Below are 288,358 nucleotides of genomic sequence, written 5' to 3' on the forward strand. Positions count from 1 at the left end.
CCGTTTGATCTTGTCGGTTACATTTGGAAACACTTAAGCTGCTGAGCTGTTCATTTGCTGCCGGAGTCACACTCCAAACAAATCTGAATGGGCCTTTTGTACACAGCTCTTTGACTTTTGGAGGAAAATACAACCACTGCCATCAACACATATTTAAAGCTTGTAAAATATTATTAGTAAGCCTCTGGATTTACTTTTGGAGCACTTTGTGTACTTTGTTTTGAGCAAATGGAGTAAGAACAGCACAGTTGTGTTAATAAATGCTTGTTTCTTACGATTCCGAACTACATGTTTTTGTTGTTGGTTGGAGATCATCATTAACTTTAGGACATGTGTTTAATCACAAATAAGTTTAGATACGAACTGGTTGGGGTCTATTTATATGACTGCAAAAATCCGTAACTATAAAGGTAGTCTTTATAGTGTGACGTTTCTTTGTTATTTCATCAAGGATTGATTTTAAAAAAATGGTACTTGCTCGGCAGAATAATGCATAAGCGAAATAAAGCGCCGCTTGTCGTTACAGTGAGAAAATGTTCTTTTGACTTAGTTTGTTTCCTCTGAAAATATCTCCCAAGCTTGAGGCAGACTTTTCTCATGTCAATGAAAAAAGTGCAAGTGAAGTGAAATTGGATGTTGTAAGATGCTAAAAAAGGGAGATTATGTGCAGTTCTGCGGAGGACATAGAATTTCAAAAGGCGGGCAACAGGTACTGGTCAGTGACTGAAGACGAGCAGAATGCCTGCTTTAAAGGGGTCGTATTATGATTCCTTTCTACATTTCAAACACTTCCTTGCGGTCTACATAACATGTAAATATGATTCTTTGGTTAAAATTTTGTATGGATTATGTTTTACAAACCATCTTCAAACCGCTTTCTGCCATTTTATGGTTGTTCTTACCTACGCTCTATGACCCAACAGCCATGTCGTAGTTTTTAGCACTTCCATATGGAGTCTACTGACCGATGTGAGTTACAACTATACGCTACTTTTTACTAGCAATGGCAACAGCAAAGGATTATCACTATAATCAGTCAGGAGCGGAAGAATGTAAGTTTTTTGGGGTCAAAAAATATATAAAGTCTACTTAAATAGACACAGCACTTTTAGGAAACACACATTTGGGCGGTGGTTCACATACTTACACAAGCTAATTAGATGATAAGACGGACGTACATTCCTGCAATGACATGCTTTATTAGATGTGTGCCAACTTTACTGCATGGTTTCTTAAATAGGTCTTTCAATCTCAAACAGAAGACAACTGTACATCACTCATCCCTTTCTGTCTGTGCTCATCTTGTGTCCACACACACGCACGCACACACACTTGCATTTCAGTCATCACTTTGTCATAAGGATGACACGAGACATGGCCGAGTCCCAATCTTGTACAGGGCGTGGAATTCTTCTACCACCTTTTGCCAAGCAACTTGCATACAAAATACAAATACAGTACAATGAATTGAAATATCCCGAAGATTGTACAGTTTGGAAAATTACTAAAATAAATATCAAAAGTCACACAAAAACTTAAACCAAACTATATCATGAAATGCATGACCTCGGTGGGCATCTAAAGCTGGGATGGTGAAGTCACAGCGTATTCTACTGAGATCGAGCGTCCTTTGCAGTGAACAAGTGGGGCTATTCTAAGTGAGAGGAGTTACCATTACCCACACCTTGCAGGGCTGTTGTAACTACAAGTTAGTCCTTAGTGGGCCTTTTTTAAAGCTATATTATTGTTTGAAGTGAGTTCTGGTGTGCACAACAGGAAACTGTTATTGCAAAGTAAACAGCAGCATTGTTTCCATTGAATCCAGCAATGGTCAGTTTATTTATCCAAAAAACCTGCAGTTATTATTAAAAAGTGAAAAACCAGGAAAACATTTTCTTTTTTGTTCTCTTCTGGCTACACACTAAAGTACTTTGTCTGCCCTTTCAAAATGATTAATGGAGAAATGTATACTGTGGTGTACTTCATGCTCGCCACAGTAACTCATTATTTAATAGCCCAACTCAACTGTCATTTAAAAAAAAGTAAAAGTGGACCATAGAACCAGAAATGTATATGTGATATAGTATTAACTTAGTAACAAGATAATACATAACTACAAAAGCATTGGGAGTGTCCAGACCTACGCCAAAACCTATTTCCAATAGCTAAGAATACTTTAAAAAAAATAAATAATCCTGTATCCAAACAGTGATCCTGATCACCCCCAAACTCAGATCGTTATTTCCTTGTCCCATTTCCGACATTTATTTAATGTGTCATCAGCTATGTTGGTTTGATTGATTGATTGATTGAAACTTTTATTAGTAGATTGCACAGTGAAGTACATATTCCGTACAATTGACCACTAAATGGTAACACCCGAATAAGTTTTTCAACTTGTTTGAGTCGGGGTCCACTTAAATCGATTCATGATACAGATATATACTATCAAATATATACTAACATCATTATACAGTCAACACACAAGATAATCATCAGAGTATATACATTGAATTATTTACATTGGTAACTCATAAATGGACAGACAGACAAACCCCTGTGAATACATACCGTATTTTCAGGACTATAGGGTGCACCGGATTATAAGGCACACTGCTGATGAATATTCTATTTTGATCTTTTTTCATTTATAAGGCGCACCTGATTATAGGGCGCATTAAAGGAGTCATATTTTTTAATTTTTTTATGAATGTAAAACACTTCCTTGTGGTCTACATAACATGTAATGGTGGTTCATTGGTCAACATGTTGCATAGATTATGTTTTACAGGTCATCTTCAAGCCGCTTTCTGACAGTTGCTTCCGGATGCGCCATTTTATGGGCGGTCTTATTTACGTGGCTCACCTTCGGCAGCGTCTTCTCCCCGTCAAGGCCGGGAGTGGAAGAAGTGTCAAAAGATGGAGCTAACTGGTTTAATGACATTCAGACTTTACTTAAATCAATAAGGGAGCAGCATCTTCTCATCCATGGCTCACTAGTGCAACAACAAGGCCGGAAATGTGTCCCGTGAAAAACCGTGCAACCGGAACTCTCTAATAACTAAAGTTCCTTGGGTGAATAATGTAAACTCACTATACCGGTATGTTTTAGCGCTTTCATGGTGAGTTTACTGACGGATATAAGTAAGAACTTTACACTACTTTATATTAGAAATGGCAACAGCAGAGAATGAATGTCACATAACAAGAAGATAGAGAAAAAGAATAAGCTTATCGACTACGGCGTCGGAACGGACTACAAAGGCGGACGCGCAACATTTTTCAGGATTTATGCAGATCCCAAATACAGATCAGCAGTTACCAGAAGGTAAGAAAAGTTGCTTTTGCAGAATATTGCGAAACAAAACGCCAGATAATATGTCTTACCTTATACACACACCATAATAATACTCGTACATTGAAGCACATCAAGCGGTGCGGCTTCATGGCTTACCAAAGTCGTACTAAAACATGTTGATGGATTTTTGAGCGCCGTGTGTAATGTTCTATATTTTCAATATATATATTGTTATATTGTTTACTTGAGTCATATTGCCATCATAGTGCAACCTAAACTTATCTCTTATGTTTGACTGCCATCTACTGGTCACACTTATCATTACACCATGTACCAAATGAAATAGCTTCGAGGTGGGTAAGCTCAACCAAACGTATTCCTTACATTAGGCGCACCGGGTTATAAGGCGGACTGTCGAGTTTTGAGGGAAAAATTTTTTTTAGGTGCGCCTTATAGTCCGGAAAATACGGTAACCATTTGGCAGAGGAAAATGATAGAGGGATAAATTAAATTGTCATGTCCAAGTGTGTTTGTTTGCTTCCAAATAGCTGCAAGAGTGTTCACTCGTTGCATCGAGCTCAGCACTTTACATTTGTTGTATAGCAGAATGAAATAAACGGAATTAACCTTTTGTCATTCATCCACTCTCTTTGTTTCTGTGAGTGGAGGAGAGGATGCTGTCATACACAATAATAATAATAATCAAAATGATATTAATAATAATAACAGTGATAATGCATTTTATTTGTAGCGTATTTTTAACAGTCAAGCTCACTAAACCCTACAAACAATTCAAACCCTAAAGAAACAATGGTAGTAAACTATTAAAACCCACATACAAAATTACTTCAAATTTGGTGCAGGTGTATCAGTCCTGACTGCTCAGTACAATCAGGCTCAAGGAACAACAATTAATTGTGAAGTGAATTATATTCATATAAGCTACATTTAAACCAGTCTGTGTGGGTAAAGTGTCTTACCCAAGGACAGAACGGCAGTGACCTTGATGGCAGAGGCTGAAATCGAACCTGGAACCCTCAGGTTGCTGGCATGGCTGTCTACCGTCTAAGCCATGGCACCCCAAGTCGACAATAATAATACAAAAAAAAGCATGACAAGTACTCTATTAAGTTAGCTGTGTTCTCTCTTTATGTGAAGAGGATCACCTCCCAGAAACACACAGTAATCCCTCTCTGCATTTGTGCCACACAGCATCATGTGACAGATGAGCGCACAGTTTACTGTTTTAGGGTTAAGATACAGTGTAGGGTTGACCCGATACCAATATTTTGGTACTAGTACCAAAATGTATTTCGATACGTTTTGATACTTTTCTCGATAAAGGGGACGACAATTAAATGGCATTATTGGCTTTATTTTAATAAAAAATATTATGATTCATTAAACATATGTGCTCATATACAATCAAAAGAACACTTTTGGCATTAAATAACACAGTGAACATAGTAGAACATGTATATTTTAGTAGTAAGTAAGCAAACGGGTTACAAAGGCTCCTAATTTGGCTATGCAGTAACATATTGTGTAATTTCCCGTTCTATTACTTTGTCAAAATTATGAGAGACAAGCTGTAGAAAATGTATTATTAATCTATTTGTTCATTTACTGTTAATATCTGCTTACTTTCTGTTTTAATATTTTCTATCTACACTTCTGTTAAAATGTAATAAGCACTTGTTCTTCTGTTGTTTGGATACTTAACATACATTTTTGATGATACTACAAATTTGGGTATCGATCCAATACCAAGTAGTTACAGGGTCATGCACTGGTCATAATTAAAGTTCTAATGAGACCAGGGATGTGTTTCCTGAGTTCATAAACATAATAAAGATTAAAAAAAGAAAAAATATTTAGTGATGATAAAAAATATCAATGTTTCATTGTCGTATCGACTAGATCCAGCTCTTGTACTTGATATCTTTACAATCGATATTTGTGAATAGATTCACCCTTTTCGTTTACATTCAGGAGTGCTAGCTTGCTGTTAGCATTTAGCTATTGTATCCCCCTATGGCGTGTAGTGAAGCATATTTAGCTACTCCTCGTCCTGTAGGGATGATACTTATGAGAAACAGTTTATTTATGTTTAAAAAGCACCACTTGCACAGCACGGCTTCAGTGTAATACAGTAGGTCCACCTACTTTATCGTTAGTTTTGAATCCGAAATACGTCCATTCTCCCTCTTCCTTCTCCCCACTGTTTCTGCTTGCAAGTTCTGTGAATGTGTGTATTAACTAATATGCCAGCATTGTCACCACCGCGTGCATCATGTTGATGAAAAAAAAATACCGGTATTTTTCAAAGGCAATATAATACTTTTTTTTAATTCTTTAGTACTAAGTAGTATTAATACAACACTAAAACAGTGATGAACTTTTTTTAAAAAATGTTTAGGATTTATTAAGCTTCCCTTCTCGCTCCTTTAAAATGTTGTACTTTTATTTGGGTTTTCTTTAAACAGCAGTTAACTTCTTTTTACACTTGACAGATTGTATGACAGAAAACAATGTTTGAACATTTTTCATACAGTCGAGGTGTTGTGATGGCGACAGCTTGACTGAATATTTCTGAGTCTATTACTTGCTGTGGGAAACATTGCAACAATTCACAAATCAAACAGAAAGTGATTGTGTTTGTGGACAGGTGAGTGGCTTTAAGTGATTAACAAACCTCCACATCCTGTTTTGCCAAGTGCTCTCCATTGTTTGTACCGAACCAGGGCATCTTATCCCACATCATCCATCTGCAAATGTTTGTGTTTTGATAACATACTGTATCACAATATCATATGTTTACTATGATCCTGAGCTGGAAGTTCAGTGTACAGTCATGTTATTGTGGCTTAATCTGTTTATGTATGGGGATCCTTCGTCCCCAACCACAAATCTCTCAATGTTGATCTCTTGCACAAAATTCTATTCATTCCTTCTCCACTTTATTAAGAATCTCAGTTATCAAGTATGAGGTTCAGTGTACTCTATGGATGCACTAATATTGTTACATAACGATTAAAAACAGCTTTTATTGTCAGTTTAGGGGCTAAGATTATATAATAGTGCCTTGAAGTTCAGTAATGTGCTTTGTAAGTTCTACGTTTAATTGACTATTCCTTTCCAAACATGAGCCACTAGAAGAATCATGTTGGCTTGTATGGTGATGTTTAATTTTCAGCTCTGACTTTTATCAATTTAACAATAACGGTGTATGTGGTCAAGTACATTGGACAGTTCATTAGGTACACATTTAATGAGATCCAATTCAGGAGCTCTATCATTTTGCAAAATGCGTATGTTTCTTTTTTTTTTGTAGGTGTTGAATCTCTGATTCATTATATTACTATTACGACTTTGACATAAATGTGTGTCTTTGTATTAATTATTAACTCTTTCATGCATGCATAATGATGAACTAGTTCAGGATTTTTTTTTTTACCAAGTTATTTTTGTTATGTTTGCCTGAATTTTGCTTCACAGTAACATTTGTAACCCCCTTTTCAAGTCTGTTTGCAAATGGTTTGTTTGTGGAGGCGTTCACTTAGATTGCAAATGAAACTCTCCACGCACCACCCTCTTCAAAAGAATCAGTATTTATCTTTTGAAAAAGTACACTGTTAAATACATATCTCGAAGACAAACATCGCCGCTATTTATTTACCAGACACGGTCGAAAATAAACGTCATAAACATTGTATAGATTTGCCAGTCACACGTGCACACTTTCCGATCAATACAGAGCTGCATAAAAACAGCTGCTCCAACTAGCTTTTAATGTCGCTGCATGTCACACGTTGGTGTAATTTTGGTTATTGTGTGCATGCCAAGATTATATGAAAATAATACTTTATTCTACCCTATCGTATGTTTCCTCAAACCTTTACATACCCCTAAAGCTGACCAACAAAACAGATTGTCGTCATCTGGAGGCGTGTCAGATCGTCCAGCTATATGGCATACCACCAAAGTATATTAACATCTTCAGGTCACTGTACCACAACTCTACTTGCAAAGTCAAAACTAACAACGGCACAACCAATGATTTCGACATTGTGACCGGTGTGAAGCAGGGTTGCATCCTGTCGCCATTGCTGTTCATAATTGTCATTGACTTTGTGATGAAGAAGTCCGTCACCGGGCAAACTTTGGCATCGAGTGGGGAGAGGGATGATTAACCGACCAAGACTTTGCGGATGACCTGGCTCTGGTTAGCCATACTCAGCGTGCACTCCAAGAGATGACCAACAATCTCCATGAGCACGGAGAAAAAGTCGGACTAAGAATAAGCCAAGAAAAGACCAAGACCATGGCCGTTGGACATATACGACACTTTCCACCACTCACTATAGACGAACATGACATAGAGTATGTTGACGACTTCACCTATCTTGGAAGTAACATCTCAAGTATAGGAGACGTGGAGAAAGACGTCAATAACAGAATTGGCAAAGCTGCAGGAGTGTTCCAACGGCTCCGAAACATCTGGTCGTCCAAAGCCATCACAACGGCCATCAAGCTACGCCTCTACATGTTTGTGGTCATACCAACAGCAACCTACGCCTGTGAGACATGGATGAAGACAGCCAGTATCACCAACAAGCTGGATGTCTTCCACCGATGATGCCTCAGATCCATCCTGAAGATCTCATGGAGAGACCACATCTCCAACGAGAAGGTGATGAGAAGGGAAGGTCTAGCAGCACTGTCTGACATTGTCTCCGAAAGAAGAAGGAGAATGATGGGGCACGCACTGCGACTGCCAAGAGAGAGACCGGCAAGTGTGGCAATGGACTGGATGCCAGAAGGTGGAATAAGGAAGAGAGTGAGGCCGAAGAAGACGTGGAGACAGACAGCCAAGGAAGACCTAAGGGAAATGGGTGTCAGCTGGCACGGAGCAAGAAGAGCCGCCAGAGACCAGAGAAAATGGAGGGGACTCTCACCCAATGTTCCAATAGGAACGGGAGGAACTAAGTCTAAGTCTAAAGAGGCGTGTCTTAATGATACTAAACAAAGACTTTGACTTTATTAAATGGACATATTTGTCTCCCAGTATGTACGGGAGCTAAAGTACACAACAGCAGCTGTGGTGCCAGGGAACAAGGGACAACCGGCGCCACGCACACAGGCAGGCCGGCCAGCGACAAGACCCCGAACTAGGACAACCATGTCGCTGGGTAGGCCAACAGGCCGTAGACAGAGGCACCCGGCCGAGGACAAGGCACAGGAGAAGCAGGAGACAACCAGCACCCAAGTCAGCAAGAGACCTGCATCTTAACGCTAAGAAAACGAAAATGTTGATTATTGGTCCTGCTAGGCTCAGGCACCTGTTTAAAGATACCACATTGAGATTTGATAATAAAACAATTGTACAAAGCGACTCGGTGAAGAATCTTGGTATTATTTTCAACCCAACTCTCTCGTTTGAGCTGCACATTAAGAATGTTACTAAAACAGGCTTCTTTCATCTCCGTAATATCGCTAAAATCTGTCCCATTTTGTCCATCAGTGACACAGAGATCATTATACATGCGTTTGTCATGCCTCGTCTTGATTACTGTAAAGTATTACTTTCAGGTCTCTCATTGTCCAGCATTAAAAGATTACAGTTGGTTCAAAATGCGGCTGCTAGACTTCTGACAAGGACAAGAAGGTTTGCCCCCCTCTCCTGCAAAGAAAGATTCCCAGATGGCAATCCCTAAAGGGTTACCAGTCTGGAGGATTTGCTAGCTGTTCTAAGTCAAGACCCAGTGTGGACACAAATGGATGGAGACCTCCTGTTTCTCAGCTTGCCCCAATGGACTTGACTCTCACATTATCATGAATACATTGCAATAACTGTACCCACCAACTGTAACCACTTGGCATCCATTTCACCCAGCCACCCACATCTGTGGCTCCTTTTCAAGGTTTCTGTGGGATAGACTTCAGCCCCGCTCCCCTGACCCTGAGAGGGACAAGTGGTAGAACATTGATGGATGGATAATTAATTAATTTCCTCAAATAACATAATTATTACTCAGCAATGCATGGGCAGGACATACAGTATATGCATCACCTGTACTGCTCATCTGCCAGCCATCTTGTTTTTGAGGAGGATTTTTTGCACTTAAAACAGCTGATGGGTAGTAGTGTATGGTTTTTCACACCAGTGCTAGTCCACTCTGCATAAACAAGTTAAAATTCTGCCTTGCCTTGGCATACCCCTCTGTCCAGTTTTACAAGGTTTTCCTTTCTTCTTCTTGTTGTTGGAACGTGGAGCTCATTAGCTGTTGGCTTTGCTGTGATTTGTTTGGCTGTCAGGCCTGCTCAGCTGGCGCTTTCCAAAATCATTACCAAATGTTATGTTTTGCGATATAATAGCTCTTTTGCTGCAATGACTTGCCATTCTGCTCCTAGGGCAAATGTTTCTCTGAACCCCAAAAGTGTACATACATCTATATTTTAGGGAATTATTCATGCCACTCCACATGTCTTGCTTGGTTTTATCTTGACACAGTCACGATTAATGCTGGTAGTTTACAGTGTTTAATTTCCCCCAGTATTGGGATCTATATCCTAATTCTTTACCTTAGTATTTCTCACTAAGTAAAGATTGTGTGTGTATATGTTGACTATGCTTCATGCTACAAACACACAATCCACAGATTCTGCCAATTGCGTGCCCGTGAAATAATATGTATGATTTCCCAAAATAAGTTACCGGTATTTTTTATTTGGCAAAGTGCTCTTCACATTGATCTGATTGCATATTTAATAAATACATGTTCAAAGAATAATTGAAACTATATCTTGAACGCTAGAAAACTAGTATGTCTTGCCTGTCCTTGCTTCCTAAAATTACGCTTAACCATGAAATATAATAATTTACATTATTCTGTTATTCTTCATACCAACTACTATATATGCACTGTATATATAAGTATTATCAACGCTTCACTTTTCCCAAATGTTATGTTACAGCATTATTCCAAAATGGAATACATTTATTTTTGTCCGCAAAACTGTACAGACAATACCCCATAATGACGATGTGAAATGTTTTTTAGGACATTTTTGAAAATGTATTAAAAATAAAATTTAAAAAAAATACATGTACATAAGTATTCAGGCCTTTTGCTCAATACTTTGTTGATGCACCTTTGGCAGCAATTACAGCCTGCAGTGTTTATGAATACAATGCCACAAGCTTGGCACACCTATCTTTGCCCATTCCTCTTTGCAGCACCTCTCAGGCTCTTTGGATGGGAAGTGTTGGTTTTCATCCAGGATGTCTCTGTACATGGCTGCAGTCATCTTAATATAGTCAGTAATTTATTTATTTTCTAAATTTGCAAAAATACAATTATTTTCACATTGTCATGGGGATATTTTGAGGACAAAAATGGTTTTGTTCCATTTTGGAATAAAGCTGTAACATAGCAAAATGGGGGAAAAGGGAAGCACTGTGAATACATTCTGGATGCACTATATTTGTATTTTCTTTGAAATAAAACATTTATTCCGATGATTGTTTTGATGCATTTTTTGTTTTACCCCTCAGTCTCTCTGTGCAGTTGTGAAATGTATTATTTTTCTAATGTGGTATATAAAATAATAGCCATTACTATAAATCCCAACCATTTTATATTGTGCACATGTATTTTCATTAATTATAAATGCAAATATGTATGAGTGTTGACCGTTGATACAGCCCATTAACTCAGCAGCACCTGAAATCATTTATCATCCACTGCAAATATCATCTCTGGACACACTGGACACACTCTACTGCCCAAGAGGCATTCGTAGTTGCACTGGTGCAAAGCCTGGATGTCAAACTGGGATTAAGGCAACAAACACACCTGATGTACGCATACATCAGTTAGAGGTTATTCTCCAAGGTTGGACATATTGATGTTTCCTATGTGGCAACTCTGATGATGTGCTGGGATTCAACACATGTGTTATACAGCAGGTGCTTTCAGGAGTTTTTAGGGGTGGATTGGGGCTGCTGAGCTGCTCTTAAACCAAATAAAGACAGTGGAACATTCTGGATGGTGTTATTTGGACTTCAAGATCTTATAGACCCCGCAGACCACATTTCCATGTTAAAAAATAACATCGATTTTGAGTATTATACTTTTAGGGTATATTGGCTCGTCAATGAGGCGGTTCCCCTAAAAAGTAATGTTTTGTTTTATCTTTCATCTCTGTGCAAGCCTGATCCTTTATGATCATGAAAAAGGCACACTTTAAAGCAGTTCTTCTCAAATAGTGGGGCGGGACCCCAGGGAACATGCCTTATCAGTATCATACTTCCAACTCTGCTTCGAAAAGCTGTGCACTACAAAACGTGCTCATTGTAGCCATTAATCCTGACTTCTCATTTAAAAAAAACAAAAAAAAACAGGATAAATACTTTTATTCGTTTTTGTTTTGTAGGTATAAGTGTTTTATATATTGTGCTCCTGAGTCAATGTTACTGATCAATTAGAATGTATTTGTATATATTGGGTTTATTTAAATTAATTTTTCAACACCAAATGGTTTAAGTCAGTCAATTTTTTTTTATAGTTTATAGGATTTATTTTTTCATTTCAGGCAAATTGATGCATTTTAAATCTTTTCTGTTACAGACTAAAGAACAATGTTGATTACATGTAATGTAAATAGGGATACAATATCATGCAGAGATGTACTTATAACAATTTTATAGACAAATTATACTATTTAAAGTCGCGGCGAAGAGTGGGGGCCCGGGTGAGCAACATGTTTTCTTCTTCCTAGGGGGCGGCGTAACAGAAAATAATGAAAATCCCTGCTCTAAAATCCAGTTATTAATTATATTATCAGCTGTGTAACGCCTGTTTGTGAAAAAACTAAATCGATTCTGTACTGTGCAAACATAAAATGATGGCATTGGAATGGTTAACAATGCTCTCATGCATTTAGAAAAGACTATGACTCTTTTTGACCTGCACCATTCCAATGCAAACCTCAATCTCAAAAGGCAATTTTCTTCTGCACCATTTGTCATGTCTGCCATCTTTCAGGCCTGGTGCTTCTGCCCTCCTCTGCGACCGCCCTCTGCTTGTCTGTCTCTGCCCAGGTGTTCCTAATCAATGTCTGTGTTTGACTGCCCAGGTGTTCCCTATCTTGGGTCATCACAAGCCCCATATATATCCCCCAGTCCTTCTGTCTTGTGCCAGTTCGTTGTACTTCATGTCAACGTCCCAGCATTCTTGTTCCTGATCATCCTCTTGATCTACCACTGCCTGTTTTTGGATCTTGTCTTCTGCCAGCCACCTCTTATACACCTTTGCTGTATTGGACTGACACTTTGTGTACCCAACCTTGCCTGGTAATAAAACTCAGCTGCATCTTGTCCACTGCCAACTCTGTCTTTGTGTCATTATATGTCAAGTCCCTGACCCCCTATAGAACTTGAAATGAGAACCCCATACCTCACTTATCTGGGTGTTTAGTGAAGTCTAAGAAGAGAAGATAGAACTGCGTTACGGCAGAAAGTTAGCAGTAACAGGAAATCAACAAGTAGATTAGTGAGAGTCTAGAGCAAGGGTAGGGAACCTATACAACTATAAAGAGTTACGTTTTTACCAAAGGCAGCAATCATAAATGAATCTTTTAGCACATACATAATGTTAGACTTAGATTTAGAGTTAGACTTCCTTTTATTGTCATTCAAATTTGAACTTTACAGTACAGATAAGAACGCAATTTTGTTGCATTAGCTCGTTGTAGTGCAGAATAAAAGAGCAATAAGGTGCAGATATAAATAAATAGATTACTGTACAGATAAATATATTGCACTTTTGCATATACACATGGATGTATGTTATATTGTCTTTATATTCTAGCGAGTTAATCCGTTTTTGGGGGGAATTGATGCGTTCAAGAGTCTTATGGCCTGAGGGAAGAAGCTGTTACAGAACCTCCCTGCTACGGGGGCTGCGGAACCTCTTTCGAGAGTCCAGCAGTGAAAACAGTCCTTGGTGGGGGTGGGAGGAGTCTCTACATATTTTCTGAGCCCTGGTCAGGCAGCGGCCTCTGTAGAATGTGGCATCTATATTTATATTTTGACAAAGACGGCGCATGCAACAAGGACAAAAACAACAAACATGGCAGTAGACGCTGAGTTGAATCATGTAATGCAACCTTACCCGTTAAAAAATGATTGCATATTATCCGGTCGAGTCTTGATACCAATTTCCTTGACCTAGCCACACACAAAGAAGTTGTAGACCTCCATGCTTTTTCAAGTTTTCATCTATTTTGTAATGTAGAATGTCTGGGAACTCGACCGACGGACAATCCTTGATATTACTCGACAAATCTTTTTTGGATAAAATATAGGGATCAATTGCATTGCATAGTTTGATGTTTTGCTTGTATCCGCTCTTTGCAGAAAGATCTAGGCCCTTTGCTTCCTTGGAGAGTTTGCACGCTGCCGTCTTGGCTTGGTTGATCACCACTGGTTTTCACTTCCGGGAATATGTCACGTGGTGGAATACAAGCAATTAAGAGAGTATGGACAACTAAACAGACACCATGTTTGACACCAAGGACGTGTGCAGTTGTGCCTGGAAGCATGCAATTGCAGTCTTTTTGACGTTAGAATTCCTAAAGAAATTAACTAAAATAATAAGTTTAAGTATAGTTCTAAACATACTCCAGCTCATTACAGTGTTAACTGACCAGCTGGCCCTCTAACACGCTCCTACCAGCGCAATGTACGTCAGAAAATACAGAACGACCAAAAGTTACCCTGATTTTGTCAAAATCCTCATTAGCTTTGGACCAACAATTATGGCGAAATGATGACTCAAGTATGTCAACACTGGTGGATGCCTCCAATGTATTGTTTGCAATCACTGCGCTACATATGCCTGTGCATTTACTTTTGTTGTTTTAAATGTTTTTTTACATGTTTTGCTGTGGCGTGTCTGCATGGCTCCCTGATTATCACCATACTTGAATACCGAGCAAATGCTGCTTTTTACTGCTGTATTTATTAGTTTAGTTTGGATTATTGGTGACACATGCAGAAAAGGTGCATTTTTGAAGCAAAGTTTTGTCAGGCAAAATTAATCACTGTTACAGAGAGTGAGATTTACTAAGTTTCCCATTTCTATGTATGCTTGCTGACCTTGCACAAAATACTGTTGTCATTCATTGGTAGTAACTAACTTTTACTTTCCATCATTTTCTTCCATGCAATGCAAATGCCGGTGCATTTTTGGAAAGTGAAGCGTCCCCATGTTTACTGAACAAAAAACTCTTCAGCTCAAAGAAATGTCTAATGAGTAAGTGCTGTGTCGCTTAGTGGCGGCCCCCAAACTGGTGTCCAACATGGCTTTGGACCAATCATTTAGGACAGACCTGGGCATTCCGCGGCCCGCGGGCCGCATCCGGCCCTTTGTGCGTCCCTGTCCGGCCCGCGTGAGGCCAATTTTAAATTACAAAATACATTTTAAAAAGTATCTATGTCGAGTGTGCAATACAACGGTGCTGCTTTTGTTTTGAAAATCGTTTTTTGTATTACTTCCGTGTGGACGTATGCGTGTGCGTGATTGTGAGTGAATGTGAACAGCTGCAATCATTAATTACAAAATAAAGTTGAAAAAACATCTATGTCGTGCGCACAATACAACTGTGCTGCTTTTATTTTGAAAAGTATTATTTATGGGCGTGTGTCCGTGTGTAACCTGCGAGTGAAGGTGCACATGCAGCGACAAGTGATGCACGGTTTATACCCGAGACGCTAAAAAGAGAAAAGTTGATGAAGAATGGCGTGTTTCCAACAAGACATGGACTGCCATGCAACGTTCCCTCTAAGGTGCGCGCCTGCGCAATTGCGCACTGCTCAAGCGTCTGCTGCGCGCAGCAAATATATGCCGCGCACCAAATCAAATCCCATCTGAATTCTAAACAAAATAAACATATTTATTCTATGTAATTTGCAATGCAACTTTGAGTGACAGTGACAACAAGCGGCCCTAACGGTGTTCGTCAACACCGTTCAATTGAACACCGTTCAATTATTGTAACGTCTATCGAGATGCTTCGAGGCCAGGAATTATATCGATCACTTTATTGAGCAAAACTGTTTATATTCGGCCATAACCACACCAAAAACATAAGTAAAACACTTCTATCTCGAAAAACTAGTCATTTTCTGCCGTACAAACCAGGCCAAAACCAACTTGTCATCTGTCACCAACACGCATAGCACTAAACTACTGGTGCGTTTATGGCCACACAAAAAGTCGGACAACTCAAACACCACACAAAGTTACACTATGACTCCTCAGTCATACGTGTGCTTATTTTACTGTCATTTATTATTAATGTTAATTTATTTATATTAGTCATGGAATGCTGTTACACACACTATGTTGAAGTATTACTATTATTATTAATTATTATTATTATTTATCTTACGGTATATATCAAAAATAATATTGAGCAAAATTTAATTGAAATGTTGATGTGGCCCTCCAGCAGTGCTCGGGTTGCTCACGCGGCCCCCCGTAAAAATTAATTGCCCACCCCTGATTTAGGAGGTCGCCTAGAACCGAGTTGTCCATACTCTGGCTTAACCCTTTTCCCTGTCATACAGCATTTTTTTAGGTTGGTGGTGTTTCCCCAATAAAACATATGCCTTGGCTCAACAAAGGTTGGAAAACTGCCCTATGGCAAGCTGACAAGCCAACAGGGAGCGGTGTGAAGCAACAATGTTGTATGAAAGGTCAAGCCTTGCTACTCGTGCTGCATGCAGATGTGTTTGGGCTGCAGTTGCTTTGACTGTACATCTCTGCATGGGAAATATTTGTTCACATAATATGTACCTTGCCTTCAAACATGATGAGGTTTACCTGGTCTTTCATAAAACCAAATAAAACAGGTTACAGACTATACAACCACTCACTGGGCACCAACAACAAATGCTTCATTTAGATTGACACTGTCAGAGATGTGTTTAACAGTATGCTTTTTATCTTGAGTGTAGATTACAATGGTGTAGATCTGCAATACATCATACTGACGTGGGTATGTGCAATATGATGTAGTGAAGGACTATATTATGTGTGTGTGTCCATGCATGCGTGTGTGTGTGTGTGCAGTGTTTCCATCAATCACACTAAACGTTACATGAACCTTTACTCAAGGGTTTCATTGTTCTCGTCTTCTGGCAGACATGACCTTACTCAGGTAGCCCAGTATGTAGACTTCTCAGCTACATCTGGTCTTCCCATCTTACATTTATTCAACTCAAATAATGTTTATGGAGAAAATAAAGTCAAAATTCAAACATAAAAACACACAAACACTTGTCTTGAATGTTTTTGTTGTTGTTGCCCTTTTCGCTTTCCTTTTGGCGTATTGTGCGGAGAACACAATTTCTCTAACTGAATTAAAGGGATATGGAAGGTGTTCTGTACTACCAATCTTTCTTTTAACTAAGCTTACAAATACATGCTGTCATACACAAGCGATTTAGCCACCAAATATGTTAAAATGCCCACAAAAAAGAGCCAGACTGAAATACATGACCGGCACTGTCAGGCTTGTCCCTGACAGTTTGGTTAAGTTTTAGTTTTTCCTCTGTGTTTATTTCCTGTCAGCACTCTTATTTTGGTTCAGTTTCCTGTTTGTCTCTCTGAGTGCTTTGTCCCTTCAGCTGTGGCTGATTGGCACCTGGCCACACCAGGTGTCAATCAGCCAGCTGCTATTTAGACCTGCTTTGCACTCCAGTCAGTGCTGGAGTATTGTCGCTAAGACTTGTCGATGTCAGTGTAGCTGTATGCGATAGCGGTAAGCTGTATTCTGTAGCTGTTTGTAGCTTGCTGTTTTTTTGTTCCTCGTCTTCTAGTTCCTGATTTCCTGACATCCCGGAAGTGTTTCTTATCTCCTGGTTCCTGGTTTTGTGTTTTCTTTATTTCATGGACATTAAATCATGTTTTCCTTCACAAAGCCTGCCTTCTCTGCATCTTGGGGGTCGTAACCAACAATTTGTGACAGGCACATTTATTATGTCAAAGAAAAAACACAGATTTTTCCATTCATGGTATGTATCAGTTGATAGCTTTTATTTAACTTGATCCTCTCTTTATGTTGTTTTTACTCCTCAGGCTGTCAATTATACGCACCAAACGATTCATCGTTGCTAATGACAGAAAATATGTTTTCAAAATGTGTCCAGGTAGAGTATTTGCTGAAATATGTACTTCACACGTAATTTAAAAAAAACATGTAATGGTTATGTTGCAAACATTTTGAATTGATTGATTGAATTAGACAGTTAAAGGAAAGGCTAAAGTTACCCTAACACCTGTGTGGAAGTAACATTTGTAGGTGCTTTCTTTCCCTTGCCTGAAATGTTGGTGTCATTTCAACAGATGACAGAATCATGTTCTCATGTGGAAGCATTTGCTATTTGTTATTCTATTACTTGCAACATGGAGAAAAGCAAACGGCAAATGCTAAGGTAATTTTCCTATCATCTTTTCAACTCATAGTTTAGATTATAAAAAAGGTGGCTTTTGTAACTTTAAAGAAATCTTGTTTTAGTTTTAACTAAGGGTGTCTCGATCCGATACTGATCCGATAGAAACAATAATAGCCTCGCATCTAAAATCTCTGATATAATCTCCGATACAAGCAGTCCTGCAGCGTGTTTACTTGTGCAGAGCTGGACAGCCAGTTAACATCTAAATGTTCTCCAATGAGCACACAAAGTTGGTAGTTTCTTGTATTTTAGTCAAGTCATTTACAAAAGATAAACATTATGGGCCATAGGCTACTAGGAGCTAGCAGCTACACAACAGCTAAGCACACAATAGCACACAAACTAGATATACGTAAAACGTGTCCTTAATTGAACGATATTGCAGTCTAAAACATTTGCCAATATAAACAAGTATCAAATAATTATAATTTCATATTTACAGACACAAAACCTACAAGGCAGAAGCTTTTTAGAAAGTATCCAGTATCAAACATGACTGCATTATTGGATTTACTGGGTAATGATCTTAATTTAATGTATTTTTGTGACCACTAGGTGTCGTCAAAAAAAAAAAAATACCACTCTACTTCAATTTTTAAAGGCCGCATAAGGTTAGTGTTTTTCATACCTACCATTGTTCTCTGAGTAATTTTACTAGATCAATGCATTTTAACATTCCACGCCACAAATAAACAAACGTATGGTGCAGTATTATGATTTGTGCTGATATCGTATCGGGTTAATATTAATATCTGCCAATATCCAAGGGCTCCAATATCGGTATCGCATCTGAAGTGTTTTACCCAAATTCGTGTGGCTCCTATGTTCAAAATATACTTTTTTTAATCTGCAAAGATAAAAAAGAGAAGGCAAGAAGACGCTATTTGTGGCATAACTTGGGTAGAATGAACATGGAACAGAGTTGGCAGAGGTCGGCGTGCCACCTCCGGGTTGGGGAATAGCGCCTACCCCAAGTGGAGGAGTTCAAGTACCTCGGGGTCTTGTTCACGAGTGAGGGAAGAGTGGATCGTGAGCTGGACAGGCAGATTGTTGCGGCGTCTGCAGTGATGCAGACCTTGCATCGGTCCGTCGTGGTGAAAAAGGAGCTGAGCTGGAAGGCTGAGCTCTCAATTTACCGGTCGATCTACGTCCCTATCTACACCTATAGTTAAGAGATTTGGGTTATGACCGAAAGGACAAGGTCACGGTACAAAGCGGCCAAAATTAGTTTTCTCCGTCAAGTGGCAGCGCTCTCCCTTAGAGATAGGGTGGGGAACTCTGTTATTCGAGAGGAGCTCAGAGTAAAGCCGCAGCTCCTCACATCAAGAGGAGCCATATGAGGTGGTTCGGGCATCTGGTCAGTGAGCCCCCCAAACACCTCCCTGGGGCGCGTCCAACTGGTAGGGGACCACGAGGAAGACCCAGGACATGGTGGAGAGACTATGTCTCCCAGCTGACCTGGGAATGCCTCGGGAAGAGCTGGACAAAGTAGCTGGGGAGAGGGAAGGCTTTTCTGCTTAGGCTGCTGCCCCCGGGACCTGACCTTGGATAAGTGGAAGAAGATGGATGGATGGAGCATGGTATTTACAAAACAATAGTGGATAGTATACACAATGGTATATTTACTGAATAATTTAAAAACTTTTATTTAGTATTGCATTTTCTAAATACCATTAGCTAGCCTAATCTGTTCTCCAGAAACAACTTTTTTTTATTGTATTTATCAATTTAAATGCAAAAGTTGGGTGTAAAAGTGTGGCAATATTAAGATACAATATGTTGTTGCAATGGATGTATTAATTACTTCAATAATACTATTTGGAGAGGTTTTCTTGATGCTAAAGATCACATGCAAAACACAAACCCTCGCCATGTCGGAGTTTCCTAAAAAAAACTGCTCATATGTAAGGAGACTAAAAAAAAAGGTAAATAAATAATCAGGCTTTTACAGTTTATTTAAAGTTCTCACAGACCTTTGACAAAGTAGTCACTAGAAACTCGAGCATTTTTAGACTGCTTCATTTGAAGACAGTGACAAGTTCAGCAGCCACCCTTTTCCGCGTTTTCTGGGGTTTTTTCTCCTTTGTGATGGATTATGAAGAATTTGAACATTTTAATGCTAACTACACATATTGCTAGCATACACCTACACCTATTTAAATGAGTATATTGATCTTACCATCATATTTCTGCATGCTTACTATGTAGTTACTATAGTAAATCATTAGGTATTACTGTAAATGGTTAGTTTTACATTAACACATGTAAAGGAGCACACAATACAGCCCTGACATTAGAAAGTGAGGTATTTGTGAGCGGCAAAACTCATCAAGATAAGCCAGCGAAGGAGCAGTTGCCATGTATTCCAGAGTCCGATGGGACATAGACAACCCAACCCCCTTTGGAACTGTTTAGCAGACTATGTGGAGAAGGAGAATACGAGGACAGACATTTTGCGGGGAGCCAGAGCAGGGGTTGGCCACCCAAAATGTTGAAAGAGCTATATTGGATCAAAAATTAAAAAATCTGTCTGGAGCCGCAAACAATTAAAAGCCTTACATAAGTGTTATAATGAAGGCAACACATGCTGTGTCTATTTGAGCTTTAACAGCCTACTATCAAAATGACTGTGTTGCAGGCTGACACAAATCTTCGTTGACTAAAATGTTGAAATGTAATATTTATTCTACACATTTTTACAACATTGGAAATCATTAGTAAAACAGAGGCTTCTCAGAGGGTGAGATAACTCCTGGAAATTACTGGCTTAAAATAACCAAAGGCATAGATGTGTGTATTCAAGTTAAAGGAGGTCTTCTTTTAATAGATTTATTACAATCTTGGACAAACAGGGTACAAATTGTTGTTGTCGATAACGGCACACATATCAGAAATGCAGCCAATATTACATACAGATGATATGTCATGAGACATGCAAATTTAAATTAAATACACAGAGGACACAAATAAAGGAAATTCAATGAGCTCAAATATACCTACAAACGAGGCATAATGATGCAATATGTACATACAGCTAGCCTAAATAGCATGTTACCATCAATTAGCTTGCAGTCGTACAGTGACTAAATATGCCTGATTATCACTCCAACGAGTCAATTACATCAACAAAGCTCACCTTTTTGCATTCAAGTGCAGCATAAAAGGTTTGCTGGACAAAATGAGACAAAATAGGAGTGGCACAAAACACAAATTTGTGGGGCAGCATCGGAGAAAGTTTTACATGTAAACAAATGACGGTGAGTTCATGGACCGCCGAAACTAGTAGGACAAAACAGCGCTGGCCAAATACTCTCATTAGTGAAGCATGTTTAATATAAACAGTGGGATTTCTAACACACATGAAGGTTTGTGTCATGTTTGCCCTCCTCCAGAAACCATATTAGAACAACAAATATGTTTTTTCCCTCATCTTTTTCCATTTTCAAAATTTTTTGAAAACGCTCTAAGGAAGCTATAAGGGTGGCTCTAGAGTCACAAATTGCCGACCCCTGAGCCGAAGGAAGCAGGATGTCTCATTTTCTCTGGTTGTGGCCATGAGGGAATTGTATTTTTTTGTTTCAAAAAATCACACAGTAAAATAAATCGAAAATAGTAAATTGGTGAGTTTAATTAGAGATTAGATTTATATGCGTAGGAAAAAAAAAGTTCTCCTCACTTCAATGATTTTAGGAACTTTTTGGAAATTCCCTATTGGAACGATTTCCACATGAGAGAACAGTGCATGTTTGTGGCATTTTCACTCTGTGCTCACTTGACTTCCAGCTACAAATTTGATTGATTGGCCCCCGTTTGAGTGAGACAGAAACCGGAAGTGGTGTCTTCTACTTTTGTTCATTGGCGGTTGGCAAAGCAGCTTCTGGTGTGCATTACTGCGACTTTTTGAACTGGAGTGTGGATCGAGATGCTAATATAGTTTAAATAATTACATTTAATCCCGTCTTCCATACCCTAAAATGCCGTAATATTATACATTTCCAAGTTCTACTTAATTTTCTCTCTTTTGTAAAAGATTTGGACTTAACGTCAGCCGCTACACAGAACAAGACTATTGTAACCATGTATATCAATCATCAATCAATAAATCAAAGATTACTTATATAGCCCTAAATCACGAGTGTCTCAAAGGGCTGCACAAGCCACAACGGCATTCGGCTCAGATCCCACATCAGGGCAAGAAAAAACTCAACCCAATGGGATGACAATGAGAAACCTTGGAGGTGACCGGAGATGTGGGCACCCCCCCCTGGGCGATCGGTGCAATGGACGTCGATTGGATCTAGCATAATATTGTGAGACTCCAGTCCATAGTGGATCTAACACAATTGTGTGCGAGTCCAGTCCATAGTGGGGCCAGCAGGAGATCATCTTGAGTGGAGACAAGTCAGCAGCGCAGAGACGTCCCGAACTGATGCACAGAGGAGTGGTCCACCCCGAGTCCCAACTTTGGACAGCTAGCGCTCATCTGTGGTCACCGAATCTGAGCCCCCCCCTCTACACAAAGGAGAGGGGGGCAGAGCAGAAAAGAAACGGCAGATCAACTGGTCTAAAAGGGGGGTCTATTTAAAGGCTAGAGTATACAAATGAGTTTTAAGATGAGACTTAAATGCTTCTACTGAGGTAGCATCTCTAACAGTTAAGGGAGGGCATTCCAGAGTACTGGAGCCCGAATAGAAAACGCTCTATAGCCCGCAGACTTTTGTTGGGCTCTGGGAATCACTAATAAGCTGTAGTTCTTATATATATATATATATATATATATATATATATATATATATATATATATATATATATATATATATATATATATATATATATATATATATATATATATATATATATATATATCCATCCATTTTCTACCGTTTGTCCCTTTTGGGGTAGCGGGGGGTGCTGGAGCCTATCTCAGCTGCATTCTGGCAGAAGGCGCCCTGGACAAGTCGCCACCTCATCCCAGGGCCAACACAGATGTATATATATATACATATATAAATAAATACTATATATTTATGGAAGACAAGGTAGTTAACGCTCAGTAACAACCATGCTAAGCAACCTAACTACACGTTGGCCACTTGGTGGGGGCTAAATTCCCCAAAAAGGGAACTAATGCATGGATATTGATTGAAATTAGGTAATACCTTTCTCAAACGATTTCCATGCACTTTCATCCCACAAATTGTTTTACAATTACAAAATACAACGGATCCTTGTTCTATAAAAATGGGACCCATTACCTCCCTGCTTGGCACCCAGAATCAAAGGGTTGGAATTGGGGGTTAAATCACCAAAAATGATTCCCGGGCGCGGCCACCGCTGGTGCCCACTGCTCCCCTCACCTCCCAGGGGGTGGTCAAGGGTGATGGGTCAAATGCAGAGGGTAATCTCGCCACACCTAGTGTGTGTGTGACAATCATTGGTACTTTAACTTTTTTTAACCGTACGGCGTAAAATTGCCCCCACTAGCTAAGGCTTGTCGTTGGCACGCTGCTCAAAGCGGCATGTACCATTTATTTATTCATATATCGGCTCCAAACGCATCCCCCGCCCTTCTCTGTTGTCATTGTCGCTGTTTGATGACGTACGCCACACGGATTGTACAATGGCGACCGACTCTACAAATTGACAAACAAAATGGCATTTTTATAGCTGTAAAGACGTCTGCAAAATTTTAGAAATAACATTTTACCGAGAATGACCAACAGAACGTCTTATTTCTATGACCCGGACGTGGGCAACTTTCATTACGGTGAGTAGCGATGGTTGTCTTAGTTAGGCGGGCCTACAAAGGCAAACGGATGCTAAGCTTGTCTCGGAATATATTTTTATTATCTTTTAGGATTTTCCTCTGTAACATTGATGTGTACATTTTATTTTATTTATTCTTTTGTCTGCCAAGGGTTTTATTTTACTTGCGTTGGCATTGTCAAGTTAGAGTTACGATATACACCTTTTTTCATTAATTTGGAATCATGTCACGAATTAAATTGTGTTTTTATTTTACAAATGAAAATGTAATATCTTTTTCGCCATTATTGCTCTAAATAAAGGTGCTGGTCATCCTATGAAGCCTCACCGGTTATCCCTGACTCACAGTCTGGTGCTGCACTATGGACTCTACAAAAAAATGATGGTGAGCACAACACACAAATGCACTAAGTAGTCACAGCATTAGGTACACCTTATATTAGAGCCATCCATCCAGGCTGGAGCCTATCCCAGCTGCACTGGGGCGAAAGGCAGGGTACACCCTGGACAAGTCGCCACCTCATCGCAGGGCCAACACAGTCACAATAACAACAACAATAACATACATGGACAAGACTAGGATTGACAAATAGGAGAGTTAGACCAGGTTTGTCCAAAGTGTAAGTCATCTTTTTATTGGCCCGCGACATATATAGAAAAATGTCCTGGATTGGAACATTGCGCAAAACAACTAAGACAAATTGGAACTGGCCCAAATCCTAGCAAAAAGTGGGCAGAAAAAACAAAATGGCCAAAAACTTGTGCACCTTACTTGTACATGGTCTTGATTATTTCAATGGGTCCTGTTATGATGAACATACTTTTCAAGATACGGTAAGTGTTTGAGTTAGCTAAAGCCCTTAAAAAGGTTTTAGTTGGTGGAATAATCATAATCTTAGTAAAGAATAATAACTAAAGCTGTCAAATGATTAAAATATTTAACAGCGATTAATCGCAGATATACTTTTTCGGCTTTAATAAGTGAACCCTAGACAGACAATTTTCGAGTGTTTAATACCATGACTGGACAATTAGTTTGCGTTAATGAAATGCTGTTTGAACATTATGCTTTTTTTAAACAGCTCCACACAAAAAAGACGTAAACACGCTTTTAATGACAATAAAAAAAATACCTGCAATGCAGATTTTGTATATTGTAGGAATACAGAGTTTGTACTTCTGCTGTAGGAGCACTTGCATTCAGAAGAGCAGCTACGCCATGTTTAGGTACCAGTTTCACGCATTAATAACATACAATGTGGATTGTTATGATCATGATTCGACTGTCAAAAAATATTATTGGTAATATAAAATGTGACATTTTATCTAAATAAATGCATGACAATGTTTGAACCTTTATTAATTATTAAAATGTAATACTAAACATTCTATGATTGCAGACTATCAATCAGAACAGGTTATAAAAGAATATACACTTTATTTCAATCTGCCAGAAAACATTTATTTAGGTAGAAATATCACAGATTACTTTACAAAACATCTTTGGTCGTAATGTAAGACATATTAATTTTGTTTGTGTTGTTAGACCCGATGTAAAGTGTAGCCCCTTTATTGTGAAGTCAAAAGTGTATGATTGATTTGAGAAGGTGTCTTGACATGATTTGATGACGTAAAATTATCCGTTAAAAAATGACTCCAAACTTCCTCTACCGTATTTTTTTCTGCTGAGCTTTTATTCCATCTTTTTAAAGCAGTTAGTGTAACAATCAAAATGTTATGCAATTACTGCATTCAACTGTAATCCAAACACGGACGTGAAGCTCCACTCTGCAGGCAGCAAAGGCGCCCGCAGGCAGTTGCTGCACTGATGTCGTCTTTTCTTGTTGGGAGAACGAATTGCCATGGCTTTTGACATGAGATTTTCCATAATGTCCTCCTTTTCTTTGTGCATTTCTGGTCACTATTTTCGAGCTTGTGCCTCAACAGCAACGGAACAACACCATTACATTTCCCACGTTATGAAATAGCCCAAGGGTCAAAAAGGAGTCTGGGAAGCATGCGCGTTAATCGCGCGTTAAAAAAGTTAGTGCCGATAAAGTAACTAGCGCATTATCTTTGACAGCTCTAATAAAAACAAAAGAGTAATATCTCAATGGGTCACATTTTATTTTATTACTATGTGCTAATGTTAGGCTTTTAGAGATACTTTTGGAACCCTTTCCAGCTTTATGCAAATTGGGGCGGTATAGCTCGGTTGGTAGAGCGGCCGTACCAGCAACTTGAGGGTTGCAGGTTCGATCCCCGCTTCCGCCATTCTAGTCACTGCCGTTGTGTCCTTGGGCAATACACTTCACCTACCTGCTCCCAGTGCCACCCACACTGTTTTAAATGTAACTTAGATATTGAGTTTCACAATGTAAAGCGCTTTGAGTCACTTGAGAAAAAGCGCTATATAAATGTAATTCACTTCACTTCACTTCACAATTATTGATCGTAGATCTTCTGTGAGCTCTTTTGGGCGAGGCATGGTTCACATCATCCATCCATCCATCTTCTTCCGCTTATCCGAGGTCGGGTCGCGGGGGAAGCAGCCTAAGCAGGGAAACCCAGACTTCCCTCTCCCCAGCCACTTCGTCCAGCTCCTCCCGGGGGATCCCGAGGCGTTCCCAGGCCAGCCGGGAGACAAAGTCTTCCCAACGTGTCCTGGGTCTTCCCCGTGGCCTCCTACCGGTCGGATGTGCCCTAAACACCTCCCTAGGGAGGCGTTCGGGTGGCATCCTAACCAGATGCCCGAACCACCTCATCTGGCTCCTTTCGATGTGGAGGAGCAGCGGCTTTACTTTGGGCTCCCCCCGGATGGCAGAGCTTCTGACCCTATCTCTAAGGGAGAGCCCCGCCACCCGGCGGAGGAAACTCATTTCGGCCGCTTGTACCCGTGATCTTGTCCTTTCGGTCATAACCCAAAGCTCATGACCATAGGTGAGGATGGGAACGTAGATCGACCGGTAAATTCAGAGCTTTGCCTTCCGGCTCAGCTCCTTCTTCACCACAACGGATCGATACAGCGTCCGCATTACTGAAGACGCCGCACCGATCCGTCTGTCGATCTCACGATCCACTCTTCCCTCACTCGTGAACAAGACTCCGAGGTACTTGAACTCCTCCACTTGGGGCAGGGTCTCCTCCGCAACCCGAAATTGGCACTCCACCATTTTCCGGGCGAGAACCATGGACTCGGACTTGGAGGTGCTGATTCTCATCCCAGTCGCTTCACACTCAGACAATGGTTCACATCAGACAATGCTTTTTGAGAACAGCACACTTACCACAGGTGTGTGTTTTTTATAAGGCAGGGCAGCTTTAACCAACACATATAATCTCGTCAAATTGATTAGACTCCATGTTGTCTGAGTCCTGGTTCCAATCAGCTCTTGGAGAAGTCCTTAGCCTAGGGGTTCACATACTTTTTCCACCCTGCACTGTAAAAAATTACATGTTGTGTTCAATAAAAACAAAAAAAATATCTCATTTTTTGTGTAGTATTAGTTTAAGCAGACTGTGTTTGTCTATTGTCGTGGCTTCGATGAAGATCAAAACACATTTATGCAGAAATCCAAGTAATCACAAAAAGTTCGCATACTTTTTCTTGCAACTAGGTAGGTGAATTACCTGATTTTGATGACTTGCATTGATTGGAATCAGACAGGATTGACATTAATGCCATGTGTACGTTGGTAAACCTCACTCCCTGTCACCTTAAGAGGCTTGCAATGTTGACCGCTCTGGCTTTTAGCTTGGTGCCTTGCACACTTAGCTCTCATTTGGAGGACCGAGGTTCGAGCCCCGAACAGAACATAAGCAGGCAGGTTACACAATTACATGAACCTATTTTTAACATCATCGCACATTTATAAAGAGCCCAGGAAATATCATGTTTTTTTGTTTTTTTTATCGTCCGTGTGTGTTATAAGGAGCTCACACGCTTTAGACTGCCGCTGCACAAAGTGACACCAACACATTTAAGTCAATACTTTCATGTTACGTTGGTAAATAAGGTTTAAAAAAATCTTATGAAACAAATCAGTCTAAGAATGTAAATTGGAAGGAACATAAATTATCAATTATTCACAGCAACAACATATGGCTTCATTAATGAATTCATCATTTGTAGAGCATTTATGAGGATATTCTCTGAAAGACTTCCTGCCTTTTCTCTCTTAAGTCTTCAACATAACTTCTTTTTATTACAAAATAACAAAAACGTGTGAACTAAGTCTATAAAATGCCACTAGTTGCTTTAAAAAAATAAACGAGAGGGCTCCGAATACTAAATACACTGATCCATGTCTTCCTATTCTCTAGCAGACCAAGTGCATATAAGTGTTAGGAAGCAGATTTCCACTATCTACTGGACAGAGTTTTAACGACAAGAAGCATTAAAAGACTTTTAAATAATGTGTTTATGAGCAATGGCCTCACAGGTATCGCCAAAACAAATTGTGGATGTCCAAATGTATTTGTAGTGGGCCACCACAAATAAATGAATGCATGGGAAAACACTGTGGCTAAATGACCCAATGTGAGCAAACGACATCAAATCATGCTTTGATTTTTGCAGGTGTTTAAGCCATATAAAGCGTCACAGCACGACATGTGTCGCTTCCATTCGGAAGACTACATAGACTTCTTGCAGAAGGTCAGCCCCAACAACATGCAGGGCTTCACCAAGAGCCTCAACACATTTAATGTTGGAGATGACTGGTGAGTTTTCACTGCTACTTTTTAAATTATAATACTCAGAAATAGGGATATGCCGATCGATTGGCCGCTGATCAGTATCGGCCGATTTTCGTACATGATCGCCATTGCCGATTAATGCCTTTTAATGCCGATCAAAAACACAGATCCCCTCAGGCTGACATTGTATTTATTTTTAGTCCCCCGGCTGACGAGCGGCTAGCAGCTAAATTATGTGTCTCCATTAGGGTTGCACAATGACGACGCTATACGACATAAATGATATAAAGTTTGCAGACGATGGAGCTTTTGAAACTATCGTTATATTGTGATAATGCTTGTTGATGACACATAGCTGTGTGCCACAAATTTGACAGTGAGAAGCAGACAAACGCTTCCTCATTACACTGTTACATTCTTCCTAGGGCCTAATGTCCATCCACAGTCCAAAGCCACTTCTAAGTCACCAATCCTTACCTACATGGTGGAAAATAAACTGTTTCTTACAAGGATCATCACTGGAGGAATAGCTAAACACACACCGTAGGAGAATATGCTAACCACTAGCTGGAGCTTTTGAATGTAAAAAAGGTGGGCGGCTGAATTACAAATATCAACAGGAACGATACCAAGAATTGCATCAGTATATGGTAGATACTACAGTGGTTAAACTGATGTTTTGTATTATGAAAAATATTTTGTAGTTTACAAACTCAGGAAATAAGTCACTGGACACAAGAGGGATTTAAAAGCAAAAACCGGCAATATAACTGGAAAATATGCAATGTTACCGCATACGTCAGCAGTTAAATTAGGAGCCTTTTTAACTAAAAAATGGTTATATAATTTACATACCAAACAAAATACTGTGATATATATTTATTGTTATTGGAGGAGACTGCAATATATATTGCGTTATAGAATTTGGGCCATATCGCTTATCACTACTTGCATGTATACATCTCTAGAGGCAGAATATAAGACAGAAACTGTTGCATTTATATATGTGGATACTCGGACATCCACTAGTTCAAATTACTGTTTTAATGTCATAATACACGTGTTTATTTTTGCAGTAACTTTACTTGTCAGTGTGGCTGTGATACTTGCTGTGTTCAGTTTGATCTATTGTTTTTGTCATATCCTTAACCTTTGAGCATCATAATTTATTTCACAGTTTTGAATTACGTTATTAAGCATCACTAATTGGCTCATAGCAGCTAACAAATTACAAGTCAAATGTTTGTCTATAGATGTTGTCATTCATATCCAGGTTATTGTATTCATTCTTATTTATTTTCAGCTTGAACTGATGAAGTTTGCTCAAACTCAGGACAAGCTAAACAGTCCGGTTGGGATCGATTGAATGCTCTGAAAAGTCAAAAGTTTATCTTTTTGGAGCACTAATGAACTTCTTGCATGTCTCAGTCCTGTCTTTCCAGGTCTTTTTGAGTTCTGCTCCAGATACACAGGAGCCTCATTGCAGGGTGCTACACAACTCAACCATAAGGTAAATACTGTAAACACACACACCTTGGAGAAGTATAACACAATCTTCTGTGTCCTACCAGAACTCATAAGTTCACCTGATTTACTGGACATTGTTTTATTTTGCCATCTTGACACTCACTGTGTCTCTTGACGGTCTTTGACTTAATTTGCCAGATATGTGACATCGCCATCAACTGGGCAGGAGGACTGCATCATGCCAAGAAGTTTGAGGTCAGAACACAACACTTGCATGCACTCACCAGCCACAACATTATAAGTTTCAGTTTAAAAAAGTATTTTAACCAAGATAATATTGCTAATTTTAGCTTGTTATTGTTATAAAGGTATCAATTAATCTCAATGCTGATTATTGTATCAACTTAACTTTGTTTGCCTCAATAAGATAACCAGAAATAGCTGTCAATATGCAATCCAGGCAGAAAATGTTTCTGTTATGTTTGCAGGCGTCTGGATTTTGTTACGTCAACGACATTGTCATTAGTATACTGGAGCTTCTCAAGTAAGACTTCACTAAATAGTGTTACGACAGTGGGCTTGTTTCCTTCTACACAAATGTGTGTGTGTTCCAGATACCACCCTAGGGTCCTGTACATTGACATAGACATTCATCATGGTGACGGTGTGCAGGAAGCCTTCTATTTGACGGATCGGGTCATGACTGTGTCCTTCCACAAATACGGGAACTACTTTTTTCCAGGGACAGGTGAGCGCTCCTTCAGGCAAATGATTCCATACACCTTCATGAAAGTTCACATTTTCTATTAACATGTGCAAGTACACGGACCCTGAAAACATACACAAATGTTGCACAGGCGGCCCTCCTTGTATTTAAACAGACTCCCATAAATTATTTAAACTGTCTAAAAAGGAAAAGACTACCTTTTTTACGGACTGTAGAGTGCACTGGTATCTAAGCCGCATCTAATAAACTTCAGGAAAAAAAATCATGTTTCCATATGTTAGCCGCACCATATGTTGTGAAATGAGTTATTTTAAATGTTTATTTACAAACCTTAATTGTTTCCAAACAGTGCCTGTAACACGGCTGAACAAAACAAACGTCATCGTCATGGACGGAATAACTGCGGAAGCTAGCTCTCCAATCAGCCAAACAGACCCAATAACTCCACGGTGACTTTTTTGGTGATTTTACTGAGGAATTTGTGAAACTGAAACGATACAAAAATAATTCCGTTGTAAGTTAATAATACTTATACAGACACTCGTAAACGTGTTTGCGTATTAACTAATGTTAACGATAACAATGCTAGCTTTATTACACTACGATAGCACATACAAATATGCATAAACACTCCTACAGACATCACACATGTGACGGTTTAGTAAGTATGAATAGTTTTAGTTTTACTGTGAATCTTACAAATGTTGCTTGGAGTGATGAATGAAGAATCCTTTTGAGCCGAAACTCTATGGACGGTTTTCAACCTGCAACACATAGTGTGCAAACTCGTCCAAACAATAACAGACAATTTCAGTGTCTATGTGTTTAATGAAAACTATTGAACACAGAACATTATGGCCGTGAGCAAAGAGACTGTAAATCTATAAATTAGCTGAACCTTTTTTTATAAGCCGCAGGGTTCAAAGCATAGGAAAAAAGTAGCGGCTTAATTGCTTGGATTCAAGATAACGTCATGTCCGGCTCATTGAATACACTTGGTGGTCAAGCCAGCGTCTGTTCTCAATGGGTACCAGGCGCCCTTTAGCCTTTCTCAAAGAAAAATGCCCTATTCTTGCGTTGTTTTTCGGCTGTACGAACCGTTTAAATCACGAAAAATGATAAAAGTTTCTTCAGAGTTCCTCGAGAGGTAATCAAAAATGGCGGAAGAGTGCAAAATTTTATGAATAAAAAACGACAAATGTACCACGCTTTCCAGTACAACGGAACAGAGCCGAAAAATGTACGAGTTTGCAGTGACCACTCCGTTAAAGATTTGTTTGATGTACTTTTAATGTTCAGTGTTTCCCATTTAAGTATTATCTTGATATGTTTTGTATTTATTAAGACACATTTTTGCTATGAGTGTTCTGTAAAGCACCAACTCGGCAAGTCTAAATAAAATAAATCAAATGTTAGTTAAACCTAAAATAGTTTAGTTTTTACCAAAGGCAACGATAATAAATTAAGCTTTCAGCACATACACAATGTTGACATCTATAGTTATCATTTGATAAAGAGAGGGAAACGCGCATACTCGCAAACGGCGCGTGTAACAGCAAGGGCAGGCAACAAACATGGTTGTAGACACAAAGTTAAATCACAATGACAGCAGTTCAGCCACATTTGTCAATTTCCAAGATAGTCTGCATTTAACAGCAGATTTCATTATATTAGCCAGTGTTGATTTTGTTGACTAAAAATGTTTTGCTTAGTTATTGTCAACGACCTATTTTCCCCTGACTAAAGCAGGTCTCGTTGTGAATTTAGTTTTTGAGATGCTCTGCGATAACCCTAATAAAAGTGGTTTTAAGACAACTTCAAAGATTCCTTATCCTTTATACTTTATATTTTAGCCAATGAAATTTACTGTAATTTTAGTTGACTAAAATGTTAAGGAATTTAGCTGGGATTTAATAGACTACAACAAAAACTACACTAATTCAACTTGGATGACTAAAATATGACTAAGAAAAAAAATTTGTAAACAAAATTAACACTGTTATTAGCCAATTCTGTGACTTCGTCCGCTGTTACTTGAACGCGGAAAACATGTGGCCTTATTTTTGTTGTTGAGTTTAGTGATTTTTAGGCATAGTAGGGCTGTGTCAAATAAAAAGTAGCAACCACGGCAACTCAAACTTCTAGTAGACGTGGTCTTTTTTCACTCATTCGCTCTGTTCCGCCGTTTCAAGCTCTGGAATTTGCATGAACGTTGCACGGCCCATTAGCCGTTTTTTTTTTTTCTGATCACCATAGTATCATGATCGTGAGAAGCCATAATCGAAATCAAAATTTTATTAATTGTCCAGCCTTAATAAAGATACACATTTTGATTGGAGAGCAGAAGACTGTGGAATACAATAACACTGCGTTGTCCTTATCTAAGCACAATATCAGGCTAAGCTAGCCAGCATGTGAGGTATTTTTTCACCAGTTTTGTGTTGGCTCTGCGTGCTTAGAACTCCGGCTGAAGCACTAGAAATAGTACCTTGTTGAACCTACAATGCATTTTGTTTCTACTGAGATGAATGAGGCCACATTTAAAATACATGACATCATGTACTAAATCACCACAGACTATGTTTAAGTGTGTTTGTTTCACTTTGCAAGTGTGTAATAATGCACTGTTTGTGTGTGTGTTGTTGAAGGTGACATGTACGAGGTCGGAGCAGAGAGTGGTCGCTACTACTGCCTCAATGTTCCTCTCAGGGACGGCATTGATGACCAGAGTGAGTTATTCCCTCCCCCCTCCCTGACTGCCTCACATTCTTACAGTCATTGTTAACTGTGTGTGTGTGTGTGTGTGTGTGTGTGTGTGTGTGTGTGTGTGTGTGTTTTTTTAGGCTATAGGCAGCTGTTCCAGCCAGTCATTAAACAAGTAGTGGATTTCTACCAACCTACTTGCATCGTTCTACAGGTCAGCCTGACACACATTGCAGTTATGACACACACACACACACACACACACACACACACACACACACACACACACACACACACACACACACACACACACACACACACACACACACACACACACACACACACACACACACACACACACACACACACATTTTATATGGACAAAAGTATTGAGACAATAGGCACCATTCCACCAACAAGACCTAAAAAGGAATGAATGAAAAAGTGCAGTTAGTCTCCCATTTGTAGCAATAACAATTTCACTCTGTGGGAAGACTTTTAAGGGTCTATAGCAGTGATTTTCAAACTCTGGTACACCAAAGAAGCCTGTAAATATATGTACTGTTTATGTAGTATCATTGTTGATAATGATTATGCATTGCGTGTAATGTTACAATGGCCAAAAATATTAAATGAACCGTATTTTCCAGACTATACATCGCAATGGGATATTGCTTGTATTCGGACAAGTGATTTCTTGCCGGAAGTGAAAACCAGTGGTGGTCAACCAAGCTAAGATGGCTGTTGTGCAGCGCACGCACTGCACTATCTGAGTCCGCAAGGGGCCTATACCTTCCTGCAAAAAGCAGTAAAACAGCTGATCAATCAAAACAGAAGTCATCGTCATGGACCCACGAGCTGTGAAAGCCAGCTCTCCAATCAGCTAAACACACTCAATAACTCCACGGTGTTGTTTTGTTGAATTTAAAAAACTGAAACAATACAAAAAGAATGCCATTGTAAGTTCATAATACTAACACAGCCATCCATCCATCCATTTTGTACTGCTTGTCCCTTTCGGGGTCGCGGGGGGTGCGGGAGCCTATCTCAGCTGCATTCAGGCGGAAGGCAAGGTACACCCTGAACAAGTCGCCACCTCATCACAGGGCCAACACAGACAGACAACATTCACACTCACACACTAGGGCCAATTTAATGTTGCCAATCAAAACATCCAGAACATCCAGAAGCTGCAATACATACAGAATAGTGCTGCTAGGATCTAGATGAGAGTGCGGAAATATGACCATATCACACCAATTGTCAAATCCCTTCACTGGCTTCCTGTTCCACTCAGGATGGAATACAAAGTTTCCCTACTAACCCACCAGTGCCTCCATGGAAATACCCCCTTCTCCCTCAAAGAACTACTCACTCCCAAATCCTCCACACGACACCTCCGCTCCGGACAGGCTAACCTCCGAGAACAAAGCTACGAACAATGGGAGACCGGGCTTTCTGCTCCGCCGCTCCCAGTCTGTGGAACGCTCTCCCTGACCACCTGAGGGAACCCCAGACTGTGGATGCTTTTAAAAAAGGCTTAAAAACCCTTCTTTTTAAAAAACCCTTTTTTTAGATATATGCATACTAGTTCTAGCTATTAGGCTGTTCTATTTTTTTATTTTTTTTATTATCTCTTATTTTTTTATTTTTTTGTAAATTTTATTTATTAATTTTTTTAATACACTGTAGCACTTTGAGGTTGTTTACTTAATGTAAAGTGCTTTTTTAAAAATAAAATCTATTATTTTTATTACTAACACAGACACTCGTACACGTGTTAGCACTGTAGCTAATGCTAACGACGCTAGCTTCATTACATTACCATACAAATATGCATAGAAACACTCCTACAGATATCACACATGGGACAGTTTAGTAAGTAAAAATTGTTGTTATAGTGTAAAACTTATAAACGTTGCTTGGAGTGATAAATGAAGAATCCATACAAGTAGAAACGCTATGGACGGCTAGAAGACCGAACAGCAACTGTACTTCAGTAGGTTTATTAAAAGAAAAAAAGTCCAAACCAAACAGCAATGCAGCACCTGCAGTGAGCGAAATCTTACAAAACATGGCACGATAGCACAAACACACCTATTCAGTATGTTTACTTGTTTTTTTTTTACTATTTACTTTATAGCTGTTAATCAGTGAATACAAATTCATAAATTATCCACACTGTTTCATAAGCAGCAGGCTTCAAAGCCTAGGGAATTTACAATACTTGTTAAATAAAATCTCTACTGTATTTTAATGTTGGTCATTATGGTGGTACTTAGAGAGCCAAATGTTTTCTGATGTGGTAGTTGGTTTGTTGTCTATTAAAATACATCAGTGACATCAGAAGTCACTGATGTTATGTTGTCCTACATTTGTTTGTCAACAATATGAGGAATATCCACAGTAACTGTGCAAAGTGACACGTGTGGTGTCTTTCAGTGCGGAGCAGATTCTCTGGGCTGTGACAGGCTGGGCTGCTTCAACCTCAGCATACGTGGACACGGGTGTGTGTTGCAATGACATCGTCCTTCACCTGCATGTTTTCTCTTTTATGAATGACTGTGTCGTCTGTTGTGCAGCGAGTGTGTGGAGTTTGTGAAGAGCTTCAAGATTCCTCTGCTGGTTCTGGGAGGAGGTGGCTACACAGTCAGGAATGTGGCCCGATGCTGGTAATGACTTGTTGATGTGAATGCTGACACTTGCATTCACATGAATACTTTTATACTTGAGCAAAATTGTGCTTTATTGCATCATAGGACGTTTGAGACTTCTCTTTTACTGGACGAGTCCATCAGCGATGAGCTGCCTTACAGTGGTAAAATACTGCACAACAAAACACTTTTTTTCAGATGGACAATCATAGTAATTGTTTTGAACTAACTAAAATTTCCCCTGTGTTTTTTTCCAGAGTACTTTGAGTACTTTGCTCCTGACTTTACGCTGCATCCTGACGTCAGCACCAGGATAGAAAACCAGAATTCTCGACAGGTGAGTGCTGTGTGTGCCTCAGGATTTGTTAATTGACTAAAAGCCCGAATGCAGCTGAGCTGAGATAGGCTCCAGCACCCCCCGCGACCCCGAAAGGGACAAGCGGTAGAAAATGGATGGATGGATAAAGGCTTATTTAATAACTGTCACCTCATGGCTGCGTGTGTCTGCTGCTAACACGCTATTTAAACATGTGTAAAGTAATGACTTCAATGTGTTTGCAGTATTTGGAGCAGATCCGTCAGACGGTGTTTGAGAACTTGAAGATGCTAAACCACGCACCCAGTGTTCAGATCCACGACGTCCCCTCGGACATTCTTAGCTACGAACGCACAGATGAGCCCGACCCCGATGAGAGAGGCGGCGAGGAAAACTACACGAGGTCAGAGCACACTCAAACAACAAAGAACGCCAAATAATAGTGTTTCCCATTCATCTATGTATTTGTGGCAGCCCGCCACTAATACTTTTTAAGCTGCAGTTTGTATAATAACTCAGTTTCTTAACACAGCTCATACGCACCTGGTCTGCCAGAGAATAAGAAGATGTAGGAGAAAGGATCGGTGTTGCTAACTTAGCAACTTTGTTGCTATATTTAGTGAGTGTTTAGACCCCTCTAGATATTACTTGGGCTTTAACAGTGAATGTATTGAGGTTTTTTTTGTTACAAACCCTCAGCTTTGGTTTAGAGAAGGGCCACCTCCACAAGCCTGGGGGTGAGCATTACCGCCACCGTGGAAGGCAAGGTGTGGAAAGGTGCCGAACACCTACACAAGTGTGCAGCCCAGCCTTTGACTCGCGGGAGTAATGGCTAGCAATATTGCTAATAATTTTCGGAGTGTAAGTCGCTCCGGAGTATGTCGCACCAGCCGAAAATGCATAATAAAGAAGGAAAAAAACATATATAAGTCGCACTGGCGTATAAGTTACATTTTTTGGGGAAATTTATTTGATAAAACCCAACACCAAGAATAGACATTTCAAGGGCAATTTAAAATAAATAAAGAATAGGCTGAATAAGTGTACGTTATATGACGCATAAATAACCAACTGAGAACATGCCTGGTATGTTAACGTAACATATTATGGTAAGAGTCATTCAAATAACTATAACATATAGAACATGCTATACGTTTACCAAACAATCTGTCACTCCTAATCGCTAAATCCGATGAAATCTTATACGTCTAGTCTCTTACGTGAATGAGCTAAATGATATTATTTGATATTTTACGGTAATGTGTTAATAATTTCACACATATGTCGCTCCTGAGTATAAGTCGCACCCCCGGCCAAACTATGAAAAAAACTGCGACTTATAGTCCGAAAAATACGGTATATACTGTAATATATATATATATATATATATATATATATATATATATACACTGAACAAAAATATGAATGCAAAACTTTAGTTTTTGCTCCCATTTTTCATGAGTTGAACCGTAAGATCTAAAACTTTTACTATCTACACAAAATACCTATTCCTCTCAAATATTGTTCACAAATCTGTGTAAATTTCTGTTAGTGAGGACTTCTTTTTTGCCAAGATAATCCATCCCATCTGACAGATGTGGCATATCAAAATGCTGATGAAACAGCATGATTATAGCACAGGTGTGCCTTAGACTGCCCACAATAAAGGCCACGCTTAAATGTGCAGTTTTGCGTTATTGGGGATCTGGGGGGGGTCAGAAAGGGTATCTGGTGTAACCACCATTTGCCTCACGCAGAGCAACACATTTCCTTCGCATAGAGTTGATCAGGTTGTTGATTGTGGCCTATGGAATGTTGGTCCACTCTTCAATAGCTGGGCGAAGTTGCTGGATATTGGCAGGAACGGGAACACGCTGTCGTATACACCGATCCACAGCATCCCAAACATGCTCAATGGGTGACATGTCCGGTGAGTATGCTGGCCATGCAAGAACTGGGATGTTTTCAGCTTTTAGAAACTGCACAAATCATTTGCAACATGAGGTGATGGTCTCTGGTGAATGGCACAACAATGGGACTGAGGATGTCGTTACGGCATCTCTGTGCATTTAAAATGCCATCAATAAGATGCACTCGCGTTCATATCCATAACATACGCCTGCCCATACCATAACCCCAACCCCACCATGGGCCACTCGGTTCACAACGTTGACAACAGCAAGCCGCTCTCCCAGACGACACCACACACACTGTCTGCCCCGAACAGTGAAAGTTGGGATTCATCCGTGAAGAGAACACCTCTCTAACGTGCCAGACGCCATCGAATGTGAGCATTTGTCCACTCAAGTCGGTTACGATGACGAGCATTCAGATGAGCTTCCCTGGGATGGTGTGTCACACTTTGTGCAGAAATTATTCGGTTATGCAAACCAATTGTTGCAGCAGCTGTCCGGGTCGCTGGTTTCAGACGATCATGAAGGTGCACCTGCTGGATGTTGAGGTCCTAGGCTGGTGTGATTAAACGTGGTCTTGCTGTTGTGAGGCTGGTTGGCTGTACTGCCAAATTCTCTGAAAACCTTTTGGAGATGGCTTAAGGTAGAGAAATTAACATTCAATTCACGGGCAACAGCTCTTGTGGACATTCCTGCAGTCAGCATGGCAACTGCACGCTCCCTCAAAACTTGCGACATCTGTGGCATTGTGCTGTGTGATAAAACTGCACGTTTCAGAGTGGCCTTTTATTTTGAACAGCCTAAGGCACACCTGTGCAATAATCATGCTGTTTAATCAGCATCTTGATATGCCACACCTGTGAGGTGGGATGGATTTTCTTGACAGAGAAGTGCTCACTAACACAGATTTGTGAACAATATTTGAGAGAACCTTTTGTGTATATAGGAAACATTTTAGATCTTTGAGTTCAATTCATTAAAATTGGGAGCAAAAAAGTGTTTTTATATTTTGGTTTAGTATATATAATTGATAAGAATACTTTTTTAAAAAATGTTCTCGGCCATATCTATGCAACCAAATGCTTTTCTGTTTTGAAAATGTCACATTATAATTATACCAAATACATTGCGAGAATCTGTTTTACTGAGAATCGAATTGTCACCCCAGGAATTGGATGGAATCGTTAGGTCCCCAAAAATTAACACACCTAATGTTTGGTCTGTTTATTGGACCACGAGCAATTGTAGAAATAAACAAATAAAACAGTAAAAATGGACAAAAAGATCAAAAAGGCATGATGTAACAAGCAAAGGCTATGTTAATAAACTTTACTTAACTATACTTTGTCTTTACCGTATTTTTTGGAGTATAAGTCGCACCTGCCGAAAATGCATAATAAAGAAGGAAAAAAACATAAGTCGCACTGGAGCCCGGCCAAACTATGAAAAAAAACTGTGACTTAGTCCGAAAAATACGGTAAATATATGTGTAAAATCTTTATTTGTTGCACATGCGTCATGGCCAATATACAAGGCCAATATACAAATTCAGCGTCGTCAGTCCTGTGGGAAACACTGTAAATAAAAGAACTACTGTACACGTGCAACGAGCAAAGGCTATGCCGTGTTTCCCATAAACTGCCAAGAAACCTGTGGCGGTGGGGGCGTGGCTATGGGCGTGGTCACCATGACATCGAGTAATTTGCATACTTTACTACAATGATATGATTTTCTCTAAAAAGGCTCAAAAAAATGTATACTTACTAATTAATAATAACAGTTTTGTTTTAAACGTCCATCCATCCATTTTACAATATAATTACAACACTTTATGTACATATTTATATACAGATTTGAACAATAAGTTATTCACTGAAATATAAATGATAAATGGGTTATACTTGTATAGCGCTTTTCTACCTTCAAGGTACTCAAAGCGCTTTGACAGTATTTCCACATTCACCCATTCACACACTGATGGAGGGAGCTGCCATGCAAGGCGCTACCAGCACCCATCAGGAGCAAGGGTGAAGTGTCTTGCCCAAGGAAACAACAGACGTGACTAGGATTGTAGAAGGTGGGGATTGAACCCCAGTAACCAGCAACCGTCCGATTGCTGGCACAGCCACTCTACCAACTTCGCCACACCGTCATTTATTAATTGTGGTTCTTACAAAAAATATATCTTATAAAAATATAAAAGCTAACGTCCATCCATCCATTTTACAATATAATTACAACACTTTATGTACATACTTATATACAGATTTGAACAATAAGCTATTCACTGAAATATATTTATTAATTGTGGTTCTTACAAAAAATATATCTTATAAAAATATAAAAGCTAAAATGTCTCTTAAAGCTCTGCCCCTTTAATTAGTGCATACTAAGTAATTTAACTTTAGCCTACTACTACAACCATATTATTTACCAGCAACATAAAGTGAAACAAAGGCAGAGGTGTCCTGCCACAGTCAGTAACAAATAAACAGAAAACAGTAGTGGTGGTAGATAGACACAAAGCTTCATCAAACATCTGATCCACTGAACAAATAGCTCCAAAAATCTTGATCCTACACTTCTCTTTTGTAAAGTAAATCTGAACAGCCGATATGGGCACCTACATCAACTATATGATATGCCTGAGAAGCTGGACAGGACAACAAAAAAAAATGTTTTTAAATATTAAAAACATTTTTTTTTTTTTTTGTGGCGGCCTTAATTCTTTCGTGGCAGGCCGCCACAAATAAATGAATGTGTGGGAAACACTGCTATGTTAATACATTTTACTTTACTATACTTTGTCTTTAAATATATGTAAAATGTTTATTTCTTGCACATGCATCATGGCCAATATACAAATTCAGCGCCATCAGTCCTGTGGGAAACACTGTAATTAAAATAACTACTGTACACGTGCAAAATGACTAACATGAAAATTGTAACCTTTAAAGTTTACTTGCTGTTTACGATGATGTCACTCCCACAGGCCAGAAGCAGCAAACGAGTTCTACGACGGTGACCATGACAACGATAAAGAAAGTGATGTGGAAATATGACCATGAATTTGTTTCCTTGACTGAAGATTACAATGGACACACGAAACGTCACATTAAATGTCCAACAAAGTTTTGGACATTTAAAACTGTCATTGTTTCCATTTTTGTGTACATGTACAATAACTTGTCAAAATTTTGATATTAGTAGTTTTTAAAATATCTTTGTCATGTTTCTGTTAGTAAAATATGTCACCTGACACACCAATTGTTGACATTCAGTCTTACTTTGGGGTTGTTGGACACAAAAAACTGCAATCACAGTACATTACAAACCCGTCTTGAAGAAACATTTCTCATGTGCCTTTGTTCTCATTTGTATTTTTACAACACTTTGTATTTAGTGCACATGTGAATTAAGCTGGCACTGTGTGTGTGTGTGCGTTGCAGCTGATGCCATACTTGTTGACTTGAGTGCGGCCGTTTAAAGTCCGATGCTTCCACACTGCAACTCTTACCCAAAAATACATCTGCCAGATTGTATTGTTTTCAGGAGGATTAGTTTTTTCTAATAAAATGGACAGATAGTACAATCAGAATGTTTAGTTACTGTACCAACAAAGCATGCGTTGAAACCAAGTTGTTACTTTATTCCTCATTCATCCCCAACAATTTACACAACAAAACACACTTCTACCTGCACTTGATATTAGAACTACTTTGGCACTCTGAGCAAACCAGATGCTTTTAACACTTGTAGGATTACAGGGTCTGATCGTCACTTTTAAATTATAGGCAACTTGATGCCTCAACAGATACTCCTAACTTCCAATAAATATATTTATTCACATAAAACACTTTATCATGGCATGAATGAACTTTAAAAACAAACATTATGCTGAATACAATTCGCAAGGATTGTTAGGGCCTTCATGTTCTATTACATTTGAGGTAAAATGTAATAAAAGTTACTTACAGTTCCAGTGACTGCAAATTAATAATGGTGGCGGGAGTAAAGTTCAGTAGTTCCTACACTACCTCCAAACAAGTTAGAGATATCTGCCTCTTGGGTGAAATTTCAGTATGAACTTAAAATCCATAATAACCTTTGCAGGTAAACCTAAATCATTTGAATGCAGTTGTAACCATTTCAGTACTTTCCGCACAACTTGCTGTTCTCTAACAAGAAATGTAACAACATAAGTTACAGGAAGTGTGATTGATGAATCAACCAATACATTTTCATGCTCTTCCAGTCTCTGTAGCAACCTGCTGGTGACTCACACTGGCCCTCAAAGCTCAGGGGCCACTTTCCTGTCAACACCCTGTCTGTTCATCAATTCATGTGGTCTTGGTTTCATGTCGAAATGTGAACAGCATGATGAAGCGGATTGAAAATACAAATTCTAATTGAACCACAACTTCTATTATTCCTTCAAATCTTAAATTTTGGGGGAATTTGGCATTCAGTTTTTTGCTAGAAAAAAAGTTGTGCAAAAAGTAGTAAAACATTTACCAATTGACCGGATTTTCACTTCACCCTAAAATTTCACACAACATTCCCAATACTTTTTGAGTAGACCAGTAATCGTCAAGCTGTAGTGGTATGCTGGCTCCATCTAGCGGTACACCAAATAATTACAGTTACTCTTCAAACTGGCCAAATGATAAAATATAGTTGAATAAAACTAGTCTTGTTTTTAATTATTACTTAGGCCTACTACCCTATTGTATTGTAATGTTGGTCATTACAGTGGTACTTGGATAGCCAAGAGTTTTCTAAGGTGGTACTTGGTAAAAAAAAGAAGAAAAAAAGCATGAGAACCACTGGAGAGAAAGTTCACAATCCAGATTTCGGATGCCGCCATCAAACATTCTAAAATGTGGATGAATTGTGAATAATCCTTAATCCAAACCAGTGGCTCTCCGAGTACCACCTTAGTGACCAACATTCAAATGCAGTAGCGTAGTAGGCCTAAGTATTCATAAAACACAAGGCAGAGGTTTTTATTTAACAAGCTAATTTAACATTTTTGGCCACCGTAACAATACACACAGTTTGAACAGTAACACTGTGTTTGAATATAGGAAAATAAAACACTGTAATTTAATCAAGTGATTCTTTGGCGTACACGTACCAAAGTTTGACGACCACTGATCCAAACAAAGACGCTGATTGATGAGGAAATGTTTCCTGGACTGCAGCTGGATATTTTTAGTAAGCTGTGAGCTTGCCTGCCACTGAACATCTATTAATAAATGCAAATGCCCATAGGGCTGGGAGATGCCAACATGAGCTGCATTCATACGTGACCAACAGCAACAGATGGACGACATGATGCATGAGTGCGATTAAAAACAGAAAGAGTAATAATGTGCTGATACTGTAGATCACTGCATGTGTGCTTTGGCGGTCACATGATCCGGTCTGGCCCACTTCTGACACTTCCAAACCGAGTTCAGATCTACAGCTCCTCGCTCTCGTACAGCGGCGCAGTGTGCTGGGCGGGGCGCTCCGCTGTCATGGCGGGCACCAGGCTCACGGACGACAGCAGCTTCAGCGACTTGGAGCCAGGGGGGGCGGTTTTCATGGGCGTGCTTGCGCGGCCTGGCAGGGGTACGAGGACGGATTAGATACTTTGGGACTGTCTAAAAAAAAAAAAAAAGCCACCACTTGAAAATGATGAGGAATTAGACAACTCTGCATGCAGGTGACTGAAGAGAACAAACACAATAAGGCTCCATGCAGCAGTACAATCATGCTTCCTGTATTTAAAGTTAAAGTACCAATGATTGTCACACACACACACACTAGGTGTGGCGAAATAATTCTCTGCATTTGACCCATCACCCTTGAGGTGAGGGGAGCAGTGAGCAGCAGCGGTGGCCACGCCTGGGATTCATTTTTGGTGATTAGACCCCCAAATTCCAACCCTTGATGCTGAGTGCCAAGCAGGGAGGTAGTGGGTCCCATTTTTATAGTCTTTGGTATGACTCGGCCGGGGTTTGAACTCACAACCTACCGATCTCAGGGCGGACACTCTTTTAGTACACAATAGCTCTTCTTGATGAACACGACTTTGCAATCATAGCTCAACACATAAAAGTGTGTTTTCTGTGCATGCACATATTCACTGTGAGAAATGCTGCAGACAACACACACAACAAGACACAAACTGAACAAACTTGCTTAAACTGGTCTAAAGTCACTTCCAGAGACACTCCCCTTCCTCTAAACACCACAAATAATTTGCCACCTTCCAATATTTAAAATGTTATTTCTAGAAATGTCCCTCGTTTTAAAAGCTATTTCCTTAGTTTTAGTCATTGGCTAATCTTAATTTGAGCGTTGTTTTCCTATTCTGCTTTAACCTTCGTCTTGTGTTAGGGTCGGCACCGACCCGTTTTAGTTTTTAAATGCATAAAAGAACCACATACATTTATTTTTTTGCATCAAGGCTTTTTGACTCTGTCAGGAACCTCTATTTCAACAAAATAAAACAGTTTTTGTTTTTTTCACTAAATTATAAAATGCTCTGGTTGAAATTATGACCTTGGTGTTGTTAGGGTCGGTTTCGACCCAGTTATAAAAATAAGATTATAAAACAATAATTAGAGCCAAAACTGAACACACTGACAGCCAGCTCCTCTCCCAATCATGTGAGCTTTCGGGGATTCTCATTTTACCTTGTTATCCAGCACAAAAACAAACAAAAACGGGAATGTCCAGACATGTGAGGTCCATTCAGTATAGAGTTGGTGACTTGCAGAGTGCACATCTCCAATTTGCAGCATGCAAAAATGAAAAAAAGATTTACAGTGATAGAAGTTCTTGATAATATTTTTGGTGAAAATGAGGGAGAGGACACAAAGCAGCATAGTGATACGGATGAACAGGTTTCTGAGGTGGAAGACAATGTGGAGTATCATCCAGAAGACACAGACACATCTGATGAGTCTGATGAGGTCATACCAAAGACTATAAAAATGGGACCCATTATCTCCCTGCTTGGCACTCAGCATCAAAGGTTGGAATTGGGGGTTAAATCACCAAAAATGATTCCCGGGCACGGCACCACTGCTGCCCACTGCTCCTCTCACCTCCCAGGGGGTGAACAAGGGGATGGGTCAAATGCAGAGGACAAATTTCACCACACCTAGTGTGTGTGTGACAATCATTGGTACTTTAACTTTAACTTAACTTCATTTGCTTGATTAGTTGTTGTTTGTTTGACCTTGCAAATCTATATTTGGTGTTATGACTTGTTCTGCTTTTCATTTTGTGTTTGTCTTAAAGTTCTGTTGCTGGAAAAAAAAAACTTTTTAGCCTTTTTCTTGAAGTAAATATGTATGGGTCAAAATTGACCCGTAACACCATAGATGTTACTATAGTTAAAATTATTAAAATGAAAAAATAAATAAAACAAATGTATTTAAGAGATGTGTTCTAATACCCCTCAGTAATAGTCAGGTAACACAACAGCCTTTTATTTATTTATACGATTCTCTTGAGGTTAATTTTACCATTTTTTAAATTGAAATTGAGGGGTATACTGACAAAAAAAAGGCCCAATGGCCCACACCAAAAATATTAAAACCAATATTTTCATGGATAAGGAAGCCTAACAAGGTAACCAAGAGATGAGAAACAAATTGGATGATAGATAATTGTTTTTAGTGTATTTTACAGCTGATTTAAGACGTGGATCAAAACCGACCCGTTAACATAAGAGATGGTAACAGAAAGCTAACACAAGAGGAAGGTTAAAAAGGGAAAAAAGAAAATAATTCAATAGAGAAATTTAGTTTTTCCCCCAAATAGAAAATTCTGCACAATTTGGAGGATGCTTAATTTAAGATTTGCAAATTGAACAATGCTTGTTTTCAGAATAAAATACTTATCTCTAGCTTAAAAATCATGAGTTTCTCCATATAAAGTTAAAGTACCAATGATTGTCACACACACACTATGTGTGGTGAAATTACCCTCTGCATTTGACCCATCCCCTTGTTCACCCCCTGGGAGGTGAGGGGAGCAGTGAGCGGCAGTGGTGGCCACGCTTGGGAATCATTTTGGTGATTTAACCCCCAATCCCAACCCTTGATGCTGAGTGCCAAGCAGGGAGGTAATGGGTCCATTTTTATAGTCTTTGGTATGACTCGGCCGGGGTTTGAACTCACGACCTTCCAGTCTCAGGGCGGACACTCTAACCACAAGGCCACTGAGCAGGTCAATATAGTTAATAGTGATATAGTTAATTTCTCTCGTTTTTAGTATTTTCTCTTAAAACCGAGTCTTAGCAGGTCTCACACACAAGATTGTCATGATCAAGCAGGTTTTTGCTCGCGTGATTTGTCTTTCACCAACGTTGGGACACATGGAACAATCTCTGGTCCGGCTCTCAATGAACTTACGAGGTGTCACACGTCAGAAATAAAATAATGTTTTGAGATTTTGGGGGTTATTTACAGCTAGAATTCACCAACTCGAGTATTTCATATATATACAGTGGGGCAAAAAAGTATTTAGTCAGCCACCCATTGATTGTGAATACTTTTTTGCCCCACTGTGTATATATATATATATATATATATATATATATATATATATATATATATATATATATATATATATATATATATATATATATATATATGAAATACTTGACTTTCAGTGAATTCTAGCTATATATATATATATATATATATATATATATATATATATATATATATATATATATATATATATATATATACATATATATATTTATTTATTTTATTTACATAAAAGAAATACTTGAATTACTTGAATATCCATTAGATGGCAGTATTGTCCTGTTTAACTTCTCCGTTCATGATGAGTATATCATTTCGGCCACCGTGTTCAATGGAGAAGTCTGTTCTACATATTTACAAGCAACATACACCTTCCCCGAACTGTCCTGGATGAACTGACATTCTTGTTTCCATTCGTTTGAATTCGTTAGGCAAGCTGTTTATATTGTGGGAAAGCGGACGTGAGAACAGGCTGTCCCCACTCAGTCTCAGGTCCGCATTGAGCTGGAGGGGGCGTGGCCTCCAGCTCCGGCTGAATACCGGGAGTTTGTCGGGAGAAAATCTCTGCCGGGAGGTTGTCGGGAGAGGCGCTGAATACCGGGATTCTCCCGCTAAAAACGGGAGGGTTGGCAAGTATGACTTGGTGAAAAAGGATTCTTTACTATTTGGAGGTCTATGCTCTCAGAGGGTTTTTTTAGTGTACTACCGTATTTTTCGGAGTATAAATCGCACCGGCCGAAAATGCATAATAAAGAAGGAAAAAAAACATAAGTCGCACTGGAGTATAAGTCACATTTTTGGGGGAAATTTATTTGATAAAACCCAACACCAAGAATAGACATTTGAAAGGCAATTTAAAATGAATAAAGAATAGTGAACAACAGGCTGAATAAGTGTACGTTATATGATGCATAAATAACCAACTGAGAATGTGCCTGGTATGTTAACGTAACATATCATGGTAAGAGTCATTCAAATAACTATAACATATAGAACATGCTATACGTTTACCAAACAATCTGTCACTCCTAATCGCTAAATCCGATGAAATCTTATACGTCTAGTCTCTTATGTGAATGAGCTAAATAATATTTGATATTTTACGGTAATGTGTTAATAATTTCACACATAAGTCGCTCCTGAGTATAAGTCGCACCCCCGGCCAAACTATGAAAACAACTGCGACTTATAGTCCGAAAAATACGGTAATCTCATTTTGCCCACACACAAAAGGAAAGGAGGGTCATCAACTCGAACCACTTTCTCACCCACTGTGCGAGCCACACAAACACAATGCATGCTGGGAAGACAATACGCACACTTCCTCAAAACACTGCAAATAAAAGTTATTTCATTGCAAAAATGTGCAAATCAGGCGATAGATTAAAGCATAAAACAATGCATTCACTTTGCGTATAAATGATAAATGGGTTATACTTGTATAGCGCTTTTCTACCTTCAAGGTACTCAAAGCGCTTTGACAGTATTTCCACATTTACCCATTCACACACTGATGGCGGGAGCTGTCATGCAAGGCGCTAACCAGCAGCCATCAGGAGCAAGGGTGAAGTGTCTTGCCCAAGGACACAACGGACGTGACTAGGATGGTAGAAGGTGGGGATTGAACCCCAGTAACCAGCAACCCTCCGATTGCTGGCACGGCCACTCTACCAACTTCGCCACGCCGTCTGTGACATGTAGTTGAATGATGATAATACCAATAACTCACAGCTTATATCTAGCCTGGCGTTGCATGTGGACATGCCCGCATCATTGATGGCAGACAGTGTGTACCAGCCAGCATCTGACTTGGTCACTCGGTCTATCAACAAGCACTGTCGGCCCGATCCATCCTGGTAGAGACTGCACAAGAGACAAGGTTGCACGTTCCAAAGAGCAAATATGCATGCAAAAAGACATTTTAAAAACAGATTTATTAGAGTGCAACACTGTGGCTCACCTCATTCTATTTGGGTCAATGCGCAGCATGTCTGTATCCTTCTTCCAGAAGAGTTGTGGAGGGGGAGAAGCATCTACTTTACATTCTAATCTCACAGTGTCGCCCTCAAGAGCTCTGGAGTTGGACATCTTTTGAACAAAGGTGGGAGGACGCAGAGCCTCCTGGGCTGCAAAAGAGGCGAAGAAATAGCTAAATTTCACATCTTTATAGACATTGCTTCAAGTTTAATTTTATTTGCAAGGTTCTACACGGACATCTGAAAAATGGAAATTTTGGATTATTTTGTCATTTCAGAAAGTGAAACTTATGATATATGCATTGTACAGAGAAATATTGCAATTCTTGCAATTTTAATTGAATTTATATATACCAAAAAATGAGTGTCTATATATAAAATTAGATGGACAAAAGTAGGATAGTCTAAAAAGAAATACCATGCTTGTGAAAAGTATGTCCATGTATGTGCGATCAATACTTGGTTGGGCCTCCTTTTGCTCAAATTATTGCATCAATACAGTTGTTGGGTGTGGTGTCCATCGTCTTCCTCTTGACCATACTGAATGGCAGGTGTGTCCAAAAGTTTTGCCTATAAGGGCCAAAGTGAAAATGGAAATTGGCCAAACAGCGATTTTAAGGGTGAAATAAACACCGTATTTTTCAGACTTTTAGTTGAAACTTTTTCCCCAAGCTTTGAACCCTGCGGCTTATACAAAGGTGCAGCTAATACATGGATTTTTCCCCTCACTAAAGGCTAAATCATGGAATGTATTAAGCAACAAAATCAAACCATGTACTGAAATGATCCACATTAGGAAACTGTTCAAACTCAATGTGTTCACAAAGTACAAGGAAGAAGAATCCTGATAAACATCTTGAACCTTAATAAAAAGGAGAACATCTTACTCATCTCATAACCCATTAATAAAGACTACAATGACTTTTTGGTTTTGTTAGAATAGCTGTTGTACTGCCTAATTTACAATTAGGTATGCAAATACACATTTACAAACTCTATTCATGTAAATATCTCAATTCACAACATTCCAGTATATACACTATATTGCCAAAAATATTTGGCCACCTGCCTTGACTCACATATGAACTTGAAGTGTCATCCCATTCCTAACCCATAGGGTTCAATATGATGTGGGTCCACCTTTTGCAGCTATTACAGCTTCAACTCTTCTGGGAAGGCTGTCCACAAGGTTGCGGAGTGTGTTTATAGGAATTTTCAACCATTCTTCCAAAAGCGCATTGGTGAGGTCACACACTGATGTTGGTCGAGAAGGCCTAGATTTCAGTCTCCGTTCTAATTCATCCCAAAGTTGTTCTATCGGGTTAAGGTCAGGACTCTGTGCAGGCCAGTCAAGTTCATCCACACCAGACTCTGTCATCGATGTCTTTATGGACCTTTCTTTGTGCACCGGTGTACAGTCATGTTGGAAGAGGAAGGGGCCCGCTCCAAACTGTTCCCACAAGGTTGGGAGCATGGAATTGTCCAAAATGTTTTGGTATCCTGGAACATTCAAAGTTCCTTTCACTGGAAATAAGGGGCCACACACAACTCCTGAAAAAACACCCGACACCAGAATTCCTCCTCCACCAAATTTCACACTCGGCACAATGCAGTCCGAAATGTACCGTTCTCCTGGTAACCTCCAAACCCAGACTGGTCCATCAGATTGCCAGATGGAAAAGCGTGATTCATCACTCCAGAGAACTCGCCTCCACTGCTCTAAAGTCCCGTGGCGACATGCTTTACACCACTGCATCCGACGCTTTGCATTGGACTTGATGTATGGCTTATATGCAGCTGTTCGGCCATGGAAACCCATTCCATGAAGCTGTCTGCGTACAGTACGTGGGCTAATTGGAAGGTCACATGAAGTTTGGAGCTCTGTACCAACTGACTGTGCAGAAAGTCTTTGCACTATGCGCTTCAGCATCCGCTGACCACTCTGTCAGTTTACATGGCCTACCACTTCGTGGCTGAGTTGCTGTTGTTCCCAAACTCTTCCATTTTCTTATAATAAAGCAAAGCAGACAGTTGACTTTGGAATATTTAGGAACGAGGACATTTTACGACTGGATTTGTTGCACAGGTGGCATCCTATGACAGTTCCACGCTGGAAATCCCTTGAGCATTCTTTCACACGTTTGTAGAAACATTCTAAAATGCCTAAGTGCTTGATTTTATACACCTGTGATTAGGACACCTGATTCTGATCATTTGCATGGATGGGTGGCCAAATACTTTTGGCAATATAGTGCATCTGTGGCGTATGTTCCGGTGCAGCTTATATACGATAAAAATACTTTTCTTAAAAAATTTAGTGGGTGTGGCTTATATACCAGAAAATACGGTACTCTGAATGTAAATAAACCCCCTTTAACCGGCTACTTATTAGTCATCAATGATTCTGAGCTTGAAAGAAGTCATTATCAATACTACATTTTGCGAGCCAACAAAATGCTCTTTGGGTAAAATACTTCGGGCTCCTCCGCAATATAGATTATTTATTGGGTTAAATTCAGGCTGGAACAATCAAGCACAGTAAGAACATTGTCGTTGAACCAGGGGCAGGTGTGATGCTGACAAATGAAAAATAAAGCTTGACAGCAGAAAGTATGAAGCTGTAAAATGTCTCGGTAGCTTTGTCGACTTGAGAAACACGGTGAAGCAACACCAGTAGATGACATCTTCACACTGCACTTCAAGAATCATGGATACTGCACTTTTCTACTCTTCCTTCAGACTCTGAGACCTTAGATTTCCAAATGATATTAAACATTTACTTTATTCCGAAAGGGGCATTGAACCACTGAGCAACAGTCTAGTTCTTTTTGTCTAAGACGCTTCAGACGTTGTGGCTTGAAATGAGAAATATGACAGTTGTAGCTAAAAAGTAGGATATTTGTGTGCAGTGCTTGTTGATGCGCGGACTCCAGCCTCAGTCCACTTCTTGTGAAGCTCCAACACATTCTTGAATGAATTCTGCTTGACAATCCTCAAGACTGCTGTTATCCTTTTTTGCTGCTGAGCCTTTCTCTTCCACTTAACCTTCACTGAATATGCTTGAATACAACACATTCTTCAGCAATTACCTTTTGTGGCTTACCCTTAGGAAGTTGTCAATGACAGTCTTCTAGACATCTGTCAATCAGCAATCTTTCCAAGGATTGTGTAACCTACTGACCCGCACTCAGAGACCATTGAAAAGCTCAATAAACATTTGCAAGGTTTTGAGTTACTTACCTGAATACACCAGACTTTCAAAAATGTAATCTTTTTTTTTACTATGCCTTTTCATGATCTCCAAGATAGTCATCAACCGTTGGAATATTTCACAATATCTATGTTTCACTTTCTGAAATGAGTGACAAATATACAGCTTCACCTTTTCCATATTTTGTCATGTTACAGCCTTACCTAAAACATTCTACCCACAATACCCCATAATGACAATGTAAATGTTTTTAGAGTTTTTAGAAAATGTATTAAAAATACAAAATAAAAACTAAATATTTAGAGCCTTTGCAATGAAGCTCAAAAGTGAGCTCAGGGTCAGCCTGCTTCAACTGATCATCCTTGAGATGTTCCTGCAGCCGGTAAATTCAGTTGGTTGGACGTGGTTAGGAAAGGCAAACACCTCCATATAAGAACACAAACCAAGACTGAAGTTAAAAGGAATTGTCTGTAGACCTCCAGGACAGGATTGTCTCGAGGCACAAATCTGGAGAAGTGTACAGAAAAATATTTGCGGCCTTGAAGGTCTAAATGAACAGTGGCCTCAATCATTCCGAAATGGAAGACATTTGGAACCACCAGGACTCTTAAGAGCTGGCAGGCCGTCTAAACTGAGCGATTAGGACAGAAGGGCCATAGTCATGGAGGTAACCAAGAACCCAATAGTCACTCTGTGACAGCTAAAGCATTCCTCTGTGGAGAGAGGAGAACCTTCCAGAAGGACAATCATCTCAGCAGCAATCCACCAATCAGGCCTGTATGGTAGAGTGGCCAGACGGAAGCCTCATACGCTAGTTTTCCAAAATTCACTTAAAATACTTAAACCATGAGAAACATAATTCTCTGGTCTGATGAGACGTTTTAAGTCTTTGGTGTGAATGCCAGGTGTCATGTTTGGAGGAAGCCAGGCACCGCTCATCACCAGGTCAATACCATCCCTACAGTGAAGCACTGGTGGCAGCATCATGCTGTGGGGATGTTTTTCAGCAGCAGTAACTGGGAGACAAGTCTAGAGGGAAAGATGAATGCAGCAATGTACAGGAACATCATGGATGAAAACCTGCTCCAGAGCGCTCTTGAACTCAGACTGGGGCAACGGCTCATCCTCCAGCAGGACAACGACCCTAAGCTCACAGCTAAGATATCACAGGAATCGCTTCGGGACAACTCTGTGAATGTCCTTAATTGGCCCAACCAGAGCCCAGACTTGAATCGGATTGAATATCTCTGTAGAGATTTTAAAATGGCTGCATCCCATCCAACCTGATGGAGCTTGAGAGGTGCTGCAAAGAGGAATGGGCGAAACTAACCAAAGATAGGTGTGCCAAGCTTGTGGCATCTTATTCAAAAAGACTTGAGACTGTATATGCTGCCAAAGGTGCATCAACAAAGTATTGAGCAAAGGCTGTGAATATTTTTGTACATGTGATCTTAGTTTTTTATTTTTAATACATTTCTTTAAAAAACAACATTTGACATTGTCATTATGGAGTAGTGTGTGTTGAATTTTGAAGACAAAAATGAATTTATTCCATTTTGGAATAAGTCTAACATAACAAAATGTTGAAAAAAGTGAAGCCCTGTGAATACTTTCCGGATGCAATGTATGAACTTGTTTATGATATTCAATTTTTTTTAGACGTACTTGTATTTGACAATATATTATTAATGTTGACAATATGATAGCACTGATAGTTATCAGTTTGTATGATGATGCTTCTATTGCAACAGGGTGACCCAGAAAACAGAACCCATTAAAATGTTATTAAATCCTAAAAAGGTCCAGCAAATTTCAAGAAAATCTTTGTACGATCATTCCCCAAACTTCCAGTTATCTTGGTCACTTTGCTTAATAGTCATGTCTGTTCCCAAAGATGCTCTATATGGCCGTTGCGGCATTGGAGGGAAAAAAATTGTCAGCTACTTGGTTCAGGGTCTCTGCAGGTTTCAACAAGTCAAATTTAAGACTTTTTAAGATCATAGTGAATATAATTTAAGACCATTTCATATACATATACCTGTAGACAAAAAAGTACAAAGACAAAGGAAAATCAGAGGGGCCAGAATGAAGTGCAAGTATACAAATTAATTCACTGCTCTTTCACATTGGAAAACAAATGGTAAATTAACTACACACCAGAAGACTTTCTAATGTAAACTAGTTGAAAAAAATATTAGCAAACATAACAGCCAATTTTCAGATTTGCCATAGACGTGTTTTCTTGCAAAAAGTGCAGTGTGCTTCATATCAAGTGTTTTCATGTAACAACCAGCATGTCAGCATTGGTAGAGGAAAGCACAATATAAGTCTGTGAAAGAAGTTAGCATCTCTGCTAAAGCTAAATGGTTAACTTTTGCAGTGTTTTTGCAGCTGTCAGAATTGAGTAAACATATACAACTACTGTATCTGCACAAAGTTCTGAAAAACAAAAGAGCGATTGTCTAAAGAGAAAAATGTGATTATAATAGCTTGTGAATAATGTGGATAAAAAAATGTCTATGCTTTTACCTGTTTTTTTGTGACTTTTTGGAAAACATATTGCTAATAAACAAGGACTATGTTCGTTTTAAGCATGACAATCGCAAATCTTCCTTGTTTTCCTGACCCCACAATAAACTAAGTGTAAACACTAAACAGACAACCTTTATAGTTTTTAATGTCAGTTGCTGTATAAAGTTGGAGAAAAGATTAAAAAAACTGACCTGGAATTATTGGAATACATAATATAAATAATAATGATGTTTCAAATAGATTCACTGCTATGAATACAGTATTACTACGGAGAAATTAGCGTGTGCTTACGATACGTTAGTATGATTTCACTAGTAAACATCTCATATTAATATCCTTTGGCAATTGGCACCACTTTACCGACATAACACTCCTTAAAGCCTGGTGTATACTCTCCCGTCACGTAGCTGCGTCACTTCTGATGGCGTCTTGTTTGATTTATGGTTCTTCCGTGAGGAATTGCGCCAAAATTGTAATTCTCTTCCAAAACAGTAGGGGGCAGTACCCTCAGAAAGAGCAACTGCAGCTGTTGTTGACTAGATACTATATTTCCTTCTTGTGAAGAGTGATGACAACCACAACATCGACATCTTTGTCTAAACTGGAACTAATCATTCAGAATCATTAGTTTACTTTTAATGGACGCTATTATTTGCAACGCTATTCGGCTGTTTGGGACACGGGACGAGTTATGTAAATAAAGCTGTTATAACTATTGAAAATTAACAACATGCTGGTGCTAATGTGTATGTTCGTGTTCAAGTTAAGTTAATCATTTTATAGTTGTGCAAGTGATTGTGGCGTTTCAGCAGCTTTTAAGATTTATCCCGGATCTTTGACTTTTACATTATCAATCCATTCACTCTCACCACAATGTCTACAAACACTTCCCTCCTCGATGACTCCACATCCGGGTCCTAAACACTTTAGACATTTCCATCCACCGGCTGTAAGCATGCATTAAATTGATCGTTCTGGAGCCATAAATCGTTAAACTTGCACTTACCCATCTTATGCATATAATGCGTCTTTGCTGTAGGCTTTCGTTTAGTTTTCTCCACTGTTATGCTAAGCTGTAACAACACAGCGCTGCGCGCGCAGAGCAAACTAGGTGGTGAGTGACAACTTCTGACCGGGCAGCAAAGGTAGCCTACTTTAGTTCCATTTTATACATGTTATAGCATCCTCAAGAATCAAAACATTTAAAAGCAAATTGAATGCGTGTTTTAAATGAAAGTAATGTAGATTTTAAAAACCTTTCGAAATCATATTTGAGACCTTTTATATTTTAGCAGTAGTTTAGACACTTTAAAGCCTTAAATTCAAATTGGTGGATTTAAGACCCCACGGATACCCTGTCAGACACATTCTACCTTGGGATTTTACAATGGAGATTTTGAAGTCTCTGGACTTTACAACCCTGTCAAAAAAAAAATCAGCTTTTTGATGAAGAACCATCTGAAAATTTGCTTGCACTATAAAGTAGGATTTGTTGGGGGAATAGGCCTCAATTGGTTGACCAAGACATTTTGGGTAAGATTATTATTCCAATATTTATTGCACAATATCAACTGAAAAAGAAAATATAAATGTATATACCGGTAACAGATTTATTCAAATATTTGTGGGTTATGTGTTTTTGGTCACCCTGTATTTGTATAAACCTTCCATCACATTAAAGTTAGAGTTTAGAAGACAATTGAGTTGATTCCAACTTGAGAATACTGCAGACACCAATGCTATGTAATGATTTGTTGTTTAATATACACTGTTGCTATTTCCTGAGCATTAAATAATGCTGAGACAGTGTTATTGGATAGTATTTCTTCTAATGGTTTTAAGTTAACAATCTAACCTGTAAAAAGTTAAAGTGTGAAATAAAACTCAGTAAAATCTTCAGGAGTTGAGTTGATCTTCTCAGCTTTTATAAGTTCAGGCAGGCTAAAACACAAAATGACTTCATATGAAAACATTATTTTGGCTGCAATAAGACATTGTAATAATATATAGAGAGCAAAGTTAACTTCAGTAAAAATGGTTAAAGCCAATTAACGTCAGGATAAATGTAAATCATATCATTTAATGCGAGAAAGAAAGTTAAAAAATAGAAATAATTAGTGTGCACTTCGAGGATGTTGTGTTCGAGGTTTACTCTGAATACACCCATAATACAGTTGAGCTGATCTGGTGGAATATCCCTTGACAATAACTTTGCTAAAAGGATCAACAGAGGCATGACTGTAAACAGGTGTGAGTTACAAACCATTGCTAAGGTGCAGGATATACAATTATTAGTTGTATTTTCAGTATATTTCCCACAACAAATCTGAAGAAGTCCTGAAATCATGGTGTCTTTTCTATAGAAAAAAAATACATTTTATAAAGTTGTCTCAACATTTTCATACACGTATTAGAGAAAGTAATTACATGTTACCTATAACATCAAGCCTCAAGGTGAATCTGCTTTCTCCAGCACGGTTCCTGGCCACACATTCGTACACGCCAGCATGGTGCACTGTGACGATCTCAATGATGAATGAATGCATTCCTTTCTCACACACCAGCATCTTATGGTAGTCATCTGGACGGATGGCTTTACCATCCAGGTACCAGCAGACGTCTGGGGTTGGGAGTCCACCAACCTAATGTAGAGAAAAACTTTTGACTCTTCTTTTACTAAGAAAATCTCCTAAACACAAATGAACATATTTGAAAAGTGATGCTTCCAGTGTGTCTCACCTTGAAGTCAATCCTGCAGAAGCGTCCCTCCTCCACAGTGAGGTCTTGAGGGAGCTGCATGAAGCGAGGGGCGTAGCATTTTTCCTGGATAGCTGATCCCTCATTGCCCCGCTCATCCGTCCCAGAGTGGTGCTTCCCCCTGCAGGAGACCAATCATTGACTAATGATTCATTGCCGGACAACTCTTCAGTGCAACTGTCACTAATATGTTTGGATATCATTTATTGACTAAGTTTGCTAAAAGCTGTTGAAACAGGCAACAAAAACAACACACCAATTGTCTCACAAGAATATTCACAATTTCACCGCAATGACTTCACTTCAGCTGTCTTGCGGAGCCAACGCTGCTCTGCATGCAGCTGGTGATTGTAGTATTAACATGGAGCAAACACGCAGCACAGCCGCAACGCAACACAAATTTAGGGGTAAGACTCAATCAACAATATGCATCATTGTAGATTATTTTATTGTTTATTATACTGTATTTATGTATTATTAGTGGCCGCTATAGGGAGGAAGATAAATATACCGGGATAAAAAATAAGTGGCCAAAATAGACTAGGTTTATAACACATTTAAAGGCCTACTGAAATGAATTTTTTTTACTTAAACAGGGATAGCAGATCCATTCTATGTGTCATACTTGATCATTTCGCGATATTTCCATATTTTTGCTGAAAGGATTTAGTAGAGAACATCGACGATAAAGTTCGCAACTTTTGGTCGCTGATAAAAAAAGCCTTGCCTGTACCGGAAGTAGCGTGACGTCACAGGTTGAAGGCTCCTCACATTTCCCCATTGTTTACACCAGCAGCGAGAGCGACGATTACCCCATTAATTTGAGCCAGGATGAAAGATTTGTGGATGAGGAACGTAAGAGTGAAGGACTAGAGTGCAGTGCAGGACGCATCTTTTTTCGCTCTGACCGTAACTTAGGTACAAGCTGGCTCATTGGATTCCACACTCTCTCCTTTTTCTATTGTGGATCACGGATTTGTATTTTAAACCACCTCGGATACTATATCCTCTTGAAAATCAGAGTCGAGAACGCGAAATGGACATTCACAGTGACTTTTATCTCCACGACAATACATCGGCGAAACACTTTAGCTACGGAGCTAACGTGATAGCATCGGGCTTAACTACGTATAGAAACAAAAGAAATAAGCCCCTGACTGGAAGGATAGACAGAAAATCAACAATACTATTAAACCGTGGACCTGTAAATACACGGTTAATGCTTTCCAGCCTGGCGAAGCTTAACAATGCTGTTGCTAACGACGCCATTGAAGCTAACTTAGCAACGGGACCTCACAGAGCTATGCTAAAAACATTAGCTATCCACCTACGCCAGCCAGCGCTCATCTGCTCATCAACACCCGTGCTCACCTGCGTTCCAGCGATCGACGGAGCGACGAAGGACTTCACCCGATCATCCGTGCGGTCGGCGGCTAGCGTCGGATAGCGCGTCTGCTATCCAAGTCAAAGTCCTCCTGCTTGTGTTGCTGGAGCCAGCCGCTAATACACCGATCCCACCTACAACTTTCTTCTTTGCAGTCTCCATTGTTCATTAAACAAATTGCAAAAGATTCACCAACACAGATGTCCAGAATACTGTAGAATTTTGAGATGAAAACAGAGCTTTTTGTATTGGATTCAATGGAGTCCGAATACTTCCGTTTCAACGATTGACGTCACGTGCATACGTCATCATACATAGACGTTTTCAACCGGAAGTTTAGCGGGAAATTTAAAATTGCACTTTATAAGTTAACCCGGCCGTATTGGCATGTGTTGCAATGTTAAGATTTCATCATTGATATATAAACTATCAGACTGCGTGGTCGGTAGTAGTGGGTTTCAGCAGGCCTTTAAACAGACAGCAGAAACCTAAGAAGATCTACCTAATGACATGGGCCAAAAACGGGCCGCAATAATGCCAAGGAATTTAATTTCAACCCCAGTTCCCAAAGTCCAAACACAATTAAGTAAATAACCATATACTTGTGCTCACCATAGACCCCCAGTGTGTCTTCCTTCTGGTGAATCTGGCTGCAACAGAAAACCATTTGGTTAATTGCAGGTTTTCACATTGAATTTGTGTGTGTGTCAGAAACAATAGGCTTGTTGTCGACAATACCATAGTGTCATTCTCAGAAAGCGGATAAAAAACAGGCACAAGAGGCCCTGACAGGGAAACTGGCTCTTATTTAGCCTCTTATTAACATAATGAATGCTGAAAGCTGATAGGTGCTGGGCAAAAGCAATATACATGCCAATCGCTGCAACAAACCATTCCACTGTCTTTAGACAATTTATCAGCACCTGGTCAAGTTGTGAGTCTGAAAGACTGTCTTGGTCAACCATGTAGTTTGCGTTGTCTGGACCTAGCAGCCTTCGAGCCATACGCTCCTCATAGGAAAGTTTCTGTCAAATGTAAAACAAACCTTATGTTGATACATGATTTTTTCTTTTAACATGTTTGAAAGACAAAATCACAAACTTGGCTGTTTCTTCTCCTGGCCTCTTTTGAGCGTAGCTTCTTTTCCAGATCCTGGATGAGAGCATCTTTCGAACCCTGAATGTCTTCATCTGTTGAGCGAGAAGAAGATGGCCGAGAAGCTACAGTCTTCTTGAGAATGGGCTTAGGAAGACTGGGATAAAAAAGGAAAAACAAGAGGTAAAAATATATAATTGTGTCTGTTCATTCAGTCATTGGAAGAGAGTATCCCACTTTGGGGTTTACATCCTACGGTCTCAGTGCATCGCAGATATTAAATTACAATTGAGATTTGAGTCCCATTATAGGGTTCAAGTTAAAAATTACAAAAGGTATATGAAGTGTTTAAAGATCATATAAAGTGTAAGTGTGTGTGAAAGTTGTGTGGAAGGCTTGTAAAGACTTTAAAAGCAAATAATATTCATATAAACTCTAAAATAAAAAAATCGTCCCTACTTTACGGAAATTCATCTACTACAGGGGTTCTGAAACGTAACCCCTCTGCGATAATCGAGGAAACACAAGAGTGTTTAACTGGTGTTTAAATGTATGTTCCTACTGAGAGAAGAGTAACAGAATTGCTTCTTACAAAACATTTTGTGAGCCAACAAGCTTGACATTCAGAGCCATTAGGTTTTTGTACAGGGACATGGAGACAGTCATTTTTAGACTGGTTTGGACCATGGAAAGGCATGATCTATTATGGATTTTTGAACAACCATTGCTTAGCAGGTGTATAATAATGAACGTGATTGTGAATCTGAGGTTTACTCACGTGTTAGATGTCCCCTTGTAGATGGTTGGCAGGGAGACCACAGCAGGAGGAACACTGTTATGATTATCAGAGGTGTTGGGTAGTGGGAGTGAAGAGGAGGTGGGAGAAAGGTTGGAGTGTGGGAAGGAAGGGGACAACGGAGAAGGCTGTTGTGGGAGGGAGGATGGAGAGGGGGCAGCCTTCATAGGGAGACAAGGGCTGGAAGGAGCTAGTGGAGACCTGGATGGGGAGGTGGAAGAAGGGGGAAAGTTGGCGTTAGGGGACAGTTTGGAAGAGTAGGTTGAGAAGGAGGACTGTGAGGATTGGGAGGGCAGAACGGAGCAGAGAAAAGCAGCGGGAGCTGACATGGTGTCCTGATTGGCTGGTAGGGTAGCGCTGCCAAAGCCGCAGGCACTCGGGACACTGGGGGTGAGGGTTATGGAAGAGCGCATGGTCCTGCGTGAATTAGGGGACGAGGATGAGGCAGCAAAGGAGTTGAGATGAGCGGCAGAGGAAGCCAAAGTGGGGGAACTCAGACCGGATGAGGAGGGGGAAGACTTGTTTGTCCCATTTGGTGTTTGATTATGACCGAGGCTCATTGACTGAAACTGCGACTGAGGCTGAGACAAGGACCTTGACACGGAGTTGCTTTGTGAAGACATTCTAGATAGACCTTGCACTTCAGCAAAATTTGAACTGTGCTTGGAACTCATTTGGGTCTCCTGGGAATTATTCTGGTTTTCCTGAGCCTCTCTCATCACACTGTCATAGCTGGGCGCCTGGAAGGCTGACTGCGACTGAATAAAATGTCTTGGCCGCTCATAGTTGAAAGCACTGGGAGGGAAGGTACTCGGAGTGAAGGTAGGTAGGTCTGACAGGTTCATACTGTTGCCTCCTGGTTGGGAGGGCTGGACAGAAGAAGAGCATGAACAGCAAGTAAACAAAATGGAACTATAAGGAGTGGGTCCGATGACAGTTTTATGATAATTTCTTACATTGAAGCTGAGCTTGCTTGGAGTAAATAGCTTGGGTGTTGGGACTTTTTCTTTGATTTGTGGAGGTTGTGGAGAAGATGGAGGCAAAGGGCTGGGTGTGTGAATGGTGAACCCTGGTGACTGATTGCCCTCAAAGCTCAGAGCAAACTCTTCCTCCTGACTGTGGACTAAGTGATCCTCAGAAGAGTGGTTGACGAGCTGGGGATCTGTGAACCTGACAGAAAAAGGCCAACAGTTTAAAATACATCGTTACCTTTGTTTTCCTACGCCCCACATTTCTTAGGATTCGGTTTTCGATGAAAATGTTCACACAAATGGTTTGCCCAGCTTTTCATATCCGGTCTAGGTTATTGTACAAACAAAGGCCTACAGTCAATTTGCCCGAGTATCTTTACGCAGAATCAAGTGCCCAAATAAAGAATTACACCAGCTGATGACTCAGTCTTGTCGTGGTATTAAAACACTGAGTTTAACTGTTTGTAACATGTTTTTTACAAAACATGGCCGTGAGCCTGTTCTCTTCCCCCTTCTCTTCCCACATGGAAATCATTCTCCCTGAGCTTTGTTGCCATGGTTGACTCTGTAGTTCTTTTGTTAAGTTCTTCTTAAATTAAGTGGGGTACACAAAGATTTTCTAAATCTGAGATGGTTTATTATCTCTTCCAGACTCTACACATAAGAAACAAATCTGGAATTTAACAGTTGTGATTGTCGTGTGTCACTGTGCGCAAATAGCACAACATACATAACGATTATATCCACCACCGATTAGTCACTTTATTCCTACCACTCAGACCTTCAGAGAGGCACTGCCTAGCTCCTGCTATGCAGTAGAAAGTAGTCCTCCAAGCCAAAAACCTCACATAATTAAATGTGATCACAAAAACAAAGAAACATAGTAATAAGGATTGCAACAACCATAATACACAATACACAACATGGAAGAGGACATACCGCCAGGGAATGACGGTGACATTGGGAATATTTTTGACAGAAAAATTCAAAACTGAAATACAAAGAAAAGACTGGACAAAGTCAAAGTCAATCATTTGTATTAGATTGAGACTCAAGTGACTAAGGGGTTGTCAACTTTTGGTTGTAAATGTTGAACAAGTAAATTTTCTTATGAATGTCAACCCCAACCTGTTTTGGAAATTCGCTTTTAACACACTCCAGACCACAGGACAATCGTATAAGATAACCTTCTAAGAAAATGTGTTCAGGGGAGTTTAGACGAAAATCGATACAAAAACAGCTTAATTATCTTTATTTCTATTTATTTTATCTTCATCTGTGTTTACTCCGTTAATGGATAAACAACAAGGTTGTGATTTTTTTTTTTATTGAATAAGACTGCAAAATAAGCTGCCATGGGACCAAAAAAGTTGCAAGTGCCAGCACTTTGACAAAGGTGAGAAACATTTAAGTTCAAGAAAGAACTTGTAGCAAAGTTCAAAGGTAATGTCTATTTAGCTCTCCCGTCCAATTTTTCCTTCTCCATGTAAAACTATAACTATTCCTAATAAAATTGTTTTTTGTGTTAATATCTTTTTATTATATACGTTTTTGGGGAAAATGTATTGGTTTCCCAATGCTTTGGGAAACGAGGTACCAATGTATAGAAAAAAACAATATCTCCAGGATAGGACAATGCTATAAACATGGTCATTGCTAACAGTTGATTTAGATATACAGTAATTTACTTAAATTAACACCATTTGGTTCTTATCAAGCTTTAGTAAAGAAAAAACATCCATCGTCTGTTTTTCAACAGTACTAATTAAAATTTGCATCACCACACTTTTTAGACTGAAAAACCCATTGTCAGTTTTGCCCCAGAGTTACTTATCTCTTTAAACATTAGTTGTTAAGTGTGGTTACAGTAAACTTACGAAGCAGAGAAGCAACACAGCTGTAAATGACACCAAGAGAGGCACTCAACAAAGTTTTTTAATAGATGACTATTTTGGTACAAACATTTAACTGGCAGTAGGGGAGAATGACAAGTGAAAAAAAAAAACCTCTAGCACATACCATACCCTTCACTTAAATGTTTTAACAAATTCATAAAAGTTCAAAAACTGAAACCAGGCTTTGGAATGTGCTATTCGACATGTATTGATAAAAGGATGCACATCAGCCCATTTAGACATAAGGTTGACATCTTGTATTTTGCAAAAGCTGGAATATTGGTAGGCTTGATGAAATTCCCTCACCTTGCAACTTAAATGATTGTTTGAAGTGTTTTTTACAATCCCATTGTTAAAGGTTGGAAAGTAAGCTTCACATACTGTCTGTCAAATTATTGGGGTAGAATACAGATGTGGCCAGGTCCATTTAAATAGATTAGATAAAAAAAGAAATCAAAAAAGACATTGATTATGAAAAAAAATCTGTTTACAGATATTGTCAGCATAATCACTTTGACTGTATCTGGTTTCTATTTTTAGAATTTACAGACAATTTTACATATCAGTGTTTCAGGTACATGTTTTTATTTGTTGCATTCTGCCATTAATACCCTTTCCCCCTCGCTCATAAACACATTACAGGTGCTGCTGAATAAATTAGAATATGACCAAAAAGTTTATTTATTTAATTCAAATAGTGAAACGTGTACACTGTATATCATAGGGCTTTGAATCTTTGGGCACCACATGATTCGATTCAATTCTACGGGATAGCGATTCCATTCTATTCAAACATTTTATAATGTCAACAGAAGTATCTAACACTACTCTTTTCTAAAGTAAATGTGTACAGCAGATATGGGCATCTCCATCAACAACATGATTGGGACGGCGTGGCGAAGTTGGTAGAGTGGCTGTGCCAGCAATCGGAGGGTTGCTGGTTACTGGGGTTCAATCCCCACCTTCTACCATCCTAGTCACGACCGTTGTGTCCTTGGGCAAGACACTTCACCCTTGCTCCTGATGGCTGATGGTTAGCGCCTTGCATGGCAGCTCCCGCCATCAGTGTGTGAATGTGTGTGTGAATGGGTGAATGTGGAAATACTGTCAAAGCGCTTTGAGTACCTTGAAGGTAGAAAAGCGCTATACAAGTATAACCCATTTATCATTTATTATCATTATTTATGATTTTCCTGAGTGGTTGGATAGGACACATTTAAAAAAAAGTATATATTCTTTTTTAATCAATTTTGATTTTGCTGAATCAATTGATAATCGAAGAATCTCAATTCATTCAAAAATCTATTTTTATTTGACACCCTAACTTTATACATTCATTAAATACAGACTAAACACATATATATTTCAAATGTTATTTGGTGATGATTATAACTGAAAACTAATTCAGTGTGTCAGAAAATTTGAATATTACTTGTGACCAATAAAAAAAAAAAAGATTTTTAGAAATGTTGGCCAACAGAAAAGTTTGAACACAAAGTATGAACATGTCCAACACTGAAGAATTGATGAGGACTCCTTTTGCCTGAATTACTGCAGCAATACGGTGTGTAATGGAGTCGATTTACAGTTAAAGTTTCCATAGTCAGTGATGTTTTGGGGTGCCACATCATCTGCTGGTGTTGGTCCACTGTTTTCTGTGGCCCAAGGTCACTGCCGCTGTCTACCAGGAAGTTTTAGAGCACTTCAAGCTTCCCGCTGCTTAAATTTCCCCTCAGGGATTAATAAAGTATTTCTGATTGTGATTCTAAACAACAGGACTTGGCCCCAGCACACAGTGGCTTAGTTGGCCAGCAAATTCGCCTGACCTCAACCACATAAAACGTCTATGGGGTATTGTCAAGAGGAAAATGCGATACGCCAGACCCAGCAATGCAAAAGAGCTGAAATGGTAAATGGACTGTATTTTTACAGTGCTTCACTATACCTGGAATGATACCCAAAGTGTTTTACATTATACGTCACATTCACCCATTCACACCATGATGGCGGCTGGGGCCGACTATGAGAGCAACCTGGGCTCTCATAACACCTAAGGAGTGTGAGACTGATCGACTCCATGCCACGCCGTATTGCTGCAGTAGTTCCGGACAAGGGAGCCCTGACCAAGTATTGAGTGCTCTACATGTTCATACTTTAATTAAAGTTCAACATTTCTAAAAAGCTTTTTTTAATTGGTTATAAATAATATTCAAATTTTCTGGGAGACTGAATTTGGCATTTTTATTAGTTTTCAGTTATATTTATCAAAATTAAAAGAAATATACAAAAAATATAGTTTGTGAGTAATGAATGTATATAATACACAAGTTTCAGTTTTTGAATACAATTACTGGAATTAATCAACTTTAGCAGTAGCTAGCGATATGCATCGTAACTCCACTTCTGAACACACTTCATACACACCTGGGGCTTTATGTATTAAGAGTTGTGTGGATTACTTTCTAAAAAAAAAAAAAAGGGATATCCACAGTTTCAGATGTATTAAGGTGTGCGCACGCACTAATCCAGTCTTTGGCAACGTGGAACAGAGCACATTTTGGAGTGTCTGGCCCCCCAGGCCACACACTGACCACGTCCACATTTAAATACACAAATCACATCTAAATTAGCCATGTGCCTGATGTGACTCTGCAGTCAGAAAACACAACGATAATGATCACGACGACAAGAGAATAATATTACCGACAATAACTTTGAGGTGCTTCTTGCTTGTGTGTAAAAATGTACTCTATTGCACTACTGTTGCAAGTTAGTGCAGCAGTGCATGCACCGGGGATAAGGTGTCGTTTAGTATTCAACACTTTACGCACAGCTTTTTAACAGGAGTGCCGATATTCTTTGCACACAGACAATCATCGGCTTGTTTGAAAAATCTTAAAAGGGCTGTACGCTTAGCTTTTTCCACTAGTAACATTGTGCTACTAAATAAAAAAATAGTAGCACAGAAAGAAATTTGGACAACTATGAAATGTCTTAAATATCACAATTTTATTAACACTTAAAAAAAAGGTACATGTGCATTCATACATATGAACAATGCCATGATAAGACCTACTGCAATGCTCAATTAAACAGAGAACATCTCTAAACTATGCTAGCACTGTTGCTATCACATTTCTAGGGCTGGGCGATATGGATCAAAACTCATATCCGATATAGTGTGGCCCATTAATTAACCTATATATGGAAATACCTGTTGATGTAACTAAATATCTTCCCCAATGCTTATATCTAAACATTTTCGGGACTGGTGGGGATACCAAATACACAAAAACAGCTACCAACAAGTAGGAAAAGTAGGTTTTTTCATAATAGGATCCCAATTTAAGAGGTGTTTTGAGATGAGAAAAAATAAAAACCTTGAAAATCTCCAATATCCTTTAAAAACATTTAGCTAAGCTCAGTTCTTCAGCTAACTATAACACAAAAGAACAAAATGTGAAAGTGAACTGGTTTAAGAGGACGTGTTCAAACGTCAACAGCAACATGAAAATAATTGCCCTTTAACAATGGTGTTTTTATAAGTAAACATTATTATAGGACATAAACACAAAGATTTGAGCCAGGAACACCAACCTGCCAACTGCTTCATGATGCTGTGTGACAGGCTATGTTCTGAAAATTGCTTTTAAAAAGTAATTAATTCTAGTTACTCATTACTTTACCAAAAAAGTAAATCAATCATTCCAATCAAAGTTTATTTATACAACCCTAAATCACGACTGTCTCAAAGGGCTGCACAAGCCTCAGATCCCACATCAGGGCAAGGAAGGGAGGGACACATACAGCTTCCAGCATGATTAGTGGCACTTGCACACTTGTCTATTTGGTTATGTTTGATGAATTTCGAACATTCAACACAAATGGGTGAAAATATTACTCTAGTTTGATCAAATTTTGATGGATTTTAGGAGAAAAATGCTACCGGTAATTGAAAGGCTATAATCTGTATTCACACATGTGCTACTTTTTTTCCCCCAACACTCGCACAACCTATTTTTAGTCGAAAATGCGACTAAAATGCTCGCACTGTACAGCTCTGGGGACCAATTATGCATTGCAGAGATATTTCAAACAACCTTGCCTTTTTTCATACTTCCTCTCAACCAGCCGTTTGGAATTTGCCCAACTTGTGATGGCTGCAGATACCTCTATACAGGAGGATACCTCTATAAAGGCAAAGAGCTTTGCACAAGCCCGCCATTTAAAATGTATATAGCAGCGTTTGTAGTCCACAACATGTCCAAGATGATACCAATGAATGAAAATGCTGTTGTTGGTTGCTTTAACCAGCATAAGTCACAACAAACTTTCAGCCTCATCTGAAGTAAGAGGTGCCTTAACTTTAACTTATGATTCGTGGCAATGGGCCTTCCCCTGTGAGGAAGTCGTTTTGAGTGTGTGCAACCACTTCGAAGAGTCCCGCTTCACCAACCTGGATCTTCCAAAAAACTACTTTTAATGGCCGCCTCGGTGCCTACTATTTATAGCCATGAAGGACACAATGAAACAGTAAGTATGACATTTGTAAATCATACGTTAGAAATGTTAGCTCGATTTGTAGTGTAGCTATCAATGTAAAAAATGATTTTCCTAAAAACTACTTTTAATTGGATCAGTGCGTCCTGTGTTCGGCAATGGACGAGTAAGTACCGTATTTTCCAGACTATAAAGCGCACTTCAAATACTTCCATTTTCTCAAAAATCGACAGTGCACCTTATAAACCGGTGCGCCTAATGTACACAATAATTCTGGTTGTGCTTACCGACCTCTAAGCTATTCTATTTGGTACATGGTGTAATGATAAGTGTAACCAGTTGATGGCAGTCAAACATAAGAGATACGTGTAGACTGCAAGATGACATTAGTAAACATCAAAACTTTAAATGTTCCATTGAGAATATAGAACATTACACACGGCGCTCAAACATCCGTCAAAATGTTTTAGTACAACTTTGGTAAACTACAAAGCCGCACCATTTGATGGATGGTCGAAGCATAATGGCTACCGTCGTCAGACGTACTGTGATTCAACATACGGGATTTGTTATGGTGTGTGTATTCAGGACCACAAAATGGCACCTATTAGCAGACATTATCCGGTGTTTTCCATCCATCCATCCATCAATTTTCTACCGTTTGTCCGTTTTGCGGTCGTGGGGCGTGCTGGAGCCTATCTCAGCTGCATTTGGGCGGTAGGCAGGGTACACCCTGGACAAGTCGCCACCTCATCGCAGGGCCAACACAGAGACAGACAACATTCACACTCACATTTACACACTAGGGCTAATTTAGTGTTGCCAATCAACCTATCCCCAGGTGCATGTCTTTGGAGGTGGGAGGAAGCCAGAGTACCCGGAGGGAACCCACACAGTCACAGGGAGAACATGCCAACTCCACACAGAAAGACCCTGAGTCCGAGTCGAACCCAGGACCTTCGTATTGTGAGGCACATGCACTAACCCGTTTCACCATAATGCCCATTATCTGGTGTTTTGTGTCGCAAAATTATACAAAACCAACTTTTAACTTCTGGTACTTGCTGATGTGTATTTGGGATCTGCTTAAGACCTGAAATGTGCGCTCGTCCGCCATTCTAGTCCGTGAAGACGGCGTAGTCGATAAGCTTCTACTTTTTCTCTTTATTTGTGTAATGGGACATTCATCCGCCACTGTTGCCGTTCTAATACAAAGTAGCCTAACGTTTTAACTTATATCTCTCTAAAAACTACCGGTGTAGTGGATTTACATAATTCACCCACAGAACTTTAGTTATTAGAGAGTTCTGGTCGTATGGTTTTTCACCGGACACATTTCTGGCGTAAGACACAGATGAGGAGATTCTGCTCCATTATTGATTTAAGTAAAGTCTGAATGTCATTAAAACAGTTAGCTCCATCTTTTGACACGTCGACTCCCGTCTTCGCACGCTACACCGGTACAACAAAAGATGTTGTCGAAGTGGAGCCACGAAAAAAAGACCGCCCACAAAATGGCACATCCTGAAACGACCGTCAGTAGACGACTTGAAAATGGTCTGTAAAACATAATCTATGCAACACTTTGACCAAATAACCACTATTACAGGTTATGTAGACCACAAGGAAGTGTTTTAAATTTGGAAAAAAATCATAATATGACCCCTTTAATGCGCCTTATAATCCGGTTCGTCTTTTGTATGAAAATAGACCTGACTAGACCCGCTCCTCGGCAGTGCGCCTTATAATCTGATGCGCCCTATGATCCGAAAAATAGGGTAATATAATACGTTATTACATTAGCGATGTAGCTTGTAACGTATTGTTTACAAGGGGTCAAAGCAAGCAGTGCAGTGGAGTATTAACATGATATAGAATGGAAAAGCCTTTTATTGTCAATATACAATGTATACATACAGGATCTAGCATTGAAGAGATATAGACTCGGTAGAGGTTAAGCCAGACCTGCAGCCTTGGTTCTGCTTTCTCTCTCTTCTCCGCCTGCCTGCATTGTCTCCATGTGCTGACAAACCACGGTGAGGCCGCTGGTCTCGCTAAATCATCTGGGATGTTGTGCGTGTGGTGAAAGTCACTCAAAACAAATGGCTAGTGGCGTTCAACGGTGTCCATAAGGTCCTGACAGGTGTAGCTGGTGTCCGTAAAAAAGCACAAAAGTATCTGGCCAGTAAGTTTAGTTAAACACACATTTTACAAAAGTATTATTTTAGCAAGCATTTTTATGTTCCAAAATTTAGTAAAATATACTGAACAAAAATATAAGCGCAACACTTTTGTTTTTGCTCCCATTTCTCATGGGTTGAACTTTAAGATGTAAGACCTATTCCTCTCAAATATTGCTGACAAACCTGCCCAAATCTGCATTTGTGAGCACTTTTTCTTTGCCAAGATAATCCATACCACCTCAGATGTGGCATATGAAGATGCTGATTAAACAGCATGATTATTGCACAGGTGCGCCTTAGTCTGCCCACAATAAAAGGCCTTACTGGATGTCTGGGGGCATCAGAAAAGCAGTCAGTATCTGGTGTAACCACCATTTACCTTTACGCAGAGCAACACATTTCCTTCGCATAGAGTTGATCAGGTTGTTGATTGTGGCCTGTGGAATGTTGGTCCACTCTTCACTGGCTGTGCAATGTTGCTGGATATTGGCAGGAACTGAGACACACTGTCACATACGCCGATCCACAGCATCCCAAACATGCTCAATGAGTGACATGCCTGGTGAGTATGCCGGCCATGCAAGAACTGGGATGTTTTCAGCTTCCAGGAATTGTGTACAGATCCTTGCAACGTGGGGCCGTGCATTGTTATGCTGCAACATGAAGTGATGGTCTCGGGTGAATGGCACAGGATCTAGCCATGATATCTCTGTGCATTCAAAATGCCACTTGTGTTCATGTCCATAACATACGCCTGCCCATAATATAACCCCACCGCCACCATGGGCCATTCGATTCACAACGTTGACATCAGCAATCCGCTCTCACATGACGCCACACACGCTGTATGCCAACTGCCCTAAACTGTGAAAACCACCGCCACCATGGGCCATTCGATTCACAACGTTGACATCAGCAATCCGCTCTCACATGCTGTATGCCAACTGCCCTAAACAGTGAAAACCGAGATTCATCCGTGAAAAGAGAACACCTCTCCAACGTGCCAGACGCCATCGAATATGAGTATTTGTCTTCTCAAGTCGGTTACGACGACAAACTGCAGTCAAGTCGCGACCCCGATGAGGACGACGAGCATGCAGCTGAGCTTCCCTGTGACGGTTTCTTAGTCTGTGCAGAAATCATTTGGTTATGCAAACCAATTGTTGCAGCAGCTGTCCGGGTGACTTGCCTCATTTGATCATGGAGGTCCCAGGCTGGTGTGGTTACACATGGTCTGCGGTTGTGAGGACGTTTAGATGTACAGCCAAATTCTCTGAAACGCCTTAAAGATGGCTTATGGTAGAGAAATGAACATTCAATTCACGGGCAACAACTCTGGTGGACATTCCTGCAGTCAGCATGGCAACTGCACGCTCCCTCAAAACTTGCGACATCTGTGGCATTGTGCTGTGTAATAAAACTGCACATTTCAGCGTGGTATTTTATCTTTGGCAGCCTAAGGCACACCTGTGCAATAATCATGCTGTTTAATCAGCATCTTGATATGCCACACCTGTGAGGTGGGATTGATTATAATTTAGTTTGTTCAAAATTTTGATGAAAAACATTTCTGTACCTTGCGGGAAGCTTATCTCTAAAACTACAAAACATGGCTGCCGGGGCGAGGACGAAGGTTCAGTCATCGTGAAGTGGGGTTCATTTACAACTCTGCCTCTCAAAAACCAGCTTGTTTCCAGAAGGCCTGAGCCGATATTCGCCAAGTCAAATAACTGAAAATAAATTAAAATTGGTAAGTTTTTCAGCGTAATAAATGTGCATGCTTCAAGAGCATTCACGATTTTTGTCACTTTTGTCGCTTTTAGCGGCTACACGCGTTTGTACCTTAATGGAATGAAAAGGGGGTGAATTATCTTGTCCTCATTAAGCATCTTTGACTCTTTGTTCAGTGACTCGACTGGCCTGTTTGCATCACACAGTGCAAATAGTTAGCACAAATGATAAATAGTTTTCATTTGTCCATGTTAGCAGCCAACAGGGACAAATTATCAAAGAACCAAATGGCAGCGCACCAAAGTGGGAATATTTCAGTTCAAACCATTGGAACAAGTTGAGCCTATCAACACAGATAAGCCAGTTTGCCAAATGTGCGCGACTACAATAACGCACACTTGGAACACAACCGCTCGACAGTCCAAACTCGCTTCGAAATAATTTGCGTTTGGTGAAGAAGCCAGGTGAGGTCAGTGTGAACAAAACAGTGCAAAAAATTATGTGCGCGCACAGAAAGTGTGGTTAAATACATCACCAAAACTTGCTGGCATTTAATACTTTTAAAAAAGTAAAAATTTTTAAAAGTGCTGTTTTGTTGTCATGTCGGTGTTTCTCACTCTGAATTAGGACTGGGCGATATATCGATATGCTCGATATATCGCGGGTTTGTCTCTGTACGATATAGTAAATGACTATATCGTGATATTCGAGTATACGTTCTCACTAGGGCTGCAACAACTAATCGATTAAATCGATTAAAATCGATTATAAAAATAGTTGGCGATTAATGTAGTCATCGATTTGTTGGATCTATGCTATGCGCATGCGCAGAGGCAATTGTTTTATTTTTTTTATTTTTTATAAAACTTTATTTATAAACTGCAACATGTACAAACAGCTGAGAAACAATCAAAATAAGTATGGTGCCAGTATGCTGTTTTTTTTTCAATAAAATACTGGAAAGCATAGAAATGGAGTTTGTCTCTTTTATCCGATTATTAATCGATTAATCGAAGTAATCGACAGATTAATCGATTATCAAATTAATCGTTAGTTGCAGCCCTAGTTATCACGCAGTTGCTTTTAGCTGCAGGCATTACACTACAGGCTCTTCTCACTCTTTCTCGTCTCTCCTTCTCACAGAGACTTAAACAAGCGCACCTTCTTACATACGTCACATACGTATACACCCTCGCGGAGCAGAGAGGTAGCAGCATGGCTAAAGTTAGCTGTGGTGCGAGTGGTAATACGAGAGAAAGAAGGTGCAAATCTGGTAACAAATGAAGGAAGAATTAATTCCTAAGAAAAACAGCACGGGGTCCACCGTCTGGCGGTGGTTTGGCTTCAAGTAGGAATATGTTGAACAGACAACCGTAATTTGTCAAGTGTGGGGTGCAAACGTTGCTACAAAAAGTAGCATTACTGCTAATATGTAGCATCATTTGAAAAGTCACCCGCTAGAGAATAAGGAGTGCTTGAAACTCCGCAGTCCACATCTCCGTTCGGTGCCACACCAACAAAATGCCGAGGCAACCATTTCCACATCAACACCGTATAAAAAAAATAGTCCACAACAGAAGGAGATAACATCCGCCGGAACCTACCACATAGCGAAGGACGTACACAATTTGATTTCCTATTTATTATGCAGCTCATTTTTATTTCACAGTTATTGAAATATCTTGTGACATCATGCACAGAAGTGCACTTTATTTGTTTTAAACTATTGTAGTGGCGTTCTGTACAAAAAGTAGTGTTGTTTTGATTTGTCATCTTGAGGACATCATGCACAAAAGTGCACTAATAGCTTGTTTTAAAATGTCTGACAATCTTGCACGTTCTGTTTTGGAATGACATGAATGTTTGTGCCACTGCTTAATAACTGTTTAATAAATACAGTGTTGGTCAATTGACTTAGTTGTGATTTCCCTCTCTGCATGAAAGTTAAACTGAGCATACACTACCGTTCAAAAGTTTGGGGTCACCCAAACAATTTTGTGGAATAGCCTTCATTTCTAAGAACAAGAATAGATTGTCGAGTTTCAGATGAAAGTTCTCTTTTCCTGGCCATTTTGAGCGTTTAATTGACCCCACAAATGTGATGCTCCAGAAACTCAATCTGCTCAAAGGTCAGTTTTGTAGCTTCTGTAACGAGCTAAACTGTTTTCAGATGTGTGAACATGATTGCACAAGGGTTTTCTAATCATCAATTAGCCTTCTGAGCCAAAGAGCAAACACATTGTACCATTAGAACACTGGAGTGATAGTTGCTGGAAATGGGCCTCTATACACCTATGTAGATATTGCACCAAAAACCAGACATTTGCAGCTAGAATAGTCATTTACCACATTAGCAATGTATAGAGTGTATTTCTTTAAAGTTAAGACTAGTTTAAAGTTATCTTCATTGAAAAGTACATTGCTTTTCCTTCAAAAATAAGGACATTTCAATGTGACCCCAAACTTTTGAACGGTAGTGTATATTAATGAAGTATGAAGAAGAATGTTTTAATGTAGACACATCATACTGCTGTGATTATATGCATCAAGTGTTCATTCAAGGCTAAGGCAACATATCGAGATATATATCGTGTATCGCGATATGGCCTAAAAATATCGAGATATTAAAAAAAGGCCATATCACCCAGCCCTACTCTGAATCTTAATTTTGTTTTGCATACGACCGGTTAATACATCTTTTTAAACTGTAGTATTTTTATATTGTTACTTTGCACTTTTGTTTAAGAAGGTCCTAACTTTATTGTCAGTTAAGTAATGTACAACTCAACCTACATGTTCAATATTGAAGTGCAACTTTGTTTTTTCAATACTTTAACCATTTTATTTATTTTTATGGTTATACATTTAAGTCCATCCATCCCCTCCTTAAGATTTTGTATTGCTTTTGTTTGTAATTTTTATTCAAGGGCAATAATTATAATTATAATAATTTAATTTCCAATTAAAATGTTAAAATACAAATGAAATACACGTTGCATTTGAAAGGATATGCATGTATTATTATGCATTATCATTACATCAATGGTTGATTGGGTCTCATAAAAATAATGGCAATAATATCATTTATCGGCAATAATTTGTAGGTCAAGCAAAATTTGTAATCGGCCCAGGCCTAGTTTTCAGAGGGAGCCAAAAAGTGGCTTGAAAATAGTTCTGTAGAACAAAATCTAGCCCACATTTTCAACAAAGAACAATCATTACATGTTATATAATACACAAGGAAGTGTTTTAAATGTAGAAAAAAAAAATGTATTTGACCCCTCTAAGATGTAGTTTAACCAAAAAAAAACAGCATTTCACTAACATTAACCACTGACTTGTTATGATGCTGTAAAGACGGGATATACAAATTGAGTGGCACATAATGTGCATCACGCAAATGAGTATTAGGACAATTACATCAATAAATGGTTGCCTACAGGAAGCCAACCATCACGTACAATGACGGCTTGCAGTCTTTTCCCAACCATGCTCTTACTTAAATGTAAAGAATCATGTTTCAGACCAGGCCACATCTCTACAATGTTGGTTAATTGCATTTGCGCATCACATATGATCTGTACATTGATCAAAATGAAAAAAGTTTCCCGTTACATTTTCGTCATGTGATGGTGCGTTTAAAGAAATGTGTGTGCAGTCAATAGCTTCTATGACATTAGGAAAACCGGCTATCGCTGCAAATTCTGCTTTTATGTTGGCCCGTTCCGCTGCCTTGTTTGGTAAATTAATATACCTAGCTAACATGCCGAAAATTTCGTCCCACACGGCTGGCATTGCGCGCCTCAAGGTCGACTGGCAGTCCCAATCGGTGGGCCAGCTCCATCTGGAAGTCCTAGGTTGCGAGGAACCCCAGTGTGTTCAGCACCTGTGTGGGCACAGGCAAGCAACAAGCAGCCTCAGCTCTGCGCACAGTTCCAGGAGGAGAGCTCCAGGGAACCTGGAGCGGCTCCTGAGCCAGGTGACATTGTTTGTCAATAACTCCTCTCAGTCTCATAAAACATGCGCTGTCTTTGCAGTGCACTATTAACAATATCTTCTAATACTGCAAAAGCAGCCAGTTTTAATGTGCTTTTTTGCACCACTTTGCCTATGCTTTTATAGCCATCAGTGTTATTGCGCACACAGGTGGGATTTTAATTGTTCAAATGTCCCTGATGCGCATATCATACAGCCTGAGGAATAGTAGTTTGCAGTTTTTATTTCAACAGTTACCCAGCATCACCTCCGTGTGTCTTGTTTTATCGGAGATTTGTGGATACTCTTGATATGAAAGCACATATTGCTCTTCTCAAAGAGCAGCATGTGCTAATTACCCCTGCCCTATCTAAAAGCACTCAGACGGCTGACTTGTTTGTAAAATTAAGGGGACCTATAATGTTTGTCATTTACATTTAGAGCACTTCCTTGTGGTCTAGCTATGTATTGGATACTTTTTGGAGTAAATGTATCTCCACAGTCAAATGTATAACCCCTCGAGTCTGTAAATGGTTTGTGAGCAGGTGTTCTCTTAGATGGAAACTAAATCAAAATGAATGTATCTTTTGAAAGTGTCCACTGTTAAATATACATATATATTGAAGACGTCACTACTTTTTTCTAGATACAGTCGAAAAAAACCTTAAACAGTAATTTATACAGTATACTTAACAAAAATATAAACTGAACACTTTTGTTTTTCCTCTCAAATATTGTTCACAAATCTGTCTAAATCTGTGTAAGTGAGCACTTATTTGCCAAAATAATCCACCCCACCTCACAGGTGTGGCATAGCAAGATGTTGATTAAACAGCATGATTATTGCACAGGTGTGCAATAAAAAAAAGCAGAAAAGCAGTCAGTATCTGGTGTAACCACCATTTGCCTAACACAGTGGAACACATCTTCGCATTAAGATGATCAGGTTGTTGATTGTGGCCTGTGGCATGTTGGTCCACTCTTCAATGGCTGTGCGAAGTTGCTGGATATTCGCAGGAACGGGAACACACTGTCGTATACACCGATCTACAGCATCCCAAACATTGTAAATAAAATGTCTGGCGAGTGCGCTGGCCATGCAAGAACTGGGTTGTTTTTAGCTTCTAGGAATTGTGTACAGATCCTTGCAACATGGGGCTGTGCATTATCATGCTGCAAAATGAGGTGATGGTTTCGGGTGAATGGCACAACAATTGGCCTCAGGATCTCGTCACGGAATCTCTGTGCATTCAAAATACCATGAATAAAATATGCACTTGCGTTCGTTGTCCATAACATACGCCAGGACCATACCATGACCCCACCTCCACCATGGGCCACTCTGTTTACAATGTTGACATCAGCAAACCGCTCTTTCGGTTACGACAAAACTGCAGTCAGGTCAAGACCCTGATGAGGATGCAGATGAACTTTCCTGAGACGGTTTCTCAGTGTGTGCAGAAATTATTTGGTTATGCAAACCAATTGTTGCAGCAGCTGTCCGGGTGGCTGGTCTCACACGATCATGGAGGTGCACTTGCTGGATGCGGAGGTCCTGGGCTGGTGTGGTTACATGTGGTCTGCGGTTGTGAGACCGGTTGGATGCACTGCCAAATTCTCTGAAAGGCCTTTGGAGATGGCTTACGGTAGAGAAATGAACATTGAATTCACGGGCAACAGCTCTGGAGACATTCCTGCAACTGCACGCTCCCTCAAAGCTTGCGACATCTGTAGCATTGTGCTGTGTGTTAAAACTGCACATTGCAGAGTGGCCTTTTATTGTGGGCAGCCTAAGGCTTACCTGTGCAATAATCATGCTGTTTAATCAGCATCGTGATATGCCAAACCTGTGAGGTGGGATTCATTATCTTGGCAAAGTGCTCACTAACGCAGATTTAGACAGATTTATGAACAATATTTGAGCGGAATAGGTCTTTTGTGTATATAGTAAACTTTAGATATTGGAGTTCAACTCATAAAAAAGTGGGAGCAAAAAGTGTTGCATTTATATTTTTGTTCAGTGTAGATTCCCCGGTCACAACATTAGATCACCCTGCCCACTCTCTGATCAATACAGAGCTCTATAGAAGAATCTGCTTTTATCAGCATTTATGTTGCACGTCTGTGTTATTGTGCACATGCCAAGTAGTTGAAAATAATCTGCAAAATGTTGTGGACAAAAACACGGAAGTATATATTTTATAGAAAGAGCAGGCTTCATTTGCCGAGAAGAAATGATACCGGAAAAGGCACCAGTCTCAGTCAAGTCAGTTCAGCAAAGGGGGAGGAGGCCGCCATGGCCGACATAGCATGTACGAGGATAACCACATGAGTATGTGTCAATCTGTCATGTCACAAATAGCCCTCAGGTAAAACAAAACAAACAAACAAAAAAAACCACTACAAAACACAGCATTCAGAGGCATCCAAAACTGTGTGTAGGCTCAATCCCAAATTAACAGACCTTATGATTCAACGCTCTGGCATCGTATAACATGTACAACATATATATTGTCCAACAAATTATAGATAAACAATATCATTGTCAGCATTATTTCGAGATTAAATCAAGCACTTATGTAATCATAATATATGATAATAATGCAAGTAATCCTTTCAAATGAAAACATCTTTGATACCTCAGTTTTTTAAACTATTATAACTGGAAGGTCAAGAATGTTTAATTACTCTAAATAAATAAATAAAATAACATTTACTCTCAACCTCAAATATTGAACATCTTGAGTTGCAAAAATTGGTTTGGGTGGTATTTGTTTTTGTTGCTGTCACTTTCTAACAAATTAGGCATATTGGCTTGTTTGTCCGAGTTGATGGACTCATTGTACTCACAATGAGCCAATGAATTCCCAAAAGGACATTTGGCTTTGCAATCAACTTTTTTACCTCCTAATTTTTGTTACCTTCCGATGCTTTTTTTCGCCATCAAGTTGCGACTAGCAAGGCTCTGCATGTGCACCCTGTGTAGTATTTAAGTTAAGTTATCTGTACCGCCTCTGCCCACCAAGACAAAGATTGTGGATGACTGAAGAAAATTCACTGCATCCATCCCATTCAGCTATATCAGGTGCTGAGAGTGATGCACAGTGAACCTTCTTGTACTGTTTGAAAGCGAAAGACGAAGAAAAAAACACATGGATGTGTCAATTTATTAATGACAATATCGTCAACGACCATTTTCATTTATTATTTGATTAATTTAATTATTAACTATTGGCCCAGACCTACTCCATTTGGGTAAGCAATCCATTTATGTCGAAATAGCATGGCTTTAAATTCCACATTATGCAGTTTCAAGTCACTTTCACCTCACTCTTTCGGCTTCCGTCTGCTCCAACGTCTCACTTTTCCTGTGTGTTGGCTTCTATAAGCAGTAGTTCATCCTCAGTAAATTCATCTTCAAAAAGATATGGCTTTGAATCCTAATTTTTTCCGAAAATAGGCGTCTTTGTTGTTTGTTACCGAATCTGCCATGATTAGAAGAAGTCAGAAGTGCGAAGCTATGGAAAAGGAAAATTAATGTGCTGAAAAAATCAGTCCCGGCATTGATTAAAATGATCAAAATACCGTAAATATTGTTCATATTATATATTGTTATGACCGTGTTTGTTACTACATTATATATAGACTTGCAGTGTGTATATAACATGTAAAAGGAGTGTTTTTAAGTTGTTTTAGAGGGCTTTGAAAGCTACAACGGTCTTCTTGCCTCTCATAATGATCGTGAACGATAGGCAGAATTCCAAATAAAAGTGCAGTTTCCCTTTAAATAAACATATCAAGACCTACAAAGTATTAGGTTTCACAATCAGAAGTGACTGTTTAGAACTACAAAAGACAATACTAACTGAGGGAGCCCATTTGCAATACTCACACTTCGACACCATCCATTTCAATCCATCCATTAATTTTTTTATACTGCCTATATGCTCTTCAGGGGTGCAGAGAAGCTAGATCCTCTCCTTGCTAACTTGAATGAATGACAGCTTGTTGGGAACTATGTACTGTATGAGAGCAAAGTTGAACAAAGGAGAGAGTGTTTTACTGCACACATAAGAATAACATTGTAAAAATGTAGTAATAGTAAATAGTATTTTGAGTCATCTGATTTGACTATTATTTAGTGAAAGTGAACATATTTTATGGTGAATCAACACTTTTTTGAAAAGCAGTGATTCAACAATTATACCACAACATGCCTGCAAAGTTGTTATGCTAACAATGATGCTTTATTGATAGTTTTATTCTCTTTTTACAGTGTTCTACTTGCGTGATGAGGTATATTGATTATTTACTAATGCAATTGTCAGAATGTCAGGCCTCGAATTTTAACTTTTTAAGGTAAAGGCAAGGAGGGCTATATATATATATATATATATATATATATATATATATATATATATATATATATATATATATATATGTGTGTGTGTGTGTGCGCACACACACACACACACACACACTCACACAGAAGTATATGGTATATAAATAATCAAATGTCAATAAATTGAAATAGACCGTATCATATAGTGTATGACCTAACTTGTAGTAAACTTTAGTAAAGTTGTGCATAAACAAATACAGAAAACACCATGCAATTTTCATTCCATTATTGTTTACATCATGTTTACAAGAAGTACTTATACTGAAATCTTTCAACCAAGTTTTATTTAAAAAACAAATAACACATTCAAAATGATATACTTTGTAGAAGAAACATTTTTGTAGATAACTGTTACATGTACCTTAAGTATAAATTAAATGTGCATATGAAAGCAACATAAGCATTATTAACTGAGTAATATGGCAGAAACTAAATAACAAATACATATACATGTAAACATGTGGAAGGTAACACATGATGGCCATGAGATGTAACTGTACTTTTTGTCTTAGTATACAATAATAATGATATATGAGAGGTCTAGTCTTACACATATCAGAGAACACCTGCAATCTTGCAGTGAGGTCTTTTTCCATTTTTCACAAAGGAGCATAAGCAGCTGCTTTTGGAAGACATCAGGTATTGTGTGTGTGATGTTGGTAGATGATGTACTGTAGCTGTGGCATCCAACTTGCCTGCTGCATGCCAACTGTGTAGATAAGGGAAAAGCAAATGTATTATTTTTATTAGATTCTAATTATTATAATAATCATCTGACTGACACAAACACAGTGACACACAAACCCTAATGCTGGTTGTAAAAACAAAGACAGAGTGTTTCTACAAGGATTTGTTTTTAACACTAAGTTTTAAAAGTAACGTAAAGTAGCAGCGGTCATTAACAGCACAAAACACATAAACAGAAGTAAATATTGCATCGTGTGCACACACTCCTCACGCTCACCGATAGCGCCCAAAAACAAGTAACTTAATGTAACACATAAGTGTAACTAATAGAACGTTTGACAAACCAACGATGACAAGTTCATTTTCAAACACTTTCCATCATGCATTCATCTACAAGTTGACATACCTTGTACTCGACGTGCAGTTGTGACTGCTGGTCCCGGAGTTGGCTCAACATGTTGAAGTGTTGCCTCCCTTCGCAGGGACTTTTTTCCTGCATTTTCTGGTGATGGGCTCAATTATTTACCTTCAGCATTCTTTACCAATCCAAAATACGTCCAATCTTCACATGTTGTCTGTTTACTAGGAGGGCAACAGCTCACGAGCAAGGCCCGTGTGTTGTTTTCCACCTTTTCAAACAGCGCTGGTGCGCATGCGCCATCTTCGGAGGCACGGCTGCTGGTGCGTTTTCAGGAAGTTAGCATTGTCGCTTAGAATGCATTAATAAATGACGTTTTTTCGATAATTAAAGAATTAAACTGTATTACTAACCATCCGGGATTTTACCGCAGTTTATCATTATATTGTTTACCGTTACATCCCATGTTCATTAACAAGTAAAAAGTCAAGGGCGGTCACGGCATGTTCTTGCCGTAAAAGTTGGTAATTTTTTTAGGGCATTACAGCAAATGAAAAGGGCGGTCACGGCAGTTGCTACGGTTGCCGTGGTTAAATTCGAGCCCTGGAATGTTTGACAGTTTTAAAATGTTTTTAACTGAATGCACGTATTAATTTCCTCGAAAGTTTGTAACAGTTTTATCTTAAGTTCCGTCGGGGTGTATTTTGAAGCAAAAATTGCACGCAAGAACGTCAGTTAGACTCTCCTCACTTTGCATTGACGTATTTATTGACCTGATCACTGATCGTAAACAACCCGCACCGCCTTCCAGGTAAGTTTTGACAGTTACAGTTAATGAGCATATGCAGACAAAACAAATCGTGTCATGTATAGGATTATTATAATTTTTCTGTGATTAATCACATGAGTTAAAAGGAAAACTGCATTGTTTTTGGAGTTCTTCCCCATCCTCCACAATCCTTATGAGACAAGAGTACACATGTACAGTATTTCCCTTTTATGTATGTTCTACATAGTGGTTCTCAAACTTTTTTTTGACAAGTACCACTTCAGAAGACACTTCCCTCTTGAAGCACCATAATAATGACCAACATTAAAATACAGTATCATAGTAGGTCTAAATATTCATTAAAAACAAGGCAGAGGTTTTATTTAACAAGGTGATTTAATATTTTTGGCCACCGTAGCATTACACACAGAACAGTAACACTGTGTTTTGATATTTAATTAAGTGATTATTTGGCGTACCACTAGATGGCGCCCGCTAGCGTACAAGTTTGAGAATCACTGTTCTAAATATTTCAAAAACTGCTAGTATGAGGCGGGTAACAATGCATATAATGGGATTAATTTATTCTGCCTATGCATTGCTTTAAAAACATCAAAAAATCGCCAATAGTACTCCATTTACATGTTGTGACCTTTATTAACGAAGCTAAAGCTATTATTGTAAAGGCTAACACCGAATAACTGCTTTTCTGGTGTCGTGTCACATTGGCATTGCCTTGCTCAGGCTATGGCCACTAGCAAGTGATATTCTACCTAACTAAGCTTCTGGTGCTGCTGTAGTATCATCTTTCAGTTAGCAAAAGTCAATGCTAGATTATAAATCATGCTTCAAGCCTGGATAGTAGAAGGTTGGGGCAACATCGAAAACCCAGACTACGCTAAAAATCCGGATCAAATTAAGCAGTGGATAATTGCTCTCACCTTGGCTATCAGCGTCATAAAATACAACAATATTGCAAGAAAGACTCAGCAAATTGCACAATTGCTCCCAGCATTTTTTATCTGAAGAGTGAGTATCATGCTGAATTTACCAATTTAAGGTGCTGAAAGATACAACCATCGCATGCATCGGCATCCCAATGAGAACGAGCATTGTAACGGTTTTGTGTTCTTATATTGTGCATGAAACGTTTAGCAATAGTGCTACACAATTACGTTCCAAGGCTCTCACAAACTCTGCCATGACTAGTGGTAGCAAACACAAAACACACTCTCTATATTGTTGTTGTTGACATAAGTGGCGCTCGTTGGAATGATCTGTGAAATGCACCATGGAAAGAAGTTAAAGTAATAGTAATACTTAAAATGACCAAAATACTGAAGGTATTATATGTTAGCATTAATGTCCCTGTTAATATTATTTATAATATATATAATATACATATAATATACATATACACACACGCAAAATTGTTTTGAGTTTTTTAAGGGCTTTAAAGGTGCAATAGATGAATTCCCGTTACCTGCATTGCTAGCCGCCTCGTACTGGCATTGTTCCACTATTTAAAATGCACGGAAAACGAAAAAACGTGCGTCCTTGTCTCACAAAAGGATTGCGGACGATGGACAAAATTCCAAAAAAGTGCACTTCTGACAGCCTGAAAAAAAATATGAGGGAAGTAATAGTACCACATTGGTTACTTTTAGACTTGAACAATAATTTCCCAGGAACTAACAATCCAAATTCCAAACTTGATGTGTAGATGAGGCCTTGGATCAGTGCAGACAGAGAGGGAGAAGGAGATTAAGTGGGCAAAGCTATATCCGTCAAGGAATTCGGACATCAGCTGGCAGGTGCGCACGCACGCACACACACCACGCATGCATTCTAACATAAGTTTGCGTGGCGTGGGTAAGCACATACTATCCTTTTAGTCCTTGACAAACAAAGTAAACAATACATTTGCTCACTGTGTTCTGGCATCCTCTGTCATCATGACCTCCAAAATAGAAGCAAAGCTACTAGATCATGTCACCTTCAACTCTGCCACTACATTCCTGTACTCGTATGTGAAGTGAAGTGAAGTGAATTATATTTATATAGCGCTTTTCTCTAGTGACTCAAAGCACTTTTACATAGTGAAACCCAATATCTAAGTTACATTTAAACCAGTGTGGGTGGCACTGGGAGCAGGGTAAAGTGTCTTGCCCAAGGACACAACGGCAGTGACTAGGATGGCGGAAGGGGGGATCGAACCTGGAACCCTGAAGTTGCTGGCACGGCCACTCTACCAACCGAGCTATACCGCTCTGTGTATGTCAATAATATTCAAGCATATGTAAAGGATAGCAGTCAGCATCATTGAATCACTTATTTTTTATAAATGCACGTTTTTTCTTTATTCATAAAAAAACAAAACCTTCACAAGCATCCACTTCTTTGAAAATAACTCAAATCGGAAAATCCATAAACGGAGAACCTCAACATGACCTTAAAAGCCAGACTGTTGCCAACGGATATGAACAACTGTTGAACCACACCGAGGGCTGTGAAGGACAAAGTCGCCATGTCTGCACTTCACATTACAGATGAGATTATGTCTCATAAGACACTAATATAGATAGGATACATCGTCCTCAGGAGAAAGCCAAATAATTTGTGGTGAGATAAAGATGGGGGGTAATGACAATAACACTGCTGTTCAGACATTTGAAACACTGTTTCCACAACACATACCAACAATACCATAAATATCAATATGTTGAAGAAAAACATGTTTGAATAGTTGGCCAAAGAGAAACAAGTATGCATGCAGAGACATAACACCCGCCTCAGATGAGCTCATAACTTATTCTAAGACACCACTTGGCTACAATATGAGTCGTCTGGCATGCAGTTTTGCACACAGCACAATAAAGATATGTATGGCGATTTTACAAGTAGACCCCCCGATTAGATCAGGGAGTACAAGATTATTCAAAATATTAGAGTCAAGAAGAGCCTAATGTATGAGAAGTTCACCATTTCAGTGAATACACATGACGTCCATTCCGATTAAGTCAGTGTCCAAACTTTGTCAAAGGATGCTGGGCACATATTTGACATTTTCTTAAGCTTTGTTTTACAGGTGACAAAGTGTATCATTATCAATAGTATTATTTCATATCTGTAGAATTGTTTTAAAAAAGCTGATTTTAATCTTTTATAATGTACACATTAAAAATGAGCTGTGCACCACAAACAAAATGGCATCCAACAGGTTTACTCTGCAAACTTAACATTGCTATTAGTGAGAAAGCATACTACTAATATTGCTGTTGTTCATAGTTTTGTTTAATTGTATTTAAACATTTTTTTAAAATATGCCAAAATAAACAAATGAGCTGTGTGACACACGTTGGCCACCCCTGATCTTAAATGACCCTGACATCCAAAATGTGGTAATGAGCACTGATTCAATTACTGTCCAAGTTCAAGCTTAACAATTTACAAAATGCATTATTATTAGTGGTAATGTCAACAATATGAACATTTTAGTTTTCAATCTTGTTTTATGTGGTAGTATTCTTGTTTAATTGTATTTTGAAGCATGTGCCCACTTAAAAAGGCCAAAAATGGCCCTCAGACCACACTTTGGACACCAGTGAATTAAGTTATTTACTTTATGTGTGTGTCCATTTTTAAACTTTATTGTGCTCCCCAGCCAGATGACAACCCACGACTTAAAACAATTTACACTTCCTTAAAACGTTGTTAATTTTGGTTATTAGACTACAAACGTATTTAAAATGGGTTGAAATACGTTAACGTGATAAAAATTGAAAGAGCGGAACGTTCCTAGAAGAACGAAAAAGGCTGTATGTACACGCGTAAAAGAATACTTCTTACCTTGGACAACGCCTCTTTTCAACTTTGCGTTTAAATCTGTTTTTTTTAGAGAAGAAAGTAGAATAAGTTAGCCTGGAGGGAGGAGGACACGCAGGTGACACAAGCAGCAGCACACTGAGGACGAGAACCGAGCCTGTAGAAGAAGCTACGCACTGATTGGTCCTTTTCTCCTCACTTTGTGAGCGACAGCCCCCCCTTGTGGTCACATCCTGGCTGCACTTTCCAACACACGATACAGCACGGACGTCATTGGAACAAATATGTCGTTTTCAACTAAACCTTGCTACAAACCTTTGACTTGAGTTATTGGCCAACACATCAGTCTGTGTTATTACGTAATAGAGGATAACACATGTATTAGTGATAAACAAGGTAATAGGTCTGTGAGACAGGTGCAATCTGGGGAAACAGCGACCTTCGGTGGAGTTATAGGGTAACTACAACCCAAACAGTGTTCAGTTTGTAGGCGATAAAGCATTTTTTATTTTTTAAAGGTGCCATATGTGATAATTTCATGTCAAGTCATTATTAAATGGCCCTGATATGTTAAAAGGAATTAATAAATCATGTTCTTTTCAAAGACCTTTATAACAGATAACGGTAGTTCAGCCAGGATATGCTCATTTCAAAATTTTATTTACAGCCCCAAATTTTTTTTTATTGTTTTCATTTCGATGCCCTGCCCTCCACCATTTGACCAGGTAGAACGTCTGTGTGTGTCACATCCAGGTTTGTCGAGCTGCCACTGACACTAAAACTATTCTTGTTATTGATACATTCACTGTTTGGATGAATTTGCCTATATACAGTATACTTTATAAAGTAGATAGGTGTATTTCGATCTAAAGCTTAGTGGACAATTTAGTGGTAAGCAATCACTTTGGCTCTTATAATCACATACAGTAATTTTAAAGTATAATTCTCTCGGTAAGTATATTAAGTCTGACTCCCTTCTGGACATTACATCAGTTCCTTGTTGTAAGACACAACAATTGGTTGATATTTCCTTTGACACAACTGATGTTGGCTGAGCAGATATGGAAATAGTTTAATTTATTTTTCTCGAGATGCCACACCTCCCTTTCTGATGCCCTGACCAGCACTTTATACAGTAATAACCAATATTAATCTAGGCTGAAACACCCAAATCCTATCTTTGCATTCTTTTATTTAAATTTCATATTTCAGGCGGTTGGTTGTTTTGCTAATTTTTGTGCAAATTAGTGAGATTCAGGAGTAATTTAATTCAATAAGTTCATTCAAATTAACTTTTTCAACAAACCTAAATCAATATGAATGAATAAACATTGTGCATGTCATCTGCAGTGAAACTGACTGATGTTATTTAATTACCAAGCTAAGAGACTCAGTTTGTGCTTTTTTTTATCAAGTATAAAAATAATCCACCATGGGGCCAAATAAAGTTGCAAGTGTCCCCTTCCATTTAACACAATGGACTATTCCAAGCTGCACATGTGCATACTTGATTCTGGAATACAGACCAAAAAAAGCCTGTTGGCACAGTTATGAGAGATTTAAAAACTTTAAGCAGTTACACAAGTGGAGAAGACAAGAGCAGAAGGCGAGAAAACTTGTTTTAATTAAAACTATCAACCTTTTGTATTGGTATTGTATGTGATCAACACAAGAGGTTTTGTCTGTGCAGGATGCAAGTGGAAACTAACACATTTCAGTACTAAAGCGCTCCAAATGGTAATCTATTATACTATAACTTTATATACCATAAACTGAGGGTCTGGTAAGATATAGTTTAAGCTCGGCAAGTAGGAACTTGAGAGGCCCTTTTTTAAAGTATATTCTTGTCTTGTTCAGACACGAACACTCTCAAGAACTCTCTTTTTCTCACAAGTCACACACTTTGGACCTTCACAATAATAGCGCTCCATGTCACATTCGGTCCAACTGGGCTAACAAAATACAATCTCCAGAAAATGGCTTACACTATATTAAATCCATCAATCCATCCATTTTATACCGCTTGTCCCTTTCGGAGTCTCGGCGGGTGCTGGAGCCTATCTCAGCTGCACACGGCCGGAAGGCGGGATACACCCTGGACAAGTCGCCACCTCATTGTAGGGTCAACACTGATAGACAGACAACGTTCACACTCACATTCATTCATTAGGGCTAATTTAGTGGTGCCAATTAACCTATCCCCAGGTGGATGTCTTTGGAGGTGGGAGGAAGACGGAGTACCAGGAGGGAACCCACGCGGTCACGGGGAGAACATGCAAACTCCACACACATAAAAATCCAGAGCCCAGGATAGAACCCAGGACATTAACTAATATTCAGCGTTACAATCAGTTATACTCATTGCGTAACTTGCATGGTAGTTTGTCATAAAATGGAAAATCATCATGTTTTTGTTTTGTGGAGGGCACCAAAAACTAAGTTTGCGTCGGACTCCCTAATAAATAAATAATAACTAGATATGTCCCTGCCAACAAGAGTCTGTAATAGAGGTAAAAGTGATTTAATTATTTTTTTAAATTATTTAATTATCCACCTCATAATCTACGGAGCCCCTAAAGGGACATGGGAATTTTTTTTTTTTTAGACATGTATCTCGTGGCCACGAGAAAGTATCTCGTGGCCACGAGAAAGTATCTCGTGGCCACGAGAAAGTTTCTCGTGGCCACGAGAAACTTTTTATAAAAAAAAAAAAAAAAAAAAAATATATTAATTTTTTTTTTTTTTTTTTTTAAAAAAAAAAAAAAAAAAAAAAATATTAATTTTTTTTTTTTTTTTTTTTTTTTTTATAAAAAGTTTCTCGTGGCCACGAGAAACTTTCTCGTGGCCACGAGATACTTTCTCGTGGCCACGACAAACTTTCTCGTGGCCACGACAAACTTTCTCGTGGCCACGACAAACTTTCTCGTGGCCACGAGAAAGCATGGGATGCGTGCTGATGGTTTAGTGTGTGTTAAAATGGCAGTTTAGGAGTTAATATGGCTGTATTTCCAGATAGGACTTTCCCCGATGTGTGTTGTGGCAAAATGTGAATGCTTGATTAGTAGGTGTGAGACAAACACTTTATCTTCCTGGTTATTGTAACGCTACGTGTTTGACATTATTTAAGACTTTATCATGCCCGGGAAAGGACAGTTTTCCTCTTCTGTGGCTGTGGGGGGTGGGCGTGGCTTGCGGACCTGCAGCGAAGCGGAGTGTCAGTTAGTCCCATGTTGATGTCATCAAACTTCTTTCTTGCTTGGAAGATACACACACAATTGTAACTGTTATTTCTTCCTGCAAATAATAAATATGTACAACGTGTTTGGATGTATTCATTTATGTAAAATTGTCATTAAATGTAATATTGCCTGACAAAAAGTGATACGACGTACGTAATATTTTCATATTTACACATCGCATATTTACGGAGCCCCTAAAGGGACATGGGAATTTTTTTTTTTTAGACATGTATCTCGTGGCCACGAGAAAGTATCTCGTGGCCACGAGAAAGTATCTCGTGGCCACGAGAAACTTTCTCGTGGCCACGAGAAACTTTCTCGTGGCCACGAGAAAGTTTCTCGTGGCCACGAGAAAGCATTGTATGCGTGCTGATGGTTTAGTGTGTGTTAAAATGGCAGTTTAGGAGTTAATATGGCTGTATTTCCAGATAGGACTTTCCCCCATGTGTGTTGTGGCAAAATGTGAATGCTTGATTAGTAGGTGTGAGACAAACACTTTATCTTCCTGGTTATTGTAACGCTACGTGTTTGACATTATTTAAGACTTTATCATGCCCGGGAAAGGACAGTTTTCCTCTTCTGTGGCTGTGGGGGGTGGGCGTGGCTTGCGGACCTGCAGCGAAGCGGAGTGTGTCAGTTAGTTCGATGTTGATGTGATCAAACTTCTTTCTTGCTTGGAAGATACACACACAATTGTAACTGTTATTTCTTCCTGCAAATAATAAATATGTACAACGTGTTTGGATGTATTCATTTATGTCAAATTGTCATTAAATGTAATATTGCCTGACAAAAAGTGATACGACGTACGTAATATTTTGATATTTACACATCGCATATTTACACACGCGCATCTGACTAGAATACCCTTATGTGCATTACATATATCAACATCAACTACCTACTGTACTGTTTACTTGTTGAAATACCCTTTTTAGAACAAATATCTACCCACATAATTTATATGTGTATATATAATATATATATATGTGTATGTATGTATATGCATATATATATATGCATATATATATATATATGCATATATATATATATGCATATATATATATATATATGCATATATATATATATGCATATATATATATATATATGCATATATATATATATGCATATATATATATATATATATATATATGCATATATAAAAAAAAAAAAAAAAAAAATTTTTTTTTTTTTTTTTTTTTTTTTTTTTTTAATAAAAAGTTTCTCGTGGCCACGAGAAAGTTTCTCGTGGCCACGAGATACTTTCTCGTGGCCACGAGATACATGTCTAAAAAAAAAAAAATTCCCATGTCCCTTTAGGGGCTCCGTAGTATCCAGTGATTATACTAAAGTTATTTTCCATTTAACTTCACCAGTTTTAGATTATTTTTATTTTTATTTTCACATTTGCCGTTCAAATACTGAGAAGAGACGGTGCGGTGATCAGCAGCCAGTTGAGGCACGTCACTGATTTGTGCCTCAACATGGATTGTGCACAATGACTCGGCTAACTGCTGAGCTGCTGTGCAGTGAGACTGTATTGCTATATGAATTATATCAGCTAACTAAACTATGGCATAGTTTAGTTAGCTGAGGTATATAATGTACAGTGTATTTTGTCAAAAACTGTATGTGTGTAACGTATTTCTTGTGTGGAGCATTCATAAAACTGCTGCAAAAAACATACTGTCTGAGGCTCGCAGTAATCTGGCCTCCTGGTGGTAGAGGGCGGTAGTGATCCCAGAGATAATTCCTCGCCACAGAAGAAAAAAAAAAAAAAAAAAAGTTTGCAAGTCTATTAGTGCAGCGATTGTTTATTTCCTCATGCCTGGACTTTTATTAAAAACATGGAGGATTACATATGTAAAATAAAACAGTTTTCTAAACTGGACTTTCAATCGAAGCAGGAGGTAATAATTAAAGGTAGACCAACGCCGGAGCTAAAAGGTTTGCTTTTGACTTCGGGACAGAAGACCCGTTCTTTTCAAACGGCGTGGTACACACGCAAAGGCTGGCTGTGTGGATGTCCAGCAAGAAAAGTAAGACCATAATAATGTTTTTTTAATTAAATGTGCTTTTTTGTGTGCTACAGTTGTGTAAAGAATGCTGGTATGAGCTTTTAAACATAACCCGTTAACTGCTGCCAATCACATGGTGAATAAGATACTATTTAGGGTTCATATGTTTGTAAATCTGACTGTGATGATGCAGTGCCTCACCAGACATTAACCTCACCGCACGCCACTGATCTCATGGTCATGTTAATTGTCTCCAGTGGACAAATAAAGTTATAAACTTTGAATTGGCCATTTTGATGACAGCTGTGCACGGTGAAGACAGCTAAATTAAAGTATTTGAATGGAAGGGATGTGGAGGTGTGAACGTGTCTGCCACCAAAATGTCTGTCAACATGCTTGGGAGTACACACTTTGAGTGTTTCTCAAGTTGGACATCTCTTACGAGCTGTGGCACGGCTGTCCCACATTGCCCACTCCCTCACACAAGCGTCTGAGGACAATATTTGCAGTGGCTGCCATGTCTGCAATAAACCTACCAAAGCCCAACTCGACCAAGCCAAGGTGAAAGGCTTCCTTGATGTGCTAAAGAATGTCTACGACGAAAAGATTAAATGCGTTTCGGCTGGAAAGTCCGTTCCCAAGCAAAGTCTTCTCAGCAAACTTTGCCCTTCATGGGCGCACATGGGCTCCTCAGAGTTGGAGGTCTTCTTGCCAAGGCAGAAAATACTTCTGACGTAGCCCATCCCATTCTGGTTCCATGCAGGCAACATATTGCAACATTGCGGATCAGACACTTTCCCAGGCTGGTTCATCACCAAGATTGGCACTTCACAGAAGGCACGATAAGTGCTGAAGGCTTTTGGATAGTAGGAGGAACGGGAGCTGTGAGCAGCATAATCCAGGTCTGTGTAACATGTCATAATATACGGGGTAAAAGTGAGGAGCAAAAAAATGGCAGATACTTACTGATCGGGCAGTCATCTTCGTGCGCATGAGTTCAAGGGCAACACACCTTGGAAGTTTTATAGCCAATGGACACTTCCTGCTTCATCAATGCCTTTAGACGTATATTCACAATCAAGGGTCCAGTGAAACTGTTCAGGTCAATTTCGTAGAGGCTTGTAAGAACTCCAAATAAGCTCTGAAGGCCGAAAAACAATAAAGTGGAGACCTACCTGCAAAGAACAGAGGTCCACATGGCAGTTCAACCCTCCATCCATCCATCCATTTTCTTCCGCTTATCCGAGGTCGGGTCGCGGGGGCAGCAGCCTAAGCAGGGAAGGCCAGACTTCCCTCTCCCCAGCCACCACGTCCAGCTCCTCCCAGGGGATCCCGAGGCGTTCCTAGGCTAGCCGGGAGAGATAGTCTTCCCAACGTGTCCTGGGTCTTCCCTGTGGTCTCCGACCGGTCGGACGTGCCCGAAACACCTCCCTAGGGAGGCGTTCGGGTGGCATCCTGACCAGATGCCCGAACCACCTCATCTGGCTCCTCTCGATGTGGAGGAGCAGCGGCTTTAGTTTGAGCTCCTCCCGGATGACAGAGCCTCTCACCCTATCTCCAAGGGAGAGCCCCTCCACCCGGCGGAGGAGGCTCATTCCGGCCGCTTGTACCCGTGATCTTGTCCTTTCGGTCATAACCCAAAGCTCACGACCATAGGTGAGGATGGGAACGTAGATCGACCGGTAAATTGAGAGCTTTGCCTTCTGGCTCAGCTCCTTCTTCACCACAACGGATCGATACAGCGTCCACATTACTGAAGACGCCGCATCGATCCGCCTGTCGATCTTACGATCCACTCTTCCCTCACTCGTGAACAAGACTCCGAGGTACTTGAACTCCTCCACTTGGGGCAAGATCTCCTCCCCAACCCGGAGATGGCACTCCACCCTTTTCCGGGCGAGAACCATGGACTTGTACTTGGAGGTGCTGATTCCCATCCCAGTCGCTTCACTCTCGGCTGAGAACCGATCCAGTGAGAGCTGAAGGTCTTGGCCAGATGAAGCCATCAGGACCACATCATCTGCAAAAAGCAGAGACCTAATCCTGCAGCCACCAAACCAGATACCCTCAACGCCCTGACTGCGCCTAGAAATTCTGTCCATTAAAGTTATGAACAGAATCGGTGACAAAGGGCAGCCTTGGCGGCGTACAACCCTCACTGGAAACGGGCCTGACTTACTGCCGGCAATGCGGACCAAGCTCTGACACTGATCATACAGGGAGCCACAATCAGACAGTCCGTTACCCCATACTCCCTGAGCACTCCCCACAGGACTTCCCGGGGTACACGGTCGAATTCCTTCTCCAAGTCCACAAAGCACATGTAGACTGGTTGGGCAAACTCCCATGCACCCTCAAGGACCCTGCCAAGAGTCCACAGTCCACAGTTCCACGACCAAGACCAGAAACCACGCTGTTCCTCCTGAATCCGAGGTTCGACTATCCAGCGTAGCCTCCTCTCCAGTACACCTGAATAGACCTTACCGGGACGGCTGAGGAGTGTGATCCCACGATAGTTGGAACACACCCTCCGGTTCCCCTTCTTAAAGAGAGGAACCACGACCCCGGTCTGCCAATCCAGAGGTACTGCCCCCGATGTCCACGCAATGTTGCAGAGTCTTGTCAACCAATACAGCCCCACAGCATCCAGAGCCTTAAGGAACTCCGGGCGGATCTCATCCACCCCCGGGCCTTGCCACCGAGGAGCTTTTTAACTACCTCTGCAACCTCAGCCCCAGAAATAGGAGAGCCCACCACAGATTACCCAGGCACTGCTTCCTCATAGGAAGACGTGTTGGTAGGATTGAGGAGGTCTTCGAAGTATTCCCTCCACCGATCCACAATATCCGCAGTCAATGTCAGCAGAACACCGTCCCCACCATACAAGGTGTTGACATTGCACTGCTTCCCCTTCCAGAAGCGGCGGATGGTGGTCCAGAATCGCTTCGAAGCCGCCTGGAAGTTGTTTTCCATGGCTTCCCCGAATTCCTCCCATGTCCGAGTTTTTGCCTCCGCGACCACTGAATCCGCACACCGATTGGCCTGTCGGTACCTGTCTGCTGCCTCTGGAGTCCTATGAGCCAAAAGAACCCGATAGGACCCCTCTGCATGCCTCACATGGCCGGCAGATGGGAGCGTATGATGGGGTGACTCGCCACATCTTGGATACAATGCTCCTAAAACATGTCATCGGCAAACTCACGCATGAGGTGCTCATAACATTTATGGCTGAAGTCATAGTCATGTGAAGTCATGCCAGAATTGATCACTTTGGGGGAGTTTAAGCCCATTTTAAAAGAATGAGAAACCAGTTCTCTTAGGCAATGTACTTGCATTTAAATTGAATTATTACTTAATCGTTTTAAAATATTTTTGACCTGTTCTGTTGTACTGTCTTGTTGTAATTATTATTTTAAGTTTGTTTGTGCTGCCCTCTTTGCCAGGTCGCTCTTGAAAAAGAGATTGTAATCTCAATGAGTCTTTACTTAGTTAAATAAAGGAATTTGAGTTGATTGATAGCAATTGTCAACGCAAGGCCTTTGACTTCAGTGCCTACAGATGCAAAGAAACCAATTATTCTTACTCCAGCAACTCTACTTACTCAAAAGGTAAGGTCTCTTTTACCTCCAGGCCTATTTGATGACAGCAACCTTTTTCAACGCCAAAGGAGACAAGTGCAGTCTAGTGACACCTTCTGGGGGCGTTGGAAACGGGAGTATGTGAGTAATCTGCAAGAACTCCACATATGAATAACCGAAAGATGAAACCTGCAGAAAAAAGACGTTCTTCTACGGGACAATCAGGCTAAGAGAAACTGCTGGCCTGTTAGTCATGGTTACCTTTCCAAGCGACAATGGGAGAGTAAGGAAGATGCGAGTGAAGATTGTTAAGAATGGCACAGCCAGGTCAGTCCTACAACCTGTCTCAGAAGTCATAATTCTTTTATCCACATGTACTTCAGTGACGACATAGGCTTATTCTTGATATGTTATAGGTTTTCATTTGATTGACATCTAACATGCTGGGGAGGAAGTATTCTGCCTCTCATACTTGTGTCAATTCACCTAGACTGACAGTGTGACACATTTCAGTTTGGCTTGTAAATAGTCTTTATTAGCACCATCTAATGGTCATGTTAATTGTTGTAAACATTGAACTGGCCAATTTGATGACAGCTGCACTAAATTCAATCTGTCTCCATCATTAGGAAGCACAATCTGTAAGTTTAAGTCTCTATATATTGTATGTGTTTAAGATTTTAGTCTTATTAACACTGTTTGATTAGTGTTTAGTTCTTTACATGTTTGTCAAACTCATGTATGATATATATAGAGTTAAACTTTGTTTGTAAACATGCAGCTAAGAGTATGTTTGTATTGCTTTACAGTTTTACACAGTGTTTGCATTGCTGTGTATATGAATGCACAGTGAGAGCAGAAGACTTACCTTTTTCCAAAGCATACTGTATTACAAAATGTTTGCCCTAAATTAAGAATTTTCTAACATAAAAATGCCTAAACGGCCTAAAACTAGCAATACTACAGTGATATCGGTCACTAGAGGAGACCAGACTAAGCACAGCATGCTGTTGAGTGTCATGGCCACTGATTGGCTCCGCCTCCATTAGCATTTCTATATTGGATTAAATGAAATTAAAGGTGAATAAAGGGTATTATTTCATGTCTCGAGAGCTCTCATAATGTAGAAAAAATGTATTGAGATGGTTTTGACAGTTTTTTTATGTTATAGCTAGAAAAATATTTGATTTATAATTAATGAATCCTACTTCGCGGAACTTTGTTTATCGTGGTTACCAATTGGTCGTGATAATCAGGGCCGGCCCGTGGCATAGGCAGTATAGGCAAATGCTAAGGGCGCCGTCCATCAGGGGGCGCCACGCCAGTGCCACAAATGTTGGAGAAAAAAAAAAAAAGATAATAAAAAGTTGGTACTATTATTTCTAAATACAAAAAATAAGCCCACGCTAATTAAAATGCAAAGTAAAGCGTATTTAATAGAAATATTATTTGTTACAACATTACGCCCCCCCCCCCCCCCCCCACCCCCCCACCACCCCCCGCACGGTGCGCCCCCTCCCTTCCCGTATCATGACTCTTTTTGGACGTCACCACATAAAAAAGTCAACACAAGATGTCAAAACGGCCAAAACTGTCAGGTGCCCAGGGAAGAAAAAAAGAGAAAAGAAGAGGAGAAACGAGAAAAAGACAGAGGTAGCAGGTAGGTGACGTTAGCCTACATGAAATTATTTGTCTGTTACAGAATGTGATAGTAACCTGGCTTTTTAGCATTAAGCATTGTTATGGAAAATAATATTGTAACGTTAGGTAATTACAGTACTCCCACCTTTCCTCAGGGACATTTGTATTAGATCTTTTAAGCAGATGTTTTTTGTTTACATTGTTATTGCCTTCTGGTTAGCTAATGTTTGCCCTGCAGGTAATAGTCACTTTTCCACCCCTTTATATATTAGGTAAAGTTGTAAGCCTAGTTGTTAAAGTGCACATCATTAATGTTAATTAAGCAATATCACATGAGAGGGAATGCTGTTTTTTAATTTGAGCACTGCTGTGATTCGGTTAAAGATAATCATAACATAACATTCTCATATAATATGTTAATTTGCTTTCTTTAAGTAAAAAAAAGGTCAAAGACAAAGCTATTCAGTTTCTTGTGAGTATATACACTTCACTGCCGATGTGGGGGGGCGCCACCTAAAATCTTGCCTAGGGCGCCAGATTGGTTAGGGCCAGGCCTGGTGATAATTGAGGGAAATGTACAGTACTTGTCAAACAATAATTACTTTCTATGAAATATGTTAATTTTATTCGGTGTCTGCAACGGATTCATTTGGATTTATGTACTTTTTCATTGGAAAAATTGCTTCACTTTGCCTACGATTGAGTTTGCATCACACCTTTTGGAATACATGACAGGGCACAGAGGAACCACTGTATATCGTGTAAACTTAACTTCATCTGAGTTTACATTGCCAGTGTTTTAATAGCACTCACCCTGCTGCACTGGTGAAGGTGTCGTCAAACGAGCTGCTGGGCCGATCAGGCGGCTGAAGATTCATCGAGTCGGGCAGTAAAGTGGGAAAGTCGTCACAAGCGTGAAGAGGTGCACTCTCTTTCTCAAACTCTCCTGCTTCCTTTGCCTCCATGAGACACTCTGCTTCCTGCTGGCGAATGGCCTCCACCTCAAGCTGCTCCTCCAGGTCTATAAGTGGGTTTTATAGGTGGGGTTTCTTAGTACACTCATTGTATCATAGAACGTGTGGGTGTGTTACAATGACAAGACCATTGATAGTATTCAATTTATGATGCACTGAGAATGATACTGTAAAACAACACACCGTTGTAAACTTCCAGCAAGGCGGAGCAAGAGACGGCGCCTGAGGAGTTATGAGCCGTGCATTTAAATATGCCTGAGTCTTCTGGAAAGGCTTCAGTTATCACCAGCGTACAAAGCTCCTCTGCAAAAAGCAGTACAAACAACATCCATACTCTGTTTTTTTACATAAATATTCCCATAAACATATAAACATAAAAATGATATAATAATAAACATTTCCTTCACATTAATGTAATTGCAAATGCAATTAATACAATTTAAAGATTAATTTAAACTACCTTTAACACTGGAAAAATAGTGTTAGTTGCCTGGTTATGCTTTCTGAAATGTGACTTTAGCATGCAAAATAATCATTCTAAATCTTTCAAAAATTCTATATAATTTTTACATATTTGTTACCGTATTTTTTGTACTATAAGGCGCACTTAAAATTCATTAAATCAAAAATTGACAGTACGCCTTATAACCCGGTGTATGTATTATTTGTAGTTGTGCTTACTGACCTCAAACCAATTTAATTTGGTACAAGGTGTAATGATAAGTGACCAGTAGATGGCAGTCACACCTAAGAGATACGCGTGGACTGCTGGTTGACGCCTGTTCAATAAATGATGCTTGCAAGTACGGGTAAGTAAGCAAGAGCAAAACTTTCATGTGTCATTGAGAATATAGAACATTACACACGGCGCTCAAAAATCTGCCAAAATGTTTCAGTACGATTTTGTAAGCTATGAAGTCGCACCGCTTGATGGATTGTCGCAGAATTACGGTAACCGTAGTCAGACGTACTGTGCTTTGCCATACGGGTTATTATGGTGTGTGTATAAGAACCCAAAAATGGCACCTATTAGTAGACATATTGTCTGCCGTTTTGTTCTTCTCTATAATGCAAAACCAACTTTTCTTACCTATTGTTACCTGCTGACGTGTGTCTGGGATCTGCATAAGTCCCAAAAATTTGCACACGTCCGCCTTTGTAGTTTGCGCCGTAGTCTATAGTCTTTTTCTATGTCCTCTTGTTGTGGGACATTCATCCTCCGCTTGTTGCCATTTTTAATAAAAAGTAGCGTACTGTTCTAACTCATATCTGTCAGTAGACTCACTATGGAAGCGTTAAAAACTACTGGTACAACAGGGATGATGGGGAGAAGACGCTGTCGAAGTGGAGCCACGTAAATAAGACCGCACACAATACGAGGTCAGAAAGCGGCTTGAAAATATTATGGCAATCATTTTAACCTAAAACAGAATCCTACAAAAACTGGGGCGTACCATTTGCATCATTAAATTAAATAAGTTTACTTGTGTATTTTTTTGTATTTGTTTTTATGCTTCTAATTGCAATACCGATTGTCCATAAGTGAGATCGATAAATACAGATCACATTTATTAAGTGTATTTTTATTTAATTTTTTTATGATGAGTGGTATTGACAGTGTAACAATATCAACAACAATAAACTACTTCCTTATTTTTTACATACAATTGTTTGAGCAAAACAAAGTCAATAGTACATAATAACTAAACAAAAGCAAAAACTAGTCTCGACTACTCATTTAAATATTTAGTTTTTTTTCCCTTTAAAGTCTTCCTGTCTTCAGAAAATGATTCCCTAAATGTGTAAACATTAAACAAAACAACCCCAAAAAAATTGTGTGAAAATAAAAATATTGATCTAATCACACTTTGGTATCAATTATATATCGCTAATACCGGCTCGGTATCGACACTTCTGATATATGGACTGCTCAGCTCTTCTTTTTTGTTATATTATTCTCTGTTTAGTGTCTTATTAACCAAATTGTTATTTTCCTATTAAGAACTGCTTACTTACTGCGTCAATATGGTTCTATCTACACTTTTGAACTTTACCTAGCACGTATTTCTTGTGTTGTTTCAAGCTATCTTAATGACTACTTTAGCGATTAGCATGCCTTTTTGTATGCTTATGTTTAGCTTTGTCCTGTCCTACAGGGATATTGATTTGTAAGAAATGCAATGTATTTGCTGCAATTGATGTCGGTGATTATTAACTTATGTGAGTGGCTCCACACTGTTTATGGAGACACATAGCTGCTAGCCATTTGTCAGCCGGGGGACTAAAAATAAAGTATCTGCCAGAGGTAATCAGCATTTGTGATCGGCATTGAAAGGCATAAATCAGCTATACATACTTTTTCATGGAAATTGGCTGATACTGATCAGTGGTCGATCTATTGGCACGTCTCTATTTTTTAAACTATGGGTAGGGAATTTATAATCTCAGCAGAGTCCTATTACCTCAATCATTTTTAGGATGGTTTTTTTCCGTATTCTTTCTTGAAACACTAAAGTGCTCAGTCCTGGTATTTTCAGTCCTGTTACCTTCTGAGTCAAATGAGTGTATTATCATATTTAGAGTTTGAAAAAAATAACAAGGTTTTGAGAAAGTTACAAGAAGCAAATGGCACAGACTCTGTAATGGCATGTGTTATGTACCATTTTTAAATGTTTTTAATCAACATTTACTCACCTGGCACGGATGCAGTACTGGCCTCTGGAAAAACGTAAACAGGCCAAGAGTTACGTCTTTTACTGCAGCAGTGTACAGAATTGTTTTTAAAGGCCTACTGAAACCCACTACTACCGACCACGCAGTCTGATAGTTTATATATCAATGATGAAATCTTAACATTGCAACACATGCCAATACTTATAAAGTGCAATTTTAAATTTCCCGCGAAACTTTCGGTTGAAAACGTCTATGTATAATGACGTATGCGGTTGACGTCAAACGTTGAAACGGAAGTATTCGAACACATTGTATCCAATACAAAAAGCTCGGTTTCCATCGCAGAATTCCACAGCATTCTGGACATCTGTGTTGGTGAATCTTCCGCAATTTGTTTAATGAACAATGAAGACTGCAAAGAAGAAAGTTGTAGGTGGGATCGGTGTATTAGCGGCTGGCTGCAGCAACACAACCGGGAGGACTTTGACTTGGATAGCAGACGCGCTATCCGACGCTAGCCGCCGGCCGCATTGATGATCGGCTGAAGTCCTTCGTCGCGCCGTCGATCGCTGGAACGCAGGTGAGCACGGGTGTTGATGAGCAGATGAGGGCTGGCTGGGGTAGGTGGATAGCTAATGTTTTTAGCATAGCTCTGTGAGGTCCCGTTGCTAAGTTAGCTTCAATGGCGTCGTTAGCAACAGAATTGTTAAGCTTCGCCAGGCTGGAAAGCATTAACCGTGTAGTTACAGGTCCATGGTTTAATAGTATTGTTGATTTTCTGTCTATCCTTCCAGTCAGGGGTTTATATCTTTTGTTTATATCTGCAGTTAAGCCCGATGCTATCACGTTAGCTCCGTAGCTAAAGTGCTTCACCGATGTATTGTCGTGGAGATAAAAGTCACTGTGAATGTCCATTTTGCGTTCTCGACTCTCATTTTCAAGAGGATATAGTATCCGAGGTGGTTTAAAATACAAATCCGTGATCCACAATAGAAAAAGGAGAAAGTGGGGGAATCCAATGAGCCAGCTTGTACCTAAGTTACGGTCAGAGCGAAAAAAGATACGTCCTGCACTGCACTCTAGTCCTTCACTCTCACGTTCCTCATCTACAAATCTTTCATCCTCGCTCAAATTAATGGGGTAATCGTCGCTTTCTCGGTCCGAATCGCTCTCGCTGCTGGTGTAAACAATGGGGAAATGTGAGGAGCCTTTCAACCTGCGACGTCACGTTACTTTCGGTACAGGCAAGGCTTTTTTTATCAGCGACCAAAAGTTATGAACTTTATCGTCGATGTTCTCTACTAAATCCTTTCAGCAAAAATATGGCAATATCGTGAAATTATCAAGTATGACACATAGAATGGATCTGCTATCCCCGTTTAAATAAAAACAAATCATTTCAGTAGGCCTTTAAATGCTATATCAATGCACTTTTATAAATCAGAGTTTTTCCTAATTAAAATTGGTGACTGAATTCGGGCTGAGCATAACATTGCAACAATAAAAGCCAACACACTTTTACGTAGAATCCTGAAATCGTCAGAGTCCAGTATCTGCTCGTCCTCCCTGTGCCACTTGACCTGCATGGGAGGAGTCCCCCTTAGTCTGCACTCCAACACCACCAACTGGCCCTTCAGTGCACACACGTCATGGAGGCACTGGAAAATGACGAAAACCACAGAGGAATGTGTTCAGCAATTTTTTTTTTTTTAAACAACTTTTTTATAGGCACTGACATCCAGCAAAAGTGAGTATGTGGGGCAAGGCGCATGTTTTTTCTTCCTATTCTGTAGGCATATTATATTCAGTACATATGACACAAATGTGTATGTATAAAATAGGGTCACAAATATGGATGGGTACCAAATTCAGTACTTTTATATGCACCAACCAAATCCTGTATCGATATAGATTCATGTAAAAACATGATGAAAAGGGGATTTTTAGGAAAATTATGTTTTATTTATTTTGGTTGTAGATTGTGACGTGGAAACATGGCCTTGTAGTCTTCTACATTTAACAACAAATGCTTTATTTGTTGGATTAGGGGGCTTATGTTGTAAGTTTTTACATTCAAACAATTTTTACCGCTTGTTCCTCTCGGGGGTGGATGAAGCCTATCCCAGCTGCACTTGGGCAGAAGAAGGCAAGATACGCCCTGCATATGTCGCCATCTCATCACGGCCAACACAGACAACATTCACACTCACATTCACACACTAGAGTCAATTTAGTGTTGCCAATCAACCTATCCCCAGATGCTTGTCCTTGGAGGTGGGAAGAAGACGGAGTACCTGGAGAGAACCCACGTAGTCCCGGGGAGAACATGCAACTCCATACAGAAAAGACCCCAAATTTGAACCCAGGACATTCTCGCTGTGAGGCACAAGCAACCCCTTTAATCTTTAAAATAAAAAAAAAATAAAAATTAGATGAAAATCAAATGGTGCCATATTTCGATACACTTGTTCAAGTGTCGTCACGTCCGGCTGCAGACTCAGCCAGCTCCAACACTTGGCAGTCAAACAATCATTTAAGCAGCACTCTGAGCGGATTCAGCCAAACTGCCTCTATGTAATGTTGCAAGTTTACATGCCAACAAAGCAAGTATGCTCATTTACTTTGGATTTGCCATAGACATGCTTTGAATTAGCATTAGCACGTTTACATGGCAAATCAATCATCTCCAAATTTTATAATGACAACTACAACTCAGATGCACAGCTGGTGTGTAATAAATACAATACTTGTAGAACTCAACAAAAGACTATAGATTCAGCTTATTGACAAAGACTACTCTCTGAAAAGGCAAGGTCTATTATACAATTCTTGCAAATGAGACTTAGAAGTGTAAGAAAACAAGAACAATTGAAAATTTTCCCTTGTGGAGCATTAAAGTTTGTCTCAGTCTAAACTCAAAGTTCGATATAGCGCAGTCTTTGAGGTCTATCGCGTTCGATCGTGTTATTCCCATGATCGCTTTATAGAGAAATCCTTATATTTTACCCATTTCAAAAAAATTATGCACTGCAGCTCGGCTGCCTATACCTGCTTGGAGGATAGTGCCCCATATGTGATGTGACGTGACTGGCACTATGCACCAATAGGTTTGGACATCACTGGATCATATATATATATATATATATATATATTTTTTTTGTTTTTGTTTTTTTTTGTTTGTTTTTCTTTTTTTTTTATTCCTTCTGCTCGGAGACTTTCATAAGGATTTACTGTGTAAGTGTTGCGATCTGGTCGCATGTCTGAATGCTGTGTCTCCAAGATTACAAAGGACGGCAGGAAAAATGGCTTTTCTGGTAAAAATGCTTGTGTACTTCCAGTACGAGGCACAACAACATACAGTGCTTTAGCCTAGCGTGAAGCTAACCGAAAGGGTCGCCAACGTCGAACAACAAGAAAGTCTGAGTGTAGCAGTGAAGACACCTAACTAAACCAACACAGGACATGACCAGTCCCACCTGGTCATGTCAGTACATTTGTAAATAAGTGATAATTTGGTGAAAAACAATGCAATTGATTCTGGTGGGAAAAAACTGGAACATTTTGGGGTCCATGGCACGATCACGTTATAAAGAACATTGCGTTATATTGGACCGTGTATAACAGACCGCACATAATCATTGTTAAATGTAATACAAAATAATGTGTTTTTATTGTTAAAAAAATTGACATTTATTACCACATGAACACTCACAAAAGTATCAAAAGCTGGTTCCATTGCGTTCCTGGAATCGATTCCCATGGACACACTAAAAAAAAAAAAATTAACCCAACTGCTGGTTCAGAAAAGGACAAACCCCTTATTTGAGTTATTTTAACTCAACATTTTGGGTTAACTTTTTTCAACCCAACTTTTGCGTTAAATTATTTAACCCAAAAGTTGAGTTATGCTAACTCAATGTAGGTTGATTCATAGCCCAACTATTGGGTTGAATTTATTTAACACACAATCAATCAATCAATCAATGTTTATTTATATAGCCCTAAATCACAAGTGTCTCAAAGGGCTGTACAAGCCACAACGACATCCTCGGTACAGAGCCCACATACGGGCATACAAGCTGAGTTATGCTCACTACAATGTTGGGTTATTCCAAACCCAACTATTGGGTTGCACAATTTAGCGCTACTTGACCCAATAGTTGGTTAAAACTTATACATTTTACTGCTGGTTTGTCCTACTCCTTCCCAACTACTGATCGAAATTATTTTTATTCCATTAAAATATACTCAAAAGCAAGATATGAGTGAACATTTTTTTTCACAAGAATTGCCGTGTATGGTCTCCCAGGATGCAGATGGGACTCAAAAGGCAAGGTGCAGGTAAGGAAATTATTTATTGTCCATAAATCATGCGGGATACAAACAAAGGAGCACCAGCGTGCCGATAGCACGGGAAGCTAACGAAATAGCGAACAAGAAAAGCTTAGCATGTAAACAGGCAAACAAAAAGGCGTAGCTTAGCTCAGGAATCAAATTAGTAGCTGTCGTAACTGTTGTGTGGAAGCAAATAAGAATGAGTGTGACGAAAAACGGAATAAGTAGCTCTCTGATTAGTGCCCAGGAGCAAGTGAGTGTCCCAAACACTAATCAGAGGCAGGTGAGAGCAATCTGCAGTCATGGCAACTAAAACACAAACCCAGTGGTGCTCTAAACAGGAACTAAGGGAGTCAAAAACTAAACAAACATAATCCGGGCAGCGGATCATGACAATAGTAGTTTTATACAGCATGCTCAAATATTTTCATGTACATAAGATGTGTGATTGTAAATAATGTTAATGAGAATAATCCTTAATAAAATTCCCTTCAAGAAAAAAGTACCTTTTTAATACAAAAAAGCCTTTTAACCAAAAATGCGTTACTCATTGAAAAACAACCCAAAAATGGTTCATAGTTTTGAAAACCCAGAAATTGAGTTAAAATAATACCCTTATAACCCAAAAAAATGGATTGCTCTTCATAGAAATACCTCCAAAATTTAACCCAACACACGCAACTCATAAATTGGGTTATCAAAATAACCCAGCATTTTTTAGTGTGCAGGTACTGGAAATTGGTACCCTACTCATACAAATATCACAGGCACCTATCCCTAGGCACAAGACAGTAGGCCTGCCTCGCATGCCATTTATTTCAATGGTTATGATTTAGACATATAAACTCTACCTAGCAACAAGTAACCAGACAAATGTGTCACAAGTCAAGAGAACTTAAGAAGAAACTGCTCAACGTTTGATCAATCACACTGCTGTTTGATTTAAAATAGTAATAAACGAAACAACAGCAACAGTACTGTAGTTTTTGTGTATGTGTAGCAAATAGTTGGTATACCTTTACAAAAGTGACTGGCACTCCACTTCCAGAATGTTGATTGTAGACCGGACTCTCAGTCTGGGCAACAACATCATACAGTATATATATATATTCTTTGAATCAAGGTGTTATGCAAATGAGAGGATGTGTTCTAGTTGCTTGTAATCACCGTCTGAGGGCTGACACATGGCGACTGCACCAGGTCGCAGTGTCCCTGAGTGAGGATGGTGGATGATGAAGACGAGGACAGCTCCCGGGTGGACGATGCAGAGGAAGAGGAGGCGATGGTCAAAGACACAGAGCTTGTCTTCTTCTGCACCCTCTGGACGCTACACCGTGACACACAAAAAGTACACACGATCACCGATTAGCGAGAATACAGTTTTTGAACACAACACAGAGATTGGTACTTACTGGGCCATGTTTCAGGCGTTCCAGGCGGCCGTAAGAGGGCTGGATTTGTACTCTGCAAAATAAAAAAAAAAAGGGAAAGTTTTGTGTTTGCCTGCACTATTACTGTAGTTACACAGAATGCATGTAACAATGTCAATAAAAAGTTATGCTGACTGTATATTGATGTCAAATATGGATTAAATAGTCATGTGTCACATTCTGCTCATTTCAAGGGCTTTTGAAATGATCTCAGTTCCCAGTGGGGCGCTTTTTCAAGAAAAGGGTAAATCTGCATTCTTCCCCTTTTGGCTGAAATACACCTAAACATATATGTAAACGTACAATTAGCAAAGTGTCCCTCCCAATATTAATTATTCAGCTTGCCATGACAATTGTACCTGCATCCGTCTAACTTTGTCAGGAAGCCTCTTTCGTGTTCAAACAAGGGGCGTAAAGGCATGCTTAGCTGAGTTTGGTGTGGACGAATTTGCACAGAATCCTGGCGAGCCCCTTATGTCCAATATTTGTTACTAAGCACTGGACAGGTGTCTTAATAGTTTTCATTGTTTTAATTAGTGTTGTCAGTTTTAATTGGATTAATCAGACTTTTAAATGTATATGAATCGTGATTAGTCACAGTAAATGACAGTCACACTTCTAATTGGCATAACGAATATCACAGTGAACTATGTAAGATCCGACCATAACCTCCAGTCTTACTCGCCAGCTTGCGATAGCGATTTCAACCATTGCAACAGAGAAAGAGAAAGAAGGACAATACTGAGAAGAAGAAATTAATTAAAGATAGAAATTATTGAAAACATGACTGAGCGTGTAGGCGACTTGGTGAAGCATTCAGTGCATATGTAAATGGTAAATGGGTTATACTTGTGTAGCGGTTTTTTTACGTTTAAGGTACTCAAAGAGCTTTATGACACTATTTCCACATTCACCCATTCACACACACACTCACACACTGATGGCGGGAGCTGCCATGCAAGGCCCTAACCACGATCCATCAGGAGCAAGGGTGAAGTGTCTTGCCCAAAGGACACAACAGACGTGACCAGGGTGGTGGAAGCTGGGGATCGAACCAGGAACCCCTCAAGTTGCTGGCAGGGCCGCTCTACCACCCAAGCCACGCCATCCCCGTAATCCCCATATCACTGCTAGTCTGCACCATACTGATGCAGAATGAGTCCAACACCGGCCAAGGTCGGTAAAAAAATTATCTTAACGGTGGACATTTATCCATGAAAATATGATGAAGCTGCTGATATTGCGTTTGACTGAGACGCAATTTGGAGGAGATACCAGCTCTTTGTGGCAACTGTAGTCTTAGTACTGTAGTATATGGTTTTCATAGTATTGTGACATGGGGATCTAGTCACATGGTGGGGGTTTTCTTACGTCAGCGCCGCAAGTAGTAAAATCCGCTGTTTGTTTTGTATTCACAATAAATCAACATGAATCAGTAGTTTTTGGACCAGTGTTCACAAACTTGTTCAATCAATCAACCAATCAATGTTTATTTTATATAGCCCTAAATCACGAGTGTCTCAAAGGGCTGCACAAGCCACAACGTTAGCTTTCCGTTGAAATCGAGCAATGGTGGTGGTGGTTGAGAGAAGAGTTGCTATATGGTGAATACTGGAAAATGTTCGATGCGTTGAAACAGTCAGCCTTGATGTATTGCAAAAGGTGACAACACTGACGTTGTAATACATTAATTTGACCTAATTATAGTAATAGTACTTTTTTCAAGGTACAAGCTGCATCACAGAACCAAGTAATCTTATATCCCAAGGTACAACTATACTTGCTTACATGATTTCAGTTAAATTTAAAAAAGACCCCGAGATTTTAAAACAAATGCAGTTGTATTCTCAGAATGTGTACAATGTAGTAGTTGAGTAGTAATAAAAGATCAAAGATTTTGTAAATTTAACATGTTTCCATCTAATCGGTGCTTAATTTCAATTAATTCAGTCATGTTGGTTTACGTGAATGTCCTGCTTTTGATTTTATGATACAACATTGACACCCATTGAACATTCTGAATTTCAAATTAACCTAACATGCATGTTTTGCAATGTGGGAGGAAAAGCCACGGAAAATCAACAAAGAACCTGCAAACCCGCTGTAAGCAAACACACAAATCATCACAAAAAAAACCCCAGATCAGATCAAACTAAATAGGTCAATAAAACAATTAATAAAACATTTTTTAAACATATATAAAACACTCATTAAAAAATATTTGAAACAAAATAACATTAAAATAAGACACTCCACCGACCCACAGTCCACTTTGCTACATTTCATGAAGCCAAAAATGATTAATGATGAACTCATTAGATTTTACCAGATGATATCTCATTGCAATTATGAATGCAGACAAAGGAGGGCTGTTGTTTTTTTTTATTACTAACAAATCATAAATCTATGTCACTGCTAACATCATTTTATTTGTCATAACTTTCACCCGGTGTCAAGTTACACACCTGAACACACACATCAAATTCAGGGTTTGCACATTGTAGACGTGCAGCATGAACGATAAATCAGTATCATCATCCTGCTACCCGGAGATAAAATATGCATATTGGTGTGTGCAGCAGGGACGAGCCATTATCTTCCATTCAAAGCAATCATTCCTACTATTGAGGCCAAACATGAGCTCATGAGGCCTTTTACACCAAAGACAAGAGTTTGTGTCGCCAGCCGGCTACTGTCCTGATCCCAGAGAAGGAGTTGACAGACAACACTGAGGTTCAAATGACCGAGCTAAATTAAACTGGGACCTCCTGAGCAAAGCAGAGCCTCTCTGACCTTAGACAAATCCTCACACAAACACACCAAACAACTTCACTGCGGACCTTGTCATCGTTATAAGTTGTCATCGTTTAAATACTCCATCAGTTGCAATAAAGGATTGCACTGTGATAAGATAAAAATAAACTGTAGCATTAACAAGAACAAGTAACATTATAGTTTGCTGAATAGTGTTTTAAAGTGCAGTAAGAGTACAAATGGAATAGTATCTTATTTTTTGTTATCACAACTTCATAATTCAGCGAGCCTCATCTGACACTAAATTGGTTTTTCCAATAAGGCAACTAAATTTTCTTTGTTTTTGTTTGCCTGCACAGTCATACAAATATTAGAACGTATATTAAACATGTATCCTGCTGTGAAAGATCAATACAATAATATTTAAAATGATAGACGTCTTCTTTTTGGTGTAGTTTTTATTCTTGTCACATATCGTACATTGTATATTTCAGGTAACAAGAAAGTATAATGACTTTATGATACTCTTAACATTATAAATGCAGTATTATTACAATCCAATATTTATGTTTGGTAACACTTTGGTGTGGGGAACATATTCACCATTAATTAGCTGCTTATTAACATGCAAATTAGTAACATATTGGCTCTTAATTATTCATTATTAAGTACTTATTAATGCCTTAGTCTGCATGGCCTTATTATACAACAACTCTAACCCTAACCCTTTAACCCTAACCCTAACCAAATAACTTTAAAGGCCTACTGAAACCCACTACTACCGACCACGCAGTCTGATAGTTTATATATCAATGATGAAATCTTAACATTGCAACACATGCCAATACGGCCGGGTTAACTTATAAAGTGCAATTTTAAATTCCCCACTAAACTTCCGGTTGAAAACATCTATGTATGATGACGTATGTGCGTGATGTCAATCGTTGAAACGGAAGTATTCGGACTCCATTGAATCCAATACAAAAGGCTCTTGTTTTCATCTCAAAATTCCACAGTATTCTGAACATCTGAAGACTGCAAAGAAGAAAGTTGTAGGTGGGATCGGTGTATTAGCGGCTGGCTCCAGCAACACAAGCAGGAGGACTTTGACTTGGATAGCAGACGCGCTATCCGACGCTAGCCTCTGACCGCACGGATGATCGGGTGAAGTCCTTTGTCGCGCCATCGATCACTGGAACGCAGGTGAGCACGGGTGTTGATGAGCAGATGAGGGCTGGCTGGCGTAGGTGGATAGCTAATGTTTTCAGCATAGCTCTGTGAGGTCCCGTTGCTAAGTTAGCTTCAATGGCGTCGTTAGCAACAGCATTGTTAAGCTTCGCCAGGCTGGAAAGCATTAACCGTGTATTTTCAGGTCCATGGTTTAATAGTCTTGTTGATTTTTATTCTATCCTTCCAGTCAGGGGCTTATTTCTTTTGTTTCTATATGCAGTTAAGCCAGATGCTATCACGTTAGCTCCGTAGCTAAAGTGTTTCGTCGATGTATTGTAGTGGAGATAAAAGTCACTGTGAATGTCCATTTCGCGTTCTCGGCTCTCATTTTCAAGAGGATATAGTATCCGAGGTGGTTTAAAATACAAATCCGTGATCCACAATAGAAAAAGGAGAGAGTGTGGAATCCAATGAACCAGCTTGTACCTAAGTTATGGTCAGAGCGAAAAAAGATGCGTCCTGCACTGCACTCTAATCCTTCACTCTCACGTACCTCATCCACAAATCTTTCATCATCGCTCAAATTAATGGGGTAATTGTCGCTTTCTTGGTCCGAATCGCTCTCGCTGCAGGTGTAAACAATGGGGAAATGTAAGGAGCCTTTCAAACTGTGACGTCACGCTACTTCCGGTACAGGCAAGGCTTTTTTTATCAGCGACCAAAAGTTGCGAACTTTATCGTCGATGTTCTCTACTAAATCCTTTCAGCAAAAATATGGCAATATCGCAAAATGATCAAGTATGACACATAGAATGGATTTGCTATCCCCGTTTAAATAAAAAAAAAAAATTTCAGTAGGCCTTTAAATTAAGTCTTTGTTACTTACAACATGTTCCCCTAGTGTCCAAATAACTCTTAATTAAGTCTTTGTTACTTAGAATATGTTCCCCACACTAAAGTGTTACCTTGTGTTTTTGTGTAATTCAAGTACATGAAAATAAGGGTTGTCCCGATAGATTGTTTTCACTTACGATACAATACCGATATTGGAGCCTTGAGTGTTGGTCTGTACCAATATTAATCCAATAAGGTTGTCCGCAGTTCTTATTTTGTAGGGTGGAATGTCAAAAACGGTGGAATCAGATGAAATTACAATGGTTGATATGGAAACACTAACTTTATGATGTACATGCTTTTGAAGTAAAGTGGTCATTTGTAATATGGGGACATCTAGTGTTCACGATAAGTCATTACATGAAGGGCATAAAAGTTGAGTTGAAAAGGGCGTATAGAACTTAAACCTCACAAAAGTGCATATCCTGGGGTGTGTTTAGCCAAGCATGGTGGCCGTGGAAGTGTTAAAATAAGTCACTGCACCAACCCGCAGTCCACTTTGCAACATTTCAAGAAGCACCCTCAGTGTAATTCCAGCCGTGCATCCAACACCAGCAGAACTGAGCTGTGGACACATTTAGAAGCACTGCGGCACACCTCGTAATTACATAAGTGTCATGGCCGTCACTGCACCATTAATAACGCCCACTGACTTTGGCCTGCGCCCCAAATCGCATGAACAATTTAAACACGTGCAGAGTGGGAAACACCACTCATGCACTACAGAGTTCAATCAAGTAGAATACAAGTGTGACAAATGGTGAACAATATCATTGAAAAGTTGTTGTTTTTTCATTGATTAAATAATCTAAAATTCCATAGAATTGGATTAGTCATCAGTCAGTCACAATTGAGTTATAGTATAATATCTACTATATTCATTCATTTTCTATGCCACTTATTCTACTGTCAAGGCTGAGCTGGGGCCTATCCCAGCTGACTTTTGGCGAGAGGCAGGGTACACCCAAAAGTGGTCACCAGTCAATCACAGGACACATAAACAAACAAACATTCACTTATACCAGGGGTCGGTAACCCAAAACGTTGAAAGAGCCATATTGGACCAAACATACAAAAAACTAATTTGTCTGGAGTCGCAAAAAATGAAAAGCCTTATATAAGTGTTATAATGAAGGCAACACATGATGTAAGTGTCTATATTATCTATAATAGCCTACTGTCAAAATGACTATGTGTCGCAGGCTGAAGCAAAACTTTGTTGACAGAAATGTTGAAATGTAATATTTGTTCTACACATTTTTACAACATTAGAAACCATTAGTAATCAGAGGCTACTCAGAAGGTGAGACAACTCCTGGAAATGACTGGCTTTTAATGGCCAAAGGTATAGATGTGTGTGTGTCCATGTTAAAGGAAACGGCAGGCTGTCTTCTTTTAATAGATTTATTACAATCTTTGGCAAGCTAGGTAATGTTTGCTGTGGTCTGGAACAAAATGGCACACAAACAACTATCTGAAAAGCAACTATAATATTACAATATGTGTCATGAGACGTGTAGACATGCAAAACTAAATTATATACAAAGAAGATAAAAGTAAAGGATATTAAATGAGCTCAAATATACCTACAAATGAGGCATAATGATGCAATATGTACATACAGCTAGCCTAAATAGCATGTTAGCATTGATTAGCGTGCAGTCATGCACTACCCAAATATGCCTGATTAGCACTCCAACAAGTCAATATCATCAACAAAGCGCACCGTTGTGCATTCACGCACAGTATAAAACATTTGGTGGACAAAATGAGACAAAGAAGGAGTGGAAGGTTTTACATGTAAACAATCTGTTGCGTCACAGTCCACACTATGGTGAATTCAAGAACCGCCGAAATTAGTAGGACAAAACGATGTTCACCAAATACTGTCATCAGTGAAGCATACACACACACATATTAAACAGTGGGCTTTTTAACAATTGGGAAGGTTTGTGTCATGTTTGTCCTCAAACAAAAAACATACTAAAACAAAAAAAAATATTTTCCCCCCATCTTTTTCCATTTTTAATCCTTTTTTAAAAATGCTCCATGGAGCCACTAGGTCGGCGCTAAAGAGCCACATGTGGCTCATCCGCACAATACGCACAATTCAGGTCTCCAATTAAGTTCCAGTTTTTGGACTACGGGAGGAAACAGGAGGAAAAAATACCATCACAGGGAGAACAGGGAACTATTACACAACGTAATGCAAGTTACATTTTAAGATGCTGAAAACACATGAGGACTTATTACTACTACTTTTTTGTTTATTACGTTGAACAAAAAAAGAACAGTACCAATAGAGGGCTTCAAATATTTCTCCATTTCCCACAATGTGTTCCCGGTGGCCATACTGGAAGGCTTTGTTTATAAACACGCTCATTGTTGCTGATCATTCATACAGTGGTACTCATAATGCCGACGACGTGTGCGAATGTCAACCACCACAATTGCCACAATCAAAGTGGGATAGATATTACTAGCTTTGATTGTGTCAGCCTGGACAGACAGAAGCAGCTAAAAAGAGTGAACAGCAAGGGTGAGCATGGATTGTTGCAATCAATCGATCAGATGTGAGGTGCTAAGGACAACTTTGTGTTTGTTCAGATCATTTGATTTCAGGTAATTAAGAACATTTTGTATGTAGAAATTATTGTAAAGTAAATGACAGCCCCACTTTAATTAACTTGATGTGCTCGATCGAAGAACTAATAGTATAGTTGTAATGATCTCTCATCCGGACTGTAGACGTGAGTACAGAATCACTAAAGCGACATGAGAACAGCACTCTCCCGATCCTGCCTTAGTCACAGTGTGCTGAGATGACATTAGATTAGTTATCCGTGACCATCCAGGGTGTCAAACTTCGATCAGATCATTTCCGAGAGTGCATGACTCTAGCCTTGATGACACGATGTCCACTGGGTTTTTACAGATAAACACAAACGTCATGAACCCATCCACAAACAAAGCGGTCATAGCTTACTAGACTCTTATCATTTTAGAAGTCCTTCAAGGTGTAAAATGGGCTGAATTGAAGATTAAGTAGTTCACAAAGTCCGGGTATGAGACATTTGGGGAAGATGTTGTGGTCTCTTCTCCACTCAGACTTGTCCATCTTGTACGGATCCTTGCATCCAATTACGGCTGTTTTTCTCCTTATAACGACAAAGGGACTTCCTATCTAATGACTCACAGTATTAATCCATCATATCACAGCTGGTGCAATGTTATTTTCCACGGAATATTTCAGAAATATTATGTGTACCGCTATCATGAACAATGACTCTCGCCTTCCAATATGGCTTCTGGCAATGCATTGTGGGATACCTTAGCCAAAAATACAAAGCCCTCGATAGAGATGATTTAGATTTTGACATTTTGACCTTTATAATATTAAAATATTACTGAAAAAGTATGACTTAACGAAAAATGTGAAATCCAAGAAAAGTTCAAGTTCAAGCGACATTAAAGAAATAATAATTGTGTTTTACATTGTAAATAATTTCTGTTTGCCTTGCTAAAAATGTCTTTCTCTTCTCATCAAAACAGTTGAAGAAAATGCACGAAAGAATGTTAATTATTATTGTCCATTACAAAGGACTTTGCAAAACAACTGACATATTATTTTCACCCAAGATAATTATTTATTGCGAAAAACAACAGCACATTTTATTGTCCTTCCTCTCAGAAGTAAAACATAAATTCCAAATAATTATGTTCATGTTGCCATTACTACTTTAGCATATATTATTTGCAAATTTCGGCAAACAAAAACCTAAACCAGGGGTCTGCAACCCACTGCTCGGGGGCCCCATGTGGCTCGATTCCCTCCCAGGATTTTACTAACCTTCGAGTGAGAAAAGTTTGCATTTTAAGAAGAGTTAGGACTGTCTGTGAGGCCGTCAATTTCCACAAGCTGAGTCCTGAAGCGCAAGGAAGGCAAGTAAAATAGACTGGCAGCATGTGTGTTCAGTTCAGCTTCTCGAGTGTGGAACCCCTTGGGTAAACTAACCATGAATACTTGCCAATAAATAAAATAGAAAGAAGTTTAATTTCACATGGACAGATTGGTTTTCCTGTAAAATAACATATAAAAAAGATCAACACTTTTAATAGTTACGTTGCAGCTCTATACTATTTTTCTTCAATAGAAGAGGTGGCAAAATGTCTCTGTCACAGTAAAGATTACAGAAACCCGGATCTTGACCAACAATCCAACACAGTGTGAGGCCACAGTGGTATCAATAGGATGCATTGCATTAACCATTCTTACTAAGGGTGTCAGATCGTCAGCAAAAGTAGCGATTATTTAATTGCACGTGACTAAAAGTGACACCACTTTAACTATTCAGCCCTGTCTGTACAAAATAACGCAATAAAAATGCATGGTAACTGTATTGACAACAAGGCATGCTGGGAAGTGCCAATGTTAGCCTCTCACACGCATGCTCTGAACTTGCCAGGTCAGAAAATTCCTGGAAATGACGGACATCCTGACGGAAGTTACAACATTCCCAGATTTTAAATTATATTGTGTGCTTATAAGATATTGTAGCTTTTTACCTGAAAGTTAAAAAGATGACGGGGAGCTGGTTGATCAACAATCACTTTATTACAGGCCTATTCAACAAATCCAGCCCAAGTATTACGCCATACGGCAAAACTTGTGAGACAAACATTTTTGCAGCAAATTCCTAAAAACGCTTGAGTGCTCTTGACCAGTGTAAACACATTGGCAGATCCTTGCATTGACATTTTGCCCTTGCCCGCAAACATAGAAACTTGTGATTTACATAACTGAGGTGTTCCTCAAGGCACCCCTTTAAGTCCTCTCCTTTTTGGCAGTATACCTTTTTTCCATAATGTGATTTATGTAACGAAGGTGTTGTTGTAGCTTGTTTACTTCAAATGCAGTCAGTAGTCATTTGTTTAACTTAGTCGGTTCCATTTTAGGTCCTGTGTCTTACGGCTCAAGCCCCTGCCGCCACACAGTCTGTTGTGTGCTCCTCTGAGCGCGCCTCGGGACACGCCCACGGGCGTTCCTCTCCTGCCGCGGCTGCGCGGAGCTGCACACAATCAGCAATTTACACCTCTGCCGCTGATGAAAGCTTCACGTCCTTCATAAGTCAGCGGATCTTGTGTTCCAGTGCCAGAACGTAGCTACTTGTCTCGTACAGTAAGCCCTACACGTTTCTAGCTCTCCTCGCTTATGTGCTTCCTTGCTCTCTGTTTTTCCCCTCCGTGCTCATCGTCTTGTGTCCTGTGTCGTCACTCTGCAGTTCCTCTTCATTCCTTGGATTTGAGAAAGCGTCGCGGTTGCGGCGACGTCCGGTGAGCTCTCGCTGGCCCTTGAAAATCCGGGGGAGAAGGTGTAAATCTCGCGCCAGGCCGTACCCATATCCGCAGCAGGTCTCCAAGGTGAACAGCCTCTGGCATGTTTCTTACTGCCTTCCTGGATCTTGACCCCTCACCTGAACACGGACTCTGACACCTCGCCCTGCCCTTGACCTCTTGCTTGCCCACAGACCTCCGAACCTGCCTTGCTCCTTCTGGACTTCCCCACCTTACTCAACACACACCTTCAACAACCCCTGGTAACACCCAACACATAGTCACACCATATGTATTTGGATTACTTACACACGTCATTCTATTATTTTAATAAACACGCCTAAGGCTAAGAGACGTCCCTGTCTCAGTGCCGCCTCCTTCTCCACCGCCTGTAACACTCTCTTTTTCATCATTTATGCTATTCAACCGGTGGCGAGCGGGTTAAGTTAAAAAAACTTGTGAGAGACTCATATTTCTACAGCATGTTCTTAAAAACACTTGAATGCTGTCATAGAGATGATCTCTGACAAGCTTTTTTGCAGAAGGTCCTTAAAAAACATCAGAGTGCACCTAAAACTCTGACAAAAAAAAAGGTCAAATGGACTATTGTCTATTTTACGGTCCTTAGCTTCCTGGAAATGTGGCCGCCAAAACAAGGTAATTGAATAAATGCTTTATTAAAACGAGCTAACGGCATCAGTGCGCACACAAAGGCTCTCTCATAATATCTCTCTCCCTGCGCTCACGAGTCGTGATGCATTCCAAAGACTTTGCAACTGTCGGAAAATAGAACTCTTCAAGCAGGAATGAACCAACAAGAACGCAGACATTTTTGAAAATACACTTTTCCAGTACACTAGTGTTAAAAATAATCCAAAACACATGCACATAAAACGTTCACTGCCTGCCATATCAGTAAGACATTTTTCTTTAAAACCAGCGCACACTTAACAATGTTTTTTTTTATCTAGCACAGTGGACCCCAACCACCGGGCCGCGGCCCGGTACCGGTTCGAGGATCGATTGGTACCGGGCCGCACAAGAAATAAAAAAATAAAAAAATAAAAAAAATACAATTATTATTTAAAAAAAAAAAATTAAATCAACATAAAAAACACAAGATACACTTACAATTAGTGCACCAACCCAAAAAACCTCCCTCCCACATTCACACAAAAGGGTTGTTTCTTTCTGTTATTAATATTTCTGGTTTCTTCATTATATATCAATATAGATCATTACAGTCTGCAGGAATACAGTCCGTAAGCACACATGATTGTATTTCTTTATGACCAAAAAATAAATAAATAATTAAAAACATAACCCCCCTCCCCGGTCTGTGGGACACATTTTCAAGCGTTGACCGGTCCGCAGCTACAAAAAGGTTGGGGACCACTGATCTAGCACATGCACGAGCATGAATGGAAGGTGGCGTGAGGGGGTCAATTAATCCTGTTCGGCCTGCGATGTTTGGTGTGCTTTGAATATTGGCCTCCTATGTGACTGAGTTTGACACACCTGGTCTAAACTCAGCTAAAATGTTCTGTAATGAAACATATATATTAAATGCTACCTCAGTAGAAGCATTTAAGTCCCATCTTAAAACTCATTTGTATAATCTAGCCTTTAAATAGACCCCCCCTTTTTTAGACCAGTTGATCTGCCGTTTCTTTTCTTCTCTCCTCTTCTCCCCTGTCCCTTGCGAGGGGGAGTTGCATAGGTCCGGTGGCCATGGATGAAGTGCTGGCTGTCCAGAGTCGGGACCCCGGGTGGACCACTAGCCTGTGCATCGGTTGGGGACATCTCTGCGCTGCTGACCCGTCTCCGCTTGGGATGGTTTCCTGTTGGCCCCGCTGTGGACTGGACTCCCGCTGATGTGTTGGATCCACTGTGGACTGGACTTTCACAATGTTATGTCAGACCCACTCCACATCCGTTGCTTTCGGTCTCCCCTAGAGGAGGGGGGGTGGGGGGGGGGTTACCCACATATGCGGTCCTCTCCAAGGTTTCTCATAGTCATTCACCGACGTCCCACTGGGGTGAGTTTTTCCTTGCCCGTATGTGGGCTCTGTACCGAGGATGTCGTTGTGGCTTGTACAGCCCTTTGAGACACTTGTGATTTAGGGCTATATAAATAAACATTGATTGATTGATTGATTGAAATATCAGTGATGGGCAATAACAAGCTACATGTAGCAAAGCAATATTCAGCACAAGCCTGTGCCCCTGGAGAGGGGGTCCAGACTGAGGCCAAGTAAAAAAAAACTCATAGCCATAGCACACATAAGCACATTAAAGACATTAAAAGAGCAGAGCTAATGCAACCAGCCACTTCTACATACAGCCAAAAAAGTAAAACAACAACAAAAAAAACCCAACATATACACTGTGGTGGCCTCTGCGGTGTTCCACGCCATCTTCTCCTGGGGTCGGGGGAGCATGGCCAGAGACAGGAGCAGACCCAACAAAGCAACCAAGCGAGCCGACTCCACCCTTGGCCGCCCACTAACTCTCGGCCAGTATCCAGTCTGCATGGATGAGCGAGGATGCGTCTAAGGAGACCGAGGTGTCCGATACCTGCTCATTCAGCCAAGACACTGTGAAGCTTGACCGTCACCGGCGCTCGGCGCCAGCTCCGCAGCCATGTCTCTTCATCAAATGAGTCACAATTGGCTAAGGTTAGGGCGAAACATTACGGACTGGCCAATCAGAGGAAAGATAAGGCGGGATATTGAAACCAGGAAGTAAAATCATAACAGACACGCACTCATGTCACATGACGACGAGGGAGTTGGAGAGAGAGGGACGCTTCAAACTGACAACTCAAAAAAAAATAGAAACATACTTGAAAATGTCAGAAGAATTCTATCCTGCAGATTAGATTTTTCCTTTAGCGATAAAGACGACGCCCAGGAAACCCACAATAATGCGTGTCCTTGGCCATATTTAGACAAATGTGTGTGTTTAGAGAAAACAATGCCCAAAACCTTAGTTTTTAGTTGTTTACACTGTAAACCAAAATCACAACTGTTCTCTTCATCTAAGACGTCCGACACATATTTAGGAACACACATGAAGGTGAGTTGAGTTCATGAAAAGTTTTACTGCACATAACCATTACCAACTGTTTCCAAACATCACACATAACATTGTTTTTATTTTTGATCATGATATAGATGGATGCTGTGCTTTTACTGTAGACAGTAAAATCAATGACATTTTAGGGGTGGTCCAAAGAAAAGGCAAACAGTGGGGTGCAGAGACCCCTAGAGGTAGTTGTAGGGTGTCCCCAGCTAAATGACAGATAGTTAATAGTAATGGATCCCTACTGGGTCCATTTGTACACTCTCAGTTACAAACCCCGTTTCCATATGAGTTGGGAAATTGTGTTAGATGTAAATATAAACGGAATACAATGATTTGCAAATCATTTTCAACCCATATTCAGTTGAATATGCTACAAAGACAACATATTTGATGTTCAAACTGATAAACAAATAAGTGTTTGATGAGCATTCCTCAACTTTATCAGTATTTATTGCCACCTTTCCCAACTTCTTTGTCACATGTTGCAGCCATGAAATTCTAAGTTAGTTATCATTTGCAAAAAAAAAAAAAAGTTTATGAGTTTGAACATCAAATATCTTGTCTTTGTGGTGCATTCAACTGAATATGGGTTGAAAAGGATTTGCAAATCATTGTATTCCATTTATATTTACATCTAACACAATTTCCCAACTCATATGGAAACAGGGTTTGTACATTAACATTGATATTAAATGGGGGTCTTCAGCTTAATGCATGTCATATTGGGGGTCATAATATATGTAGCTTTGATATAGAAAGCTAATTTTGCCGTGTAGCTTAAGGTGTAGCTTGAAGTGTAGCTTGCAACAATTTTCCGGGGATAGCTTCCCCTGTAGCTTAGCTACATTTAATCGAGAGTAACTTGTAGCTTAGCTTACTACATTTTCCAAGTAGCTTTCCCATCACTGTCAAATATATAAAACAATATTTTGCATAACCAAAGTCCAAAGCACAAACTCCCCACCCCTGATTTTAGATTTTGCTCCTCAGCCTTGTCAGCTGGCGGGGGACAATTTTAGACTGGACACAGTCACCTGATCCCGGCCTGCCAATCAAATCTGAGGCCACTGTTGCATCATGAAGGCACTTGAGTGTTGCTGTACTACATTCCTTGTCTATCTTTGCTAATCAAACATTCCAAAGGTATGTTGAACAAATCACCAAATCAGGTCTTCAACTTCCTGTCTAATCAAACCACTGACCACTGAACAGTGGCGGTGGCCGATACTACCGATTTTGGTGTCCATCCGATACCAATTCCGATACTTTTGACTTGGATATTTTTCTAAATCATTGAATATCTTTGGGATTATTGCCCCTCATTTGTTGATTGTGATTATTGATATCAGTATCGATACATGGTATCGAATTCATTTGATCGATCTGCCCAACTCTACCAAACATGTCAATTATTGCATTTGACATCTAACCACCTGTCTGCCAATCAAAACAACTCACATATCCTCTGAAGAAGCAGCGTCCTCTGTAGTAGACATTTGTTTTTGGCCTGTTGTCAGACTTACACTATTTGGCCTGTTATGCAAAACACAAAAGTCCACTGCAGAAGACATTTTTTTTTAAATTTTAATTTTTTTTAATGACTCACTCGCAACACCACGCTTTGCCACTTACCGTCAAGTGGAAAAAAAAAAAAAAAAAAGGAAAAAAAAGTGTATTGATCCAACATGAAGTGCCAATGATCCCAGTTGTGAAGTGTGGTGTGTGAGTGTGCGGTCATGGCCTGCAGGATAAGCTGACTGGGACACACAAACACACTGTGATGTGTGCGTGCATGAGGGTGGGGGGTTAGCGGGGAATCTGAGGCTGCTGTTGCTGACTGGGGGCAGCTGGAGGGGCAAATTTAGAGCACAGCATCGTAACGAGGGACAAACTGGGCCCTGGGTTTTGCTCTCATGAGTGGGCGTGACCAATTACTTCGCTGCTGTTTTCACGGAACCGTCTCAAATATGATTGCATATAAATGCCAGGCCGCAGACGCGCTGACCTCATAACAACCACGAGTGTGTGAGCCAGGCCAAGAAAGCTGCGACTGGTGGCAGCAATTTTCCACGGGTATTTTTGCTGCCTTAGAGCGATACACACTTTGAAGTCATGAATGACTTTGTCATTACAATGCTTTGTGTTGCCACTGAACCACACGACACAAAGCAGCCATTCAGTCCTGCATATTCATCTCAGGTGACTGGCACTAGGAAAAAGTCCATGACATCCTGAGAACTAGCGTCCTCTGCAGTAGACATTTGTTTTTTTCTTTTGTCAGTTGCACATTTCAAAAATAAACAGTTATGCGAAACACAAATGTCCACTGCAGAGGACGCTGATTCCCATGAGGATATAGAAACACTTATATTTTGTGTGGGATTTCCTTCACGTTTTTGCTAAAAAACTAAAACTATATTCGCGGAAAAAATTTATCTTCTCACGTTTTTAACTTTACCGTATGACAATTTCAGTATTTTGCAGACCATTAGGCGCATTATATTGAATTTTTTTTGTACATTTAAAACACTTCCTTGTGGTCTACATCAGGGGTCCCAAACCTTTTTTCCACCAGGGACTGGTTTAACGTATGCATTATTTTCACGGACTGGCTTTCCATATGTGGCGAATAAAAACAGCAAAAAAATTAGCATGAAAAACCAACTGTTAGAATAATTATGTGTAAGTTATCACACAACTCTTATATTTAAAGGTTGTTGCTATAGTTATTATCAGTTGTGCTGAAGTTGTACTTTTCTATCTGTGCAAAGGGACAATTTGCAAATCAAGATTACGAGTCGTCTCGTATCAGTGTTTGTGTCCAGAACATCGAGCAAAGACAAAGCAGAGACAGGGCGATATCACGAGTGTCAGCACATTTGCATTTCTGAATAATCATATGTTGTGTCCAACTGAGGCTGCTGAAATTACCCCCCTTCCTTCAGAAGCAGCCTCAGTGATGTAACCAGGGACCTCCCAAATAAATAGAGGAGCACGTGGGTCTGGACCTTAGAGCGTAGGTTGGATCTGTAACTAAGAGTACAGCCCAAAACGTCTCTCCCCATTGAGCCAAATTGAACTCTGTCGCTGCATGATTCCTTGCTTCTTGTCTGTTTAATAGATGTCATCAGTGTTTGAACCTGACATCAACTCACTATAATACTGAAGTTAGAGAAAATGCGGTAGTTTATAAATTAATTAATATTTCTGTGTGGCCCGGTAGCAAATGCGTCACGGACCGGTACCGGTCTCCGGACCGGTGGTTGGGGACCACTGGTCTACATAACATGTAAAGGTGGTTCTTTGGTCAACATTTTGCATAGATTATGTTTTACAGACCATCTTCAAGTCGCTTTCTGACCGTCTCTTCAGGATGCGCTCTTTGGTGGAGGGTCTTCTTTACGTGGCTCCACTTCGACAGTGTCTTCGTTCCGTCATCCCTGTTGTACTTTTTAGCACTTCCATAGCGAGACTACTGACAGATATAAGTTACAACTGTATGTTACTTTGTATTAAAAATGGCAACCGTGGAGGATAAATGCCCCACAACAAGAGGGCAGAGAAAAATAGTTTATTGACTATTGCGTCAGACTACAATGGCGGACGAGCGCACATTTTCAGGACTTATGCAGATCCCGAATACACATCAGCAGGTACCAGAAGGTAAAAAAAAGTTGGTTTTGTACAATAGGACGAAGAAGAGTGTGTGACTCTGATTACCCCCAATATAAATATAATTTCTGTAATTTGCATACAGTAGCCTGCTCACAGCCAGATTAGAGTTTAATGTGAAAATGATGTAATATTTGGTTTGATACAGTCTTTTACATTTTAACATGCCAACGCTGTCAAAAAGGATACACAAGACTTTAACTTCTGTTTGATTACTCAATTTATTATTGGAACACAGGAGAGCACTGTCAGACGTGACAGACTCCCTGTGGCCCCTGATCTCCACCCGGCCCGCCTAACTGTGCAGGAGTCCCAGGAACACATGATGGCAGCAATAGGTAGCAAAATAATCGGCGAGAAAAATAACAAATGTCCTCCAAATGCATTGGTTAAAGAAAAAGGGAGTTTTGTGTCCTTACCTTGCAAGTAAGGCAGTCCTTCACATTTATTTTCTGCTAGGCCCCCCGTGGGAAGAAAATTTGCGCCGTCCCACTCTCCGCCGCTATTGTAAATGGAATAATTTGTCTTTAAATTTGTTATAAGTACACCTCTTCATTACATTGTACCCTTATTAACATGAAAGAAAACGGAAATGTAGATCAACTTACAACAAAGAATAACTTAATTAAAATAGTTTAGTCTGTAACAGAAAATATTTAAAGTGCATCAAATACCAATAAAAAAATAAAATAAAATAAATAAAATGAAATAAAATAAAAATCCTTATTTAAATTTTTTTTTGACCGTCTTGAACCATTCCGTAGTGGAAAATAAAATAAAATAATTATTAATCATTATTATTATTATTTTTCCCCCCCTACCTCAGGGGGTGACTCGGCGGGGCGGCTGCTGGTTGTTCCATCTCCATCGTTGGGGTCCCTGCGGGTGGGGTGGGTGGTTCCCGTGGCCCGTGCTGGGTGGTCCTGTGGCGGCCGACTTGGGTGGGGTGGCCGGGGGCTGGCCTCGCCGCGCTCTCCGGGGGTGGGCTCATGGGGGCCCCGTTGCCGGTGGGGCGGGGGCGGTCTTCCCGTCCGGTTGCGGGGGGTCTCCGGGCCCCTCGGGCGGGGCATCCCGCCTTTCTGCCCGTGTGGGGTGTGGTCTCTCGCTGGCTTGGGGTCTGGCTGTCCCCTGCTTTTCTCGTGCCTTGTCCTCTGCCGGGTGCGTCTGTCTGCTGCCTGCTGCTGGCCCTTGTGGGCGGCGCGGTGGGCCGGGCTCTGGGGTTCCTGTCGCTGTCCGGCTTGGCTGCGTGGGGGAGGTGGTCCCTGGTTCCCTGGGCACCACACCTACTGTTTGTGGGTTGGGCTCTCGGGGAGGCTGGGGCCGTACTCTGGCTCCCGCAGACACTGGGAGTCAAATGTATTGTACATGCAAATTCACATATACTCACATACATACATACACACATACATAGGTACCTACGCTCCCAAATACATATACAAATACAGTACATATTTACACACTCATAGTCCGTACATCCACACGCACATTCATTATACAAACATACACATACTGTACATATAAATTCACTGTACAAACATACATATACACTTACTGTACATATACACTCACTGTACACACACATATACACATACTGTACATACACATTCACTGTACAAACACACACATACACATACTGTACATATACATTCACTGTACAAACACACACATACACATACTGTTCATATACATTCACTGTACAAACACACATATACACATACTGTACACATACAAGTACTTATGCACACATACACTCATGCACATAATCACGTTTCATCAAACATATATTAATGATGTTGCCCTAGGGTAAACTGGGTATAACACATGGCACACTGACAAAGCTTAATCTATTGTTACTATAACAATCTACAAGGTTAATGTAGGTTGCTTCTCTTTCTTCCCCTCCATTTTTCTGCATTCTTTCGTATCTCAAGTTATCATTACGTATATGTATTGTTGCATTTGAACAACTGTATTGTTGATAATAAAGGTAAAGTATTGGTATTGTTCATTATCAATAGCGCTATTTCTATTGGTATTCGTATTGCTCCATTTTTAGTGTAATAATGCTCATTGTCATTTCTGTATTATTTTTGATTTTCGCTAACTGCTTATTTGCTATTACTTTTACCATCATATTTGTACATGTCGTATTTGCTGATGTTGCTCTATTGTTGTTGTTGTTGTGTTTGCTGTTGTTGTTTTTGTCTCTCTGTCTAATCCCCCTCTTGTCCCCACAATTCCCCCCTCTGTCTTCCTTTTTTTCTCTTTCTATCCCCTCCTGCTCCAGCCCGGCTGCACCAAATGATAATTTGAATAAAGTCAAATACAAATAAGGCAACAAGAGAAGTATCCTACACTTCTCTTTTGTAAAGTAAATCTGAACAGCCGATATGGGCATCTACATCAACTATATGATTTGCCTGAGAAGCTGGACAGGACATAAAAAAAAATAAAAAATAAAAATAAAATTAAATTAAACAAACTCAATGTATAAGAATGCATTTAAATTGATCAGCAACATTAACTCAATATATTAAACACTTAAACCTACGAAACAAAAATTACTAAAACAATTTGCGCAAATGTTTTTTATATACGATGAGCATGTTTTGCAGTGCAGCTTTTCAAAGCGGAGTTGGCGCATTATACTGATAAAGCATGTTCCCCGGGGTCACACGTCCAGTCTGCGACCCCCAGCCAGGGGGCCCGCTCCCCCTATTTGAGAAGGACTCAGTCAAGGTACCTCTGAAGTTAATTTTGTGCAATTCATTGTATCTCCCGAGTAGAGATGTACATCGTTAGGATTGTATCGATACCGGTATTCATCGGTACTCTTATGGGTACCATATCCATCCATCCATTTTCTACTGCTTATTCCCTTCGGGGTCGCGGGGGGCCCATGTGTTACAGTTTAATTGCATTTTATTTCCTACATGTGTTCTGGGTAAGTTTAGGTGACCTGAGTGTTAATTTAGTTATAATTTCGGACTTAACTAAAATTTGACTTCCAACTTCTCGTAGTAACTGAACTTGTTTGTAACCCGATGACCGCCTGCAGACAGTTGAACACGTTTTAAGTTGACATTCCTCGGACCGGCTGGTAGTCGACATAAGCAGAAATAACACATTAACTTGCGTCCAGAGACATAAGCAATAACGATTGAACATATTTATTCTTGTCATTGTGCCTATTTGCATACAAACACGCATCAGCATGTTGTTACTTCCAAGCAATCACATGCAGATCCAGTGCAAAAATAAACAAAGTAAGGAGAATATACTGTATGCTCTTACAGTAAATGTGTATTCTTTTTTACATAATAATCACAATTGCCTGTCTGGGTGAAGAAAAACATTTGTTTTTACAGTAAAAGTAAAAAAACCCAACACAATCTACTTGGTCACTTTAAGGCTTATTCACAACTGCCATCATTATTTTGTATAAAATCAAAGTGATAATCCAGTTTGCTGCACTAGTTCTTAATTTTATATAAAAAAAATGTCCGATTTGTTTGTGAGCATCTTAACACAACATTCACGGTCTTTTCTGGTAACTAAACCCACAGCCAACAAACAACTTCCATCTTTTCTTTCCCACGTACATCGCTCACATGGCTCCACAATACAACACTGTGCAGGGAATGCAGCTTTGGAAGAAAGTCGAGATACTGTACATCAAAACCCAATGTTAATGTGTAACTTGTGTATTCTGGTGGATAACGGTCAACATTCTGAAAAATATCAACATTGTTTCTATGACGCAAAGAGGAGAGACTGCATTCTTAGTACTAACAGAAGCTGAGAGATGCAACAGCACACTTCCACAGCTGGTTTGGGGGGGAACAAGACGTGGGAACAAAGACAAGAAGAATGTGAGCTTGAGGAAGATGAAAGTGAAGGTGGAGGAGGGAGCGCATTAGATGTGGAGGAAGGAGACGTGATCATCATGCATCATGGACTAAAGCAGTGATACATTTTTTGTTACAGCTTCAAAATGATGAAACGTCACAGGAAAGTTTGCTGCCAAAAATGGCAAATGAAGAAATGTGTCCCATGACATAATGTCCATATATTGTATGACAATTGTTGTACAGCTTGACTGTATGACAAACAAGTCTTTATGGATATGCTGTGTGTCAACTTCCATTCAGTCTAGAATATCAATCTTAGCATGTCAACCTCTGGAAGCGAACAGAGCAACACTCCTCTTTTCCAGTGTCAAACATTCTCATATAACCAGCTGGAATAAAACAAAACAATAAAAAACTGGTCGTGAAAAACATTTGGCACATTTTTCTGAAAACAACACAACTCAAAACATGGAGGAGTGTTACACACATCATTGATTTGTTTGAGTGAGAAATGAAGAATATGATTTTCCCACATTAGAAGGTCACTTTCAAATTAGATATTTTTCTTTTTCAGGCTTCAGTGTGGATGTTCAAACTTAAGATCATCCAGTCAATTATAGAACAGAAAGTCAGATATACCTTCCAACCTCTACAAATTAATTTTGAACACAAATAATATAAGTATGACATTTGGTGTCATTTTTACAATTTAGAAAAGCATAAAAAAATCATAAACTATACATCTTTAATCTGTACAAAACATGCATAAGGCCTGGAAATATTATCCACTCAATGTGTGGAAGTGTGCTTTGTTTGTCCTCCATGACTGATTTGAGTGTTGACTGCTTGGGTCTTTAAAAAAGTTCAGAATAATTCATTGAATACGATCAACATAGGAATAAAAAAACTTAAAAATAAGATTGGACAAATTGAAACATTTTTAACTTGTCCTGCTGAGAGAGTTTAATACAAGGTATGGAATGAACAGACCCCACATTTTTTTGGCTATGAACACTTTTTGTCGTTGCAAATGTCATATTTAAATTAGTAACATTGGCAGAGAACACATGAATAAAGAAATAGGTTGACGTTACCTCACTCAAAGTGAGAAATTAATGTAATTATCTACAGTGTTACCTTGGTTTTCAACCCATCCATTTTCTACCGCTTGTCCCTTACAGGGTCGCGGGGGGGTGCTGAAGCCTATCTCAGCTGCAAACGGGCGGAAGGCGGGGTACACCCTGGACAAGTCGTCACCTCATCGCAGCGGTTTTCAACCAAATAGGTCATTTTCATTTACCGCCTCTAGGTTATGGCCAAAACTTAGGGCCTGACATAGTAAGTGCTAAACAGCGTGTGCAAACTATTAAATGCGCATACTATTAGTAAGCGTGTTGCATTTGATCTACTAAGACTGTGTGTACAATTGATAACACGAGTAAACGTGGTGCAGACCGCCTCGTTTAAAGTAAATGAGGATTTTGCATGTACTACCGGCTGTCACCATGGAGACACCCATTTACAGGCATCATGCGCCAACCTTTGTTGTTTTGCTATGTTGTGGAACATGCATAATGTGTCACCATCTTTACTGGGCTACAAGAAGCTCCTCCAGTGCGATCTTCAATTAAACCTACGTTTTAGTATGCTGAAGGTGTGCTCTGGGAGACACGAGTGTTGGGCCAAAAACACCAGCAAGAACTGTGATGGTGTGCTGGAGTAATGCAGTCACAAGAAAATGCATGTTGCAATACGTTTTCCATTCATTAAAGAGATATATTGATGGATGGATGGAGGGCGCAACAGCGAGGAACATCGGCTTTGGACGTGTTCATCGTATTGGGAAAAAACGACATTCTGGGGGAGAGAAGGTATGTCGCCCAATTGTTGCACAGTTTGTTGACCCAAAGAGTAAATCCATGGTAATGGAGCGTGGAAAAGAACTCAAGGGAACGACCTTCTCCATTAGTAACCAGTTTCCAGCCGAGATACTCAAGAGAAGACGACTGTTGTATCCAATAATGAATGAGGCTAAAAAGAACAACAAACGAACCCGTCTAATTGTGGACAAACTCTACATCGAAGGTACTCTTTTTAGAAATGCCAGTATTACATACTGGTTGAGTGATAAAATCCAAACGGACTGAAAAGAACATTGTAACCGCACCCAAACAATGGCGCGAGATGATGATGTCATGCATGCACAGGTAGTCATGGATACGTTTAATACCGCCAGAAACCTCGATGAAGTTATTTCAGGTACTTTTTTCTTCATTTCTGTCCAAAAATTTTTTTATAGGGGGATGTATTATTGGCCTTGTTCTGTTTTTCCTTTTTATACCACTACTTGATCGATTGGTGATATTTATTTAGTTTAGTTTGATTATCTCTTAGTTTTTTATTCTTCTATCTTCTACTGTTATACTTTTTAGTTTTCTCCTTCTTTTATGATCTTGTTTCCATGATCTCTTTTTTTTTCTCTTTAATTTATTTTACTTTCTTTAAGCATGTTTGTTTTGCTATTTAAATTATTTTATTTTGTGGTAAAGAGCAATGGGAGGGGGGAGGTAGGGGGATTGACAAGGAAAAATATATATTGAGAGGACACATTTACTAAATGTTATGTTTGATCATTTTTGTCACATAAGGAAGAAAACCAGTTAACACAAACATAAGATATTGCAATGACTAGAAAATGTTTGAGAATTATATCTTGGAATGTAAAAGGTGCAAATGAACAGGTGAAACAAAGAAAAATTCTGGAGCATCTAAACAATCTTTCTACTGATATTGCTTTTCTACAGGAAACCCATTTGAAAACTGAACATTTAAAATATCTGAAAAAAGGATGGGTTGGTGAGATAATTGGTGTTGGACTGTCCTCTAAAAGATCTGGTGTTGCTATAATGTTTAACAAAAAGATTAACTATATTATAAATAGTGTATTTTTAGATCCAGAGGGTAGATATATGATTATTAACTGCCATATAGATAATAACAATATCACACTGGTAAACTTATATGCACCCAATGATGATAAACCTTCTTTCTTTGGTGACATGGAGCTCAAATTGGCAGATTATGTTGATTCTGATATTATTATGGGTGGAGATCTAAATTTAACAATAAATCCAAATATTGATAAAACTGGTAAGATCGTTAAACCCAAGAAATCTGTTTTTTCTCTTCTGAAAATAATGCAAACTCTTAACCTAATAGATATTTGGAGAACCTTAAATCCACATGAGAAGGATTTCACTTTTTATTCAAACAGACATCAGTCATTTTCAAGAATGGATATGTTCTTTGTTCCTAAGGCAATTGTAGAAAACGTGCAGGCTAAAATTCACCCAATAATTATTTCTGATCATAGTCCAATTCAAATCGACGTAAGCTTTCCTTCTGTCGCTTTCCAATTCAAACAATGGAAAATTAATATTTCTTTATTGGATAGTGAGGAAAATAAATTACGAATTAAAGAATTTATTTCAGATTTTATTAAAAATAACCAGGATTCTGTCTCTGACATTTCCACAATATGGGAAGCACTTAAATGTTGTTTAAGAGGAGAACTTATTAGGATTGCAAGCTTTAAGAATAAAAAACAACGTGCTGAAGAAAATGAATTATTGAATGGAATCAAACAATTGCAGGACACATTGTCTAAACAGTACAATCAGGAAACATGGATCAAACTTTGCAAACAAAGAATGGAATATGATAATATAATAAAGCAAAAGGTTGAATATAAAATTAATAGGGCAAAATTAAAGTTTCATGAATACGGCGAGCAAGCTGGAAAGCTCCTTGCTTTAAGATTAAATAAGCAGATGACTAGAAATCATATATCTAATATTAAACTTTCAGATGGTAGTATTACTGTTGATCCCAAGCAAATCAATGAAACGTTTAGAACATTTTATACAAATTTATATAAGCCTGAGAAAGATTGTAGCATAGAAGCTATGCAGTCATATTTAGACGCAATACAACTGCCATCCTTATCAGAGCATGACATAACATTTCTGGAGGAACCTATACAATTAATGGAAATTCAAAAAGCTATAAATTCATTTGCAAAAAATAAATCTCCTGGCCCTGATGGCTACAATACAGAATTTTATCAAATATTCAGTGAAGATTTGTCTCCTCTATTATTACAAATGTACCAATCTTCATTTAATAAACAATTGTTTTCTCCAACTTTCAATTTTTCTCATAACTCATTGATACATAAAAAGGATAAAGACCCATTGAATTGCAGTAATTATCGTCCTTTATCCCTAGCCAATATGGACAATAAAATATTGGCAAAAATCTTAGCCACACGATTATCAAATGTAATAGGAAAATTAATTCATACTGACCAAACTGGCTTCATGGTAGGTCGACAATCTTCAGACAATACAAGGAAATTGTTTAATGTTATTTACTATGCTAGAAGTCTCCCTTATCCCACAGCAGTATGTACTGTTGATGCGGAGAAGGCTTCCGACCGCATAAACTGGTCATTTATGTTTTGCACATTACGTAAATTTGGATTTGGAGATAATTTTATACAATGGATTAAGATGCTTTATACAAGACCCATGGCATCAGTCAAAACCAATAATCATATTTCAGAACCGTTTTCGTTAAAAAGAGGAGTAAAACAGGGATGTCCTGCATCTGGATTATTATTTAATTTGGTTATTGAACCCTTAGCTGCAAAAATAAGAAGTGAAAATAATATTCATTGTATAAAAATTGGCTCTCAGTATAATAAGCTGTCGATGTATTGTGACGACATAATTCTCTACCTGTCACATGTTAACTCCTCTCTTCACTATATCAATAATGTCATTACTGAATATGGCTGTTTATCAGGGTATAAAGTCAATTGGGACAAATGTGAAATATTACCACTTAATAAACACTGCAAGAAATCACAACTCCAAAATTAAATGGAAAGAGGCAGAAATCATATATCTAGGACTACATATTACACCAAACCTTTATGCAAGTAGAGATCTAAATCTTAAACATTTAAAAAATAAGATATAATCCAAAATGGAACGCTGGTCACGTCTCCAAATATCACTTTGGGGTCGTGTGAACATAGTAAAAATGAGTATACTGAAAATGATGCCTGTCCTAATTAATAAAAGTTGGTTTAAGAAAATACATACAATGATATCACATTTTATATGGTGTGGAAAGAAGGCCAGATGCTCATACTTAAGGTTGTCTTGTACACAGGATAAAGGAGGACTACAATTACCAAACTTATTACATTATTATATCTCCTTCGGTTGTGAACAAGCAAGCTACTTATTTCATTCTTCTGCAGATAAAGATTGGATCAACATAGAAAAAAATATGTTAATGAATTTGGACATTGATGTGGGGAGCTTATATTATATTAAAAAAATACCTAATGAATTGAGGCAGAGCCCAATAGAAGCCACCTTTAACATTCTAAAACTGTGCCAGAAAATACTAGGAATCAACCCAATGACATCTGTAAATCAACCGCTTTGGTACAATCCTAATATCATAATTAATAAACATGTGGTTAAATGGACAACATGGAAAGACAGAGGTATTACTAAACCTCATCATATTATTAATAAAAACTCTTTTAAACCGTTCAATGATTTAGTTGAACAATATAATGTACCCAGAAATCATTTTTTAAATTTTATCTCATTAAAACACGCTGTAAATAAATGCATATATAGCCATGAACTGGAAGATGCACTTTTTAATCAAGATACAATTAAGAAATTAATTAAACTATTTTATGGAATAATAAATGAACACCACACTAGAAATGCAAATGATGCATGTGTTCGGAAATGGATGTTGGACTTAAACATTTTCGATGAAAGAGACATATCATGGAATGATATTTGGAAAAATGCCAATAAGCCCTTTAGAAGCATTAAAGATAAACTGACTCAATTTAAGATATTGAATAGATTGTATTTTACATCTTCTCAGCTGTTTAAAATTGGTGTAGTAGATAGCAAGTTATGTATGAAGTGTCGGGCAGCTGAGGGAACTCTTGTTCATTTATTGTGGGAATGTCAGAGAATAAAAGAGTTATGGTTGAAAACAACAAAAGAAGCAATCACATTCCTTAATATAAACATCACAATGACACTGCAAACTTGTATTCTTGGGGATCTCCATCAATTTAGTAATGTGTCATCAAAGAGTAAAAATGCTTTTCTTTCAATATGCATAATAACAAAAAGGGTAATATTTAAAAAATGGATAGCTGTTGATAGTCCAACTCATACTGACTGGTACACACAAGCTATGGAGATGATATCAGTAGAACAAACTGCATTTAGTTTAGATAATAATGAGTTATATATTGGAATATGGGATCCATTATTTAAATTTGTTTCAACTATTAAATGAACCAAAATATGACTTATTATATCATTGTGGAAAATATTGGACACAGTGTGTTGTCAAGCTTGTGAGATGTGATGCAGGTGTGGGCCACTGTGACAATATTGTTCATTTCTAATTTTTAAAATTATTTTTTATTAATGTTTTTAATGATAATATCAGTGAGGGTTGTTTTTTTTTAATCACTGCTATTTTGAAATTATTACTAATATTGATGCTGTTGTCGATAATGTTCATTTTTGTTTCACTACATTTGTATTGTTCCGTGTCATGTTTGTGTGTCCTCAATTGCTCTCAATTGCTCTGTTTGTTGTTATTCCTAACATTGGTGGGACGGGTTTGGTTTTGGAATTGGATTGCATTGTTGTGGTATTGTTGTGTATTGTTTTGTTGATTGATTAATAAAAAAACGAATACAGAATTTAAAAAAAAAGAGATATATTAATAAAATATCTATTTTATGAAAAACATTAACAGCATTAAAAAAAAAAAGCCAGCAGACAACATAACAAATCTGAATATGTCATTGGCCAACAATCGCCTCCTTCTCACAGCAGTTTGTGCGTAACTGTGCCAGTTTTCCCATACCTTCAGAACATAGTGAATATAGACACAAAACAGCGGCCGCTAATAGCTCCAGTCTTGATAAATCATATTGCGAGCTTTAAATGATTTTATTTGCATCTCGTCCCCCCCAGTATTGTATACGTTTTAATAATCAGCATACATTCTGCACATACATGAAGACAAACTTACTAAATAGATCACATGAGCTTAGAGCAGCTCTACATGTGCAATTAAGTTTGCAGAATGTCAGACAGACACCCGCGACACCGAAGGGAATAAGCGGTAGGAAATGGATGGATGGATGGATGGATGTTTTACTTGAATGTACGTCATTTATTTGCTCATAATTTGCAAACAGTTTTATCTAAGGTCCACACACCAGTCTTTGCACTGACGTATGCACTGACCTGATCACTGGCCGTATAACAACTCACGCCACCTTTCAGGTACTCATCCACGATTGAGGTAAAGCAGCAAGTGCAGAAGGAAAAAAATAGATTGCGTGATTAATTTATTTTTATTAATGCAATATTTTTTGTGATTAATCACCAATTTGACAGCCATAGTTTGAATACGCACAGACCTTTAGTAGATCAGACCCATCATGTGTAAAAATAGTCTGTTTGCGCGCACATTTTTTATGTGGAATTAAATCCCCAATCAGAGAATCTCTGCCAGCACTTTGAGAAAGAAGATAAAATAACTTGTAGCATTGTACAAAGCTTGGCTATCCTCCTTTAGACCCTCTTCGCTCAACGCCATCTTTGCCCACAAGTAAAGGTAAAAGTGATGATAAATATTCATTTATCTATTTCATTCATCATTTATATGTCTTTCACTTTCCTTTTTCATGTAATTATTATTTATAAAATATATTTTTTGTTAATATTTTGGGGTGTCTGAAATGAAACATTGGATTTTCGCCTGAAGGATTTCCAAAAGGAACCGAGGTACCACTGTTTTAGAAAGAATATGGAGTTTGACAGTTAATAATGAGCTTTGTCTGTGAATAGTTCCAGCAATTCTAAATGTTGACAAGCGACCCAGAAAAATGAAGGGATATTAAAAAGGCTCAATGTAAAACCTGCTAATCCATCCTAAGGTATTCATTTCTCAACACTGACTTGTCTGTGAAGTGCATGGATAATGTTTCTATTTGTCCAGCTTTTACTCCTTCAGTAGCAGAAACTTTGAACTCCTGTGAGGGACGGTGACAGATAATCCACACAAGATGAGCCGCATGCAGAACTGTGTGGAAAGGCGAGAAAAAACAAATCCAGTGAAGGCGTAGGACTGAGTCTTTGGGCCAGATAAGGTCCAAAGAAGATTAGCTCCAAGACGCTGTCAGTGTGTGTTCTTTGCCTCGTCTCACATCCGTAAGGTGTGACAAACCGTCAGGACAAGTGTGAAACATCGAGGATGATGACAGCCGGCACAAGCAGCTGATGCCTGTGTCACAGGTCCACCTGTCACCAGTTGAACAGAGAGTTCTGACCCAACGTCATGAAGTAAATCTGACTGCTGCCTCCTGACTGCACTGACGCAAAGAAGACCTACAACAGGAGAAATAACCACATCACATCATCAAGTTATTGTTGTTTTACTTCAACTCTTACTCATTTTGTTTATGTTATTACACATATTGGAGTGTATCTTTATTACTGTATTGTGTACTGTGTGGGTGACTAGGTATTCATATAACTCACATAACTGGTTTATAGATCAGGGTTCTACTGCCTTTAACTGCAAATTCTGATACTGGAAAATACCAACCTACCTTATCATTTCTTTCACACAAGAACTTGAGTTTCTGAGCCTTTTTGTGCATGAAAACTCCCTCCAGGTTTCCTGTGTTGGCAGACCTGAGCTCAATAGCCTTCTCTCCCCAACCCATCACCTGGTTGGACTGCAGGTAGGCTACACAAACAAGGACATTATAAAGCATTGTTCAATTATTAACTATCATGCCGGTCAAATGTCATATACCTCATTTACTCCACAATAATCTTTGTAAAGGCAGAATTAATGTGTGCAAGTGTACCATATGTTGTTTCTGTAAGTTTCTATTGACAACATGTCTGTTCCAAGCAATCAAGAACACAAACGAGTCACAGGAATCTCACCGACAGATGCGGGCATCTCTCCCCATTGCAAAACCGTATCCTTGGTGATGCGGCCATAGGTGTCAATGTAGACGCCTTCGTCTTCATAGCAAACAAGAACCTCTGTACCGGCACTGTTCGGCAAAATAATGATGGCATGGGGATGGATGGTACCCGGGATCTGTGAAACACACACACATTAAGAACTTAGTTTAGTGTGTACAAAAATGTAAGTAAAAAGTAACAAACAATAGTTCAGAATCAACTGGTGTCAATCAATGAGTTTTTGTCATATGCACTGCAACAACCTTGACCACACTGCAAAAAAGTACATTCTATTTCTGAAATCAGGTAAAAAAATACACATTTTTTCCTACATGTCAGACTAAATATTGGGTAACACATACTAAAACTACTTAAAATAACCAAAGTAATCAAGAAAAATAAAAACAAAGTAAAATCTAAAATTGAAAGTACATGTTTTTTTACTTTAATTTTGACCTCTGTCAGGAAATTATGTGATCACTGGGATTTGTCTGTTCGTAAATTAGCTAGTTGGCAAAATAACTCAAAGTTAATGTGCATATTTTGATGAAACTTTCAGTAATTGGGAAAAGGAAATAAAGATTTGATTTTGGGGGTGACCTGGATAATTTTTACTACTTTACCTTACGTTTATGTTACGAGCCTCAACTTCTGTGTATGAATGTATGTGCATGGATTGTGCATTGTGGTTCCAAACATGCGTCCATAACTTATCAAAAATAAAATTTTGGGCTGTTAACACAAGTCTATCTTAGAAACTAGTTACATCACACAGAGTAGGACTACAATATGCATTGGCCGCACAAGCCTCAACCGCTCGTACAGTAACATCTACCTGGACGTTGTAAGGAGGACAAGGAGGTATAAAAGCTACAGTAATAACTAAGCATAAGACCAGAATCAACACTTGTCTTGCCTCTTCTACCTCCTCCTTCAAAAAAAACACAGGGATGAAGACCTCTCGTTATTACTGTTTCATTTACTTGTTTTATCTAATAGTTTAAAAACAATATTTGATCCCTTCCATGTGTTTTATGTACAGTGTGATTATTGTAAGTGTTAATTTAGGTATGAGATCCAACTTACATTAAAATTTGACTCACATCACAGTCTAGGAATGAATTAAGTCAAGCTACAATTACTAAAGTATGCGTAATACTGTAATACTACAGGGGAATGATGAAATGAGCAAAATGCAAATGTAAAGGTTAAATAAAGACAATCAGAAACAAGCAGTCCTTAAAAACCATTAAAGAAGCATAGAAAAAGTAATTTGTAGTTTCATTAAAAAAATGAATTATTTTTGTATTTCTCAATACACCTAAAAGCAATAAACACATTTGTAAGCATTTAAATGTATGTGATGGTCAGAAATACTCACAGAAAACCTTAACCAAGACCCTGGAATATAACAGCGGATTTAGATAATTACACTACAATTGCCAGGAGCCACCAAGTCAAGAAAATTCAGCCAAGTCTTAGAAGAACAACAAAAATGTCCACGCATCAAATCCCAGTGACCCCCCTCAAATAGGCTGATGAAAATAGTCAAGGTGTATACATCACCAGAGTGTTAGCCATCACAATCCTCAGCATCAGCACCGGCATCCACAGACGCAACGCAATCTTAATCCTATGCCTTGGCATCAGCATTGTTAGATAGCTCGACTACCATAGATGCTGTGAGTGTCGTCTGTGAGAGTCTGCAACTTTGTGTGGGTGAGGGATGCACTGTGTGTCGGTACGCCGATGCTTGTGTGGGAGTAAAGTGTTCTCCCAAGTGAACGGTCTAAGGGTGTGTGTAGGTAAAAGGTGCCAATGATTGTGCTGAAAGAACAATATAAGGCACCAGTGTAATAGTCATCTGTGTGAGGACTGGCTAATATACTACAACACACACACATGCACACACACGGTTGAGAAAAAGAGGACAGGGTTCGTGTATTTTTAGAGTGTTCTCCCTTCGTATGTCCGCTGGTACACTCTCACCTCATCTGCTTGTTCATCTTCGAAAGTAGCACATGTTTGAGGTGTGTGTGAGTGAGAACATGTATTGGAATAAATGTGTGCAAGCATAGGTTTATAGCAGTGGTCCCCAACCACCGGGCCACGGCCCGGTACCGGTCCGTGGATCGATTGGTACCGGGCCGCACAAGATTTAAAAAAAAAAAAAAAAAAAATGTAATTAAAATTTTAATTAAATCATTCTGTTATTAATATTTCTGGTTCCTACATTATATATCAATATAGATCAATACAGTCTGCAGTAAGCACACATGATTGTATTTTTTTATGACAAAAAATGTTTTAAAAAATTGGGACAAATTTTCGACCGTTGACCGGTCTGCAGTTACAAAAAGGTTGGGGACCACTGGTTTATAGTGTTAGAGGTATGCCAATACACCAATAACATTTTGCTGACAAAGCAAGCATACCCTTCAAATTTTAGCACAGCTAACCTTTTTGGTTACATGAAAATATGGTAACACGGGGAACAGATTCACTATTAATAAGTTACTTATTAAAGTAATAAAGACTTAATATAGAGTTATTTGGACACTAGGGGAACATATAAAGGGTAGGGTTAGGGTTAGGATTACTAATAAGAAATAATTCTGAGGTTATTGAGGGAAGACTCTTAGTTAATGGCTTACTGGTTGTATAATAAGGCCATGCAGAATAAGGTATTAATAAGTACTTAATAATGACTAATAAAGAGCCAATATGTTAATAATTTGCATGTTAATAAGCAACTAATTAATGGTGCATATGTGTTCCCCATACTAAAGTGTTACCGAATATATATATATATAATACAATAATATTATATAATAATTATATCATGTAATCTGCGATGAGGTGGCGATTTATCCAGGGTGTACCTTGCCTTCTGCCCGAGTGTGACCTCAAAAGAGACGAGCGGTAGAAAATGGATGGATGAAATTTAATGTAATAATTCAGAAAAAAAAATGGCAAAATGTTTTAGAATATGAGTCACAAGAAAGCTGCCCAAATACATATACACAGTAGTGCATAAATAAATTACCAGTCATCTCTCTTTAGTTGAACCAGCAAGTGGGCAATTTATTTGCATTGAAGACTCTGCAAATCAGTTTGTATATGGAGATGTAAAAATGAACATAACAGAGAGATTACCCCTGTAAAACAAGCAAGTTAACATACAAGGACTTCCTAAAGTTGTGGTGAAAAGCTTGTCACGTACTTGTACCTGACCATTCACGAGATTTAGGTGTAGGGTTGGGCATCGTGCATCGAGCATCAATGGGAACCAGGATTAACACTGCAATTCTCCTGAAATTGTTAACATTTTGTAATTTTGATTCCTAGTTCCAATGCTCGACTGAAATAAATAACCGCAGAATATGAGCCGAACAACAAAGAAGAAACAGTCACCACTTTTTAAAAAATGTTTGTTGAGTTAATAAACGGGACATTTCATCCAAAAATAACTTTTGTAAGCGTCCTAATTTAAACCATGCAAACTTTAATAAAGACCCTGCCTATTTAAGAACCCAAATCGAGAATTGTGAGGAACTGGAATCAAAAAGAGGAATCGGAATTGGAAATTAAATTGTTCAAATTAAACAGATGCCCAAGTCTATTTAGGTGTGGCATAAAAATGAAAGCAGAACAATTTAAAACAAACTACACTCGTGATATGGCTCTTCCACATCACATGAGTGTAAGTTTCACAGGTATGATAAAGCACTTTTAAAGGTGCCATATGTAATAATGTGGCCAGAAATGGTACTGCAATCACGGTCAAAATTCCGTAGTCCCCTCCCACTTCCCATGCCTGAGGTTGCCAGATACGCAGCCGAATCTGAATCATACTCCAAGGAACGTCAAATGGCAATCGACGAGTCCTACGCTGTAGGTTTCTTAGACTTAAACAAACTTTATTGATCCACAAGGGAAATTGTTCCACACAGCAGCTCAGTTACAAAGGATGTAAAGGATAAGGATGGAAAGGATAATGCACTCAAGGGCTCAAAAAGAGGGCGAAAACAAAAGGTATAAAGTAGACAAAAAATGTACCATAGTAGCAATATAAAATAGCATATATGTAATATTTATATATTATATATACAGTATATAATATATACTGATATATTATATTATATTTTTACATAATATATACAATATATAACAAACTTCTCTTGTTTATGCTTCTTGCAAGATGCCACATTTTACTGATGTCGATTAGCCAAATGTATTTATAAAGTTACACAGCAATATTTTCGTCGGGAGTTGGGACAAATTGTTGGCATTACCCTGCTAAAATGTTTAGTTTGACCGCACGGACCACCATCGAAATAATGATGTATATATCTTGACTGAACTACCGTTATCAGTTATAAAGGTATTCGAAAAGAACATTATTTATTAATGCCTTTTGACATCAGGGCCATTTAATGATGAATTGACTTTGATGTCAGTGCCTAAAGCATCAGACCAGTCTCGCCATTAAATTAGAAAAAAACTGAAATCTAATATATTCCAAATACATGGCAAAGTATTTTTTAAATTGTCTTACATCTAAAATAAATAAATACATAAAAAAGACTGCCATGTATGTGGGATAAATGTTTTTAATTATGATGAAATCATTATTATGCTTTAAAGGGAAGGTGCAAACAGAAAATATGCTGGGCATAAATAGATAGAAGTAATTGAAAAATTAACATCTAGTATTAGAGAAACAATGGACATATTTATTAAGTTATATCCAGAAGATGTATGTCATATAATAATTGATACAGATGATTATATATATATATATATATATATATATATATATATATATATATATATATATATATATATATATATATATATATATATATATATATATATATATATATATAAGTATATAGTAATTGTTTAGTATTATGATTTAACTCTTTACTTCAATTGCACATATATGTCTTTTTTTTCTTGGTCAGTTCAAACTAAAGCTCAACAAACAACAGGACAAATAAAAGCAGGAGAGGAGAGTGGACTGAGCATGAGTGTACAAAATCCATCAATTGTCATGTGTACAATCCACTCCACCCCAAGACAGAGATCATTAAACCATGACTGACACTTTCAACAGTGAGTAGGAAGAGAAGTGCATCCAGAGAGAATGAGGGTAGGGAGTTGATATGAGCGTGCCGATGATAGTGTTTAATGATGGTATAGAATACAAAATAACAAAATATGTCAGACTGATTGACTTATAATGAAAATATTCTCTGAGATAACATCTAATCTTTAACATTTACTGCAAAAATGATTTCAGTATTTACTTATGTTTGAACCACATCAAATTTGAGAAACATACGATGAAACTTAAATAGTCAAAGTCACACAAAAACTGAGTTTAAACCACCTTTATGCATTTTGTCATGTAAAACTTGTGTTTTCTCAATAGGTTGACATTTGTCATAAAATGCAACTGAATTTAACTGAGTTTATAGCAGAAAGTGAGCTAGGCAAAGTTTGTAGGACAACTTCACAATTTTGACCTACTGTAACTTAACCTCCATGCTGGTCACACCGGACCTTTGCCAACAAATACCCCCACATATTTAGGGTTAAAATAGTCAAGTCAGCTTGGTCTTCGATATTATTTATCCACACATCTGGTGGTTTCATTAAATGTGTCATACAGTATAGCTAAGTCAACATGTAGTGTATCAAAAGTTAAATTATACATTGGATGATAATGGTAAAATTGTACTTATTAATATAATGACTACACAATGTTTGACCCTGCAACTGATTCCTTCTACTTAGGCTGCACAAAAAAATCAGAGAAAAATAAGTATAGTGATTTCGATTGTCACGATCATGTTCAAGCAATGTTTTTTATTTAACCTAGTAAGCTGCATCAAATTCTCTTACATTCTCTTTTACTCAAGGACTCCCGCTGCACTGTCGTTGTTCTCCGTCTCCTAGCAAGCCTTGCTGGCCAGGATGAGTAGGCTCTGTTGCCTTGGCCGGCGAAGCTCGCTGGCTATCAATCAACAGCTCTTGGGAGAATAATTACTAGTATTAATTAAATTGACTATTCTTCTGACTTGTCTTTATTATGTACTGACTTATGCAGTGAGCCAGCGTGCCAGGTTTTGGACTTCATTGATTATTTCAGTCTTCATTTAACAAAATTACAGATAACTATAATGATTAAAGAAACTGTGTGATTTTTTCAAAATATAAGCCCAGAACGTTGTGCATTTGCGTGCATATGAACATGGCCAAAACAACCCTCCCAATCTCAATTCTAAAAACATTTAATTATGTTTTTTGCAGAATCATCATGTATGGAACACTTACATGTGTAGGCAGATACAGGTCGTATGGGGTTCCAGAGTCGACATCAATGGCATGAAAACCAAACGAAGAGCCATAAATGACCTTTAACCTTTGACCTTCCTCCACGGTCAGGTCAACAGACAACGGCTTCTGTGGCAAAGATCTGAAAGACTAAGGCAGACAAGAAGCGAATTGTAATCAAAATGGAAAAGATTTGACCTAAAATACATACATTGGCACAATATGTCATACCAAACAACACAGTATATATTGGTTTGTTTCCAAGTAAGGAAACACAAGTAGCACAGGCCACCATGGATGTGAAGAAATGGGGCACCACTGTAATAAGAATCTCCTGAGACATGCTCTCATATGCTTGAATGGGTCATATCCACATTTGTGGTCGAGTTTGGCTGTGGATTGACCTCATTCACTATTTCAGTGATTCTCAATCTGTGGTACGGTACGCGGCCTCCATCTCATGGTACGTCAAAGAATCACTAGATTAAAGTCTGGTGTTTTATTTTCTTATATACAAACACAGTGTTACTGTTCAAACTGTGTGTAATGTTACAGTAGCCAACATATTAAATATACTTGTTAAATAAAACCATTGCCTTGTTTTTTAATGAATATTTAGGACTACTACGCTACTGTATTTCAATGTTAGTCATTATGGTGGTACGTAGAGAGCCAAGTTTTTTCTAAAGTGGTACTTGGTGAAATTTTTTTTAGAACCACTGCACTATTCAGTGCACCTATATTAATTGTTTACGGTAACAATGAATTGTTTTGGCATTTTTGAAAGGGTCGCCAAGCATGTAACAAAGGGAAATAAAATTGAAGAGAGAAATTTAACCATTCTAGAAATCCTATACAATATTTACTCATTGAGCTGTGCTTTATTTTCCAAGGGAATAAAATGCATTCAAAAATATATCAGAAAATTACCCACCTTAAAGGCCATGAACTTATGGTAGGGTTTGGGCGCCCAGGCATAAACCTCGACTGCATTCTTCAGAGCAATTACTAAAAACTTGATCTTCTCATATCGCACTGAAAAAAGAGACACAAAAATAATCCTTCACATTTTTTTTCCTGCATTAAATAACACCTCACAGTATGAAGAAAAGTAAAACATTTGTCAATGCAGCAGTGTACTTACCCACTTTGTAGTGTACACAACCTTCCAGATCAGCAACAGATGTCCAACCTTGCCTCTTCTCCACTTCCGGCTCATTCCTGAGGATTTTATTTCTCAACCAAGACAGGTAGTACAAGCGGAGCTTGTTCTTTTTACCTTGAAACACATTGAGATTTTCACTTCTGTTTATGTTATACACAAATTACCAATACATCAAGTTAAGAATACTTATTGTTTGGACAAAAAACATGTCTTTGAACTTGCCCCCAAAGGCCCCAAGAAATGTTTCTTCTTCTTTGCTAACACATTTATTATACTGCAGTTAGGTGGAATACTAATGATAATGAGTAATAATAATAGTGTATATAGGCTTAGTTTCAGTTGAACATTTTCAATTGTCACTGAATCCAGAAAATTGCCAACCAAATTAATGATGGCAATTGCTTTCTTACATTTAATTTTAGAGACACATCCCCTATTTTAATAGATTTGGCAGTAAACTAAATTGTTCTTATAGATCAGCAAGCTCACTTAAGACCTGGAATTTGAAGCTATCCAACCAGGGCATAAAAGGTGCCAGAGTGAAACTGATTTTCAAATTCTCGTCATATCATACTTGCCAACCCTCCCGGATTTTCCGGGAGACTCCCGAAATTCAGTGCCTCACCCGAAAACCTCCCGGGACAAATATTCTCCCGAAATTCAGGCGGAGCTGGAGGCCACGCCCCCCTCCAGCTCCATGCGGACCTGAGTGAGGACAGCCTGTTTTCACGTCCGCTTTCCCACAAAATAAACAGCGTGCCTGCCCAATCACGTTATAACTGTAGAATGATCGAGGGCGAGTTCTTGGTTTCTTATGTGGGTTTATTGTTAGGCAGTTTCATTAACGTCCTCCCAGCACGGTAACAACACACAACAAAAGCAGTCACGTTTTCGTCTACCGTAAAGCAGTTCGTCTGCCGTAAACAGCAATGTTGTGACACTCTTAAACAGGACAATACTGCCATCTACTGTACATGCATATATGACAAAAACATCTACGGCTTTTAGAGAGTGCAGTGCACAACTGCGCACACAACAAGGAGACGAAGCAGAAGAACGAGGAAGATACAGCCATGGCGACGCAGACGACGAGTAAGATGAAGAAATACGCTTGTAAGTTCCAAGCCGCAGCTGCGATTGGACCTGGATAGCCTCCGGGAAGAAGTAGTGGACTACCAAGTGTTTGGCAGTGAAAATCTTCCTCAGGAAGCAAGGATTGACCGGTTTTGGGCCATGCCAGGGAGAGATGGAAGATTCCAGACTCTAGTGCATTTGATGAAAGCACTTTTGTGCGTCCTACACAGCAATGCATCATCAGAGAGGGTGTTCAGCATGGTTAGAAAAATAGTGACAGAAAATAGAACAAGGATGGACAATTCAACCCTTAACTCAACAATGAGTAGATGAGTGTTATGTGTGTGTATATGTGTAAATAAATGAACACTGAAATTCAAGTATTTCTTTTATTTATATACGCTACCGTTCAAAAGTTTGGGGTCACCCAAACAATTTTGTGGAATAGACTTAATTTCTAAGAACAAGAATAGACTGTCGAGTTTCAGATGAAAGTTATCTTTTTCTGGCCATTTTGAGCGTTTAATTGACCCCACAAATGTGATGCTCCAGAAACTCAATCTGCTCAAAGGAAGGTCAGTTTTGTAGCTTCTGTAACGAGCTAAACTGTTTTCAGATGTGTGAACATGATTGCACAAGGGTTTTCTAATCATCAAATAGCCTTCTAAGCCAATGAGCAAACACATTGTACCATTAGAACACTGGAGTGATAGTTGCTGGAAATGGGCCTCTAAACATCTATGTAGATATTGCACCAAAAAACAGACATTTGCAGCTAGAATAGTCATTTACCACATTAGCAATGTATAGAGTGTATTTCTTTAAAGTTAAGACTAGTTTAAAGTTATCTTCATTGAAAAGTACAGTGATTTTCCTTAAAAAATAAGGACATTTCAATGTGACCCCAAACTTTTGAACGGTAGTGTATATATATATATATATATATATATATATATAATAAAATAAATATATATATGTATAGCTAGAATTAACTGAAAGTCAAGTATTTCTTATATATATATATATATATATATATATATATATATATATATATATATATATATATATATGAAATACTTGACTTGGTGAATTCTAGCTGTAAATATACTCCTCCCCTCTTAACCACGCCCCCGCCCCCCCACCTCCCGAAATCGGAGGTCTCAAGGTTGGCAAGTATGCGTCATATGGAACAAAACATCCTTGATATGTCCTTGATATTTCTACATCCCCTTTATAAGAATACAATAGCACTTGCAGTAGGGACTAGAGCTGCACCGATTAATACATTCAATTGATTAATTTGATTAGAAAAAAAGCTTTGATTTCTGTTGCTTGGATTAAGCCAACTATTAAAAATTGAGAAAATCTGGACCGCATACAGTGCTCGGGACTTAATATATGTGGTCATAGTTTCTGCATAGCCGCTGCACGAGAGTGTACATGAGAGCGGTGGTGTGGGTGCCCTGATCTGTGTGGCGGCGAACTGCAGATAGTGGCGATGGAGAAAAATGTCCCAAAGGAAAACAGCTCCACGGGGGAAAGAGAGTAAAGGATCAAAAGCAAATGACAGAAGCTGTCAAAAGTTTAGGATCATTTTAAAAATAAAAAGTCAGACAAAGGAATTAAATATTTCCACTTTCAAACAGAGCTGGCATTCCACAACTGCACTATATCGATGCTGCAGTACATTATCAGAAAGCACCGTGCGTATTTACAGGGCAAACAACCAGAAACAAGGCAAATGTCTATTTTACAGGCAGCGAATGGCATCTTATATGCTTGACTCGCATACCGAAATTTTTTTTTAAACACATGGGGCATTTGAGAACATGTTAGCTTACTGTATCTTGTTAATGCTAACGAGTTGTTTGTCCAAATATCAAACACCACTTCTACCATTAATACCTTTTCAAATGTATGTCTTAAATTGTTAGTACACACACAATTTTGAATACATGCTCTATATATCAAAGTTAGACCAGAGAATGTGCTTTCTTCTTTATCATGACTGTGCTATAAAGCATTATCATACTGAGCCTTTATTTTTCACACGGTTTTTATATTAACTAATTACCTGCTTAAACTAATATTTCATTTATTACCTGTTAAAAATGCAATTTTCATAAAAAAAGAAACAGTGCCATAGCAGGCAGAATTATTCAAACTATTTTCCATAAAATACACATTGAGGCTATAACGTGTGCTTTATCTGATTATTCAATTAATCAAATAAACTAATCGATAACTCAGCTACTAAAATAATTGATAGCTGTAACCTTAGTAGGGGCCCATGTTTGCATGTGTAGATATGTACTTTAGGTGGGGAAACCTGTGAACTTTCAGTGCATGTACCTGATATAGTAATCAGCACATTCAGTCCTTCCAGCACATCCATCTGCTGAAACCTTCTTCTGCTAATGAGTGAGTAGACTTTCCCCTGACCGCTTCTGTCAAGCAGCCAGAGACCGTTCTCTGTCCCAACCAACAGATTCACACCTGCAGAGAAAACAAAACAAAAATCAACATTCACATTTCACATAACAAAGTGTCATATCATTTTTTACACAGTTGTATGAAAATAAAAAAACCAACCCCATAATCCAGCACTGAGAACCTCAGCATTGAATTTCTTCTTGTATTTGCGGATCTCAGGAGAGTCACTTTGTGGTCGAATATTAGTGGGATTCACATTCACGACAGATCCCTTCCTGTGGTTCTCTCTCTTGATTGGCTCACCCTTACTGCATGCTGGGAAAATTACCATCACAACTGTTTTCAATTTGTCTGGTAGACTAACTCCTTGTCATTGTAATTATTAATTACATACGAAACAAGAAACATTAAATTTTGCTTGGTATTTATGAGACAGACCAGCTATATACAGTACAGGTGGTCTTTGATTAACAGCGGTTATGAATGCACTCCCATACATTGTTCCAAAAATTTGTAACTCTGGAAAAAGAAAACAAAATAGTTATGTGTGTGTGTCAGAAAATACGCACAGCAGTCATGTCATATATTAAAATTGTCTCTTCACTCTTCCTTCATTTAACAGGTATGTGTTTATTGGATCATATTCTTTAAAAATATTGAATTATTTGAGCTTCTATATCTTTACTTTGTATCATTATTGATGTAAATTATGCCCTCTCTGTCGCTTTGTCTTCTTCACTTCCGAATGTATTATTGTTAAGAAGAGCGGCACATCATTCTCCACAGAAAGCTGTTTTCAAGCCAATTCATCAATAATTTATGTTTTAGTGAATGTAAACGTACTGATTGGTTTGCTGCCCTAAACGTTCCAACGCCAGGATCATCATCAAGGATAAAAATGGTGTTTTTAAACATGAGAGTTACTATAAACTGGGCAGTGATAACTAAGCAGTGTAGTGGTCTCGTTATTGAACTTTCTTCTCCCAAACAGCCTGTCAGTCTTTGTTTTGCAAGACCACCTCCAGTGTGCAGGACAACAACAGTGATAAGAAGTTGTTCTGCCTTTTTTTTTAAAAATTTGATTTCTCTTTCATTTAATTATTGTATTTAATATTTGTATTACTTTGTTTATTAATGATTCATGTGTTCTGTACACAGAGTGCGTGACTCTGGTGTTAATTTAGATGTAAGTTAAGTATAAGTTCCTACTTACATCACAGTTGAAGAAATGGAACTCATTAGTAACCCGAGGACTACATCTACAAGTTTACTTACTGGGGCTCTGTGGCGGTGAAGATATAGGGATCAATCTGGGATCAATGAAGGAGAAGAAGGAGGAGGAGGAGGAAGATGAGGTGTTTTTGCCAGTTGGACTGCTAAAAGCCTGAAGAAAACAACATCACGACAGCAAATTGTAAGCAAAGCTATATAATATGAGCTTGTTGTTCCATAAACACAAGAACACACAAAAAATACTGAGTACTGTATGTTAGTAGAGATGATTGTGGTATTAGATCTGTTCACTGCTAACTGACTCGTTACCTTCCTCTAGTGGACTGATGTGATTGATGCAACTACTAAAGCAGTAATGTAAACCATTCTTTTCATGTATATTATTACCTCACAAAATAACCTAATTGAATTTGGTTCGAATGTTCTGGATGGCAACCACAAATGTTGTATTGTATTTTTTAAAGCGTTTGTGAATAAATCACTCCTAATACTAACATGCAGTTCCTGGTGTGTAGGGGATCGTGGTGCTGTCGGTGATTGTGAGAAACTGCGCTCTTGCATTCGCTGCAGCTGGCTCAGTGCGTTGTGAGGACCCGATGAAGATATTTTCTGCAGAAGGTCTGGTAGCATGTAGGTATCATTTGATGTCATCTGACAACTCTGTAGTGCACATTTCAAAAGGACAGCAATGCATGCAAATGCAATGTATTTAGCTCGTATTTCACAGCTAATGCGAATAAACTTGTATGAGGTTGTATAACAAAAGAGCGGTTTTGTGTGTGCGTGTGTGTGTGTGTGCGTGCGTGTGTCAGTACCTGGTTAAGGTTGTGATGAGGTTGCAGCACAATGCCATCGGTTATTTGTTTGCAATGTTTCTCTCTTTTTCCGTTGGAGAGGCCGCAACTAGAGAGATTTCAAATAGGCAGAACACAACTTGACAGTAAGTTCAGCAATTCATTTGCATGTATTTCAATAACAAGCGCTGTAAATGCGTTGATTAGATCTTGGGCTTTAGTCAGTGTATACTTTTTGTATTAGGTCTCTACAACGCTGACAATGGTTACATAAAGTGGTTTGAATAATGGATTAAAATGAATTATTAATAAACACAAGTTGTACACCAGCACCAGGGGCCCCAAACTATGGCCCGCCAGCATCAACAAGTTATAAAAAAAAAAAAAAAAAACTGTCCAGATGCTCAGGCAAATCATGTTGTTGATGTGGATGCCCATATCTGTGCGATACTTCTCTTGTTGCCTTATTTGTATTTGACTTCAATAAATGTTTGGATACATTTTGTGTTTGGCAGAGCTGGGGTGGAGCAGGAGGGGATAGAAAGAAGAAGAAAAACTGAAGACAGAGGGGGAAATTTTGCGAGCAAGAGGGGGACAAGACAACAACCAAAAAAATAAAAAAATACATACACACACACAAATTATTTATATATATATATATATATGTATACACACACACACATATATATATATATATATATATATATATATATATATATATATATATATATATATATATATATATATATATATATATATATATATATATATATATATATATATACACATATATATATATATATATATATATATATATATATATATATATATATATATATATATACATATATATATATATATATATATATATATATATATATATATATATATATATATATATATATATATATAATTGTGTGTGTGTGTAAATATACTGTATTAGGGCTGTCAAGTTTTTGCATAAATCAAATTTGCTCAAGGAAATGCCTCAATATTTGGATACAAATTAAATTGGGTAGTCAGATTGTCCGACAGGAACATTTTTTAAATGTTTTACTGAACTGCAAGTCATTGATTTGCTCAAGACTTGGTGACAGCAAGTATAGTAAGAATTAAGTGCACATTTTAAAAGTCTCTGCAATAATACAGCAAACAGGGTATTACTACTACTACTATGGCCGTTCCTGTCGCATGCGACAAACTGCTTCCCGTTTTAAGCGTCTCTCTTCCAAGAATGATATGTTTGCCTCCTGAGAGACTCTGCAGCCATTGTTATTTGCTGCACGCCAGTTGGATCTTTCACTTGAAAGAGCCTCCCAGTTTTCAATGTTGATAGAGTAATATTCAAGGTGTCTCTTTATTACGTCTTTAAAACATAGGCGGGGACGTCCTTGTTTGCGCAGAGTATTGGCTAGTTTGCCATACAATAAGAGTTTGGGGAGGCAAGCATCATCCATCTGAAATGGTGTTGGCTAAGAGTTGTGTACAGGTCACTGAAGCCTGTTTTCTGCAGTATGATTGAGTTGGTTACATGGTCCTTCCAACAAACGCCCAGTATGGAATGAAGTGGAATACATTTAGGCAATGTTTGTGCCTTCGGTATGTTGTCCATGACATAGATGCGAATAGTAAGGTACTAAGTACACATGTGCAATGTTCCCTCTAAGGTGCGCGCCTGTGCAATTGCGCACTGCTCAAGCGTCCTCTGCGCACGGCAAATCTATGCCACGCACAAAATCAAATAAAAAAATAAGCGCATAACAATTTTCGACACGACACGGACACGACAGAGAAAACAGTTTTCGTCATCATTGTTCAAATATTGTAACGTCTGTCGAGACGCTTTGAGGACATGAATTCCATCGATCACTTTACTGAGCAAAACTCTTTATTGTCGGCCATAAACACATCACCAAAACATTAGTAAAAAAAATTATATCTAGCAAAACTGGTCATTTTCTGCAGTACAAACCAGACCAAAACCAACTTTGTTATATCAACAGCAGCCGCTCGCTCTTTCTCACTTGCGCCAACACATGCACATATGGCACTTAGCCAGTGATGCGTTTACAGCCACACAAAAAGTCGGACAACTCCAACACCACACATAAAGTGTAATTCCAGGTCGTTACACTATGATTTAACAATCAAATGTGTGCTTATTCTAGTGTCATTTATTAGGAATCTTAATTTATAAATATTAATCATGAAATGCTGTTAGTATATTAAATAAATACTAATAAAAATATATTTTTTACAAACAGGAAGTTGCAGGAATGTACACATGATCCCCTGCTTACATCTCATTGTGCAACATGTGAATGTTTTAATGGGAACTAAATGCAATGTCTGAAAGGGGTACAAATTATTTCCAAAGCAGGACCTCCACCCAGACAAACAATACAAGCACACAGTTCATGAAAAACAATATTTTTTGTTATTGTCATTGTAAGTGGGCCTAAACACTTATATTACAAAATAACCTCATGGAAATGACTGCTGTCATTTGATTATAATAATAAGAGAATGTTGTCTGTCTATCTGTGTTGGCCTTGCGATGAGGTGGGTGTACGCCGCCTTCCGCCCGAATGCAGCTGAGATAGGCTCCAGCACCCCCCGCGACCCCGAAAGGGACAAGCGATAAAGTGATAAAAGTCGTCATCCACCCGCAATCCATCCGAACTAACATTTTATCAAAACCACAACCGCCCGCCACCCACCCGTTGTTATACATCTAATATAGACGATACAAGGCATTCCTGTTAAAGAAATGAGACTGATCCAATGCAGCAGAGACATTCAATGCGTGCCACGCAATAATATCTCTTGGCCACGCATTAGAGCATACTTGCCAACCCTCCCGGTTTTACCGGGAGACTCCCGGTATTCAGCCGGAGCTGGAGGCCACGCCCCCTCCAGCTCAATGCGGACCTGAGTGGGGACAGCGGCGACAGTCTGTTTTCACGTCCGCTGTAGAATGATCGAGGGCGAGTTCTTGGTTTCTTATGTGGGTTTATTGTTAGGCAGTTTCATCAACGTCCTCCCAGCGCGGTGTTGTACCGAAATCTATTACCCATCGGAATTTGTAACTCCAGGGGGCGATGTTCCCATGGCGTTTGTTAATATGGTTAAACGGCAAGCCCAAGGAGGAGGAGAAGAAGAACGCTTGCGTAAATGGCGTAAACTATCCTTAATGCTGAAACGTCAGTTGTCAGAATTTCAGCATTAATAAATTACACATATTCTGGAAATCAATGACTGACTTTCATTATAGTATGAGTCCATTGTATCAGCTGTTGATTCTCTCTCACACACATACATTTTCCAATATAGATAAGGATAGTTTACGCCATTTACGCAAGCGTTCTTCTTCTCCTCCTCTTTGGGCTTGCCGTTTAACCATCAAACAAACGCCTTGGGAACATCGCCCCCTGGAGTTACAAATTCCGATGGGTAACAGATTTCGGTACAACACCGGTAACAACACACAACAACAGCAGTCACGTTTTCGTCTACCGTAAAGCAGTTTGTCTGCCGTAAACTGCAATGTTGTGACACTCTTAAACAGGACAATACTGCCATCTACTGGAAAGCCTTCAGAACACTGAAATTCAAGTATTTCCTTTTATTTATATGTATAATAAAATAAAAAAATAAAAAATAAATATATATATATATATATAATATATATATATATATATATATATATATATATATATAGGAAATACTTGAGTTGGTGAATTCCAGCTTAAATATATTCCCCTCTTAACCACGCCTCCAACCACGACCCCGGCAGGCAGTGTTGCCCTGTTTGAGACTGTCACAGCATTGCTGTTTACGGCAGACGACCTGCTTACGGTAGGACAAAAACGTGACTGTTGTTGTTGTGTGATGTTGCCGCACTGGGTAGACGTTCATGACAACTGCCTACAATAAACCCACCTAAAGAAACAAAGAACTCGCCCTCGATCATTTACATGGGTAACAACATTTAACTATGTATTTTTTTTTCTGAATTGGTTCAACCGCCACCCGCCCGAATCTATTTAAAATCTATTTTTTTCGACATAAAACCGCCCGACCCGCGGTTTACCCGCGGACTCCGCGGGTGTACCCGCTAACCGCGCATCTCTAATACACACACAAATAGATAGCACTGCCCCCAAATTCTTTAAACCAGATGTGGCCCCCTGGGTCAAAAGGTTTGGGGGAACCTGTTATACACATATAGAATTGCAAAGTTTCACATTACCTGTTCTTTTCTTCATCATCGCTGCTTCCGAACTCATCACTGGAGGAAGAGTATTCCGTGGCCTTGTTGAATGGGCTGAGAGCAGACTTGACACCCTGCTTTGTTAGAAATATAAAATAAAACGATATATGATTGATAAATAGACAAATGAGGTGAAAGAGATCATAAAAACACATACATGGGCTATATCTGTGGGTACATGCATTTGTTGGTGCTTATCAAATCAGGTTTTGTTCACCAAGATAAATTGCTCCAGGACTGTTTTTTTCTGATAACAATAATCTGACCTTTGAAAAGACTTTGTGTAAACACGTCATTATGAAAGTATACACTTCCATTAAACTATTTTTACTTGTGATTGTCTGCTGTAGATGTCATCCTGATGCCGTCTGTGCTGCTGTCGATGGTGCTGCACACGTGGACTCTCTTGCATGAAGTAATCTACAGAACAGACATTCAAATGAACTGCAGTTCAAAAAGGCAGACACTATGAACACAACCCTTGAAAGATATTTTGATTGCAAAGATTTAATGTTGGATGGGATTGTTCAACTGACTTTCTTGTAGCTGATTAAATGTGGGGACGAGCTTTGAGTCATTATCTACTTATCAGTGATTTATCAGATATACGGACAACATTTCAAACAACAGCTTTATGAATATTTATCTTTTCTATTATGGGTACATAGAACTCACTGAGCAATGAATGTCTGAGACAAATGAAAACCTGAAAAAAAAAACGATTTGCAGATTTCCTTCTTTCTGTTCCAGAATATTTAAGATGCTGTCTACTAGGGTTGCAGCCATCCATTATTTTAGTAATCAAGTAATTGTTTTGTTTGTTCGATAAACCGGATAAAACACACTTTATAACCTCAATGTGTATTTTAGGGAAAATAGAACTAAGGAATGTTTTTTTCTGCTTCATGAATGCACATCATCAATACTGAAACTGCACTTTTATCAAGTGTGCAATAACAAAAATAAAAACACAAAATATCTGCTGTTCGCTGCCACACAGATCACGGCACCTACACACAGCAATGCAGCGGCCGCATGGAAACTTATTCTGCATATTTAAAGTTACAGGCAGTCCATGGGGTACGGATTTTATAAATGTTGGTAATAGTTTCACTCATTAAACAATTAATCAAAGAAACATAATACAAATCTAAACTGTTTCTAATACATTTAATTGATTAATCGTTGCAGACTTACTACACATCATTTTCTTGTATATGAGGTACTTAATTGGGTAAACTTGCACAATATATTGTGATCCTCATTATCCTTTTAGTATGATACAGTGCAGTTTAACAGCAACGCAGACAACATATGCTTAAATTATTACCTATTAGTGTTTGTCAAAATTGAGAATCATTTTCTTTTTATAGTAAGAATTTGTGATTTGGTTCTTGTATAATGTTTTAAAACACAAGGGGATTTTTTAAAATGCTTAGGTTTTTTTTGTATTGTGCATTGTAATTAATATTCACAACAAATTTATTTTTTCATTGATGTCATGAACATGAAGAGAAGTCTTGAAAAAAACCAAAATGATACATTTTTGCAATGACAGTACAGTTTGAAAGTACTTGAATGCCTGTGAACACAATCCAATCCAGAGAGGAACTGACCTGAATGGTTACTGCTGACAGAGGTCACATCATGAGAAACAGACCTTGAACTTTTATCTGTCGTGAGCACCGGACTACCACTAGATGGAGAAAGAGACACACAGATGGCGGTACAGCAAAATCACAGGTTAATTGCAATCAGGTAGGTACACACACTTGATAATTTTCTATTCTAGGATAAGCCAGTTGCTGTGATGATTTCTTTAACATTAGTTTAATTAATCAAACCAGGGAATTAAAATGTGGCTGATTGTTTTCTTATAGTATAAAGCAAGATGCTGTTATAAACCCTCATATTAAGGAATGCTTACATCATAGGCATATTAAATGGCCGACAACCATCTTAACAGACATGTTTCAATTCCACAAATTACAATTACCAGTATACTTTTCATGATGACATGAGAACACAAACACAACAGCAACACACTAAGGGTAACCAGGTGACGGAAATCTGACATATATAATTAAAGCAGTCTTTTCTTTGTTTCATTTTTGTCATCGCTAAGTTGGAAGTCTAAAAACATATTTCTACCTAGACGCAGCCCTCTTGTGTTCTTTCACCAGCTCTCTGCAGTAGAACTTAGAGGAAGTTCGTTCCGGGACCTGTGAAATGTTTAAAATGTAATGTCACACAAGACAAACACAATCCTTTTAACAATTTTGTCATTCAGCCACGACTTGTGGGTCTGTTAGACTTGCTGCAACAAGCAAAACAACATCTTGTACAAGCAATATAAATAGCTGATGTCGTTAATATTTCTTCTTATCTTTGTTAGATCAAGTTGGTTAAAAAAATGCTACTTGTATTATTTTTTTATAATTGACAAAATAATTGAAAAATTACAAATGTGAATTGCACACAAAAACACATACATGTTTAGTTTCATGCATTTTATTTATAAGATCAGGGGTCTTATAAACAGCAAAAGCTGTGAACTATGAAATTAAAGATAACGTGCATGAGATAATCTACAAGCTGACATTGGTACATACAACAAACACTAACATGAGAAACATATTCTTCACACAGGCAATATGGTAGATGAATGGAAGCCTGATTAGCTTAATTTTAAATTGCTTTTGGATTCCCAAAATCTGAACCAGAAGTAAACCAGTGCTATTAACGAGCGATATCTATTTCATGGCATGTTTCAACTGGAAAAGATTTGAGTGAAGCCATAGTTCAACTTAAAGTTACCACTGCTATGTCAACATCTCGTACCACCCCGAGCAATTCACGATTTAGGAACTGATGATAAGCAGGCCCATTTATGTGGATTGACAGTCATGAGCTGCTTTGCATTTACAAGTCATGATAGGGCGATGTGGAAAGCGGATCAACGTGTCTCCATTTCCAGGTGGACTATGATTTAAAAAGTGGAAACATACTTAAAGAGTGTGTACAAGGGGTTTAAAGGCCTACTGAAACCCACTACTACCGACAACGCAGTCTGATAGTTTATATATCAATGATGAAATCTTAACATTGCAACACATGCCAATACGGCCGGGTTAACTTAAAAAGTGCAATATTAAATTTCCCGCTAAACTTCCGGTTGAAAACGTCTATATATGATGACGTATGCGCGTGACGTCAATCGTTGAAACGGAAGTATTGGTACCCCATTGAATCCAATACAAAAAAGCTCTGTTTTCATCTCAAAATTCCACAGTATTCTGGACATCTGTGTTGGTGAATCTTTTGCAATTTGTTTAATGAACAATGAAGACTGCAAAGAAGAAAGTTGTAGGTGGGATCGGTGTATTAGCGGCTGGCTGTAGCAACACAACCAGGAGGACTTTGACTTGGATAGCAGACGCGCTAGCCGACGCTAGCCGCCGACCGCATATATGATCGGGTGAAGTCCTTCCTCCTTCCGTCGATCGCTGGAACGCAGGTGAGCACGGGTGTTGATGAGCAGATGAGGGCTGGCTGGCGTAGGTGGAGCGCTAATGTTTTTATCATAGCTCTGTGAGGTCCCGTTGCTAAGTTAGCTTCAATGGCGTTGTTAGCAACAGCATTGTTAAGCTTCGCCAAGCTGGAAATTATTAACCGTGTATTTACATGTCCATGGTTTAATAGTATTGTTGACCTTCTATCTATCCTTCCAGTCAGGGGTTTATTTATTTTGTTTCTATCTGCATTTTAGCCCGATGCTATCACGTTAGCTCAGTAGCTAAAGAGCTTCGCTGATGTATTGTAGTGGAGATAAAAGTCACTGTGAATGTCCATTTTGCGTTCTCGACTCTCATTTTCAAGAGGATATAGTATCCGAGGTGGTTTAAAATACAAATCCGTGATCCACAATAGAAAAAGGAGAAAGTGTGGAATCCAATGAACCCTTGTACCTAAGTTACGGTCAGAGCGAAAAAAGATACGTCCTGCACTGCACGCTAGTCCTTCACTCTCACTTTCCTCATCCACAAATCTTTCATCCTCGCTCAAATTAATGGGGTAATCGTCGCTTTCTCGGTCCGAATCTCTCTCGCTGCATTGTAAACAATGGGAAAATGTGAGGAGTCCTTCCTCCTGTGACGTCACGCTACTATAGGCAAGGCTTTTTTTTATCAGCGACCAAAAGTTGCAAACTTTATCGTCGTTGTTCTCTACTAAATCCTTTCAGCAAAAATATGGCAATATCGCGAAATGATCAAGTATGACACATAGAATGGATCTGCTATCCCTGTTTAAATAAAAAAAAAATCATTTCAGTAGGCCTTTAAATAGTACATACTGTAAAATCTGATTATTTTGAGTGCAAATTCACCTTTTCCGAAGTTTTGCTACAGGTACAAATTTAACACATAATCGTAGGTTTTTACAAAATGTAAACCATGTTAGATTCACGTCAAACCATCTGGTGACCTTTTGGTCTCTTACATCTCCACGATACCCCTGCCTAGACACAAAAAGGAAAACACACCCGGCAGAACAGGAAGTGAGCTGAACGCATATCATCCATTTGACAACTTTTTCACATTCTGTACTACACACACACACAATGGTGTCTCATTATGTGCCTTTTTAAAGCCGTTACAGAGTTTTTTTTGTAAAGTAGCCCTCGCAGGATAAATTGAGTTATTAACTGCTCTATTGACTCCATATGGCCTCCTGTTAGTTCAACAAAATAACATAGCAAACAGACAGTTTTATTGCCCCTCCTGTCATTGATGTAATTATTAGTTGTTCTATTAACTCTGTATGCTGTGTAAATACACCTAATGGCGTATTGTGTTCAGACCTAGCAGGAGAGCAGGTAATGCACATTAGACACAGAGCAGTGGAGAGAGAAAGTGAGTGTGGCGTGTGCATCACAGAGATGTTTACTTTAGAGCCATTATCGAACAAATGATGAAAAATACAAACACACAAGAGTTTGCACAGGATGCTAGGGACACACAAAACATAATATCATGTGAGGGAGTCTACATCCTTTGTATAGTTTAAAAGAAACAACAACTTCCTCCTTGGATGGCAGCATGCCACAAGGTCACATTCAGCAAAAAATACAAACGTTGCCCTATTAAGGGCATTTAATATGGGTTTATCAACTATACAATGTATGTGCTTTCTGCCCAGGCTGCAAAAAAGACAAATTGTACCTTAGGTGGAGTTTCAGAGTCCCAGAATACATCATCAGTGGTTGAGGTCGGTGAGAAGGGCGACAAAGGCAAGATATCCATATTTGACATGGAGCTGCTGTGGGTGACACCTCGACTAGAACACAGATTGGCATTCTGGGGAAACAAATTTAGACATTGTTGAAAATATATGTATTGTAAGTACTGCACGCTGGAACCCTAACTGTACAGTCTGTATGACTTTACTTTAGATTAAGATTATAAAAATCAAAATGTTAAAAGGAAACTTTGACAAGACTTTGGCTTATTCCATGATACCTGTAAGACCTTATTTCTGTGGACATCAAATATTCAAAAGCCATTTAAATGATGTTTTTGTAACATGATGACGTTATGTCATCCGATATCTAAGCATTTGTAATCGAGAACTCAGATCAGGGAGAATTGAAGGATTAACTTGCATATGTATTTTTGTGTTTTTCCCTTTTTGCGACACTTACTCCAAATGAAGAACAATATTACACCAAAAGCTAGTTAAGTATGCTAACTCACATTCAAAGCTGCAGTAAAGCGTTGTGACTTATGCTACATTAAGCAACATTTAGTAGTTTATGTCTTACTGTGGTTACCTTTCTTTTATAAGGGCTACATGAATCTGGAAAATATGTGACTCTCAATTTTCTTGCTTAGTATTTAGATTTTCTGGGATGATTTTTTCACACACAGTCATCTGTGTTCAGGGCCATGTGCTTACGTTTTAAAAATATCAAGTCATTTTTTATGATTGTAATGATTATTATTAGATGTCTTATCGTCTTATCCTGCTTTATAGAAATGTCCAATAGTCTTTCTGATGTTCTTCATGGAAAGACAGATCCAGTTCCAGACTGATAGTAAATTCAAGAAAATGGCATGCTCGCTCACTCAACAGACTATTTACAGTATGCACCTAAAAGAGACAAGTCAAACCCGGGAAGCAATGTGTGAGATGTATCTGTAACGCAAATCACCTTCACAATAAGCCTTCTGTCATAAAAGTTCAAATGCAACTAAGGTAAATTGTTGGATACTCGTGTTTGAATATTTAAAAGCATCAAACTATAAGGTTCATGAATTGTGGTGTGAGCTTGTAACAGTTTTGGATGCCTCTGTTTGCGGGGTTTTGCAGTCTGCCTACGTTGTGACGTCAGAATGAGGTGGACATACTTATTTGGACATTAAGTAAAGCTCTCAGCAGCTTTAGGCTAACACAAAAAAAGGAAGATTAAGTATAATTTTCATCTAATCTTGGTATGCGCATAATAATACCGACAAGCGACATACAGTGACATCAATGCTGCAAAAGCATCTTTTTTATGCATAGTCTGAATTGATCAGTGAGTGTGCAGGCGTACCTAATATTGTGATAGGATGAGACTTTAAAATGTTTATGAGGTTTATTTTAACTGTGTCTCCAAAAAAAAATTAGTCGTGACAACTAAAACAGTGTACATTTTCAAAGGATAAAAAATTATACTTTTGGAGAGGGTGGGCGTGGTTTCATTTGTAATCTGGGAACGCCTCCAGGTGGGTGGGCATGGTATCATTTGTAATCTGGAAACACCTCCAAAATCGAACATCTTGCAGACTCAAAAAAATGGGTTATAATAGGGACTGTGGAGCAAAATTTACAGCAAAGCATATCAAATACATATTATCTCGACCACAAGGTCAACTTTTTAAAGTAGATTCAAATCATCATAGGTCCCCTTTAAATGTTACTGTCCAGTTCATACAGCCTTCATGATGTTTAGTTAGACTTTGTAAATGTTTCCAGTTTGGAACAAATCTGAGGTTGATATATTGATAGTGTTTGCCCTTAACGGTTCTATTCTAGTTTGTTTATGTGATGGAGTTGTGTAATACCTGGTTTAGGTGAGCTCTCTGCATGGCAGGGGTACAAGGACTAGAGTTGCTCCCAGAGCCTAGTCTTGAGTGCATCTGACTAGGAAGGCCAGCAGCAATAAGCATCCTGGCTATATTTGAGTCCCCGTAATCCATCTACAAAATCAAAGAAATTTTTTCTGTAGGGGAGGTAAGACTAGAATGTCTCAAAAATGTTCACAATATACAGGGGACTATTAAGTGTAAGACCAAACTATATACTGTATGAATATGAACTTCACTTGGCTTAGACTGGCTGTGTATTACATGATAAATACAAACACAACAATGGCACTGTTTCATGATACCATCAATGGTTTGTGCCATGCCTAGTCCAGTTTACTTCAAGGCAAAAGCCAAATCGTTTTATTATGTTTTGGAATTTGTAATACAGCTGCTGAAAAGTAATACTGAACAAGGTGTGAATCATGGCTCTAATACTCCAAATCTTGATGGTTTTTATCACAATTTTACCGAAACATTAATTATTTTCAAGGAAAGTTTGTCAACATGACATACATTGCAATACCAAGACGAACAGGGCAATTAGCCAGGGAAAAAGAAGTAGGTGGCAACAGCAGAAGCTCAGTGGCTGGTGGACATACAAGGACATTACCAAGGACAGACAGACTCTATAACATATGAGGAATGGCTGTGATAAAAATATGTTTGATAGCTGAGGAAGTCAATGCTTTACCGCTGAGCGCTTGCAGTTTGCACGGTGGCAGGGCGAGGAAGCAGCGGCAGAAGCGGCAGTTGTGTTCCCACTGTTAGCCATTACGTTTTGGATAGGCATGTCTGGCTTTTCTCTATGCCTCTCCCTCTCTCGCTCCCTGTGTCTGTGGTCATGCTGCAGGGACAGGAGCTGCGTTTGGTCTTTAGGCAGGGTGCGGTGGGATCTCCTGACGGCTGGGGGCTGCTGATGCTGGCTCAGAGGCTGGGACTTGGCTTGTGACGGACGAGGCTGTTTGGCCTTAAGCTGAAGCAGCGGGTTTGAAGCCGCAGCTCTCTATGCAGCAAACAGGGAAAGCACACATAGAAACATACAGTGCAAGGTAGTGACTAATTAAAGCAGAATTTGTGTCTATGATAATGGTTTGGGGGTGTTTTTACTAATAAGCTGGTGATCATGAACAAGGGATATATTTAATCAAAAACTAAATAGTTGCTGCCCACTGCTCCAAAGGGCGTGGTTGAATGCATTACAATGTTTATATTTCTGTTCATCATATAGTTTAAAACATTTTACAAACATTGAATCTATGGTTACAATGTGATTATTATATTACATTGAATGTATGTGTGTTTTAAATATACACCTCTCTGTATTCACATCACGTGTGTTCCTAGCGTCAATGAGTGGAAATCAACCTTTATCACTACACTACCAGTGAGCTAGTGTAATAAATAGGACATTGTCAATTATTGTACAGGTCTACAGTGCACAGGACCAATAGATATATAGAAAATTTGAGCACTGTACATATTAGGGATGGGCATCCCTGGTCTCGACCCTACTATGGTCTCTACATCTCAATTAACAAGCAATGATCCAATAAATTCAAAGCGGACCGATTATGCAATCCTAACTTTTCTTACCTAATGGTACCAGTTTTTGTGTATTGGGGATCTGCATAAGTCCTTAAAATTTAAACTCAAACCATGGAGGTATGGCGGAGCTATTTATAAAACAATCTTGTATTCCTGAATTCATACTTCCTCCAAATGAGCCGTTTTGAATTTAACCCATTTGTGACGTTTTTCCAATTGGTGACTCCAGCGGATATCTCTATATATGGTAGAAATTCACCTAAAGAGCTTTTGCGTGAGTCTGCCATTGTAGTCCGACGCTTTAATCAATAAGTTCCTTATTTTTCTCTATCATTTTGCTGTGGGGCAGACTGGCTCGTACATGCACATGCATCCTCCGCTGTTGCCATTTCTAATAATAAGTAGCGTATAGTTCAAACTTATATCTGTCAGTAGACTCCATATGGAAGCGCTAAAAACTACAACATGGCTGATGGGGTAAAGCTGCAGTGGAAGTGAAGGCATGTAAATAAGACCAATCACAAAACGGGGCATCCTAAAGTGACGGTCCAAAAGTGGCTTGCCAATGGTCTGTAAAACATAATCTATGCAACATTTTGACCAAAGAACCACCATGACATATTATGTAGACCACAAGGAAGTGTTTTAAATGTAGAAAAACAAATCATAATATGACCTTTTTACGATACTTCTACATCCATCGACAAGTTGATTAGAAACATCTTGCATTCTGATCATGATGCATCCTAATTCAAATATTCTTAGTGGATGCTAATTTGAAGTTGTCATTACAGATTACAGTAGTTTTAAGGTTAGTTGTGCTTTCAGTGTATTTAACAGCAGTGTGGCACATTTTGCAAATGGTATATGTTTTATTAAGATGGCCGTTTCTCTTGTTTTACAAGAGAACCTATAGTGTTGCCAAAACCTTGGGCCACAGAAAAGTCCTGTCAAGATAATTAAACTTAAAGGCTCAGGATCATTTAAAACATAATTGCTGTATCAAAAATCTACCTTTATAAAGATAAAAAGGTACCTTTTGATTTACGCTGTCGAAAAGGTATTTATTAAACAAAGTAGTACCTCAATTCTCATTAGTATTTCGTTCCAAAAGGACAGACAAAGACAGAATTCTACAAAAATCTAATCAAAGAAAGAATGTAAATTTAATTAAACTGTTCCAGACACCCAAGAAATGTGAAAACAAAAAACAAAAACACATTTATAGATAATATTTAAAGTTTTACTTGCAGAAAATATTGCAAAATACATATGAATGACGAATTAAATGCACAACTAAACATCTAACACAGGTTCCCCGAACTTTTTGGGGCCGCATTGGGTTAAAAACATTTATATATATATATATATATATATATACATACACACACAGCCCGGCCCGCGGCCAAATTGTTTTAACCCAAGGCGGCCCCCAAGTCAAAAAGTTTGTGTATATATATATATATATATATATATATATATATATATATATATATATATATATATATATATATATATATATATATATATACACACACCGGTATATATATATATTTATTCCTCGTACACTAATTGACACTGCTGATGATGTCACGTTATCGATGGGAAAATTCGTCTTTAGAAAATACGATTTGCCTGAGCGGCTAGGAGACCCAGAGAGTAACAAGCGGTAGAAAATGGATTAGAAAGGACAGATTTAAAAAAATAATAATTTCAAATAAAAAAAATACATGTTTTTTTTGTTTTTTTACGCGGGCCATAGATTGGGCACCCCTGATCTAACATCACTTTTATCTTTATTTACGACTCTTGTTAACTACAACGACGATAGGCGAAGAGGCAGCGAAGAGCCACACTGATACCACCTTGTACATTGCTTATTTCTTGAATTCAACAATATTTCTCACCTTCTTTATCAAAGTGCAACTTTCTTTGGCCACGTGGTGGGTTATTTGTTTTTGATTGAATAAGCAGAGAGAATTGTGGTGTAACTAAGGATGGGTCCCTAATTCGTTACTTTTATAGGTACTGACTGAATTTTATCGGTACTACTGAATACCGATTAATGTAAAAGGTACCATATTTCGATACTTATGTTGCACCCAACATCATGGCCACCTGCAGACTCTGCATGGCTCAAACACTTGGCAGGCAAACAAGCACTCGTAGCGGACTCAATTTCAATTTGTTCCCATGCCAACAAATAAAACAAGCATGCCTAGCAGAAAGCACTCAAAAATAAGGCTCCACTTTTCAAAATGGGCTAGCTCAATGCTAATTTACAATAGATATGCTATATACATGCTAACGATTAGCATTATCGATTTTACAATTTCAACTCCTGCAAATTTGATAATCAAAATTACAACTAAAATGCACACTACAATAATACAGTTGGTGTGTAATAAGTACACTATTTGTTTACAGTATAAACATATTGCTCAACAAAAAACAAGACTGGCACATTCAACTTAATGACAAAGACTGAGGATATGCATAATTGCAATGATATCTTAGTATATCCACCAAATAAGAGAAACGTATTTTCTGTTTTGTTGGTTGTATTTACAATCTTGACAATTTCAATGCAACTGCATGCAAAGTCTACTTTATTACCACTTGCAAATTAGACTCAGAAATGTAAGAAAAGAAGATACAACTGGACAGCACAGTTATTATTAACACAGCAATGTTCAATAAAACTAAATTAGATGTAATTTTCAAACAATTAACATTTATTACCACATGCACACACAGAAAAGTACCTACAATCTGTACAGCTGAGTAAAACCAGTGATTCCCAGGTACCGGAAATTGGTACCATTTTGGTTTAAACGTGAAGGTTTCTCATCTCTGGGTGTAATTGTGTTAGTTAGCAAAGAACTACAGTCAGCCAGTCATGATGGAGTAGTGGAGTGACAAAGCTGGAGGAGAATGACTTCAGGGTGGAGTGTTGAGAGCAGGCTAACACAGGTATGTTTTATAATAAAGACACATTACAAACACAGTTGGACTCATGCAGTGTATCAATAACTCAACAAGATTTAAGTCACATGTGGAATGTTTTGTGCACGCAAAAGGACTAGTTTGGCTGTTGGACAACCGGACAAAAATTTGCAAAAACTGTCTTCTAAAACTGAGCCCTATGGAAATTGAGGTGTAGAAAAACTGAGGTAACACTGTATAACCATCCATCCATCCATTTTCTACCGCTTGTCCCTTTCGGGGTCGCGGGGGGTGCTGGAGCCTATCTCAGCTGCATTCGGGCGGAAGGCAGGGTACACCCTGGACAAGTCGCCACCTCATCACAGGGCCATTATACTGTTTATTAGTGTGGCTGTAGTTTGTAAAGATGTGAAACTACTGATGTGTCTAAATCTGGTAAACACATTTTTCCGAACAGCTCTTGCGTTTGATGGGTGTAAAATCACATCACTGGGTCAAACAAATGCTGCAGTGATAGCACAGGGAAACATGCTGGTGAAATGATGAGTCAAACTACCTATTGGAAATGGATAGCAACATTTTAGACGGAATAATGAGCAACAGGACAAGAGGAAGGGTAGAGAAAAAGACGAGTGCATGCTGTGAATGCTGGAAGGAGCGCTACAGTGGGAAAACAAGGAGAGAAAGAAAAGGCATGCAGTGAACAACTCAGACAGAAAGAGAAGGCTTTAGAACAAAAGTGAAGGGCCTGCTGTGATAAACGTTGGCTTAAAAGCTTGTCAGGATCTAACACCCCAGCTACAGCACAGTGTATGCCATGGCTGTCTCTCTCAATCCTAACGGGAGTCCCTGACAAACACAGAATTAAAAACTAATCCTTTTCACTTCACTTCATGTCAAAATGATAAACTCAGTCTGTACTATCAGGGGTCGAGAAAATCAATTGCATGGCTGAACTACATTGTTTTTCTTGATACATTTTCTATTACTAACCATCTGCAGCTTCCGTGCGCATTAGCCTTTCTTTCATTTTCCCTTTGGAGATCTCACTGACTTGTTCCCTTTCTCCACCCTTGCTCCAACTCTTTAAATTCTCCCATCTTACTTTAGGGCTGTCATGCATGCATACAACAATTGGCTCTCTTGCTGGGTCCCTCTCTCTCTTACACACACAATTTAGAGGATATCTTTGTAAAACAATTGTCACATTGCTTCTAAATAACATAGCTAGTGCTTGTCTTTAATGTTGCATTCAGGTCAAAAGGTTGCATTCTTTTGAGCATCGTTTAGCCGTATTGGTTTCCTCATTTGGGATACCAAAATATTAAACACATACAAAATGAAGAAACAACTGTAAAAAAACCCAATGACCAAATAGTTGGTGTTTTGATTACCTGCTCTGAATTGAGAGGCCTTATGGAAACATCAGCATTCCACTGTCTTTTTGCATGGTCCTGACACACAAATAAAAACACACAGTTAATCAAAAGCAATGTTATATAATTATTATTGACATTTAATTTAAGTTTAAAACAATCACCCTCCCTGCAAATACATACAGAATGTCCATGTACCAAAGCAATAACAAAAATATGAAAACAATTACGATATATTGAAGCCTTACGATAAGTTCAGAGAGGTTGTAACTGAAAAATGGTGAAGAGTTCTTCACTTAATGTGTGACAAATATGGTCAATTAATGACCCATACACAATCACACTTGGAACCTTAAGCAATCGGGTACGAGAAAAAATAGCTGGTAGTACAGTACCAATACGGAGTAGAACAAGGCGAGTACGTACCCTGCAGAAGAAAAGGTCACCTAATCATCTGTAAAATTAGGATAATCCTTACAGATGTAGGGATTAAGGGAAGCAGAAGGAAATAGCTCACACTTGACCTTAACCTTACACTCACCACAACTCAAGAGGGTATACATGTGAGGAGGCTAGAACTCGGAAAGAAGAATCAATTCCGTGCATGCATTTTACATACAATTACTGCTTGACCTTATTTGGGTTTCAGGTGAGATGCAGCCTATCTCAGCTTATATTGGGCCAGGTGACAGGACTGATTACCCATCAAACACCTTAGGATCATTTTGACTGAACAACTTGCCAAACTTGTATGTTTTTTGGGATGTAGTAGGAAGCCAGAGTTCCTGCACAAAACTCACCGGTAGATATGAAAACTTCACGCACAGATGTTCCAATGACACAAAATAACTTGTATGACTAATTCAAGACTCATAAAGACTCAGAAATTCATCACTCCCTTTATTATACTTCTAATCTCAGATATGAGTGGGTGGAGCCTCGCCCATCTGACTGCGTTTGTTGATAGTTGAGGTATGCCATGGACCGATCATTAGTCAATGACAGATAGTCATTCAGACTGACATGCAGGTCAATTCAAATGATAAATGTCAAGTACAAATGTGAACAGTTTGCAACTGCTGAATTAAGAGTTTAGCGTGTTAGCTGACAAATTGTAAGACATGTAATTATAGATTCACTGAACCTGCCATATAGTCAAAGGCACAGGTAACCAATGAAGCATAAGCTCTATTGTGCGTTGATGTTAACCACTAAAGTATTTCAATACTATTACAACACACATATACACTCTCACAGATATTAATAGCAATGAAAATGGAGTGCCTCTAATATGAAGAATTACAATACCTCCCTTGTGCTGTGATAAAAAAACAATTGAAATTTGCTGGCTTTCATTAAGCTTCAAATCAATGTTTAAAAATAAATCTTAAGCACGCTACATGTTTTTTTTCAATGGACATGTGACAGTTGCGCTATAGTTCCTTTTTTTTTGGGTCTATTTCCTAAGAGTTGATATGATGTGCATATGTAGAGCAAAAATAATTTTAAGTCAATCTGCCAAAAAAGAACATAGCTAAATAATATTTGAGTTATTTGACAATATATTTACATTTAAAAAAAGAGAAAAAAAAACATTTTTTAAAGATTTTTTACAAAGCTCAAATTCTAAGTTTTGGCCAGTTAGAGTTATTTTGCAACCTGTCAGTGAGATGCATCTCTTGGCTATGGATAACATGACCTTGTTTGTTACATGAAGAGGAGATGATTAAATGGAATGAACAATGCCACATGAATAAGAGAAAGTCAGTGGCAGTTTCACCAAGCAAACATTTGTTTACCTTTTTCCTGTCATTGTTCTGATATCTGTCATCTTTTAGGATTCTGTTGTCTTGGAGATCAGATTCCTCGCCAAGAATAATCTCTTGAAGCTCCGCCCACTGAAAGGCAGCATCTGACAGTTGCCGTCTCTGTTGCTAGAAAAATTAAATCAAAGGCAATTTAATATTACCTGTTTTTTAAAGTTACATAAATAAAATAATAAAAATACAATAGCACTTACATCCTCTAACATTTGCCGTTGTTCATGTTGTTGTTGGATTCTCCTCTGTCTATCAGCTAGTAACTGCTGCTTGTATCGTTCCTGCTCTGCTAATTGCTGCACAGCCTAAGTAGTCGATACAAATCAAAATTAGGGCAGACAGCCTTTCTTTTACTCGTTATTGTAGCTCTCAAGAGTAACACTGTGGCCGACACTGATTAATACTGTGGACAACACTGGTGTACAAATAGATTTAGTTTTCCTCAAAGTCTTGTGATTATCAACAACATCATACATAAAAAATTCAAAACACTTTTGAAATCACTGGTAATGTGTGGTCCCTGAAAAACATTAACAATCAGCGTTGGAAAACATCAGCAGGAAACAACCACCTGTATGATTGAGAACCCATGGTAACTCAAGCATCTTGGATGAATGCATTTATTGGACAAATGGGTTTATAAGTGTTAATATTCGGGGGTTGGAGTAACTGTGCCTAAGGGCAATAGACCTCCTTATTGACTTTGCATGGGCTCTTTGGGGGATATAACTAAAATGAATCAAAAAAGTATAAAATAATTTGTCAGGTCTAAATCCTACTTACCTGTTGTCTTTGCTGAGCCGCACCAACTTTGTTACCCCTCTGCCGACCCTCCTCTCGATCCTCTGTCTGTAAACGCAGGAACTCTCGTCGTAATGTCCATTCGCCAGGAACATTAACTATAGAGCTAAGTGAGGAAACATTGGAGGGAGAAAGAAAAATATAGCATGTCATTCATGTTGAGGACACCTAATCTTGACAAAGGACGACCAACATGATGGTCATCAACATGCACGCAGTGTAGATACTATGCTGATAGAATCAGTATGGGTTTTACCTGGGTTCTCCTTCCTCCTCTGTGACTTCGTCTTCTTCCTCTTCACTACCACTGTACTCATACTCTGGGCCCTCTGAGAATCACAGCAGGAAGAACAAGAATATGATTGATTAATCAATCCATCCATTTTCATTATCAGTTATCCTAGTCAGGGTCACAAATGGAGGGTGGGAATTGATCCCAAGCCAGTCATCTAGCTATGTGATTCACTACACCAACAATGTTTAAGACAATAGAATATACGTACATCTATTGATGAATTTAGGTAAATAAATTAGTGAATGGCAATACATAGTATTTTTTTATACTGTAGAAAAACAAAATATCAGCAATGTCAACAGCAGCAGACAACCCATACCACATGTCGACTCATCGTTACGTGTCCCACAATTCTCAGCTTTCTGTCTGTGTAGTAAGCTTTCTGTCTGAAAACAGCAGTTTGTCTAAAAAAAGTAGGCTCGTGGTGTTGGACAGATTATGTTTGATCACAGTGGGTGCCTTGGAGGGAAAGGTTTACCAGTACATACAGTGTGCTTGTGTGGATTCTTTGAGAGTGCGGCTTTTTGTCTTGATTAACAATTCCGCCATGACTACTATTTGCAACAGCAGTGTCTCCTGCCAGAAGCATTTTTGCCATTTTGTAGGGAAAGTGTTGTAATACATTGAAAGTCTTGTTTAGTGGAGAACATACATGACAATTCCCAAGTCATCATCTAACAAATTACTTAGTATTATAGGCTGAACTAGTTGTCGGACAGATTTTAACATATTTCTCTGTATGAGTAAACCAACAAAATAGTGGTATAAAAAAAATATTACAACCATTTTTAAATCGTCAGAAGCTACAAGCCTTCATTTGAGTGGTAAATACCATGTTAGAAGCTCAGTATGCATGTGCATGCAACACTTCCACTGCTGCTTCAGTAAGCTTATTGTCTATTGGGCAGGAAGATGGTCCAAGGAAGCGTACAACAACAACATTTGGTCAACATATGGTCTGGAAGTATCTTGGGAAAACTTGCACATTTAACTGACACACCATATGTTACAATTAACATGTGGAGCTGTTACAGAATGCATGTGTTTGCTCCAACCAAAGGGAATCAGCAGATCAATTCTACATGTGTAGTGGACAGATTATATTTCTCTGCTGTGCTCTTGGTTGGTGATGTTATTTGGGTTCATGCCATTGCTAACTGAGACAGAAAGTGTTTTGCTGAGACACAACACATTTTATACCAGCTTTTGGTGACACAAAAGCCACAGTTCTGGGGGAATGATTCATCCTCTAAAATTTAGGCACCCTTTGTCCTAACATCACTATTGGACGTGCATGCAATCACATTACCCTTTTTGCATCATTTCTTAATTGTAACCTTTTTTTTCTCAACTAAAGTTGTTAATGTTTAGGGAAACCATACATGACTAGTATTTCATTGGTACACACATATTTTGTCAGTCATTAATGTGTTTTTATAAGCTAACAGAAAATTAGAACCAGATGTTTTTTCTGTTCCCTAACTTCCTTCACCGCCTTAGCTTCTCCAACTCTAGTCTGCTCTCTCCCTCTCCTTTCCTTCTCCTCTCTCAATTGATTATTCTGATGGGTGAGACTAGGGCTTTTTTCTTCCTCTTTTTGAGTCCATCTAGCATTTTTCCAATCATTTGAAAAAACAAGACTTTGCATTTAAAACAGTGGAATCCTTCATTGCATTCAAAGTAAGAAAATAAACTAATACATATTAGCAAACCAAACGTATTACCCAAGCAATCCCAATAAACAGTTGGAATAAGCCACGAAAAAAATAATATGATTTTAAAAATAAGAACGTCAAAACTGATATTTAAACATATTTAACAAAATAAATAAGTCTATAGCACATACATGGTCCAAACTACAGTAGTAATTTACGATGCAGTGATTAACTTGTAATAAGTTGATCAGTTTATCAGTTAATGAACTTTTTTTGCAGTGTACATTTTAATAGCGACTACTCAGTGACACCAAACACAATATATGTATTCCCAGTTTGCTATAAATCAGCAACAATGAAGCAATGGAGTCTTCTTGACAACCTTAACAGAACAGCTGTTGAAACCTTAATTGTAGCTGTTGCAATGTGAGCGTTTTGGTAGGTGTACAGTTTAAAATAAAAATGGATAATGCAGTGAACTGAGAAACGTAATACAGCACACACATAATTTTTTGCAGGCTCATTCATTTAGTACTGAGTAGGTAAGTGGTGATTCAGTCTTGAACTTGGTATTAACAAAATGAGAAAACAGATCTACAATCAAGTGATACAATTCTTCAATATGAACTGACATGAATATTTCCTAATCCACTTGAGAGATTATACTGTAACATTCAGAACTGTGATGTTTCCTCAGAAGAGGACTTGTAGATTATTATTAATATACTGTATACGGTATACTTTATTTCAGAACAACACGTAGTTACCTTTCTCTTTCTTCTTCCTGGTTCTGTCAAGGTGATCTTTGAGCATGATCCGCACTTGTCTCTCATTAGTCAAATCTCGAATGAAGGCATGCCTAAGTAAGGCATCGGTTGTGGGTCTGTGCAGATGATTCTTAACTAGACAGCTATCAATGAACGACAAAAAGCGCTTGGACCTGTGTGAGACATGAATAGAAGCCAAAAATGACAAATTTAAACGTTAAACTTGATTCAGCTGTATTTTTTAAATACAATTCAGGCAGTGTGCACTTTGAAGTACCATTACATAATTGTTTTCCTATTTGTTTCCATCCATCCATCCATCCATCTTCAACCGCTTATCCGGAATCGGGTCGCGGGGACAGCAGCTCCAGCAAAGACCCCCAGACTTCCCTCTCCAGAGCAACATTTGCGACTTCCTCCTGGGGAATCCCGAAGCGTTCCCAGGCCAGAGAGGAGATGTAATCCCCCCATCTGGTCCTTGGCCTGCCGCGGGGCCTCCTCCCAGTGGGACGTGCAACGAGGACCTCCCTAGGGAGACGCTCGTGAGGCATCCGCACGAGATGCCCGAACCACCTAAGCTGGCTCCTTTCCAAGCGAAGGAGCAGCGGCTCTACTCCGAGTCTCTCTCGGGTGACTGCACTTCTCACCCTATCTCTAAGGGAGATGCCAGCCACCCTTCTGAGGAAACTCATTTCGGCCGCTTGTATCCGCGATCTTATTCTTTCGGTCATTACCCACACTTCATGACCATAGGTGAGAGTAGGAATGTAGATAGCTCGGTAGACCGAGAGCTTTGCCTTCTGGCTCAGCTCCCGTTTCGTCACAACAGTGCGGCAGAGAGACTGCAATACTGCCCCAGCTGCTCCGATTCTCCGGCTGATTTCCTTCTCCATCTTTCCCTCACTCGTGAACAAGACCCCGAGATACTTAAACTCCTCCACCTGGGACAGAGTCCTGTCCCCTACCCGGACTGTACAAACCATCGGTTTCCTGCTGAGAACCATGGCCTCAGATTTGGAGATGCTGATCCTCATTCCAGCCGCTGAACACTCGGCTGCGAACCGATCCAGTGAGAGCTGAAGGTCACGAACCGAAGGTGCCATCAGGACCACATCATCTGCAAACAGCAGTGACGCAACCTTTAGCCCCCCGAGATGTATACCCTCTCCGCCATGGCCACGACTCCGCCTAGAAACCCTGTCCATGAAAATCACAAACAGGATAGGTGACAGAGCGCAGCCCTGGCGGAGACCAACCCCCACTGGAAACGGATCCGACTTACATCCAAGCACCCGGACACAACTCTCGCTTTGGTTGTACAGAGATTGGATGGCCCTCAACAGGGTTCCCCTCACTCCGTACTCCCTCAGCACCTCCCACAAGATCTCCCGAGGGACGCGGTCATATGCCTTCTCCAAATCCACAAAACACATGTAGACTGGATAGGCATACTCCCAGGCCCTCTCCAGGATTCCCGCAAGCGTAAAGAGTTGGTCAGTTGTTCCACGACCAGGACGGAATCCACATTGCTCCTCTTGAATCCGAGGTTCGACTATCGGCCGGACCCTCCTTTCCAGTACCTTGGCGTAAACTTTCCCAGGGAGGCTGAGTAGTGTGATACCCCTGTAATTAGCACACACCCTCTGGTCCCCCTTTTTGAAAAGGGGAACCACCACCCCAGTCTGCCACTCCCTCGGCACTGTCCCAGACTTCCACGCAATGTTGAAAAGGCGTATCAACCAAGACAGCCCATCAACACCCAGAGCCTTCAGCATTTCTGGACGGATCTCGTCAACCCCCGGAGCTTTGCCACTGTGGAGTTGTCTAACTACCTCAGTGACTTCACTCCGAGAGATCGACGTCGATCCCCCATCATCCTCAGGCCCTGCTCCTATCAGGGAGGGTGTGTCTGATGTATTTGGGTTCAGGAGTTCCTCAAAGTGCTCTTTCCAACGCCCCACGACTTCCTCACTTGAAGTCAGCAAAGTCCCATCCTTGCCGTACACAGCTTGGATGGTTCCCTGCTTCCCCCTCCTGAGGTGCCGTATGGTCTTCCAGAACAGCTTTGGTGCCGCCCGATAGTCCTTCTCCATGGATTCCCCGAACTGCTCCCACACCCTCTGCTTAGCCTCGTCCACAGCCACGGCCGCTGCCCTTCGGGCCCGTCGGTACCTTGCAACTGCCTCCGGAGTCCCCCGGGATAACATACCCCGGTAGGACTCCTTCTTCAGTCGGACGGCTTCCCTGACCACCACTGTCCACCAGGGTGTTCGAGGGTTACCGCCCCTTGAGGCACCTAAGACCTTCTGGCCACAGCTCGCATCTGCAGCTTTAGCAATAGAGGCTTTGAACATTGCCCATTCCTGTTCAATGTCCCCAACCTCCACAGGGATGGCAGAGAAGTCCCGCCGGAGGTGGGAGTTGAAGTCCTTCCGGACAGAGGACTCCTCCAAACGTTCCCAGTTCACCCGCACTACACGCTTGGGTTTGCCAGGTCTGTCCAGATGTTTCCCCCGCCATCTAACCCAACTCACCACCAGATGGTGATCAGTTGACAGTTCAGCCCCTCTCTTCACCCGAGTGTCCAAAACATACGGCCTCAGATCAGCTGATACGATTACAAAATCGATCATTGATCTTTGGCCTAGGGTGCTCTGGTACCAGGTACACCTATGAGCATCCTTATGCTTGAACATGGTGTTTGTTATCGCAAGTCCGTGACTAGCACAGAAGTCCAATAACAATCCACCACTCAGGTTCAGATCAGGGAGACCGTTCCTCCCAATCACGCCAGTCCAAGTATCACTGTCATTGCCCACGTGCGCGTTGAAGTCCCCCAGCAAGACTATGGAATCCCCTGCCGGCGCCCCATACAGGACCCCATGCAAGGTATCCAAGAAGGCTGAATACTCTGAACTCCTGTTTGGTGCGTATGCACAAACAACAGTCAGAGTTTTCCCCCCTCCAACCCTAAGGCGAAGGGAGGCGACCCTCTTGTCCACTGGGGTGAACTCCAACGTACAGGCACTCAGCCGGGGACTCGTGAGTATCCCCACACCCGCCTGTGCCCTCACACCCTGAGCAACTCCAGAAGTGAACAAGGTCCATCCCTTGTCCAGGAGTGTGGTTTCAGAGCCCTTGCTATGCGTAGAGGTAAGCCCCACCAGATCCAACCGGTAGCGCTCCACCTCTCGCACCAGCTCAGGCTCCTTCCCCACCAGCGTAGAGACGTTCCACGTCCCGAAAGTCAGCCTCTGCCGCCCCGAATTGGTCCGTCCGGAGCCTCCACTTTCACCGCCATCCACTTGGCAGCGCACCCGACCCCACTGGTTCCGACCGCGGGTGGTGGGCCCACGTGGCAGAGAAGATGGTGTGTCCACGTAGCTTCTTCGGGCTGTGCCCGGCCGGGCTCCGTGGCAAGCCCGGCCACCAGGCGCTCGCTGACGAGCCCTACCTCCGGGCCTAGCTCCGGAGGAGGGCCCCGGGCTTCCTCCGGGCCGGGTAACGCATCCTCTTCTAGTGTAGTTCATGGGGGGTATCGTAACCCTGATGGGGGGGGCATTCGGGTGCTACACCTTGCCCAAGGGTGACCCGGAACTATGTAAGGCAGGGGCGTTCAACTCCCTGAGGCTTAATACAAGCCCACATACTATTTGTTTCCGCATAGCTCAAATTAAATCTAGAGTGACACATCTGGTAAGATAATGTATGCAGTATACAAAAGTGGTTTACAACAGACAGCATGACAATCAAAACCTAATAAATAACCTAAAAGAATAGCATATCGTCCCCAAACTTAAAACTCAGCTTTTGTATGAAAATGATTAATAAAAAAAATTATAATAATTTGAAGGTTGGTCAAAGAGTATTTCGAAGGCGTAAATTCAAGCCCTCAATGTTTCAGAGGAGCATAGCCTAGCATGTTTAAGATGCGTCAAAACACATTTTGGTATGCCTTGAGCTGTGGAGAAGTCTAAAGGCAGAAGGCGGGGATACAACTGCATACCCCAGACTGTTGAAGACTGTGCTATGAACTTGTGTTTCTCATGGCATTAATAGTGAATGAAATACAGCATGGAGCCACTAGTTCAATCTGAATCATTTATCCACTATGTATAGAAGTGAAGGAGACAATATAATAGAGGAGTAGACGGAATGAGAGTGGGAATTTTTGACTTTACATAGTGATAAGTAGTACTTGTTTATCAAAGTTGTGGTGATTCCTCAAACTAGTCCACATCTGTGAAAATAGCATCTACCAAAAGTCACAGGTCATTGTTTTGTGCAATCAAGAATTAATTTGTTTGAATCGATGTGTGTTTTTTGCTCATGCTGTGTATTTTAAAATCCCTACGGCTGTTGGTAGAGTGGCTGTGCCAGCAATCGGAGTGTTGCTGGTTACTGGGGTTCAATTCCCACCTTCTACCTTCCTAGTCACGTCCGTTGTGTCCTTGGGCAAGACACTTCTCCCTTTGCCTCTGATGGCTGCTGGTTAGCGCCTTGCATGGCAGCTCTCGCCATCAGTGTGTGAATGTGTGTGTGAATGGGTAAATGTGGAAATACTGTCAAAGCGCTTTGAGTACCTTGAAGGTAGAAAAGCGCTATACAAGTACAACCCATTTATCATTTATTTACCATACCTGTGAATATACGGCAATGGCAAAGCTTCCTGACTAATGATAGACCCCATACTGCACATGACTAGCTACAACAAATCATACCCCTTAGTATTTGTTTTTAACAATTAAATGGGCACAGTAGCGACTGCAGCAGTGGTGAGGCTGCCAGCTACAGTACATTGTAAAAAGGGTGTAATTGAGGAACTTTGCACACTCAAATGTTGCAAATTAATTTGTTAAACTGCAGCTCTACCTTGATATGATTAAAACTATCAATGGCACTTATTTAGCACATGCTTTGTTTAAGAGAAGGCGATATGTATGACTCTAGATTCACTCAAAATATGTTTGTATTGACCATTTTCTGGTAACTTTTGTAAAGGAAAGAGTGTAATTGTGTGTGTGTGTGCACGTGTCAAGCTCACCATTTCTTTGATTTCAGTCTGGGTGGAGGGTTCCTTGGAATCAGAAATAGAGCTCTCATTGGGTGCATATCACACAGAGCTACATACATACACACACACACATACAGATATATGTTCAGGGAGGGGCATCGGAAAAAGCAGCAGTCAAGATAAATCCTTAGAGAAAAAATATATTCGATAAAAATGTAATAGTGTAGTGAATGTCTTACGAGGGGCTCCTTCTGCCATCTCTAAAGCAGTGATGCCTAAAGACCAGAGGTCACTCTGTCAAGAAAAAACATTTTAAACATGTTAAACCAAGTGCACACACACAACATCTGGATGAGTTCTGCACATGACACCACAGCATGTGAACAAACTAAAACAATGAAAGTAATGAACTAAATATATATATATATATATATATATATATATATATATATATATATATATATATATATATATATATATGTATATATATATATATATATATATATATATATATATATATATATATATATATGTATATATATATATATATATATATATATATATATAAATATATATATATATTTTTTTTTACTATGATTTTGATCTACATTAAATACACTTCCTTGTGGTCTAGAAAATATGAATCGGATATGCTTTGATATAAATCTTTGCGTACATATTTCCCAGAAGTCATGTTTATGCCTACAAAACGGTTTGTTTGGGTAAGCTGTCGTTTTAGATACAAATGAACTCTTTTCCCTTAATGAAATATTTTATTTAATAATATAATTTTACAGACAAGAGTCAAAAATAAACTTCCCTAGCATATCTCACTGCATGTTGCACATCAGTGTTTTGATAAGATGTAAAAATCAGTTCACAAAATTCAAACGCAAAAAATTCAGTTACATAAATTCTGTGTCAAAAACAGCTTTTGTAAGGAAGACTCAAATTAACCTCCATACAGCATGAAACGGAAACAATACAGTCCCTGCACAGCGGCTTGAAGCAGAGAGGAGGGGGTGAACTACTAGCACATATAGGTACGTCCGACACACTGTGACGTCAAAAATTGCCCACTATTAAAGTATATATATATATATATATATATATATATATATATATATATATATATATATATATATATATATATATATATATATATATATATATATATATATATATATAAATAAAGGTATCCAAAACGGCTTGCAGCGTTACGTCCAAATGCATGAACGTTACGATTTGACGCTTAGGCATTGTTTGACGCGAGCATCCAACACTGTAACAACATTTAGAAATTAATAAAAGAAGAAAATCATCAATGTTTTTGGAGTGTCACTGTATTCTTAACAATATTTCATACAAAGCTAAAAGGTAATAGTTTAAAGACCTACTGAAAGCCACTACTACCGACCACGCAGTCTGATAGTTTATATATCAATGATGAAATCTTAACATTGCAACACATGCCAATACGGCCGGGTTAACTTATAAAGTGACATTTTAAAATTCCCGGGAAATATCCGGCTGAAACATCGCGGTATGATGACGTATGCGCGTGACGAAGTCCGAGTAACGGAAGTTATGGTACCCCGTAGAATCCTATACAAAAAGCTCTGTTTTCATTTCATAATTCCACAGTATTCTGGACATCTTTTGCAATTTTTTTAATGAACAATGAAGGCTGCAAAGAAGACAGTTGTAGGTGGGATCAGTGTATTAGCAGCGGACTACAGCAACACAACCAGGAGGACTTTGTTGGAGCGCTAGCCGCGCTAGCCGCGCTAGCCGGCGACTTCACCTTGACTTCCTACGTCTCCGGGCCGCCAAACGCATCGGGTGAAGTCCTTCGTCCTTCTGCTGATCGCTGGAACGCAGGTGAGCACGGGTGTTGATGAGCAAATGAGGGCTGGCTGGCGTAGGTGGAGAGCTAATGTTTTTAGCATAGCTCTGTGCAGTCCGGTTGCTAAGTTAGCTTCAATGGCGTTGTTAGCACAGCATTGTTAACCTTCGCCAGCCTGGAAAGCATTAACCGTGTATTTACATGTCCACGGTTTAATAGTATTGTTGATTTTCTATCTATACTTCCAGTCAGGGGTTTATTTCTTTTGTTTCTATATGCAGTTAAAGCAAGATGCTATCACGTTAGCTCGTAGCTAAAGCATTTCGCCGATGTATTGTCGTGGAGATAAAAGGCACTGAATGTCCATTTCCCGTTCTCGACTCTCATTTTCAAGAGGATATAGTATCAGAGGTGGTTTAAAATACAAATCTGTAATCTACAATAGAAAAAGGAGAGTGTGGAATCCAATGAGCCAGCTTGTACCTAAGTTACGGTCAGAGCGAAAAAAGATACGTCCATCGCTGCCTCTCAAGTCATTCACTGTAACGTTCCTCGTCTACGAATCTTTCATCCTCGCTCAAATTAATGGGGTAATCATCACTTTCTCGGTCCGAATCTCTCTCGCTCCATTGTAAACAACGGGGAATTGTGAGGAATCCTAGCTCCTGTGACGTCACGCTACTTCCGGTACAGGCAAGGCTTTTTTTTTTTATCAGCGAGCAAAAGTTGCGAACTTTATCGTCGATTTTCTCTACTAAATCCTTTCAGCAAAAATATGGCAATATCGCGAAATGATCAAGTATGACACATAGAATGGATCTGCTATTCCCGTTTAAATAAAAACAAATCATTTCAGTAGGCCTTTAATGTAGTTTTATAAAACTAAAACCACTAAAATTTAAAATGTTAATTACTTTTTTTCATACCCTGTAGTCATATGTGGCTTCGGTATTTTCATCACAGGCAATGACCTCTGGAGCCATCCAATAGGGAGTACCAATGAAGGTGTTCCTTCGACCAATGGTCTTGTCCAACTGTGCCGAAACCCCAAAATCAACTGAAACACACATAATACAGCAGACAATGTGTGATTGTGTGTTTACTGCAAAAATGTAAGAGTGTGTATTGTTCTGCCTGCAGTGATGTGCATGTGCTTCAGATGCCACAGTGCATGTGTTCATGTGTCATACCAAGTTTGACTTCGGCATTGTCTGTAAGCAAAACATTCTGTCCCTTAATGTCCCTGTGAATCACATGATGGGAATGGAGATGGGAAAGACCCTGGAGGACAAACATGCATAAAAACACACAGACATGCACACAGTCAGATGACAAATGAGGTCATAAACATTCACTGAATAGAAGTAATAGTATTTCAAGCTTTTTGAGATGCTTTTCTCTTCAGGAAAAAAATACTAGAGAAGATTGGTTTAGGCAGTAAAATAGGAAACAAATCAGTGGTAGTTTTAAAGTGTGTATGAGTGTGTCTCCGTGTGTGTGCACTCATTTCTCCAAAGGGGTTAAATAAACAGAGGAAGTGCGTCCTAATTCTGACAATGACTTCACCATGCGATGCTGAGTGTCTGTGCGGGTGTGCGTATGTTATGGTGTTGAAACAATAAGAAGAAAGCATGGCTGACGACAGCAGAAAAAACACTGGCGGCAGTCCAGAGCTCATTGTCCCTCGTTCATCTAACTGCTAAGAAACATCATAGTTTTAATGTTGCAACTAGGCTGACCGATTGTATAATTTGGGCACAGAATTAGTTTGTGCAACTAAAAACACAACTATCCCGTCCTGTTTCTCCGAACCTTGCAATCTTTTATAATGAAAATGATACCAGCGCACAGAAAAACAAAAATACAATTCCTGACATCAGCACTTATAACCCCACAGGCCAGGGTTGACAAGATACATTTTGTTATCTTTAGATCCGGACAAATAGATTAATGTTAGACAATAGTCTCAGCTGATATTTTCCATTTGCTAATTACAAGGAGCAAATTACAAGATAGTTCATTGGGATTATTTAAGATATCAGCAACATTGCAACAAATATATAACTTGATGATCTATGCTCCCATGCAAGAGCATTTTAATGAGCACACAGTCAAGAAGTGTTGCACAATTCATGCATTCGCTTCTAACAATAACTGCCAACTCCTGTAATGGAATGGGTACTGATGGACGACACAATAATGTAATCGTGAAAGTTGAATAATTGGCGATGATACATTTGCAAAAAGTGTGTATTAACATGATAAGTAAAAATAAATAGGTTTAATACAACCTGCAAACGTTTTTTTGTTTGCTTTTGTTTGTCGTTTTTGTTTAAATGTTACATGATAAAGCTGCCTGCAAGTGCTGTAGTGAGCTGGCAGTTAAGTTGTAGTGTAAAAGTTCTGTGATTTTTGACTCTCTGTAAGGCCGTGAATGTTTTGGCGTTGTCGCAGCTGACAGTAGTTTTGTTTGTGAAATACAGAGATTGTTGCTTGGCCACCTGCTCATTGTCCTTCAAACTTCCCGGGAGACATACAGTGCTTTAAGAAAGGAGAGGGGCCCACAGAAGCACACGGTGCTCTTTGAGTACAGCGATACGTGCTTTAATTGCCACAAAGTCTCCACAAGATTTGTTGTTAAGTCGCTTTTCTGATTAAGAGTATTAATAGGGCTCTGATTACTGACAACACTAATGATCTCTAATGATCCGTTTTCCTTTTCTGAGGCAAACCAAGTTTGTCATGATGTGTTTAAGGTGCAGTCGCACAGTGTCAAATCTAATCGTGGCCAGCCCACAAAATGAATGTATTGTAACACTGCCTACCATATTTATGCAAGGGTATGTGGTTTTAACTCTTGAGTGTTTGTAACTTTACCCTGAGCACCTCTCGGCAGATGTAAGCGATCCAGTCTTCTTTCAGACAGTTACCCTTTGTCTTTTTCACCAAGTCTGTCACAGAGCCTGCTCCACAGTACTCCATCACCAGCTAGATGGTCAGAAGCCATCAGAGACACATAAACAAATGCACATGCGTGAAAAAACAGCAACCTCTGCATGCTTTATCGGAAGCTAACATATTTAAAAAAATGTTACAATAAACTCTATTATAGTCATTTATGCTACACATTTAGGTAGAACTGTACATGGTGTAGAGACAAGAAACTTAACAGCTGTTTGTTCATTTACATAAAGAACTTGTAAAAATAAATCTGTCTATCCATTCAAACACCTAAAATCTTAAATACACATTGTTAATGACATATAATCTATTGACTAAAAACAACAATTTAAATTGGAGAGGTACAAACCCATAACTGATGGTCCTGTCCAGCAGGACCTTTCTTAACAAAAGCTCCATAATAAGTAGCAATATTTCTATGGTGGGAATAGCTCTTTAACATGTTGATCTCCAGCTTTATTTCCTCTTCTTCCTCCTACACAAAAGAGACACATTAGGATAATAACATTAGAGTACTTGGTTAGTACTCAGTATCACTTTTGTCCCCCAAAATAAATCTATGTCTGTAAATCAAATAGTATGATGCAAGTTTCATGTTTAAAATCAAAATAGTTAAGGAATCTTAGCAGATCTTACAGTACATCAGGCAAAATTAAATTGAGTGTTTTTATGAACAGTTTCTACGGTATTCTGCTTATAAAACAATTGTGCTGAAAGGCCAGTTGGCATTTGTGTTACATGGCGAGTATGGACAGTTGAGAGAAATACTACTAAGATCACTTTTAGTTTTAGACTTCTGATTTTGGAAATTGTACAGATGCATTTTCTTAAAACGCCCTTAAGCTAAAAAGGAAGGCTTTCTAGATGTTTGTGGAAATGTGGGCCACTTGTCAGGTCAGATAATATTTTATGGAACTTGCTTTGTGCACTTGGACAGAAAAGGGCCATCCTCAAACTGTTATCAGAAAGTTAGAAGTGGACTGTGCAAAAGGTCTTAGTAAGACAAAGAATTAGCATTTAAATAAAGTAAGGGTATGGCCCTGATGTATTTGTATAGTATAGCACAGACAACAAAGCCATACATTACGACACAGCAAATATATTGGGGTTTGGCACGGTGTCTTGTTTGGTCTGGTATACTAAGGTAAATCACTGCATCACGACACTACTGGACAACTCAACAACACATATCAAGGTTAGTCATTTGGCCAGGAGGGTTGCACAGCAGTCTTTGTTTTCCCTCAAAAAACAAAAGAAAACTTTAAAAATAACTCCTAAATCTAAGTTAGACTCGGTGGATTGGGTGGGCAGAAGAAGAGGTGAAGAAGGTCAAGAAGGTGAATATGGATGTTAACCAGAAAGCAGGAAACAACTGTGTGGTTTTCACAGTCACTGACCTTCTCTAAATCTCTACAGGAACAGCTGGGTGAAAATGACATGGTACAGTTTGAACTTTGACCCCAGCTCACACACAAAGCATCCTGCCTGTGGCTTGAGTGTGTATTTGTGTGTGAGTGTAACCAAGACATCCTAATAAGTTCAACCATGCTATTGATAACACATTCATTGACGTTCAAAATGCAAGCAGGCATCTTTGTTGATTTTGAAGTTCTTTTAGCCACTAATTAAGTTATTTACAGACAATAATTCAAATACAGTAATCGACTTATAATTTTAACTTTTTAATAAAACACTATTAAAGCCAACCAATGTCAGACCCTGCAGAACCATGCTGTTATTACAAACAGACAATTTGTGTTCTTGTGCACACTTGATAGCACAAACAAAGGTTAGAAAATCTACCACTGCTCACCTGTTTGCCTCACACTATGTTGCTGTAAAACTATAAAATAGAGCATACAACATCAGACCATTTCCAGTTCAAACAATTAGAATCATTTTCAAGGTATACTATGCATGAGGTCCTCAGTCTATTCCTAAATGATGCCTATCGAAAATCTAAGTCACTCACACTTAGGGATGATGTTTGATAAGGAATTATCGAGTTCGAGCCTATTATCGAATCCTCTTATCGAACCGATTCCTTATCGATTCTCTTATCGTGTCCAGATAGGTTGTTGTATATGGAAAAAAACACACAATATTTGGTTTAACAAAAGCTCACTTTTATTATATAATAAAAAAATAAAATCTAATAAATAAATAAATATTGACTGTTACCCACCTAAAAAAATAAAATAAAATAAATAAATATTGACTGTTGTTACCCAAAGTATATTAAGTGGGATTTTTCAGAAAAACAAATATATACAGTAACACAAAAACAACCTGTCTCTGTGATCACTATAGGTGTATAAATAATAATATAGTGTTAAATAAAATCAGTCCCTTGGGCACAAAACTGAAAATAATACAGCTCTCCAAAAAGTGCACTTCTGCTGCTATTTGACATAACTGTTTGTTATGATGCTTTGACATTTTTGCACTTTATTTCTTTATTGAAAGAAAATTCTATGAAGAGAAAAGTTCTTTGCAAATGTGGTTACAATGCTAAAAAATGAAAAGTTAAAGCTAAAAAAAGAAATACACTTTATTGAGTTAACATTATTTCTTTATAGGGGGAAAAATGTTATGAGCTAGAGAATATAACAACTACACTACCCAGCATGCAACGGGAGTTACGAGCATGCGCGGTAGCCCCGAAAAGTGTTGCATGTTGCCACGCTGTGAAAGTAAACGTCAAGAACTCAGCCAACACGCCTCGTCTGCATTATTTATAATTAGACAGACAACACATCTACAGTGAGATTTTGTTTTGTTTACAAGGAAAGAAAAACAAAAGTTAAAAAAGGATGATATGTTGTATATATACGTATGTTCTGCGGTTGTTTTAAGAACTTTGCGACAGCTGCCGTAAAGGAGGTGCGTTGATAGCGTGGTTGCTATGTGTCCGGTTGGTCGTAAAAGTGTTCGTCATGTGTTTTACCCTGCTAAAATCTCTCAGTAAAGTTATTCGATGGATTATAGCTTTTGTTTTTAACTTTATTACACCTTGGAGCGCTTTTTCCCGTCCATTGTTTTCCTACTTTCGCTATCTGCGCCTAATGACTGAGCTACGTGACGTCATTTTTTGTGATGTCCCACGGAGCATTTCTGGTCGGGACGGGATTCGAATAAAGAATCAACTCTTTTCCTTTACTATAGTGGTCTCGATCACGGGTACCGGTTCTCAAAAAGGGATTCGAGTCCGAGGACTCGGTTCTTTTCTTATCAAACAACCGGGAAAACCGGTTTCGAGTATCATCCCTACTCACACTACAGAGAACATTCAGTGATAAAGTGATTAAATCATTGAGCTTGAAACTAGTTTTCTTTTCTTTTTGTACCGTATTAGTCATCTATGGGAGTATGTTCGTAACCATGAAACATTGCAACACAGAACATTATAACATAAGGACCGCATTCCATTTAAAACAACATTTTATATTTTTGTCCTTGCTTTGTCGCAATTCTTTGGGAAAAGAAAGAAGTATAATTTAAGCTCTAAGGACTTGGAAGAGGAATATGGAAAGTGTTGATTAAGAAAAGAAAAATAAGGAGAGACAGATTTTGAAGAAACTATATACGAACGAGGGATGACGGAGGCAAAACTCTCTTAGTGCCGCCACCTAATTGCCGGCGGACGGAGGGGGCTGGGGGTCTTAAACGGTGGCATTGTGTGTGTGTGTGTGTGGACAAGGATAAGGTTAGGTGGGATACATCCTGGATAACCTTAGCCGGCTTAGTGTAGAAGGGGCCTGATATGTTCCTTTTTCTAATCTAATCTTCTGTCTCGTCTCCAGATATTGCTTGGGTCCACTGTCCATTTAATACATAGTCCTACTGTACAAGATATTCAAATTGTATATACTTTATATATTAGGTATACATGATAATCATCGGATCAATAATAATCAGGCCAATATTAAGAATTATATTGTCACACTGATAAATCCAATAACATTAAAAAATATCTTTGATAATAGATTTTTAAAAAAAAGTTACAGATTATGGGTATCAGTCTTGGAAGTTATCAGATTGTATTCGGGTTTGAAAAAATATATTATGCAGCCCTATTTTATATATAAGCAATAGTGAAGATTTTGGAAGTGAAATTGTCTTGTTTCGATAAAATGATACCTTACCTCTGTGACTTCCATGACTTTGATAGCTGCCATTTGACCTGTTTTGACATGACGACCCTGTTAAGAGACATGAAGAGTAACATCAGCTGATATGCTTGATCCATAGCGAAAACAATTTGAGTTATGATAAATCAAATAATAGTCATTGAATTTATGGTGCACATGTAGGTTCCATGTACATGACACACAGATGAAAAAACGTGACAGAAGACACTTTTGTATCTATTTACATACACACTTGGTATAAAATATGTCAAACCATTCATTCACACACCTAAATAGATGTCACACGCATAAGTGCTCAAAAACCTCACAGCTTGCTGTATAGACATGCCCAAATAAAAATTACATCAATGCTGTGGTTTTAATTGCATTTTATTTTGATGAACCTTAAAAATGTGGGTCTTCTACGTGAAACAAATTAAAGTAATACATTGCTTGAATGGAATCCTATTATTTACACACCATTGACTAGAGATGACTTGTCCAGGTTGTACCCTGCCTTCCGCCTGAGTGCAGCAGGGATAAGCTTGAAAATTTGGCCACTGATAAATGTTGATCAATCGCAAGTAAGATTTTGGACACTCGCCGGCAAGGTCGAAGCGCCGCCCGGGCGGTCGCTTTGCCCGCAGATCCTTCAACCACAGCATGCGCACAGCCTCGCTTTGTAATCCAGCTTGACCGACCCAGCACTAATATGCGCAAGGATGCGTTCAACTTTTGATCAGAATCAGCTAATTTGGCAACAGCTGATGCAACTTTTTTTCATTGATTGTGGTAAAAGTGTTAAAGCAAAGTGTCCATTGCATTAAGGCCATGTCCACACAAACACAGATACTTAATAAACGCATACTCATCTCTGCGTTTAGGCCTCTTGTCCATACCCAAATGCATACTTTTGTCCTTAAAAACGCAGACTTTTGCAAACGCTGGCCAAAGTGTAGAGGCACAGATCTCTCCGCTTAGCGTATGCGTGTGTACACCGCACAAACGGAGACTTGTGATGAAGTCACTGTTGTGCGCTGTCATTTCGAAAGCTCAGCAACACTGCCTTGCTGGCTTTAAACACACTATAAGAGGATTTACTCCATGTTTGAATGTAAACATGCTGCTATTTGCACTCAACATTAATAAAAAAAGACACATCCAAATGGGTTTTGCGACACTCCCGCCAGTGCTAATAATGACAGATACGATTGCTGTCCAACCTCCACCTGATGGGGCAACTTTGACAAGCAAGACTTTTTGCTCTGTGTCATAAGCAGAGGTGGGTAGAGTAGCCAGAAATTGTACTCAAGTAAGAGTACTGTTACTTTAGAGATTTATTACTCAAGTAAAAGTAAGTAGTCACCCAAATATTTACTTGAGTAAAAGTAAAAAGTATGTTGTGAAAAAACTACTCAAGTACTGAGTAACTGATGAGTAACATACACACACATATTATATATATATATATATATATATATATATATATATGTATATATATATATATATGTATATATATATATATATATATATATATATATATATATATATATATACATATACATATATATATATATATATATATATATATATATATATATATATATATATATATATATATATATATATATACACACACGCATATATATATATATATATATATATATATAGGGATGATGTTTGATAAGAAATTATCGAGTTCGAGCCTATTATCGAATCCTCTTATCGAACCGATTCCTTATCGATTCTCTTATCGAGTCCAGATAGGTTGTTGTATATGGAAAAAAACACACAATATTTGGTTTAACAAAAGCTCACTTTTATTATACAAGAAAACAATTTAATCTAATAAATAAATAAATATTGACTGTTACCCCCCTAAAAAAATAAAATAAAATAAATAAATATTGACTGTTGTTACCCAAAGTATATTAAGTGGGATTTTTCAGAAAAACAAATATATACAGTAACACAAAAACAACCTGTCTCTGTGATCACTATAGGTGTATAAATAATAATATAGTGTTAAATAAAATCAGTCCCTTGGGCACAAAACTGAAAATAATACAGCTCTCCAAAAAGTGCAATTCTGCTGCTATTTGACATAACTGTTTGTTATGATGCTTTGACATTTTGGCACTTTATTTCTTTATTGAAAGAAAATTCTATGAAGAGAAAGGTTCTTTGCAAATGTGGTTACAATGCTAAAAAATGAAAAGTTAAAGCTAAAAAAAGAAATACACTTTATTGAGTTAACATTATTTCTTTATAGGGGGAAATATGCTATGAGCTAGGGAATATAACAACTACACTACCCAGCATGCAACGGGAGTGACGAGCATGCGCGGTAGCCCCGAAAAGTGTTGCAAATCGTCACCCGGCAGCTAAGAATGAGGTTATGAGCACGCTGTGAAAGTAAACGTCAAGAACTCAGCCAACACGCCTCATCTGCATTATTTATAATTAGACAGACAACACATATACAGTGTGATTTTGTTTTGTTTACAAGTAAAGAAAAACAAAAGTTAAAAAAGGGAGATGGCATATATGTATGTGCTGCGGTTGCTTTAAGAACGTTGCGACAGCTGCCGTAAAGGAGGTGCGTTGCTAGCCTGGTTGCTATGTTTCAGGTTGGTCGTAAAAGTGTTCATGTGTTTTTACCCTGCTCAAATTTCTCAGTAAAGTTATTCATTGGATTATACCTTTTTGTTTTGAACTTTATTACACCTTGGAGCGCTTTTTCCCGTCAATTGTTTTCCTGCTTTCCTATCTGCGCCTAATGACTGAGCTACGTGACGCCATTTCTTGTGATGTCACACGGAGCATTTCTGGTCGGGACGGGATTCGTTCCGAGGGATTCGAATAAAGAACCAACTCTTTTTCTTTACTATAGTGGTCTCGATAACGGGTACCGGTTCTCAAAAAGGGATTCGAGTCCGAGGACTCGGTTCATTTCTTATCAAACAACCGGGAAAACCGGTTTCGAGTATCATCCCTATATATATATATATATATATATATATATATATATATATAATATATATATATATATATATATATATATAATATGTGTGTATATATATATATATATATATATATATATATATATATATATATATATATATATATATATATATATATATATATATATGTGTGTGTGTATATATATATATATACACACACACACATATACATATATATATATATATATATATATATATATATATATATATATATATATATATATATATACATACATACATTGATATATACAGTATATAATTTATATTTATTTATTTTGCCGTTTTTGTTTACATGTTAAAGGTGTTTTAATGAATATACATGCATGTTTAACACATATAGATTCCTTTCTTTCATGAAGACAAGAATATAAGTTGGTGTATTACCTGATTCTGAATACTTGTATTGATTGGAATCAGACAGAAGTGCTGATAACGTCCACGTTTTCAAATGGAGGAGAAAAAAAGTTCCTCCTTTCTGTCTAATACCACATGAAAGTGGTTGGTTTTTGGCATTTTATTTGTCCAGCTTCCATATTCGTTTTTATACACTTTACAAGAAATACATTGACGGCAAACTCCGTAGCTTGCTAGCTTGTTTGCGCTGGCTTTCGGAGACTCTTATTTTGTAAGGGCAGGCGCGATGGAGCGGCACTTTTATTGTGAAGACAGGAACTGTGCGGTCAGTCTTTAGGCTTTTGACGGGATGTACGGTTGAAATAAAAAAGTGTCTTTTTTCCTTCACACTTTTGATTGATTGCTTGAAACTTTTATTAGTAGATTGCACAGTACAGTACATATTCCGTACAATTGACCACTAAATGGTAACACCCCAATAAGTTTTTCAACTTGTTTAAGTCAGGTCATGTGACCGCCTGGCTCTGTTTGATTAGTCCAACGTCACCAGTGACTGCATCTGATTGGTGGAACGGAGTCAAACGTCACCAGTGACTGCATTTGATTGGTGGAGCGTAGTGAAACGTCACCAGTGACTGTATTTGGTGAAACGCAGGCACTTTGAAGGTCTGTCTGACAGACCAAAACAAACAAAGCGTGCAGTAACAGATCGATAAAAATTAGTAGCGAGTAGCGAGCTGAATGTAGATAAAAGTAGCGGAGTAAAAGTAGCGTTTATTCTCTATAAATTTTACTCAAGTAAAAGTAAAACTATGTTGCTCTTAGAAGTACAATTTATCCCAAAAGTTACTCAAGTAGATGTAACGGAGTAAATGTAGCGCGTTACTACCCACCTCTGGTCATAAGAAAGGTACAACATTACCTTATGTGTTTAGTCCTTATTTAACAACAAGTCATGAAGTTATGATTCCCGGGCGCGGCGCCGCTGCTGCCCACTGCTCCCCAAGGGGATGGGACAAATGCAGAGGACAAATTTCACCACATCTAGTGTGTGTGTGACAATCATTGGTACTTTAATCTTTAATCTAATGTTGCTTCCATTTTTGTAGATGGAGCCGGGTTAGGCAGTGCACCAGCGATCAAGCAACTAAAACAATCATTCATCAACATTCTTATATTTCGTACAAGAGCCTGTGTGTTTTAAGATGACATCATAACATGGACACAGTACTAGAAGTAATGAATTATCTTAAATTGCTGGTTGTAATTAGAGGTGGGGGAAATAATCGATTTTTAGGTGCATCGCAATTCGAACATGGATGATTATAAAATCGATTAGTAAACGTCAATAATCGAGAATCAATTAATTATTGTAAATAAAGTAATGCAGACAGTTCTAAAATGTGGCAGACTGCAGCGAGCCACCTCACCGAGAGATCCGACCAGCTCCTTTATTATAGGGCACTTATGTTCAAGTTTTGCACGTTTCTATTCATTTAATAATTGTAATGGGAATTAATTGAACTGTTCCTTATTACAAATGCACTGTGTTTAAAAGTTGCAAGTGATAAACACTTATTTAGTGAAACAAAATGAAATGTAAAACTGCATCAATACACATAAATTAAAGATCCATCAATAATCGATTTTTGATTGAATCGTAGCTCCTGAATCGTAATCGAATTATGAGGTGGCCAAAGATTCCCACCTCCAGTTGTTATACACAACAACTGTCCTCTATATGGTGCACTGTATAATATAGGGCCACATACTATAGGCTCAATAGTGCTTCACTGATATTGTGCTGAACAAGCAGCCATTAAACAGACACACTGACAGATAGCTGATATTCTCTCATAAAGAATACAATATGTTTTTTAGATGCAAGAGCAACTGTCGAGCCCACTAACCCTTATTCATTCTAACCTTGACATAATTTCCATAATTGCACTGAATTTTGGCACAGGAGCTCGACTGTGATAAATAAGGAAATGGCCTTCCTGTCTGTCCTGTCTCATCGTCTGCTAACAGTGCCGCCACCACAAGTTATAAATGTGATATGTTCTACTGGGCTACTTATTAACAGCATGCATAAGTAACTGTCACACACACAAATACAAGTACACATACAGTATAGCTCTCAGCCAAGATTAATGAGAGAAAGCTTTTGGTCTTTCTGACACTGTTCAATACATCTCAAACACAGATATGCTCAACACTTGTGAAAAAGCTATTCGAATCAGACATATAGTACACACAAACAAGGCAAGATACCACTGCTTTCTCTGACACACACACACACACACACACACACACACACACACACACACACACACACACACACACACACACACACACACACACACACACACACACACACACACACACACACACACACACACACACACTCACACACACACACACACACATGCACACAAGCATGTCATAGTACACTATAAATATTGCGCCAGTGAAAAGGTTACTGTAATATATTCATACATATGTTAATTAGATACAATAGAGACATTTATAACATGGACAGCAAATAGACAAATGTGACAAACATTTAGTGCCACTTGCTAGTTTCTGTCTCACTCCTTTTCTCAATGTGTCTGCCTCAATCTTGTCTTTGTCTTTTTGTCTACTGAGAACAATAGCCTGCAAGTTATATGCTGCTAGAAAAAACATCAAGAAATATGGTGCTGGTAATCCTACAGTTTATCCCAGTACATGCACAATGTAATACAGTTACGGCTTTGTTTATGTTGCAATCTCATGCATGTAGAATTCGGGGATCTGTAAACATCTCAAAAGGAATGCCCAGTTTTCCTACATTAAAAAATACACTGCATTGTAGACTACTCGTGAAACGCGCTGATGAGTCCTGACATTTTATGACGAGCAACAGGCCTACATCTTGGAAAGGGGAATTTGTAAGACTGACACCTACACTCTTAAAAACCGAATTTCCTATGAACATATTAAGAAATTACATGACCAATATATGATAATGCCATTTGCTCGCAATTCACTGGTCATTTCTGGCAATGGTCAAAGGAGACAATCAAGATTTCATCGAGCAGTCATATTTTAGGATTACTGTTCTTTGTCAGACATTTGATTTTTTTTGTTTCTGGAGGAAGGACCAATTTAAATGAAGGAAGGAAGCAGGAAGATCTCCTTGTCAACCTTCCCCATTAATTTAAACTTTTGTTGGGCGTTATAAGTTCTATGAAAAGTATTGATGAATAACATACACTGCTTGTGAATTATGGAAGTCTGTATGAAAAAATATGACTTGTTTTAAGTGTAACAACACACAAGGGTCATCGGCACAATACAAAGCTATAATTCTCTCAGGGGCTGCTTTCCTCTTCCCCAGTTTTCATCAGTCTCTCTCCCTCTTCCTTCCTTCTGTGCTTGGACTTTCTGCCTTTCACCACTGTCCTCCTTCCTTTAGCCTGTCTCGCTCTTTCATGGCTCGATTTGTTTTTCTTTCTCTTGCAAACAATAACAAACATGTTCTAATCTAAAAGACAGAATAGCTCACAGTCTATTTTGTGCACTATTTTACTACTTTAAACCAAGATATATATCTAAATTTTGTTGTATTCAATAAAAACTGGTTAATATGATTAAAACAATTCACCTTCATTTGCCTTAGCTTGATTGTTGTCTTTCAATCAACACATTACTTATATCAAGTACAGTAGGAGGCGTCAAGCACCAAAAGAGAGGAAGTTGAACTTTTTAAACCAAAATCAATTGCAGAAGTATAAGTGATTTGTGTTTAAAGATTTCATTACGCCATGCATGGCAGCTCCCGCCATCAGTGTGTCAGCTCCCGCCATCAGTGTGTGAATGTGTGTGTGAATGGGTGAATGTGGAAATACTATCAAAGCGCTTTGAGTACCTTGAAGGTAGAAAAGCGCTATACAAGTATAACCCATTTATCATTTATACAGCCAGCTGTTCTTTGACGTAGTACGTCCATAACATTTCACAACAATAGGCCCTCTTCCACCGTAGGAACTTTTACAGGGACTTTCCCATTTTCCCATTTAAATAAAGTTCCTCCTGTGTTTCCACCAAAAACAACCCGAGTAGATTCAGTTCTTTAGGCACTTTTCGGAATTCTTCCTGGCTGGATGGGACTTTTGGAAGGTTCCCGGAACATTATCAGAGGCGGGCTGTGCTGTCGAACTCTGATTGGTTGAACACAGGTGGGGGCGTTCCTAAAACATCTTTTTCAAACACACGATCACCATTAGAACACGCATGGCAACTTCTTTATTTCTTATTTCTTGTGTCTTTCTAATACGAAATATTTGACAACGGAGAGAAAGAAGAACAAAAGAAACTTTCAACTTGCAGGAAATTTTGTGGGGCATCTTTGTGCGGAACAAAATGCTAATGCCAATAAGCTAACGCTAAATCCGATGTGTTTGTGTTGTTGGCGTGAGCTAAACACTGACATTTATTCTTGATATATTGTTATTTACAGCTAAACTGGACCAAAAGGAATCACCTGACCCTCATGAATTCATAATTTCAACAGAGGATGATTGTTGGACATTGCAGGCAAAAGCCTGACTTTTTATGAACAATTCGGTACATTTAAATTTTTTTAATCATATTGTTTTGTATACGGTATTATTGCTTCATATTTAATTTACTTAGACTTTAGTAAACTAACTGACACAACTGTATCTGTTTATTTACATGGTATCAGTGTATACAAATATTAAACCACTCCTCTATATGTCGTCAGACTAATATGTATAAACTACCCTGAATAGTGAAATGCGTTGGAAACACGAACATTTCTACAGGAACCTATAGTTTTAGGAACTAGAGATTCCATGAAATTTTTGGTGGAAAAGGGTCAAATGGCATTGATATATATATTTTTGGTAAGAAGAAACCGGAAAAAATGAGCAATGTTTGGTTGAATAAACAAAGGAACTCAGTCTGGTAACCCAGCTAACAAGAAGTAATGAGTGAGCAATGGGAGGGACACAGCCAATCACGTTCCAATATCAACTATCATGTTTGGTTGCGCCATCTCGCTGTCTAACTGTTGATTATTTGCATTGAGTGAGAAGAGAAACTAAAAATAAGTTATGCAGAGATTCAAGATATTGTCGTCAAAACAGGAATGTAACAATGACAGTATGGCAGTTTTTAGGATTTTTTCAAACGGACCGTAGTCCTTCGACACGCTCATCTTTTCTTTTCAAACCTCGTCCGTTCCCTATTTGGATGTACGGAAACAACAGATAGGAAGTGAAGTGCAGGAGTGTAAAAATAGATAGACAATAATTTGGTACAATAATACTTACATAATAATTACTGCATAACAAATTAATTTCCATACTTAAATATGAATAACAGGCCAAAATAAATGTTACACAGACCACGTAACTTCCTGTCAGTAAACTTGCAAAAAAAAGTTCTTCTCAGGTTTCTCTATGTTTACATTTTACCACTTGGCATTATTTTGTTACAATTTATTAAGCATTTGTAACATATTATTTATTTTTGCATCTTAATTTGAAGAGGTTATTGTTAAGTGGTTATTGTGATTTTAGAATTTTGTTTACATTGATTGTTGAGTGTTTTTCATGGTTGTGTTGACGTGTCCCTTTCTTTTTGCTTTGATAGCTTAGGGGAATATATTTAGAGGAAGGTTACATTTGAAATAAAAATGTTAACATTTAATATATTTTTCATAACCTGACTCTCGCCAGATCCTTGTAGTTCGCTGAGCTCCACACAAGGATCTGGGACTTCTCAATAGGAGATGTATTTTAGAAGGCGGGGCCTTGTAAAAAAAATCATTGTATGTGATTGGATAAACCACTTGTTCGTTATCTCGAATGACATGCTACTTCAACCTCTCACATCGAAATCAACCCGTGACGCTGATGAGAGCAACGCTGGGAAATCCAAAACAAAACAGCCGACATATTGGATAACGACAGAGCGAAAAGTAAGAGAACTTTTACTGTAACAACGCACCAATGTCAGTAGACGATCGATGTCGTTTGTGCAAAGACAATATGTCAGCACACGACTCCTCGGTGTGTGCTGCCATTGTTGTTTGAATCAAACAGTCGCTTTGGCGGTACGTCGCATCTATGAAATCCCGCCCGGCAATCCTGATTGGTTCATTATTTTTTGCTATCTTGAAGGAGTTTGCATTGCCTTCGAGCCCAGATCCTTGTGTGGAGCTCAGCGAACTACAAGGATCTGGCGAGAGTCAGGTTATATTTTTCATAGGTCATGAAAAAAAAAAATCATTATTGATGTCGACCATATAAAAAACCTATATCGCGATACAGTTTTCAGCTATATCGCCCAACCCTAGTCAAAAGTCACAGACTTCGGCTACGTAAGCTGCATTTTGAGAACACTTTATTACAAGTGACCCGTAACAGCAAATACGTCTTCTTGTTTAACACGTTAAATATAGTAATTCGTCGCTTTTCGTACCAAAAAGTCAGATGAAGACCGAATCTGGTAAAAACCGAAGCAATTTTTACCTATGAAATGTGATTAATCTGTTCCAGACACCCAAAATCATTAACACATTACACATTTTATAGACAATAATTAATTATAAATGCAAAAGGAGAAATTAAGAACAAAATTAATAAATGAATATTTAACATCACTTTTAACTGTAATGACAGACTTGTTGGCAAAGACAGCAACGGGCGAGGGGGAGGACACCACTTTCGTACTTTGGCAAAAGATTTTTCCTTAATTCCCTAGTTTGTCTCACGTTATTTATCAAAGTGCTCGCACATTTTTTTGGCCCTATGTTGGCTTATTTTACAGTCGTAGTCAGTAAAATAAAGCACAAAGACTGCATTACCAGCATGTGAAATTTCCTGTCTGGGCAGTCAATTCTAAAGAATTTTATGCGGGCAAATGGACTAGTTTTGTTACACACAATGTTTGGTCGTACACTAACTACAACAGCATTTAAAACTGGGGAAAAACCAAAGCATACATAAATAGACATACATCTGAATGTGTGAACAGTGTACATTTTAGATGAACAAACTATTTTACTATATCTTAGTTGTTATGTAAAACCACAAAAGGGCTACTGTACATCAGCAGCCGAGCATCTGCAATACTTAGCTTTGGTGGAGTGATAATGTTCACATTCACACATAAATGCGTGCACACACACTCTCACATTACAGAAGTGGCTTGCACAGAAGGGAAGTTCCTTTTACAAACAGGGAAACGCCCAGTGTGTGAATGCGTTGAGAAAGAAAATGATGACAAGACGGTGAGTGAGAAGAACAAGCACAATCTGCCTTAAGTTGATCACGGTTTTAGTTCATTTTTGTATTGTTTTGTAGTTAACATATCTGCATTATTTTACTGTCGATAATATCCAGAAATAAAAGTCCAGTTATTTCTGAAACATTATAAGAATACTACAAAGCTATTTGAACAAGGCTCTTTGTCATAGGAATAGCAACTTATCCAATATTCCTACCATGTGACTATTAATGTTGCACATATTTCGTCTTTTGCTGCCAGCGTGTGTGTGTGTGTGTGTGGGCAGCATGCCTTGGGTGTGTTGTTGACAACAGAAAAACAGTGGTTAGCTATGTTGAATAAATAAGGAGGTCAGAGGGGAAGGAGGTCATCGTCTAAGATGAGGACTCAAGAAGTCATGACAAAGCCGGAATATTTTCCCCCTTTTAAATAAGTCATCAGGTATACAATACATTTATGTATAGCTGTATTAAAAAATAGATATATATTATTACTTTCCCCTGCTAAAGAGGTTATCAACATCAATATACTGTATTGACAAAAACGTAAGACTTCAGCAAAGTCTTTGTAATCCACAAAATATGCTTGGATGTGGCAATAACGGCAATGTCATGTAGTGTAACAGATTTAAACCCTATACTGCAGTAGTATGACTGTTGTACTTAACAAAGTGGTTGTCTTGGCTTTCTTATTTGAGTGCAAAATGAATGTCTCTTTCAAATGGGGGATTTTCATAGTGAATCTAGCCGAATTGGACCTAGGCTACAGTATGTTCTCCCTCAGTGAAAGTTATTTGGCTCGATCTTTATCAGCAATTGTTCTCCAGTGTGGTCCAAAACAACAACACATGACCTGTTACAGGAAGACGTTTATCTACAACTATTTTGTATAGTCTGCAAGTTTGCATGAAAGCGCTCATGCTATGAGTAGGGTTTAAACAATCTGAGATGTTCCGTCTCAAATTTCACTGAATCTTCCAATGTTTCACAATAACACAAAATATTTTTTGTTACTGTTATCTAAGTTGAAGAAAAAATGCAATCAGATTTCTTACAACTAATTGTGTATCAACAGCAAAACTGCTCATACCAGCAATGTGAGTGTAGAAATGGGTACCGTTCACATTTGAATCGATACGGTACTAATTATTGTTACCTGGGAATCGATATCAGTACTTAACGGTACCGATTTTTGGCATTTTTGTGTTTGTAAATAAATATTAATTGTTTTTTGATAATAAAGTTAATTACAATTACATTTGTATTGCGATATAAAAAATTATCTGATTTCGATAATTGTTTAATTATCGCATTAGGTATGACATTAAGTTGCAATTACAGTTGCAAGTACAAGACGTTAGATAGCAGTAGCGTATAATTTATGGTAGAGTCCTGTGTAAAGAGAGTATGGCCAACGTGGTTTTAGGCGATCTCCTCAATGATTGGTCAAAAGACCCTCACGTGACTACAGGGCGCCATGACTGCTAACAACCTTAGCTGATGCTATGTGTTTGCGGTGCTTCCTCGTTAGTTTTTCGACATGTAAAAATGCCCTGTTGTGCAGCATGGGGCTGCTCCACCCGTGAGAATTGTGGAAAACTATTACATCACTTCCCTCACAAGCCAGATATAAGACAAGTATGAGAAGTGCAGGTTCGCCATCAACACTGGAAAGCCACCGATTACAGCGTCTTGTGCGAGGTGAACAAACAATACAACGTCTTTATTTTGTTCAGGAGAGAACATACGGAAGCTAATACAAATAATAACAGAAGAAATTAATAAATTTAAGAGATGGTTCGACAAAAACTGACTATTTTTGAATCTCAATAAAACCAACATACTGCAATTTGGTAGCAGCAGTAGAGAAAGTAAAAAACACAAATATGAATAGACAGACATTGAATGAGTAAAATAAACCACATTTCGGTTGTACTAATAGATGACAAAATGAACTGTAAGTCTAAAAAAAAAACATACAAAAAGAGGCAGGAAATACATCAATAATGAGTTATGCAAAATATTTCCTGGACCAAAAATCACTCCATATTCTTGACTGCTCGCCAGTGTCACCATATCTGAGTTATTGTGCAGAAATATGGAGAAATAACTACAAAAGTAAACTTAATCTTCTACCATGTTAAACAAAAGAAACATCAGTTAAAACAATACACAATGAGCGATACATACAGTGATTACAAATACATTGAAGGCAGCCACCACAGTTGACATACTTCAAACAAAAGTTACAATTTCTCTGTGATTGTTAGTCCAAAGCTAATGAAGATTTTGGCAAAATGAGTGCAATAAGTAATTTTTTTGGAAGTTTTGTGATTTTTTTTACGTTAATTGTGCCGTCCGGTGCGTGTTAAAGTGTCTGCTGGTCACTCAACACTGCAGGAATGTAGCAGCAGAGTGCGTCAAATATGGCCGCAAAATTATACTTTCACGAAAAACTCTGAGTTGGCAACCGGGCACGACGTCAGGTGCAATCCAGGTAGCGAAACATAGCAACGTTGGATATTTTGTGAATCGGAGCCCAGTAGGACGGGCTGGATTCGGTTGGTGCCAAAAAAGTATGTGATCTGCAGTGTTGGGACTAACGCGTTACAAAGTAACGCGTTACTGTAACGCCGTTAGTTTCGGCGGTAACTAATAATCTAACGCGTTATTTTTTTATATTCAGTAACTCAGTTACCGTTACTACATGATGCGTTACTGCGTTATTTTACGTTATTTTTTATGTAGTATCGGCTAGAAACAGATGCGCTGCGGTGTCTTTCTTCTAAATCTTCCCCAGTCACACCTTGGAGAGAAGAAAAGAGGCGTGTGTCTGGGTGTGGGGAGGGGAGGCACACACGTGATCCGCGGTTTGATATATAAAACAAAACAAAAAGGTTGTTCGCATGCACGTTCAGTCCACACACAGCGTGGTCATGGCGAGCGGAGTAACGGAAGAGCTTGAACGCCCCGCGCCATTCAATCGGTGTGTTTATAGGAGCAGACTCCGTTGTGCAAAACGAGGGTTTTAAACACATGCTGAACGTGCTTGAGCCACGTTACGACATCCCGTCGCGCACCCACTTCAGCGCTAAGCTTGTGCCAGATCTTTATGAGAATGAGAAGAAAAAAGTTGTGGATGAACTATCCAGAGCATCATCTGTTGCGCTCACGACAGACAGGTGCACGTCCAGGGGAACTATGTGACGATAAGGGCTCACTTCATCACAGCAGACTGGCAGATGAGCAGACACGCCCCCTCTACGAGAGTCACCTTGCGCAGGTACTGACACAAGCAGTGGAGGAATGGAAGATAAAGATTTCCCAGTCACACGTGATGATGCCAAAAATCAAATAATTGCAGTGAATGAGGCAGGACTGGGACCACAGGTAGGTGCTTTGCACATGTAGTGAATTTGGCATCACATCTCAGTCAATAGGATGGATCAGGAAGGAGGTTTCCTAGCACAACAGCTGCTCATGTGCTTAAGACAAAGCAAGAAATACTAAAGCTGCCTACTCATAAAGCTCATACATGATGTCCCAACGAAGTGGAACTCCACTTATGATATGTTGCAGCAGCAGGCAGCTATATACTCTGCATTGACCCACAAGACCCTGAAGAAAAATGTAAAATACATCATCAACCTGTCTGATGATGATGTGAGAGTGGCAGAGGAGGTCCTCCAGGTGCTTAAACCCCTCAAAAGTGTTACATCTGAAACTTCACCATCTGTGTCAATGATCCTGCCACTGAAAACAAGGACTCTACAATCCATGACTCCAAGTGTGGAAGACAGCAGCATCACTCCAGATGTCAGGCTTTATTTCACTATCTATGTTTCAAGGAAGTTGATGTGCCTTCTTATGTTGCACTTTCAGTTGTTTTTTTTATTAATGGTCATTGGTCCAAGTTTAAAGAAAGGAGAAATGCCTTTTTATGTTGCACTGTTTTTCATTAATTATGTTAAAATGCAAATAAAAATGCATGTCAAGTTGATCAACAGATTGTATTATTCTCCAGTGCAATAACAGTACTGAAATGAAGGCTAAAAGGCCATTAATGGGAGCTTTAAAAAAAAAGAAGAAAAAAATAAGTAACTAAATAGTTACTTTTCACAGTAACGCATTACTTTTTGATGTAAGTAACTGAGTTAGTAACTGAGTTACTTTTGAAATTAAGTAACTAGTAATTGTAACTAGTTACTGGTTTTCAGTAACTAACCCAACACTGGTGATCTGGTACCCAGCCCCAGTGTGAATGAATATGTAAAATATGTTTGTTGTAACTAGCATAAGAGCCAACCAAGAGATGGTGTTGTCCTGATGTGTGTGATATTTCTGCATCTTTGTTAGCTCTGATTAGGGCTGCAAAATACTGTATATCGTTTGAGCATCCTCATTGTGATGTACGTGTGCGCAGTAGTCACATTGCAAGGTCCTGCCATGTAAGACTCAAATTAATTGAATGTGCAGGCACCTTTTAAGAACAAAAAACATTCACATTTACATGTGTGCTGATTTTGAAGATAATGTACATTGTCATTGTCCATATAATATCTCACTAAATTGATGAACAGAGGAGTTATAATGCACAACTAAGGCGGCTTTGGTTGCTTTTTTAAGTTTGGTCCAGTCACACTGGTTGATTTTTGTTTTTGCTAAAAAGTTACTGAATCGACTTCAACTCACTGGGTCGTTTTGGATTGAATCGTTCTAAAAAAGTGAAATTGTTCTGAATCAGCCACAGCTGTAAAAATCGAATCGAATCGTTGTTAAAACGAATCGTTAAACTCCTATAAAGCAAGTATTTCTTGAAACAGAATACCTTTGATTTGTAATTAGTTTTTTTACCATTTCAATAGAAAAGTGAATACATTTTATGCTCATAAAAAAAAAAAAAAAAACACTCAATAATCCCTGTAAGCAAAAATTGCACTTAAATACATTTTAAATATCTTGATGTGCAGTTTTTTTCCCCAGTTTGAAAAACCGAGTCGGGTTATTTTGTTATTTGTTTTTTTTGTCATCTATTTTCCTCTTAATTTTTGTTGCTTTGTAATGTTTCTCATTAGCGAGTCACGACTAGCAAGGCTCTGTCTTTGTATTGTATGTGTGTGAGCTAGCGGGCCTATTTCTGGGATTAAGTTTCTAGACCTTCTCGTGGTAAATCCTTTACACACTGATGTCGGTTTTTGATGCACTTCAGAAAACCACTACAGTTTGTCGCTACATCTGTAAGTGCAAGTTAAAACTCTACTATGCAAAGCGAAAGCCATTTATCAACAACACCCAGAAATGCCGCCGGCTTTGCTTGGCCCGAGCTCATCTAAGATGGACTGATGCAAAGTGGAAAAGTGTTCTGTGGACTGACGAGTCCAAATTTCAAATTGTTTTTGGGAACTGTGGACGTCGTGTCCTCCAGACCAAAGAGGAAAAGAACCCCACCTTCTACCATCCTAGTCACATCCGTTGTGTCCTTGGGCAAGACACTTCACCCTTGCTCCTGATGGCTGCTGGTTAGCGCCTTGCATGGCAGCTCCCGCCATCAGTGTATGAATGTGTGTGTGAATGGGTGAATGTGGAAATATTGTCAAAGCGCTTTGAGTACCTTGAAGGTAGAAAAGCGCTATACAAGTATAACCCATTTATCATTTATCATTATAACCATCTGGACTCTTAAAGGTGCAAAGTTCAAAAGCCAGCATCTGTGATGGTATGGGGGTGTATTAGTGCCCAAGATAAGAGTGCAACCAGGTAAAAACAGTCCCAGGGGGGGTCACCAGGTGTCTAAGTAAATAAAATGTGATGGTCTACTGCAGTGGTCCCCAACCCCGGCCCGGTACCGGTCCGTGGATCGATTGGTACCGGGCCGCACAAGAAAAAAATAATATATATATATATATATATATATATATATATTATTATTAGTTTTTTTATTTATTAAATCAACATAAAAAACACAAGATACACTTACAATTAGTGCACCAACCCAAAATACACTTACAATTAGTGCACCAACCCAAAAAACCTCCCTCCCCCATTTACACTTATTCACACTCATTCGCACAAAAGGGTTGTTTTTTTCTGTTATTAATATTTCTGGTTCCTACATTATATATCAATATATATCAATACAGTCTGCAGGGATACAGTCCGTAAGCACACATGATTGTATTTTTTTATGACAACGATATTGCCATATTTTTGCTGAAAGGGTTTAGTATAGCCCTTTGAGACACTTGTGATTTAGGGCTATATAAATAAACATTGATTGATTGATTGATTGATTGATTGAGTATAGAACAACGCCGATAAAGTTTGCAACTTTTGGTCTCTGATAAAAAAAAAGCCTTGCCCCTACCGGAGGAAGGGCTGCTCACATTTTCCCATTGTTTTCAATGCAGCGAGAGAGATTCAGACCGAGAAAGCGACGATTACCCCATTAATTTGAGCGAGGATGAAAGATTTGTGGACGAGGAACGTGAAAGTGAAGGACTAGCGTGCAGTGCAGGACGTATCTTTTTTCGCTCTGACCGTAACTTAGGTACTTAGGTTCATTGGATTCCACACTCTCTCTTTTTTCTATTGTGGATCACGGATTTGTATTTTAAACCACCTCGGATACTATATCCTTTTGAAAATGAGAGTCGAGAACGCGAAATGGACATTCACAGTGACTTTTATCTCCACGACAATACATCGGTGAAGCACTTTAGCTAGTGAGCTAACGTGATAGCATCGGGCTTTACTGCATATAAAACCAAAACAAATAAGCCCCTGACTGGAAGGATAGACAGAAGATGAACAATACTACCAAACTCTGGACATGTAACTACACTGTTAATGCTTTCCAGCTTGGCGAAGCTTAGCAATGCTGTTACTAACGACGCCATTGAAGCTAACTTAGCTACGGAACCTCGACAGAGCTATGCTAAAAACATTAGCTCTGCACCTACGCCAGCTCTCATCTGCTCATCACGACCCGTGCTCACCTGCGTTCCAGCGATCGACGGTACGACGAAGGACTTCACCCGATCACCGATGCGGTCGGCGGCCCGGAGACGGAGGAAGTCAAGGTGAGGTCGGCGGCTAGCGCGTCTGCTATCCTTCTCAAAGTCCTCCTGGTTGTGTTGCTGTAGTCCGCCGCTAATACACCGATCCCACCTACAACTTTTTTCTTTGCAGTCTCCATTGTTCATTAAACAAATTGCAAAAGATTCACCAACACAGATGTCCAGAATACTGTGGAATTTTGAGATGAAAACAGAGCTTTTTGTATTGGATTCAATGGGCTCCGAATACTTCCGCTTCAACAGTTCACGTCACGCGCAAACGTCATCATATCGAAACGTTTTCAGCCGGAAGTTTAAAATTGCACTTTATAAGTTAACCCGGCCGTATTGGCATGTGTTGCAATGTTAAGATTTCATCATTGATATATAAACTATCAGACTGCGTGGTCGGTAGTAGTGGGTTTCAGTAGGCCTTTAAATTAGAAAAAGTTGAGAAGAGGAACCAGGGGTTGCTTTTATGGTCTGTGATGAGTTGTAAGTAATGTTGAATTCTATCCTGTTTGACTGTGTTATTGTAGGTCTTCAGTTGTTGATGTAAAACCTGATAACATGTATCGTTAATTTGGATTTCCTCCATCTCCTCTCTGCATTCCTGCAATTTATTTTTAATTGACATAATTTGTTGTTTCTCCACAAAGGCATAGGTTTTGTTTTGATTGTTTTTGTTAAAAGTGGCGCTACTAGGTTCAGAGTTGATTTTAGTTTACTGATAAAATGATCAACGATGACATCGCATGATGCAGGTAAAATTTCCGCAGGAGCGTTTTGTAAAATGTCAATAGAATTTGCAGCCACTTCAGAAGATAGACAGCGTTTCCTCACTGTTCTCTTTGGGGGCCCCTGCTGATTAAGACAGGTGATATTAAAAAACAATAGTGGTCACACACACCAATGGACAGGCCATGGCTTATGACCAGGTCCAGGGTTTGTACCCCTTTGTGAATCGGCTGTGAGACGTGCTGCTTTAAATCAAAACAATTTAAAATGTATAAAAACCTTCTGGATAGTAAATCTGAGGAGTCTTCAACATGTAAATTAAAATCACCAGTTGTTAAAATCCTGTTTAGGAAGTTTGGATAAACAATAAAAGTTCAGACAATTCACTGATAAAAGAGATTGAGTGTCAGGGATCTATAAACCGTTACACACAGAAGGTGGGGCTACCAAAAACAAAAGTGTACTGCTCAAACGATGTGTAATTGTTGTTAAAAGAAACTACATTTGAGGCCAGTGAGTTATTTAAAATTGATGCAGTCCCCCCTCCTCTTCTGCCCCCTCTAGTAGAAAATAAAAAACCTCCTAAGTTTGAGTTTGACCTCCTGAGCTAATGCAATACCAATAACAAGGCAATAACAGGAGAACATGCAAACTCCACACATAGAGGTCTAAGCCAGATTCCAACCAGAACCTGGCTTTGAGGCAGATGTATCATGAAGGGATTAATTCTCCATTTCAAAGGACCCTATTAATTTTCAATTACCTCCAACCCAAGCTGCTTGACAGAAATGGAGTCAAATATTGTATACATTAATGATTTTTGTCAGCTCTTTGCCTGTAGCAATTTTCAACCAATTTTCCTCACTGCTAATCAGTGATTGCTTCATTGGGTTTGCACATTTTGCACAGTTTCAGTTTTAATAAAACAACCTAAAATGGTCAAATAATTATTAATTTAAGTAAACATATTGTAATGGATAAAAACACAAAAGTTGTGTGTAACTTCTTATAACATATGCTACTGGAACCAAAATGCAGACCTATTTGTCTGAAGTTTAAAACTTTTCACATTCATATGTAGTGTGACCTTCTGTCTCTGTTAGCATCTCCTACATTCAGGTCATTCTTCAAGTGTGTTAGTGTTTTATTAAGGGGTTATGTATGTGTTTGCATGCAAAATAGGCTATTGTTTTGTTGACCTATTTTCTGTTTTGATTTCCTAGAATGGAATGTACCATTTTGATTGAAAAAACCTGTCTATGACTGGCTCAATTTTGTATCCTGTATCAACACGAATAACGGTGTGCAAAATACATTGTACTATGAAAAACATGTTTGTGACATATCTGCATTAAACCTTTGAGTACACTAAACAAAGTTCCAAACTGCTCATATGTTTTATGACAACTGTTATTGGCCCACAATGACAGTCGTTACATCCATCATTTGTGTAACTGATTGATTGAGCTGGCATTTAATATGAATTGAGATGACACCTGAATGTTGAAAAATGGCTACACTGTGCGCCTGTGGCATCTGGCTAAATCACTGTGGCGACATTTCATGAAAAATGGGAAAGTATTTGTGGAAATTCCAGAGAAGACTTGTGTCTTCAACATAAGCATTGTCCTCTCAATTCAACATGCCAAAATAATCACTCATGTTAGATAAGCCAAATGCTTACCAATAAAGAGAATACTGCTGCTATTTTTTACAGGCAAAATCTTCTATTCACATGATGGGAAGTAGAAAATAATATTTCACATTACATAGAGTAATGGTCTTGTATTTAAGTCACCCAATCTTAAGGCCATTTTTCCACATCCTGTTTTTATGGTTAAGAAATCGAATCATTTCAGTCATGGGATAAATTATGTACTTTTCTTCTCTTGTGTAAGAGAAACATGTGTACATAGAAGCCTTACTGTGCTTCTTTGGGAACATTTCCTTTTTCAGCAAATACATTGGCAATCCAGGCCTAAAGCCCAAACTCTTTCTAAAACACGTTCAAATTCATACATGTAAAGATTAATTGACTTATTAATTCTATAACTTTAAACTTACAATAGACATCAGTTCATAATATGTACTGTAAAATATAATTTACCTTGCGATACAATACAAGAAACATGGCTCACAATAACATTATTGTTATCGTTATATCGCCAAATGGCGATACTGCGATTAAAAGAAAATAAATACCGTCTTTTTCCTATTGTGTCACTGGAGGTATAAGTCGACCATGGAATGCAATTTAGAATGTATTTAAATTTAGAAATTTAGAACAATTTCCCTTGTGGATCAATAAAGTTTGTCTAAATGGCTTCTGAGGTAGTATCAGAAATGCACCTGAGGTGCGGCAATGTCTGGATGAAAGGGAATCGAAAACTGGAGCAGAGCTGTAATGTGTATGAGTGACATCCAGGACTCATTTCTGTTAACTCAAAATACAATAAATGTCGCAGCTCAACAAGTATCTTATGCATCACAAAAGACGATGTTCAATGAAACAAGCACTCCACAAATGAGCATTGATGCAAATAACAGAATTTGACTGCATGATCAACCAAGTGTCCTGCATTAGCACTTTCTGAATATGCATTTTTTTTCTGCAGGAAAATATCTCAACACCTTACATATGAACTATTATTCCATTATTCGTTTTGGATCACGGCAGTTTCCTATCATCTCCTGTATGAATGTTTCATCGAGCCATATGCCATGTGTGTGTGTTATCATTACTACTGCACATCTTCCCTAAGCAAACCACGTATATCAGGATGGAAAAGAAGAAGTTGAGTTTTACACATAAACGGTGGGAAAGTAGTGATAAAAGTTGTCTACAATTATAATACAAAGTGGCACATCTAAAATTGTAATATCACGGGGTCCAAATGCTTAGACTTCATGTTTGTTGTTTCACATGACACAGTAATAAGTGTTTTGGCACACCCCCCGTGATAAAGATAACACTACGGTACTTTTTTCATCCCTGTGTGTGGCCACAAACATGAAAGTTTGCTTACTTCTAAACTTGATAGCTGGAAAGCATAACAGCAAAGCTTAACATCTGCAGAATTTTGAGGGTTTTGTTTTTAAATGTTTGTAGAAGGAGTACTATTCCTGGATAATGTTGCATTTAGAGCTCCATATTTCGGCCAAAAATCCGAAACATGATTTTTTTACTTAAATTTGAGTTTGTTATACCCAGGAATTATTTTTTCTCACACACACACACACACACACACACACACACACACACACACACACACACACACACACACACACACACACACACACACACACACACACACACACACACACACACACACACACACACACACACACACACACACACACACACACACACACACATTAACACACAAACACATGTGTACACACACAAACACACATTGTTATTCTTCACAGAAGGCACCGGAAGTCATTTGAGTGGGGAATGTTTTTGATAGAAAAAAATATTGCGCACTTGCTTACTTGACAGTACATTCATGCATGCAATAAAGACAATTTAAAAGAAAACTAGTTAATACAATCGCTCCTCCCAGAGCAGTGGAAACAACTAGCCCTGGCCAGCAAGGCTCGTTGATGGGTAAGTTCTTGAGTAAAATGGTAGTGTTGTTTTTGAGTAAAATGGTAGTGTTGTTTAAGACGTTGTTCCTTAAGTTAAATAAAGAAAATAGGACACAGTGAAAGTAATTTATAAGTTTGATGGCATATTTTGTACAGCCTGCATTGTTCCTGTACAGTGACAACATTTGTTCATCTTGGCAATCTAACGACACCAGTGTATCACGTAGTAACAGTACTGTTGTACACCAGCGCAAACAACAACTATTTTGGGCCTAAAACATGTTCGTTCCACTCCAGTTCAGTAGGCGGCAGTAAGCCTGGGCGATATATCGGTTTGATCGATAGATTCAGGTGTTCTTTTTCTGCTGATGATTTCAAAAATTAAAAATGTGTGTTTTTCTCCAAATGCTTCAGTATACTTTTCACCCCATGAACCTCTGTAACCCTTGCCCGCTCCCTTACTTCGTTAGCGGAGATCCACAAGCTTAGCCAACATGGATAATGCAAATGCTAACGAGAGCGAGACGAGTGTTCCAAAGAAAGGTAAAGTGTTGTCAGTTCTTTAAAATTGTGGCAACAGGCGTGAAATAAATGACTGCACACTGCAAAGTTTCTTTGAAAAAAAGACAGCAGCACAACAAACTTATACCAGCATCTGTAACAACATTGAGCCGAGTGGGGGAAATGCATCTCTTTCCGAGACAAACAAGACGCAACAACAACGAACTACAGCTAAGAAGCAGCTTTCTGTGGTGGAATCATTTACACAAGGTATTATGTACAGTATGCACATAGCAATCACTAAAGCGGTCGCTCTGCACATCCAAACTGGACAGCTCATACGCACGTGTGCTGTTGCAAAACTCTCGTGAAATTATAACTCATTTAATCATCGATATAGTGCTATAACATGTGCAATGAAGTGAACATTGTCTTTGACATCAGTACACACAAATAAAGAGCCCAGGATACATCAGGAAAAGCCTGCATTTAGCCACTTACTAAACCTATACAGTCATCTCAATGTTTACCTTGTTTATTTATTTGCATACAATTACTAATACCAATACAACATTTGTATTTACATAAATAATTTATTTAAGAGTTACATTTGTACTTTATTGTTCCGATTGCTTTTTATTACTATTTAATGATTATTGGTATATTTATTGATTTCTTTGTAGTTTATTTATTTACATGCAATGTGCAATGCTACATTTTTATTCACAGAAGTATTTTTTTCAAGACGGAAGTTTTAAGTTTACACATTATTAATCTAAATGTTGGCGATTATTATTTACTTGCATGTAATGTACAATGCTCCATTTTTGTTTAAAGAAGTAATTTATTCAAGACAGAAGTATTGCGTCCCAGAGGTTGAGGTAGCTCTTAATTTAGTTATTTGAAAATAATTGCATAAAAAGTAAAGTGTATATCTGATCTAAAAATGAAAACATAATACAAACTATAATTTTGCAAGAGTAAGATGCAATGTATGCATTGACATTTCAAATAATTAGTTTTTGATCAAATAAAAGCAAAACTTGTTTTAAATTATCTTTGCCGTTTGTATTTATTGTTTTTTTAAAAAGCAGTGGGAAAAAAAAAATCGGGAAAAAAACGTAAATCGCATATTTTGTGAAAAAATCAGCCATTTTTTTAGGCCATATCGCCCAGGCCTAGGTGGCAGTAATGTGCAATGCAACCTGCGCTGACATAACATAAGGTATGTATGCTTGCAAGGTGTAACACACCAGTTCCATTCCAAAGTTTAGTCTGACTATAGTGTTCTTCAAGTTAAGTTGTTATTGACTTTACAATGGGAAATTTATTTTTGAACATGTTGGATCAATAAGAATTTGCATATTCCCGTTGTCAAGTTTAGGTTTGGTTGTGGACCAGATGAGTTCTATTTATGAAAGTGTGGCGAATATATTATCAATCCACTTAACAATATCTCAAACAAACCTGCTTTGCCCGAAAATCGGACACAGGAAAAGAGTTCTGTAGTGGCAAATTGGCGACGTTGACGTTATTTTTAGGAAGAAGAGGAAATCATTGAAAGTGAAAAAAAAGGAGTGTTTCTTTGCGCCGTGCACTTATTTGCTAAATGCAAGCGGTCATGAAAGACGAAAGTGAAGATCCTCCCCCCACAGCAAGCATACAACTGTGTGCAGAATGTTATGTTTGGTATTTGTTTCAATAACGCAGGAACAGTAGCTTTCAGCAACACAGAAACTTATATTCAACTCTGCAGGATACTCAATCCAATCTCTGAGTCATGAACGACTAGGGATGATGTTCGAAAATGGTTCTCCCGGTTGTTCGATAAGAAACAACCCGATTCCATGGACTCAAATCCCTTTTTGAGAACCGGTTCCCGTTATCGAGGCCACTATAGTAAAGAAAAATAGTTGTTTCTTTCTTTAGTTTATTTCGTACATGAACACACTTACAGCATAACACATCACAGTATCATATCATTTCACTTTACATCATGTCCGAAAAGGAGTAGGAATAAGTAGAGCTTATTTGATCCTAGCCCTTTCCCACTTCAGAGCGTTTACAAATATATACATCATTTACTGACCTTTTTATAATAAAATAACATCTGTGAATTAGTATATACAACAGTTTTGTAATATGTAATTAATTAATTCAGTCATTAATAATATACTGAGATGAAGAATATCTTATTTTCATTAAGGTTGAAAGTATTTCTCATAATTCTTCTTTGTACTTTGTAAGCACTATTAATTTGAACAACCTCTTCAAGTGGATCATATCAGTACCATGTTTAACTTCATTACTTAATCCATTCCATCATTTAATTCCACATACTAATGCTAAAGACTTAATAACAGACACCCTAGTCTTCACATTCAGCTAATTTCCCCCCTAATTGTATGCTGTGTCTATCTCTCATTTTCCCTCCAGGACAAGGACGTGCAGTCATTCCTGGAGGAGGCCACACTGATGGAGCCCAGAAGGTTTAGATACAGACTGGAGGAGGATGTCGTCAAACCTATCTGTGTGTCCAAGCTAGTTCCACGCCAAGTGAACGTGTTTTTTCCACCGTTGGCGACACGATTAGCGAAGAGCGGGTCATACTTGATCCTGAAAAAGCAGACACGCTCATTTTTTGGAAGAAGAATTGTTGATTGATGACTGTGGCGTTCTTAGTGTCATAGTGTGTGTAGTTAGTATGTTCCAATAGCAGCAGAAGTGCACTTTTTGGAGAGCTGTATTATTTTCAGTTTTGTGCCCAAGGGACTGATTTTATTTAACACTATATTATTATTTATACACTTATAGTGATCACAGAGACAGGTTGTTTTTATGTTACTGTATATATTTGTTTTTCTGAAAAATCCCACTTAATATACTTTGGGTAACAACAGTCAATATATATTTTTTTCTTTTCTTTTTTTAGGGGGTAACAACAATCAATATTTATATGTTTATTTTATTTTGTTCTTTTAAAATAAAAGTGAGCTTTTGTTAAACCAAATATTGTGTTTTTATCCATATACAACACCCTATCTGGATTCGATAAGAGAATCGATAAGGAATCGGTTCGATAAGAGGATTCAATAATGGGCTCGAACTCTGTAACTAATTATGCGCCTGTTCGTCTAACTATATTTGTAGAAATGTATTAGCCCCAAAGAAATAGCAAATATGTTTCTTTTTTCAAATAAAATCTCCTTTCCACTTCCTGTGCACGCTGAATCACTCGCTGAGTCACAGTCATTGAAACTGATTGAGCCTGTTTTCGTCTGTTATAGTTAGTTGTTTTGTGAATGCCACAAGGTATTAACACATATGTTGTTTTATTCAAAATTGCACTATTAAAGGGGAACTGCCTTTTTTGGGGAATTTTGCCAATCGTTCATAATCATTATAAGAGACTGACATATGCATTGATCTCATCAGTGACATTATAGCGTTTAAGGTATAAGAGCTTGTACGGTCGAAATAAATTGCATGATTAATCTAAGTGTGTTCATGATTCATGATTATTTTTTTGTTAATAATCACAAGACGCGTTAATTTTGACAGCCCTAGTCTGATGTCCAACAGCTTCCTGGAACATATTATGTTTGAGGTTCCACTGCAAGCCAGGATATTGAGGTGACTCACAAAATCTAGAAAACTTGTCCGAGATACAGGCATTTCACAACAGGGCTTTTACGCTTGCATCATATTTCAGTAAAGCCGAGATAAATTGATTACGACATTCTAACTTTGCACTAGGTTAAGGGACAGCAAGGCATGTGATTTACACCACCAACGGCATGAAGCTAAATGAGGCCAAAACCACTAAACTCATACATGCATACACAAGCATACATCAAAATGAGGAAGTGAACCCAACTTGGGGGCTTTAAAATGTGCTGCACATGCTGATGATGTTGGTGTGTGTGTCTGTGTGAATGTATTTTCAGTTTAGTTTGTTTCCACCCAAACGGAAGTAACTGAAGTAAGTTTTACTGGAAGTGACGCAAATCTTGTGGTAAACTTTGTGTCAGTGCTGACACTTGTGAATTGAAAGATAACTTCCTAAATATAAAGTTTGAATGGTATACTTACTGCCAACGCTCAAACCAAAATTAAATACGTTTTTTAAGATTAATGCATTAAAAATGTTGGACAATTAAATATATCATTGTGTAATCTGTATAGTTTAACACAGAGGTAACAAAAATGCTAATTTCCTTAGAAAAAGCAGGTTAATAAAATGGTTACTAATATCTCCCACATGCCTTGAAAATAAATAACACCAAACATCCTGATAATTCGTAGCTTTACTAATATGTTGGTAAAAATACGGCATACCACACATAAAATAAATGTATTTGTTGAGGCCCACCAGAATAAATTTGGACTGCCACAAAAAAATGTGTGCATGCTACTGTTTGCCCTCTCTTGTATACAAATGATAACATACATGGTAGGCCAGAGCAGTGGTTCTCAAATGGGGATACACGTACCCCTGGGTGTACTTGAAGGTATGCCAAGGGGTACGTGAGATTTTTTTTAAATGTCTGTCAAAAAGAACTGTGAAAAGAAATGCAACAATGCAATATTCAGTGTTGACAGCTAGATTTTTTGTGGACATGTTCCATAAATATTGATGTTAATGATTTCTTTTTTTTGTGAAGAAATGTTTAGAATTAAGTTCATGAATCCAGATGGATCTCTATTACAATCCCCAAAGAGGGCACTTTAAGTTGATGATTACTTCTATGTGTAGAAATATTTATTTATAATTGAATCACTTGTTTATTTTTCAACAAGTTTTGAGTTATTTTTATATATTTGTTTCCAAATAGTTCAAGAAAGACCACAACAAATTAGCAATATTTTGCACTGTTATACAATTTAATAAATCAGAAACTGATGACATAGTGCTGTATTTTACTTCTTTATCTCTTTTTTTTAACCAAAAATGCTTTGCTCTGATTAGGGGGTACTTGAATTAAAAAAATGTTCACAGGGGGTACATCACTGAAAAAAGGTTGAGAACCACTGGGCCAGAGAATAAGAAGATGTAGCAGGAGAGATCCGTGTTGCCAACTCAGCGACTTTGTTTTTGTTTTTTTATATACTTCAAAAACTATGTCACTCACACAGATACACACATACCATCACTACCACTTGTGGCAAACGAGTTTGTGTCATGCAGAGAAAAGTTGCACTCCTTTTCCTGGCTGCTCAGTACAATATGGCAAAGAAGACAACAAAAATAACAAAAGTAATAGATGGGAATGTACACTGAAAAGTGAGACTGAATTATGTGCCATGACTCACCTTTCAAGTACAACCACTAATCTTAACCCTTCGCAAGTCGTAATTGTATTTGTCAATTGATTGTTTCTATATTTTTATATTGCCTGTGATTAAGATCTTTTTACTCTCTTATGAGCGTTAAAAATATTAAAAATGTAAACTCAAAAAAGAACAGTTTACTTTTGGACAAACAAATTCAAACTTTGAAGAAAACAGAGGTTGCATGCAGACATAAGATGCTTTTATGCACCAAAATGTTTCACAATTGAATGTATGGCTGGTGTGAATGCTGGACCCAGAAGTCAGAACTTACCTTGTACACCTGACCGTAGGTTCCATTGCCTACCACCTCTACCAATTCAAAGATACCTGCTGGATCCTGCAGAAAACATGGTGGAGAAAAATTTACAAGAATTAGAAAAGTCTAGTATAGCAGTATAACATTATGAACTGTGTTTATACTGAGTTCCAAGTTGCACAATGCAAAATTGTCCTGGGAGAGCGACTGAGGAAGTGGAATTGCAAATCTGGATGACATTATCAGCAAAAAGCACTACAATTGGCTTCCAAAGAGCATTCGTTTCAAATATGACAAAAGCAGCTGTTAACACTGTACTGTATATGTGTGATTAACAAAGCAGGACACAGTGGGTTAAAACAACATAGTACTTCAATAAAGTACAAGTCAAACAAGGCATTCAAAATGTGTCCTTGGTGTATCGAAAAAATATTAAATGGTGACACTTAACTATCAAACCAAATGAATTGTGTGCATTGTTGCACTCTCAATTACAACTCTTCATCATTGTGCACTCATTTACGGCAAGGTGCATTCAAGGACACCGTAGTTCTCAATACCAACATGAGAACACAACTAGATTGCTAAAGTAACCTAATTTTGCTCATAAACTAATGTAATCATTGCTGTTAGTTTGTATGTTGGTTAGCTAGCTAGATACAGTAGATAGCAGTATAACTCCAAACATGGCAGATTTTTATGAAGCTTTCAGGAAATGCCCGAAATGGCATTTAGAACAATTGATTAGATTTCGGGCGAAATCTGGATCATTTCTACTATGTTACCTCACATTTATGTTTCCATGTGTATGCTAGCACCCCACAGACAAAGACAGTGGATGACTGACAAGAGTGTTCATTATGTTTCTGTCATTTGCACTACAGGTAGCTCAACAAGTTATGAGCATATTTTGATTAAACTTTCAGGAAAATGTCAGAAATTATGACGATTTTCGGGGTGATCTGGATCATTGTCTGGATTCAGAGCTTTTAACTATTAGGTTTTTACTACATTACTCTTGCATGTAGGATCAACCAGCAAACATGTTAGTCTAACATTGTCAGAGTTGTATATTAATTATTAATTCAGTCTCTAATTGTGCAGAATCATGTATGCACTTAATCAGCAAAACATATGTGCTTAAAGTACGGTAGAATAATTTGGCACATTTCGCAAACAATTGCATAAAATCTGTTGTGGGTTTTATTTCATATTGGTAATTTTTTATCATTGAAGTATTTAAACTACTATTCTGTTCACAAAATTCAGTAAAAAGCAAGATGCATTGTTTTGAGACATTTTTCATCCTTTTTTACTTTTTAAGTACCGGTTCAGCCACCAATTAAGCACCGGCACCTTTTCAAAAGTACTGGTTTGGCACCAGTTTGGGGTAATACCTAAACCAGGGGTGTCCAAACTTTTTTCCATGAGGGCTGTATACTGAGTATTGAAAGAATACAATACTTTGATACATGTTGTACATTAACCACATCAATGTACATTCTTAAGTACATTGTACATTGTATAATCTATAATGTATATGTTAAGCTATTTGAGAAAGTTGTACCTAATTAGTTAGTGCCTCATTAATAATTCATGAATTTAATTTTCAAAACATGTCAAGTAGTGCTGAATATATAATAATATTGAAAGTAACCATTTAAAAGGATATACACTTTTATTTATAATTACTGTAGAATTGTTTACAAGTGTACTGTAATTGGAAGGTAAATAACTTTGTTATCATAAATAAATAAACAAAAAATTAAATACACCAAAAATTTTACTCAAATAAATATTGAAAATCTTAAAGTGTATTTGTTTTTCCAGTTGGATAAATGAGGCTGGACGTTGTCTTTTTGTTTATAGCCATCATGTGGTCACGGCATTCTCACTTGTTCGTTCGGGTTTATGGGCGTCTATTGCCCATCCAATTTGAAACTGAAATAATACCATAACGGGACATTTGGATTTATAATTACATTTTTTTTTCCTCCAGATTTTTGTTACTTTGCAGAACTTCTCACTGGCGAGTCGCGAGGTGTGGTTAAGCTGTACGTGCTTCCTGTGTGTGTAAAGCTGGTGCTCCGCTCTCCGCCCACCGAGACAAAGATTGTGTATGGCTGAAAAGAGGGCTAACTGTGTTCAGTTAAATAAACGGGCTCAGCTGCTGAGAAGGATGCACAGAGTGAGTCGTCTCTTGCCGAACATGTCAGTCACACAATTGTCATTGATGGCGGTTATTTATCGCACTAATTAAAACCTTGATGTCGATTCGATGTTGATTAATCGTGCAGCCAGAATGTCGAGGGAAATAATGAACTAGCTGCAGGCCGAAAACGGCCCCCGGGCTGCACTTTGGACATTTGTAATGTAATCGATACCTAACCTAGTCAGAAGTGTTTGTGAATTGTAAAAAATTTGCTGCCATAAATATTGATTTCAGGTAGTGTAATACGGAGCCCTTAAAGGGACATGGAGGGAAAAAAATGTTTTGCGAGATATCGCAAAAAGGTTTTTTTCCTATGTCAGTGAACCGGAAGTAAAACAGACACAGCGATGGTGCACCGGAAGTTAAACAGACAAAGCGATGGAGGAGCCTACCCATCATCCGTGGGAGAAGTTTATTGATTTCTAATTTGATATTAGCCTAATATATAAAGACATCAAATCCGTTCTTGCACGTAGACATGGCTTTGACATAAGTGAGAGACATCTGAAAAGAATACTCAGGGCGAGGGGGCTTTCTCGTCGTAATGGGTACTGTGATCTTGCGGTCCTGGTTGAATTAATCAGCAAAGAACTACAGTACTCTGGCCAGCTTTACGGGATGTACGCTAAATGTAAAGAACGTGGACTACGAATAAAGAAAGAGGATATGCGATTGGTGTTGAATGAGCTGAATCTGAGAGGAGTGTCACAAAGGCAAGCGAGACGCCTAAGACGAAGGAGCTACTTTTCGAGAGGTCCTAACTTAATTTGGCACACAGCTATGACAAACTGAAGCCATATGGCTTTCGATGGCGATCAATGTTTTTTCCAGGAAAATGCCATCTGTCCATCCATAGATAGCCTTTTACGGGAAACATTTTTTTCCAGGAAAATGATCTGGCTTAAAGGCCTACTGAAACCCACTACTACCGACCACGCAGTCTGATAGTTTATATATCAATGATGAAATCTTAACATTGCAACACATGCCAATACGGCTGGGTTAACTTATAAAGTGCAATTTTAAATTTCCCGAGAAATATCCAGTTGAAAACGTCTCGGTATGATGACGTTTGTGCGTGATGTCACGGAGTGAACGGAAATATTGGGACACCATTGTATCCCAATACAAACAGCTCTATTTTCATCGAAAAATTCCACAGTATTCTGTACATCTGTGTTGGTGAATCTTTTGCAATTTGTTTAATGAACAATGGAGACTGCAAAGAAGAAAGCTGTAGGTGGGATCGGTGTATTAGCGGCTGGCTACAGCAACACAACCAGGAGGACTTTGAGTTGGATAGCAGACGTGCTATCCGACGCTAGCCGCCGACCGCATCGATGATCGGATGAAGTCCTTCGTCGCGCCATCGATCGCTGAAACGCAGGTGAGCGCGGGTGTTGATGAGCAGATGAGGGCTGGCTGGCGTAGGTGGATAGCTAATGTTTTTAGCATAGCTCTGTCGAGGTCCCGTAGCTAAGTTAGCTTCAATGGCGTCGTTAGCAACAGCAATGCTAGGCTTCGCCAGGCGGCACAGCATTAACCGTGTGGTTACAGGTCCAGGGTTTAATAGTAATAATAGTATTGTTGATCTTCTGTCTATCCTTCCAGTCAGGGGCTTATTTCTTCTGTTTATATATGCAGTTAAGCACGATGCTATCACGTTAGCTCCGTAGCTAAAGTGCTTCGCCGATGTATTGTCGTGGAGATAAAAGTCACTGTGAATGTCCATTTCACGTTCTCGACTCTCATTTTGAAGAGGATATAGTATCCGAGGTGGTTTAAAATACAAATCCGTGATCCACAATAGAAAAAGGAGAAAGTGTGGAATCCAATGAGCCCTTGTACCTAAGTTACGGTCAGAGCGAAGAAAGATACGTTCTGCACTGCACTCTAATCCTTCACTCTCACTTTCCTCATCCACAAATCTTTCATCCTCGCTCAAATTAATGGGGTAATCGTCGCTTTCTCGTTCCGAATCGCTCTCGCTGCTGGTGTAAACAATGTGCAAATGTGAGGAGCCTTTCAACCTGTGACGTCACGCTACTTCCGGTACAGGCAAGGCTTTTTTATCAGCGACCAAAAGTTGCGAACTTTATTGTCGATGTTCTCTACTAAATCCTTTCAGCAAAAATATGGCAATATCGCGAAATTATCAAGTATGACACATAGAATGGATCTGCTATCCTCGTTTAAATAAGAACATTTCATTTCAATAGGCCTTCAATGCCTATACCACGAGTAGTGAGCCAAAGTTGATTGGGGTTATTACGTTGATGCAGTCCAAAGTTTAGGGGGCTGCCCTAGGATTGTTAGAGGCAATCTCGGGACCGAAAACGGACACGCTAGAGACTTTCAGCGGTGTGTCTGTTTTACTTCCGGTTCACTGACATAGGGAAAAAAACTTCTCGCAAAACATTTTTTTCCCTCCATGTCCCTTTAGGGGCTCCGTAGTGTAACGATGAATGCTAGTGGGGGGGAAAAAATGATTTCTACATATTCAAAACAGTGGGCACTAAGAGCCACAAAAGTGTTGAGCAGTGAAATATGTAGTAGTAAACATATTTTAGTGAGTAAACTTTAATGCACTTGAATGTTGTAATTTACCAGCTTTGTGCTATTCTAAGAATACATCGGTATTAAAAATACAGTCTTATCAACTATCTAAATGGGTTGACAAGTTTTTCTTGTGTGTGTAATTGGTTGGCTTCAGTGACATTTATCATCACACAGTTGCCCATCCCTGACGTGACGTCCCCCCCCCCCCCCAAAAAAAATGTGTGTAAAAGTCACGCCTAACCACAAGGGGTCTAAGATTGTCTTACAAAACACTTTTAACAAGTTGACACACAACAAACTTGGTAAACAGTAAGTTAAAGTGACAATGTGTGACGTCACGGTAACATTTGAAGCGACATCCCTCATTAAAATTAAAGAAATTAAGTCGTGCTTACTCTCAGTGCAGCGAGGTCGATGCTGTCCAAACTCCGCGTGGTGTTTTCTCTCGACATTGCTGCCAATAAAGTTGTGAAGGAGTTGTTAGACGTCGTCAAGTCATGGACGCTCTTGTTCTTTCCTCGTCAAACTAACGGAATTGTCTCTTGAGTCCATTCTCAAGTTTTGCTAGCAGCATCAAGCTGCCGTTTGTGTACAACCCACAATTTCCGGGTAGACCTTTCACAACACACGTCGTTGCAGGCAGGACGGTAACTTTTTTTTTTTAACTTACGTGACTGCGTCCTTTTCGTTTAAATAAGTCAAATTTTCACCTTGCCTTGTCATATTACTGTGCATTTTTTGTAATTTCACAAGATTACCGGTTCCAATGTGTCGTTCTCAAGTCTCAATATTATAGCTTTAATTTTGAAGTTTATTCTCTCCATCTGTGTCCGCACACACAATTTCTTATTTGACACGCAGCTCCAAAACAAATAGTTTTCTGCTTCCTTCTTGTCATATAGCGCCAAGAAAAACTGCATAAAACCTCAGTCAACAGATCCCAACTGAAGGAAAAAACTTGATACGTTTCCACCCTCACCCTCATAATGCAGCTATGGATAAAAAGATGACTTCTTGGAGACAGAACGGTGTCAGGCTATCTCAAAAAGTGCAAAACGGAATAAAATAAAAAAGAATAACAAAGCATTAATTTCGTAATTAGAGTTTAAAAAAAATGTATATATATATATATATATATATATATATATATATATATATATATATATATATATATATATATATATATATATATATATATATATATATATAATTTTAAATACCATATGTAAGATACAGTGGAATGTGATGGGTCCCACTTCGAAGCATTAAGCCAGGGATGTCAAACGAACGGCCCGCGGGCCGGATTAGGCGCGCGAACAGGTTTTACCCGGCCCGCGGGATGAGTTTGCTAAGCATAAAAATGAGCCGAAATTTTTTAATGACAGAAACTGCTGTTCTTAATGTGTCCACTAGATGTCACAATATCAATTCTTTGTATCTTTGTAGATGATGCTACATATGTAAAAAAAAAAAGAAGAAAAACACATGTTAGTGCACCAGTCGAGGAAAATGAGCAAACTACATTAATAAAATCCTGTAATTTTATTTTTGATATTATTTTTTTATCTTGATAGATTGAAAATTAACACCAAGGAGTTGACTGATGAACATTATCACATGATTTATTCAGAAAGTATAAATAACGACAAATAAAGATTGAATACTATGAACCGCAACATGTAAGTGTACAAAAAACAACAACAACATTATGATTTGTACATTTTCAGAATGTGCTTGTTCTATTTCTTAACAAAGAAAACAATCCGAAGTTGTGTTCATTTTTAAGTTATCGTGCCGTGATTTTTTCCAGTCCGGCCCACTTGGGAGTAGATTTTTCTTCATGTGGCCCCCAATCTGACATTAGTTTGACAACCCTGCATTAAGCTACCTTAAATTAGCTATTATGAAATACATATTGTATTGTAAAATATAAACAATGTTGGGAAAATTACTTTAAAAAGGTAATTAGTTTCTAGTTACTTGCCCCAAAATATAATAACTCCTGAATAAATGTTTTTGTTTTTTTACATTATTCTTTTTTTTTTTTTTAAATATATTGCTGTTTAGAAATGTGTAATCAGGACCGTATATAATATCTGTGGTTTTGAGTGTGCCCGTTGAGTGACATCAGCGAGCGAGAGTGGAGTGTTAGTTTGGCGCGAGCATTTTGTCGTGTGCCGTAACTCGCATGATTTGTAACTTCTTACCGCTAATCAATGAAGCGATTGATTTCGCTTTGACTGTGTTTCTCCTTGACCACAAACGAGGCATAACAATAACGTATTCTTTACAACACTGTGAATAGGACTACTATGTTGGGTAATGTTTTCTGCCTTTATTCTAATTGGATGTTAACTTATTTCAAGTGTTGTGTTACCTAATGCTGGCACTATTGTGGAGCATCTTAAGCTAAACTGTTGGACACCACAATAGTAAGATATCACGTTACACTGTGAGTAGCGGTAACAAAGTTCTAGCGTATAAAGAAGTAATTAATTAGATTTTGTCTTACTATGAAAAAGCAACAGCGTGGGTAACACCATTATAATATAATGCTGTTCATCTTATTACTGTGTATAGAACGTATCGTATGCTAGCGTAACATCATGTGACATGTTGTGTTAAAATACAAAATTAGGCAGTACAATATAATACAAGGTCCAGATTTATTTATAGACCACATTTAATAATTACATCAGCTCAAGCTGCCCTTAAGATACGTTTGTACTTTTATCAAAACAATCAATGATGAACCACAATAAAAACATCTGACAAGCTTATAGCGAATAAAAATAATAGGTAATACAAGCAAATGAAACAAAATACAATATTTAGAACAGTACTACAAGATAAGTCTAGCTCGGCTTAAATAGCCAGTTCATAAAATGTGTTTTAAAAATGTATTTGAAAGACTCCACATATGTAGCAGGTATGATATCATACAATATAATGCCATATCATATCATATCTTATCATATCATATTATATATTATTATGTCATTACAGGGTTGACACAAAAATGTGTGTGTGTATTTTTTGTAGGAGTATAGGATTATGACCAAAAGACAGCAAGTGACTCTCACTCTCTTTGACTGTGTGTGTGTGTGTGTGTGTGTGTGTGTGTGTGTGTGTGTGTGTGTGTGTGTGTGTGTGTGTGTGTGTAGTTTGTGTCACAGTAAAGAATGCTCTTTTTGTGGTCTCACACAGTGGCCCTGTTCACACCAGGGTCAGCTGCCTACACACACGCCCACACATGCACGGACGCATGCACGCGGGCACTCGCACGCCGGCACAGACACACACATACACGCACACACGCACCGACACAGACACAAACACACGCTCGCACACAAATCTTTGGCGTCAAATCAATCTAAACAAGACAACATTCTTAGTAACAATCAGACCACATTCCAGTGACTTCCCTTTATGGTTTGTTGCTTCATCTCTAGTACCTTATCAGTGACAAGAAAAATACAAATAAGAAATTAAATACAAGTCAACCAAAGTCTAAAGTAGTTTCTCAAGAACTTATAACTGAAATGATGTGTCATCATACTTTTACAGCATCATTGTATGACCTTTGTATAAAGATACATGTTAATGAGTCGTGTTTTTTGTGCTCATTTGTGTAAAGGAGGGTGCGGAGGAGATCAATACCCTATGACAAGGAAACATTCAATGTTATAGACAAATAATCAACAGGGTTGTGCAGAAAAAATATCTTTAATCACTTGGAGATCTGTCCAGCATGCCCAGCGAGGTTTCTGACTGTCTGCAGGATGTTTAGAACTCTAACTCCAACCCAACCCTCTTTTAACGTTCACCTTTACGTTCCTCATAGTACATGCATTCTTACTAGTTTGTTACAAATCCCCCCAGCACACATTATCAACCAACATCCCGACACCCCTTCCTTAAAGCTAAGGCGCTCTGATGTTTGCCTGCTCTCACTTCCGTACACACACTTTGGTAACAGAGGTTTTAGTGTCACAGCCCTTCCCTCTGTAGCTCCCTGCCCATTGAAATTCCTTTGACATTAAAAAAAAGACTCATAAAAACACCACCTGTTTCTCAAAGAATGCATTATTAAATAACAAAAACACTATTATACTACCTGCAGTATAAATTGTATAGCATAAAGTGCATTCCATCCGTTTCCTACCGCTTGTCCCAAAATGCTTCTCATTTATTTTATTTTATGACCCCTGTGGCAGACAGAAATTTTACCATTTCAACAAGGCTGCTTAACCTCTGTGATTCTATAAACATGCAAATGATTAAATGGGTTGTGCATTCTTATAAAGCTAACAAAGTAACATTGTTGTTGTTTTAAAACTGTAAACATTGGTCAGCTTTATCGGGTTATTCATCTACAAAAAGAGCTGTGATCTTTATTTTTGTTTGTTTTGTGCAGAAATTTGCAATAATATGGCTCATAGTTTTTTTTAATAATGAAAAACTTGTTTGCATTTACTTTCCTTAAGCATTTGGGCCTGATTTACTCAAGTTTTGCGTGTACTTAAACACGTGCAAACTTGATAGGACACGCAAAGATAATCTCCTAAACGTGTGCAAAGTGGATTGCGTCTGTTAAGCGAGCAGAATAAGGCGTGCTATCCATTTTGCGTCTCTGTCTTCATTTTAGGCAGAATATATGTTGATTAGCAATACTGGGAGGAGAAGATGCAAACATATTATGCAGCACATGCAATTTATCAAGACTCATCACTGTTTTGTGAGCACTATTTTAGCGTTTTATTAGCACGTCTGAAAAGTAAGTGCAAAATGACAGCTACACACGGCCGTGGGAAAGGATCGATGCTCGAGCTGCACAGACAGGCTATCATACGTGTGTGTGTGGTAACATATTTGCATGTTCAGTTGGAAATAATAAAAATTCAGACATATACTCTATTCAGCAACACTCTTTTCTAATTTCATAGCTGCATGCCAGGTGACTTAAGGGGCTGGTTAGAACTAATTCAATTGATAGGTTTTGGTGTCTTGCTGGCGTTTTTTAATGCTGTTTGGGTTTTCATTTATAATTTACATTATTGACATTTCTCCTATATGAAAACATTTCTTGACGTATGTTTTTTTCTTGCGTCTTGGGTACAGTAAGTGCAGCCTCTCTTGCACCCTGGGCGCTGTTAAAAAAAGAAAAACAAGTGGGTTTCATTGTCGATGTACTTTGGACTGTCTAAAATGCCCATAAAAAGTTGTACATGTCTCCTGCTTGTTTGAAAACACAACAAACACCACAGGATACCATGAATGTGCTGTAAAGGGTTGAGTGTGTTTGTGGTGATGCCCCGTATAATACACGCAAAATCCTTATTTTTATATAAGGCGGTCTGCACCACTTTTGAATTGTACTGCAGTCTTGGTAGAGCACTCGCAACATGCCCACTCATAGTACACACTATTTCATAGATTGCACATGCTGTTTAGTGTGTGGTATTAGGATTTTAGTAAATGAACGAATGAACGAATGAATGAATGATCTTTATGAATGAATGAATGAATGAATGAATGAATGATCTTTATTTGTCATTGTGCATGTACAGGTACAGGTCCAACGAAATTTAGGTTGCTTCCCTAAGGTGCTTTGCATTTATAAAAAAAGAAGAAACCACACAATATACAGAAACTACACAATATACACAATATGCAATATACAATATGGCCTAAGACCACTCTAAGTGGCAATGTAAAAAAAACGAGACAATAAAAAGTATAAAGTAATAATAATAATAATACCTGGGATTTATATAGCGCTTTTCTAAGTACCCAAAGTCGCTTTACATGTTAAAAACCCATCATTCATTCACACCTGGTGGTGGTAAGCTACTTTCGTAGACACAGCTGCCCTGGAGTAGACTGACAGAAGCGTGGCTGCCAATTTGCGCCTACGGCCCCTCCGACCACCACCTATCATTCATTCAACATTCATTCACCGGTGTGAGTGTCACCGGGGGCAAGGGTGAAGTGTCCTGCCCAAGGACACAACGGCATGGTAAGAGGCGGGGAGCGAACCTGCAACCCTCAGGTTTCTGACACGGGCGCTCTACCCACTACGCCATGCCGCCCCAAAGTGACTAGTAAACTGACTAGAGGAGTAATGCTGGTTCCCAGTGTGCTGAGGGGGTGGGAGTCAGCATTTCCTACCTCCTATGCTGTGCAGGCTTTTTATTGTGGATTAAATATGTAAATAAATATGGTAAATATTGTCCAGTTGGCGTGTAATCGCTGATTGCACAGGTCCGTTGTTAATCCGGAAGACAAGTTAAGATAGCCTTGATCCATGAAACATTTCAAACGGTTAACTACTGTACATCATACATCAGTTTGAGCATTTCTGAGTAATTTTGAGTAATTATTTCAATATTATTTCACAGCATGTCTGTTTTACACGAACACATTCAACTTCAACAATGACTAAAACTACAAAAGGAGAGGGTTCTGCTCATATTTAGTGAATGCGCTGAGCCCATTTTGCACTGCACATCCTTTCAATGGGCTTCACATTTGATATTGCTACTCTTATCTCTTGCTCAATATTAACCTGTGGTCTGTACTTGGTTTTTATTTGCAGCAACAGTAGAACAAAACATCTCACAGAGATAGGATGTTGCAAAGTGTCGTAGAATGAAACAAAACACACAATGGTCTGTCTTAATTTCCTACTATTGTTACGATAAATCTAAAAGCTGCTTGATCTTATGTCTGGGTCTTTTTTATCCTAGTTATCATCACTTGTTTTTCTTGCAGTTGACAAAGCCTCCTTTTTAATTTCCATTCTTGTCACAAACTTATCCATGTGTTCTCCTCTGTTAGCTTTAGACACACGTTCTTGTGTACTTAATACTGGGTAGAACAGAAAGCCAGTTGATTAGATTGATCATTACTGGCACCTACCTGCATTCGAACATCACTACTAGAGTGTAAAAACAAATAATGAAAATTTCCCCTGCTGCTAGTGACACACTATTTGAGAAACAGTGTTATAGTGGAACATTTATATTTAAGTAGCCAATGTTGTCTGGCTATGCAACTTGCTTGAGTGCGGGGGCGTGGCTTGAAGGGATTAGACCAGGGATGTCAAACGTACAGCCCGAGGGCCGGATCAGGCCCGCGAACAAGCTTTATCCGGCCCGCGGGATGAATTTGCTACGTATAAAAATGAACCTGAAATTTTTGAATGAAAGAAAAAGCTGTTCTAAATGTGTCCACTGGATGTCGCAATAGCAATTTTTAGTATCTTTGTAGATGATGCCACATGTGTACAAATTAAACCACATGATGTTAGTACATCAGTCGAGGAAAATGATCAAACTACATAAATAACATACTGTAATTTGAATGTGATATAATTGTTTTATCTTGATGGATTGAAAATTAACACCAATGGGTTGACTGATGAACAATATCACATAATTTATTCAGAAAATATAAATAATGACAAATAAAGTATATATACCATTAACCGCAACAGGTAATTTTAAAAATAAAAAAACAACAATATTATGATTTGTACAATTTCAGAATATGCTTGTTCTATTTATAAAACAAAGAAAACAATCCGAAGTTGTCTTTATTTTTAAGTTATCGTGCTGTGATTTTACCAGTCCGGCCCACTCGGGAGTAGATTTTTCTCCATGTGGCCCCCGATCTAAAATCAGTTTGACACCCCTGGATTAGACATATGTTTTGGAAAAAATCTCCCTCTTGTCCCTGCAATTTCCCCCTCTGTCTTCCTTTTTTTCCTTCTTTCCATCCCCTCCTGCTACGGTCCGGCTGCGCCAAACATTAATATAAATCCATGTAAAAAAGTCAAACACAAATAGGCAACAAGAGAAGTATCCCACACTTCTTTTTTGTGAAGTAAAACTGGGGCATCTACATCAACAACATGATTTTCCCCGAGTAGCTGGACAGGACAAAAACAAAGATGTATGTTTTGGAGTAATAGTAAAACATGGGAAAACAGATTATCCAATAATTTATTTTGTATGTTACAGTGTTTTTCAACCTCTGTGCCGCGGCACACTAGTGTACTTACTTACTTACTTAATCCTCTTCTTCCCGAATGGGAAATAAGGCTTCGACGACTCGACGCCATTCATCTCGCTGCTGTGCTAGTCTCTGTGCCTCGCCCCATGTAAGCTTCATCTCTTTCAGCTCCCCTTCAACTGTTCTTCGCCAGGTGTTCTTTGGCCGCCCTGGCTTACGTTTTCCCAGTGGTGTCCATCTTAACGCTGCCTTTGGTATCCTCTCGTTGTCCATTCTTAGAACATGGCCTAGCCATCTGAGTCGCCTAAGTTTTATTTCACGGACCACATCTCTGCATCCTGTTTTGGTGTACAGCTCCTTGTTTGTTATTTTGTTGGGCCAGAAGATTCGGCAGATTTTTCTAAGGCTCCCATTGTGGAAGGCACTGATTTTATTCATGTCTCCTTTAACCACTCGCCAGCATTCTGAGCCGTACATATTTTTGACTTAATAAATAAAGGGTTTGTATGTTCTCTATATCCAACATTATGTATTATTCTAACTGATCTTTTTTGTAACATGGTTAACGAATGTAGCGCACATTTGTAGTTATTTCCCCATATTTCTGCACAATAAGTCAGATATGGTAACACTAGTGAGCAGTAGAGAATATGAAGTGATTTTTGGCCCAGGACGTGTTTTGTTTTATTCATTATTAAAATGTTTTTTGCTACCTTATGTTGAATGTTTTGTATATGAGATTTCCAGTTCATTTTATCATCTATTAATACTCCCAAAAATCTGGTTTCTTTTACCCTTTCGATGTCTACTCCATCTATTTGTATTTGCGTATGATGCTCTTTCCTACTTTTACCAAATAGCATTATTTTAGTTTTACTGAGATTCAAAGATAGTCTGTTTTTGTCAAACCATCTTTTTAATTTGTTCATTTCTTCTGTTATTATTTGTATTACCTTCTGTGTGTTCTCTCCTGAACAGAAAGCAGTTGTATCATCTGCAAATAAAACTAACTTTAAGTCCTTTGTAACTTTACAAATGTCGTTTATATAAAGATTAAACAATTTTGGTCCCAGTATTGATACCTGCGGCACACCACAGGATATATCTAGCCGTGTTGACATATTTTCACCCATCTTCACATATTGCTTCCTGTTGGTTAAATAGCTTCTTACCCAGTTCAATACCAAACCTCTGATGCCATATCGTTCTAATTTTTGTATTAAAATATCATGATTAATTGTATCAAATGCTTTTGTTAAGTCCATGAATACTGCTGCCGCACATTCTTTACCATCTATTGCATTGGTAATTTCCTCTGTTATTTTAATTAATGGTATTGATGTTGAGATATTTGCTCGAAATCCATATTGGTTCTCCACGAGCGTCCCACTTTTGTTAATAAATACATCTAATCGACTATTGAATAATTTTTCCATGATTTTGGAGAATTGTGGAAGTAATGAAACTGGTCTGTAGTTAGTAAACTGGTGTACGTCTCCATTCTTATAGATTGGTACGACTTTTGCAATTTTCATTTTGTCTGGGAATTTTCCGGTTAAAAATGATACATTGGTGATATATGTCAGAGGTTCTGAAATGTCTTCTATAACCTTTTTTATCGTTACCAAATCTATTCCATGACAGTCAGTTGAAGTCTTGTATTTACAATTTTTTACAATTTTGATTATTTCTTCTTTTGTTACACTTTTAAGAAACATGGAATTGGGATTTCTGTCTATGAGCTCACTCAAGTCCTCAACTGACCCATCATCTGCATTTGGAATTCTTTGATCCAGATTTGTTCCGATATTAACAAAATAATCATTGAAACGTTCAGCTATTTGGTTCATATTGTCATTTTTTGTATGTCCATCTAGAAAGTACTGGGGGTAATCTTTCTTAGCACCATTTTTAATGATGCTATTTAGGATGCTCCATGTTGCTCTCATGTTGTTTTTGTTCTTGTTTAATAATTGACTGTAGTATTCCTTCTTACATGTTCGTAGTATACCAATTAGCTTGTTTTTATATTTCTTATACTTATTTTCTGCCTCTATAGATCTTTGTGTTATAAATATTCGATACAATGTGTTTTTTTTGTGACAAGCATTTTTCAGTCCTTTTGTCATCCACGGTTGGTTGTTTTTCTTTTGCTTCTTACTACGTTCTTTCCATGGGCAATGTTTATCATAGAGTGTCAGAAAGGTGTTGACAAAATTCCCATATGCATCATCTACATCATCTTCATTATATACATTGTCCCAAATTTGTTTCCTCAGATCCTTCTTGAAGAAAATCATTCCTTCCTCTGTACATAGTCTTTGAAATGTCTTTTTGTCAATGTTCTTCTTCCTGTAGTTCCCATCATAAATAGTAAAGACTGGCAGATGGTCGCTGATGTCGGTTGTTAACAGTCCACTTGTTATATTATTATCAAAGACATTAATGAATATATTGTCAATAAGTGTAGCACTGTGACTTGCAATTCTGGTTGGCCTTGTGATTTGAGGATACAAACTCATACTATACATTGTATCTGTGAAATCATTAATGGACTTTTGCTTGTTGGGGTTCAAAAGAAGTCTCCACATAAAAATAGTACTTTTTGACTGATTCCATTGAAAGTTCCCTTAATCCAGTCTTCAAATCCTTCAATACTTGAGTTGGGTGCCCCATATATACAACTGATCAATACATTTCTATTTCTTTCATGACATATCTCAACGGTTATACACTCTAAAACATTGTCAATAGCCAGTGACATGTCTTTTACCACCTTGTAATGGAAGTCCTTCATCACATATACAGCAACTCCGCCTCCATTCTTATTTACTCTATTAATATAATTGAGTTCATATCCTTCTAGTCCAAAGTCCATTCCTTTTTTTGGATCCATCCATGTCTCTGATACAGCGATAATTTTGAAAGGTTCTATAAAGTGTTCCAAAAATAATTTCATATTGTTAAAATTGGCATACAAGCTTCTGCAGTTAATATGAATAATTGACAGTTTGTTATTGGAATTAATGTTGGTGTTGTACTGTACTTCTGTATAATATAAACAATTATTGTCCATGTGAGAAAAAAAATGTATGTCTGGATCTATAGCACTGTCCAATTCCGTCCTGTTATAGTCGGTGCTGGAAAAGGTTATAAATTCTCTGTTTGATTGATTATTGTTTGTTTGTGTCATGGTTGTGTTTAATTTTTTTATCGTTATTGCTATTTATCCAGCTCTGCTATTTTCCTTATGACTATTACTCTTGCTTCCTCTGGTGTTCCATTTAGTTTAATAAATATTTTACAGTTTGCTGTCCATGTTTGTTGTATTTTTCCTTGTTTTCTTAAGCTACGTGCTTTTCTGGCTATGTCTGCGTTTTTCTTTGTTAAATGTTCATTTATGTACACGTCTGTTCCTTTCAGCTTCCTCCCTTGTTTTAGTAATGCGGTTTTATGTTTCCTATTGACAAATCTCATTATTATTACTGGTGCCGAATTATCTTTCTTCTTATGGAGTGGGTGGCAAGCTTCCACATTTGCCATGTCCATGAATATGCCTTTTGACTCCATGAATGTTGCCACTTGCCTCTCTGTGGAGATGTCCAAATTCCCGGGCTCTTCTCCACCATTGGCGGTCACCGCCCGAGCATATGAACGGGGCTTAATATTAAGCCCGGTCAAAATAACGTCATTTATTCTTGTGTATTGTTCCAGTTCATCCACTCGGTCTGTTAACTGTTCTATTTGTAAAGTTTTTGCATCATTCTCGACTCGTAGAATTTTTACCTCCTCCACCAGCTGCATAATTGTCTGTTGGTACTGCTTAATGGCTGATACCTCTGCTGTTAAAAATTCAAGTGATCGCCTTATCTCCTCACCTTCATCAGGAGAGAGCACCTTCTTTGGCCCCATGTTGATTTTGGCTGTCGCGGGTGTTTACCGCCTTCAGCCAAGGCTGTCCCCGGTCCCGTCGTCGCGAGGTGGTCCCGCTTCTGCTAGCTGCTGCTAGCCGCTAGCCGGGCCTCTCCCTTGCCGCTCTGCTGCTGTCACACGCCACCGCGCGAAAGCTGTCGCTCTCGCCGCCGTGAGGTGGTGGTCCCACTGCTGCTGGCTGCTAGCCGGGCCTCTCCCTCGCCGCCCCGCTGCCGTCACTCGCCGCCGCCGTCACCTGCCGGTCCCGTCGTCGCGAGGTGGTCCCGCTTCTGCTAGCCGGGCCTCTCCCTCGCCGCTCTGCTGCTATCACACGTCGCCGCAAGAAAGCTGTCGATCTCGCCGCCGTGAGGTGGTGGGGTGGTGGTCCCACTGCTGCTGGCTGCTAGCCGGGCCTCTACCTCGCCGCCCCGCTGCCGTCACTCGCCGCCGCCGTCACCTACCGGTCCTGTCGTCGCGAGGTGGTCTTGCTTCTGCTAGCTGCTGCTAGCTGCTAGCCAGGCCTCTCCCTCGCCACCGACGTCTTCCGCAGGAAGCCTGCACGTACCCAGAGCCCAGTTGCGTCTTCTGAGTCCACACTGGAGCTGTCTTCCTTCCTCTTAGCATGTCAAAATGCACTGTTCAAGGATGTTTCTTAGTGCAAAGATCTGATCAATGCATCCTCTGCCTCTTCTGAAACCCGCTTGTTCTTCCCTCAGCTTGTTGTCGATAACTGGTTCAATCCGTTTGAGGAGCACTCTGCAGAAGATCTTGCTGGGGATGGAAAGTAGTGTAATACCACGCCAGTTGTCACAGATCTGTAGGTTGCCTTTCTTGGGAAGTTTAACAATTAGTCCCTTGTCCCAGTCACTTGGAATGGTTTCACTCTCCCAGATGGTTCTGAAGAGATCAACCAACACTGATGTTGCTGTGACAGGGTCAGCCTTGAGCATCTCTGCTTCGATGGAGTCGATGCCTGCTGCTTTGCCACTCTTCATGGCTTTAAGAGCATCCTTGATCTCAGAGGGCTAATGTCGATGTTAAGGACATCTATTGCTGGTTGAGGATTGGCCGGTGTGTCTGGTTTAGGGCAGTTTAGCACTTCCTGAAAGTATCTCACTAGTGTACCGTGAGATATTGTTTGGTGTGCTGTGGGAAATTTCACCTAATTGGTAAAAAACAATTTTTTTGCAAACCAATAATTAGAATCCGCAAATAATATGCCGCTGTTGAGTGTCTGTGCTGTCTAGAGATCAGCAGAGTAACCTGGTATTGGTTCCGTATGAGTAGGTGGCAGCAGGTAGCGAATGGCTTTGCATCCAACTTTGAGACAAGAGAACTAAAGATGAATGGATGGCTACGGTTTGAATTCAAATCGAACAATTGCGTCAGGTATTTGATGAGAACGACTTTATATTGTCAATATAGACCAGGGGTCCCCAAACTACGCCTGGATCCGGCCCGCCAGCGTCCAAAATCCGTCCCGCGTGAAGTTCCAAATTAAAAATTTTAAAATAAAATAAAAAATGTTTTATTATTCATCCATCCATCCTTTTTCTACAGCTTGTCCCTTTTGGGGTCGCGGGGGGTGCTGGAGCCTATCTCAGCTGCCTTCGGGCGGTAGGCAGGGTAAACCCTGGACAAGTCGCCACCTCATCGCAGGGCCAACACAGATAAACAGACAACATTCACACTCACATTCACACACTAGGGCCAATTTAGTGTTGCCAATCAGCCTATCCCCAGGTGCATGTCTTTGGAGGTGGGAGGAAGCTGGAGTACCCAGAGGGAACCCACGCAGTCACGGGGAGAACATGCAAACTCTACACAGAAAGATCCCGAGCCCAGGATCGAACCAGGACCTTCGTATTGTGAGGCACATGCACTAACCCCTGTTATTATTTTTTTTAAATCTGTCCTTTCTAATCCATTTTCTACCGCTTGTTACTCTCGGTGTCTCCTAGTCGCTCAAACAAATCATATTGTCTAAAAATGCATTTTCCCATCGATAACGCCCTCGGAATATACAGTATATATATATAGGCCACATTTTTTTGACCCAATGCAGCCCCCGAGTCAAAAAGTTTGGGGACCCCTCTTATAGACTGAGTTTCGTTTTCAACATGTTCTGCTGGTTGGCTCAAAAAAGGCTGAAAAACACTGGTGTAGTATATAACAAAATTAAGAAAAAACTACTATCATTTGTTTTTCAAGCTTGAAAATGGCCACACTTTGGACATCCTTGTGTTCCTGTGCCTTGTTGACTTGCCTGACAGCTGAGGGGGTGTGAGTTCAGTCCCCCCCTTAGTGTGAATGTGGATGGTTGTTTGTAGATGTGGTCTATGATGATGAAGACAGCACGTGCGGCTGGGGAAGATTGTCTCGGACAGTCGAACCACAAACACTGGTACTCCTCAGGGCTCTGTACTTTCCCCCTGGCTCTTCTCCCTGTATACAAACTGCTGCACCTCCAGTCACCAGTCCGTAAAGCTGCTCAAGTTTGCGGACGACACTACCCTCATCGGGCTCATCTCGGATGGCAACGAGTTCGCCTACAGGAGAGAGGTGGTTTGACAAAAACAGACTATCTTTGAATCTCAGTAAAACTAAAATAATGCTATTTGGTAACAGTAGAAAAGAGCATCATACACAAATGCAAATAGACGGAGTAGACATTGAAAGGGTAAAAGAAACAAGATTTTTGGGAGTATTACTACATGATCAAATGAACTGGAAATCTCATATACAAAACATACAACATAAGGTGGCAAAAAACGTTTCAATAATGAATAAAGCAAAATACGTCCTGGGCCAAAAATCACTTCATATTCTCTACTGCTCGCTAGTGTTACCATATCTGAGTTATTGTGTAGAAATATGGGGAAATAACTACAAATGTGCGCTACATTCGCTAACCGTGTTACAAAAAAGATCAGCTAGAATAATACATAATGTTGGATATAGAGAACATACAAACCCTTTATTTATTGAGTCAAAAATATTAAAGTTCGGTGATTTGGTAAAATTGCAAACAGCTAAAATGATGTACAAAGCAAACTATAACCTGCTACCAAAGAATGTACAACAATTCTTCTCAACTAAAGATATAACCTTAGAGGAAAAAATTATTTAAAACATTTATATGCACATACAACACTTAGAACCTTTAGCCTATCAGTATGTGGAATTAAATTATGGAATGGATTAAGTAAAGAAGTTAAACATTGTACTGATATGATCCAGTTTAAGAGGTTGTTCAAAATAATAGTGCTTACAAAGTACAAAGAAGAATAATTATGAGAAATACTTTCAACCTTATTATAAATAAGATATTCTTCATCTCAGTATGTTAATAATGACTGAATGAATTAATTACATATTACAAAACTGTTGTGTATACTAATTCACAGATGTTATGTTATTATATAAAGAGGTCAGTAAATTATTCTATATATTTGTAAACGCTCTGAAGTGGGAAAGGGGTAGGATTAAATAAGCTTTGCTTCTTCCTACTCCTTTTCAGACATGATGTAAAGTGAAATGATATGAAATTGTGTGATGTATTATACTGTAAGTGTGTTCTTGTTCGAAATAAACTAAAGAAAAAGAGGTGGACCGGCTGGCGTCCTGGTGCAGCCTCAACAACCTGGAGCTGAACGCCCAGAAAACAATGGAGATGATCATGGACTTCACGAAAGTCACAGCCCCACCCTCCCCCCTCACCGTGATTGACTCTCCCACCCCCATCTCTATTGTGGACTCCTTCTGTTTCTTGGGCACTACCATCACCCAGGACCTCAAGTGGGAGCCAACCATCAGCTCCCTCATCAAGAAGGCCCAGCAGATGATGTACTTCCTGCGGCAGCTGAGGAAACTTAAGGTGCCGACAGAGATGCTGGTGCAGTTTTACTCAGCCATCATCGAATCCATTCTCATCTCCTCCATCACCGTGTGGGTCCCCGGCGCCACAGTCCAGGATAAGCATTGACTGCAGCGCATCGTACGTGCTGCTGAGAAGGTGATTGGCTGCAAGCTCCCATCCCTCCAGGACCTGTTCTCCTCCAGAACCAGGAGGCGTGTGGGTCGGATCACAGCTGACTCTTCTCACCCTGGACACAAACTATTCTCCCCTCTCCCCTCAGGTAAGAGACTACGCTCCATCCAGACCCACACCTACCGCCACCTGAACAGTTTTTCCCATCGGCCATCAGGCACATGAACAATAACAAGATCTGATAGCTCAGTTACAGCTCTTTTTATTACCTATTCTGTGTTATATGTGTTTTATGTTGCACGATTGCACCAAGAACAATTCCTAGTTTGTGAACCCGTTCTCAAACAATGGCAATAAAAAATATTCTTATTCTGATTCTGATTCTGATTGTGGGTAGCCAGTCTATGGGGTAGTCCACCTTTTGCCAGAAATCACCTTCTGCGTTTATCAACAGGGATACACTCAAGACCCTTGCCGGTGCCCTCATACAGTATAATTTTGACTACGCCTGCACCTCATGGTTCACCAGTATCCCCAAGCCACTAAAAACGAAACTGCAAACTTCCCAAAACAAGCTGGTGAGACTCCTGCTCAACCTCCCATACAGGACTCACCTAACACAAGCCCACTTTACCAAATTGGGATGGCTTAGAGTTGAGGAAAGAGTACACCAAATCGCAATGTGCTGGTATTCAAAATACTCAGAGAAACTGTCTCCAAGCACCTGTCCAACTATTTCACTAGAGTAAGTGATGCTCACAGGTACTACACGATAGGGAGTTCCTCAGACCTCGTCCCCCCCCTAGACTCTCATGCATTCTACTATTTTGCCACCACAGAGTGGAATGCACTACCAACAGACCTTAAAATTTGAACTTCCCTACTAATAAAAACTGCCATAAAATCATGACTCAGCTCAACCTCTACCTGATCTCAACCAATATTGATCCCCAGCAACTCTTTGAATCATCAAACAGGTTTATATGTGGTTATAGTGTATAAATATTTTCTCATTCTGTTTTGCACACTCTTGGAGTCAACATGGCACTATGTACATAGTTATGTACATAGTGTCATGTACCGTATTTTTCGGAGTATAAGTCGCTCCGGAGTATAGGTCGCACCGGCCGAAAATGCATAATAAAGAAGGAAAAAAACATATATAAGTCGCATTTTTTGGGGAAATTTATTTGCTAAAACCCAACACCAAGAATAGACATTTGAAAGGCAATTTAAAATAAATAAAGAATAGTGAACAACAGGCTGAATAAGTGTACGTTATATGACGCATAAATAACCAACTGTGAACGTGCCTGGTATGTTAACGTAACATATTATGGTAAGAGTCATTCAAATAACTATAACATATAGAACATGCTATACGTTTACCAAACAATCTGTCACTCCTAATCGCTAAATCCCATGAAATCTTATACGTCTATTGGTCACTGACGTGAATGAGCTAAATAATATTATTTGATATTTTACGGTAATGTGTTAATAATTTCACACATAAGTCGCTCCTGAGGATAAATCGCACACCCGGCCAAACTATGAAAAAAACTGCGATTTATAGTCCGAAAAATACGGTACATAGTGTATATACCCCCTCCCCATTTTTTGTATATATTGTTTTTCAAATCACCTGACATGTATACTGTGTATATGTACATAATTTATCCATTCTTTTAAACGCATTTTTTTAATATACATGTTACAGGTTATATTTTATTATTGAATGTATCAAATGTGATGAATATTTAATGGACCACAATGGAAACAAGCCTTTTGGCTTTTTGTGCCATCCATTTGCCTTTTTAAAGCATTACATGGATTCAATTCTTTAAGATGTCAATAAACTTCTCAATCAATCAATCAATCAAACCTGGAATAGGCTCAACCTCGAACCGGTGAGCAATGAAAAATGTACGAATGGATGGACTTTCGAGTCTTCTACAAAATCTATACAGTGCAAAGTTACAAAATCTAACGCAGAGCTTCTCTGACATGTTATATTCAGTGGTGTGCTGTCAGGGCCAGCAAGACCTTCTTTGCTGGCCTAACATAACCAGAAATCATAATTAAAGATACAAGTAGTTTTTTATTTACTTTCCCTAAATATCTAAAATTATTCATATTCTCCTCATGTGATATTATGCTCATTCCAGCGCTGTAGTTTTTAGGTTATAGAGTTTTTATCCAATCAGAATTCAGATAGCTTATGTTGCCATGCTGTACCAAATCTGTACGAGGCCTTCAGAATCAACATCTGTGCAATGTAAGTTAACGGACACAAACATTTGACAGACAGTTGCGATAGCCAATCAGATCACGAGTTGTTGTCAGTAAGGCCTTCTAGCTGGCCTAAGGCATATAGTGCTAGGTAACATAAGGACTCCATTACCCAGGATGCCACAGTAGTGAAGAGCATGCGCAGTAGCCCCGTTTAGGTTGTTTGATGTAGACATACTGGAAGCTTGATGTTATCTATGAGCACGCTGTGGAGTAAACTTTAAGAACTCAAGCCAACATGCCTCGTCTGCATCTTTTATGATTACACAAGACAACGCATATATTTGCAAGGCCATTTTCAGGTAGGATATTTAAAGAGAAACTACATCTTGTGAGACGATGCCGGCCAAACTAGCTCAGATGTCCCGGCGATAAAATGTGAGTTCAGATATTTTATTTCTTAGTTTTTTCACATTTAATATGTTTTTTTCATGTAAAATATTGACAGTACCACATATGATCGGTTTTAACTGCTGACGCGGGTTTATTGATTTTTAAATGCGCCAGAAAATAAACCATTTTTTACAATGCCCAGCAGTGCATAAATGTGTTTCTGTATAGTATTTCTCCAGCAAAGGTCATGTGGTGACATAGATTATGGTATTTTGAGAGGTAATCTTTGAAGTCGGACAACAAAAACAACATGTTTACTTGACCCACTTCCTGGGAAACTTATCAAGGAACTGTTTGTATTATTAGGTCCTATGCTGATTATCGGTCCTGCTAGACACCAACATCTATTTAATAATACCACCTTAACATTTGACAACCAAACAATTACACAAGGCGACTCGGTAAAGAATCTGGGTATTATCTTCGACCCAACTCTCTCGTTTGAGTCACACATTAAGAGTGTTACTAAAACGGCCTTCTTTCATCTCCGTAATATCGCTAAAATTTGTTCCATCTTGTCCACTAGCGACGCTGAGATCATTATTCATGCGTTCGTTACGTCTCGTCTCGATTACTGTAACGTATTATTTTCGGGTCTCCCTATGTCTAGCATTAAAAGATTACAGTTGGTACAAAATGCAGCTGCAAGGCTTTTGACAAAAACAAGAAAGTTTGATCATATTACGCCTATACTGGCTCACCTGCACTGGCTTCCTGTGCACTTAAGATGCGACTTTAAGGTTTTACTACTTACGTATAAAATACTACACGGTTTAGCTCCAGCCTATCTCGCCGATTGTATTGTACCATATGTCCCGACAAGAAATCTGCGTTCAAAGAACTCCGGCTTATTAGTGATTCCCAGAGCCAAAAAAAAGTCTGCGGGCTATAGAGCGTTTTCTATTCGGGCTCCAGTACTCTGGAATGCCCTCCCGGTAACAGTTAGAGATGCTACCTCAGTAGAAGCATTTAAGTCCCATCTTAAAACTCATTTGTATAATCTAGCCTTTAAATAGACCCCCCCTTTTTTAGACCAGTTGATCTGCCGTTTCTTTTCTTCTCTCCTCTTCTCCCCTGTCCCTTGCGAGGGGGAGTTGCATAGGTCCGGTGGCCATGGATGAAGTGCTGGCTGTCCAGAGCCGGGACCCCGGGTGGACCACTAGCCTGTGCATCGGTTGGGGACATCTCTGCGCTGCTGACCCGTCTCCGCTCGGGATGGTTTCCTGTTGGCCCCGCTGTGGACTGGACTCCCGCTGATGTGTTGGATCCACTGCGGACTGGACTTTCACAATGTTATGTCAGACCCACTCGACATCCGTTGCTTTCGGTCTCCCCTAGAGGGGGGGGGGTTACCCACATATGCGGTCCTCTCCAAGGTTTCTCATAGTCATTCACCGACGTCCCACTGGGGTGAGTTTTTCCTTGCCCGTATGTGGGCTCTGTACCGAGGATGTCGTTGTGGCTTGTACAGCCCTTTGAGACACTTGTGATTTAGGGCTATATAAATAAACATTGATTGATTGATTGATTGACTGAAGGCCTAGGTGGGAAACGCACGGCTTGCCACGGCATATATTGTAATATGTGCTCCCATATGAACACACACAGCTGCAATAAAAAGGTTGTGTTCACACTCAGTGTCACACTATCAATATTTAAGGAAACTTTCATAGACATGCCAATGGAGCGACATTGAAAAATAACATTAGGTTTTCCACTTACTGTATCGAGTGTGAGCGCCTTGAGGAGGTCATGACCCTGAAACAAAAGCCCTCCAATGGGTGTATTTGTTTTTATCAACTGAGATAACCCAAGTCGAAATAAGTAAATATAGCAAAATACAAAGACCGAATTGCATTGATGCTAGTCAATTTATGCTTACCACAAGAGGGCGCTGCTGCTCATTTCCCTTCACATAGCTAATGCACGATTGTAAATGAATTACGCTTTATTTACTTTTTTCTTCTCAAACACATAAACCTATGATTTAATTGAAGGGGTTGTCTTATCTTTTTAAGTTTTTTTTTTCTCCTACTGAGTCTGCTTGAGACCGGCGGTGTGCATTCAGACTTCGCCATGCAATGATGGAGCACGTTCATCCATGGATGAAAACCTGTTCGACAGTAATTATATTTCCTGACAAGCAGTAATTGAAATTTGCAGGGTATGAGCTTAAATTTAAAGAGGCGGTCATCCAGATTTTTGGACCTGGCAGTGCTGCAGCAGGTAACATTATAGGTCTTCTAAATCAGGGGTTCTTAATCTTTTTTTTTTTTGTACCTCAGAGTCCAACTTTTCCACTTCACAGGGGCCATAATTAATAATCTTATTCTTGGTTTTAATCATATTCAAAGATTATACCTGACCTACAACCTTTTCAAATGATATGAAACCATGTGATAATCACAAAAAATATTTTTTTTGACAAATAAACCTTAGGTTTGGATCAGGCTGATTAGAAAACCAAATATACTCTATAAGAATGTACTTATAAATAACTGATGAAAACACTATGTTTTGCTAAAATTAGAGTTAATGTTTCTTATCTAAAATGTCAATGAAATTTAAATGCAAATGAAAATAAAGCTTCACCTCTGTAGTCATATTTTTTGTACTTAAGAAACTTCTCTATGACTTTAGTTCCAGACTCCTTCTGTTTGTTTGATCATCATTACTACCCCAAATGGTGGAAATGTGTATTACAGCTGAATACCGCTGCGGCCAATGCGTACCACACCTGAGAAACACATAACTATTGGCGGCCCTTTAGGGGCCACTCAAAGCCCATAGATACAGATTGCAAAACAATACCAGGTCGAAGAATCCAAATTATATAAAACAAACTCATTTTATTCTCTTTTTAGATTATTCCAACCAATATTTCAAAAAAACATATTCAAAGAAATGAAGCAGATCAGCACTTGGCTTCATGTTGCCAGTGGATATAACAACTCAAATATTCAGTACTGTATTACAATCTCAAATATCCAGAATTGATTGGTTCTATTATTGTAAAGACAAAGACAGTATGTTTGCATAAATTCAAATTGGCTCCCCTTTTCTTCAATAATAATTGTTTGAATAATAGTCGTTCCTACAGCCCACAAAGAAGAACTCGGTGTGGCTGACTGTTGCTGGTCCAACTTGAAAAAGGAACAGAATGACCGAAAAAAAAACCCTGAACAGATGCTGTAAGGGGAGAAAAAACATCACTCCTGTATACTGTAGGTTTACTGTAGGTGTACGTCATTGAAGCTGTACAGAGATTATTGAAACAAACAAACGTTCAAACCCAACCCAGGTTAAACTCACTAAAGTTGATAAAGAATACAAGTCTGTCAAAACTAAATAAATAATACACCAATCTGAACATTTAGGAGAGGCACCTCTCTTTTTACTCTACTAATTAAAATATGTCCTTCAATATCAAATGATCGTGTCTATCTATTATTCTTGGATCTAATTGGGTGATCATGCAAATAGAAAAATCCATGTTCTTTACACACTTTTGAACACTGACTCTCCGCTTATTTCTTTCCATTGTCATTCTCTTAGTGAAGCAAAAAAAAACGTTGTTTGTAGATTATTTCCACAAACACCAGTACATTAGTTTTACAGTCATATCCCTTTTTTGCTTCTTCTTTTTCTGGTTGGAATTGTTTAAGAAGTCCATGATTGGTATCAGATAGACAAACGCTAGGGTATATTTGTCTGTTGGTAAGGTCCAAAGATTATTCTTTGAGATCCATCACATGAGACAACCACGCTTGTCTGAGAACAACCAACATTCCAAAATGTCAGGTGTGCTTGGTGTCTAATTCAATACCTGCATCTTGGGATTTTGTATAATTTTTCTTGCTCAATGGTTAAACACCACATCGTGAAGTATTAGGGCAGCACTGGGAGAGGGAAATACTACAAGAAGATACGGTTGAAAGATTATGAGGAAGTTGTGTTTTTGCATGAAAAATAACATAATATGAAAATTTACAGCAGGGGTGTCAAACTCATTCTTATTGAGGGCCACATCGCAGTGAGGTCTGCTTGTACCAGTGATCACCTAATGACGTTGTTACACAACTGCCTATGGGTTTGATTATTAGAATTTTAATTTAAATTTTATTTAACTTGCTTATAAATCATAGGCAAAGGTGTCAAAATCAATTTCCGGGGGTTAGATCTGGCCCACCACATTGTTTAATTTGGCTTCGAAAGCCTGGAATAATCTGTGTCAGTAAAGCAATTAATATTTCTTAAGAAAGGTATTTGTTCTTTCAATTTTGACAAAAAAAAAGAAAGAAACATGTACAGTGCATGCGGAGAGTATTCCCAGCGCTTCACTTTTTCCACATTTTTCATCTTGCAGTCTTATCCCAAAAAGGAATACATTCATTTTTGTCCCCAAATATCTACACACAACACCCCATAATGCCAATGTGGATTTAGCAAATTTATTAAAAATAAAAAAAATAAAAAAATTACATGTACATAAGCAGGCCTGGAATTTTATCAGGGGCAAAGCCACTTGGTATTTGGTGTGGTCAACCTTTTAAGGGGAACAAAGGTCAAATGTCAGGGCAGGAAGGCCATCAAAAAAAACAATGATTTTATGATAATTAATGTAGCTTAAAGATAAAGGATGATTACATTTTGAATATGCATTACTTTGAATTAAAATAAATGAAGCTGTTTATTTTACATAATTGTTTATTTCTTAATAAATAGCATCAATATAATACATAATCTTAATAAATAAAATCAGATGTTTCATGCTGGATAAAAAACAGTGAATGAACACAACAGCTAAAGTAAAGACAGTGCTCTGGTTTCTTCTGCCTTTGGGACTTCCCTTAACCTATGCTGTACCTCACGATGAGCATTAAACTAACTGTTCTACAAAGACAAACAGTTTCAAATGCAGTAATAAACAATTATTTAGCTATGCTTTAACCCATTAACAACTGGGAAAGCATTTGTCATTTTAGATTTTACTTGGCTAGAACAATGCAGATATACAAGCTCGCCTTGACACAAACTTGTATTTTTAAACATAAAAAATAAAGTGTTTGAAACTGGCCTACAGTACATTCAAAATAGAATCCATGCTGAAGTGTTCCTTTTTTCCAGTTTGAATGTACCCACTAATAGGGAACGTGGGTTTAAACCATTGTGAGACAGGTTAGTTTTACACTATATTCAAAACAGAACCCATGCTGAAGTGTTTCTTTTGCCCACAATAAGAACACTTCCAGTCATAGTATATTAAAAAAGAACCCACGCTTAGGCTAAGTGTTCCTTTTGCCCAGAAATGACGATAACATGTCGGGCCTTTATATTATTTAGTGCACGGCCAGGAGTGTTTTCTTTATGGAGCTTTCATTCACGTTAAACTAACGTGGTCGAGTGGGTTAGAAAAATCTGCAAGTTTGCCAAAATGCACCTGAAAGACTCTCAGACCATGAGAAACAAAAGTATCTGGTCTGATGGCGTGAATGCCAGGCATCATTTTTGGAGGAAACCAGGCACCGCTCATCACCAGGCCAATACCATCCCTACACTGAAGCATGGTGGTGGCAGCATCATGCTGTGGGGATGTTTTTCAGTGGCAGGAACTGGGAAATTAGTCAGTATAGAGGGAAAGATGAATGCAGCATCCTGGATGAAAACCAACACTTCCCATCCACCCTGATGGAGCTTGTGAGGTGCTGCAAAGAGGAATGGGTGAAACTGCCCAAAGATAGGTGTGCCAAGCTTGTGGCATCGTATTCAAAAAGACATGAGACTGTAATTGCTGCCAAAGTTTCATCAACTAAGTATTGAGCAAAGGCTTTGAATACAAATGTAAATGTGATTTTTTTAGTTTTTAATTAACCTGCAAATTAAAAAAAAAAAACACAACTTTTTACATTGTCATTATGGGGTATTGTGTGTACAATTTGGGGGACAAAAATGAACTTATTCCATTTTGGATTAGGGTTGTAAATAACAAAAAGTGTAAAAGGTGAAGCGCTGTGACTACTTTCCGGATGCACTGTACTGCAAGCAATTGCATGTCTTTGGCTTTAACATTATTTGATCATGCAACAAACATTATATTAAGATATATTTCAAATATACTTTTCTTAAAATACAAAATAAATACTTATCTGCTTGTAACATTGACTTATGATTTAAAAGCAAGTTATCCGTACATGTGTACGTAAAAAAATATTATACTGCAATCAAATGCATAGGCAATTGCGTGATAACATCATTATATTCACTGTTAAAACAGCATTCTGTGGGCACCCATAACTGCAACGTGGCCCTCAATGAAAAATGAGTTTTACACCTGTGTCATGAAGTGACAAGCAGATATTTAAGTATTTATTTTGATCTACAATTGTATTACAAAATATTTTATTTGTTGCAGATAATATTAGAGTTTAAAACATATGCAATTTCATGAAGCACATAATTTTTTTTGCCAAAATGGAAATAATGAATACTGTACATTTAGTAAGAAAGATGAAGTATTTTATTGACACACTTTACTTCTAGGCTTTTGCGGGCCACACAAAATGATGTGGCGGGCCAGATCTGGCGATATTAGATGTAGACAATTGGAACACTACGAGAATAAATTGTGTACATTTTCATAAATGTATAATATTACAATAAAAACATTGTCATTTGATCAGAATTAGGTTGCAATGTTAGAAAAAAAAGTATGACATAAAAACATTAAGAAAATAAATTCACAATACTATGAGAAACAAAAATAATGGTATGGTATCAAAGATGTAATATCACAAGACAAAAATGAGATTGTCAAAACAAAGACAAATAATATATATAATAAGATATTAGTAAAAGGTCAGAATTCATGTGAGTAAAGCTGTACTATTATGAAAACATAGTATTAATACTATGACAAATAAAATGACAGTCATAAATAATTGTATTAGAATAAGTGGTAATACTAAAAGAAAACAGCCCCAATTTTAGGAGAATGAAATTGTTTCCCAGTTAAGTTACACTATTACATTTTTAGTTTTACATCATTAAAGTTACTTTAAGTATGCATTGACGATGAAAAAAAATAATGTTTTGTCACGTCAATCTTCATAAATAGAAACAGTATAATGTGATTGAGCAAACGTTTGGGACTGTTCCTGAAAGATAATTATTAAAAAAATGTTCTCCTGTGTTGGCTTTGTTAAAAAAGAAGCATTTTATATATTTTACGGAATCGTATTCTTCTCATTTTGGGGGCTTTGGACAACACAATCTTAAATTGTGTTCAGGGTAAATCTGCATTCTTCTCATCTTGGCTAAAATGCTCGGCACCCTGCTACTTGACCACCATGCCTACGATTAGTCATGGGTTAAAGATCGGCGACAGCCACCCACCCCTACCACTGCTCAGTGATTGTTAAATAGGTCTTTAGCTCGCCAGAAAACCAACAAATATTGAAATTACTGCCTTACTTTAGTTTATAGACGCAGTTCTAACTTCCAAGAAACATTTTCTCGCTGCCAATTTCAAGATAAAGTGATGTTGGGCATGAGGCAAGTTGTCATAAATAGAATTCCTAAAGTTTAAGAAATTAACATTTTGCAAAGTTCTCGCACGCGATTTAGGAGTGGTGTGAAAATGAAAGCAGTGATAACTTAAGAGTACACCAACCTCATGATATGGTACTTTCACATTGTGTAGTAAAACATTTTAAACATACTCATAAGTCTGAAATGTTGTAAATGTAGGATATGGCCCTTATTAGCAAAACTATTAGTAAATAATTATTATGGTGGTTTGCTCTAGAGTTAGACCAAATTTTGACATAAACTCAGTAAATACATTCTTCTCTTTTATTACGACTTATTTTCTAAAATATTTGTAACTTTGTTGGCATAGTTTTATAATATTTATTCTCTGAAATTTGTGATAGAGTATTATAGTTGATCGTCTTTCATTCTTGTAACGTTTTTATTTTGTTGTCTTTTCAGTGTTACCCTTATACAACACAATGATTGGTGAATATCTAAATATTGTTTTGATTTCCTGGACCTTTCTGAGGACATTTTCATGTCTAAACATAAAAAATTCAACACGTTCATGCTTGTTATTAATCCTTAACTTCCTGGTTACCATTTTGCATCAAACTGTATCAGTGGTAGGTTCAATACAAATATACAATCAGTTTGATAATCTGAGTGTGTCCAAACACTTTGAACCCACACCTTCTTGTAGTATTTGAGCAGTTTGTGTTCATAGCGTGGGATGAAAAGGGTCCAAGTCAATGTCTGTACAAGGTCCAAAAACCTGTGTCCCCAGTCAAAGTTCTTTGCAAAACCAGTAGTCTTTAATCCAGTACCAGCAAAGCAGTGTTTCTACCAGATATCAGAGCTTAGTTCTCTGCTGGTGATTGGTACAAAGGTGCTCTTCAGGTGGACTTTGGGCTTCTTTCCAAGTGTGTTGCTCTGAGAAACCTACGAGACACACAAAACAACAAGTTGATGAGCAGCTATTACCTCCATCTTTGGCTGTAATCTTCTACATCCTAATCATATGTAAATCCTACAATGCCATACAGTATGACAAGGGTGCACTGTCACCTATGTGGTCACAATATCACATGAAACAGATCTACAACCCAATCTATGAGAAATACAAACATATTTAAGGGTGGATGACATTTGCGTTCTACATTTGTTTTATCCAAACAGACCTCTTCTTCCCCAGTCAACTGCCCTGAACCCCTAGGGAGAAAAAAGGGGGTTTAGTTTCAATGGGTTTAAAGTCTGGGGACATGCACACAAACAAGAACATTGAGGGGTAAGAAAGAATACACAACTAGGAACTCTCTTCCAAGCGATAAACAATGACTGTTCCCCACCTGTCCATTCAGAAGGGTCATAGGGATGTTGCAATAGACATGGCGCCCCCCAGGGCCCAGAGTGGAGAACTGCATGGTAGATGGAGGAGGCGGGAGGGGAGGCGACAGGGCAGAAGGCTGTGGGGGAAGATGGAACTCATAGCTGCGGCAGAAATGCCTCATTTGTGCTGCTGTAGCCATGTGACCCCCTCCAAGAGGCAAGGTCATCTGGTTGTAGTCAGGGATCTCTGTTGCCAAGGAAACCTACCAAAGAAATCATAAATGTTCTTTAAACTTTTATCAAGCAGCATGACTCTGAATGACAATTAAATTTACCCCATGAAGAGGCATGGAATCAAACACGATCATAAAGAAAGATCACAAATGGAAACGAAGTCTAAATTATAAAAGAGCTGAGAAACCTCAAACATAGGACAGCTTTCTTAAAACCTACACTACATGGCAACTATAGAATCCAACTAGTATGAGGTATTAAATGGCATTCGAAAAATTCTGGTATTATTAGTATTATATCGGTAATAGTTGACCTGATGATGTCCATGACGGTTCTCAATCGGCGGCACCAGGGATGCTGAGGTGGTCGTCATGGCAATGGTGGAGACGGTGGTCTGTAGGTCTCCAAAGAGGCCCTGCTCACCTGCGTCCATCACCTGTTACCATGGAAACATTAACATGTTTGCGTAAGTGATTGGACGTCAGTAAGTTAAAATTGTCCTAGGAGAAAGATTAAAAACTTTCAACATTGTCATTCAGGTGCATAACAACAATGCTGACAACTACATACTTTTATGCAGTAATTAAAGTGTACTCTTCTCCTTCTCAAAGTAATGAAACCATTGAGCCAAGGCAAGAAGTCAAAGTATTGCTAGTGAAGTGAATTATATTTATGTTGCGCTTTTTCTCTAGTGACTCAAAGCGCTTTACATAGTGAAACCCATTATCTACATCTTTAAGCTACATATAAACCAGTGTGTGTGGCACAGGGAGCAGGTGGGTAAAGCGTCTTGCCCAAGGAGCAAGAATTGAACATGGAACCCTCGAGTTGCTGGCACAGCCGCTCTATCAACTGAGCCACACCACCACACGCCTATCGAATAAGTTACTGAGCAAGATGGAAGGTTTATGCTCAGTATTCTTGTGAAGATGTTTAGCAGAGTGCTCATTTGCCCAGGAATTGAAAAATACAATTATTCTTAGACTTATATTGTTAAAGTTGACTATCCATGGATAAATAAGTCCAATAATTGCATTTCAACATGGCAAGGTTCTGAAGTTTGGGATTGTCCTCAAGGTGTTCCATTTAACCATGTAAACCTATACGCTTACAATACTGTACAAAAAAGTGTGTATGCTGTGAAATACTATGTAGGTGGAGTAATTTGTGGGGCAAGAATATTCTACTCAACTGTTTTGGGGGCCACATTTCCAGAAAGCTACGGAGCGGGTGTCCAGACTTTTCCCTTCACTATTAGTTTTACTTTGTATATTCCGAAGATGAATTGAGATTACTAATTCAGTTTTAATATTTGAGTGGGCCCTGGCCCTCTCTATAGTGGAAAATTGGGCCCTGGGGTCAAAAAGGTTAGGAACCCCTGCTCTCTACAACCGGAGCACTCTAGTGTTTTTAGGAATTTGCTGGAGAAATTTTTGTTTCCCAAGTTTTGAACTGAACTCTGGGGTCGGTATAGTGTCATTCCTGGGCCGAAATTGGCCTTCAGGCCGCCAGTTATATCGCGTGATGTCTTGGGTACCGATGCCAACGGGTACTTTTGAAATAGTGCCGGTGACAAAACAAAAAGCAATGCTTTGTTATTGTTACAAAATTTCGTGACAAGCAATTTGAACACAATAGTAACTTACCTTTCTAGGTTCCCAAATGCACCTCACTTGCCGTGACCGTGATTGGTGTTAAATGAGGAAGTGTTGTGTTGCTGTTGTGGCTAGTACTTTGGCAAAATGTGTATGTGGCTTGTTAAAGTTTGCAATAAAGTGTAAAAACAGTGTCGGGAGTCTCGGGACGCTACATTATTTACAAGACGTTACTTGCACAATATCACAATATGTTGCAGTTGGCTGAGCCATCATTCATTTAGCACTGAAATCAAGCACCAATAGTTAATATTTTTTTGGTGTGTGATTACTACCAAAAAACGGTTTATTTTGGCACCGGTGCCAACATAAACCATGCTAAGTTTCGGTACCCATTCGGTGAGAAAAGAAAACATCACTTTTGTTCTTTTTACTTCAGTTTTTTTCTCTTTTGATTGCAGTGCATCAAAGAAAAGGAGAGTGAAAGTTAAAAGTAAAGGGGCTTGAATACTTGAATAATACCCATACCTCCAGTTAGGTGGCAGCAGTGCTTGAATTAATCAACAGGCTGACCAGGACATGTAACAAAGTGTACATAGCCCTTGGGTCTACCATAAACAGGTAGGTAATGAGGATATACAGTATAATATCCTTAAGTAGGATAGGCTCAACTAATAGCTTGACACATACCATCCATCCATCCATTTTCCACTGCTTGTCCCTTTCGGGGTCGCGGGGGGTGCTGGAGCCTATCTCAGCTGCATTTTGGCGGAAGGCGGGGTACACCCTGGACAAGTCGCCACATCATCGCAGGGCCAACACAAATAGACAGACAACATTCCCATTCCCATTCCGATAAATAAATTGATATGATCAGGTTGTCAATATTATTTTAATTTAAAGTGTCCTGGGCATGACGTTAAAGTGCATCCGGCAGTGGAGGCTCCTCTATGGGGTCTTGGGGCACTAGGAGGTTAACCCCTTTACTACTGTTACCCCAGGTGGCCCTTGGCAAAGGCCTAGTACCTGACTGCCCCCTAGCCAGGGATACGGTGAAGACCTCAACGGCGGAGCAGGCGGAGAGACAGTAGATTTAAGAACTACAACAACGGCTGCGATGGCGGAAGAAGGCTGCAGCAGAAAAGGGTCCCCAGTCGTCTTGGACTCCATGCCACTGGACCCTGACCCGATTCTGTCAAGGATCGTGTGGTGACTGTCTGTGCACCAGTCTCCCCACATAAAACAAAGTCACGCACAGGCATCCTCCATAAAGGGATACACCCCTACCAGGAGGATAGTCATACTCGTTCGAGTGACCGCCGATGATGATTATTTTGATTAATTAAATAATAAATTAAGAGGGGGCGTGGATATTTTTTTCATCCCATTGACAGAAAATAATTGAGAATTACTGGTCTAGGCTGTTGGACTGTCGTGACCACCGTGAAGAATAAAGATGGTATCTTTGAACATGTTAAAGGATCTGTTCCCATGAAATGGACAGCAATAACTCAGCAGCGTTGTGGTCCCATTATTGAGACTTCCTTCTTCTGACCTACATTAAAACTCAACTAATACCAGGGACATCCTGTATTGTCTTGGTGCCAACATTATATGAACAAAATACAAAAATAATACGAACATAATTATATGTTTTACTATATTATCACACATTTTAACCGTCATGATCGTCATTAATTTAAGTTAGGAGAAGCACGTGTATGTTAGAATTTTCTGGAATACTTTTGCACTTTTCAGGCAAAATGTATGTTCTTTCACAATCTGAGAAACATTACAATACAGTATTTTTTATGCCACTACTTTTTCATAATGTTTTTGGTTGAGGCTTCAGGCTGCATAGCTTCAGTTTAACACACATCAGGTATAGATATAGTTTAATGTGATTTCATTTGCCCCGGTCTTAAAGAGCCAGTAAAAGCTGTCGTAACAAAATAGTGGGACAGGGAAAATGTGATTTAGGCCTCCAAAGAAATATGTTTCATATCTTGTGATATTTTTTAAATCTTCAATAATCTTTTGAAGACCATGCAACAGCGTCACTTGCGTCTTTAGTACATGCTTCAAGCTGAAAAGCATTATGCACAAATTCACTACGCTCAAGGCTTACAGATAACGTGATGTCAAAATGGTTTGTCTTTTCTAAAACAAGGTTTCTTTGGACAAGAAATTGAGAGACACTTCTCTGTAGTGCTTGTGTTAGAGATATACTGTATGTCATGTGTATCCACAATGTCCATTTGCGTTAATAAAGTACAAACCCCGTTTCCATATGAGTTGGGAAATTGTGGTAGATGTAAATATAAACGGAATACAATGATTTGCAAATGATTTTCAACTAATATTCAATTCAATGCACTACAAAGACAAGACATAAGATGTTCAAACTCATAAACTTTATTTTTTTTTGCAAATAATAATTAGCTTAGAATTTCATGGCTGCAACACGTGCCAAAGTAGTTGGGAAAGGGCATGTTCACCACTGTGTTACATGGCCTTTCTTTTTAACAACACTCAGTAAACGTTTGGGAACTGAGGAGACACATTTTTTAAACTTCTCAGGTGGAATTCTTTCCCATTCTTGCTTGATGTACAGCTTAAGTTGTTCAACAGTCCGGTGGTCTCCATTGTGGTATTTTAGGCTTCATAATGCGCCACACATTTTCAATGGGAGACAGGTCTGGACTACAGGCAGGCCAGTCTAGTACCCGCACTCTTTTACTATGAAGCCACGTTGATGTAACACGTGGTTTGGCATTGTCTTGCTGAAATAAGCAGGGGCGTCCATGGTAACGTTGCTTGGATGGCAACATATGTTGCTTCAAAACCTGTATGTACCTTTCGGCATTAATGGCGCCTTCACAGATGTGTAAGTTACCCATGTCTTGGGCACTAATACACCCCCATACCATCACAGATGCTGGCTTTTCAACTTTGCGCCTATAACAATCCGGATGATTCTTTTCCTCTTTGGTCCGGAGGACACGACGTCCACAGTCTCCAAAAACAATTTGAAATGTAACTTTTCAGACCACAGAACACTTTTTCACTTTGTATCAGTCCATCTTAGATGAGCTCAGGCCCAGCAAAGCCGACGGCGTTTCTGGGTGTTGTTGATAAACGGTTTTCGCCTAACTTGCACTTACAGATGTAGCGACCAACTGTAGTTACTGACAGTGGGTTTCTGAAGTGTTCCTGAGCCCATGTGGTGATTTTCTTTACACACTGATGTCGCTTGTTGATGCAGTACAGCCTGAGGGATCGAAGGTCACAGGCTTAGCTGCTTACGTGCAGTGATTTCTCCAGATTCTCTGAACTCTTTGATGATATTACAGACCGTAGATGGTGAAATCCCCAAATTCCTTGCAATAGCTGGTTGGGAAAGGTTTTTCTTAAACTGTTCAACAATTTGCTCACGCATTTGTTGACAAAGTGGTGACCCTCGCTCCATCCTTGTTTGTGAATGACTGAGCATTTCATGGAATCTACTTTTATACCCAATCATGGCACCCACCTGTTCCCAATTTGCCTGTTCACCTGTGGAATGTTCCAAATAAGTGTTTGATGAGCATTCCTCAACTTTATCAGTATTTATTGCCACCTTTCCCAACGTCTTTGTCACGTGTTGCTGGCATCAAATTCTAAAGTTAAGTAATGATTATTTGCAAAAAAAAAAAAAAGTTTATCAGTTTGAACATCAAATATGTTGTCTTTGTAGCATATTCAACTGAATATGGGTTGAAAATGATTCGCAAATCATTGTATTCCGTTTATATTTACATCTAACACAATTTCCCAACTCATATGGAAACAGGGTTTGTACATGTACCATCCACTTGGTATTCTAATTGAAGATTCAGTGCATTGTTTGTTTTTCTGTCATCAGCTTTCCCTTCTTAGCTGCAGGAAGACATGATTTTGCTTATCAGAGCGTCTACCACCTGAGGTGTACACACTTTATGCAGTCATTCTTATTTTCATACCCCCGATTTACATATATTCAGTCTGCACTTTACACACCATCTGTTTCCTGTAAATGTCTGCACTCGAGGGAAGCAAAAGCACATAAAATAAACTACATTTTCATACCCATCCATCCATCCATCTTCTTCCGCTTATCCGAGGTCGGGTCGCGGGGGCAGCAGCCTAAGCAGAAAGCCCAGATTTTCCTCTCCCCAGCCACTTCGTTCAGCTCCTCCCGGGGGATCCCGAGGTGTTCCCAGGCCAGCCGGCAGACATAGTCTTCCCAACGTGTCCTTTGTCTTCCCCGTGGCCTCCTACCGGTTGGACGTGCCCTAAACACCTCCCGAGGGAGGCGTTCGGGTGGCATCCTGACCAGATGCCCGAACCACCTCATCTGGCTCCTCTCGATGTGGAGGAGCAGTGGCTTTACTTTGAGCTCCGCCCGGATGGCAGAGCTTCTCACCCTCTCTAAGGGAGAGCCCCGCCACCCGGCGGAGGAAACTCATTTCGGCCGCCTGTACCCGTGATCTTGTCCTTTCGGTCATGACCCAAAGCTCATGACCATAGGTGAGGATGGGAACGTAGATCGACCGGTAAATTGAGAGCTTTGCCTTCCGGCTCAGCTCCTTCTTCACCACAACGGACCGATACAGCGTCCGCATTACAGAAGACGCTGCACCGATCCGCCTGTCGATCTCACGATTCACTTTCCCCTCACTCGTGAACTCCTCCACTTGGGGCAGGGTCTCCTCCCCAACCCGGAGATGGCACTCCACCCTTTTCCGGGAAAGAACCATGGACTCGGACTTGGAGGTGCTGATTCTCATCCCAGTCGCTTCATACTAGGCTGCGAACCGATCCAGTGAGAGCTGAAGATCCTGGCCAGATGAAGCCATCAGGACCACATCATCTGCAAAAATCAGAGACCTAATCCTGCAGCCACCAAACCGGATCCCCTCAACGCCTTGACTGCGCCTAGAAATTCTGTCCATAAAAGTTATGAACAGAATCGGTGACAAAGGGCAGACTTGGCGGAGTCCAACCCTCACTGGAAACGTGTCCGACTTACTGCCGGCAATGCGGACCAAGCTCTGACACTGATCGTACAGGGAGCGGACAGCCACAATCAGACAGTCCGATACCCCATACTCTCTGAGCACTCCCCATAGGACCTCCCGAGGGACACGGTCGAATGCCTTCTCCAAGTCCACAAAGCACATGTAGACTGGTTGGGCAAACTCCCATGCACCCTCAAGGACCCTGCCGAGAGTATAGAGCTGGTCCACAGTTCCACGACCAGAACGAAAACCACACTGTTCCTCCTGAATCCGAGGTTCGACTATCCGGCGTAGCCTCCTCTCCAGTACACCCGAATAGACCTTACCGGGAAGGCTGAGGAGTGTGATCCCACGATAGTTGGAACACACCCTCCGGTTCCCCTTCTTGAAGAGAGGAACCACCACCCCGGTCTGCCAATCCAGAGGTACCGCCCCCGATGTCCACGCGATGCTGCAGAGTCTTGTCAACCAAGACAGCCCCACAGCATCCAGAGCCTTAAGGAACTCCGGGCGGATCTCATCCACCCCCGGGGCCTTGCCACCGAGAAGCTTTTTAACTACCTCAGCAACCTCAGCCCCAGAAATAGGAGAGCCCACCACAGATTCCCCAGGCACTGCTTCCTCATAGGAAGACGTGTCGGTGGGATTGAGGAGGTCTTCGAAGTATTCCCTCCACCGATCCACAACCTCCGCAGTCGAGGTCAGCAGAACACCATCTGCACCATACACGGTGTTGACAGTGCACTGCTTCCCCTTCCTGAGGCGGCGGATGGTGGTCCAGAATCGCTTCGAAGCCGTCTGGAAGTCGTTTTCCATGGCCTCGCCAAACTCCTCCCATGTCCGAGTTTTTGCCTCCGCGACCGCTGAAGCCGCACACCGCTTGGCCTGTCGGTACCTGTCTACTGCCTCCGGAGTCCCATGAGCCAAAAGAACCCGATAGGACTCCTTCTTCAGCTTGACGGCATCCCTCACCGCCGGTGTCCACCAACGGGTTCTAGAATTACCGCCACGACAGGCACCAACTACCTTGCGGCCACAGCTCCAATCAGCCGCCTCGACAATAGAGGTGCGGAACATGGTCCACTCGGACTCAATGTCCAGTACCTCCCTCGTGACATGTTCAAAGTTCTTCCGGAGGTGGGAATTGAAACTCTCTCTGACAGGAGACTCTGCCAGACGTTCCCAGCAGACCCTCACAATGCGTTTGGGCCTGCCAGGTCTGTCCGGCATCCTCCCCCACCATCGCAGCCATCTCACCACCAGGTGGTGATCGGTAGAAAGCTCCGCCCCTCTCTTCACCCGAGTGTCCAAAACATGAGGCCGCAAATCCGATGACACAACTACAAAGTCGATCATGGAACTGCGGCCTAGGGTGTCCTGGTGCCAAGTGCACATATGGACACCCTTATGCTTGAACATGGTGTTCGTTATGGACAATCTGTGACGAGCACAAAAGTCCAATAACAAAACACCACTCGGGTTCAGATCCGGGCGGCCATTCTTCCCAATCACACCTCTCCAGGTTTCACTGTCGTTGCCAACATGAGCGTTGAAGTCACCCAGTAGGACAAGGGAATCACCCGGGGGAGCACTTTCCAGTACTCCCTCGAGTGTATCCAAAAAGGGTAGGTACTCTGAACTGCTGTTTGGTGCGTAAGCACAAACAACAGTCAGGACCCGTCCCCCCACCCGAAGGCGGAGGGAGGCTACCCTCTCGTCCACCGGGTTGAACTCCAACGTGCAGGCTTTGAGTCGGGGGGCAACAAGAATTGCTACCCCAGCTCGTCGCCTCTCACTGTGTGCAACGCCAGTGTGGAAGAGAGTCCAGCCCCTCTCAAGAGAACTGGTTCCAGAGCCTTTGCTGTGCGTCGAGGTGAGTCCGACTATATCCAGCCGGAACTTCTCTACCTCGTGCACAAGTTCAGGCTCCTTCCCTCCCAGCGAGGTGACGTTCCACGTCCCAAGAGCTAGCTTATGTAGCCAAGGATCGGACCGCCAAGTGCCCTGCCTTCGGCTTCCGCCCAGCTCACAATGCACCCGACCTCTATGGCCCCTCCCATGAGTGGTGAGCCCATTGGAGGGGGGACCCACGTTGCCTCTTCGGGCTGTGCCCGGCCGGGCCCCATGGGGACAGGCCCGGCCACCAGGCGCTCGCCATCGTGCCCCAACTCCGGGCCTGGCTCCGGAGGGGGGCCCCGGTGACCCGCGTCCGGGCGAGGAAAATCTGAATCCTTGTTGTTTCCTTTCCATAGAAGTCTTTGAGCTGCTCTTTGTCTGATTCCTCACCTAGGACCTGTTTGTCTTGGGAGACCCTACCAGGGGGTATGAAAGCCCCCGGACAACATAGCTCCTAGGATCATTGGGACACGCAAACTCCTCTACCACGGTAAGGTGGCAGCTCAGCTCATACCCATTTGAGTATTTTTATGTTTTTTTACAATACCATCCTGCAGAATGTTTATGTTGTATATTCAACAATACAGTTTAAGCATTTGAACCACTTAATACCTTAAACTAAGCAGTGTTACAATACGGTTAGTGTTGCAAAATATTCATATGATGGAAATTTATACACCCACTGGCCATGATATCGTGGTACACCTGCACAATCTAATAGTTAAAATCATGTTTTGAAGTTCACAAAACTGTCAGGAAATTGTTGAGTAAATTATACGTTTATATTATGATACTGTACATGCACCAGAAGTCTCAAAATAAATGTACTTGTGGGGTTAACATTTGAAGTAGATGGCTTAACTATTTCAACTAACAGCTGTAGATAGCCTAGGCAAGGGCTCATCAACAGGCAGCCCGGGGGCCAAATACGGCCAGGGAAGGACACCATACTGGTTTTCAAGTTCAGTTCAAAACAAACATTTCTGAAGCAAATTCCTAAAAAGACTGGAGTGCTCCTGTTTGTAGACAAACTTAGACCACTGTAAACACATTGGCAGATCATTGCATTGACATTTTAGCCTTGCTAGCAAACATAGAACACCGGGGTCTAAACTTCTGATTTACAAACATATATAACTGAGGCGTTCCTCAAAGCACCCCTTTAAGTCCTCCTCTCCTTTTTGGCAGTTACCATTTTTTTCTCTCCACAATGTGATTTTATGTAACTAAGGTGTTGTTGCAGCTTGTTTACATCAGAAGCAGTAATTTGTTCAACTTTAGTTATACTAGTAGTGTTCCTCAAGGTTCCATCTTAGGTCCTCTCTTTTTATCATTTGAACTACTCAACTGGTGGCCCGCAAGTTTAGTTCAAATAACGTGTAAGGCTCACATTTTTGCAGCAGATTCTTTGACAATTTTTTTTTAGCAGAAGGTCATTAAAAATAGCACAGCGCTCTGTTAACTCTGACAAATAAATAGACCAAAACCAAACGTTTACTGTAGAGGAAGCTACTTCTTTAGAATATAGCTTTCTGGAAATGTGGCCCCTAAAACTATTCAAATGAATATCCCTGCCCGAGGCTGTCGGCCTTAAGTCATTATAGACATAACATTGAGTGTAGACATCTTATATTTTGACACAGTTGAGTTCCCCGGGAGTTGGTTAGAGATGCTTCATAGAAATGTTCTTTGATTGAGCAATCAGTGGCCATTACCAAACTTGAATATTGAAACAGCAGGATGTTATTACTCAACACAACTTACTCACATTATCATGAAATAAATAATACTCAAACCATCCCACAGTAACTTAACACATAACAGATAAACACACACACAGGGCAAGTATACCAGCTGCTTATGGAGGATAATAAACAACTACAGAAATTTTAAACATGTACTTAGAGCAACTACTACAAAAAGGTGCCGGAAAGCAGCCCGCAGTGCTTTGCAACACTTATTTTGTAAAACAAATTATAAAGTTACATGTTCAGAGTTACCATAGTTGTTGTTTATCACTACCTTGAGTAGTAGTAGCAGTAGTTGTTCACTGTGTGTTTGTTTTAATGTCATTTCTGTGTTAGCACAGTGATTGCAGATAGTGTTCGATCTAGTACAGGGGTGTCAAACTCATTTTAGATCGGGGGTCACATGGAGAAAAATCTATTTGAAAGTGGGCCGGACTGGTAAAATCATGGCACGATAACTTAAAAATAAAGACAACTTCAGATTGTCTTTGTTTAAAAATAAAACAAGCACATTCTGAAAATGTACAAATCATAATGTAATTGTTTTTTTTTTTTAAACGTACATGTTGCGGTTAATAGTATTCTACCTTTATTTGTCGTTATTTATACTTTCTGAATAAATTATGTGATAATGTTCATCAGTCAACTCATTGGTGTTAATTTTGAATCTATCAAGATAAAAAAATAATATCAAAATCAAATTACAGTATTTATGTAGTTTGCTCATTTTCCTCGACTGGTGCACTAACATCATGTGGTTTATTTATTTATTTTTTTACATATGTAGCATAATCTACAAAGATACAAAGAACTGCTATTGCAACATCTAGTGGACACATGTAGAACAGCAGTTTCTTTCATTCAAAAATGTCGGCTCTTTTTTATACTTAGCAAACTCATCCCGCGGGCCGGATAAAACCTGGCCGTATGTTTTGACACACCTGATCGAGTACAATTCAAGATCACTGCAATGTCTTCAAATTTGTGTAGCTCAGTGTGGTATATCTACTGTACACAAACCTATGAAGTCAAGTGGAGGCCACTATAGATGGTACTGTGGGCCGTGAGTGAGACCCCTGCTGTATATATTTTCATAGTTGTAGCATGAATTCTGCGTCATAACAAGAAGAGCTTCGGTAGGCAATTTAGAAACACGCCAATACACAGAGCAGTTCTACATTCCTGCAATATGACCACGATGAGAAATACATTGTCGAATCGGTATCACTCAGGCAGTGTCAAAAACAAGTAAGAGTCATTTTTCTTTAAGGCATTTTAAATTTAAATTTGAATGTAAATGTTACACATTCCTTACGGCTTGAGAAAAATAAAAAAAACCATTATTTTAAGGTAACTTCAGTCACATGTTAAAGAGAAATTGGATCAACTTGGGAATAAAGAACACTCTGGGTAGAGTCAAGATTCATTGTCAATCAAACAGACTCGCTGGACAACAGCAACAGTTTACCTGACGTCTGGACAAAGTCTCTCTTCGTTTAGCTGGCATCTCATAGATCACCTGCTTCCAAAACTTAGACGACAGCTCATTGCTCTTTGGACCCCTCCATTTAATGATAGATAAAACCTGAGGAGAGGTGAAGAGACGGTATTTTATTGATCTATATTGCTAATGAGAAATCTGGCTTCATTATATTTTTTTACACACCTTTATTGTATGCTTAAGTGCTTCCACCTCTTGATAGTTGATCACACTCTTTAGATCTGCACATTCTATCATGATTACCTATGCAGACAAGTAAATAAAATCAATGAACATAAACATTATGATATTAAATACTGCTTATGCTAACACTCCAAAACTTGACTCTAGTTCAAGTAGACATTTATCAAAAATTGCCTTTAAAATACTGTATGTCTGAACAGAATTCTATGTGGAAGCTCTGGATGGTCAAAAGCTAATGTAACACGTTTGCAAGTTTCTCTTTTCCTTGATTTTTACCTTGATTTCCCCCGTAACCAGCATAGAGTGGAGGCGTGTTTCTATCTGGAAAATGCTCCAGCCTCTTTTGGCCACGAACTCTGGAGTCAAAACAATGATCAAACGTCTGCTTTGCAACACACTACGAGCCAGGTCCTCAATGTATGCTAGAAGAGAGACAAAAAAATGGAGGCTTTCAGAAAAAGACCTGGCTGTAATTCAATTTGAAAAATGTACAATCCTGAAAACTGTGCCTTTTAAATGAGCCTATCAGCGAGCACAATCCATTTAGCGTGTCAGTCTTCATGTACATGCAGAATTTATGCTAATTACCAGAATAGTAGGAGGAGAAGATGCAATGTAATCTTTTAGTGCTCGCAATGTAATTAATCAATCCTGAAACTGTTTTGCGTCTATATTTAGCACGTTTGAAATGTGTGTGCAAACTGGCACAGTTATGCACAAATGAATGTGGCTTGTGTTACTTATCTCAGCTTTATTTTAAGTTAATTTTCTCAAAAAACTAATAGTTACAATTCAAACTTAAATAGTTTCCCTGTCTGAAGAAAGTGAATGTTCCATAAGTGAATGTTCCATAAGTCACACAGTCCAAAAGAAGTTACATAATTCAAAGCCTCTGCAGGCCATGTAGAGGCCAAAAGTAGGTTCAACCATTTATTTTTTTGGATGTTCATGATATTTCATTCATGACTAGAAGTCAGGGGGTTGAATAGTCTGCTCAGTCCTGTTACCTAAATGTTGTTTTTGATGTAATTGATTCATAATATATATATATATATATATATATATATATATATATATATATATATATATATATATATATATGAACTAAGCTCTTTGGGTGTATATATATAAATAAATAAATGGGTTATATAAAGCGCTTTTCTACCTTCAAGGTACTCAAATATATATATATATATATATATATATATATATATATATATATATATATATATATATATATATATATATATATATATTTATACTGTATATATGTATATATATACACATTTGAAAACACAGCAAACGCCACAGCTAGGAGCATGATAAAATTAATATGCAGTAATTGATCGAGTGTCTCCGTGGTGATGCTCCGTATAGTACACACAAAATCCTAATTTAAATAAGGCGGCCTGCACCACTTTACAATTGTACATGCAGTGTCAGTCGATCACACGCAACACGCCCGTTAATAGTACACACAATTTGATCGATTGCACACGCTGTTCAGCGCGTGGTATTCGGATCTTAGTAAATCAGGCCCTGTGTTAATTGTCAGAACAGAGTTGAACAAAGACAGCAGTTTAGGTTTGTAAATGGCAGAACGTTTTGTTCATGAGAAAAATGCAGTTCCATCATGTTACGTTTTTTTTGTGCCTTTATTTTGAAGAGCCCACTCTTATTCTGTTACTTCCTTTATTGCTGGTGCTTGACTTCCTGCTGCCGTTCCATCTGACAACAGCATACTCACGTTACTCCAGGACTGGTTAAACATGCTGACAAATATATATTTCTCATATTCTGTGTGAACATTTGTGAGAGGTTATTTTATTGTGCCTCGTGTTTGTGTTGTTTATATGTCACATTTAAGGAGAGTCACTACGAGCTGTGTGTGGAAGCTAGGCTAACTAGCTGAGCAAACTTAGCGCCCTTGGAAGCGGAAGGAGGTAGGAGGAGACTAATGGTTTATTTATTGTAAAACAAGTGGTTCATTTCATTTAAAACAAACGGGAAAATGTCATTATTTTTATTTAAATAAGAGCTGTAACTTGTAATTAAGCTTAATTCATGTGAACATTCATTATTCAAGTTTACTAAAAAGATTTGTTTATAAGTTTAAAAATGTAAACATGATTTATGTATTGTTTGTGGAAATATGGTACGATGGCCTTTGTATTTTCTGTCCATCTTCATAGTTTTCACGGTGTCAAAATTGTGAGGAGAAAAGGAGGAGAGAATTAAAGTTGCACCAGTCGAAGCTCTCTGCATCTTGTGTCATTAATCCAAGTGGGCCGCTACAAGGTTTACTTTGATAGATTCACACCAAGCACATGGCATCCATTTTGGGGAATGGCCATCAACCTCACAATAATAGAAAACAGTTGTTGGTGAATATTTCATACACATACAGTAATAAAGTGACATAGTGGAATCTTCCTTGCTTGAGGTATCGTTAAATACATTGAAATACATTCATTGCATTACGTCTCAAATTACCCTTGTCATTGTCAGGAATGTTCTACAATATTTCTGGTGCAAGATGTGTGTCAAGAAAACAGTCAAGTCAGAACATTCACTTCTGAACAAACTGAAAATCAGTCAAGAGTTTATGTTCTTTTTCATTTTATAGTTCAGAAAATAGCACCAAGTAGTTTAGATGATCCAATTGCGTTGCTTCAACCTGATGCAGAAACCTTCCTAAAAAAGACCATTTTTTTGGTGCTGTTTGTGTGAGTCTTAATTGTTAAAAAAAAAAAAAAAGTAGGTCCCTGCAGCTGTTTATTATTTCAGATGATTAGCACAAATTGCTAAAATAATGAGAAATCTTCTGACACACCCACTGCAATTTCACACTCAGGATTAATTGGCACAACATTGATACAATTATGTATGCTTGCCTTTCCTTTTTTGATTATTTCATTTTAAATGTATTAACCACCCTACATCTCTTTTGATATTTATATTATTATTATCTCACCTGGCTGGTATCTTTGGAAATGTGTAAAACAATATCAACATACATTTCCCCCAAAATAAGAGTCATTAAAATAAAATCATAAAAATAGCATAAAAAGTACGGCATGATATTAGTGCTGATAAAAGCACTACTCTTGATGATCAGGCTGAAGGCTAGACAATGACTCTAATTCCTTCTGTTTTACTGATCATCTTTCATTGTCATTTAGTTATAGTGATTACCTAAACATTTTCTAATTTATAGTGAGTAAATGTGTGAGACATGAGCTGAATTTAATTTAAAAATGACAGCGGTCAGTTTGGTGCAAATGTTGATCTGAAATCAGAGGAGAACGTTCATGTCAACCTAGCAGGAAAGTTTGGAGGAGAAGAAGCGAGTTGGCTTAGCTTACAGTGGCAGCGCGATGCAGCATTAAAATCCAGGATTTATCAACGAGTCAAAAACAGACATCTTAAGGCCGTCTCAATCACTCGCGTTAACTTGCTATTTGTGGATGGTCTCGAAACATAACACCACAAATACCGAGTATCTACTGTGCTTTTCAGAATTGGGAAGATAAGGCTATATTATGTTCCATCAGGGGTAAGAAGTAATATTACATTTACTTAAGTAACTTTTTAGATAGATTGCACGTATCAGAGTAGTTTTAATGCAACATACTTTTTGTATTTTTGTAAAGAAATAAAGCTACTTTTACATTGAGTTTTATTTGGATCTATTTATAACACAATTATTTATAATCTGCTCACAAAGACGCATTCATTTGGCTTGTTAGAGAAACTTCTTCCAGCACTAGTGACGTTTGACTCCATTTCACCAACCAAACAGAGCCTGGCAGTCACATGACCTCACACAAACTACACACAATAAAACGTGAAATTATGCCAGACGAGGCGATGTCAATGTTTACTTACAAACAAGACAAAATGACTTTTGTATCATGCGCTGTCATCTGTGTCAGTGGAAACGATTACTTTTCAGCCTACAATAATTCCACTTTCAACTAAAGAAAACACATTGCGGTAAGTTTTACATGTTTTTTTTAAATGTTTTAGCTGCACATACGCTACCATTAGCACTGTTATAGCATAGTAAGTGACTGTAAAAGTGCATCTTTTGTAGCGCATGCTGTAGTACTGGCTGTCTCACTCTCTCTCTCTCACACCATGCACACTCACACCAACTACTGCTGTAGTACAAGAAGCCATAATGAATACTAAATTGTAGACAGAAATAATGGAAATCCTCCTTGTGCATGCCACCCCCTGGCACCTCACGAACCAGTAATCGAAACAGCTCGAACGATGCTCTTACTTGAGTACAAATTTTGTCTAACCACCTCCGTGTTTCATTGACTATAAAACATGTATTAAAACTGAACTAAAGGTCAATAAATCTGTATCTTTATGTATGTATTTGGAAACCTCCAAAGATATTTCAATCTGTGCACACTAATCCACCCTGCCTCTTGCTCGTCAATGTGTACAGTTGTCGTCCAATAAAAGCATCATGATATACAGACTAACTGATCTTTAATCATCAAGAAATCTGATTTTTTGTTTTTATTATTTTTATTATGTCCTGTCCAGCCACTTGGGCAAATCATATTGTTGATGTAGATGCCCATATCTGCTGTACAGATTTACTTTACAAAAGATGTGTGGGATACTTCTCTTGTTGCCTTATTTGTATTTGAATTTGTTAAATGGATTTATTTAATGTTTGGCACAGCCAGACCAGTGAAGGAGGGGATAGAAAGATAAAAAAAAGGAAGACAGAGGTGGACATTGCTGGTATAAGACAGAGAGACAACAACAACAAAAACAAAAGCAACAACAACATCAGCTAATTTGATACATACAAATATGATACAAAAAGTGATAGCAAAGAAACAGTTAGTGAAGTAAATATTAATAACACAGAAATGACAATGAACATTATTACACAACAAATGGAGCAATACAAATAATAGAAATAGCACGATTGATAATGAATTATAGCAATAATTACATCTATAATCCACAATACAATTGTTTCAAATGCAACAATACATATACAGTATGTATGCATATATGAATCAGAAAAATTCAAAACAAACACAATTATTAGTTGTCTGATTTAACGCTCAATGTGCATATGAGATAAGAAGAATGTGTCGGTACACTTGCGCTAAGAAAAAAAATATATATAACTGATGTCCTCAAACGGTCATCTTAGACACTTACAACAACAGCTATGTTTCCATCTTTACTAGCAAGGACAGTTTGTCAGAGGAGACATGAAATCATTCACAGAGTTGAAGATAAAACATGAATACAACACAGATAATATCTGTTGCCTGCAAAATAACACTTTCAGTGAAAATGCTTTGGTATTCTAAAAAGACTGTGGTTGTCCATCTATGATAGTGTTTGTTGGTATGTCTGTGTGTGTGTGTGTGTGTGTGTGTGTGTGTGTGTGTGTGTGTGTGTGTGTGTGTGTGTGTGTGTGTGTGTGTTTGTGTGTGTGTGTGTGTGTGTGTAAGTGAGGTCAGAGCATTGACATATAGAGCAATAACAGCCAAATTTCCCCCTTGAGTACAGGACAGAGAGTGACACATAACCCCAGAAATGATGAAAAATTGTGTGGATAGAATGTCTCCACTCAGTGTGTGTGTGTGTGTGTGTGGTCGGGTAAGAATGACAGAAACACGTTAGCATGTGTGTTTTGGCTGGAATTTGGCCCAATGACGTTAGAGAGGTACAACTGTGACCAAATACATACCATGTGTGTCAGCGCATTGCGAATATGTTATGATGCATAACCACATAAAGTAATCACTCTGGGTGTTTTAGGCTTTTGTGTGTGCCAAGCCAGGTCGATAGCGAGATGACTGATGGATACTTACTACTGCTTGGAATGAGATCTCTGTCTGGTATAAACAGCTTGTATCCGTAATGTTTCTCCAACACGTCAGGCAAGATCTCCAAAGCAAACGTCTCCTCATCGCTGCTCGTTCTGCATAAGTCAAGAGTCACACAAAAGCATGATCAAGTACATCATCAAGTGTATACATTCTTTTATTGATGGCAGCCAGCCACTGATAACTTTTTAAGATTAAGATTAAAGTACCAATGATTGTCACACACACACTAGATGTGGTGAAATTTGTCCTCTGCATTTGACCCATCCCCTTGGGGAGCAGTGGGCAGCAGCGGCGCCGCGCCCGGGAATCCCCCCAACTCCAACCCTTGATGCTGAGTGCCAAGCGGAGGTAATGACTTGCCTTCGCTTATAAACATAATGGGACTGTTTGGAAATTGAGCTTGCCGTTAGAACTCCGTACAGCAGGTGGCTGGCTCTACTTTAACCCACCTCATTATGGGATTGCACTGTACACCAAGATACACATTTTGATGTTGCACTTTTTTTACGGCCAAGTACCAGCTTGGGATTTACTTTGGGCAGTTCTGCACTTTAAAATGTTACTGCAGGAAGCCCAAGAAAAAATCATGTCATTGAACGCACAATGCAGAACAAGACAAATGCTGTACTCATATTTGTACCTGACAGTACCAGGTGTTTCCACTGGAAAAGTATCAATAAACGATGGAGTGATTGAGTAAGTACCATCCAGTGCAAAAGGTACGTAACATTTTTCAAAATAAAATTGTGTTTTGCTCAACTAGTTATAGACTTCAGGAAATGAAAACAATTATGCGGGTTATGTCTTCATTTGTATCCATGTTAGGGTAACACTTTAGTATGGGGAACACATATTCACCATAAATGAGTTGCTTATTAACATGCAAATTAGTAACATATTGGCTCTTAATTAGTCATTATTAAGTACTTATTAATGCCTTATGGGGACGGCGTGGCGCGGTTGGGAGAGTGGCCGTGCCAGTAACCTGAGGTTTGAGCAAGACACTTCACCCTTGCTCCTGATGGGTCGTGGTTAGGTCCTTGCATGGCAGCTCCCGCCATGTGTGTGAATATGTTTGTGAATGGGTGAATGTGGAAATAGTGTCTAAGTCAGACCTGGGCAAATTAAGGCCCGGGGGCCACATGCGGCCCGTTGAGCTTTTCAATGTAGCCCGCCGGACATTCCCAAATATTTTTTTTAGATCTTTAAGATGGAAAGTGTAGCTGCCATTATGATGTGCAGTGATGTTTTCTAATGACCGTAAGTCTTGAACAATACAAAGTATTTCAATGGTTGGAATCTGCGCTTATGGATGATTTACCAGTTACTATGGTAATCTAATTAGTTACTATGGTCAAATAATTAGTTACTATGGTAATCTATGTCACAGCAGCTCAGACGAGGCACCAAGCAGTGTGGGCGGGAAGCGTTTCCACAGACGTGGAAGGAGATTTTCACAACAAATTTCTAAAGCTTAGTGATATATAGAATAGAATAGAAAGTACTTTATTGACCCCTGGGGGAAATTCAGCAAATATCAGATATATCAGATTGTAGGTGGGTTTATTCTGTTCATATTTCACTGTTTTGTTGTGTTTCACTTGATTGTAAAATATGTCGATCGAAAGGGGGTGTGACGTTCATATTTTGTCAATATTCAGTGTTTTATCGTTCATAGAAAAATTTAGAATTCCATTACGTTTTTTAAGGCGGTCTGTCATAACATTTTTAGCATTCAATCAAGACATTATTGGGAGGTTTTGTATTAGTGTTCCTAAAAATAGACATACCGGCCCCAGACACATTTTTTTTCTCTAAATGTGGCCCCCGAGTCAAAATAATTGCCCAGGCCTGGTCTAAGTGCTTTGAATACCTTTAATGTAGAAAAGCGCTACACAAGCATAACCCATTTACCATTTATGGTAACACTCAGTATGGTGAACATATTCACCATTAATTAGTTGCTTATTATCATGCAAATTAGTAACATATTGGCCCTTAATTAGTCATTATTAAGTACTTATTAATGCCTTATTCTGCATGACCTTATTATAAAACCAGTAAGCCATTAACTAAGAGTCTTCCCTCAATAACCTCAGAATTATTGCATATTTGTAACCCTAACCCTAACCCTTATATGATCCCCTAGTGTCCAAATAACTCTAAATTAGGTCTTTGTTACTTAGAATATGTTCCACAGAATATGTTCCCCATACTAAAGTGTTACCCATGTTAGATATTAGATAAGCTACAATGTCAAGCAATTCCACCTTAAAAAAAGGCAATTTGTTAAGAAATGAAAAAAAAAGTGTGTTTAGCCCCACCCTGGGCAAAATTATTTTAACCCAATGTGGTCCACGAGTCAAACATACCGAGCACCCCTGACTTATACCCTAGTAAACTAGCATGTGTTGGCCAGTAATGTGTGTACTGCATAAGTATGTGTTCTGTTTAAATATAGTTGATAAAGAAGAAGGCAATGTTAAATATAGCACGTGTGCACAGAGGTGGCTGACCTGCCCAATGAATCCAGATCCACTTTGGTATAAGAGAGATATCCGTCATACTCTTTATTATCTACATTGGACACAGAAAGAAATACAGGAGATTGAGAGAAATGAATAACCAGGGGTTGTGCTGTATACCAAGATACCATACAAAGCATACAAATGATCCAAAGCAACTCTCAAAATATATAAATGAATTACCCCTAGCAAGCAGTGCATCTGTGCAACACATACTGCAATTGTATTACTATTTTCAAACTCAGTTTCTTCCTAATCCTTTTTGTACATTTTAAAATGTAAAACTGTAAATTGTGGTGTAATACATTGTAACTGTTTGCATGTTAGAAATAAACTAACATCATAACAGAAACCATTTTTCTGTCCTGTTTTTGGTGTCTTTGAGTTTATTGTAAGACTGTTGAATTGTCTGTGTAGATTCTCAGTCATGGTAACCAGAGAAGGTTGAATCGAGGCAACTGGACTCCTTCTGAAGCTTGTTAATGCCCACTCTTCTCGTGGAATGAGACAATCTTTGGGGGAAAAAATGTCAGGACCTTGTTGTGAGTCGATGACAATGAACGTGATGGCACAAACATCCTACTCTTTTTTAGTGTGTCATAAATGTCTTCTTTCACACCTTTTTCATTTCAGCAGTCCTCGCTATCCAGAATTTAGACATTATTTTTTGAGATGCCAATGAACTGCTGACATGGGGCCCGAGTGAAGGAACAACAGCAAACAAGAACAATACAATTTCCTCGTTTCTTTGCCAGTTAGAACTGTTCTTTCACAAATATGTATCCAGATATCAGACTGGCATTAAAAACTATGTACTGTATAGATTGAAAATTACAGTCATTACAATTGTGTTTAAAATTCCTTCCTGTACTTAACTCTTAACTCTTCATTAAATGTATCTAATTTCATGGTATTTGTAAAATACTTCATACATTTTTTGTAAATGTTTCCCTTATCTATATTACATGTAATTAATAGTTCCAAAGTAACATTTGTATTTTTTTTCAAACCATTATTGCAAAGCCATCCATCCATCCATCCATCTTCTTCCGCTTATCCGAGGTCGGGTCGCGGGGGCAGCAGCCTAAGCAGGGAAGCCCAGACTTCCCTCTCCCCAGCCACTTCGTCTAGCTCTTCCCGGGGGATCCCGAGGCGTTCCCAGGCCAGCCGGGAGACATAGTCTTCCCAACGTGTCCTGGGTCTTCCCCGTGGCCTCCTACCGGTCGGACGTGCCCTAAACACCTCCCTAGGGAGGCGTTCGGGTGGCATCCTGACCAGATGCCCGAACCACCTCATCTGGCTCCTCTCGATGTGGAGGAGCAGTGGCTTTACTTTGAGCTCCTCCCGGATGACAGAGCTTCTCACCCTATCTCTAAGGGAGAGACCTGCCACCCGGCAGAGGAAACTCATTTCGGCCGCTTGTACCCGTGATCTTGTCCTTTCGGTCATAACCCAAAGCTCATGACCATAGGTGAGGATGGGAACGTAGATCGACCGGTAAATTGAGAGCTTTGCCTTGCGGCTCAGCTCCTTCTTCACCACAACGGACCGATACAGCGCCTGCATTACTGAAGACGCCGCACCGATCCGCCTGTCGATCTCACGAACCACTCTTCCCTCACTCGTGAACAAGACTCCGAGGTACTTGAACTCCTCCACTTGGGGCAAGATCTCCTCCCCAACCCGGAGATGGCACTCCACCCTTTTCCGGGCGAGAACCATGGACTCGGACTTGGAGGTGCTGATTCTCATCCCAGTCGCTTCACACTCAGCTGCGAACCGATCCAGTGAGAGCTGAAGATCCTGGCCAGATGAAGCCATCAGGACCACATCATCTGCAAAAAGCAGAGACCTAATCCCGCAGCCACCAAACCGGATCCCCTCAACGCCTTGACTGCGCCTAGAAATTCTGTCCATAAAAGTTATGAACAGAATCGGTGACAAAGGGCAGCCTTGGCGGAGTCCAACCCTCACTGGAAACGTGTCCGACTTACTGCCGGCAATGCGGACCAAGCTCTGACACTGATCATACAGGGAGCGGACCGCCACAATCAGACAGTCCGATACCCCATACTCTGAGCACTCCCCACAGGACTTCCCGAGGGACACGGTCGAATGCCTTTTCCAAGTCCACAAAGCACATGTAGACTGGTTGGGCAAACTCCCATGCACCCTCAAGGACCCTGCCGAGAGTATAGAGCTGGTCCACAGTTCCACGACCAGGACGAAAACCACACTGTTCCTCCTGAATCCGAGGTTCGACTATCCGGCGTAGCCTCCTCTCCAGTACACCTGAATAGACCTTACCGGGAAGGCTGAGGAGTGTGATCCCCCGATAGTTAGAACACACCCTCCGGTTCCCCGAAGGCGGAGGGAAGCTACCCTCTCGTCCACCGGGTTGAACTCCAACATGCAGGTTCTGAGCCGGGGGGCAACAAGAATTGCCACCCCCGCCCGTCGCCTCTCACTGCCGGCAACGCCAGAGTGGAAGAGAGTCCATCCCCTCTCGAGAGAACTGTTTCCAGAGCCCTTGCTGTGCGTCGAAGTGAGTCCGACTATGTCTAGCCGGAACTTCTCCACCTCGCGCACTAGCTCAGGCTCCTTCCCCCCCAGCGAGGTGACGTTCCACGTCCCAAGAGCTAGCTTCTGTAGCCGAGGATCGGACCGCCAAGTGCCCTGCCTTCGGCTGCCGCCCAGCTCACATTGCACCCGACCTCTATGGCCCCTGCTATGGGTGGTGAGCCCATTGGAGGGGGGACCCACGTTGCCTCTTCGGGCTGGGCCCGGCCGGGCCCCATGGGGACAGGCCCGGCCACCAGGCGCTCGCCGTCGTGCCCCAACTCCGGGCCTGGCTCCAGAGGGGGGCCCCGGTGACCCGCGTCCGGGCGAGGGAAATCTGAGTCTCGGTTCTTGTATTTCCATAGAAGTCTTCGAGCTGCTCTTTGTCTGATCCCTCACCTAGGACCTGTTTGTCTTGGGAGACCCTACCAGGGGGCATGGAAGCCCCCGGACAACATAGCTCCTAGGATCATTGAGACACGCAAACTCCTCTACCACGGTAAGGTGGCAGCTCAGAGAGGAGTTATTGCAAAGCTTCATTACAATTTCACAGATATTAATATTATTTTTAATATTTCATATTCTCTACAGTGCATTGTAATGTCTAAAGGATAGATAATTGGTAATCACAGAAATTGGCTGGCATCATTAGATCTTCTTGGCAGTGAGGAGTCAGGCTGTCATCCTGATGATGCTGGAAGAATATAACTGTTTACCCATGTGTGATCAATAAATATTCAACATTACTCTGATTAAACTGCACTGAAATCTGGATTGAATAACTCAGGAACTAAGATGGACGTGTATGCAGTATGTATGGTTTATGTTGTGTATGGTATATGTATGGTGTATAGTATGTATGTATGTATGTATGGTTTAGGGGTATGTTTTTGCTCCTTTTTATGTCTAACAAATGTTGGTAGCATTGCTAACCTTCGTTTTGTTACTTGATTCACAGTATTTCTGTTATGCAGTGTCGGTTTTTGGCATTTTACTCTTGCATCAGCTCTATGGTGTTTATGTGTTTCTGCCAGAAACTGGTGTTGTATCATATCTGTTTGGACATACAGTTGCTGTACCTATCGGAACCATGCAAAGGGACTACATTTATACTTGTATCAACTGGCATTGTAATGACACCTGCTGGTAAAAACACTTGGAACACTTACCATCTTCGGTTTCATCACTGCCTAAATGCCTCCTGTAGCACAACATGATTTCCAAGTTGTAGCACTTATAAAGTGCCGTGAAGACTCCCAGCAGCAGCAATATGACCCCAAGTCCACCAGCCAACTCCAGACGATACATATCTGCACTCACAGAGAGAGGGGAGGGAATAAAATAAAACAAACACGATCACAACAGATACTCATGTGAAAATATTAAATTCACAGTATAAATAACCACATACATAATTCTGCAGGTCTCAATTTTGTCTTTGCACAAACAGTAATGCAATTTGTTTGTGAAATATACAAACATACAATCTTGATTAACCTACACATGTTTAGTATGTGTCTTTCATTCCTGTATGATCAGACATGATACATATGATGATAATCATAAATAATGGTATTGTTCACCGTTTTTTATGAACATTCTTGCAAATAAAAAACAGATTGATTTGAATTGAACCCAAGTAAATGACAGAGCTACAAAGACACTCCATCGCGCAAACACAAGCCAGAGAAGACGCATGAAATTAGTTATTTAAATTACTTGGCTGTCAAAGGATAATTTATCAGTCAAAGCTGATTGTTGTTTGTCTGCCTCATTTGATCATTGACAATACTCTCGACAGAGGTCAGACACTAAATGACACATATAGTATGTTCCATCTAACAACATGGGTGTGTCCTTTAGTAAGTAAGTAAGTACATTTTATTTATAAAGCGCTTTTAACAGATACAATCTCAAAGCGCTGTACAAAACATAGGTGAAGTAAAACAACAATTCAATTTGAAACAACAGGGGCGACATCATAAAAAGGATACAAAGTGGATTAAAAATGATAGTTAAAAAGGGAAATGACTAAAAGCTTTACTAAAAAGATAAGTTTTCAAATGTTTCTTAAAAGTTTCAACACAGTCAAGATCACGGAGGGACTGGTGCAAATTGTTCCAGAGTCTGGGAGCTATAGCCTGGAATCAGAGGTGGGACCAAGTCATTGCTTTGCAAGTCACAAGTAAGTCTCAAGTCTTTGCCCTCAAGTCTCGAGTCAAGTCCCGAGTCAAGACAGGCAAGTCCCGAGTCAAGTCCAAAGTCAAGACTGGAAAGTCTCAAGTCGAGTCCCAAGTCCTGCATTTTGAGTTTCGAGTCCTTTCAAGTCCTTTTAACCACAGACTAATATTTTTACACAGATTGTGTATGCTTTTAAAACGCTGTATTTATTAATTAAAACAAGTGCATTTGAAATTGCAAGAAAAAAAATAGTGCTGACATTGCAATTTATAATAGCACTATTAACAGTAATTGTAATAGTTTAAACAATTTTAAACATTTAACTCATTCCTTTACAGAATAAACACATTTGCAAAAACAAACATTAACATACTATTGGTTGTATTTTATGAAAATAATATTACCAGAGTTGAGAAGGAGCAAAGATATTCAATATTTGTATGTGAAAATCACAAATAAATCTTCTGGGGGAGGATGACGCCCCTACAGGGGTTTGGTTTACAAACTTTCAGCCCCACCTAAAACAAAATTCACCAGCCGCCACTGATTATGATGCACTCTCATTTTAGGCAAAATATAAGACAATACTTTCTTAACAGTATAATTGTAACCAGGAATAAGTCTTCAAGTAACAATATTCAAATACTAACATTGTTGGGTAAAACAGCATTTGGTTTTATTCTGAATGTAGTGAAACAAATTGGTGGTTTTAGCTGATATAAAGACTTTCAAGTGTTTATATATGTTTAAGTATTTGGCAGACGCTTTTATCCAAAGCGACATACATAAAAAATACATACATAACAGTCACTGTAAACATTATCATTTAAGGGAAGAATGTAATACAAAATATCAATACAAAGTGTCAAGACAGAATAAACTCTCTGCTGCTGCAGCAACAGAGTTACAGTCTATAGGTCCCTAAGATATATAGATATCTAATGTATTCATACATTGTTTATGTAGGATATACGCATGTATATATAACCTAATCATATTGTTTCTTCAATTTAAAAATAGCTTACCCTTTTTTCCCCCTTCTCTGGGATTATATTCCCAGTTTTGATCTCGGACGTCTGGTCACTTATAGCGTATAAGAATATTATATTACTGTTAAGCAAACTATGAATAATAAAACTTGCCAAAACATGTGTCCGTTATCATAGCTACACGTATGACAAAAAACCGCGTGAAAATCAGTGGTATTCAGTGAGGTAAAATGAATTAAATGCGCTGACAGTTCATTGCTCCTGACAAATGAATTGCACTGAGTGGAGCGGATCACCACTCCAAGATGGCGGCCCCGCGTCTCGTCTGCGCCAGTAGGCAGTAGCGCTCGATGCTGCGTACCCTTAAAACATGTCTATGGTTATAACGTTAGCAGTGAGTTTACAGCCTCACTGATTTAACTACACAGCAAATAAAAGTCATGTTACTTAGCCAATAAACGTCATCTTACATTCAAAACTTACCCTTCTTTGGGCAACTTCAAATGTCGAACGAAGTTGGAAGTTGTTGCGTCTCCGTCTGTAATATTCGAACTGCGTGATTTGCATACGCAATTCGTTTTTTGTTGACCAAGTCGTAGTTTTTATACCCGAACGAAACCAACTTTGGCATAATTGTTTCTCTCTGCCGCATTGTTTGACAACTCTTGTTCGGTGGTTGTCCTGCAATTTGATTGGATGAATGCTGTGTGATGAAAACAACGTATAACTAATTTGATTGGCTGTTGTACTGACAGCACACCAGCTGACAGGCAGCACACACGCTGATAGACAGACAGACACGTACAAAATGAAAGATACGGAGCGCTCCCAAATAACTTTTTAAGCTTTGGGTTTTGGGGAAAGTAGCAAGTCATGTCAAGTCAAAAGGCTCAAGTCCAAGTGAAGTCACAAGTCATTGATGTTAAAGTCTAAGTCGAGTTGCAAGTCTCTTTACATTTTGTCAAGTCGAGTCTAAAGTCATCAAATTCATGACTCGAGTCTGACTCGAGTCCAAGTCATGTGACTCAAGTCCACACCTCTGCCTGGAATGCCAGGTCTCCACGGGTTTTAAAACAAGTTTTTGGGATCTTTAGAAGACCCTGGCCTGAAGACCGGAGGCTGCGCCCTGAAGAGTAAGGGCACAGCAAGTCAGTGATGTACTGAGGGGCCCTGCCATGCAATGCACGAAATGTCAGGACTAAAATCTTAAACTCAAAGCGGAATTTAACTGGAAGCCAATGAAGACTGGATGACATGGGGGTAATATGGGCTGTTCTAAGTGCACAGGTCAAAAGTCTGGCAGCTGCATTTTGTACAGTCTGAAATCTCTTTAGCGTTGACTTGTTGAAGAGAGTGAAAAGAGAATTGCATTAGTCAATGCTGGACGAAATTAACGCGTGGATGATCATTTCGAGATACTATTTTGACAGTAAATTTCTCACTTTAGAAATATTTATTTACTTTTGCCTATGCAAAAATCATACTGCAACGACAAAACTAGAGTCACAAAAACCTGCTTTTAGTACATGTGACCAGAGACACTACAGCAGCATATTGCAAGCTGTATTCACTGAAGTCTGTAATGGTGTCTTTGAGTGAATGATAGCACTATCACAGGCAATAGGAGTGGTTGGGAGATGCATGGAACATGGCTGGTGAATGACACCGTTGTAAATGTGGTCCATTAATATCTTGCTGACACTCGGTCTCTCGATACCAAATCACAAACGCACGGGGATGACAACTACACAAACCATTTCACATTATAACCCGATTGGCACTTGAATGGTCCAGATCTCCCCAATCTTTTGCACAGATAACAGCTTTTCACTGGTTTTCTGAATGCAGCTAACATTTTTACTGCAGGTGCACTGTTATGCTCTTTTATCAACCTCAGAAAACTTACACTTTAACTTCAACTTCAATGTTTGTTTGTTTGGTTTGAGTCAGTTGGAATCGTTTTGCATGTTCTCCTTGTGTTTGAGTGGGTTTTCTCCTGGTACTCTAGCTTCCTCCTACATTTCAAAGACAAGCCTGTCAGGCTTACTTGAAACTCTAAATTGTCCATAGGTGTGAATGTGAGTATGATTATATACAGTATACTGTGACTGACTGCCCTCTGAACCCTGGACTGGCTAGGCGGTAGACAATGAATAAATCAAATGAATGAATGTTTGGTTGAACGATGACCTCCGTACTAAATCAAAACAGTTCAGGGGCCTAGTGGTTAGAGTGTCCGCCCTAAGATCGGTAGGTTGTGAGTTCAAACCCCGGCCAGGTCATACCAAAGACTATACAAATGGGACCCATTACCTCCCTGCTTGGCACTCAGCATCAAGGGTTGGAATTGGGGGTTAAATCACCAAAAATGATTCCCGGGCGCGGCTACGCTGCTGCCCACTGCTCCCCTCACCTCCCAGGGGGTGATCAAGGGGATGGGTCAAATGCAGAGGACAAATTTCACCACACCTAGTGTGTGTGTTTGACAATCATTGGTACTTTAACTTTAACTTTAACATGTACTACATGACCACAAATCATTGAATCTTGAATTATATTTCTCACAATCATATACAGATAATAAATGAGAGGTATCAATTGGTGGATTCTGGATGGTCTACGGCTCTTATGGTATTTTAGGTAACGTTGTACAAAACATTTATTTTAGTGTAAAATTAACAATAGACTGCACTTTGTTGTAATATTGTACTACTTTGTTCATCTTTGGGACTAAATCAGTGACCTGCAGTGAGGTTTAAAGCAGGTAAGGCACTTTGGAGTTGGTTGAGTTGCGGTAGAAAATGGATGGATGCTCTAAATGGCAATACATTCTGCTCAAATATAACAATAAGATAATAATTCACTCTCATAAACAAATTATCAAATATTTCTTAGTCACATTTATTTAATTTTATAGAATTAAAAAACATTTTAGGGTCTATCCTATATTTGAGCTTGTATATATTAGCTGCCGTCTCGGTAGTTACATTAATTTATTCACACAGCAGAGCATTACGATATATTTATTGTATTTTGTTTGCGTGAATAATGTTTGAAAAAAAAAGCCGCTTGGTTTTTCTTTGGAAAAAAGGTGGTGTATGGTAAAAATAAGCACCTGCTGGCTCACATACGCCACCCCAATTCATACTGACTCTGTGTTGTAACTGAAGGTATCATAGTGCCTCCTCGTATGGTTTTTCTGCATTTAGAATTCGATTGATAATGATGTCACACATACATTAAAACATTACAAAGGCTGTAGATTCTATGATGTAGAATATGTTTCTGGAAATGTTATATAGGCGACATTATTGCAAACACAAATAGCCACACTCCCAGCCAGGGTGCTGACTTGCTTGCGCACTAAATCAGACAGGAGACCCTCCCTTACGCTCTTAAATGAGAAAACAAATACTCAGCACTGTCTTGTCTGGTTTCTTCATTCAGTGTACTCAGGACAGAGTGTACACACTGCCCAAGAACTGGTACATTTGCATACCCACTAAGCAAGGTCAAAAGTGGCAGCCTCATATCAGCTTCCTTCACTCTATATGATAGAGAAATATGCAAATGCAATTTAAAGATTTTTAATTAAGAAAATGTTCAAAAACAATTCATACGGAAAACATGTAACAAAGTTTGCTGAAAAAAACAAACTAATTTGATGAATTATTTGTTTTACATTTTTAATATCTGCTTGCAAAAAACAGGTAATTAGGATTTGGCTGTACTCCGCCTATAAAGCCCTTTATAAAACCTATGTGTGTATGTATATATATATATACATATATATATATATATATATATATATATATATATATATATATATATATATATATATATGTGAATGTGAGTGTGAATGTTGTCTGTCTATCTGTGTTAGCCCTGCGATGAGGTGGCGACTTGTCCAGGGTGTACCCCTCCTTCCGCCCGAATGCAGCTGAGATAGGCTCCAGCACTCCCCGCGACCACAAAAGGGACAAGCTGTAGAAAATGGATGGATGGATATATATATATATATATATATATATATATATATATATATATATATATATATATATATACACTACCGTTCAAAAGTTTGGGGTCACCCAAACAATTTTGTGGAATAGCCTTCATTTCTAAGAACAAGAATAGACTGTCGAGTTTCAGATGAAAGTTCTCTTTTTCTGGCCATTTTGAGCGTTTAATTGATCCCACAAATGCGATGCTCCAGAAACTCAATCTGCTCAAAAGAAGGTCAGTTTTGTAGCTTCTGTAACGAGCTAAACTGTTTTCAGATGTGTGAACATGATTGCACAAGGGTTTTCTAATCATCAATTAGCCTTCTGAGCCAATGAGCAAACACGTTGTACCATTAGAACACTGGAGTGATAGTTGCTGGAAATGGGCCTCTATACACCTATGTAGATATTGCACCAAAAACCAGACATTTGCAGCTAGAATAGTAATTTATCACATTAGCAATGTATAGAGTTTAAAGTTAGGACTAGTTTAAAGTTATCTTCATTGAAAAGTAATAAGGACATTTCAATGTGAACCCAAACTTTTGAACGGTAGTGTATATATATATATATATATATATATATATATATATATATATATATATATATATATATATATATATATATATATATATATATATATATATTAACAGGCATATTAATGCTACCATGTTGTATATACAGTATTTAGGTAATTTTGAGCAATGCCAGAACATTTATTTTTGGCCGTAATAATTTCACATTCGCTATTTCCTTCAACAACAACAACTACTAACCATGGCAGACTTCATTAGAGCCAACATGGACTATTTTGGGTCAAATGATGATCCAAAATCTTATATTTTTGGGCCTGAATATTCAGAGGATGAGCTACACGTTTTAGAAGCTGTGTACTAAACAGATTTAGCTATATAGTGAAACATTAAGCAGAATGTAGCCCCACTGCTAAGTGCTAAACAAGAAAATCCAACTACGAACATAATTAAACAACTACTTATTGTACAATGTCTGCTCTCACTGGGATGCCGACTGATGGGATGTTTATATCTTTCAGCACAAGACTTGTGGTCCCAGTTTAGATGATGAATTCATCATAATCCTCACTCAGGTAAAAATGAGGGGAGCAAACAAGCATATTGTCACGTCTACCAAGCGATATCTTCGGATCTTAGTTGAATTTAAAAGTTGACCAACTTCTCGGTTTAAGGCCACAACGTTACACTATAGAATCCACGATTTACTAATTAGCATCCCCCCCCTCCAGCGTTTACCTGTTTCTCACCTTTTTTGTAAGGGGTGCCGGAAGTTGTCAGACCAGTCATCGATCCTGTTCTGTCTCCCCGTAATGTTTGTCTGCTCTTGAATGCGATTGTGCTGAACATTTTAATTTCCCCTCGGGGATTAATAAAGTATTTCTGATTCTGATTCTGATTCTGAATAGCTGCAGTACGTACTGTAACTCTGTGATCAAGGCGTGTTGCTAAAAACAGCTGCGAGCTTCCTTAGCTTTTATAATAAAAATGTTGCTAATACTTTAATAAAGTTAATATACAGGTCACGGCATGTAAATTGAGTATAGTTGGTTGTTCTTAGACGTTTTTAGAGGGCTTTATGGAGGGAATAGGTGACTAAGATGGAAAAAAAAATTGTGTCTACCTGAGGATGTTTTTCGAATGTATTTTTAGTATTGTCTTGTGTTGTGTATGAGCCATCTTTACAATTATACTATAATTAACTGGTGTTTAATCTAGTGCATATAGTAGTTTGTTTTATTTTGCCATAAAGTTGTATGCATTGCTTTCTTCCTTGCAATCGTTCTGATCTACAATGTAATATTATAACAGTCTTTCTCCTTTTAGTTGCTTAATGTGGTTCTCATTACACATCAAAGTTGTTGAGCTGCTCAAAGACTATTTTTTCCATGCCTAATTTGTGCTTCCTCTTCTCGGACCTCCTGCCTGCTGAGACCTAGGAATTGATCTCAGCATGGCTTCTTGGAGGACATCTCCATTTCTTAAAATGCTTCTATAGAGGCAAGGAGAGAGGAAGGAAGAGAATTATGAACTGGTTTGTCTTTTGAAGTCTTTTTTAGTGTATGTGACACAAAGACAGACACTTGGTATAAGGAAATATGAAAGAAAGACACCCAAGCTGATGTTTCTGTGGAATTAATTAAATTCTATGAAGGACTACCCCTGAAATAGAACAAAAATAATTTGTACAGCAGATGCATAATTAAAAATAAACAAGGGAGGAGATATGTTGGAGGTACTGTTTAAATCTATTATCTTTAAAATGCCAACCACTCCACTATATTAGGAACACCAGCACAACATAATGATATCCAATACAAGAGCTTTATCAGAATTGGCTCAGTTTTTATGAACAATTATGTTATATTGTTGTAGTTTTCCATATTAACACAAGAGGTAGTATTTTTAGTGTATTTTTTCCCATTAGATTGTGCAGGTCTATTAACGGACAAGTCAGACATGGTTGGATGAGTTTGATGTTAAAGAACACGACACCACCAACCTCAAATTGACCTCTGATGACCTCACACAGTAATCCACACTAGAAATCAAGTTGTCTTCTATTTTGAGTTAGTGTTTAAGTATTGGCCACGTGTCCCAGTACTTTAGTCTGCACAACAAATGTGTGCCAGCCTCCCTGGACTGTTATTCTTATACACTTTTAATTGTTGCTTTATGATGTATTTGTCCATCTGTCATTTTATACATGTCAATGTGAATGTCTAGATTTAATCTGACGTTACCATCTGTCACCAGCAGACGTCTCTCCAACGCTGTGACAAGCGACTGTCACAGCATTGCAGAAAGTACCAGGCCAGCAGGTACTCCTGTAATTGCCAAATATTAGCTGTAAAGAGACATTCAATCAGATTGCCTGATCCTGTCATATATGTAAAACTCCCCATGGCTCGCTCCTCTGTCTCTATTTTTCCACTCGCCCATTACCTCCCTCTGCTTACCCTCTCCTTACCTAGCTGTCACACATTTTGCCTTCACTTTTACTAATCAATCACTTGCATGCCACTATCAGTGCTCAGGAGAAACACCTCACATTGCACTTTCCATTTGCTTTATTTCTTACAACAGACAAAGAACAAAATAAATGGACAAATTATTAATCACACTTTTGAACTTGGACTAATCATAATTAATCACATGTGATTATTTAATTTAAGTCAAATTACCGGTACCTTAATAAGACTCAAATATTTGGACACAAATTACACAATATTTTCAGAATATTATACACAAACATTTCTAAAATGTTCTAATGAAAATACATCATTTATTTCTGTTGGGGTGTATTTTGCAGGGAAATTTACAAGCGAGCAAACCAGTTCAAGTCTCCTCACTCATTTCCCTTGTGGATCAATACAGTTTGTCTAAGGCCCCGTTTAAACTAAGCCGGATAAGGTTATCCAGAGTAAATCACACCTAACCTTAGCCGTGTCCACACACAACAATGCCACCGTTTAAGACCCCCGCCCCTCTCCGTCCGCCGGCGCAACGCGACGTAGTACTTATGCATGTAAAATGCGCACGTCATAGTCATCTCCAGTGTTGCTTTGTGTGCAAGTTCTTAAATATAACTTATCTGAACAATATCCAGTGTTGTGGTATTTCAATTAACTGGAATCCAGTGTGCAGTGGGGCCCTATTGTAGTGAATCACACCTGAGCCATCATAAATTAATCAAATCTTTATTAGACACGTAAACAATGTGATAAAGAACATTTTACATCAATCAATCTAGGGATCTAGATATCTGGTCAGGACACTCCTCACTCTTTTGCCTTCACCTTCATTGTCCATTCATTTTTGGTGACTTTATATACTCTGGACCTAGACGTTGAGTCCGCGACATGCATGGAGGACAATAACTGATACAGTCTGCTTTGCCAGTCTAAATGCATTCGGCGTTTTCCTCGACGGCCAGGTAACACAAAGCACAGGCTACCTTTTTTTTTTATATCACATCCACGGGAGCTTGCATTCTTGTTGTCTCTCCTTCGACAAATGGACAGAGTTTTTTGCTTTTTCGCTAAGTAGAATCACAGCTGACCTGTACATTGGAAAGTTATCTTGCCTTCTGAGATGTGTTGTATCCCAAATAGCTGCAATCGCTTTCTCTTAAGGTATTCATAAGTGTGATTTCCACAAGCGTCTGTACATGTAGAAGAATGAGAAACACGGCCATGTCTGGATGACTCGCCTCTATATTTCCAGTGTTTACCTCCGAGTTACGAAACCGCTTTATTATGAAGCTGGCTGTGGCGCGTTCTTTCTGACGTCACTTCCTGTGTAGGGCGAGGTCTCTGGCGTCACTTTCTCTCCAAACTCAGTTTGTAAACGATCAATGAGTCCATACAAAACTAAGTGCCGGAGATTCAAGAAATACACGGCGCACTTAGCCGTGTAAAAATTTGTCCAAGGAGGGTTACCTTAAACGCTGGTTTAGTGTGGCTGAAACGGGGCTTAGGCTAAATAATTATTTGTTTAAGGGTAGACATGGCCTAAGTCTAAGTCCAAGTCTAAGTATGCATTGACCTGATCACTGACCGTGTAACAACCAAGAGCATATGCGGTCAAAATTAAATGTGTGATTACCGGTAATCTTAAAGGGGACTTAACCAACTTTTCTTACCTATTCATATCTGTTTTTGTCTATTTTAAATCTGCCCAAGTCCCGGAAAATTTAAATCAAACCATGGAGGCATGGCCGAGATATTTATAAAACAGTTTTGTCTTCCTTCATACTTTCTCCAAAGAAGTCGTTTGAAATTTGCCCAATTTGTGACGTTTTTCCCATTGGTGACGTCAGCAATTATCTCCATATAAGGAAGAAATGTTGCCAAAGAGCTTTGTGCGAGTTCGCCATTGTTGTCCCATGTTGTAGTCAAAACGTTCTTTCTTTTTCTTTATCCTGTTGTTGTGGGGCAGACTGGCTCGTACATGCACATGCATCCTTTGCTGTTGCCATTTCTAATACAAAGTAGCGTAGTTGTAACTTACAGTCGTGGTCAAAAGTTTACATACACTTGTAAAGGACATAATGTCATGGCTTTCTTCAGTTTCCAATAATTTCCACAACTCTTATTTTTTTGTGATAGAGTGATTGGAGCACATACTTGTTGGTCACAAAAAACATTCCTGAAGTTTGGTTCTTTTATGAATTTATTATGGGTCTACTGAAAATGTGACCAAATCTGCTGGGTCAAAAGTATACATACAGCAATGTTAATATTTGGTTACATGTCCCTCGGCAAGTTTCACTGCAATAAGGCGCTTTTGGTAGCCATCCACAAGCTTCTGGTTGAATTTTTGACCACTCCTCTTGACAAAATTGGTGCAGTTGAGCTAAATTTGTTGGTTTTCTGACATGGAGTTGTTTCTTCAGCATTGTCCACACGTTTAAAGGCCTACTGAAACCCACTACTACCGACCACGCAGTCTGATAGTTTATATATCAATGATGAAATCTTAACATTGCAACACATGCCAATACGGCCGGGTTAACTTATAAAGTGCAATTTTAAATTTCCCGCTAAACTTCCGGTTGAAAAAGCCTTTGGAGGATGACGTATGCGCGTGACGTAGCCAGGGGTACAGAGGTATGGCTTCCCCATTGAATACAATACAAAAAAGCTCTGTTTTCATTTCATAATTCCACAGTAAACTGGACATCTGTGTTGGTGACTATTTTGCAATTTGTTTAATGAACAATGGAGATTACAAAGAAGAAAGTTGTAGGTGGGATCTGTGTATTAGCGGCTGGCTGTAGCAACACAACAAGAAGGACTTACTTGGATAGCAGACGTGCCAGCCGATGCTAGCCGCCAACCACATATGTGTTGGGGTGAAGTCCTTCGTCGCGCCGTCGCTCGCTGGAACGCAGGTGAGCACGGGTGTTGATGAGCAGATGAGGGCTGGCTGGCGTAGGTGGAGCGCTAATGTTTTTATCATAGCTCTGTGAGGTCTGGTTGCTAAGTTGCTAAGTTAGCCTTAGCGTCGTTAGCAACAGCATTGTTAAGCTTTGCCAGGCTGAGAATTATTAACTGTGTAGTTACATGTACATGGCTTAATAGTATTGTTGATCTTCTGTCTATCCTTCCAGTCAGGGATTTATTTATTTTGTTTCTATCTGCATTTGAGACAGATGCTATCACGTTAGCTCATGCTAAAGAGCTTCGTCGATGTATTGTCGTGGAGATAAAAGTCACTGTGAATGTCCATTTCGCGTTCTTGACTCTCATTTTCAAGAGGATATAGTATCCGAGGTGGTTTAAAATACAAATCCGTGATCCACAATAGAAAAAGGAGAGAGTGTGGAATCCAATGAGCCAGCTTGTACCTAAGTTACGGTCAGAGCGAAAAAAGATATGTATTTCACTGCATTCTAGTCCGTCACTCTAACGTTCCTCATCCACAAATCTTTCATCCTCGCTCAAATTAATGGGGTAATCATCGCTTTCTCGGTCCGAATAGCTCTAGCTGCGTTGAAAACAATAGGAAAATATGAGGAAGTGAACAACTGACAACGTCACGCTACTTCCGGTAGGGGCAAAGCTTTTTTTTATCAGAGACCAAAAGTTGCGAACTTTATCGACGTTGTTCTATACTAAATCCTTTCAACAAAAATATGGCAATATCGCAAAATGATCAAGTATGACACATAGAATGGATCTGCTATCCCCGTTTAAATAAAAAACAATCATTTCAGTAGGCCTTTAAGTCAGGACTTTGGGAAGGCCATTCTACAACCTTAATTCTAGCCTGATTTAGCCATTCCTTTACCACTTTTGACATTAAACAAATGAGATAACATAAGAAATCAGCAGATGCTTTTTACAATTTGGGATGACATTCGTTCTTCATTGGCACACATTGTCAGGCCATATTTATCTTGGAGTAGAATAATTATCCCTAGTTATATTAGGAAAACATTTGCATAATAAAGATTCATTGGACCTAATAACAGGTATAGTACTTTTTTCAAGATGGCGCCGCTGTACTCCCTGCTGTTGGCAGGAGCTCTGTGCTCTTGTGTCATCCTTTTGTGTTCCTGATGTTTCCCTCTTGTTTTCATGTGTTTTTTATTTGCCTTTTGGTTCGGGACCCTTTGGGACTGTGCGACAAGGGGTGACATTTTCGTGACTTCTGCGGTGCTTTTTTGTGGGCTTCTGGATCTGCCTCCCGGGAGCCTTTTGGCCATGGAGACCAGCTGCAGGGTATCTGCCACACCAGAGTCCGTTTGAAAAGACTGGAGGAGATGCGGATGAAGAGACAAGGCTGTGGAGCTAGCACTGAGCACTGGGACGGACAAGCTTCACAGTGTCTTGGCTGAATGAGCGTGTAGCGGACGCCTCGGTCTCCTTAGACGCATGCTCGCTCATCCATGCGGACTGGACACTGGCCGAGAGTTAGTGGGCGGCCGAGGGTTGAGTCGACTCTTTTGGTTGCTTTGTTGGGTCTGATCCTGTCTCTGGCCATGCTACCCCCACCCCAGCAGACGATGGCGTGGAACACTGCAGAGGCCACCACAGTGTATATATATTTTTTGTTGTTATTAATTTTGTAGCTGTGTGTAGAAAGGGCTGGTTGCATCAGCTCTGCTCTTTTAATGTCTTTAATATCCTTTATGCTCTTTGATGTTTGATGTTTCCCTCTTACACACATGCTTATGTGTGCTATGGCTACGAGGTTTTTTCCCCCTTGGCCTCAGTCTGAGACCCTCTCCAGGGGCCCAGGCTTAGACTGAATTTTTTTTTTCTCACCGCCCCAGCGTTTACCTGTTTCTCACCTTTTTTGTAAGGGGCACCGGAAATTGGCAGACCCGTCAGCGATTCTGTTCTGTCTCCCTGTAATGTTTGTCTGATCTCGAATGGGATTGTGCTGAAAATCTTAATTTCCCCTCGGGGATTAATAAAGTAATTCTGATTCTGATTCTGATAGAGAAGTTTTACAATATCAAATTCTAAACCCTGTTTTGTTGATGTCTGTGAGTTGAGTTTTACAGGAGATTTTAGCATCAGAAACATAATGAGACATGTCCCTCCATCCATCCATCCATCCATCCATCCATCCATCCATCCATCCATCCATCCATCCATCCATCCATTTTCTACCGCTTGTCCAATTCGGGGTCGCAGAGGGTGCTGGAGCCTATCACAGCTGCATTCGGGCGGTAGGCGGGGTACACACTGAACAATGTCCCTGTCTGCTTATTTCATTTTATTTATTGAATTAATTGTATTATTATTTTATAAACCTGTTCTATCCAGCCTCATAGGCAAATAATATTGTTGATCTACATACCCGTATCTGCTGTACAAATCTATTTTACACAATAGAAGGGTGAGATACTGGTCTGTTGCATTATTTGTGTTAAAGTTTTTTAAATGTTTGGATATATTTTGTGTTTGTCGCAGTCCCCATCTGTTTTATTATTCTCCAGAAAACTATTCTTTTTTTCTTTCTAGTAATACTCATATCATGTTGGCTTAAGGCAGCTCTTTCTACTTTGTCAACTATGATTCCCGTCCGTGGTGTGTTCAAAATAAATAAATCACATCTGCAATTACCAATTACGTGACTGGGGGTAGGGAGCACTCCTAATACAATCATACACAGTGTGTGAAATCAAGCTTTATTAATGTGTGCTAACGTAGCAGAACATGTGCTTTGTCTCGGCTGTCGTGTTGTGTTCAGGCGCTCTAACGTGCCCTTGCTACAAGGCGTCACACCAGGAGGCGGGGAGGGGAACAGAGAACTTGCTATTTAGCGTGGTTACTGAACTTTGAAAGAAGCAGCCTACACTGGAGGCGGAAAAGACAAATTACTTGCCGCTTTGAATTGACAAGATCAGTTCAAAGGGTAAAGCATCTTGCTCAGTGAAGTTAATTTCTGCTGAGTAATAGCAGCATTTTTCTTCACACAGTGATGTGCCGTTGCCTTCAGTTGAGCTACCGAAGTTCACAACAACAAAAGTGTTCATGCAGTTGAAAACTCAGCAACCTGCTTAAGTGAGGCTGTCACACTATGACTGACAATGGAGTCTCAGGCCATTAATTGTGGTAAAGGGACTGATGTTTTGCATTTAAGTCCCATCTTAAAACTCATTTGTATACTCTAACCTTTAAATAGACCCCCCTTTTAGACCAGTTGATCCGCCGTCACTTTTCTGCTCTGCCCCCCTCTCCTTCGTGGAGAGGGGGGGCACCGATTAGGTGACCACAGATAATGCGCTAGCTGTTCAAAGTCAGGACCCGGGATGGACCACTCATCTGTACATCAGTTGAGGACGTCTATGCGCTGCTGACTTGTCTCCACTCAAGATGATTGCCTGCTGGCCCCACTATGGACTGGACTCTGACTCTATTAACTAGATCCACTCGACGTCCATTGCACCGGTCGCCCGGGGGCGTGGGGGGTCCCCACATCTGCGGTCCCCTCCAAGGTTTCTCATTGTAATCCCATTGGGTTGAGTTTTTTCTTGCCCTGATGTGGGATCTGAGCCGAGGATGTCGTTGTGGCTTGTGCAGCCCTTTGAGAAACTCATGATTTAGGGCTATATAGATAAACTTTGATTGATTGATTGATTGATTGATGTTCAGCAAAACTGCACTGTGATGCATTTCCCACATACTTTATCTACTAGACAATTATGTACATTTAAAGGAATCCAAAACATTATTTTACATTCTTAAATTAGTATTCTGCTAGTCTTCTTTGTTTTTCCTTTCCAAAAATACATTCCACATATAGAAACCTTAGTATTACTGATTATAATAATAATGTTAATAATACAAATAATAATAATAACATATTTGATTTCTATGTCACCTATTTCTGGTGACCCAGCATACATTACTATTTTGTGCTAACCTGAATTTAATTTGTGGTACCTCAATTTAAGAGTGCCCAAACCTGAGAGTATTTTGAGATATAAGACCCGCCACTCAGCTAACTGTTATGCTTTAAATTGCAAGCAAACATTTTTGTTACAAGCACCCCCACCTATAGTTGCCGTAGAAAATGTCACAGTGAACCCCATAAAATACGCCTAAAACATCTGGTCTTATTTGCTAGCATGGGCTTATACAACCTCTGGCAAAATATGGAATCTATTGATTCCATACATTTTGGTAGGGGTATTTGTTCTACAGATGGACATACAGTTATTGTGTTTTCCAACCATGGTAAGGAAGAAAGTGAGCGTAAAGGACTGGACTGACAAGAAGAAGAGGATGATTTTCATTGAATTAAAGAAATTAATCATTGAGCGTGTCGCCAACTTGGCGAAGCAATTCACGGAGCACGATACTAAAGACAGAGGAGACTAACGCCAGCCAAGAATGTTAAGATAGTATATAAAAGCTGATATTTATCCATGGATATATGGAGAAGCTGCTGATGGTGTGTTTGACAGCGCAGCAGCTTGAAGGAGATATTGTGGAATTCCACTTTCCAAGGCGGATGCTTCTTATTATAACTTTACAATACTTTTTATTTAAACTGTTGTTTTTCTTTTAAAAGGCATGTTACATGGTAAAATGGTTATGATTTAAAGTCATTTTAATTGGAGATGTTGATTTGAGATACATGTGTTTTGAGTTAAAGGGGAATTGCTCTTTTCTGGGAATTTTGCCTATTGTTCACAATCATTATGGGAGCCATGACGATGAAGAATGTATTTTTTGAATGCATTCTAAGTCGTAAATAAATGTAAATTAAAGTTTGCTTCCAGCAGAGCCAATGGGAGCTCCTCTATTCCACCCATAAAACCCAATAAAAAAAGATCCAAAAAGCACCAACAATACTTCATTTACATTTCGTTACCTGAATATCAACCAAGTATTCCAGATATTGTTATTATAAGCGCTAAGACAAAGTATTTATAGCGGCGGTGTGATTACTTTTGTGCGTACCTATGTTTACATCATCGAGTGGTAAGCTGCTTCCTTGCTTCCTTTGCTCGTGAACGTTTATTGTAAATCATAAACCATGTCTGTAACCTTGATAGTAGAAGGATGAGGACGCTATCTGACAAGTTGGTATACTTTGACAGTCAATTTAGACCCGGAATGGCGAGAACGACACAAAAAGAGACTTGATTACACCATACTTGCCAACCCTCCCGATTTTCCCGGGAGACTCCCGAATTTCAGTGCCCCTCCCAACAATCTCCCGGGACAAACATTCTCCCGAATTTCTCCCGATTTCCAGCCGGACATCAATATTGGGGGCGTGCCTTAAAGGCCCTGCCCTTAACGTCCTCTCTAACCTAAAACTTTCACCCCTTAACAGCCGCATGCTGTTCAGGCGTCCGCTTTTCCTCCATATAAACAGCGTACCGGCCCAGTCACATAATAATGTAGCGTTGGACGGGTTTAACAATGATCTTTACTCCTAGATGTCAAGAAATGCTGACACGATGTATGATCTATAAACTGGTTTAGTTATAACGCAAGGCATACTTGATGAACAGCCATACAGGTCACACTGACGATGGCCGTATAAACTACTTTAACACTGTTACTAATATGCGCCATCTTGTGAACCCACACCAAACAAGAATGACAAACACATTTCGGGAAAACATCCGCACTGTAACACAACATAAACACAACAGAACAAATTCCCAGAATCCCTTGCAGCACTAACTCTTCCGGGACGCTACCATAACATTTACGGCTTCTGCAGCTCAGTGCACAACTGTACACACAACAAGAAGGAGACGAAGCAAAAGAACGAAGAAGAGACATTGCGACGAAGAGTAAGAAGAAGAAATACTCTTGCAAGTTCCGAAATGATTGGAAAAAATAATTTCATTTCATTCAGAAAAGTTCAAAGGGGAAGGGGTATGCTGCCTGCACCTCAAATCCCCCCGCAACCACGCCGACCCCCATCTCCAGAATTCGGAGATCTTAAGGTTGGCAAGTATGGATTACACCCCCCTATTTTGCGAGGACTATGAGTATTTTTTCATTTTAAATGGAAATATAACAATATTCTATCAGTCGGCATCCTAATGACAGCAGCCCTTGTACAGTAAGTGATGTTTTATTATGTGTTTGACTCTCATAGTCTGCAGTGAATATAAATCAGTGCTGTTGTTAAAAAAAAAACAGCGGACCTTGTGATGAGTTTTTTAAATGAATGCACTGCATATGCTTAAAATGTTTAAAATATTTAAATATTAAATGTTATTATGAATGTGCCTGTAACTACATTACATATATACTATATCATGTACGTAAAATTCATAAAGGAGGTGTTTTTTTAAGGGCTTAGTTGGCAGAATGGAGCGACTCCCATAGGCTTCATTGAAAGCAGACTTTTGATCTTATTATTTAAGAGTTAGAATGAATAAAAAAAGAAAAACATATGTGTTCTTGTCTTACGTAATGATTGTGAATGATAAGCAAAATTCTAAAAAAAAAAATGCAGTTCCCCTTTAAGAGCTCTGTCACAGAGCCAATTAAACCCCGGCCTAAATTGAGGTGCTGCTCTAGTTGGATTTATTGAAATACACAAATAAATACAAAACTAATTCTGAAATATGTGCA

At 39.1% G+C, this 288,358-nt stretch overlaps 4 protein-coding genes and 1 long non-coding RNA gene across 12 annotated transcripts in view; 1 reads left to right on the forward strand and 4 right to left on the reverse strand.

The window, feature by feature from the left end:
• Positions 1-23,340: 23,340 nt before the first annotated feature.
• hdac3 (histone deacetylase 3) lies at positions 23,341-41,670 on the forward strand. Its single transcript, XM_062045408.1, has 15 exons — positions 23,341-23,592; positions 23,894-23,976; positions 28,171-28,313; positions 29,718-29,799; positions 29,955-30,011; positions 30,245-30,300; positions 30,371-30,504; positions 33,132-33,212; positions 33,327-33,400; positions 35,629-35,693; positions 35,769-35,858; positions 35,946-36,004; positions 36,098-36,177; positions 36,402-36,559; positions 41,062-41,670. Exons 1-15 carry the CDS (start codon positions 23,538-23,540, stop codon positions 41,129-41,131), a joined length of 1,287 nt encoding a protein of 428 aa, XP_061901392.1. The 5' UTR covers positions 23,341-23,537; the 3' UTR covers positions 41,132-41,670.
• A 31-nt stretch (positions 41,671-41,701) lies between these two features.
• Positions 41,702-110,589, reverse strand: myot (myotilin). Of its 3 annotated transcripts, XM_062045406.1 has the most exons (18): positions 110,515-110,589; positions 105,542-105,593; positions 105,297-105,456; positions 105,146-105,205; positions 101,311-101,452; positions 99,816-99,839; positions 97,305-97,424; positions 96,961-97,168; positions 61,332-61,545; positions 60,358-61,244; positions 59,586-59,736; positions 59,408-59,509; positions 59,097-59,134; positions 57,083-57,221; positions 56,778-56,985; positions 48,585-48,750; positions 48,354-48,487; positions 41,702-43,676 (listed from the first exon to the last, which is right to left on the reverse strand). In XM_062045406.1, exons 2-18 carry the CDS (start codon positions 105,547-105,549, stop codon positions 43,534-43,536), a joined length of 2,904 nt encoding a protein of 967 aa, XP_061901390.1. In that variant the 5' UTR covers positions 105,550-105,593; positions 110,515-110,589; the 3' UTR covers positions 41,702-43,533. The 3 variants fall into 3 exon arrangements, 2 of the variants coding, with proteins under 2 accessions (XP_061901390.1, XP_061901391.1); XR_009825944.1 differs by lacking the exons at positions 41,702-43,676; positions 48,354-48,487 and adding an exon at positions 56,607-56,700 and having other exon boundaries at positions 48,700-48,750; XM_062045407.1 differs by lacking the exons at positions 41,702-43,676; positions 48,354-48,487; positions 48,585-48,750 and adding an exon at positions 56,196-56,700.
• Positions 80,460-85,823, reverse strand: LOC133648892 (uncharacterized). The gene is made up of 3 exons (XR_009825945.1): positions 85,696-85,823; positions 81,126-81,221; positions 80,460-80,730 (listed from the first exon to the last, which is right to left on the reverse strand). It is a non-coding gene; the product is annotated as an uncharacterized LOC133648892 (long non-coding RNA).
• A 15,085-nt stretch (positions 110,590-125,674) lies between the features above and the next one.
• On the reverse strand, positions 125,675-218,545 carry LOC133648893 (misshapen-like kinase 1). Of its 4 annotated transcripts, none has more exons than XM_062045410.1 (33): positions 218,357-218,545; positions 213,206-213,271; positions 185,053-185,109; positions 181,257-181,382; positions 180,824-180,934; positions 179,137-179,227; positions 178,873-179,003; positions 176,340-176,394; positions 176,131-176,209; positions 171,087-171,259; positions 168,626-168,698; positions 168,352-168,475; positions 167,769-167,873; positions 167,548-167,682; positions 165,767-165,826; positions 160,573-160,884; positions 159,858-159,992; positions 157,974-158,108; positions 154,903-154,973; positions 154,368-154,447; positions 153,083-153,171; positions 152,731-152,825; positions 148,500-148,587; positions 148,180-148,344; positions 147,727-147,835; positions 146,611-146,766; positions 146,371-146,514; positions 142,924-143,058; positions 142,714-142,814; positions 141,780-141,929; positions 135,414-135,573; positions 135,068-135,207; positions 125,675-134,843 (listed from the first exon to the last, which is right to left on the reverse strand). In XM_062045410.1, exons 1-33 carry the CDS (start codon positions 218,411-218,413, stop codon positions 134,760-134,762), a joined length of 3,792 nt encoding a protein of 1,263 aa, XP_061901394.1. In that variant the 5' UTR covers positions 218,414-218,545; the 3' UTR covers positions 125,675-134,759. The 4 variants fall into 4 exon arrangements, with proteins under 4 accessions (XP_061901394.1, XP_061901393.1, XP_061901395.1 ...); XM_062045409.1 differs by having other exon boundaries at positions 152,731-152,828; XM_062045411.1 differs by lacking the exon at positions 160,573-160,884 and having other exon boundaries at positions 152,731-152,828.
• A 24,017-nt stretch (positions 218,546-242,562) lies between these two features.
• il1rapl2 (interleukin 1 receptor accessory protein-like 2) overlaps positions 242,563-288,358 on the reverse strand; it is a 631,449-nt gene continuing 585,653 nt past the window's right edge. For 2 of the 3 annotated variants that reach the window (XM_062045413.1, XM_062045415.1), the window contains 10 exons: positions 269,753-269,893; positions 266,016-266,076; positions 263,482-263,591; positions 257,897-258,042; positions 257,603-257,680; positions 257,405-257,521; positions 245,972-246,094; positions 245,445-245,687; positions 245,277-245,307; positions 242,563-245,037 (listed from right to left, as the gene is read on the reverse strand). In XM_062045413.1, coding sequence (XP_061901397.1) covers positions 244,949-245,037; positions 245,277-245,307; positions 245,445-245,687; positions 245,972-246,094; positions 257,405-257,521; positions 257,603-257,680; positions 257,897-258,042; positions 263,482-263,591; positions 266,016-266,076; positions 269,753-269,893 — 1,139 coding nt within the window. In that variant the 3' untranslated portion in view covers positions 242,563-244,948. The remainder of the gene's footprint in view (positions 245,038-245,276; positions 245,308-245,444; positions 245,688-245,971; positions 246,095-257,404; positions 257,522-257,602; positions 257,681-257,896; positions 258,043-263,481; positions 263,592-266,015; positions 266,077-269,752; positions 269,894-288,358) is intronic. The other variant, XM_062045414.1, reaches the window with a different exon arrangement.

The sequence above is a fragment of the Entelurus aequoreus genome, linkage group LG04 (genome assembly GCF_033978785.1).
Source record: "Entelurus aequoreus isolate RoL-2023_Sb linkage group LG04, RoL_Eaeq_v1.1, whole genome shotgun sequence".
In the NCBI taxonomy this organism is placed as follows: domain Eukaryota; kingdom Metazoa; phylum Chordata; class Actinopteri; order Syngnathiformes; family Syngnathidae; genus Entelurus; species Entelurus aequoreus.

Bases quoted from the DNA above. Each gene is read 5' to 3' on its own strand.
- LOC133648893 (XM_062045409.1), bottom strand. From the start codon at position 218,413: ATGTCGAGAGAAAACACCACGCGGAGTTTGGACAGCATCGACCTCGCT. The intron at 179,228-180,823 runs GTAAAGTTACAA...TTTGTCCTCCAG, and splicing joins TCTGCCGAGAGGTGCTCAGG to GGTCTTTCCCATCTCCATTC. The intron at 148,588-152,730 runs GTAATGTGAAAC...AAATCTCTCTAG, and splicing joins GATGATGAAGAAAAGAACAG to TTGCGGCCTCTCCAACGGAA.
- hdac3 (XM_062045408.1), top strand. From the start codon at position 23,538: ATGACCAACAGAACGTCTTATTTCTATGACCCGGACGTGGGCAACTTT. The intron at 29,800-29,954 runs GTAAATACTGTA...TTAATTTGCCAG, and splicing joins CTACACAACTCAACCATAAG to ATATGTGACATCGCCATCAA. The intron at 33,213-33,326 runs GTGAGTTATTCC...GTGTTTTTTTAG, and splicing joins GGACGGCATTGATGACCAGA to GCTATAGGCAGCTGTTCCAG.
- myot (XM_062045406.1), bottom strand. The intron at 101,453-105,145 runs GTATACCAACTA...GTCATTTTCCAG, and splicing joins TGCCAGTCACTTTTGTAAAG to TGCCTCCATGACGTGTGTGC. The intron at 61,245-61,331 runs GTAAGAAATTAT...TCTTCTGTCCAG, and splicing joins CAAGCAAGCTCAGCTTCAAT to CCCTCCCAACCAGGAGGCAA.